Source organism: Bactrocera tryoni, chromosome 1 (genome assembly GCF_016617805.1).
Source record: "Bactrocera tryoni isolate S06 chromosome 1, CSIRO_BtryS06_freeze2, whole genome shotgun sequence".
Classification (NCBI taxonomy): domain Eukaryota; kingdom Metazoa; phylum Arthropoda; class Insecta; order Diptera; family Tephritidae; genus Bactrocera; species Bactrocera tryoni.
The window spans coordinates 65,679,683-65,942,874 of NC_052499.1; the positions used below are offsets into that span (position 1 = coordinate 65,679,683).

Genomic DNA, 263,192 nt, shown 5'->3' on the forward strand with positions numbered 1-263,192 from the left:
CATCACGCCTCGATAATCGAAGAAAACTGTCAACATAACTTCGAATTTTGACCTGCTTTGACGTGTTTTTTCAGCTTCGGCTCAACTTTGCACCGATATTCAGCCGATGGATCGTCTTTTTCCGGTTTGCAAACATGGATCCAAGACTCATCATCATTAATAATGCGATTCTTGAGATCCTGGTAGTCGGAAAACATTGTTACAAAGACGTTAACACGACACTGCTTTTCGAAAAAAATTTATGATTTTGGAACCAATTGTGCCGTCACCTTTCTTAGGCCCAAATAGTTTTCAAAATGGTTTCGACTGATTCTTCTAACATTTCAAAAATGCCAATGAGATCTCTGACGGTTAATGGTCGCTTCGCAGGCACCGATTCCTTTATTTTATTGAATTGTTGATAATCAGTTCAAGTTAATGGCCGTCCTAGACGTAGTTCGTCGTCAACGCGTTCCGGACCCTCTTTGAGTAATTTGTGCCAATCAAAAAACTTGCTCGCAAGAAATAGTTGTCATCGAAGGTCTTTTCCAACATTCTAAACGTTTCGGCATGAGAAATTTGATTCCGCACACAAAATTTATAAGTGTAACATAACCTCACTTAATGTATTCATTAAATCAACAAAATGCAGTTAAATGCGGTTCAAATCGCTATAGAAAAAACAGTATATGGAGAGATCTTTCCGTACAACAGACGAGAAATGTGAGTGGCAATGAACGCAATAAATTCTGCAGGAGTTTAAGCAACGAATTCAACTTTTTGCTAACGGGAATACCGTATTTCCCGAATAGAAAAAGTAAAGCAACCATGCGACCACAAAATGGCGTAAAACTTTGTACTAATTCGATTCGAAATATATTTCGCCGCCGCCGAGCTAAGGGCAAAACTTGCAGACTTTAACGGTAAGTTATGGCGGGTGGGAGAGGAAATACAAGGATTTAATAGTGGATTGGAAGCGAAAAAGCGGATGAAGATGCGGCGGAGAAAAAATAAATTTCAGCTGTGCAAGTAAAGGCCATCAACGCCATCTGCAAGTGTGAAATGTTGCCGCCGTCGCTGTTGCATCCCGGCCGAAGGATTTGCGCTGTGGCGCACAATGCAAAGCTGGCCATGTGGCATGCGGTATGCGGCATGCGGCGTGAAACAAATGCCGTTTCGGCGCTGAGAAATCGACGACGCTGCGCAGATTTGTTATTACTACACACAATTTAACTATTCCATGGCGGGATGTTATAGGCGGCCGGCCATGTGGGGTGGCAAATAGGGTGGCGTGGCAGCTTGGCAAAGCTTTGGTGCGCGCAACGTAAAAGTTAATAAATCTTATTTTTATCATGCAGCTATAAATACTGAATTTTTAGCCATTGCCAATTTATGACCATTATTTATGTGTGTTTGGCGGTACGTAGAAGACCACATAAATGCATATGTAGGCGTGTGTGTATGTGTGTGAGTGAAAGAAATTTGTTGCATGCAACATATGAATGTGCATTTACAGCATTTTTCTCGGTTTCTCCGCAAATACCATAATTCGAGGAAACAGATTGCCTTTGACACCTTAACAATCGATTTACAGCAACCAAATGCCAAGCATGCATTCGCCAACAATGCGGGTAATAATAAGACTTTCTTCAACCAAAATGTTGCATGCGTCGCACTCTCTTTTCGGTTCGGCACCTTAATAAACACCTCAAAAGTCTAAAACGGCTCAAAAGTTCAGCGATCGGCAATATGCCTCTCCTATTGCAGGCCATTCGGGCCACACTATCAATTGGTGTTGCTCTTGTTGTTGTTGTTGTTAATTTTGTGTGTGTGTGTGTGTGTGTGTGCTGTTGTCTATAGCAACTGCCAATTTAATATCTGCAACGATAAATCAGCCAATCTGTGCAGAAACATGCTCCCAACAACAACAACAACAACAGCTGTTGCTGCAACAACAAGCGCAACACAATGGCCTCGAGTGGCCGTAATGAAGATCGCTCATAGCTTAAGTGCCGTGGATCTGGTTAAGCCTCGTTGGTTTAATTTACCAATGTGTCGGTCGTCTGTCTGTCCACGCAAGCGCACATCTGTTGTTTGGCAGCACAAACCGCCGAATGAATGCCAGCGAGTGTTCAGTCAGTGAGTGCTTTGTATGTGAGCTGTTTGTATGTATGTGTGCGCCAACGCTGCGGTTATGGCAAAAAAAAACTGTTAGAAACGCCTACAAATCGTTTGGTAATAACGAATTTTCCATTAAATTAATAAATTAATATGATCGTGCAGCTTGTAAAGAAAACTTGGCAATTTCTTGCAACACGGGTCGACTGAGCTATCCATTGTTGGCACGGTGGGTGCGTTGCTAAATATAACAAGAAGAAGACCGGATTTACATAGAAATGTATGGTTTGACCATGGTCTCCAAGCATCTTAAATTGTAAGTGAAAAAAATTATTTAAAATCAGAGGAGCTGACCTGGAATCATTTGTCGATAAGAAAAAATTTATGCATACATATATAATATTTAAAGACATCAACTTATTTTCCAGCATAATATATTCACTTAGATAATATTCGATCGAATAGACCACGTCCAGCACGCAGTGAAGAAAATATAGCAGCCGCAGCTGAGACTGTACACGAAAACCGTGAAGAGTCGATTCGGCATCGTTCGGAGCAACTCGGACAATAGTAGGGAAGACTTGGAGCATTTTAGGTCGAGATCGTATATTAAAAGCGTACAAAATACAGCTTGTGCAAGAACAGAAGCCAATCGACACTCCCAAGCGACATCGCTTCGCTCTGTGGACTCTTGAAAAGGCATGCAGAGAAGCAAAATTGCTGCCTTTGGGACGAAGAGCAAGCTGAAGAGATTCCAGTTCTACCATTTCATTCAGAAAAAGAACGGTTTGGTGAGCCGGTGGAATCATCGGTCTATATTTCTTCAAAAGTGTTGTTAGTGAGAATGTAACCATCAATGTCGTCACTAATCGCGCCACGATAACCTACTATTTGATGCCTGAAATTTAAGCACGTGAACTCGACGACATTTGATTTCAAAAAAGACGGCGCCACTTCCCACACAAGGTATCAGTCAATGGATTTATTGAGAGAGCACTTCAGTGTGCAGATAATTTCACGTTTTGGGCCAGTCGATTGGCCACCAAAATCGAGTGATATCACACCTTTAGACTTTTTCCTGTGGAGATATGTAAAGCCTAAGTCTATACCGACAATTCTGCTTCGATTCAGGCCTTAAAGCAAAATATCACACGTGTCATTCGCCAGTTATCAGTCGAAATGCACGAACGAGTCATCTAAAATTCGACTCAACGAATGGACCATCTGAGACGTAGCCGCGGCCAACATTTCAAAGACATAATCATAACTTTCAAGAATTAAATGCCAAAGAATGTTCTTTCGAATGATAATAAACTTTCTCCATTAAATTTTAAGTTTCTTCGTTTTTGCTTTAAACAAATAGGGAATCTCGAAATGGAGCACCCGCTTTAAATAGAACTTCATTACTTTCTGATGGACTTTTTAGTATATTTTATATTTTATATTTGCAGTAATATTTCTACAAAATGCAACACTGTCTCCTTATTAAAAATAATGTAAAGTTTTCAAAAAATATTCCCAGGACTGTTGTGGTTTGCAAATAATCGGTGCCCCAAGTGGAAACAACTTATCGGAAGACATGACTGTGCAGGCTTTGAGTTGACCATAATGCGCCATATTTACAAGTGTGAAGTAAATGAATGAGAACATATAAATAAATATAAAAACAAATACAAAAAAGATATGTGTAAAAGCATCTAAAGAACAATAAATGCAAAGATAGCGATGAAGGAGCAACTAAGTGCTTAAAGCGCGTTATTGATAAAGGCCATATTGCACCGACCGCAACACGATCAAGTGCGCAGGCGCACAAGCGCAGTTAGTTTTTGCTAAGGTGCAAAACGAATTCAAGGCAGAAAACGAGCGCAAAAGCAACAACGAAAAAAAGTGGGTGTTGCTCACTTACAAAGTGCAGACGAAATGGCTGCAAATGTTGGTATGAATGAGTGTGTGTGTGTGTGTATGGTAAGCACCATTTTAAGCAAGTCGTCGCGGCAACGCTTAGCCATTGCCGCCCCAGCCGCCGCCACCACCTGCTCTGTGTGCAAATAATTGCACTGCGCATATTTGTTGTTTTTGCCCCTTTTTGCATTTTTGTTTTGCGACTTTGCAGCGCGCTGCGATTGCTGCTTGTTTTAGTTGTTGGCCGCTTGGCATCGTTAAAATTTTACAGCCTGTACACCATACCAAACAAAAGCCACACACACACATATTTTTATATTTTTTCGCGCGCTTTACAACATGTTGCCTGCTGACTCCTTGGCCGCTCGTTCGCTGCCATTAAAATTGGTCGATTAAGTGCTGGTGTGGTTGACTTTAAGTGCTGTTGTTGTTGTTTTTCTTATTTTGTTGTTATAGCTGCTGATATTGCTAAACGGTTGTGAGTGGATTCGTTTAAGCACCAATTTTATTGCACCAATGTTGCGGAGGCAACAACAGCAGCAGCGAACCGTGGCCGCCATCGATAGTTGCTTGTTGTTGGTATGTTGCACAAGTGCAGCAAGCCACACCATTGCCGGAGTGTAAATGTGTAATAAAAAACTGGATGATTGTAATATACAAGTATATAGCAGGTAAAAAGAAGAAAACCCAAATTACTCACGGCAACTCAGCGCAGATCCAATCGGATCGTTGCAACGTAGATTTAGGAATTGCTTGCAATATTACAACAACAGTGAGTTGTTGCCAGCGTATATCACTTGTTGTTGTGCGAGCGAACAGCAGAAGGTGGAGCATGCGTGTACTTTATATGTGCAGTGCGAGTGTGTAGTATATTTCAGCGAGGATAGGATATATTGGCGCTGCGAACCTTTGGATTGGATTTCTTGAGTATGAAGCCTTCTTACTCAAAGGCTAATTCCAGAATGGTTTAAGGACTAGAGTCTTAACGTTGTCATGTAATTAGAGAAAATAAGTTTTCCGAAGATCATGCTGAGTTACTCAGTCTACACCGAACAGTCGTTTGAGTTTGCCGAATAGCCAGAAGATTGGTCAAATGCGAAAGTTTTCCATACATCCCTTAATTCCGATCATTCAGTTTGTATGGCAGCTATATGCTATAGTTAACCGATCTGAACAATTTCTTCCGATATTACATTATTTCTATGAAAAATAACTCATACCGAATTTCGTGAAGATACCACGTCAAATGCGAAAGTTATCCATACAAGAACTTGATTCTGATCGTTCAGTTTGTATGGCAGCTATATGTTATAGTGCCCGATATCGGCAATTCCGACCAATGAGCAGCTTTTTGAAGATAAAATGACGTTTACAAAATTTTAAAATGATATCTTAAAAACTGAGGGACTAGTTCGTATATATACGGACAGACAGACGGACGGACAGACGGACAGTCGTTACAATTCATTAAAAACTTTAAAACTAGGCTCCTTCTACGTCGATGCAGCGCTGCCAGCGCGATTTCCAAGGATTGAAGGCGTCACGGAAGGTATTCTACAGAATAGCCTTGAGAGCCCAGGTTCATGCTGCTTGGATCCCCGCTGTCGTCTCAAAATGCTTGTCTCGAATCGGCCTTTTCAGGCAAGGAAACAATAAACGTCCGGGCTGTAGAGCGACTGCGGAAGCGTTGAGATGTTGGCCTTGGTTAGGTAGCTGTTCACAAGAAATGCGGTGTGAGAAGGGGCGTTGTCGTAGTGCAACTTCCAATCGGCTGCGATGTCTTGTCGGACCCTTGACCCTTCGTTTGAGTCTCTTGAGGATTTCCACGTAAAACTTGGCGTTGACGGTTTTTCCAGGAGGAACAAATTCATGATGGACGTTGCTTTTGATGTCAAAAAAGACAATGAGCATCGTTTACACTTTGGATTTGTTCATTCTTTCCAGCAGAAAAATCAAGAAGCAATTAATTTTTCAGTAATAATTTCCTTAAAATATGCCACCTTTTGACAAAAAAATGTCCAAATCCCACCAAAACTGTCCAAGGCCCTAAGTACCGAATATATGGACCCCAGTATCTGTAGCTGACTTTTGACTGAAAATATCATTGAGATATACAATTGAAATTCAGACAGAACCCTTTCCTAACAATAGTAATTCTATGTATCAAAAATGGCTTGAATCGAGTGGATACTTCCCTGAGCCCCACTATACCTAATATAAAGATTTTGGAACTTCCAGGTGACTTTATGCTGGATATATCGGCCTACTTGTATATGTGAGTTATCTCAACGAAAATGAGAGAGCGTGTTTTACTCATAACAGTATATCTTTTGCCAAAAATAGATCAAATTTGGCAAAAACTTGACCTAGTCCCTATATAACTAATATCAAAATGTTCAAAAATATGCCTGACTTTACTCCATATAAATGGTGCTTGTATTTGATTTACTTTAATGAAACCCAAGGAACTTAGCCTTTTCTTACTTTTTGCGAACATTGTACATGCTCATCGTTCCATTGACTGTGGTATTTGCCGTTGCCGATACGCGAAGGACCTCTGCACCATATTGCAAGACGGGAGTAGTGGTGACTTATAGAGTTTGGTCTTTGTTAGTCGAGAGAGGACTTCACTTCTCAATTGCCAATAGCGTATTGTGCGACGACTGCTTGTTTGATGACAGGTGATATTTCGTCTTGCCTCCGTTCACTACCAGACCAATTTGCTTCTTTATCCGAAACGGTCCAATCAGTTACTATTCTACAAAGAAGCGTGTTAGAATAGCTCGGACGGTAATCCATTGGCCCCTCTCCCACACGTGTTGTGGTCGATTATAACGTTGTGAGGTAAGCAGTCTGTTTTCTCTCCGCTGCGACACGGCACTCCTCATCGTACCAGCTGTTCTTTTGCCTTTTCCGAAAACCAATGGTTTCGTTTGCAGCCGTACGTAAGGAGCTTGAAATGCCAGCTCTCTCATACCGATTTGCTGATGAGTGATCTCAGAGAGCAAGCGTATAAGTCAAGTAGAAAATCGTTCGGCTGTCTGTTGTGATTGCAGTTTATCGACGTCAAACCTTCTTTGTGTTTGTTGACGTGCGTGTATTGCTACATAGTGGTGGGTGCGTACTTTGGTTGGAACAAGATGATGTTAGGACCTCGGAGAATACGTACATCTAAACCACTGGAGAGCTATCTCCGTCTATCACAACATAATCGATATGTTTGCTGGCTTTTCGATTTTCAATAGAAGACATCTTTGGTCACATCGTCCTTCCGTCGGGGCGGGGATTCAAATCAGCGATATGTTGAAGAGCCTCGCTTTGATGCGGATTGTAGCTAGACGTTCATACAACGGGGTGAATCACAGTACTCGGCGACTCTCTTTCGTTCTCACCACGAATCCCACACCGAATTTGCGCTCATTTATATGGCCATTGCCTACTCGCCTCAGTCCTTGTCCCGACCATCGAAGACATCCACCAGATGGACAGCGGCACCTTCCCAATTAAAGGACCGGACATTCCAAGTGCATGCCCTCAAATCGTAATCTTTTATGCGTTTATCGATTTGATCGTCATCAAAAAGAAGGTCTCTTATCTGAGGTTTTTGTTGCATTTTCATTTTGGGCGTGTACCGAACTCAACACACAACCCAGGGGAGGGAAGTTTCACCTTCTCACTTTAGCTCGCCTTCAAACAGATGTTTTGTGCTATCCAGAGGATACTTGGTTTAAGATCGAAAGTCGTGAGCTGCTTGATCCATAAGTAAAAGAATCGTTTCTGGCCACTCCCAAATGAATGGCGCTCAGAGAACTTTCCTCATTTGCGTGAACTTCTACACATGAATCCATCCTTCAACGGCTCGGTTCCTAGTCTGATTAAATTTGAGCGCGTATCTTGACAAGATTACAAGCTTTGGAGTTTCCAGCAATTCTGCTAGGCAGTCAATTCAATTCTTATATGATTCCTATCTTATCTGGCAACTGCTTCCATCTGTATGCAATAGCTCCAAAACTTGGCTCAAATATAGAATATAATAAAGTTTAACTCAAAAGTATTAGAATTTCTTTTTTTAGAGTCTATTGCCGTTTTGTCCAATCTTACTTATTCTTTATAGATATACTTGTATGTATAATAAAATAGGCTTCATCAAATAAATTTATATTTCTTATTCAAATAATTATTTTTTCTTCTCAAACCCATGCCTAGCACGTTCAATTACGGTTGAAGTTGTGCGCATAATCAAGGTCTTCCAAAGTGACAGCTTATCTGCCCCCTCAGAAGAACGCATCAAATGATCTAAATTGTGCAAATCGAAGCGTTGATTTTACACATAACCGCGAGTATGTAACCATATATCTCCCCGGAGGTGTGCGGTGTGTAAGGATCCTTCGAAGCACCGACCGCAGCTCACATTATTACGCTCGTGACACGACCGCTTGCTCAAATTTATTTCCAGAAGTCTGTGGGGTATATACTTGTATGTGTGTGGTGCAACGTGGGACTTACGTGATGACAACAGATGCAGATATGCGCTAATTAGTTTTTGGGCTGTTGAAAATTCACGTGAATTGCGGTCTGTGCGGTCCTCATTAGCGACGCGTTGCAACTTCAACGTTCCGGCGGTAAGCACTTTTGCATATGTATATATCCCTATGTTTTTGCATGTAGGAGTCAAGCCAAATGGTGCACCCTCGTGGTTGTAGCAAGTACTTAGCTGCTGTCGCCAGTTGCCACTTGCAACTTGCCATTTGCCACACATCAATGTGCCACTGCCGTAGCAAGTGCACGCGACAACCGTTGTTTGCTGTTGGTAGATGAAAACTGAAAACTGAAAAATCTGAATATTGTTGTTGTACAAGCGATTTGTGGAAGTTATATTTGCATTTCCGTCCTTCGGCTTTTCGTGGCATCCTCCTAATAATATTTTCCGCCTTTGCTTTCACAACTAACTATTAACCGGTATTATTTCGGTTCCTTGGCGTGAGTGGATTTTCGATTCGTGAAATTAATTCACAACTCGCGCCATCGCATTAAATCGTGAAAATGCAATTTTCCGCTTGCATTTAATTCACTTTGTAATTACGGAGATTTCCATTATAAGAATGAAATTACGAGTGTAATACGCGACCAAAGGCACTACAACGGCGTACGGGTATGTGTGTCTATGTAGTATATGTATGTTCTTAGAAATAATTGAAAAAACGTCATATCAAAAATATATTTATACTTAATTGAGCAGGATTTTTCAAGTCTTCATAAGATAGACAGAACCTAGCATTAGTTGTTAGTGTAATCCTACTTCTTTCTTTTCTTCTTCCAGTCTAAGAAATCTGCGGCTGAAACACATCGGAAAATCCAAAAAGTTTAGTCGCTTCAAAGACGACGATTTCGATATTAAGGACCGTCCGCATGAAGGAAGGCCAAAAACCTTCGAAGACGGTGAATTGAAGACGTTGCTCAATGAGGATAAGTGTCAAACGATTCAAAAACAATGAAGTTTGGTTCATTATGATCTGAACCCAAAATAAGTCGAGCGTCGCCTTTTCAACAATTGCTCGTACGACAAAAAAAGAAAGGGTTTTCTTCATAGAATCGTAACGGGTGATGAAAAGTGGATTTTCACAGCAATCCAAAGAAAATAAAGTAATTGCGACTGCCCGTGCTTCAGAGTCATCGCTTCGGCCGAAGAAATCAAGCTACGAAAGTTATGCTGTATATTTTGTGGGACCAGGCCGGCGTTATTATGAGCTACTGAAACCAAACGAAAACAACAATACCGAGAAAGGCACGAAAAAAGTGAAATGTTGCCGAACCCGTTAAAACCGACTTCACCCGCTATATTCTCTAGATGTTTCACCGTCTGATTATTATTTGTCTGCTCGATGCCACATCGTCTGGCTTACAAAACGACATCGAAAAATGGCTTGATTCTTGACTTTCATCACAACACTTTTTATGCTTAAAAATATGGACGACTTGCCGAATCGCCTCCGCTACCTCAGAGCAGGACGATTTGGTTATAAAGAGCATTTTCGAAGTTAATTTAACGGTATTCTTCACAGCAGCACAGCAAAAAGTGGCCCGAAGAAAGCACTTGAGGGAATTTCAAAACCAACTTCGTGCTACGACAGTAAAACCTTTACTAACTGCAAAACAAATAAAAAATTGTGAAGAGTGGAAAAAAGTGGTATTCACTAAAAGCTGTTAGTAACTCCAGCGATTAGCGAAACATCCCGGGAAACGCTTGAGAATGTTCACAAAACAAGGATTTGTTAAACTAATCAGGTTCACGAAAAATTTGGATGCCAACATCATGCTAACGATATACCGTAAACAGATATGTGGTTTGGGGCGGGAAGCCGAGACTGTATTTTTCAAGAGGACAACATCCTAAAACATCGGAGTCGATTATGTAGTACCTGGAAAGAAGTAAACGGGATAGATTGACCCTTACAGTAGTCAGAAGCGAACCCAATTAAAAACCTTAGGACACTTATGTGTTCAATTAAATCGAAATATTAGGGCAATGTAGCGAAATCGGTAGAATCTCAAATCGAACTACTATAGCACTTAGCAGTCACACAAACTAACCCATCAAAATCAGAATAAAATTATTATATCTTGCAACATGTTGCTACAGTGTATATAAGATTTGTTCACCTAACGGTTGTTTGTATCACATAAATGTAATCGAGATAAATAAGGTGTTATATATATAGATCAGGATTGCGACCCGTCCGTCCGTGCAAGCTGTAACTTGAGTAAAAATTTAAATATCTTGCTGAAGCTTGGTAGACGTGTTCCTTCGCAAAAAAAGGTTGAGTTCGTAGATGGACGTAATCGGATCACTGCCACGCCCACAAAACGCCATTAACCGGAAACTTACAAAGTGCCATAACTAAGCACTAAATTAAGTTATACAACTCTAACTTGGCACAGGGCAGACCTCAAAAGTCAGACATAATATGGAAAAAGTGCAGTTTAAAATACATTTATATACATATTTTTTTGTGACAAAAAAGTACCCAGAAAGTGTAAATAAAACGCAAAATATTTAAGTATTCATCAATATTTATTTTGTCGCCTTCAAAGTAATCCTCACCAGATGTAATACACTTATGCCAACGGTTTTTCCAGTCCACGAAACAATTTTCACCACCACTTTTTGGGATGACCTTTAGCGAATTTGGTTTTATCTCCTCGATCGACTGCAAATGAGTTCTACGGAGCGGCAATTTCAGTTTTGGGAACAAGAAAAATCACACGGAGTCAAATCTGGTGAATATGGTAGTTGATCGATCGTTTTCATTGCACTCTTGCCTTTAAGTTCGGTCACAATCGTACTCTTTTTGAAAAAAAAAAAATCGGCTTATCGGGACGAGTCAAGAAAGTAGAATAATTCGAACGCACTCGCGAGAGATGTTGAGCTCTCTAGCCATCTCTCTAACACTTGCTTTTCAAGCACCATATCTCACACTTTTTTAATTTTTTCATCAGTTGAAGAGGTCGAAGGTCATCAAGAACGAGGCATGTCTTCAACGATCTCGATCTAATGCTTTGTACCATTCGCAAGCTTGTGTTTTTGATAAAACTGAATCACCGAAAGCCTTTTCCATTATTCGCAACGATTCTCCATACGAAATTTGGTTTAGATTAAAAATACAAAATTTTAGATAAATCCTTTGTTCGATATTTTTATCCATTCCAAGAATCGCAACGCCCTACTGAGGTGTACCGATCGTACTCATATTTGGCACAGTAATTGAGGACAGTCCTACGTAATTAGCAAAAATTTTAAATATCATTTACCCGAAGAATTTAATTACAATTTCCGGGTGCTTTTTTGCCCCAATATACATATATAATTTGCAGACGCGTCTTGGCATTTCTGATTCCAAATAATTTTGAGGAACGCTCGCGGATTTACAGTACATGGGCAGATATAAATCTGGTACAGTTCCGATAAGCGTGAGAACGGTACTTGTTTCTGGGTACTACGCTTATATAAAATCAAAATTTCGTTCACAATCGGCCATTTATTGCTGGCACTAATTATATTTTTGGAGAATAACAGTTTTTGGGTGTGACTATGATTTAATTGCATCGTGACCCCAAGTAATACATGCAGCGAGTCTCGTACAACAATATAGCATAAGAAGCAGCAACGAATGTTTATCATCAAATATTTATATACATGTATGTATATATGAAAATATATGTACATATATATTTACTTAAGTCAAACAAAAAATGCATGCAACTCGTCGCGCACACACACACACCACACCATAACGCTGCAAATGGTTTTGAATGTGGCAAAAACGGCCATTATCTACGGTCGTTAGAACACACGACCAACACACACATACACACATTGTATTTGTGTCCACGAGTACTCGGCTAAAGGACCCAACCGAGACGGCGTTTCACAATTAGTGCGCGCAATCACCTGAGGCACAACAAACAAGATTTCAATAAGCCACACCAAATCAACGCGAATGCAACAGCGCCGAGTGCAACAATAAGGGGCACAACAACACAAGCCGCAGGCCGGGCATGTTGCATTCGCCATAATATGTGCCCATAATATTTAGTTTCTTGACCAATGCTTGCCAATTTCACGTTGACATACATACCGATGCACGCATGCATTTATGCTTATGAACACATTTTAACCGCCAACAACTACAACAACAACACTCCACTTCGTCATGAGGCGCTGTGGCGGCAACTGTGAAGCAACGAAGTTTGGGATTTTGCTGCCAAGGCACTTATATTATGGTGAAGTGTTGTTGTTGTCGTTGCTGTTGCTGTTGCCATTGCCGTTGCAGTGCGGCACGCAGTTGATTTTAATCAAATTCACAGCATTGTTTACCTGTCAGGCAGCGGCAAAACGCGCGAGCAACGATTATCGCCGGACTTGTACACGCTTATTGCTGTTGACGTCGTTGTTATATTGTTATATACTGTATTACTACGCTTTATGCACGGCGTTGTTGTTGTTGTTGTTATTTTACGTGTCGTTAATGTTATGAGTGCTGCTATTATTGTTGAGCCATATTTGCTATGGTCAGTTGTTGCAGCGTGCGTTCGACAATATTGTTGTTGTTGTTGTACATATTTTTCATTATTGTTGTTGTTATTGCAATGATTTTTTGGCGTTTATTTGAGGTTTGAAGGGGTTTATTGTTGTTGTTATTTTTATTATTATTTTTGTTGCTATTGTTGCGTTTACTACAAATTCCATTCGCATTTCACAGCAAGCACAGCCAACATGAAGTATTCAGTATTTTAAAATACAAAACAACAACAACAACAAAAACAAAAACATCACGCACTTAGTATACAAGAAGTACCTTCCAACAAGGAGGCTGGCTAACTGGCTGACCGTCCAGCAGGCAGACGCTGCTAAAGGCAAAAGCCAAATGTTTTTGCTGTCCTCCTTGGCACATTCTTAACAGGGAAATCCTCCTCCCTCATTTTTATAGCTTTTTATACATTATCTGCACACTTTTTTTCGTAGCAACAACTGGACGTTGCTCGACGCAGGAGCCCTCGACTTTGCTTCCAATTCTCATATGTTCACTGGCTTACGCGCGCGGATGCGCGTGTGTGTAGCCAAAATCTCATGAATCTCATTAAAAAGGGCAGCCATAAAGTTCTTGTAATAACAGCAAATTGAGTTCATCCCATTTTTGGTAGTGCTACAACAATACAATAATAACAACAACAACAGTGACAACAATATGTATTGTTACTAAATATCCAGGCTATCCAGCGGCGCAAAGATTCATCCTTGCGGCGTCACGTTGTGGTTGTTAGTCTGTTCAGCCAAGCTTTCGTTTATGGTGCGGCGTCTTGTGGCGAGCGATAGACTTACGCAATATTATTGGTAAGTAGCATGTCAAAGCGATTGCGCCAGTCGGCGAGCATTATTGGCAATGGTTGGCTTGAGTTTCTTTTTAATCTGGCGATTTGTACTAGTTGTCGCCTAATTGAAGATGATTAAGTGAACAATTTTTAGACGCTTAAGTACATATATGTACATACATATAGTACATATATGCCTAGGTAAATGGAGTAATATTTTGGTATATCGCGGGAACGGCCCAATGTTTAAGACTAACTTCGTACCTACTTTTAGAAGAACATGACCTTGAATGATAACTTGGGAAGTCTAAAAAAAAAATGTTAACGTTTAATCTTTTAGAATTTTCGATCATTTTGTAAGGTTAAACTCTGAAGATGGTATATTTAGTTTTCCACAATATTTATAACAGCCAAAAAGAAAGGTTGGAGGCTCTAAGGGTCTAAGCCGATTTAGACATGCCTAATTCGTCTAAGATTTTTTACACGTCCTCTTCTCCTCCCAAAGCTCATTTGTCGAAAACGTCGATATCGGTCCACTATGGCATATAGCTGTCATTCAAATTGCACGATTAAACTCAAGTTCCTGTAGGGAAAACTAAGCAATTTAAAATGTAGATCTAGCTTATGATCAAATTTCACCCGGATTACTCAAAAAACTACATTTTAAGATATTTCAATCCTGAGCAAGCAGTTCAACGTTTAATCCAAGTTTCCATATACATGCCTGTTATACAATACGGAAAGTAATAGGACCGATTTTCTTCCGCCGCGACTGGATTCGATAGAGGGCTTTCCTAGCTAACGATCGAGTGGATGATCAGTTGTCTCCGAGCACCTGGAGAGTCAGGACAAACATTTTCGCGCGACGTGTTTCTGTGAGTGGTGATCGTCTACCTTGAATTTTTTCCTCGTGGACAAACCGTCAACGCCAAGTTTTACGTGGAAGTCTTCAAGAGACTCAAACGAAGAGTTAATCGGGTCTGACAAGACATCGCAGCCGATTGGAAGTTGCACCACGGCAACGCCCCGGCTCACACCGCCTTTCTTGTGAATAGCTACCTAACCAAGGCCGGCATCCCAACGTTTCCGCAGCCGCCCTACAGCCCAGATGTGGCCTTCCCGGACTTTTTTTGTTTCCTTGCGTGAAAAGGCCTATGAAAGGCAAGCATTTTGAGAATGCCTTCCGTGACGCCTTCAATGCTTGAAAATCGCGTTTTGAATGTTTTTAAAGCCTCGAGAGGCATGGCCTTCAATGCTATCTGCAAATTTTAGCCTTTTCTTTATCATATTCATTAACTCATGTCACGCCACTAGTAAAAATGCGTTTGATAAATATAGGGTCCTTCAGTACGTTGCCAAGCATCCCTTTGCGATATTTAATCAATGTCGTTTTAGCAAAAGATTCAGGTCTATTGATACAAGTCTAGTATTGGCCCGTTTTATACCCAAACCACTATCTTACTATCATCAGATTTTAGATCATCCATAAAAGATGGTGGGATATATGATATATCTCTGATGCCAACACGAAGAATATACTATTTCTTTGACTTCTTCGATATTACCGTCATAAAACGAGGTTGATGGACGACTCGTATGACGCATGTTTTCGAAGGCTTCGTGAACTTTACTGAATACTTTGTGACACTCAAATACCTGTTGTCGTGATAGCGTAAACTCACCAAAATTTTCAACGCTTCCGTGGGCGTAATTCCCAACTTCTGAATTTGCTCCTAATATATCAGCGAAGAAATTATTCTAAAAAATTATCACTGATTTCGGACTTTTGGTTACAACGGGTGATCCAAATAAAGGTACGCGTGAATCGTGTGAAGTTGTCATGCTATTTTTTTCATCATGAAAGACTAACGCCTGAACAACGTTTAGAAATCGTTCAACTTTATTACGAAAATTCACTTTCTGTAAAGAATGTGTTTTGCACGCTTCGCTCAACTTATTTTCAACTTAATCGGCCTACCGATTGAAACCCAGCGTTCATTATTGAATAACATTCTACCAAATAGACCACATCCAGCACGCAGTGAAGAAAATACATCAGCCGTAGCTGAGAGTGCACACGAAGACCGTGGAGAGTCGATACGGCGCCCTTCGCAGCAACTCGGACTGACGTATGTAAGGACTCGGCGCATTTTATGTAGATCTTAAATTGAAAGCGTACAAAATACAGCTTGTGCAAGAACTAAAGCCGCTCGACCTTCCCAAGTTGCAAGAAAAAACGACGTTCTCGACCCAAATTTTGTTCAGCGATGAGACCCATTTCTGGCTCAATAGATATGTATGTAAACATGCTTAATTGCCGCATTTGCGACGAAGAGCAATCTGAAGAGATTCAGGGGCTGTCATTTCATCCAGAGAAAAAAAACAAGTTTGAGGGCCGGTGGAATCATCGGTTCATGTGTCTTAAAAAAATGATGCCAGTGAGAACGTAACCGTCAATAGCGACCGTTATCACGGCATAATAACCGACTATTTTATGCCTGAAATTGAGTTTTAGTTTTAACAAAACCGTTATATGGGAGAGGGCGGGATTACAATTTGATTTCATTCATTTTCGCACCGTAAGTCTAGATTCTTAAAGGACAGCTGTTCAAACACATGTGTAAACAAGAGAAATTTTACGAATTTTCTTCGATTTTGCTTATTTTCATTGTTTTAAATTGTGAAAATATTTTTTTGTTTTATTAATCTTCAAGTATTGTTATGAAGTGATTTTGAAAAACAATATTTTGATATTTTCCTGCTAGTTTATGCTGGTTATGCGTTTATTTACCTTGTCGTTATTTAGCTCTTTGTGAGAGTAACAGTCACTCTTCTTCTTCCTGATAGTTAGCAGTTAAGATACAAAGCTATTATTTGTCGAAAAATTTCAAAATCTAACAAAACAAAAATGCATCACAAGCGTTAATCAAAGGAAATTTAGGCTAACACCACTACGAAGATGATCATCGCGCTAAAGTATTCGAGTCCATACTACATATATACATATGTAAATACATACATACATACATATGTACATATGTATTTAGTTATTTGGTATTGTTAATAATTTTTGATATTTTGATTATTTTAACGGATTCAATATCATTATTATTATATGAACCATAACATATAAGCTCTAAGCGAGTTAAAAATTGTCATAAAAAAACACCGAGAGTGCATAATAATCAACTTAAATTATTCATTCGCTACTTAAGCGAGGTTAAGATGTATCCATGCTATTATATTTCATAAATTGAAAATATTGCTATAGTATAATAGTTTATTATATGTTTAGAAATATTAAACAACAATTTCTTCAACTTGCTGAATTCAATAACACTCAATTAATTGTTGCAACTAAGTACATAACCTAATTTTGTTACAGAAGTATACGTCAGGCATTTTAAAGTTATGTTCAACAGTGCTCTTATAGAAACTATGGAAATGAAGGAGACTTATGTTATAATCCTCATTTAACTGATAAAAAAACCACAAACTTGCACCCAGAAGAATTAATTTACAAAAATAAAGGCACTTACAGTTTTGAGAAGCACTGCAAAGAATATTGCATCACCCATTCCATACACGAAGAAAATACCGAAATTCGCAGCTGAAACATTAAAACTATGGACACGCACTATTATTTAATATACCGGGAGTTATTTGTTTGCACTTTTTCAATAAATAACAAAAAAATTTACAGAATTGACTAAAAATTACTACACGAATAGCGCACAAAATGAATTAGCAAATTTAATCAAATGTCAAATACGCGAAAGTTTACCGCTACAAACGGTGCACACACACACAAATTCGTATGGCTTGCGAACAACATGGGATAAAAGTAGTGTTTTCAAAATACAAATGGCCCTTGCATGCGTATGGGTGTAAAAGGAAAAGGAAGCGAATGCCAAAACGCTGTTTTCAAACACTGTTCACCGGAAAAGTTTGTGTCTTGGCTAATATTTCAAATATTTTTAATAATTACGCCCTACTGCTGATGAAATTTTTACATTGACATGCTCCGAATATTAGTTAAAATGCGAAATAACACAGAACAATAATAAGACTTCGTCAAAGGAAATATATATGTACATATACATATATATATATATATAACAGAGGTACATAGTAGTTTTATCTACAGATTCACAAGCTGAATTGTGTTGGAGGTTCCAATCACCACTAACAGTAGTGGCAATATTTAGTGTATACAAGTGCAAGAACTTATATTAATTGCACATTTTGCAGAAAAAAATGTTTAACGAGCTTTTTCGAATTTTTAGTTTATTTTTAATAAAGACTTACCAAAATTTTGAGAACATACAAATTTAAAAAGGATGAGTTTAATACACTTAATTTACAGGTGATGTGGCAGCACTGCCGGACAAGAATTTGTCGCAATTGAAATTTTCGCTCTCTGTTGTTTTCTTGCACTTGACATTTCGCGATAAAAGGAGCAAACCATTTTCATAGTGCAAATGGGAGGTTGACATTAAAAAATAGGTGCAGTTGGAAAGAAAATTTGCAGCAGATTATTTTAGAATTGTAGCAAATATCTGTTTTTTTTTTTAATAAATAAAGTTTAAATGAAAGATATCATCGTTAAAATGTGATTTGAATGCGAGGAATAGCATATAAATCAGCAATAACGGCAGAAAAGAAAGCACCAACACCAGCAGCGCTATATCAGCAGACAACGGAAAGAAAGGTGTCAGTAGAAAGAATACCTAGAGAAAAGGGCGGAAAGGTGTTGGTGCACGCGAAAATTTTTTTTGGCGAGAAACGGGTAGCAGAAAATATTTCGGCTTGCCATATATTCTAATATAATCGGGTACTGTAATAGCAACTTTGTGTGCAAAAAACAAAAACCAAGGCATAGAAAGAAAATTCTTGGTAAGAGAAGTGTCAGCACAGATTAACTGAGATTATTTTCTCTTTCACACGGAACACCCACTCCTCTTAAGCTGTTAGCCCACCGCAATCGTAGTAATTTATCGGGATGGCTGCGTTACTACAAGAGTTAGATATTTTCGAACTGTGTCCGCTTATTACCAATTTAAATTGCAAATTATCAACGGTCAGTGAGTATGATGCACGCAAACAATTGTTATGTCTCGTCTCGGAGGAAAATGACATAGTGCTGCGCTACACCAGCGAAGGTGGGCAGGAAGTGTTGAAATTAGTTTCCTGGTTTCGTCGCACTAATCGTGTAATTCATGACGTTTGCTTTGATCCATCCGGTACTTGGTTATTAGTGTTATGTGAGTATATAAGTAAATATTAAAATTAAGAAAAAATAATGAAATAATAAACCAAACCATAAGTGTGTTGTCGTTTGGTTGCCAATGAGCACGGTTAAATCGATTCGTCATGTCCAATTAAATATATATATATATCATATTCAACAAAATACAGCTAAAAGCCAGTAGTACTATATATGACCAATGGGCGCAAAATATGCATGACGTCAACTAGGAATTGTCTGCTCCCTAGCATGTAAATGTAGGTCTATAAGTTGCTGCAAGGTATTATGTACCATGACTTACACTACCTAACTATGTTAAATCAAGAAAGCCCACGGGATGTATGCACCTAGTTTTTTAATACACTTTTATGCTATTGATTTTTGTATTTTAGTTTGTTTTTGTTATATGTTTGTTTATCAATTGATTTTTGCGGCAAGCGAGTGTGCTATCTACGCATAGGTGTTTGGGTACATTGAACTGTGAAAGTAACGGGGTAGCAAGAAAAAGTGGGGTGAGAAATGTGTAAAAAAAAAAACTTTGATAAATGCAAAAGACCTACGGCCTCGTCTTTGCAATCGCATGTGCTGTCAATGTCTTTGTGCGCTAATAACGTCACAGACACTCTAGACAGCATGTCGCTGTAAATTGAGCTTGCACAAGTTACATATCAATGAAATGATGATAGCGCAAGTATTAATAGCTCCTTATGAGGAAGCGTTGTTAGTCCCATAAAATGCATGCAAAGCTCATTGTTATTTGCATTTTAATATAATTTTAAAAATACATATATGGGTGCCATACACCCGTTAAAATACCGAAACCATAAATAAGATGCTCTACTTCATATAATAAATTGAAATGTCAGCTTGCTAGAAAATTCGCAAAGAGCTCGTGCTATGAAGGCTTAATAGTTCGTATACCGTGAACAGTATATATTAAGCTTGCCACGAAGTTGTTAGCACCGAGGAGGCAACGTTGGAGATCTTTTAACATATATATATAACAATTAACGTGACGAACTGAGTTCATTTAGAATATCCGTTTGTCCGCCCGACCGATCTTTTTTAGTTGCAACATATCTCCACAAATTTCGGCATGGACTATTGTCCAAAACAATGGTACAATCTCCAAAAAATTCTTCAGAACGGACCACTATAGCATATAGCTGTCCTACTGCCAATAACCTGTCAAAGTCTAGTTCTTAGATTTTTTTAAAAGGCACTACATCTTTCGTCCAACCGACTTTAACGGATTCACAAATTTTATATTTGTTGTTGTAGTTATTGTAAATATATATATTTTCTAAAATTATTAGTTTAAATATTAATACAAATTTGTACTGCTAAGGTTTCGACAATACGCTGCACATTGTACCCGCCCTCGCTGTGGTCGACAAAACTTTCTTGGAGCCATCGAACTCGACTCACCCGCCGCAACAGCCATACAGCACAACACAAATTACCTCATACATCATACCGTTTGTGGGACCACATGAGTGCCCCAACTCAAAAAGGTGCCCCAATCAGGCCACCTTCAGTGAAACCATCTCAAAGCAACCGCCACCTGTTATACCAACTGCCGCTGCTGCAGAGGACAAAGCAGATAGCGTATGCGATGAGCAGGAAAAGCATGAAGCTGGAGCTGAAAGTGAGCAGCTAGCCGACACTGAAAAGATCTCCACATCACGGGAAAGTATCGCTCAAGCGTCACAACTGCTCGTAGAAGTTGAGGTGAATATAGAGCCAAAACTGCCAGCCAACATAAATCTTGATGCGTATAGCCATGATGTGCCCCCCAGTATGTTGGCGTCTACAGCGCCACCGAATGTTGTCGAAGATAAAACGGGCAATAGTCAGGTTATGGCTACATCGTTTATGGCCTCGGTTACTTGCCCCTACCCGTTAGCTGTTGTTTGGTGGCAAACTATAGATGGTGTCAATCGCGCTGTTATCGGCTATTCCGACGGTTCCATTTGTTTTGTGGGTTTGAGTCCAAATTGCCCGTTCGTTGCGAGCACGGCAATTGATACCGGCTCTGTGGTGAAGTTGCTCATCTGCAAGGACAGCACTTTTGAGAGCGTTATGTTGCTGGTAAGTATAAATAAATACATATAGTTTTAAATAAAAATCTTCATAACATTTTCTTTTCGTAGATCACCTCATCGTTAAAACAGCAGTTCAAATTACTACTTGAACAAAAAGCCATCAAATACATATATCCAGGCGAGATCTCACCCAGCGCGGTACACGGACGAGATAGTGACTGGCAGATTGTTATGCCGCTGAAGACACAAAGCAATTGCTCTGATCCAGCATCGGACAACAGCGCGTTGGATGAGGACGTTTTCTTAAGAAACGATGAAATTCCCAGCACTTCAGCGGCGGCAGCGACGTGTGGTGGTCCAGCGCAGCCTTGCCATTCACTGCGCCGTTCTGTCATAATACCCGGCACGCACACACCTATGTCGAAAACAGCAATGCCACCACCACCTCCACCCTATTCGGTAGCGATCAATCGCCACTCGGACACCGCGCCCACAACGAGCACCAACGCTCTAGGTGGCAACATAGCTCCCGCAACAAATACTAGCGCAAGCAGCAGTGGCAGCGGCAGCGTGCCCACTACCATGAGCATTGGCAATGGCAACTCAGCGACAGGTATACGTTTCACACAACAACAGCTGCCCGAATTGGACGATGTGAATGCACGTGCTGGCATTTTGCCAGCGGCGCGCGCACGTCTCGCCTCATTGAAGAGCCTGGGCACAAAGAAGCTGAATGCCATCAAAATGCGTCTCTCCGATAATCGGCATAAACTTGAAGATTGTAAGTAAACAATTTGTCTGCATCTATAACAAAAAAAGAAACAAAAATAAATTTAGCACTTTGTTTCTACTTATTTAATCCAGTAACTATTGTATTTTCTAAAACGACTATTATTTGCTTTTTAAAACCGTTTCCTTTCTTAATTTCTCAGTTATAAAATGTATTGTAATTTTATTAAATAGATTGCGTGCGAAACGCGGTGAGTTTAGCCAACGTTTATGCTACGACACACGTGTTGTTGTCATGCTTACAATCATTCTCGCCGAACAGTTAGTCAAATCAGACATACAAATATACAACAGTTTCAATACTCGCTTAGCGTGAACGCTCACATCATCTGCGTTTTGGCGTTCTCTGTACAAATATACCCAAACATACATTTATTTCATAATATCCCCCCTCTCAAATATTACGTTTCTTTACAAGCTTAATTGTTGTTGTTGTTGTTAAAGAAAATAATTTTCCCTTATTTACAAGTCAAACTAATGCATCATGTTTTTCCTTGCAGATGTGTCTGAAAATACTCTTGGCAACTTCGCCATCATGGACTCACCATCGCTGACGCCCGAAGTGTTGAACAACTCCAACGGTTCCTTCTATACCATACAGAATTTGCGCAACACCTATTTGCTAAGCGCACTACACAGTCACACAAACAATCTCACCGTGCATAATATTGATATTAATTTGAAACCGTTATTTCTCTATAAAATCCCGAAGAACTGCTATGATATTTTAATCAGCTCAAATTTGCTTTACACCATACAATATGTCGATATAAATGCTGGCGATAATGCGAAAGAATGCGCGGACCTAACGAATGCCGAACGCAATACGGAGAAGGAGAATCGCGACACCGATACCGAGAAGGAAGAAGTCATCGATCTATGCGAAGGCAATGACACGCTGCTCGCGGATATCAATTCGGCTGGTTCGTTTAGTGCGGACACGAGTGCAACCACCAGCGGACCGTCCACCAGCGATAGCTTATCGCACTGTAATGCGATAAATGCGGTGGGCGTGATAAGCAGCGCAATGGCCACTTTGCGTGCAGGCGATGATGATGTTAGTATACACAATCATATTTACTTGACTCTCATTTTATCCTGAAGAAGGTATATTTAAGTTCGGCCACCAGTCGACAACATCGGTTACGCTACAAAATATATGTATATATAAAGCCGCCTAGCTGTTCGTCATTTCGTCTGTTTTTATAAACGCGGAATAGTTTCTCCGCTTTTCAGATATCGGTCTTAAATTTTGCACTTGCTTGTTTGTTCTCCCCAAAAAGCTCCTCATTTGTCCAAACCCCTGTTATGGGACACAAACTGAACGATCAACATCAAGTCCTTATATGGAGCAATAGCTCGAATTATTGTTTAAACCAACGATACAATCTGTCAACAAATTGTTCAGATCGGAGGACTATATCATATAGCTATTCAACAAACTGATCGCTCAAAATCCAATCCTTGTATGAATTTTTTTTTTTATTTAACAAGATATCTTCACGAAGTTTGGCATGGTTTATTATCCAAGACAACGGTACACTCTCCGAAGAAATTGTTCGGATCGGACCGCTTTAGTATATAGATGCCATACAAAATGATCGAATCAAGTTTTTGTATGAAATCTTTTATATTTGAGAAGGGGGTTATAGTTTCGGTGCAACCGAAGTTACCCTGTTTTTCTTCTTTTGACTTTCTATATTTACTAAATAACCGTTTTTTCTTGTTATGACTTTCTGTATTTCTTTTAGTGCTTCAACGGCGCTTCACAGCTGACCATATTTCGCTTTGAGAATGAGACTGTGCTGAATCTGTATCAAATGGCAACCTATCGCTCGAGTGAGCCCAGCGAAATCATCACGAAGGAAGAAAAAGCCAAAGCGTTCGATTTCAAGGATATACGCTCACCCATGGATTATGTGCAGTTCTATGAGCATGCCGACGTGAAGGAGGAGTACTCGCTACGTCAAATGGAAATTATGAAGCATGAGTTTCCAAAAATTAATTACGATCCCTGCTACGTGGTTACCAACAAGAATGTATACTACATACAATTAAAGTGAAGTCAAAATTTAATTTCTTTATTTCAATACAATACACGCCAACCTCCATTCTACTTCATTTTTGCAGGAAGGAGCCGTTCGCCATCTTCCTAGATTCTGCGCTGGCGGGTGAATGGAAACAATGTCGTGAATTCTGCAACACCTTTGATCTCACCTATGAGGCGTGCATAGAGTTTGCCGGCGATTATCTGCTGCGTCGCAAGCGCGTCACACAAGCCCTGGTCACGTACAACTCGGCGCGCATCAAACCCATACGCACCGCGCTCAAATTGGCCATGTTCGGACAGACATGTGCGCTTATGCATCTCTGTGCCATGGCGCTGAAGACGACCTACTTGCTGAAGTCGAGATATTTCAGCAGTCCCATAATTAAAACGTTACTTAAAGATATTACATATCGTCATTCGGAAGATGTGCGCATAATACTTCCGCTGACGGCCGCTAAAAATTCAGATGTGTTGATAAATGAGGGCATATCGGCCAGTGACTATAACTATGGCTTGGATGACTCGCTTAGCAATCTACAAATGTCGCCATCGTCCCAATTTCATTTGGCCAATTTGTTGTTGATATCTTTAGCGGAGCGTGCGGTGAATGATAAGAACTATTTGCCGCTGTGGTGAGTTTGCTTTGTACCGTGGTGAAATGCTTAAAATTGATTGCCTCTTATTTTAGGAATTTCCTTGTGACCAATACGAAATATCACACCAATATGACAAGCATTGTGCTGTGTCAGAGCGGTCTCTTCTCGTCGGCGTTGGTTTTGGCGAAGACGCGTGGTGTTTGTATTGACACATTTTTGGCGCTGACCAGCGTTGTGGGACAGGAATTCGGTAAATATCGTAAAGACTCTTTGCAAGAAAGGAACAATAACTGTTTTACGTTAGGCTGGTACACAGAGATGAATGTGTGTTTGTATAATTTGAGTGAACCAATTTTCGCCGAGACGATCACCTATTTGCCGCAAGTCGCTGTGGACTATTTTGGTTTCATACAGGATAAACTACCTAATATAAGGCACTGCGTACTTGAGGTGAGTAGAAATGATATTGAACTGATGCTTTAGACATTTTTGCCCACATTGACATTGTCCGTTTCGTGGTCCTACCGCTAAGTGACTTCAAGGACTGTTAGTTTTGCGCTTTCCCCAGAACAGACTTTAGATATTCGCTGCAACAACCAAATTTTATGCAAAAGTAGGCATTCTAACGGTCCATAATTTTGTCTAACAACATTTGCTAATTTTTAATACGGATCTTCGTAGACTTCTGAATACATTTAACACTAATAAATTTGGTATCTTCTTTACAGCGCTTGGAACATCAATTGAATCCTTTCTCCGCCGTACTGCGTCCAATGGTGTCGCACACTTCCTCCGGCCACGTGGAGCACAATATAAACGACAATAAAACGTTTTTATTTGATTTTTGTAAAAATCTCATCGAAACATATTTAGCTGTACTCATACACATGGAATCTCAACGCTCCAAGAGCGAACACATAACGAACGCATTGTCGACGTTCCGCATCACTTACGAAGACAATCAGGTGGCGAAGCATATGCCGACATTTTTGATTCGAGTTAATTTAATTATTTGCACTCCTTACAGTTTGCAATCGAAACATCACGCTTTAAACCCATCTCAGCCGGTTGTGCGCACTGTGCTTGCGTTGTGGACGGTGTTGCCTACTTTTGGGGTTCTAATGGAGTGCCTTGCAATTATAGCGTTAACAAGTCTTCCGGTACGTAATGAATTACAACAATTGAAATGAATAATAAACATTATTTACGCGTCCACCACTTAGATCCACCAGAGCCGCCACACGCCGTTAAGAGCTTGGACCTACTATCACAATTGAATCTGGAGGTGCATACCGTGAAGTGCGGCCGCCAGCATACGCTAGTGTTAACGAACAACGGGGTGCGCTAGAAATTATTTGAAGATGCAATAATTAGAAATTAATAACTCACCTATTTACAGTTGTATGCGTTTGGCAACAATAATCTGCTCCAGCTGGGCATTGGGCGCGACATGCAAGTCTCGCTGCAGCCAATGATGTTACGTGCTTTCGATGGCAAGAACATAACGATCATCGAAGCGGGTCAATATCACAACGCTGCAGTTGCGGATGGGCTCTTGTACACCTGGGGGTGAGTGAGTAGCAAATATAAGCAGAATATTTGAATTTCATTTGTTTACCTTTACAGTTGGGGCATTTACGGGCAACTTGGGCATGGCAATTGCGAGAATGTGGCCGAACCGAAAATAGTTGCATTCTTCAAAACGAAAGTAAGCTTGTTAAATGGTTTTCTTTAAACTTAAAATTACATTTTCATCTACGCAGAAAGTACTCCAAGTATCCTTGGGGCATGCGCACAGCGTGGTGCTCTGTCAGACGGCCAACAATCCGAACGCCACCGAATTATATGTGTTTGGTTCCAATCATTTTGGTCAGTTGGGTATTGGCTCTGGTCCTAGCGGTGTGGAAGGACAGAGCAACACTTCGGCTGATGACGAAATGCATTGCGCTAGTCAAGTGAAGAGTTTAGTGCCCATTAAACTGTTCGTGTGCGACGAAAGAATAAGACTGATACATACCAAATTTTTTTCTAACGTAAGTTCGTTGACTTTACCACTTTTTCCCCTCACTTTTCAAGCATTTTCACGCATTAATTGCAGTTAGCTGTCGATGAGAATGGACGCATGTACACGTGGGGTTCCTCACCACAAGCGCTGCGCTTAGCCAATCAGATCAAGCGACGTGCAAATGCGAAACAAAAAATGGAGGAACACCAACGTCGTGAAATGAGCAAGCAGTTCGAGGCTACATTGCCCAGTGAGAATGCAAGCGCACCTTGCGCGGCACCGTCCACGTCCAAAAGTGCATATGCCGAGGCGCCAAAATCTATGGTCGCTGAGGTCGCCAGCAGCATACTTACGGATATAGTGGACGAAAACGTAACGTCAAGCGCCAGCAACACTGATAATACTCGGGAGACTGCTGCGGCGTCAGAATCGACTACAGACAGCGCCTTTAAAGAACCTGAACTCATTGAAGTTTTAGCCACCACAGTGACGGCCGAGCAGGAAGAGGTTGACGAACTGAAAGACGAAAACGTGAAGGAAATAATTGTTGAAGGCATTGCCCACGCCGAAACCGAGATAACCATACAGTTGGTGAACGAAGTGGTGGAAGAGTTTGTCGAGGAAGTTAAGCCAATGGTCGCACAACCGCTCAAATCATTAAACCCTTTGAAACCAGCGACCGAAGAGTTAGCGGCAAAGCATACTGACACACCAGCGCCAACAATAGCTATCACGGCGCCGCTTTCAACGTCAACGTCAACAGCAACAGCAACAAATGTCACGACCGAGGGCGATCCATGTGAGCACATGACTCCGCATTTGGTGGACACCACCGAGGTAGCCGGTCAAATTTTGCAGGTAAATGAGTAATAACCATGTTTTCTACACTGCATTTATATGGTTGCTGCAATATTTTCTTACAGATCTCAAGCGGACTCTTCCATTTTGCCTTGATCTCGTCTACTTGCACCCTGTACACTTGGGGCAAAAATTTGGAGCACCAACTGGGTACTGGCGATAAGGAGCGACGTGCCGTCAGCAAACCCTCACCCGTCGATTGTGTCGACCGTCCCATGTATGTGGATTGTGGCGCAGATTTCACGCTCGTCATGACCACAGAGTTTATGGTCAAAGCGTTTGGTGGCAACTCGAATGGACAGGTATGACACCTTTAAATCTTGCAAACTGCTCTAAAATGAAGTATTCGGTTTCGCCAAAATCTATGCGTTCGTTGTATTTCTTTTTATAACCTATACAACTACTTTTCGCTCCACAGTGCGGTCGCGATCTCGGACCTTCCATCGACAAGATGAAACAACGTGTGGTCTGTTTGCCCACCACCAAGCGACTTATGCGCTTTGAAAGTCAGTGTGTTGATGTGCCGGTGGAAATCAATTTGCCACGCCCACGCATACGTTTGGAATCCGAACCAGTGCGCTATTTGAAGAGCATACCAAAATACCAACCACAATTCATGCTAGAGGCCGGCATAAATTTCGACAATGCGCTCAACTTTGAACGTCCCTCACCGTCGAATCAGTACAAGTCGACAACGCAAGCGGACAGTAGCGAAAATGTGGTCACCGGCCAAGACTCAGACGATATGATCTCAAGTTTAGAGAATTTAAGTAACAATGAAGCGAACGATGGTTGTTCGCTGAACTTCTCATTGCTGCCCTCCTCAGGTGCAGCGGGCGCGCTACCACTTGCCGCGGCTACTGCGGATGATGCGCAACACAGCGCTGCTGTGGATGATTTAACACCCGATGAGCAGAGTTACGCGCGCCTGCCCGTCACCGAAAATTCCGATGCCAGCGGTGTTTGTGTGGCCGGTCAGCAGAGTGCCGAGCAATGTCCGCTGGTTGCAACGGCAAAGCACGATGCGAACGACGACGCACAGACACCAACACAAGCGGCCGGCTCACAGAGTACGCTCACTTCGAATGCACCCGTGGAGGCTGAGGAGACTGTAGAGGATGATGTGAATCTGCAACAGTTGCGACAGTACATACACTATTGCCTCTATGTATTTCACGGTCTCTACAACCCAGACAGGGTGTGCGACTTCTCTAAGGAACGTCTGGAGTATCGTATACGCACGCTTATGTTGAATTTCAAATTCGTCGATGCTTTCGTATTGTGTTTGCAGAATTGCAATAGTTCCGGCAAGGCGATGAAAATCTTCGCTTACTTCTCCAAAGACACCGGCTCCGTGCCGCTGCGTCGCCAGGACGTGAAATACTTAATTTACTATTTGTTGAAACACTTCATGGCGCAGAAGTTCGACATGCTCGAGTGTGAGCGTTTCTTTTTGGGCGATCTCGATTATTATTTGCTTGAGTTGTCGTATGTACTGTTCTTCAACAACAACAACACCATGCTGGAGCGTAACTTAAATGAGAAATTCAAGAGCTACTTTGCGCAGGAGGAGTCGCAACTAAATCAAAATCAAAACGACGATGAGCAGGTGCAACACAAGCTGGACGACACGGATGTGATATTCGATAGCCTAAGTGTTAAGTTCAAAACAATAGTTTGCCAGAGGCTGATGCAGCACTGCAACAATTAGTTGCTGGTGCTTAGCACCATTAGTTTAACTTGTTTTTAATTTATTGATTCGTGATATGAGTTGTTTATTTTATTTTATTATGCTTATTTTCTTTAGTTCTTTTGTCGTTTTTTTATTGTATTCAAATTTACATCTTACTTATGTATATATATATATATTTGTGTTAGCGAGAAAATGTAATATAACTTTATATATATATATATTCGTTTATACCTCATAAATTATATGCATTATTGCTGTGTTTGCGTTGAGTTTATTTTTATCTCATTTGCCCTTTAAACATGTCGTACTGCCCATGAAAGTTCCTTTCAAAGAGAGTGTAATTTTAACTAACTTAATTTGGATGGAAAGCACTTTTTACTTTACATATATTAATTTAATTGTTTTGTAATTAATTTCTGTTGCAATTCAATGCCATTTTTACTTTTGAAGGGACAGTTCGTGGCATATTTAGGTTAGGTCCGTTCCGGTTGAAAAAACTGTCGGAATTTAGTCAAACCTTTAACATAAGACTTCAAGTCAAACTTTTAAAAGTTTGCTGCATTATTTTTCATTTTTTCCACATAAATTTTTTCATTAAAAAATTTTTTTAATTCAATTTTTTTATAGGGTTACAAATAATACTTTAAAAATAATAGAAAAATTAAAAGAAAAAATTAATCCCGAATACCAGATTGGAAAACAAATTTAAATACGGGTTTGAAATATAAAATATTTGAACCGAATAATCAAAAAATAAAAAGAAATTGCTTCAGAATTTACATTTTTCACGTTAGCATACTTCGTATTATAAAATTTTAGAATACGAAGTACGACTTCTTGGATTAAAAAATAAATTTTCAATTCCGAATTTAATTATTAATCTAATTTTTTTGATTCCAAAATCCGCAACCTTTAATTCTCCAGTTTAGAATATTTTTATATTTTGAAATATTTTTTATTAGTAAACCTTTTTTACTAACAAATCTCTCAATTATGGAAAGCTTGATGTCTAGAGATTCTCTGCTTTTAAGTATTAACTTTTAGCTTGTCTCAAAGCTGTATTTCCGTAAAACTTTATTTCTTGGTTTATTTTCCAAATTTTTCATAAGAAGTTTTCCTTTGGGTTTATATTCCAATTTTATTATAAGTATGTAAAAATCTCCTTTTTCACATATTTTTACTTCCGCTATTTTAAATAATACATATACATACAACTACATAGACATGTATAAGGCACCCACTAAATATTATCAACATACACAATTTCAAAAACTCAAATCTGAGGTATTTCAAAGAAAAATGCCAAGTAGATAAATAACCAATTAATTTCTGAAGCACATACATAGTTAAATATATACCGTTAGTGAAAAGTAAATAAAAATCGGTAAATGCAACTTTAAATTGAAAGTTTAGATTAGTTTCTAAGTTCGCTTTGTCTAGCGATTTGTGCTTTACGCTTAACGCGCCTAGCAAATAATAAATTAAAATATAAAACAAAAGAGAAAGAGTAAAAAACTAGTAGTAACTATATAGTCAAACTTGCATTGCTTTAGTGAACGTTTTTCAACGTATAAATTTTACATTTTTTTGCCTAAAATATTTTGCAAAAATAAAACTGCTTTAAATTTTTTACACAAATGATCATTTAGTCAATAATTTGCATATAAAATAATGTATAAAAATTCAAATTGAAACAATAATACAGTCATAAGTACAGTAACTAAAAAAAACAACATAACCAAATCTGTACACATCCATAAACACAACGGTTTTGTACGTTGACAGCTTGTGATCTTGGAAATTTCCAGTTACACAAAATAGAAAAACATGCGATTGAAACTGTAGGAGTTCAGCAAAGAAGTTGCGAATAAACAAGTACAGACAAAAAACATACCATAAACATCATAAAATATAGTAAAAACTATCAAGAAATTTAAATAAAAAATAAACGTTTTTTCCTAAATAATTTCGTAAAAAATGGTTGTGCATACCTTTTCAAATATTTTTTCTCAACTTAACTGCAGTGAACAAAAATATATATTTACGCTTATTAGTATATCGCAGGGAATAATTTTTTTAACAGCATGTGCAATTTTCCGAGATTCAAATCATACACAAATAAATATTACTTCGCACTATAATTTCAACTTAATATTATCCGTGGTCCAACGCTTTGTTTGCAGCGTTTTCAACGCTTTTTCACAATAGAATTGCTCCTCTGAACGCTCCGGCAAACTGTCTTTTAATTGCGTCAATTGATTTGCATCCTTCATGCCAGCTAAAGCATCGACAACCGCACGCACGCACTTAACACGCTTAGCTAGCTCCAATTTTTCCGTCGTATTACTCATCTTCGATAGGAACATGTACAGCACACTTGTGGGCGCTTGCAGCGCATATAGACGAAGCACTGCCAATTCTAATGAGAAACTTATGTGAAATTGCTTCTGTTTCAGCGGTAGCCAAGCAGGCACACGTTCGAATACACTCTCCAAATCAGCGTAGGCCTGCGCATTTGCGCGCTCATTCAAAGCAGTCCATTCGAATTGCGCTGGTGAAATATGGAGATCGGCACTCAGACGAAAAGGTGATATAGCTCGTGTCAAATCCTGTTCCTTCCAGTTGTTGTGCTTACGACAGCATTGATATAGCACCTCAATGGGGGTTGAGCTTATATCCACCAGATTGTCCAATGTATTTCGCTCTTTCTCGATCAGTTCAAGCAGCTTTAATGCTGCTTCAAAGTGTGGTAAATAGACGCTCACCACACCCATGTCACCGCTATATTGATCGAGTAATTGTAACAATTTTTGTTTGCGTTGTTGCAGATTATTACAGGTCATAGCAGATTTGAATTGTATTAAGGATGCTTCTTGATGTTTGCCAAAATGTTGTAGCAATTCGACAGCTTCTTGGCTCTGACGCTGCTGCAGATAACCGCTATAGCTTTGCAAGGCTTGTGGTCTTTGTTCGAGAATTTTGAGAAAATTTCTGTGATTCAAGGTCTTTTTCAAGAAAAGTAGCACACCAATAACGGCATCACCGCCACCACACTTCAGCACTGCATCTAACAATTGCTCTTTTTCGTGCAAAGATTTAAATACTTCCAAAGACGCACATTTGCCAAGCAATAGTTTATACGCGGTGGCTTCTGGTGAGGGATTGTAAAAAGTGGTTTGTATTTGCCTGCGTAGCAAACGCAACTCCTCTTCCGGCGCAACACCTTTCGACATTATACGGTCATCAAGCGTTTGTTCTTGGATTAGCATTTTTAATGCTTCTTCAGAGATTACAGATTTTATCGATAGATTAAGTGTACTGCCTGCAGCGCTATTGTCGAAGCTCGCCTCTGAGATCGTATCGTAGTCATTAAGTATATTGTTGACATTCACGTTACTGCCAGCAGCAGTTACACCTTGAACATCCTCATCATCGTCGAAACTGAACCCTCTGCTCGATGAACGATTCCAGTAGCTTTCACTGTCAAATTGATCCATTATGTACGCTGCAACCAGAGATCTGCAACAGTCACTTTTGTTTTTAATCAAGAATTTCTCATTTGCAGTTGAACAGCTGTTTCTGACAGTTAATTAGTTATTTACGGATGTTTGCAACAAAATGAAACGGAAAAATACATTGACCGCAGGGTTGCAGTCTGCGCAAAAAATTTATTTATAAAAACAATAAACAAAAACTGCAAATAAACATAATTTTACTTAATTTACTTCAATTTTAAGACTATTTGGGAGTTTGCGTTAGTTACGAGTGAAGATTTCTCTCTATATTGTAATATATGTATGTAAACTTTCATGCCTACCTAAACTATGAATCGATTTATTTTGAAAATGCATATGCACATCAGATAAAATAGTTCAAGTTGCAACAACAATAACAGGAAACCGTAAGAAAACCGTTGAATTGAATGTCAAAGTTAAGTTATCTGTTTTTGTCCTCATGTTACAATCGTCCATTTGCCTTTTGACCACCAAAGTCGTTGTACGTTTGTGTTCTCGTCTTTTTTCAAAGTCTTGTGTACTTTTTGTAATAATTTAAGAAAATGTTTCCCGCAGTACCTGCAGTTCGAGAAGACCATGTGCCAGTTAAGCGGTTCGTTTATAGTATGTACCCGAATAAATTTTCTCTCAAATACATTTATATTAATATATTTATGCATATATTTAGATGAGTCAAGCAGAACATATAACCTATATGTTGAGGGGCCTCCTTCTTCGATAGTCGATATAAGTCTTTTGAATAAAGTTACTGATCCTTGCTTAGACCCTGGTATGTTAAAGTTTTTATTATATTTGTATGTATTAACAAACAATTATAATTTCAAATATTTTATTTTTCAAGTCCGAAGTTATCCATTGGGTTCTGTAGTTGCATCTTACGGTGAGTATACTATATATAACAGTGTAATTGTAAAGTACCAATGATCCATTCGGTGCAACCGAAATTAACGAATTTTATTTTTTTTTAACATCTGATTGCATATAATTATTAATCCGCTAACTCTACAGGTCCAGTACATCAATTGCCGGTACGAGTCCCTAAGCTGTTGCAATCCATTGAGGAAGAAGATGATGAAGAGAGTTGTTCGTCTAATTCCGATGATGACATAAGTTCAGAGGCTTCAGGTGCTATTTAATTTAGTTGCATTCCTTTTCATTTATAACCGCATTTTTTTTATTTATAGGCAGTGAAGAAACAGCTGTGGAAAAGCGTAGGTTAAATAAACGAGTACTAAAGAGAGTCAAGATTATAAAGGAGAAAATTAAATATTTCACTAGAACTACAACAAAACAAGCGGAATGTCTCAATCAGTCGAACAATCGTACAAGAGAATGGAATGATCACGTACTCGAAGTGTTGGAAAACGTGGTCATTGACATGGGAACCGAATAATTTCTACCACACATGACCTACGATTATGAAAAAACACAAACAGTTTTTATGTGTAAAAAGTTGTTGGAATTCCTGTAACTGGGTGTGTTATCTGTATCTCACTTCATTGACTCTATTTAACACCTTGAATAAAAAATAACACCCCCCAAATTTTTGAATTTTGTTTTAAAAATTAGTTATTACATATTACAATTTGCCATCAATTACGGTGCCCACTGAGTGTAAATGTGCGTGTTGCGTAAATGGGAAAATACCCACTCTACGGGCAAACTTAGCGTTGATATGATCTGAAACATTTGCATGCGGTAGTTTTCCCCTTAGAAACTTATTTATTTAAGACATCTTCACGAAATTTTACATGGATTATTATCCAAGGCAAATATACAATCTCTGAAGAAATTGTTCAGATCGGACCACTATATCATAAAGCTTTCTGGTATGGATTATTTGCCGACAGTTAACGTGGAAATACAAATTTTGAGCCTTCAAGGCATATTAATTACCTAAAAGATACGTTATTAATGGAGATAACTTCCAGTTCAAAGCAAACATACTCTAAACGAATAGAGGCAATAAGATTAGAATATAACCGCTACATGTCATTCGGCCAACAAATACAATAAACCGTTAGCAATTCGTTGGAAAAAAGCTGTTGCCAAATCAACTGCTCGTCATTTAATTTCTAGTCAACATAAGTCCAATACCTTTGTCGTTTTGTCCATTTTTAATTTTGTTCCGCGCTTAAATCGCAAGCATGTTTCCCTCCACGGTCAAGATAAATGGTGAAGTTAGGAATGTCAGGTGTTTTATAACAGGTTGGTACATATGTACATATGTAAGCATATAAAATAATATGCATCCATGTAAATTTTCAATTTATACTACTATATATGTATACATTTATTTAGATCCGGTAAACCACCAACACTTCATCGACGTAGAAAGTGTTATAATGGATGCCCCTAAGGAACCAGTACGCAGAGAATTACATGACTCAATTTTTACACGAGGTAGTTTACTGACACGTACTCCTTAATTATTTTATTTCAATAATTTTTCCTTTGTATTAAAGTGCGGCAACTTCCAGAGAACGTTGTTGGTGCCACATTAGGCAAGTGCGAGTGCCTAAAAAGATCAAACACTTTCACATTCATTTTTATATTTTCTCTTTCAGACCTTACTACCGGTCAATACAGTTATATATGGAAACCTGACCTTGGGTGTGTATCCGACTCTGAGTCCATAAACACCTCATGTAGTGAAGAATCAAGTATTTAGAAATTAACTTTACATTGCTTAGCACCTTAATGGACATCGATTTTATTTTCAGTATTCGAAGAAGGAAATCCAGCTAGAAAACGTTCGTTTAATAAACGAATATTGTCGATTGTGCAGAAAATCGACGAGAGAGTAAGTGAATTCCGTGCTGAATTGGGCAATCAGCTAAGGGCTCTTCTTGACGACAATGAGAGGGGAAGGGCTTGGCAAGATCGTTTAAATACGGTTTTAACATTGCTTACCGAAGAAATGGACCTACATTGACTTATACATGCAGACAACCAAATTGCTTCACAATTACTATATTTTTAATTGACCGCACACAAGTGAACGGCACATATTCACACTTATTTTATATTTTTTATTAAGCATTCTTTAATTACTACTTTTAACCACTATTGTTTTCTGTATAGCAAGCAATGTAATTTTGAAAATTTTACTCTTTTCACCTGTTTATTATTTTGATTTATTTGCACTTTTTTGTTTGTATTTTTCCATCTATATTATTTTTAATTGTTTATACAGTGTTTGTGTATTTAACTTGAACGACTTAACTAAAAAATAATTTCGCGTATAGTGTTTGTTTGTATGGTTATAGATCTATCAATATAATAAACCCGTTTGGGCAAATCAGCAATTTGTTTTAATTTTAGCAAATTTGATATCGAAAGATCTGCGTGAAGGGGTTATATCCACTTGTAAATTTAAAAAATAGTTTTTTTGCATATATGTATGTACATATGTATATCGAATCAACAAATATTTTAGAATAGTACAATATAGTACAATCAATTCCCAAAACCTTATAGGGTTAAAGATAGTCAGTATTAAAAAAATAGATTTTTTGCATCTAAAGGATGATGCATTTCGAGGTTCCCTAGTTCTTTAAGGAAAATACACATTATAGAGTTTGGTTTTTGTTCGTGGAGAGAGGACTCAATTGCCTACTCAGTCCGAAGTAGCACCTGTGGGCAAAAGGAGAAGTTTCCCAATGTGTATAATAAATGCAACGACGGCTAATATGAACATACAAATATTGCGATACAAAAATATTGCTATGCATGCGTAGAATAAGCATTTGAAGTAGATGCCACTTAGGTGTTGCACCTCATTTTCATCCAACAACTCAGTATTGTCCGCAAATCATATGTTCCACTCAAGGAGACAAATGCGGAATGCAAACTTTGCTTCTTCCCACTGATGTTGCTTACTGCATTTTCTTGTTTACTATACAATTGCTAGACCCTTCCGCAGTGCGCATATGGTATATAATTGATTCATCTACAGGTACTTGAAGTGCGCCTAAAAAGCTGCAACCATAACTATTATACAACATAGCCACCCAAAGCGACTAACCAGCCATGAAGAACTTGGTGATATTTTCTGGTTTCCACAAGAAATATACTGAAGTCTTGTTGTATACTTATTATTGTAATTAACTGTGAAATAAATATTGTGAGTATTTGTTTGAGTTAATATACTATGCGAGAAAACTACAAAACGCCAAACGGCACAGAGGAACCCTTTTGGTGCATATCACAACTAAACTGTCACAATGTTCGGTTGCTTCAAGCGGCGCCAAACATATTGATACCAACATATTATAACCGGGTTCTTATGAATGAATCTTTATGAATTGCTGTTAGGCATTCAACTAAACACTGCAAAGGATAATAAATTTTAAAATTGTACATAATACAAATGTGTGGTATCTTTTGCTACAAACGACTTTGAAAACATATGTACTTCAGTATAAATCATCTCAAGCATAATAGATATCAGCTAAAAATAGCAAAGTTTTGCTACTGATATGTGGCTAAATGCGTACTGACATACTGCCTTAAATTGACAGCTTGGATTTCGCATTATAGCCTTTGTTTATATTATTCAATTAAGTAGATGACTGGGTATTAAATATGTTTCAGCAAATTATGTTCAAACAACAAAACGAGAGCACAAAGATGACTTCAGTGTATCTGAAAAACGTTTCAAAAAGTTCAGCTAGTATAATTTGGCCTTCCGGTTTTTCAACAGTTACTCACTTTATTGTTACACTGCTTTACAATACTGTAATTAATGCTCGAAAATTCTACGAAAAAAATGCGGCGGCTTTACAGAAGGTTTCAAGACCGGAGCATACTCTTGTAGAACCCCAAAGGTGATCTAGTCACTGATGCCCAGAGCATAGTTAAATTATGGAGGAACACCTCTCAGCCTGCTGAATGGCAGTGAACGCACAACACCAGGAGAAGGAGAACCCGATTCCCCAATCGATGACGATGGAGCAGACGTTCCATTACCCGACCATGAAAAAGTTCGAATAGCAATTGCCCGCCTCAAGAACAACAAAGCGGCAGGGGCCGACGGACTACCGGCCGAGCTATTCAAACACGGCGGCGAAAAACTAATAGGGAGCATGCATCAGCTTCTTTGTAAAATATGGTCGGACGAGAGCATGCCCAACGATTGGAATTTAAGTGTGCTATGCCCAATCCATAAAAAGGAGACCCCACAATCTGCGCCAACTACCGTGGGATTAGCCTCCTCAACATCGCATATAAGGTTCTATCGAGCGTATTGTGTGAAAGATTAAAGCCCACCGTCAACAAACTGATTGGACCTTATCAGTGTGGCTTCAGACCTGGAAAATCAACAACCGACCAGATATTCACCATGCGCCAAATCTTGGAAAAGACCCGTGAAAGGAGAATCCTTTATGCCGCGATGTCTGAATTTGGTATCCCCGATGGAACGATGAGCTGTACGAGATATACGACGACATTGACATAGTTCAGCGAATTAAAAGACAGCGGCTACGCTGGCTAGGTCATGTTGTCCGGATGGATGAAAACACTCCAGCTCTGAAAGTATTCGACGCAGTACCCACCAGAGGAAGCAGAGGAAGAGGAAGACCTCCACTCCGTTGGAAGGACCAAGTGGAGAAGGACCTGGCTTCGCTTGGAATATTCAATTGGCGCCACGCAGCGGAAAGAAGAAACGACTGGCGCGCTGTAGATAACTCGGCTATAATCGCGTAAGCGGTGTCAACGCCAATTAAAGAAGAAGAAGAATCCGGCTTGCTTTAGAATTAAATATTTATTTAGAACATAATTTTATTCACTTGGTATTTTCAATCGTATTTAATCAATTGTTTTGTACCGTGTTTTATTTAGTTTACATTATTTAGCATCCACTTTTAATTACGGGGCATCTCGACAGGATAAAATCTATGTCTTGCTAACTGTCAAATCTATTGCTATTGCCATTGCCAAATCTGTATGTGGGCATTTGTTATCATAAGATAATCATTTGCGCAAAGGCGTAGGGTAGGTAGGTTCGAGCTGATGTAGCGCATGCTTTGAGCTCTTGAAAAATTTATTTTATCATTTGCGAAGGTAGCATTTGGGTAGGTAGCTGATGTAGCCCATGTTTTGAGCCCTTGAACTGTTTAAATCCTTTATGTGGAAAATAAAAAAAGGACAAAGATCCTTTTGTTTACAAATGTATTTCTGGGAAAAATGAAATAATAACAAAGGATAAAGATCCTTTTTTACAAATGTATATTTCTGGGAAAAATAAGATAATAAGGAAAAGATCCTTTTTTTACAAACGTATTTCTGGGAAAAATAAGAATTCATATTTTTGGACTACTATGTCATAATTCTGGCATACATTTTATATACCAATTAAAACAATAAATTTAAAATGAGCAATGATATTTTGATTTTCGCTAGTATAAGTTTATTAAATTTAAGATTTCGCTTATTCCCAAACCAATTTGCATAATTTTTCTGTAAATTAACAATATTAAACTAAATAATAATTTTTTGAAAAAATATTATTTTAAAAATGTACTTTATTTTTATAATATAACACAACCGTCTCAATACTCGCTCTTCTAATTTTCATTTTACCGAAATGAAAATGCCGTCGGCATATGTGCAAATGGGATATGTTGCATCTTCGAAATTTTCATAGAAATGAAAACTGCGCTGTCAAACTGCTGAAGTGACAGCTTATAGCTTACGATATATGGCATACGAATTAGTTTGCGATATATTGTAAGATATAAGCAATGTGGAGTCTCCACAGGCAATAGGCACGGCAATACAGTTCGCAAGACATAGATTTTATCCTGTCGAGATGCCCCGTTATGAAAGCATTCAGTGTTGCCGTGAGCTCAGAACAGTGTGGATATGAGCTGTTCTGGACGCTAACTACAATTTTAGTATGAAATTTAAATGTATGAATACACAGTACTAAATAATTTAAAATATATGTATATATATTCCCAAAGTATAAGGAAGTGAGTAAAACCTAAAAAATACAATATCATACACTTTTTTATAGCAATATATACGTTTAGAACTGATTAAGTGACCACTACAAAATGTCCACAAGTAATCGGTTCTGCAACATCCGTCTTCTAAATTTTAGACAACACTAATCTGCACCGTCGGCACTTTATAAGAATTTCGGCAATTAAATTTTTCATACGGTGTAGATTTTTCTTAGATTAGTTTATAACAAAAGTTTAAATTATGAAGATTTTTATGCACGTTGTGCTGGTGATTTTGCTCTTGCAAATGCACTTGGCAATTGGCGATAAAAAGCAGAGCAAGAAATATTCCCGTGAAGCTAATGAACAACAATACAACACACAACAAAAACAACACAAGTCGAAAGAAAAATCGTATGAAGGCGAGTTTAAGCTTACAACTGAGCGATATGACCCCGACTTCCGTAATCTACAACGACCTTTCCGAATGGCCAAACTAAATTTGGTCTGGGCTAAGGCACAAAATGTAAGTGATAACAATACTATACACATACCTAAATAGGTTACAAATAATTAGGACTAATATTAATTTTTTTACAATTAGAGACTGACTGAGCCAAAACTGAAGTCTTTGTATATGGAACTTAAAATACAAGATAAGGAAGAGATCGCATGGAAACAATTGAGCTCACAGCATAAAGATAAGGAAGGCATTAAAGAAGCTGAACTACGCCAAAAATTGGTTGGTATAATGAGCACGTACGATCTGTTGGAACATTTCGAAGATACGCAAGATAAAGACAAGGTTAAACCATATAAGGTAGGTAGTATATGGATTAATAATAGACAATAACATTATTTATTAAAAATCGTAACATTTGCTAGAAATTTTATGACCCAGAAGATAACCATTTGAATAAAAGTGCATTTAAGGACAAAAAATTAAATCGCCTTTGGGCCAAGGCAGAAGTAGCTGGATTCACTAAGGAAGAACTGGATTCACTTAAGGAAGAATTTCAACATCATCAAGATAAAGTCGATGTATACTATAGTTTATTGGAAGATATAGGTTCCACGAGCGACCCAAAGCATGAAAGTATGTAATAATTTATAGCTGATTATACATTATTAATTTTATACATTTGTAGATGCCGTAAATGAAGATGAGCTTGATATATTTAACATGGTCGCAAATGATCCCAATGAAAATGAAATTAACACTCCTGAAATGAATTTGAAAAAATATGAAAGCGACATAAATAAATTGCGCGATCACCATCATGGTATTAAAGATCATTATGAACGTTTGGAACGTTTGGTTTCTTCCGGACCGCACAGTCAGGAATTTGTTGAACCAAAAGTACAAGGCCTATGGCGCGTTGCACAAGCCAGCAATTTTACGGAAAAGGAATTGAGTTCGATTAAATATGAATTGCACCATTTCGAAAGCAGGCTACTCAAACTTCGCAATCTACATGCTGAGCATGCAATGCAAAAAGAGAAATACAAAGTAGATATTCGAAATTAACGCTTACAGATCGTTTTTTAACAAAATATATTTTTTCAGAATGAGAAGCAAAAGGACAAAAGCGGTCGCTTCGAAGATATGGAAGATCATATTAAGAAACAAACACGTAAAGTGGAAAAAATACAAGATAGTATTGAAAAAACTATTTTCAGACATTCGGAGCTGTAATGTCTTCTTAAATTGCCAACTGGCGAACTTTTCAACTTTTTGCAATAAATTCGAATAAACTAATTTAATATTTAAGTAAATAGATGCCAAATTTGAATAAATATAATGTATATAGGGCTCATTAATCTTATTTTATATAAGATAGTATATACACGAAACCGTATGTATATATGTACATTAACTTCTTCATATGCTATTTTGATACTGTTGAATTCATCTCTGCCAAAAGATCTTTAATAATAAAAATATTATTTTTCATGTTAAAAAGTATTAAGTAAATAGTTAAACGCTCACTTACCTTAAGACATTTTGCTAATTTTATTTTTACAAACAGTTAGGAATCATTAACCGATTGTTCTGACATAGAAACTTATAATCCACTTAGAGGACACGTGAGTTAAGATCATATCCAAGCGACAATTTTTTCGGCAGAATGCTGTAAAATTCTATTATTTTATTTACATCCAATGAAATTTCATTGTTCTAGTGTATAACATGTCTTCTCGCTCAACTCCTTTTAGAACTTCATTTCAGTCCCGGTCTAGGGAATTTTCCTTAAATTCTTTGACACATTTTTATTTCAGTAATATTTCTTTTTTTTTATCCATTATAAGAATTGTGAAAGATAATTTAAATGGTGTTTTGGCGGGATACAGTTTTAAGACCACTGTAAAGTCTTAAATATCAAAACCATATATTTTCATAAAACGTGCCATTTACTTTTAATGTAAACATATATTTAGTGAAACAGTAGTTTTATAAAAAATATAAAATAAAATAATTACACCGAATTAAATAATTTCAATAAAAAAAAAATATTCTAGGAAAATAAAAAATGCAACACTTAATATTATTTGACATTTTCTTTTGTTCCTGTTATCCGTTATATAGTTCGTCATCGTCGTATTTTTTGCAGTCGAAAAATGTGAGCTCATATTTATTGCAAATATTTTCATTATATTGGCACAATAAATATATCTTAAATTGTCAGAAAGTGGACAAAATATTTAGGTAAATTTATAAGAAATGAATGTGGACAGTAAATGTGTTTTTATTACCGTAAACTAATCAAGAGGAAATCACACGTCAGGGCGCTCCCAATTATGTTGTAGATTGCGTTGAAGTCGCTGCCGGCGTCGGCGCTGACGTCTATTGACATATCTGCAGTAATACGTTTTCGGCGACAACACCCGCAAAGATATTTTGCAGTTGCCCACCGACAAACAAACCAATATAAATAATGTAAAATATTAAAATAATTCTTTATTTTAGCGGAATCAACTTATTTTTGTACTGTTGCCGTATGGTCGGTCATGGCCAGTGAAAACATAATGGACGAATTAGCATCATTAATACGTACGGAAATTCCGGATGGCAGACAAAGCTTGCGTGATAGTTACACAAATTTGGAACGTGTTGCAGATTACTGTGAGGACACGTATTATCGGTCTGTATTAGAGTCTTAGAAATAACTTTACAATACATATTAATGTAATACTAATTTGATTTAGTGAGGAGAATAAAAAAGCAGCACTAGAGGCTACCAAAAACTATACAACGCAGTCATTGGCCAGTGTGGCATATCAGATAAATACCCTCGCTTATAGTTATATGCAACTTTTAGAGTTGCAAGCACAACAATTATGCGAAATGGAATCACAAATGAATCATATTGCTCAAACTGTGCAAATACACAAAGAAAAAGTGGCACGACGGTAAGATTATCATATAATTTTGTGTGCACATAATATATAAGTATATTCATTGCAGTGAAATTGGTGTTCTTACCGCTAACAAAGTAAGCTCACGTCAATTCAAAATAGTCGCGCCCATTAATCCAGAAAAACCAATCAAATATGTACGCAAGCCAATTGACTACTCGATATTAGATGAAATAGGTCACGGTGTTAATTCTACGCAAACACGCCAACAAAAACATCGTGGATCCAGTCACGGGTCTATACAATCATTGGCAACATCTTCGCTGGCACCTTCCGTAGGTCCGCCACCAACTACAAAACCACCAACACCACCGCAAATGACACGCGGAAATACTGGTACACTGGGTAAATCGTCAATGAGTAATACCGGTACTCTTGGCAAAAGTTCGCGTGAATATCGGACGCCACCGGTTGTTAATCCACCCCAAGTGCCTTCGCACTATGCACCCAACTATCCGATTGGTCATCCAAAACGTATGTCATCAGCTTCCTCAAGCACCACGGTCACTGGTATCAGCAGCATGGGTATTGGTGGTCCGGGCAGTACAAGCGGTGCGCCAAGTGTAGTTAGTGAACGTGAACGTGGTGGTGGTTATAGTGCACTGCCTATGCCGCCTAGTCAGCAAATAGCAACACATGTCAATTTACCATCAGCGGGTATGATGCAATCTTTGCCACCACCACCGCCAACAACATACGACGATCGAAGCAGCATGCCGCGTAAGTGTAAATTTACTATATTAAGTAAATAAATGCACAATCAGACTATATTAATTAATTATTAATTGCATTTTAGCGCCACCATCGCCACTCACTGTTTCACAACATGAAATTAGCGAGCAAAGTCACATTGGCATGCACACACTGGGCAGAAATCACAACAGGTATGTTATGCTGTGTTGCTTGCTCTTTATTCAAAACTCGATAACTGTCAAGAAATGCAAATACGTTACAAAGTTCAATATGCAAAGTTGTTTGACACTGGCTGTCAGATATTTTAGCGAATTAACTTAGTAATAAACAAGAAAAAAGTTATCTGTCTATCTTGGTCTATAATATACCCTATTTAGGGTATAAAAGAGTTAAGTTATCGAGTTTCGGTATTAAATTGTATGTTGTAAAATATTAAAAGAATTGTTATTCATTTATAATATTTCATAATTGCACACATTAAGGAATGGTAACAGGTAAAATAAAAGAAAAAAGATTTCTATGTAAATTAAAAATACACTATTTTCTTGGTTATCGGCCATAATACATTCACAAAACAATAATTGCGATTACAGTCAGTTGTTTTCTCTTTAATTTCGAATAACTACTTCTTATCTTATAAAGCATTGTTTGTCCACCTTTTTAAAGAAATAATTTCAGTGTGAACTTTGCAAGACCTGGCTCACAGTCGCCACCACTACCACCTCCACCACCACCGGAGGAGGAACATCAGGACTTTGGACGGCCAAGGACATCAGCAGGGCAAGGTCAATTGGCGCCTATCGTGCCCGAGGATCAGAATTTACCCGGTTGGGTGCCAAAGAACTACATCGAAAAGGGTATGTACAAATAAAATTCCACAACAAATATAAGTGTGTACAAATGTCTTGCGGTAATTACAGTTGTCGCAATTTACGATTATTATGCCGATAAAGATGACGAATTGAGTTTTCAAGAAAGCTCCGTATTGTATGTGCTAAAGAAAAACGATGATGGCTGGTGGGAAGGCGTTATGGACGGTGTGACCGGCCTCTTTCCGGGCAATTACGTGGAACCATGTGTGTAAACGTGTGTGAGCATGTAGCGTGTCAATGACACTTAGTGTTTTTTAAGTGGATCTAAAGTCAAATACATAGCTGAAATCACACTCGTGCACATATGTCTGTACGTATGTACACTGCCTAATTCGTCATTCGACTACGCCGCCAATTGGTATTGCAAGTATTTACATAGCATTATCACAATTACCAGCAAGTTATATTAAAAGGTATATTATCAGGCAAAGCTGAGTGTAAAACAATTCCAATATCTAACATGAATAGCATTAAAAAGTCTGCATTTAAGTGCGCAGTTATTCCACGTAGTTTAAAATTAAAAGCAAAAAATTAAAAAAAAAAGATAATAATAATAACAATTAAGCATAATATTGGTGAATGTAATGTGAATAATGTATGTCCTTTCGACACGAAATTCTGCGCAAAAACTAAAAAACAATATTACCGTTATGCCACGCATTCTTTGTGTGACGGAAGTCTGCAGCAAAGGTCATACATTCAACATAAAACATTTTTATAGCATTTTTTTTTACAAAACAAAAAAAAAAAAAAAGAAGAAAACAATAATAATAATAACAATGAAGTGAACACGTTGTTAACCTTATTCAGGCGTATGAAGCACAGATAACGAAAGTAAAGTTACGTAGAGAACAATAATATACTAGCTGCAATTAACTGAATTAATTCAATTATGTATTCTAACTAACTTATAAGTATTTGTGTATGAGGCGCAACAATGCTCGCAACGATTCCTTTTTATACGCCACCTTCTCCCCATTTGTATGTATGTAAATCTTTTATTAATAATATTATATAAATGTCTTCGATTTATACAATACCCACTACCATATGCTATACTATATACCTTGCATCAACGATATTCAACGTGTGTTTGTGTGCTGCCACAAAAGCAGCAAGCAGCAAGCGGCAAAAAGTCAAAAATCGTATGTGGTTAGCACAGTGTTGTGTTGGTATGCCAAGCATTGTGCACACAAGCGCAGACATGTACAAGCATTTACCACAAACAACTGGTTTCTTTGAAAAATTGGCACATAGTGTCAAACTATTTTGCATGTGTTGCATTTTTTATAAATTTATATGAAGTTGGCATTTTTGTACACAAATTTTTGCATAAATGAAATACTTTATTACCTCCTGGTATAGTTTATGCTCAATTATCTATTATTATTATTTTTATTTTAATTATTATTATGTAAAGCTTGAATTAATTATTGTAATATTAATAATGAAACCATTATTTTTATTAGAATTATATGTTCACAAATCTAGCTGCACAGGTGGTAAGTGTAAACACCAATACTCCTGTATAAGCCTTTGCTATGCTATAATTTCATTTATATTAGTTAAACGTGAATTTATTAAAAATACAAATATATATATATACATATACTTACCTATATGAAAGTAAAATAAATGAAATGATAATTACGCATACATACGTATATTATTACTATTGTATTAACTTAGATAATATAAATAATCACAATGGAAATAAATGCTAAAGATGGAATTAAAAAATGTGCAGTTTTTCATAAAGAGACATACTTCACTACAACTTTTTGAGATATAACGTGTGATCCAAGTAGAGGTTCTTTTTCCAATAGCCTTTTTTTGACAGACCACGCGTGCGTGATCAAGCTGTCAGTTTATTTTTCTTCAGTATTGTTTGGCATTGCATCATGTAAAGACTTACGCTTGAACAACGTTTATAAATCGTTCAACTTTATTACGAAAGTTTATGTTCCGTAAAGAATGTGTTACGCGCGCTTCGCTCAACTTATGGTCAACATAATCGGCCTGCTGAGCGTACTATTCGCAGCATCAATTTGAGATCCAGTAATCATTATTGCAGAATATTCGACCGAATGGACCACGACCATCCGGCAGTGAAGAAAATACAGCAGTCGTAGCTGGGGGTGTACACGAAGGCCGTGGAGAGACGATGCGGCGTCGTTCGCAGCAACTCGGACAGATGTATGGAACGACTTGGCGCATTTTACGTCGAGATCTCAAATTGAAAACGTACAAAACACAGCTTCTGCAAGAACTGAAGCCGCTCGAACTTTTCAAGTGACATCGCTTCGCTCTCTGAGCTCTAGGAAAGTTCCAAGAATATCTGACGTTCTCGAGCCAAATTTTGTTCAACGATGGGGCCCATTTCGGGCTCAATGGTTATGTAAACGAGCAAAATTGCCGCATTTGGGACGAAGAACAAACTGAACAGATTCAAGAACTGGCATTTTATCCAAAAAAACAACAATTTGGTGTGGTATTTGGGCAAGCGAAATCATCGGTCCATATTTCCTCAAAAAGTTTTGATGCTTGAAATTAAAGCTCGTAATCGATATCGCATCAATCAATGCATTTATTGAGATAACACTTCGATGAGCAAATAATTTCACAATTTGGGCCCGTCGACTGGCCACCATGATCGTATGATATCACACAGCTAGACTTTTTCTTGTTGGGATATGTAAAGTCTAAAGTCTATGCGGATAATCCCGCTTCGATTTAGGCAAACATCACGCGTGCCATGCTAAAGTTCCCAGCCGAAATACTCGAACGAGTCATCGAAAATTGGACCAATCGATGGACCATCTGAGACGTAGCCGTGGCCAACATTTAAAAGAGATAATTTTAAAAAATAAATGCCAACGACTGTTCTTTCGAAGGATAATGAACATTCCCCATCAAATTTGAAGTTTCTGTGTTTTTTCTTTAAAAAAGTAGGAAACCTCGAAATGGATCATCCTTTAGATTTGAAATTTTGCATACGTTCTTTTCTCCCCAAGAACCTGCTCATTTGCCGGAATCGCCACTATCATGAGTCTGCAAAGAAATGAAGAGCTGTTTTGATTATTTTGCGTAGTTCCTATGGGTTTGAAATCCGAATCGGAAAATTATTTTAATTTTGTTGTTGCTTTTGTAGCGGCAAAGAATAAACATAACTGAAGTTTTTTAGTGGAATGGTGCCGAATCGACAGTCTTCGGCCGAATAATAATCCGAGTCCATACCGGTTACTCACTCCAACTATCATGGGAACAGCTTTTTGTCATAGAGCGTCATTAGTAAGTACTAAATACATTTCTTTTTCCCAGTGAAACTATTTGTGGTACAAGCATCAGGAAGGTCTCTATGAAGCGTCCAAAAATATCTTTTTTGTATCTCCTTAATATCTTGATGAAATCGTTCACCTTGTTCTCCACTCGCATCAACATTTTTTGGAAAGTAGTCGAGGTGAGAATGAAAAAAATGTAATCTTAGACTCATAGACATAAAGCTTGAAGATCTTTTAACATTCCTTTGATGATTTTTCTGTAGTTAGCGTCTTTGTTATCGCCTAAATATTGTTCTATGACCTACTTAAAGGATTGCCTTGCTCTTTGAAGATCCGTCGCGGTTGTAATGAACCTTGGATCAGCCATAAGTCGTCGAATATCTGGTCCAAAGTAAACACCTTCTATCATTTTCATCTCTGAGAGACCTGGAAATTTGGAAACTCTAGGAACTAACTTTACAAATGGCTTCATGGACATCAGCTTTATGAGAAGTGGTAGTCGAAGAGGAGGCACCAAAATTTCATGTACAACGTTTTTTCGGAACTTTAAGCTTCCTTTGAAGCCAACATATTTCAAATTGACATAAATGGAAGCATAGAAACCGCCATTGTAAAGCAAAGCTACTTTAAGAGAAGCTCCTGTTTTTGAGCCTTAATCCTAGCGCCCAACTGCGTTTTTGGTTCTCACCAAATCATTTTACTCGCCATAGGAAAGAATATTCGGATTGCTGTTATCTTCACATTCAAAACATGGCTTGTCATGGGGTTTTTTCTTGCCTATAACCAATGTCGAAGGTCTTTGAGACATCGTTTGCGGACTTTACGAGGTGCCCAAATTTTATACTGATCTCCGAACAATGGATGGTGGTTTCACTTCAAGTACGCCATATACTGGAAGGTAGTCGATCAAGATGTTAATGGTGTATTATATTACTCTATGTCGCCGATGTAATCAAGTAAAGTCCTCTTGATACTCCTAGGAGGAGGCTCCGCTCCAAGCAGAATGGAATGAAAGGGTGTATTGTGTTCCTTAACCGGAAGCATGCTGGTGTTCATTAGGGGATAGCATGAGGGATGCTGGTATCGTACGGAATGCTGTGTTCTAAGCTTCTTCATCTGCGTTACACTACATCCAGGTGACCATATCGGTGCAGCATAGTTAACGATTGGTATGAAGATGCCTATAAGATTTCTTCGTCTTTTTCCCAGGTACAGTCAGGTGGCGGTAGTATGCGGTGTGAAAGGGTACCAGTACAGTACCAGTTGTTAACAGTCGATATTTAATGGCATCGACTGCGATACTAAGAGCCAATCTGTACTCCTTCGTCCAGTTCGTGAATATTGTCGTTATGGATTTAGTGAGGGAGAGTGTTAAGCTCCTTGCTGAGATGGAGCGAGAAAAATCGGTGACGCAGCTGTTTACTTTTGAGCTAAGTTATTGCTAGAAAGCCTAATTCTTACTGTACTAGTAGTACTCAAAGAAAATTAAAACCCATGAAACAGGCACTGCTTTTCTCTACCTAAATTATTTTAAGAGAAGCTACGATCCTAGTTAGTTCACCTTAACCAGCGTTTCGATGTATATACCTGTAGATAGGAACTAAGCAGAGTGAGATTTCGCTTTGCTCTGGCTCAAAGATTGACTATATATTGCATATTGCTGAAGACAGCTTCGCGGTTAGACCACATTCCTTTCTGAACTCGTCTATTTAGTTTAGGTGGTGTTTCTGTGCCTGTTTTTATTGTCGTCTGAACCACTTTCTCTTCTTTATGAAGGAGTTACCTATTCTGTTCGTTTAGCTTATTCAGCGCCATTTTGGGTCTTAGTCTAAAGTTAGTTAGATTTTGAACTCAATACATTCAGTCTTATGCCCGAAAAATACTCATTTTAGGTTTCCACTGAACACAAATATTATTATTTTTTTTTTTGTTGATATGCTTTTGTGCGCTTTATTTCAAATTCTATATTCATTATTTTATATTTAATTGCGAATTTCATCTTAAAAGTAATACCTAACCCAAAGTTTCCGACTCTACTTTTTGAACTTGCCTCGTTTTTGAGAAAGAAAAATAAATAAATGAAATTTATCATATTTCCCTGAGCAAAAACTTTTCCATTCGCCTTGGCCGAATTGTCTACAAATAAATGAAATGCTTGTGCTTTTGAAGATTGCGTTTTTCGGTTGCTCATTGTCGGGTCTTAAGTGTTGTTGGGCGTATGCCTAGCCAGTCGTATTGAGGTGCCACGTCGCGTTGACGGTGTAGTTGTCGCGGATAATTTCGGTAAACGTGGATTAACAAGTGGTCCCATGTGTCGATCTGGTCCATCTTGAAAAGCGCTAAGTATTTGACTGTCGATCGGTGGCAACGGTGAACCAGGCGACCATTCAGAGCTGGAGCTAGAGCCGGGTGATTCGGAACTATATAAAGATACACAAATATTGTATATAAGTGACAGAAGGAGAAGATTTCTAAGGTAAAAATTTCAAATTATTCAAAAACTTACCCAGCTGTATAGATTGGCGGCAATTTGCGCTCATAAGATGTAGATGGCGTAACAACGCCAGCATGTATTTCTTGCTGGTATAAACCGTAAAGTTCGCGTAGTTCGTCGGGCAATTCGACATTGCCTTCCTCAATCAAACGACGTTGTGAACTTATGATATCCTCACATAAACGCCGTTGACGTTCGGCGCGCAAGAGTTGCAGGTCTCGTCGTCTCAGCTCAGCCTGTCTTGCTAGGCGCTCAGCTTGTAGCGACACCTTGTCGGCTTCCAATTCATGCACGCGACAAAGTAGTGCCAACAATTCGCGCTCTTCATCGCTGGTAATGCGTTCCGGAAGTTCCTACCAGCATAAGATATTACGGTTGGTGTTCTAAAACTTGAATAAATACTTTTCAAATTCATTTTCTGTTACTTACATCTTCTAACTGCACACCCTTTTGCCGACACATTTCAAGTTCTTGTTCAGTACGCTCGCGTATCTCTTTGTAACGACGTGTCTCTTTCTCGATTGCCGAGAGTTCACCCCAAGCATTTTTCAAGGCAATCGCGCCTTCGGATTCAATATCTGTAGAAATGTAGAAAAATTATAAAAAAAACATTTATTCTACAGATATTTTAGCTCCCTTACCGTCGTCAGCTGGTGAATCGTAAAGTTTACCCATGCGTCCCTGCCAATGCGATATGATCATGTGCTGACGCTCTGCATCGAGCTCCAAACCGAGCAAATGGCTCTCCGCTTCGAGCAGTTTGCGACGCAGCTTCATTTGTTGCTTGAAGGTGAGCACGATCTGCTCGCGCAAGTAGCGTAATTCCGTTTTACGTTTCTCATCCTCTTCGGTGGAGCGCGCCGGTTGAGCCGCAGCAGCCGCCGCTGCACCACTACGCGGCCGTTCGGTAAGCATTTTGCTACGCAGACGTGTTACCTCCTCGCGCAGTTCGGTTACCAGATTTTGGTAGTGTTTTGTGGGAAAGTTTTTGACCTCATCAATGTAAACGGAATTCTGCAAGCGTGTAGAAATGCTATTTGCGCGATCCGCATATACAAGCGTATTTTTAGTTTCGTCGCGATGCTTAGCTTCGGGTGCGACATGCGCAATCATAACGGTCTTGCACTTGCCACTTAATGCCTCTTTTAGTAAACGCGTAAGCTTCGAATCACGATAGTTGACGTAACGCGCACCACCCGACAGCGCATTGATGCAATTGCCAAGCGCCAGTAGACTGCGATTGATGTGTGCACCTTCTTGTAAGCGCTTACCACGATTCTTGGTCTTCTTAGCACGTTCCGAGCCAGCAAGATCGGTGAGAAAGAGACGACCTTGTTTTGTGCCCAACGTTGTTTTCGTCTGTACGGTAATACTGAGCAACGCATGGCTACGCGACGATGTTTGGTTGGCTGCTGTCGGCTCCATGGTACGTGCTTTGTTGCCCCTGAGCAACAACGAAACGACCTCTTGCCGACTAGTCGTGGTGATCTCCGAGAGGCCGGCGACAGTTATGCGTTGACCGCGATTATCTTCACGCAGTTCTAGCGGCCCGCCTGGATTCAGCAGATCACGTATAAGCTCATTGTATATTTCCAAGTAGGAAATGGATACCTGCAATAATTGAGTAATACTATGAAGAGTGTATGCAAACAATTTGTCACCCAACTAACCTTGCTGCCATTATTCGACGTATTGTCGATATTTTGAAATATTTCCTCGATGGCTCGCACCATCAATCCACTTTCATTGTTATTGGCATCGACATCGTAAGCCGCCGTAGCGGCTCGTTCGGTCGCTGTTGAAGTGCCTTTCTTACGACAGGGACCCAACATGGTGTGTGTTTTGCCTGAACCGGTGGCACCATAAGCGAAAACCGCTGCATTGAGACCATTGAGCACATCCTTAACCAAAGGAGCAGTCGTTTTCTTATAGACCCTCTCCTATTTTATTTTATTTTTATTTTTTTTTAACAATTAATTATAAGAAAGAAGAGCTTCAGTTTCCACTGCTTTTTCAAGTTTTGTAATATAAAATTATTTTTAATATAAAATTTTTGGTCATTTAGTTGAGCAATCTGTTGGACCTCTTGAGCACAAGTAAATAAACTCCACACAACTTCTTACCTGCGTGTCTGATTCTTTGAAAACATGATCGTACGAGTATTGTCTCGGTCGACTTTTACCACCGTCATCAAATAATAGTGATTTGTCCGAAATCACATCAATGCAATGATCGGAGCTTTCATCGCTGGGTCGCACGCGAACCACAACCTAGAAAGCGGTTAGACAAAACCATAAAAGTTATGTCTAATAATAAAGTATAATAAATCGTTTGAACCAACCACTAAACGCTCCTCTTGCGGACCGTTTGCTGTCGCTAGTCCGCGACTCTGCGCGGCCGACGAGGATGAGCTGCCACCACTGCTGCTTGACCAACTACCGTTTTGTGCCATTTTACGCGCCGCAAACCGCGGTGGCTCACTGCGGGAGCGAAGCGTGATTAAAGCTCGTCAATTAGTTGCTGTAATTTGGAAAAAATCACTGTTAACCTTAAGGGAATATAGCACATACACACTACTATATAATGTATAATATATGCTTACTTCGGTTCAGAACAACACTGTAGGAAAATTTACAAATATTCTTGAAAAGGTTCGTACCTATAACTTATTTTGATAAATCGAAGTGAAGTTTTGATTAAAATGTTTATATATGATAAGTTCAAGTTGTCGAACAGATTTGCCTTGATTGTAAAATACAAGATCTGGTATCCTTAAGTTTCAAATTTTCACTAAGAGTTATGGTTCACCAATATAAGTATAAAACGGGGAAACAATAATCTAAGAAATACATTTACTTCAACGAAGTTATCGCCTTGCCCCCAATTATACTTTACTTTGAGCGTTCGATTGAACCTTTATCGATTCCGCGCATATTGTCACAAGTATTGGTTTGCCGGCTTTTTTGGATTTCTTCTCATTGTTTAGCTGCCAGATATCTATACCAGATATGACCTGGTTTTGTCGCGTGATGCACTGCAGGAGCTTTTCGACGTAGCTCCTCTAGGGGGGCACAAGGTCTCCTTGGGAAATCCTTGGCGTATTACCTTCAATTTAAGGCTTTCGAATGCGGCGCTAATTTTAGCGACACTATTCGTCAGAAAATTCAAGGAGGCCTGGTTCGCGCACTTGATGACCCGCTGGATTGTTGAGTACAAAGCTTAAAAGTAAACTCGACAATCCGACGTCCATCTCCACCCATTCCTCCTGTATGGTGCTAGGTGAGGGGGAATTTCCCTCTATGACACCCATCTGTTGTCTGTCACTGCCTTCATTGTTGAAGTGCCTGGCTGCGGCTTCATTATTCTGCTCTGTTCATTGTCTGAGGTTTTTGGACAGAGTTCCTGTAGCTTCATGTTGTGAGCAATTCCTTTTCAGGGAACTGCTTTGGCTGCTGGTGTCGATAGGAGGTTTCGATTGTTTTCTTTTCAGGAAACAGTAATTATCCTCCACTATCTGCTTTTGTCGCTTTATTACTTCTTTGTCAACTGAGTTGCCGCCAGTCTGTCCTTTGGCACTCTTTCCCGTTAGGACTGCACTCTGCTGCAGTTTTTCCTCACTTTTTTAGGACTTTATGCCTTTTCTTGTACCCATTTTCCCCATTAGCAGCCAGTGCTCATTGGTTAGTACTCATGGATACTTTGAAGGTGAAAACTGTCCGTATCCTGTCGTATAGCATAAAGCCCTCACTAAATTTTGCTAACCTAGACATCTCAAAATTAATATGTGAAGTAGGATGAATATTGAGCAAAATGTTGCAAGGTTGTCAGGCTTCCTATCGAAATTAAACTGGGGATGAAAGTTTGCTGTAGCGATTTGTAGAAGCATTAACTCTTGATAGATTAATAGCTGTTACGTTGGGTACAACTTTTTTGGGTCGCAATTGGCAGACGTTGATCTTGACAACATCTGGTTCCAAGATGGGGCTAAGTGCCGTCCAGCATGTGCAGTAACCGAATTATTGCGAGAAAAGTTTGTAGATTCGATTATTTCAAGAAATAGTGATATTGAATGTCCACCAAGATGTTGTGAGTTAACATCATCAGACTACTTCGTGTGGTGCTATTTAAAGACATTGGTTTTAAGCAATAAACCAGCCTCTCTTCAAGCTGTAGAAGTCAACATTGAACGTGCTATTCATGGCATACGACTTGATTTAGTGGAAAAAATACTCGAAAATTGGGATTCGTTGCTGCAAAAGAAGTCTTGGATGCCACTTGAATAATGTTAAATAATTTTATCGATTTCACTTCTCACTTAATGAAATCATAACCCTCTTATTGTAAAACCCTGTCAATTGTTCAACATGAGTTGCAAATAGTTTCACCCTTTTCTGCATTTTGATTGAAAATTAAATACTCGTTAATGCCATGATTGATTGCTCCAAAGGTGTCAAAGGATGCACCTGCTCATAAACAAGTGAAACGGACACACACCACTCAGTTATACGATCACAAAAACCTAAAAGTCCATTGCAGACATTAAGTGTCATTAAGGATTCCGTGAGTTGGCAGTTGTGGGCGTTGAAAAGCGGAAAACTTTTGTTGATGTGCCACAACAATGTTAATAGTTTATAACAGAAATCACATTACGGTGGAAATGCATCAGCATTGATGAATAATTAAAAATAGTTATATAAGAAATCGTGTTAACGTTTTAGGTGAAAGTGTTGGCAAAGTAGATGCGGTATGTTATTTATTTCAAGGTAAAGTAATAATGATCGAGTGTTAAGACTATGAAGAAAGGCTGGTAGATATTTTGCACTAAGTTGGCTTGGGTCAGTGTCCAAGTGAGAAAAAAAAAATTGATTGAAAATAAGCTTCTAGTTATACCGACATGCTCGTGTAAGAAGTTTTCAGCTCCGCTCAGATAAATATTAGTAAATCCTTCAAAACTTTTGATCTAACAGTCGTGTGACCATTTTGTAGTACATTTATTGGAAACAAGCAATTAAAGTTGACATTTTTGCAGTGTCAAGATACCATTAGTCTCAGTTAAAATAAGATCTCTTTATCACTTGTATTAAGGCTTAGGACTTGTGCAAAGGATTTTCAAGGAATATGCTATTAATAATTGGGGGGCAATGTCCGTCCATCAAAGCTTAGTAGTTAGACCCACTCTCAATTATCTGGACTTTTTTCGCTACCCGGAAGCGTCAATTCGATACCAAACGAGGTTTCAGACATGGCGACTCCCTTTCCAATCTACTCTTGGAGAAAATAATTCGCTGCAAAACTAAAAAGGGAAGCTACTGTCTTCTATAACTGCTGACCGCCGATGACATCGATATCATTGGCATCAACAACCGGGCCGTTAGTTCTGCTTTCTCCAGACTAGATAAGGAAGCGGGGCAAATGGGTATGGTAGTGAAAGAGGGCAAGACAAAATATCTCCTGTCATCAAACAAACAGTCGTCGAACTCGCGACTAGGCTCCCACGTCACTGTTGACAGTCATAACTTTGAAGTCATAGATAATTTCGTCTATCTTGGAACCAGCATTAATACCAACAATAACGTAGGCATGGACGATGCCAACATCTGATGAGTGGACATTACGAGTTTTCGAGAGAAAGGTTCTGTGGAAGATTTATAACCGCGTAAGCGATTTCTACGCTAGTAAAGAAGAACGAAGCGTCAGTTCTCTGTTTGCAGAGGGGAGTTAATTTTGAACATCTGCTATCCTGATTATATTTTTTTTTAACCTGAAGGGTCTTAGATGTAATTTCTTCGAAAAGAGTCAAGTCAAATGCTATAGAGCTTTTGTAATTCTTTCTATGGTGCAGTAATATGGTGGACGTACGGAAATCTATCTAATCTATCTATCTAATCTCCAAAAATCACTCTAACGGCAGACCTTCTACCTGCCAACATAGACATCTTTGCTGAAAACTGCGCGGCTAAATAGGTGGGACATTTACTGGCTGCAGAAGAATTTACATAAAGAACTCGGTGTTTATTGGCAGTTTAGCAAGTACCGACTACATGACCCCGCGTTTAGATTGGAAAAAGAAAGAAGATCCAAAATTAACGTAGAAAAAGGGTCTCCACAGTATGCAACACTGGAAGATGTATCGATAGTGAGACTGCAGAATCTATTGAAATTCAAGTCTAGTGCTGGCATCCTGAAGGATAACTAATTCTCATGAACAACATGACGGCAATCCATCAGACATCAGCTAAGGATCAAAACTAGGATAAAAACTGGTCTACTCATGGCTCACTCTAACATACTAAATATAATGTAGATGATTCACATACTCCGTTACAATAAAGTCGTTAACTTTGTCTTTGTTTTCGCACGTAAATTTAACACCATGCTGCACCATATGTGTATATACAATTTTAACACGAGTATCAACAATATTTAACCTTCGTGAGGCCGAAATACTCGCAGCGCCTTGGTGCAACGACTTAAAGTATGCATAAATAAACAGCAAGAATTTGAAATAACTGTTTCACGTGTCGTGTCGTTGAGGTAGGATCAGTTGTTGTTATTGCTTAAATATTGTGCACGCATTTGTGATTACCGTTATGTGGCGTTCGCTAGTCAAGGCAAGACCTCAACCTTAAAGAGCGATTAACTTAATCACTGCATTTACAACACTAATAGTTAGACACACGAAAATCATAATAATAAATAAAATAATAATAAAAAATAAATACATATAAGAACAACATTTTGAAAGTGTGTGTGTGCTTAATTATTTGGGGAATTGATTTTCGTGAATTTGTGCCCAAGTGTTGACGGCTATAGTTTCGTTAATGTTTATGTTAATTGGCTGATTTGGCTACGGGTTTCCCTACCCGGCGTCGCATTTGACTTAACCTTCTACAGATCGATCAGTTGAGACAGCACAAATGAGATTTCTTTATTTACACATTTATATATAAATATATGTATTTAAGCGATTTCCATTAATGTTTCGTTAAATATTTACACCATAATCATTTCCTTTTGTTGTCTCAGCTTTTTACCTTATATTGTAATTTTTTGTGTGTAGTTTCTTAGGGACGAATGAAGGACACACTTGTGAGAGTGAGTGAGACTGAGATTTTCTTATTTATTTTCATTAGCTTCACAGGCGTGTAGAAGTTTGGTCATTTCGTGCGGCACCATATTGATTGAAAATTTGCCGAAAACCTCTCGAAGAATCAATGCAGTATGCGGCGGTGCATTATCGTGGTGTAAAAACCGAGAGTTTTCGGCCCATAATTCCGGCCTTTTTTATACTCTCGCAACAAAGTTGCTAAGGAGAGTATTATAGTTTTGTTCACATAACGGTTGTTTGTAAGTCCTAAAACTAAAAGAGTTAGATATAGGGTTATATATACCAAAGTGATCCGGGTGACTAGTAGAGTTGAAATCCGGATGTCTGTCTGTCCGTCCGTCAGTCTGTCCGTCCGTCCGTGCAAGCTGTAACTTGAGTAAAAATTGAGATATCATGATGAAACTTGGTACACGTATTTCTTGGCTCCATAAGAAGGTTAAGTTCGAAGATGTTCGGCCCACTGCCACGCCCACAAAATGGCGAAAACCGAAAACCTATAAAGTGTCATAACTAAGCCACAAATAAAGATATTAAAGTAAAATTTGGCAAAAAGGATCGCATTAGGGAGGGGCATATTTGGACGTAAGTTTTTGGAAAAGTGGGCGTGGCCCCGCCCCCTACTAAGTTTTTTGTACATATCTCGGAAACCACTATAGCTAGGTCAGCCAAACTCTATATAGTAGTTTCCTTCAGGCAATTCCATATACAGTTCAAAAATGGAAGAAATCGGATAATAACCACGCCATACAAAGGTTATGTTGAATATCACTAAAAGTGCGTTAACCGACTAACAAAAAACGTCAGAAACACTAAATTTTACGGAAAAAATGGCAGAAGGAAGCTGCACCCAGGCTTTTTCTAAAAATTAAAAATGGGCGTGGCGTCGCCCACTTATGGACCAAAAACCATATCTCAGGAACTACTCTACCGATTTCAATGAAATTCAGTATATAATATTTTCTTAACACCCTGATGACATGTGCGAAATATGGGTGAAATCGGTTCACAACCAAGCCTTCTTCCAATACAACGCTATTTTGAATTCCATCTGAGGCCTTCTCTGTATAATATATACATTAGGAACCAAAGATGATAGCGGAATAAAACTTTACACAAATACGGTATTTGAAAAATATGTAAAAGGCGGATAATGAAATCTCGATTATCACTTTATCATGCGAGAGTATAAAATGTTCGGTGACACCCGAACTTAGACCTTCCTTACTTGTTTACGAATAGCTTCGCACAAACGACGCATAATACTCAAATAGTATTTCTTGTTGACAGTTTGGCCAATCGGTCGGATTTTGGAGTACACCACACGTCTATAATCGAATGAAACTATCAACATTTTGATTTTTGACCTGCCTTGACGTGTTTTTTTCGGCTACGGCTCACATTTGTCACGATATTCGGCCGATTGAACAACTGATCCAAGATTTATCGCCAGTTAAAATACGTTTCATGATATTCAGTTAGTTGGAAAGAACTGTTTCACAGACGTTAACGCGATGTTGTTTTTCGACAAAATTTATGTATTTTGGAACTAATCGTGCTTCCACTTTTCTTAGGCCCAAATGATCTTTCAAATAGTTTTCACTAGTTCTTGTGATATTCCAACGATGCCAGTAAGATCTCTGACTGTTAATCGTCGATTCTAAAGCACTAATTTCTTTATTTTATTGACATGTTGAACATCAGTTCATGTTGATAGCTGTCCGGGACGTGATTCGTCGTCAACGCCTTCTCAAACCTTTTTGAATAAATTGTAACAATCAAAAAAAAATTGCAACAAACAATTATCACCGTAGGCCTTTTCCAACGTTTCTGCATCAAAATGTTTATTCCGCAGACAAAATTTAATGGAACTTCTTTGTTGAATAATTTCGCTCATCGTCAAAATCGCCGAATGCACTTTATGTACTTCAAAAAGATAAGCGTAAACTAGACACTAAGATTATTTTGTTGTGATATTTGGCGCTGAAATCACTGACAGTCTTACCGACCCAGATAAAAAAAGTTCGGCAATGGATTTTCACGTGAAATTTAAATTAAAAAGTCTTACAATTTTTTGCCCATCATAGACACAAGTCATTGCTTCAAGTCTCGTCCTCTGTTTAGAACAAACATTGCAGTTAATGGATGCTGGCTTTGGGTCCAAGTTATGACACAAAATACTAAGATTTAAGAAATTCTAGCTGTTGCCTTCTTATCTTATATTTCTTAACGTTAAGAAAATTAGAAAAGAAGAAAATTGTACTTGGAATTGCTAAAAAATATTTTATGGTTTCGTATGTGGATCATTTTAGAAACTTCTGCGTGTCAAGCTAACAAAAGCAACTCCGAATGGTAGAAAAAAATTAATGAAAAATATGAAAGGAATATTATTATCTAGATACTAATAACAGTTTGCGTAAAACATTTATAGAAATTTTAACAAGAAAACTTAATCGTTTTTAGTAATAATGCCAAAGGAAACTGACTGTGTACGACTCTAAGAAACAAAAAAGAAACAAAATCAGGTCACTAGTAGAATCACAATAGAATAAAATGTTGTTAAGTTTCGCTCTCACTCAGTATATTTTTAAAATTTGCGCTCTGCGTGTTTATTTTCTACTTGAAATCTGAAAAATCTGGAAATAGCAGAATTTTTATCATTTCTAAAAAAAAATTTTTAAAAGAAGGAATTCAGTAAAATAGAAATACAGTAAAATAACGAAAAGTAAAATATTTTTCAGTCCAGAAATATGCTTTCAATAAAAAGTCGCAGATTTATTCAACTAAGCATTGGCATGGAAAGAGTGAGAAAGGAAAAGATACATACTATAGAGAGCAAGCAAGCACATCCATTAGACCATCAAACATCCTTTACTTGTTTCAACAACTTTTAATATTACATTTTAATTGAAATGCATTAGAAAAGATTAATAGTTTTAGAAGCAATTATGCGTTGAATTAACTCACACGTGCAGTCTGTACGCTTTAGACTCCGATACAAAGGTATCTACCGAATTAAATGGCGCCATAGCTTTTAAATTCAGCATTTCAATGGCTTAATGACGCATTTAGTAGTGAATTTTATTGATTACCCACTGATGCTTGTCTAATGAAGAGCCGTGGGAGTAGTAAATATGTGTGTATGATTGAAATTTTCTTACTTTGTAACCACAATGCACTAAATGCGTCCATATTTTCACTGTCCATATTTCAGTTAATCAACTTAATTAAATTAGTGGGAAAAATACTTTCGAATTTATTTTTAGAACATAAACTATATCTAGATTTTTATCAAAAATAAATTTTTTTACCCTGAACAGGGAAGCGTTAGGGTCTCCGAAGCACATAAGTATATACATACGAGGGCTGTTATATATATTTCTGGCCTAGGCAACACTAAGTGTTGCCATGTGCAATCTGACATTTCCATTGGAAAGTTTGACATTTTTTAGCATAACATCACTCGGAACGTTTTGTCATTTAATCGTGAATTGTTTTATTTACAGGGAATTAAAAAATTCATCTCGGCCAAAAAATGGAATTAACTCGTGAACATTTTCGTGCGATCATTTTTCACAACTTTCGACGTGGATTATCACGACAAGAGTGCATCGATGAACTAAAGTCTTTGTATGGCTATGAAGCACCATCCTATAGTACTGTGAAAAACTGGTGCAACAAATTCAATCGTGGCCGACGCTCGCTCAAAGACGAATTCCCTGAAGGTCGTCCAAAAACAGCCGTTGTGCCAGAAAACATCGATGCCGTACGTGAACTGATAATGCAAGACTGTCATGTAACATACCTTCAGGTAGAGGCATGCCTATGCATTTCTCCCACCAGCATACATTCGATATTGCATGAACACCTGGCCGTAAAAAAGGTTTGTTCTCGTTGGATCCCGCACAATTTGACAATCGCTCAAGAAAAGGCTCGTGTGGATTGGTGTAAAGAAATGCTGAAAAAGATATTTATAAGATCGTCACAGGTGACGAATCATGGATCTATGCGTATGAGCCCGAAACAAAACAGCAATCGCAAAAAAAAAAAATAAAAGAAAAACCATTTTCGTTGATAAATATGCCTATTTACATTATTAGGCCAGAAATATATATAGCAACCTACGTATATATGTATATAAATATAAATGATTAGCGTGACCAGCTGTGTCGATTTAGCTGTGAATGCCTGCACATCTGTATACTATATAAGCGATCTAGTCTATGGGTTAACCTCAAAGTTAAGATGCCGATCAAAACAGGTATCTCATTTGGTCAGCTTTGAACACCGGTCCGTTGTGTTACCTTGCGTTGTGTTACCTGAAACCCCTATATAATTGATAATAAGACTCTTATAAAACGAGCTCAGCTCGTTTAGACGTCCAATGCCAGTTTTGGCTAAGACTCGTGGTTCGGCGAAGGTAAGACTGCTGAAATGTTTCATCTTCAATCTGGCAAATACTGGACAATGGCGGAGAAAGTGCCTGGATGTCTCACACTTCTCCATACAATTAGCCCCTACTATTGCGGCCAGATGAACTTTACTACGGATTTAGTTCCTCAATTTTCGAGAAATTTATCTGAAATTTTGCACACGCTTTTTCTCCACAAGAAGATACTCATTTATCGGAATCGCCGCTATTGGTGCATTAGAGCGGGTGGAAATGTACATATCATTCTGAACAACTGTGGATCTAATACCGGTTTCGAGCCAGCGTAAGGCGAAGTGTTTTAGGTTTCATAAAAATGTGTTCGTTATACATATGTATATATATTGTATTTAACATACATATATGTGCGTTGTATAAGTTTTCTGCGAAATTCATTTCGACATTAAAGTCTACATATTAATTTCTTTGTGGTACATATGTACATACATAAATATCTAGTTGGATGAATGATTTTCTTGCCAAGCTTTACAACTAAAATTTTTGTATATGGGTTTGTCTATATGTAGGTATATATTAATTCACGTGCATATAAAGATAGTAATTAAAAGGTAGTAGTTTAATGTTGACTGCTTTTTAGGTTTCAATTTGTCACCAAAGCGATTAGGAAAGTTTCGTGTTAACCTATGTACATATGTAAATATGTATGGAAATATGCATTGTCATTAATTGCGATTGCTTGTGCCTTTAAATACACGCCCTTTGTGTATGAACACGCTTTTATTTTTGACTTGTAGACATTAAATTCCCAATATTTCAATATACTATGAGGTGTGTTCGAAAAAGGTAGCTTTTCCTTTTTCCTTGTCTATTCCTTGATAGACTAGGGTCGCTAATGTTTGTAAGAAAAAAATCATCGGTAATGAAAATGGCATTTCATTATTTTAACAATATCGATCTGAAATTTTGCACACGTCCGCCTCTCCACAAGAAGCTGCTCATTTTGAATTGCCGATATCGGACCCTTTTAGCATATAGCTGTCACACAAACTGAACGATCGATATCAAGTGCTTGCATGAAAAAGTTTTTCATTGGACGATATCTTCATGAAATTTGGCATGGATTATTGCCGAAAGCAATTATGCAATCTCTGAAGAAATTTTTTAAATCGGATTGATAAAACCCTTTTTACTTGTTTTTCATTTCTGTTATTTTATCTTCCTTTTTCAATGGGTTTTATTCTGCTATGATTTTTTTCACTTCTTCCTATTTCCAAAGGCAATAGTGTTGGCCTAAAAGGATTTACGTGTCAATAAGAAAATTCATTTGAAGTTAATGTACGATTAAATGAGTGATACAAGTGTTGAAAAATTGAAAGAAATAACGTTGGATAAACCTCGAATCATTATTAATGACTTTGCTATTATTTTTCAACATTTGTTCTCCTATGTGTGCCGTTAGACAGTGGAGTTTGCTTGAGGACGATTTCGTTTCGATAAGAATAATCAATGCTCCTGGTACAGGAACTGTTCAGAAGTTTTCTGCATTGTTTGAAACTACTTTTTTTTTGTCAATTTCTTATAGTTTGAACACACCTCGTATTTATTTACAAACATAAATTCATTGACATGTGTACAGAACAACTTTTAACGGTTATACATATATTATGCGCAGTTGAAGGCATACATGTCACAGACTATTGGATTGTTGACTACTTGTATGTTTGATATTGCCTCCTACCATAAATAATTATACATGCTTAAGTATGTATGTATATTTGTTATGTTTTTTTTAGATTTCAGATACATTGAACTGCCTATTTCACGCCATTATTGTTAGCATACCCATACTATATACATTTTTGCCCACTTTGGTAAACATAGAATTAACTAATTATGATGATAAAATTATTACTATCATTTGTAGATCGTATGCTCGTAAGCTGAACCTTAAATTAATATATTTTTCTGAAAAGTATTACTGTTTTCATGTATCGGAATTATGAAGACTTTTTATATGATATTTTTATTCATGTTTTGAACGTATTCACCAACTTTCAGTTTGTTGTAAATTTTTGTAACTGCACTATTTTTTACTGTCTAATTCGTATATGTTGTGTCAAAAACACAAACCTAAGAATGGTACAAACCCTCAAAAACGGTTGAGAGATCGTTTAAGTTATGCTTCGTTCTGGACGACCTTCGATCTCTTCAACTGATGAGAATATTAAGGATATGGTGCTTGAATATCGTCAGGCAAGTGTTAGAGAGATGGCAAGAGAGCTCGACTTCTTTCGCGAGTCCATTCGAATGATTTAGGTGGATATTTTGGGTTGAAACGCGTTCTTGCTCGATTCGTACCAATAATGCTGAATTTTTCCGATCCCACATTCATGGAAAGCATTATAACTGCCGATGAGACAGGGGTTTATGATTTTGACATGCGAAAAAGTCAACAAACATCGAATCGGGCGGAAAAAATGAGCCGAAACCGAAAAAACTTCGCCAAAGCCGCTCAAAAATCAAGGTGATGCTCATTGATTTTTCGATATTCGTGGTTTGGTGCATGTATGTATTTGTTCTGGAGGGTTAGACGGTCAATAAAGTGTTCTATTAGGCCGTACTGGGGCGTTTGCGTGAGAACATCCGTCGAAAACGGTCAGAATTGTAGAAGAACTGTGGAAGAACAATTCATAGATTTTACACGATGATAATGCACCATCGCATAGAGCCGCGATTGTGACCGAATTTAAAAAAAACTTAGCGAATAGCATCGATCAACCGTCATATTCACCATTATATAAGGTATATGAGGATTAAAGGAAACATTGACCAACCCATTTTTGACATAAGGTTATACTACTATCAAAGTAACATTCTCTCCGAATTTCAATAACATATCTGGCAGATTGACCGTTATTTCCACAAAAGGCCAGCCATATGCATTGGGGTCCACGTATTCGGTATGCGGGGGCTTGAAAAGTTATGTTTCGATTTTGACGAACGAATTTTAGACTCCATATGTCATACCTCAAGCGCACCTCATTGGTACTTGAGTTGTGTACTGGAAAGTGATAGAATAATATTGAATTTAAAGTTGTACTGTATGGAAAGTAGTCGTGGTTGTAGTTAAATTACTGCTATTTCTACAAGGTAACATAGGATCGTCGGAATAATGTCATATACCGAATTTGATGGAAACCGGTCGAGTAGGCCCCGAGATATAGATTTTCACCTAAATGCGGGCGATACCACTGCAATCGACCGATTTTGACCCCGACTCCTATATAGCCTTTTAGTATGATCCTGTTTGCAAAATTTATTGCCTCTGGCGCTTTTCTTAATGACTTATCGCTCTTTTAGTAGTTTTTAAGAAAAGCGTTATGAGGAGAGTGGGTGGAGTTATAATCCAATTTTATTGATTTTTCAATGCCGATTAAGGTTCTTATAGTTATAACATTAATATTTTAGGTTATTTTTTTCGAAATGTTCAGCCCACAGGTTCGCCTTTCTACTGCAATTCCCTATACCAAATTATAGGTTTATATAGTACATTAATTTAGTGATTAGTTATGGTACTTTATACGTTTTCGGTAACAAAATGAGGCAGTGGTCCCTTTACGCTCATTTACGAAATCGTATTTTTTTTCACAAGAAACGCGTAACCCAGTTTCATCAGTCACGCGGAATTCAACTCATTTCGCCATCCTGGTAATTTATATATATAATTCGATATCTATCTCGATTAGGTTTTTGCGATACAAGTAACCGTTAGGTGAACAAAACTGTTGAAAGAGTCCAAATATCGAATTTAAATGATTTTTTTAGCGAACATCGAAATTTGTCTCAATAATATCGTACACTTTTTAAACAGAACACAGAAACTTCAAAAAATAATTATGAAAAATATTTGTCGAACAGTCATGGCGAAAGGGAACTTTTGGAAATCTCAACTTTACTGTTACTTACATTTGCACTATGCTAATGTTTTGCTAGCATGCAGTTGATAGTGTTCAAAAAGCGCCACGGCGTATACGCAACCCATTCATGCAGTTTGGCGTCGTTGAAAACGAATGACAGTTTCTGTCTGTATGTGCATACATACAAACAGAGTACCATTTGAACTAAAAAAATTACTCCATAACACGAATGCCTTTTCCCCACTCTCTCTCTCTCTCTTCTCGGCCACATTTACAGCGTGCATTTGTATGTATGTATGGTTGTGTGAGCCGTTGGAGCAATAGACTTTAGCACCATTATATACTATATAGTATATGTATGTATAAGTGCCGTTGTGTGAAATGTTAGCTTGCGAATTCCCACCTGCCGTCCACTTCTTCTCCTCCCTGCGCATTTTCCATGTCCGCTAATATCTTGATAAGCGTTGTTTTTGCATTAAACTCGTACATATTTCAAGTTTTTGCTTTGTTTAACTGTTTTCGTTGTTGCCATTTGATTATTGTCATTGCAAGTGTTTATTACAAGGCACTATCTCCCGTTGTTGTTGTTGTTGTTATACTAATGTCCGCATTTGTTTATTTTCTGTGGCGGCTACTCCCGTTCAGTTCGTTTCTCGTATTGACGGTTCGGTCGTTTGACCGCTCAGTCGTTCGTGTGACTCGAAATTGCGGCGCTTGTCATGTCATATTGTGTATTATGCTGTGCACAAACAACTACATATTGCTCTATGCCTGTCAGTCTGTAATTGTAATGGCTTATTGTTTTTGTTATCTCATTGGTCAGATATGTACATAAGTACCGTTATGTTGATTTTATAGCGGTCAGTAGTTGCCGATTGGCGGTGCAGGTGATGCATAGTGATTTGCAGTGGCGTGTGTTGTTGTAACTAAAATTTTTTTACTTTTTGTTGGCTTTCCTTTATGTGGCTGTTATTGATTTAATAATGCGCTGAATTAAGCCTGACTATCATTTATGTGAAAAATGTTGACCATAATTTGCGAGTTTATTAATTTTGATATTCAACATGTTGCATAGAGTATAATAATTTGGCTCACTCAACGGTTGTTTGTAACATTTAAAACTATTCGAGAGAAATATAGGCTTATATAAATAAAAATATATAAAATATCTTATAAAAATATAAATTATCTTGAGGAAATTAGATGCATGTCTCTCCGACTTCCTGAGGAAGCGAATACATCAGTTGGGCGGAATTGGATGACTAACATAGACTTCATATACAGAATATGAAGGTCTCTGTTTCCACAATTAACTAGTAATAGTTCATGATATAGTCTATAAGTGCCAAAAATGGATGCAATCGGTGAAGAACTTTCCCTAATCCATATATAATTTCCATAAGAATTTCGCCTTTCGAAATGACCTTAGAGCGTATGGTAAATGTCGGCCATTCTCATAGAATAATATGGTGCTTGGCATGTCTCCATTTTTTGTCGCATTTTTCTCAATGTTTTGTTCAAACTATATTATCAAGTATTTGTACTTCGGTTGATATGTTAGATGTCTTACTGAAATTACTGAATACAATCGCTCAACTTCATCACCCATCATGAGACTCAGTATTCATTATTTAATAATATTCGACCGAATAGACCACGTCTAGCACGCAGTGAAGAAAATGTAGCATTCGTAGCTGAGGGTGTACACGAAGATCGTGGAGAGTCGATTCAGCGCCGTTCACAGCAACTCGGATTGACGTATGGAACGACTTGGCGCATTTTTCGTAGAAATCTTAAATTGAAAGCGTACAAATACAGCTTGTGCAAGAACTGAAGCCGCTCGACTTTCCGAAGCGACATTGCTTCGCTCTATAGGCTCTTGAAAAGTTCTAAGAAGATCCAACGTTTCCGAGCCAAATTTTGTTCACCGATGATGACCATTTCTGAGTCAATGGGCATGGGCGCAAACAAAGTTACGGTATTTGGGAAGCAATCTGCAGAGATTCAAGAACTGCTATTTCTTCCAGAAAAAAAAGATGAGGTATGGTTTGTTGATCGGTGAAATCATCGTTTCAAAAATGAAGCCGGTGAAAACGTAACTGTAATGTTATGCCTGAAATTGAAGCTCGTGATCTCGGCTCTTGTTTCAACAAGACGGCGCCACTACCCACACATAACATGAGTTAATAGATTTAATTTTACGTTTTGCGCAGGTCGATTGGCCACCAAGATCATGTTTTTTTCTGTGAAGAAATGTAAAGTCTAAAGTCTATGCAGACAATTCCGCTTTAATTCAGGCCTTCTAGCAAAACATCTCGCGTGCTATTCGTAAGTTACCAATCAAAATGCTAGAACGAGTCCACGAAAATTGAACTCAATGGATGGACCATGTCAGGCCAACATTTGAAAGAGACAACCTTCGGAAAATAAATGCCAAAAAATGTTCTTTCGGATAAGATTAAACATTTCAAATAAAATTTGATGTTTCTGGGTATGAAACGCGATCTTGCTCGACTAGTCCCGATAAAGCTTTTTTTTCCAAAAGGTACCAGTAAACAGGTCTCTTTGGACATGCTTGATCATATGAATTCCGATACCACATTCACGCAGAGCTTTATAGCTGCCGATCAGACATGGGCTTATGAGTTTGACATGCAACCACCAGAAATGAGCCTTCCATCAAATAGTGACTTTATCCAGAGCATGAGTGTGTGTGGTGAGAAATACTTGTACACAGGTTTATGGGGCCTCTAAAGCACCACAGCGTGACGTGGTAATTAGTTAAAAGTCTCAGAACAAGGAAGTTAGAGTAACAGCATATCAGCTAAAGAACGCCAATTGACCAATATTTTCGCACAAAGTTTGTCACTATGAATTGATCAGATGGCTGTTGAACACAACTTGAGTGTAATCTGTCCAAGCCACAGGAAAGGAATATCGTCATATTAGTCACATATCATATTAATGTGTGTACGTTAGTAGAACAACTGAAAATGTCACTGAGTAAAATAATGGGAGCAGTGATTTCAATTTACTGTTGGAACCGCTGTACTATCAATAGATATGGGACAGTCTATAATCAGAGCTTGGCTTTGATTTTGAGCTACAAGAACTATATAATGTATAAGAATTATATAATGTATAAGAATAAATCTAGAACTTGTCGATTTAGCTCGACATCTTTCAAAATGATGAAACGATGACAGGGTACAATGGCACTCCTTCCAACTCCTTTAGGTTTTAAAGCCAAGTACTGAAGTCGTATAAAGCACTCAGAGTAGATGAGTTTAAATCAAAGCTATGCCCACTCTTTTACATCAATACTTGTATATCCTGCATTTATAGTATAAAACCACATATGTGAGCATTTAATCTCCGAGTTAGCCATCTAAGCAGCGGAAATAGTTCTTGTTAGTATACATTTTATTTTCTTAAACGGCACTTAGTCTTTCGGTTGCCTTTGTATTATTAAATAATTAATTTAATAACCATTTGCAGTCGGAATATAATGCCCTCGCTTAGGCAATACTTTATAGACTGGCAAGCGACGCGTCTACAATTGTAACGGTTGCATTTGAGTGCTAAGTAGCGCACGTGTGTGTATGTGTGCGTTGCGAGACCGCCTCCATAAATTTAAAATTAAGCAACAAAAGTTGCAAAGTAAATATTTGCGTTCAATTAAAACGAAAAAAGGTTCGGAAAAAAGTTCAAGTTCAATCGATGTTTAGTGGAGCAATGCCTCGATTTAGTGGCGTACGCTTTTATGACACTGCGTCCACCATTTCCATACGTGTGTGTGGGCATTGGCAGCTATAAATGGATGCATTTGAACACTGACGTAATGGCGGAAAATTAGGTGAAATGAAATTGACGTGAAATAAACTTTGACCACCAAAGAGACCAGGGGTGAATTGAAAAATGCCAAAGCATTAAAAATTCACGCCATAAAAGTGGCATACAATTACATACATACATATGTGCCTATATATATATATATATATATATATGTATGTTTTTTGCCTGTTAGTCGCTGCCAGGTTTATTGCCGGTCGTATATCAAGGCCCTTGTAGAGCAATTAATATGACCCTTAGAATTACAAATGACCAGCGGCGAGTGGGCGGGCATTAATTTGGATTAAGGAATGGCACTTCTAATGAGTTGATGGCCAGTCACAGATGGCATAATTATTTTTTATTGGACGCGCAAAAACGCAAAGCCGCAAAAAAGTGAAAATGTAAGCGAGAAAATTTGAATATTCGTTTGGAACGAGAATGGAACACCGACTGGGAGCTGGTGGGGTGTGCGCTGAAATAAAATTCAAACGCAATGCGAACAACAATTAAGGCGAAAAATCATACTAAAAATGCCATGACATGCGAATAAATTATTTCATAACGCAAGTTTTGTTGAACTTCTTATCGCTTTCGACTCGACCGACTTCATGTGCGGGGCTGCCAACGGTGAGCGGTAAGCTAGCTAGGATTGAAGTGTAGTTTTACGAAAGCCGCTTAGGGAGTGAGCCACAAAAAACAAAGAAAAAAACAGAAAAAGAAAGTTGTGAAAGGCCTTGCTTTGTTATTGCCAAGTAGGTCAATTAAATGCGAGAAGCGCCAAAAAATAATGTTGGAGTGTAAGGGCCGCAAGTTATTGGTCCTTGAGACCAGCGGCATGCTAGCGACGTTGTTCTGTGCGGCGGGTGAGTACTTGTGAGTGCAGGGGTGATGTAAGTAACAACTTGAAAAGCAACTTCTATGCAAATTAGTTTGTAAAATGTGTGCTAACACATACTTGAAATGTTGCACGTTGGCCTAAGCTGGCAGGAGCTGTTAGAATATAACAACAACAACAAAGTATACGTCACTACTACATCATTTGATAATTTGCATAAACGGCATTACATGTTTGCCGGAGAAAAAAGAGCGTTTAAATGAAAACTGACTCACTTTAGGCTAAATAGAGAGAAAAAAAATAACATTGAAAAAGAAGTACGATTTAGAATCAGTAAAATTCCCATGAGCAATTTTTTATAATAGATATTTTTTATTTAAAACTATCTTCGGATTAGTACTGTCTGGGATTTTCAAAAATTCAATATTTTTAAAATATATTGTAGGCTCCTAAAATGTTATCGAACTGGCAGAAAAGTGAATAAAAAATCTGCCTACCGAGATCTACCTAAAATTTTAACTTCGCATTTAAATTATCCATTAAATTCCGTTTTATTATACCTTGAACAGGTAAACTCCGTTTGCCACAATGTACATGTGTGTAACAATCAAAAGGAAGCATCAGAGACCCTAATGAATAAAAATCAAATCAACACTCATTGCAGACGGAGAGTTCGAGTTGCCGCGAGAAACGCGAGTTACCTTTGCGCAGCCTCGTTCTGGATATTGTAGCAGGTTAAACACCTACTTGTCCAGAATACCCTACATATCCAACATATGTATGTATGTTCTGCGTGCAATGAGTTTCCGCATGACACCGCCCACCTCTTTGTATGCCCCACCAACCCCACTCATCTGACACTCTTTTCCATTTGGTCCGACCCCGTCGAAACAACACGTTTCTTGAGCCTCCCGTTAGATGACGTCGACGACAACTTAGATAATCCTTACCATCCCAACGGGGATTAGATAACCTTTAAAACAACAACAACATCAGAGACCCTACCTGTATATATCTACTTGTAAATGACCAACGTGACAAGCTGTATCAATTTAACTCTGTCCCTCTGTCCGTCCGTCCGTCTATCTGTATATATGCCAACGAGTTTTTGAGATATCGATCTGTTGCATACGTCCTTTTCTCACCAAGTCGCTGCTTTGCTTTTATCGGAACGGCCGATATCGGACCACTATAGCATATTGTTGTCATATAAACTGAACGATAGTTTAGCTTGTATGGAAAACCTTTTAATGGGTGACTCACTTCGAAGCTCCTTACTTTTTAAAGAAAAAACATAGAAACAAAAAAAATTTTTGAGTAATGTTCATTATCATAAGAAAGATCCTTCTTTCGCATGTATTTTTTAAAGATTATCTCTTTCAAATGTTGATCGTGGCTATGTCTCAGATGGTTCATCTGTTCAGTCCAATTTTCGATGCCGCGTTCGAGCATTTCGACTGGTAACTGGAGAATGACACGCGTGATGTTTTGCTTCAGGGCCTGAATCGAAACGGGATTGTCCGCTAAAATTTTAGATTTTACAAAAAGATCTTGGTGGCCAAACGACCGGCCCTAAACGTGAAATTATCTGCTCAACGCTCCTAACGGCAGTGTTTTTGAAAAAATATGGACTGACGACTACACCAGCCCACAAACTACACCTAACCCTTGTGTTTTCTGGATGAAACGACTGCTTTTGAATCTCTTCAGGTTGCTCTTCTTCCAAAAGCGGCTCTACATACCCATTGAGCCAGAAATTGGCCTCATAGTAAAAAATTTAGCTCGAAAACGTCGGATCTTGATGAAACTTTTCAAGAGCCCATACAGCGAAGGGCTGTCGCTTGGGAAAGTCAGTTCTCGACGTAAAATGTGTCAATTCGTTCCATACGTCGGGCCGAGTTGCTGCGAATGGCGCCGAACCGACTCTCCACGGTCTTCGTTAACACTCTCAGCTACGGCTGCTATATTTTATAGCTTCCGTGTAGCCGAAGTTATCGTCTAAACTGCTCACTTTTCGTTTAAAAAAATTTTTAAGTTTTTCTACTACCACAAAAATTCCAGGAAAAACTAAAGCATAGGTAAGAGTACATTCCTAGTTTAAGATATGGAGATTAATAGCTTGTTTCAGACAGCAGGAAAATCTGAATTTACACTCTCCCGTCGAGGCTTTTTTGAAAAAGAAAAAAACGGATTCCAAAAATTTACTAGGTAGCCGCCATTTTCATCACAATATCAATATACATATATAAAATGTTATGTAATCAAATATATATCTAATAAAGCCTGCAAGAAAGCTTTTCGATTTCATTTACTTCACTTCGAGAAAATGTTGTCAAAATTATGCCCTTTAAGGGCTCTAAACTATCCTAACCCCTAAAGCTGTTGTAATATGTACTAATGCCCCTTTCTTTACTTACCAGAGAAGATAAAAAATCCTTATTTATTTGCAATTTTTAGTTTCAAACAGTAAAACTTTTCAGCACTTAATTCAACGGCAACACTATGCACTTAAAATATCTTTTTAAAATCTTCCGCTTTCAAAGAGAAAATTTCTAATTTTTATACAAGCATAATTGAAATGATAACAACAACAAAATTATCCACACCTTGAACAATAACCGTTATATATCATGAAATATATTTTACCGAATTTTAACACCGCAACGTCCGTTCGCTTTAAGTTGTAAGGCTCGACTAACTCTTAGTAAGGTCGACTAGCAGCGACTAACTCTGGTCAAAACAGTGTTTTCCCATGAGGCCGCACACTCCAGTATACTGGTGCTATGTAACTGGGTGAATGGGCTTATAAGTGTGTATGTATGTGTTTACAGTTGTGCTTGTATGTGTTTATAGATGTGCATGTAAGTGCTTATGGGTGTGCATGTCTGTGTGCGCTCGCTTGTCCATGCTTAAGTGTGGCTCTTATACAATAGTTGGCCGCCGTTGGAGCGCTGACTAACTGACATAGCACGGGAAATTGCTGAAAACAGTAAAATGTGGGCTGCAGGATATGTGCGCCTGAAAGTAGGCTTACAGCAAATTTATCAGCTAACAGTTAGCGCAGTTAGTAAGCTTAAATGCACATTTACACATACACATACATATGTTCGTATAATGATACACATGTACATATGTATATATATTTATTACATATATGTATATATATATTATGTTCCTGTGCATTTACAGTTAGCGTAATATATGCATATGTATGCACATAAAAATAAGTAAATGTATGGTTATTCAATTTGAGTATTTATTTTTGTTTTTGTATATTTTTTTCTACCAGTTCCCGCCGTATCGCTTGCCATTTTGCATTTCATTCTGAGTGAAATTCTTTAGTAGGCGCTCCAACACATAAGCTTATGTGACTAAATAATGGCTAGTCAAATAGCGCTTACCCCACTGCTGTTGTCAATTGTTGGCTGCATTTTTGTCCAGTGTTATATTTGTGTCGTTAGAATAAATTAAGTGCCCGCTGTATACCAGCTGTTGTGTTTGTTGGTATGTTTGCGTTAAAGTGTTCAAATATACCATTTTCTTGCCAAAAACAGGTTATTTGAAAATAATTTAAGTATATATTTGTTAGAGCGTTTAACTGGCAACGCCTTTAACTTATCACTTTCCAATTCGAGTGTTTGCGCCATAAGTGAACGAAAGTCTCTTATCTTAATGAGCTCCTTAAATCGTTTTTTGATGAACCAATAAATAATTAGAGTTTAAAGTGTTAAAGTTTTTGTTTATCACACCATAATTCGTTACACGTTTGATACTGGTAGAATCGCAAAACGCCATGGAGGTGGTCATCAAAAGACTGCTACGTCACGTGAGATGGTTCGTGTTTTCTGACAAAAAAATTTTTCCAATTGAGCAATTCGTAAACTCTCAAAACGATAGGCTTTACTTGACTGACCATTCATACGAGAATCTAAGTCATCGGTTGGCCACCAGAAAGCAGCACCCGCCACAAATAATGGTTTGGGCCGCTGTCACCGCAGATGGGCGCTCTCTAATTGTTTTCATCGATCCTGGCGTCAAAGTAAATGCGACATATAATCGGGAAAGTGTTCTGGAGGCTGCTTTGAAGCCGTTGGCAAGCAAACATTTCGTTCGCACACCATGGACGTTTCAACAAGGCTCAGCACCGTCTCACAAAGCGCGAGTGAACCAAGAATGGCTGGAAAACAACGTTCCGAACTTCATTACGACCACACAATGGCTCTCGAATTCACAAAGTGCGAATTGAATGGATTATTCTCTCTGGGCCATTTTGAAGAGCAAGGTCCGAAGTAAAAAATACACCAGTCTCGAGATGCTGAAAAAAGCCATTGTCCGTGAGTGGGCCAAAACACCGGCAAGTCACATTCGGGCAGCTGGCGATTCGTTTTTTGACCGTCTCAAGGCCATAGTTAAGGCAAAAGGAGGTCATATCGAGCAAAAGTGAATTTTGTACTTTAAAATAAATAAAAATAATTTTCCAAACCGAATTTATGGCTTTTTTAATTGGTTAAAAGTTCGAGTGCCGGACCTTATATTAATACAAATGTTGTAGATCTTTTCAGTACCTACAATTTTCTCATACAACTTTTTTCTATAGTATTCATTTTTTTTACCGGAAAACGTTTAAAAATAAAACCATGTCCCTCTTCTTCCTATTCCCGAATAAAGATCGTCGTAAATTATTTTTCCCTTCCTTTCATTCTTATTATTTTATCTTTAGTTTTCAAAGGGTTTCAATCTATGGAACTATGTTTACAAAAGTTACCTACCCTGCTCTATATCCATATATCGAAAGTAACGGGTTCCCCAAGTATAGGTACTTTTTTCATTAGCCGTTTGTTAACAGATCACGCGTGAGTCGTGTCAAGCTGTCATGCTATTTTTGTTGAGTATTGTTTGGCATGGAGGATGAAGTCTTGCCTAGAAGTTGGCGCAAGTGATGAAATTTTTCTGATTCCCATTCACTTGGGAGTGTCCATTTCCTCGTGGAAAGACTAACGCCTGAACAACGTTTACAAATCATTCAACTTTTGTCAATATAATCGGCCTACTGAGGGTACAATTCGCAACACCATCAGCCATCTTGAGACTCAGCATTCAATATTGGATAATATTCGAACGAATAGACCACGAAATAAAAAAAAGAAAATATAGCAGCCGTAGCAAACAAAGACTGTGGAAAGTCGATTCGGTAGCCGTTCGCAGCAACTCGGACTGACATATAGAACGACGTGGCGCATTTTAAGACGAGATCTTAAATTGAAAGCCTATAAATACAGCTTGTGCAAGAAATGAAGCCGCTCGACCTTCCCAAGCGGCATCGTTTCGTTCTATGGGCTCTTGAAATGTTTCAAGTAGATCTTACTTTGTTGAGCCAAATTTTGTTCAGCGCTGAGGCCTATTTCTGGCTTAATGGGTATGTAAACAAGCAAAATTGTCACAAGTGAGCAACCTGAAGAGCTGCCATTTCATCCAGAAAAAACAAAAGTTTGGTGTGGTGTGATGCCGACACACACACCGTTAGGCTTTTTCCTGTGGGTATATGTAAATTCTAAAATCTATTCGACAATCAGATTGGATCACGCGTGTAATTCGTCAGTTGCTTGAACGAGCCATCGAAAATTGGACTGAACGGCTGAATCATTTGAGAAGTAGCCGCGGCCAACATTTGACCGAGATAATCTACAAGAAATAAATGCCAAAATATGTTCTTTCGAATGATAATAGAAATTCCCTCATTAAATATGAATTTTTTGTGTTTTTTCTGGATCACCGTCTGTACGTTCGTCCACTTTTTACACTTATTTGAGAATATTCTCCGAAATTGAAGGAATGCGGGAAATAGTTTCGTAGATGTGCGCATATTTGTAAGAATTTTTTAACTTACTGTATTCGGTTTCTAGAACTTTCAACGTCAGTGAAGAAAATTTCTTCAAAACGGTTGGACTTGAACTTTGGATACCACCTTCTTAGATATTCTAATAATTGAAATAATAAGATTTTTGATAATAGTTTCAAATTATTAATCAGAACCGTCAAATTGAATATATATACATATATACATATATAATGGGTTGTCAAAAAAGTCTTGCGGTATTTTTATTTATTTATTTTTTTATTGAAATTGAAATGAATTTTTGATGACTCATGCCCAGCTTTTGACCGATGCTACGGCTGCTACTATGCCGGTCTCTTTCGACCAATTCAGCGATTTTATCGCAATTTTCGACGACAGGGTTGAAACCATCGTTGTGCGGTGGAAATGGAAACTGTATCGGGTCCATAAACTGCACAAATTTTATTGGCGGCTTGACGGGCATTTTTGCCTTTATCGTAGTAGTACTGTAAAATATGCCGTATTTTCTCTTTATTTTGCTCCATGTTTGCGACGATAACTCACGAACGACTTAAAAGAAACGACAATCAATCAAACACGTGCTGGTGCGTGAAATGAGCTTTCCCAAAAGGTATAGCATGACCCGATGCGAGGAATAAAACTAGAACTACGCGCTTTCAGCGCCAACTAGCGAAAATACCCCAAGATTTTTAAGAAATTTACCATATTTTGTTGTAGTTTTCTTCCAGTTTCATGTTCATTCTAATTCACAGGTCAAAGTAATTTTCTATTGACATTGAACTGCCGTTCAACGACTTCAAAACAATTACTTAATCACTTTCCATTTCGAGGTAATCAATTAATCGTCTTCAATCCTTCACTCAATCAATTTTCAAATCACATTTGCATTGATTGCGGTTTTAAAAGACATGTCAGCAATGTTCGGACGGTTGTGGCTGTAAATACATATGTAGGTATACAAAATAGGAGGGCTAAAGTTTACAACACATTCCGTTCTTACTGCTGATATCAACAATATGCAATATAAAAATTAAATCTTAAGAAAGCATTTGTTTACTTTTAAGGAGACTTGCTATGTGATCAATCAAGAAGTTATAAGAAGAAAATATATTGAGTGATTTGCGTAGCTCGAAGTCTAGCTTAAGCTCCTCCTAGTCGAAATGAAAATGTAACTAGGACTACCTGCGAATTAGCTGCAATATGACCAGTTTCCACACATCATAGTCTATATAATCGCATATTAATATTTAAGTTTTATATACCTACCATGCATAAGGTCATATACATATATATATATAATATATGGTGCCTACATGTTAGTGTGACTGTCGTATCTAAGTAATTTTTCGCAGAATAATTTAAGAAATCACGCCTTCCCTCCGGCTTATGAATTTTTTATGAGCATTCAAAGGTTTCCCTGCACACTTCCGCTTCCAGTCTGCAGCGCTGAAATTTGTGGCAAATTTGTAAGGTTGCCTGGCGAAATAATGGATACTTAACGACAGCGATGATGACTTCAACTTAAGGAATTGCCAATGCAAAAAAAAATATATGTGCGTACATATATAAGCGAAAATAAATAATTATAGGCATAAGTATGTAAATATTCAGTTCAAGTTCAAGGCACCCGTAATTGCGTAATAAGGCACATAGTACTAGCGAAATTAACCTAAAATTGGGAGCTTTGTTTCGTAATTATATGAAATGTATTTTTAGAAATTTAGCTTGTTTTAGAAGTTTCCGATTAGTTACAAAAATAAATGTTAACTTGAAAACTAATTGTATATTTATATTTTGCTTTATAGTGTTTGGTCTTTTTTAATTTGTACAAATTTGCTAACTTTGCAAATATTTTTACAGCGTTTAAAATTATTATGAATTAAGTTAATCACTCATATTCATATACTGAAAATATTTTATAAATTTTGGGAAAACATGCTTTAAATACAGTGAAAATCCTCTTTGCGCGCAGTTCTCATAACCGGACATCTCCCTTAACTGGACAAATTTCATGAACACAACGTTTTCATTATTTATTTCATACAAAAGTAAATCTTATAAACGGCCATGAGTACGTTCCAATGACCGGACACGAACACTATTTTGGTAATATTTTGTTAAAATTATCTCTGATAAACGGACAAGATTTCATAAAATTCACCAGACTTGGCTCCGGGTGATTCTTTCTTCTTTTCCCACACTAATACGCCTTAAAATTTTTTTTGCGGGAGTTCTTCTTATCATTTTAATATGGTTAAAACCTCTGCCGAAAGTCTTTGTATTTTGATGGAAATTTATGGTGAACTGAGGGCATTACTCGATGAAGATTGTTGCCAAACATGAGAAGAGCTCGCAAAATTTTCGGAGGTCACTTAATCAGACAATTCAAAACATTTAAAAGTAGCCGGATAGACTGTAAAGGAAGGAAATCGGGTGACATATGAAGTGAAGCTAAGGAACGTTGAAATATTATTTTGCTTGTCAGAAATACTGCTTGAATGCTGCAAAGAGAAGTGAAAATGGATCCATAACGGCAAAATCAAAGTTGAATAACAGTGACGCGATGAGAATGCTCTTTATTTGGTGGGATCAGTAGGAAGTGCTGTATTATATGCTTTTAAAACTATTCTGAAACCATTAATGGATCACGCTACCAAAAACAATTCAACATCCGGAAGTTGCGACTATGCACGAGGCAATAATTTTCATCAGCATAACGCTCGGTCTCATATTGTAAGATCAGTTAAAACTAAAAAAAATTGGAAATCAGCTGCTTGGAAGTTTTGCCTCATCCGCCCGTCGGCCAAAACCTTTCTCCTTCTGGCTACCAACTGTATCGGTCAATGCAAATGGCCGCACTGGAAAACAGTTCTCTTCAGAATAGCGTATTAAAAAATTTGCTTGATTAATTCTTTATAGCCACGCCGGTGCAGTTTTTTTGTGATCTAATTTACAAATTTCCAGAAAAGATGGGAAATGTTTGTTCTTCCTAGATAAATGTTTAAATTAAAAAAAAAAAAAAACGCACAAATATTGTTATACGTCCAGTGTGAGTATAATATAACGGCCAATGAATAATGTAATTTTTATATTTATACGCGTTGCCAACCATTGTCATAAAATATTAACTGAACTGGATTGTCTGAAAGCTTTATGCTGAACGTGAAGAGTGTGTCGGTTTAAGAGAAAAATATTTCTAAAGCTTGCATATTTGCCAAAGTAACTCTTTTGCCTTATTCTTGGGATACCGTGTGACAGAAAGTATATTTTTGCATTGAAAAATAGCCTAAATAAAGCTTTTATAGTTGGTGTTTTTTTATTGACATTCAGTAAATTATAATAAAATAAAGTGAATATTATATATTCTCAAAACACAAAAAAGAAAAATAAAATAAATAAATAATTAGAGGAGAAATATTATTATTTTATTAAAAAATTTATATATTAAATAAAGTGAATTTAATGTTGAAAATATGCCTTCAGAAAAGCTTGTCATAATCGATTGTTTTTTCCAATAGAGACGAATTTTTCTAAGAGATTTCATTACGGAATTACCTTCAATAATAAGTTATCGAACAAAACCATGCATATTTGATCTAAATCGGATCATTACAACAAGTTTCCATCGTCAGTTAGTAAAAAAAACTACAATATTTAAATTTTTAATATTATAATAATTATAATAAAAATTTGGCAAATAAATGGTAACACTAAACGGTTTTATTAAATGTACAAAATTTAGTTAATTGATTCTCAAATTCTTAAAACTCTTAAGCTCTTTTATAGTAATACATATGTCCATACATATTGATTTGGATGGAAAAAGTAATGTCTACTGGAACTTAAGTACAATACTCCTCCAAAATTTGTAATAGAGATAATATGTGACAACATATTTTCCAGCGACAGCTCAGTTATGTATATTTTATGACAAATTTATCAGTCATAATAAACGTGCTACGCAGTATGATGGTCTTTATTTCTGAAGAAATCTTTAACTAGAGAATGCTTAAATTTTGAATAGCAACAAATAGTGGGGTTGTTAAAATAGTGGATGCTTCTAATAAGGGGCTTAGAAGGCTGAAAAAAGTGAATTTTCCAACATTTTTTTCGGAGAATTTTAAATTAATCGGTTCAAAAATGTGTGCACTTACCTATTATGATATCATTTAACTGCATTTTAAGGCTTAACACAAGTAAAAATATTTATTTTGAAAGGCACTACAGCTGATCACCGGGAGATTTCGTTATAGTAATGATAAATCTAGTTAAGTAAGGGTAAGTAAGGCCAAAAACTCTTTTTATTAACGGTTCAATAAGAATATTTTTCTCTCTTTCAATATACAAAAATATATGTACATATATGTAATTACAATATTCTGTGACGAAATTAGAATATTACTTATACATAAATATATTCGTAATTTATTATACCAAAACTAATATTATATTTGTTTCCTAAGAAGAATAAAACAGTCCACTGTTGCAATGTTGAGAAAAACTAGTTATGCTGTGTGCCAAACACAAACGCTCGTGCGTTACAACGAAAAGAGCGCAACCTAGTGCCCACACAATTTTGAAGAGAACAAGTGGATGCTTTTGAGCGTGCGAGTATGCGAATTGGTGGTGTTTTTGTTTTCATGCGTATTACTTCGGTTGCAGACGCCGTCGGTGTGTGAACCAATTTCAACGTAGTGCGATGAAAATTGAAAACAATCAATGAAAGTGCAAAACAATAACAAAGATATTAAGTGCTCTTGGAAATTGAAATAAAATTTGAAAAGTTTCCATTGATGAAATACAAATTTATGTGAATAGAAGGGTATACATTCATTCGAAGAAATCAAATATAATTCGAATTAATAAACCGACGCGATATTTCGAAATATTTGTTTAATTTTTTTTGTTGTTATTGAAGGTTATTGCGTTTACCTTGGCAACGCGACGCGTAGTGATAAGCAGCGAATTTGTTTGCCCAAGGTAAATATTTACTTCTGTAAATGATTGTGAACATGTGTAATTCGGAGTTGATTATTTCTTGGTTTTATTGGTGACTTGCTGCTTACACATTTATTTATCTGCACGAATGTGCTCAGTCGGCAATATAATTATGTCAGATGTTTGTAAATAGAATTGCGTACAACGCAAACTTTCACATTGACACACATACTTAGATATTTTCGATATGATTGACATACAAAGACAGAAAATATCTCATATTTTTGGGCGCTCATTGAAAGCCCTATGAGCGGGACCCCCCAATGCAAACATATACATGTGTACGCACACAAGCGGATTTGTTTGTGTGAAAAGCACTTACAAACAGCCACCTGGTAGAGCCAGTTCAAGCGGCGCACTAAGAGCTTTGCGCTCTCTTCTTTTATCTTGCTCAGCCGCGCATGTTCTATGGAAGAGAAAAATTGTTGATTAAGCGTAGTAAATGAAAAACATATGATTGCAATTGAAAGTAAATAAATGAAAAGTAGTGCGAGCTTAAACAAGTTGGGCCATAGTGTTTGAAATTACACGAAATACAGTTATTCACTTTCGTAAAAAATAATAAATACTCGTTTGTTTAGTGTAAGAGTTACGATTTTTAAATATTTTTTTTTGCACAACTTAACAACATAAAGAACAAGAAAAACCATTGACTTCAATTGTATAGAAGCTATGATAAATAGCCTTCATAAATAAAAGGCATGCAAAGTTTGAACGGTCAGCTTGTATGGCAAGCTATGCTAGAGTGGTCCGACATCGGCGGTTCCGGTAAATGAGCAGATTCTTGGGAAAAAAATTGGCACTTGGCTATCGACTGGAATGTTTATAAACTTGCTGCGTAGAGCAGAGGCCCACTTGACACCCTCTGTTATGCCCACAACTTTGGCCTGAAAGACCGAGTTCTAGTGATTTGGAGTTCATTAACAAGATCGAGTATGATGCCACGCACATATCAACGCCTAGCTTGGCTCCAGTCACGCCGGCTGGGCGTAAGCAATGCATCAAACCTCACTTCAATGCATATTGACCGGATATCAAGGATAACCTCAGAGCCTTTGTTGAAGTAGTTTTTATTGCGCCCGTAATCCCTTGTGGTACTTGTTCCAGTGGTTTATTATGGCACTTTTTCGATAGTGGCATCAACCACACCGCTGCACTATATGTGAGTGTGGGGCGGATTACCACCGCGTAGTTGACAACCTTGAAGATCTTCCTGTCAAGGAAAAGTAAAAATTCGTTGATCAAGGTGACCCGCAGCAATAAGGATAGGATGCCTCTCTGTGTGGTGCAACAAGTGATCTGGTGCGTGATTTTTATACCTTTCCCATCGTATATGGCTTGTCCATTGCTTAGCATATGACTTAACCAGGCCAACAGGTTCTGATAAATGTCCAAAGAAGCAATAGCCGATAACAGTAAAACCGTGCTAGCGTTGTTGAGCGCACCTTCCACGTCAATGAATGCTGCTAGGGTGAATTTTCGATTGACCCTACTATCTCATATAGGGCGGAATCAGCCGATTTCGTGGGATTTGTCATTTGATAAGATCGTCGCAAATCCTCTCCATACTTTTTAGTGAGAAGGATGTTAGATTGACCGGTCTTTAAGATTTTTGGTAAGGAGGTATGAAGATAACTTTGGCCTGCTGCCATCTACTTGGCATGCACCCTAAATGGATGCAAGCATTGTAAATACTAGCAACGCGGTGGGACAGTAGATCTGCACCATTCTGTAATAAAGCGGGGAATATACCATCGGTACCGGCTGCATTAAAAGATTTGAAACTATTAAACGCTTTGATATTCATTTCTTGGGGGAACATGAGACCGTCATCCTGCCTTGGTTTTGACAGCTTTAAAATGGAAAATGAGTATATAATAATATTTTTTACAGAATCTTCCATGTCAAGTGCCCTGCACCTTTGGTTTTCAACCATTAGTTGAACCGTACTTTTTACGTTGTCTACTGGACCACAGAATAAACACCATGAATTGCGTTATGCTATTCTGACACAGATTGGTCTCATATTTGTTCCAGTTTGTTTAGAATCTATTCTTGTACATCGGTTGCATTAGGCCTCCGCTATTTACTTCGAAATCGATGAACTAACGGTAGGAGAAAGACTGTTCTAGAGAGACTTGCGAATCCGATACCAGGCCTACCGCGCTATAGTTAAGGTTAGTAAGTCGTTAGGGCTACCTCAGGCTGTATGATGGGAATTGGCATATGTTTCAATAATGAGTTGCGTTCCTGTTCTTTCGGCGTACTCCGTGATCTTTCTCAGCTCTTACATTGGAGGAGAAGATGAGGAGTCAAAGGGCAAGTACAGTGCCACCAAAAGCAGTGGAATATTGAACTTTTTCACCTTTGTAATCTCATGTATTTAACATATCTGCTAATAGAAAAAAGTTGTATTGTTTTTTGCATAGTATGCATGTCATTGGGCTGGCCCTGCTGCTGGTACTGCTGGTGTATAATTATTGTAGGTTGATTGCGCCTAGTCCGGCAACCCGGCTGATTTCCTGGATCAGGACAATATCAAATTTACCATTTGTTAGTCTGTCGACCTGGTTTGTAGACCAGTTAATCTGCGTTATTAGCAGTTATTGGACGCTGAGCAAGCCAGGAGTATGTCCTCCAGAGAAAGAGTCGGCCCTGACCCAGCAAACATTTCTGCGTCAGTTTCAATTACCTGTCCCGACGCGCGACTTGTTGAGGGGAAATCCTCATCCCCCTTTCTAAGAATTTGATGACATGGCTTCTGGGTGTATTCCGGGGGACGTCCTAGCCATCACGCCCTTCCAGCAACAACATGAGGGAAACTCTCTGTTGGAGGTGCTGTCGTAACCTATTCCCTAATAAAGATGTAAGTTTTTAGGAGTCTAGGGACCTCTTCGACATGCACAAGGCTCACCGGTTCTACCAGTGTCGATAACGGCGTAGTTGAGTGGACGGGTTACCTATGCGTAGGACCTTTTTTTCCTTTCTGCCTCGTTATTGGTAACTTTCTTTTTACTGTCCCGCTCAGTCGGTATCTTGCAAGAGGCTTGATACTTCGCTCTTTATGATCATTTTGTAAACTCAGGAGTTCCAAGTTGTTTTCCTGCTCCGGAGGTTTTCTGTTTTCTGGGAGTATCCGCACTTTGCACTTCTAGCGGGCCCGGAGGGTTTTATAGTCTTACGGACAGGGTTTCCATCTTCTATCAAAATGGATATTTGACGAACTCTTTTCCCCATCCATGCTCCTGCCACAGTCGAAACTGTGAATGGATTACCACTTGCGTGGGTACCACATGGAGTATTAGTCCAATTGTTGTTTCCTTCAATCATATTTATTGGTGCATTTGTACGTTATGCTAAAAGGTGGAAGGTCTTTCAGAGGGTATAGTTCGCTTCTTCCTCCTAATTTCCAAGACACTTACTAGAAGACACTTACTAGACCTCAACCAAGCCTCCTCCTTTCACAATACGGGCTAATTGTCGGAGACTGATAATAAGAAAAAAATAAAATAATAAAAATAGAAAACTGTAAGGCGGAGGATCTTTCCGTTACAATTAAGAGCTCATACTCAGAGACACTTTCGTAGAGGAATCTAAGGACTTATTTTTCAGAGTATCAACGAAAAAAATATTATTTTTTCGACTCTCTCTAATATATACATACATACATACAGGTATATAAGTGGTTCTTCGGAAAAACAACACATTCAATAATATTGGTTAAACTAATTTCTTCGATATATTATTCAATTTCAGAAAGTACCGCAAGCCAAACATGATAGATAATAACATGGTTGAACGAGACACAACAACCGATAGCTTAGAAGAGACGGAGGACAGCAATAATGGTAGAAAATTTTTAATTTCAAAAGAAATGTTCAAAGCGAAATATTTTTGTATTTTAATTTTTTGTAGAAACACCACAGTGCAGTGAGAGACCTCTACCTCCACTACACAATGAAATACTGATAAACATCTTCTCATATTTGCCATATACCGACCTGACACAAGCGCGCTTAGTTTGCCGGCTTTGGATGGAGGCTGTCGCCTACACGAGATTTGCAAAGAAATTCAGTTTAAAAATCAAAGAAGATAATGTACAGGATATTTGGCGTCAATTGCAAGATAAAAATAACGTTTTCGCAAGCGGCATGATATATAACCACATGGTCTACATGGGCATTGATGCCGAACAGCGTGAGGAATTATCATTTATATTGCGGAAAATTGGTAGACACGTGCGTAGCTTAAAACTCAAAACCCTATATGGCCTTGACGACTTGTATGAGTGCTTTCCGGAATTGGAACGATTAACGTTAGAGGATTTGTATGTATTTCCCACGCCTTTGCCATTCGAATTGAATGCGTTCAACAGCTTAAAAAGCATACACTTTGTGGACGATTCGGTGCGTCAAAGCTCATCGGAAGCTCTACTCGCCACTTGTTTGCGAGCGAAAACTACGGTGAAGCTCGAGGAGTTGAGCATACGTGTCTATGCTGAGCACGCGGAACTCTTTCTGGCTGTGCTACAGGATCATGCGGACACTTTGAAGAGTCTGCATGTGGTTTATTTCGAATCAATAAACGAACCAAATTTGCTGGTACAAAAATGGATGACAACCTTCTGTCGACTTAAGAAGTTGGAGAAAATTAAAATTTACGCCTGCAATACGCAGATTTTTGAGGGTACACTGAAGTGTTTGGAAGGATTGCCTTTGCGTTATCTGGAGGTGGATTGCTTGAGGCCAGTAAATCCAAATATTTGCAAACTACTGGAATCGTGTTCCAAAAGACTCGAGCACCTCGCATTCTTCAACTTCTATCTGCCGAAAAGCATAGCGGGCATGCGTATAATAAGCAATTGCTGTCGGCACTTGAAAAAGCTCATACTGAGTTATACCCGCCTAGTCGAGGAGGATGAGCTCTGCAATATAGCAAGTAATCTAGTCAATTTGGAGGTGTTAGTACTGCAATATTGTAAGAATGCGGTGACGAATCGTTCGTTGGCAGCCATTTTCAAACATCTAACGGGTTTGCGCGAACTAGATTTGAGTGGCAACAATGATTTCGATGTTAATGCATTAAGAGGCAGCGCCCTTAATCCGTTTCCGATTCAACGCCTGCAAAGGTTGGAGAAACTCAATTTGAAATCATGCCAACAACTATCGAATGACGAATTTTTAGCAACACTAAAGTTCCCATTTCTGCGCAGTTTAAGTTTTGGGCATGGCATGTATACCGACAGTGGCATACAGACTTTGGTGACACAGTGTCCACTGTTGGAGGAACTAATCATTACCTATTGTCCGACTTTGGGTCGTAGCACATTGTTTTGTATAGCGAAAGCATTGCCACGCCTACGCGTGCTGCATCTGCTGCATTGCGCCCAAGTGGACAAGTCTGTGCGCCTGATACTCTATAGTGCGTGCCCGCTTTTGGCGGATTTAGAAATCTCCGAAAAGCGCACACTAACGAAGACATATTTTCATCAGTAATGTGACTTTTTCAAAAATAGACGAAACCAGTGATGTTTATTTTTTGTTTTGTTTCTTGAAGTACTCATTTCTAGCTTAGACAAGTATTTCTATTTTAGTTTCTTGAGAACGGCAATATTTATGTGCAAAATAGCGTTAATGAAAGAAAATGTTATTAAGTACTTATCAGTAAACACATGTTAGATTTTGTATGCTAATTTTCGTATAGTAATCTATGTAATTATAATGTGTACACGTACATACATATGTATATTTATATAATATATGTTCAGATCCATAAAAGACGATTGTTTACGTGATTAAAGCCTGAGCAAATAATTTTACATATAATTAGTAGTAATGCATTTATTCTCAACACTGTAAAAATAGAATAAAGTTTTAATAAATAAAAAATGACACTAATAAAATTTTAAATGAATTAATTATTTAATAAAATAAACTACTTAATTCGAATATAATTAAGAAATGTATTTCACAATTCCAAAAAACATCAAGTAAGAAACTGGTAAATTTGGGTTTGCCGAACATTTTATACACTTGCAACTTGCAAGAATCAAAGCCAGGGAAATACTTTAAGGTATAAAACCAATCATGTAAAGTAAAGTCAGCCGGATGATCGAAAATCCTGATACCTGTATTAGTTATATAGAGGCTAGACCAAGTTTTGCTCAAATTTAGCTATTTTAGGCACAAAGATACACTGTTATTAATAAAACACGCTCTCTTACTTTTATTGGAATAACTCACATGTTGGCCGATATATGCGGTACAAAGTCACCCGGAAGCTCGCCAGTATGTCGGTGCAAGCCTTTTGAATGGCCTCTACGTCTGTATAATGCTTTCCTTTCATGGACAAATGCATTTTTCCGAAAAGGAAGAAGTCGCACGGTGCCATATCAGGTAAATACGGGGTGTGGTTAATGGTTAAAATGTGATTTTTGGTCAAATTATCGGTCACAAGCGTCGATCGATGAGACGGCGCATTATCGTGCAACAAACGCCAACTTTCATCTTCGCGATATTTGGGCCGAGCTTCAAAAATTCAAGGTAGCATACCGCATTAACGTTTTGGCCAGGTGGCACAAATTCTTTGTGGACAATATCCTTGGAATCATAAAAACAAATCAGCATTGTCTTCACTTTTGACTCCTCAGATTTTTTGGGTTTCGGCTCGTCCGGTGACTTCCATTCAGCACTCTGGCGTTTCGTTTCGGGACCATATTGGAAACACCACGTTTCGTCACTAATCACAATATTGTAAAGGAAGTTTATGTCCCTTATGACTTCTTTAATGATGTCCGTCGAATGTTGGATTATGAGCAATTTTCGGTCGTCAGTCTATTTGTGCGGAACAAATCATGCACACACCTTTCGTAAGCCCAAATGTTCGGTCAAAATGCGATAAATCGATGTTTTGGAGATGATCAATTCCATTTCCATGAATTTCAATGATGATTTCGGCTGATTTTTCAATTCACGCACAGTTTCGATGGAATTTCCGGTGACCACGGATTTTGATTGGCCCACATCTTGATCGTCATTTATGTCCTCACAACCACTTTGAAAACGTTGAAACCACTGGTGGGTGCACTCTGCTAAAAAGTCCTGTTTACTTTGGAACGCATATTGACCGATATTTTCGATCAAAAGTCAACTATAGGTAGCAGGGTCTAAATATTCGGTTCCTATGGACTTGAACAGTTTTTATTGGATTTAAACAATTAGTGGCACGTACTAAACACATTATTCGTGCCAATTTTTATTTTTATTCGTGCCCGTAATATTAATTGCTTCCGAATGAAATGGAATTTAAAGTTGTGATATATGGGAAGTAGGCGTGGTTGTTGTCCGATTTCGTCCATTTTCACAACGTGACATAGAAATATGAAAAAAATACAACGTACCAAATTTTGTCGAAATCTCGAGATATGGGATTTAACCAAAAAGTGAGCGTTGCCACACTTGTCGTCCAATTTTCACACCGGCTCCCGTACAGTTCGCTCATACCATCTCGGTGGCAAAATTTAATGTCTCTGGCGTATTTAGATAATGATTAATCGCGCTTTTAGTAGTTTTTAACAGTACCGTTATATGGGGAGTGAGCGGGGTTAACCTCCGATTTCATCCATTTTCACACTGTCAGTAGAAGTTCTTATAAGATTTGTACTCAATAATTCGGTTGTTGTTGCTTTAGTGGTTTAGGAGATATAGTATCCATTAAACTTGTAAGAGGCGGGGCAATTGCTGTTTAAAATCTGCCCAAATCTCCAAAAGATTTTCATTTAACCGATGAACTGATGCATTTAGTAGACTGATAGCTCATCGGAAACGCTTTCTACGCTTCAATTGGATTTACAATTTTTATGCACTAATTTGTGGTGGTCACTCCAAGTGCTGAAATCTTCTAAAGACTCGTCTGATTTATTTGAGTCGGATTCGATATGACTTTCGCCAAGACTAATATTTATCAGATCCTTAATTTTTTGGATGGCATTTGCACAAGCTAGCAGTTCGTGGAAATGGATTATTTTGAAGCGTGGGCGCAATAGCGTGGAAATAGCTAAAACTGAAACATTTTCAATAAAACCCATTCGTTTGTTAATTCTTTTTGAGTGAGTTTTTGTACCTCCAATAAAATCGGTTAATCAAACGCAAGAGCTTTAAATAGATTCCGAAATATGGGTTTACAAATATGTAAATGTAGGCGATGCCATGCCCATCGTTCAAATTTGATGCCGGCTCCTAAAACGCAGTCTCGTAGCAGATTAAAAAATTATTTTATTGTGTAAAACATTTTGTGAATCTATATTTTCTCCATTTTAGGATAATGACTGCAGGCTCATAACATTCCTTATCCTTGCAAGCAAAAAATTGGTTTCAAATGGTTTTTACGTCCCGATTTGAGGAGAAGGTTCTCCCAGACAGTCTACTTTAGAATTAACCGTGGTATTGTCATGCAAAAGTTCAAAATAAATGATCCCTTTGAAACTCTTCCAAACAGACAACATACCCTGTTTTTGACTATCAGCCTTTGCAAGTGGCCGTGAGCTGGTTCATCCCTTTTAGAACATGATCTCTTGCGCTTAACATTCTTGTAAACAAACCACTTTTCGTCGCCAGTAATAATGGGCTTCAAAAATGGATAACTCTTTGACATTTTTTAAGCAAATCGCAGTCGGTTATGCGACGAAGCAAATTTCGTTCTGTAAAATCATGAGAACACATACATATGTCAAGCTTTGAAACTGTTCTTAGACGTTTTATATACTTACCTGAGTACGGTCGCGTTAGACAAAGGTAATCCTTCAGTAATCTCTTGAGTTGTTTTTCAATGATTGGCATCGACCAACGACTTTATTTTTTCCTGATCGCTTTCAAAAGTCCTTCTAGGACATGATGCATTCTCAAGATTGAATCTGATGGAACGAAATTATGTAAACCAATTTTGGCATTCTCGTTCGGCTACACCATCTTCTCCTTAACCTTATCATCACATAATTTTCGCCTTGTTTCAACTACATTTTTACCCTTTTGATAGTAAAAAAACGAAATATGCTGAAAATGCTTTTTTCGATCTTCCGTCTTCAATAGGGCATCAAACAAACATTATTTTTAAAAATTTAAGAATGTTTTTTTATATGCAAGTCCTACTATATCAGCAGGTCAAAAATATAACGGTAAAGCGGTTAAGTTTGAAGTTGGATGCGAACAAATTCAATAAGATCAGTTCGTGTCAAATTTAATATAACCTGTTCAAGCTAAAAGATATGGATAGCTTCGAACTTCCGAAATATGCATGTTTATTATTATAAACCACCGTTACAATAGAGGCACGGCGCACTACCGTACAATTCATAAGTACATTAGGTAATCACTACTAAATCAAATCACAACTTTAGAAGTTCTTTTAATTTAAAATTAGCATATAACTGCTACAACTTATACCGTATAGGTATACATTGTGGCAAAAAAGTACCTGAAAATTGTAAATAAAACGCAAAATATTCAATTATGCATCAATATTTATTTTGTCGCCTTCAAAGTAATTTTCACCAAATGTAAAACACTTATGCCAACGGTTTTTCCAGTCCACGAAACACTTTTCTTAAGGGGGTATTCTGGTCTAGAAGTATGAATTTCAGGTAATTTTTAAAGTGTCGTGAAAAAAGGCAATTAATATTTTTGTTAATTTTAGAAGAGTACAGAAAAAAATTAGAAACTAAAAAAGTAAAAAATTTCAAAAATTATGAGCTGATGAAGTGTGGGGTCTCTAAAAATTGCCACGTGACCATACCTATGATTTCAACCCTCCTAGTTATCTGAAACCAAAAAAAAATATTATTAATCTAGAATAATGTCGCAATGGCCGGAACTACGGAAAAGTGGAAATTTTTTTTTTCACAAAATGGCGACTGCCTGAAAAAAAAGTTTTTTTGGATCACTTTTTCTGACTATTTCGATTTTTTTTTAAATAATAAAAATAAAAATTTGGGGATGGGGCTAGTTCCAACCATAGACAAGCCTATAAAGAAGACTCTATAAAAATTTCAAGTAAATCGGTTCAGTAGAACCTGAGAAATCGTGGGTATCGTTCCGAAAAAGTCGGTTTTGAGAAAAACGCGTTTAAAGTTTCGCGTAAACTCTTTTGCCTGATTAGTTCCAGCCGAACCAGTTTGGTTGCCGGGTCAGAAAAATGCCTATATCTCCGAAAATAATTAGAATTTTGAAAAATCCTCTTGTACACATATTCTTGAATAGTTAAACTTTGAAACTATAAAAAAAATCGATTTTTTTAAATTTCTAGACCAGAAAACCCCCTTAAGTACTTTTTGGAATGGCCTTCAGCTCCTTCATTTTGTTTTATCTCTTCGATCGACTGAAAACGGATTCCACGGAACGGCAATTTTCGTTTGGTGAATACGATGATTGATCAATGGTATTCATTGCGTTTTTGGCTTTATGGTAAATTCTGTCACAATAGTGGCTCGATGCGATGGTGCATTATCATCGTATAAAATCCATGTTCCATTGTTGTTCTTCCAAAATTTCGACCGTTCTTGACCGATGTTCTCAGGCAAACGCTTTAATACAGCCAAATAGAACTTCTTGATGCACCGAGCAACGAATATCGAAAAAAACAATGAGCATCTCCTTGATTTTGGAGCGGCTTAGGCGTGCTTTTTCTAGTTACGGCTCGTTTTTTGTCCTCCATTTCGATGATTGTTGACTTGTTTGCATGTCAAACTCGTAAGCCCATGGCGGCAGATATAACGCTTTCCATGAATGTGGGATCGGAATTGGCACAATCAAGCATGTCCAAAGAGACTTGTTTACGGTACTCCTTTTTGAAAAAAAATTCAGTTTTATCCGTACTAGTTGAGCAAGAACGCGTTTCATACCAAAAATATCCACCAAAATCATTCGAACGGACTCGTGAGAGATGTCGAGCTCTCTAATCACTTCTCTAACACTTACCTGACGATTTTCAAGCACCATATCCTTCACTTTTTAATATTTCCATCAGCTTAAGAGGTCGAAGGTCGTCCAGAACAAAGCATGTTTTCAACGATCTTTCGACCATTTTTGAATGCTTTGTATCACTCGTAGGCTTGTGTTTTTGATAAACTGACTTTTGAACTGTAAGCCTCTTCCAACATACGCAACGATTTCGCACGCGAAATTTGATAGGAAATACATTTGAGACAAATTCTTTGTTCGATATTTTTATCCATTGTAAAAATCGTATTTTTTTTTTTTGAGGCCCTATGTTGCACCTAGGAACTACGGGAAAATATACATTATGTATAAAAATCGCAACGCACTTCGTAATTAATGATTGTCCTACCAACTTAGTAAAATAATTTTTTTTATTGAAATATCATTGCCCGGGTACTTGTTTGTCACAATGTATATGAAATGAACACAAATGTTTGTGCGATTATTCTCACTACATTTCATTTCATTATTAAAAGCTCAGCCATATGCAAATTGATGTCCCTAAAAGCTCTCGCCGAGGGGCGCTTGATGCGAAAACTAACCTTAATTCAAATGCAATCGAAATGTAACCTGAAAGGAAAATGAAAACGAAAACAAATCACTCGTACACGTATGTATGTTTGTATATGAATACAATTAAATCAACGCCGGCAGCGGCAATTGGTTCAGCAGGTTAGCAGTGAAATATGTATGTATGTGCATACGTACCATAGAGTGCATTGTTCGCATGTAAACTTCCACACACACGCAGACACATATACTTATATACATACAATACTTATGTGCAATTATATACCATACACGAGTTTGAAACGCCATATTACGAGCCATGGGATCGCCTATCGGCGCTGGCGCTAGCGCTCGCCACTGTCACCGCACTAATCGGCGTCGTCCTCGTCGCTGTTGTTATTATTGCTGTTGGCGTGTACTTTGCAATAAATACGCGCGCGTGCAACGTCGCAAACTCTTTGCATTCATGACAGCCGAAAGCGCGACAACAACGGTACCACACATGCGGCGACGGCAGCGCATCTAAACTGAATTTAGCTGGGGGCAGGTCCAACCAAACGAAAAGTGTGAATGCCGCTGGCCAGACATTCAAACGCTGCTGAAACGCGAACTTGAACGGGCGCGCACCTACAAGTTCTTCCGCCAAACGAATCTTCGAATCTTAACTGTATACCTTTACGTACGCCATGCGTTCGCGGGTACAAAGTTTTCAGTTTTGCATAATGTGTTGAGAGATCTGTGCTTATTCGTGAGAAAATATACGGTGCGTTGTCACCGACTTGCGTGCCGAGTGTGAGGCGGCTTGATTGCCGTTGAGACGCGCGCCTGCTTGCCCGCCTGTCAGCATTCGAACTCAGGTGCCGATACTCGCAATTACTTTGATTGCGCACGGTCGCACGGCTCGTCGGACAACCAAGCGCATTTATTCATTGAATATTATTGTGATTTGCATGTTGTCGTAAGAGAAGAATAATAAAAGCGCGAAGAAAATCGCATAGAAAATGCAGTGTGCACACACTTGTGGCCAAACTAAAAATAAAGCAATTAATAAACAAATAAACAGTGGAAATTTTATTAGTGCTTAAGACTAAAAAAAAAGTGTAGAATAAACAATTGAAATAAACGCACAAGTAAGAAAAATACGGATTTCCGCAAAGCGCGCGCTTCAAAGGCTAAAGAAATCATGGCGCCTGCAAATGCTTCAAGCGAAGCAAGCAGTTGGACAACCATGCCGCCGGACTACGCGAATACGCGTGCACTCAATGTTGAGAGCCAGTTCAGTGCGCTCCTCAATAGTTCTACTTATGTGCTTAATAACACCTTTTCCACCGCCAACGCCATCTCCTCTAATTATAGTTATGAACAAGTGCAAAACGCTTCGCTTCAACACTTTTTCGATCTCGGTCCGACGCGCGACTCACTAGAAATCGTCATACCCGTGACGATCATTTACAGTTTGATATTCGTCAGCGGTGTCATTGGTAACATCAGCACTTGTATAGTGATCAAGAAGAACCGTTCCATGCACACCGCCACCAATTACTACCTCTTCAGTTTGGCCGTATCGGATTTCCTGCTCTTGCTCTCCGGCGTTCCGCAGGAAATGTACTTCATCTGGTCCAAGTATCCGTATGTATTTGGTGAATATTTTTGCATTGGTCGCGGCGTATTGGCGGAGACTTCTGCAAATGCGACAGTGCTAACCATTACCGCTTTCACCGTGGAACGTTACATGGCCATATGTCACCCGTTTCTCGGGCAGGCTATGTCGAAATTGAGTCGCGCCATACGGATTATTGTGCTCATTTGGTTGGTGTCCGTTTTGACGGCCATACCGCAGGCGGCGCAATTCGGTATCATAGCGCTGAACGGCATCGAGAAATGCACCGTTGTACGGAACATCATTCAACACTCGTTTCAATTGTCCACCTTTATTTTCTTTATTGCTCCAATGTCTATAATATTGGTATTGTATCTATTGATTGGTTTACGTTTGCATCGCTCGAATTTGATGGGCGACATCGGTGAGGCTGGTGGTGGCGGCGGTGGACGCGGCGTTGTTAGTAATGGCACTGGGAAGGGGAGTGGTCGTCTGGCGTACGGTGGCGGTAGCGTAGTGCGTGTGAGCGGCACACGCAAAGGGAGCGATCGCATGAGCATGCAGGGTACACAGAGCGACACGATGCTATATCGTTATATGGGTGGTAGCCAGTTGAGCGCCGTGCGCGGCCGCATGAATCACTATGGAACGCGACGTGTGATAAAGATGCTGGGTAAGTGTTTAGCGGTAATAGGTGTGTCAGAGGGGGCAAATCAAAATGTTAAGTACATAGCAGGGAAGTGTCTTACTTGTCAAAACGGTGTGTAGTTGATTGACAGCTTTTCACCTCCTTAAATCTCTTAATATTAATACCGATGGGAGACGAATCATTGTTATTCATGATCATTGAAATTACTACCTGTACGAATGACATTCAGAAAATACAGGATCAGATCAAATGCCCATAATGTACATGAGTATCATTTGAGCTCTACTTTCTGGGTATTTGTTTCTAAAATATAAAGAAAATGCGACCCTAAAACAAACGGTGGATCTAACTTCATTTATCTACCGTTTTTAGGTTGTATGGAACATGTAGTACATACTTTTTGAGACCTTAACGGGACTTGGCTTTGCCATCTTATCTTCTCTTATAGCCTTAAAATTCGATTTTTTATGTTTCGTCGTAATCGAGTGAGTTTCGTCCCAAAAACAAAAACATTAAAAGCCATACGTAGGTTGCCTTTTTATTTCTGGTTTTGGCGATACTATTGTTGCAATCTGTAAACTCACAATCTCCTCGTAATGCTTAACATTTTTGATGTTGTGCATGCTCAGAATGTTTTTTGTGCTATGTGTTGTTTACAGTAACTTAAAACATACTTCTCGACCAAAAAATTGAATTACAACTTTTGACGTGGATTAACTCATTAAGAGCGTATAGATTAATTTGATTCAATTTTTGATCATAAAGCTGTATTAAGGACCAGTGTTTATTAATGGTATGGCGAATTCAGTCGAGTTTGTAGAACACTCCAAGGCAAATTTCAGGACGGTCGTCCAAAATCAGTTGTGAGACAAATCACTCTTCACCACGACAATGCGAGCTCTCACACATCGACTGGAACCACTGCATTTTTAAGCACTCAAAACATTGGTTCGATTAGTGATCCACCATATACATATGTAGTTCTGTCTCGGTACTTAATGACTTGTGTTTCTCCTCGTTCGTAAAAAATAAATTAAGTGGTCAAAGTATTTTGACACCTGAAGGGTGTCCAAAAAAGCTTCATTCAAACGCATGCAAAAGTGTATAGGTCTTAAGGGATCGTCTCAGTGTGAAATTTTCGAAAAATCGATTTTTTTGCTGTATTATCGTATACACTGTACTAAACATTCTCTCAAATTTTGGAATCGAAATTCAAATTATTACTGTCGCTACAGCGTTTCTTGAAGAAAGGGAGTAGGAAACGAAGCAAGACAATCCTTAAACGCGTTTTTCTCAGAATGGTGTTTTTCAAAACGGTTTCCACTATCAAAGAAAAAATTGTTAGTATATCTAGTTCCAATCGGCCGCAATCGTGGAGATCGTACGTAACCCTTTTTTACGTGTCATTTCAACAATTTAATTAACTATTATATATCCAATAAATAATTATAAAAAAATATTTTGTATTCGTCATGAATGTATTTATTTATAAAAAACTGGACCGATTAGTTATTTTCAACATTAAAAAAAATTGCGGATTTTGCGGATGGCCACACTGAGACGATCCCTTAATTGAGAATATTTTGAAAAACAATAAAGCGATTTTCATTGACTAAAATTTCTTTTTTGTTCTCGAAACCCGAAATATAAAAGGCAACCTACGTAACACAAAACGAAAACGAAGCTTGAGGCGACGCTCTTCTCATTATGAGTGTGAAACTGCTGTTATTATTAGTATAAATAATTAAAAAAGTTCATCCGTAGATAAATTCGCCGAGGCCATATGAAATAATCCTATTCTTTTCGTTCGAGTGTTCCAAAAAATTATAAGAACCATTTCTCTTAATTTAAAGTGAGTGCGAAAAATATTTATATAATATAAATGATTAATATTCATATAGTATGCATATTCATCCACCGTATTCATGTATATGTGAGTGTAGGTACAATTTGTCTGTTCTATAATATTTGCAGTCTCCTTTGTAATAACCCTCATTAGCCGAGTTCGTAGTTCAATCACAAATTCAATTAATTCATACCATACAAAAGTGTGTGGAAAAAATACCAATTCGGAAATGATGAACTTCTGATACATATAGTACCGTGAGTAGTCCGCCCAACAGTTCGGCATAAGTAGTAGTTACTGCAGTGTAGATCGGAATTATCAACTAAAATATACCACTATGAGTAAAAAATAGTAAGACTTTGTTCATAATTTTAAAATTCTTAATTTACTTTTCAAAAACTCTGACGTCCCCCCCCAAAGTGGCCCCACTCCACTTGTGCCTACGTTTTTTCCAATCCTCGAAACAGTTGTGCAAGTAAATTTCCAGAATAGCCTTCGATTCACGTTTAATGCCTTTAATTGACTCAAAACGATTTCGCTAGAGCCGTGGCCAGAACACACGAAGCTAAATCAGGCGAATACGTTGGTTACGGCACGATATTGGTTGAAAATTTGGCAAAAAACTCAGAAAGAATCATTATCGCGTGTAAACACCAAGTGTATCGGCCTCTTTTTACGAGTAGCTTCGCACAAACGACGCATGACACTCAAATAGTATTCCTTGTTGACAATTTGGCCAGTCGGAAGGAATTCGGAGTGCGCCACACCGCGATAATCGAAAAAAAAATTGTCAACATAATCTTGATTTTTGACCTCCTTTGACATGGTTTTTTCGGCTTCGGCTAACCTTTTACGATATTCGGTCGATTGACCGTCTATTGCCGGGTCATAAGCATAGATCCAAGACTAATCGCGATTACTGGCGATGACGATGACGATGACGATGATACGTTTCATGACATCTGAAAATTTCAAAGTAATTACACCGAAATACTTCGGGATTGCCTATGATAACACTCACATCATCAAGGTAGTAAAATATGGCTGTCAGGGATTCGATTCCTAACATTTTTCCCAACAGATTTTGATAAGCATTTATTTTCATCAGTTCATTAGCCATAGAAGTTATTGTGATTCTAATAAAAAAAAAACATGGAAAAACGTTAACCTCGGTTGTACCGAAGCTATAATATCCTCCATAAATAAATACGTTTCCATATAAAGCCATGAATTTTGTCATTCAGTTTATATGGCAGCTATTTGATACAGCCATTCGAACTGAACATTAAGTTCGGAGTTTGTACAGTTGCCTTGGATAATAATTCATTGCAAATTTGCATGAAAGAGTTCGATTTTGAACGTTCAGTTTGTATGACAGCTGTATAATATCATGATCAACAGCTTCTTGAGGAGAAAAGGCCGTGTGCAAAATTTCAGATCGATATCTCAATAACTGAAAGTCTACATAGAGTCTCCGACGTTTGCTTCCGTGTGTGACAAACTTCATGGCAAATTTAATATACCCTGTTCAGGTTATAATGAGAGTGTATCCGCCAGCTTGACTCCGGACATATGATTCCTATAGAAAATGCGCTTATAATGCTTCTATAAATATTAACTAAAATGTAAAGTTTAACCATCTAACACAATAACTATGCAATTCAGCTGACTAGTTCACATTCAACACTAATTACACCCATTCCGAACCAGCAATATGCGCCAATAACAACAAAATGGCACCCTGAATTACAACATTGTTGTACAATTTCACTTTCTAACATATGCTTTTATTGTAGTGAATGAGTTACGAGTAATATTTTATTATTCGTCTTATCTCACTTTTTGGTTTATGAGCGACTATTTTCATTTGCATCATATGTTATTCGCCAAATGTTGTCGTTGTCGCATATTCTCATTTCCCTTCGCTCATTTGTGTACGGGAAACTGTCGCATTAATACCAACAAACATGGCAACAACTGTTTGCCAGGATCTATTAATACTGCGCGGCAATCAAATATTCGGCTATCATGACGACTGCACACTGTGTCACAATTAGAATTCAATTTGTTCCGAAAAATTCGATATTTGATAAGTGGCGTGACGATGATGTGCTCCAATACAAATGTATATGCATACATATGTATATCTATGCATGTATGCCTGTATGTGTTGATTACTGGTACAACATATTAACATTGTCATTAATATGCGCAATTACACATCTAAGTATCTAAGTATGTTCGGTGTCTAATTTACATAGAATGCACTGTGGGAAAAGTACAAAATCCTTGAGTGAGTTCTATTCAGTTTTACTCACATAAAGATATATAATTAATTTCTTTTCAGATGATTTTTTTATATATGACATTTGTTTTTAAAAAGGCACGTTAAGATATTTAGACCAATTAATAAACTCTTCATTTTTTTAGTAATAGTCTTTCAACAATTATACATATGTACATGCAGTCGCTACAATGTATAACAGCATAACTCGATTTTGGTAAAATTCATTGGTCTAAATTCACTTTCTAAAAGTTAAATTACAATTTGATAATTTCATAGAACAGTCGGTAAAATACCTCATCAGTGTGATAAGATTCGAGTTACTTTTAATTTTTTCACTTTGGCAACATGTTGCTACAGAGCATACTAGTTTTATTCACTTAACGGTTGTTCGTATCACCTAAACATAATCGAGTTAGATATATGGAATCAATATATATGGTATAAATGATCGGGATGACGAGCAGAGTTGATTTCGAGTGGCTGTCTGTGTATACGTGCAACTGTTCTTCCGGGCAACTGCTATATCTCTGAAACCAATAAGCCAAATTCGGTAGTTGACATTATTCCGACTTGCTTATTTTACAGTGTTAAAATGTGCGAAATCGGACTACGCTATCACGCCAACTTCCCATATAATACAATAACATCCAGGGTGACGAACACGGGCGGGTAAACAAGCTATCAGAGCACAGTTTATAGGAGTCAAAAGAGAAGAGAGAGTCAAAAGCTTAACAATATGGCAGCAGCGGTGGCAAAGTTCATTCAAAGGACGGTAGACCCATAGACTGATACCGGACATACATTCGTGGATAGACAGTCGGCAGGGGCACCTGGATTTCCACCTAACCCAAATACTAAGTAGACATGGTTGCTTTAGAAGCTACCTGTAAGGATTTCAGATTCCAGCACGACATTAGTCCGAATTGTTCGACGTATTCAGGGTGCTGTGAATATCTTGAGCATGTATTCTTTTATTGCTCTCGCTTCTTAAGTACAAATGAAAAGCTTAAAACTACACTCGGTGGTCGTTTTACGTTGGAAAATTTGACGACACTCATGTGTCAGTCCACTGTGAACTGGAAAGCTGTTAGCAAAACGGCAATCTCAATCATAACAAAACTGAGACATATAGAGCAGATTAGGCGTCCGTCAGTCCGTGCCATAGAGGAAATTGAAATGTCTTATCATTTCCACGAAGTAATAATTAATCAAGTGGTTTCGTGGGAGAGTCTGGAATTGGCAGTAGGTTAGGTAGGTTGAAGTTCCGCACTCTAGCTTTTGTGCGAATCGAACCATAATGAAAGCATAAAATTGGGTGAAAGCTTATATTCAGGATTTTAAAACATCAGGTTGGCTTTAATCTTCTATAATTTGGTGATGGTATGTTATGTAACTTAATGAAACTCAGAGTGCATATATTCTTAGAACATATGTCTAGGATATAGTAATGACAATTTTTAGCATAACTTTGAGGTCAATTGATAAGTTGGTAATGGGTCTGTATAAAAAATTCTTGGATCGTTTTCATGGATGTTGCTGATTTAGTTGTAGGAAAACATAAATGTAGGTTACTTCCGGCTACGTATAACCGACTATCATGTAAACAATTTTCCAGATTGCCATGATAGACATTTAAGGCAGACCAAAGAACAAAACAAAAAAAAAATTAAACAATTTTTAAGTTTGATGAAAACTATACCGACAGTCCATCTTGTATGTCGCAGAAATTTTCTAAGCGATTCAACCAACGAAGCCGAATCATATCTATTTTTATTGTTTTTTGATTACTTCGATTTAGATAAGATAAACGATAATATCTTGCTGCTGATTTCATTCGAAATTGAAGCAGTAACCCAAACCGGCTTATTAAGAATGTTTGGAAAGCTGTTTCGGGTTTCTAAGTCCAAAAAACCAATTGTATGTAAGGAAAATTATAGAGAAAACGCGAATATGAAGAGATGTGATCAAAATATTACTATATTTTAAATGCAAATGAATGATCAAAACAACCTTTGTGTACTCATTTAAAATATACTTAAGTTAGGCTTTAGAAATGGGTATCGTTGCTAACGTAAATAATTGCAGTTATACCATATTTACATACTTAATACATACTCGTATTTGTTGAATATATTTGATTAAGTAGTACGTGTTAAGGATCATCAGCGTCAGCTATAACAACAACCTATTTGTTTTACTCTTATAAGGGGTTTTTAAGGAGGTAGTACAATATCGCTATATTAGTCGATATTATTCGAAACATATTTAAATATCTTTATTAGACAATAAGCGTGGAACTGTCCAACTTTACAACCATAACTTTTCAACCATAACATTGTCCTGACCTAAGTTACGGTGTGAAAATGGACGAGCCAAATTGTCTTCACATAAATCACACTTTTCTACCCATCTATCTCACTCTTTCACGTTATAGTATACAACTTAAACAGCAATGACGATATCGGAAATAAAACTTCGCAGATATTATGTTTCCAAGGTATTCTATCTTTTACGCGAAAAGCAGTAAATGTTTGCCTTTTGCTGACTTCATACCTAAAACATATGTCAATCTGATAGACATATCTTTAATATTCATTATAATAATATAGTGCAGTTATGTCAAAATGGATAAAATACTACCACTAGCCCTCATATAACTATTTACGTAATAAAGAATTTTAAAATTTCCAGTTTGACTTCATACTATTATATTTATTGGTCAAACTATGAAGCATGTTGCAGAAACTCTCTTCAAAAGATTCTTCTAATAGCTATTTTTCTAACAGCTTTTCCAAGAGCTACTACTTCTTTGGCTGATTATTTCAAGGCGACATACGCTAGTTTATTTAAAATTTTTTGAGGAGCTTTCGATTTCAGTTCTACCGCCTTGCCAGGAACTTGAGCAATTGATAAAAATAAGTATTTGCAATTTTTTCTATCCATTTTTGTACTCTTGCAACATATTGCTACAGAGTATAATAGTTTTGTACAACTAACGGTTGCATGTATCACCGAAAACTAAACGAGATAGATATAGGGTTATGCATAAGTATATAAATGATCATGATAACTAGAGAAGTTTAAATCTGGGTGAATGTCTGTTTGTATGTTTTGCAATATTTAACTTGAGTCAAAATTAAGATATCTTCATGAAACTTAGTTCACATGTTTCTTTGCGAAAAGGTAAGGCAGAGATCGTAGACTACGTCCGTCAGAACACTACCACGCTCACAAAACGCCATTAAAGGAATCGAAATGGTATGAGCGGGCTTTATATGAGCCGGTGTAAAAATTGAATGATGGGCGTAGTACCGTCGATTTTTAGGTAAAATTACATATATCAGGATCTTCTCGACCGATTTTAAAAACTCGATATGTGACATTCTTCTAGCATACTTATGTCATACTGCGAAAAAGTGCGAAATCGGACTGCAACCACGCCCACTTCCCATGAACACAGTTTTAAATTCCATCATTCAACCTGACTCTTCTTTCCAGTGTACAAATCAAGAAGCAATAAATGATGGTATTTCTGTGTACCAGAAATGGGTTGAGTCGGGTCAATACTGGCCTGAGCTCCCATATACCTAATATATATAGATTTTCGCACTTCCGCGTGACTTTACACTGCATATTGTATAACAACCAACAAGTTAGTTATCTCAATGAAACTGAAAGGGCGTGTTTTAATCATGACATAATTCGAAAAATGGATAAAATTGTGCGAATACTTGACCCAACGCTTCTATAACAAACATATAACACCTGGGTGATTTTCTAGTCTAGAAATTTAAAAAAATCGAAATTTTTTTTTATATTTTCAAAATTTAACTATTAAAGAATATGTGTACAAGAGGATTTTTCAAAATTCATTTTTTGACTCGGCATTTTTATGACTCGGCATCAAAACTGGTTCGGCCGGAACTAATCGAACAAAAGACTTTACGCGAAACTTTAAACGCGTTTTTCTCAAAACTGACTTTTTCGGAACGATACCCACGATTTCTCAGGTTTTACTGGATCGATTTACTTGAAATTTTTATAGAGTCTTCTTTATAGGCTTGTATATGGTGGGAACTAGCCCTATCCACAAATTTTTATTTTTATTATTTTTAAAAATTTCGAAATAGTCAGAAAAAGTGATCCAAAAAAACTTTTCTTTTAGGCAGTCGCCATTTTGTGAAAAAAATTCCCACTTTTCCGTAGTTCCGGCCCTTGCGACATTATTCTATATTAATAATCTTTTTTTTTTGTTGGTTTCAGATAACTAGGAGGGTTGAAATCATGGGTATGGTCACGTGGAAATTTTTAGAGACCCCCCACTTCGTCAGCTCATAATTTTTGAAATTTTTTACTTTTTTTTAGTTTTTAATTTTTTTCTGTACTCTTCTAAAATTAACAAATAACTAATAAAAAAATGGACAGTAAAAATATTAATTGCCTTTTTTTACGACACTTTAAAAATTACCTGAAATTCATGCTTCTAGACCAGAATACCCCCTTATTATGATTGATACTGGTATGTGAGGTAATTTGAATCCCAAGAAACATTTATTATATGTAAAATAATAATAGTCGATTTTTCGAATGTCAAGAATCGATTCTTAATCGACTTCGACTACTGAAAATCGATTCCGAAAAATCGATTATTTGATTATGGCGATCTGATATTCTTTCGAACGTCCTTTTTTCTCTAAGAAACTGTTCATTTGTCGGAATCGCCGCACTATAGTATACAAATATCGTACAAACTAACCGTCCAAAATCAAAATAACGATTTTTTACAACCTTTAATTTTATTGTAAATGAACCCGTGAAGGGTATTAAAGCCGATGGTAAGAATTTATTTGGAACCTCATAATATCTAATGTTTGTAAACTGACTAAGCCGCGCTCTTGTCTAATCCCAACTACATATATGAGTATTAATTAAGACGCACTTGTTGTTGACGATTATGCCCACTTAATTATTATGTACATACTTATAATGATTCCGCTCGTAACGTGTGGAAAAAAATACAAAAAAACTCACATTTATTTACTTTAATTACAGCAACTAAGGGCTCGTGTATGAGAATATATAAATATTATAAATATGTACATAAGAGTCAACCATACGTATAGAACGCATGATTATCAATTTCAATGGCAGCAATTTTCTCTTTCATTTACAGTCGCGGTTGTCATATGTTTCTTATTGTGTTGGGCCCCCTTCCACGCGCAGCGGCTAATCGCTGTTTATGGCCCGAATGTTTGGGGTGGCGGCAGTGAGAGTGCTGATGGTGTTGCTGGCGGTGGGGAGCACGATGACGCTGCTGCAGCTGATAAGAATCATCATGTGGTGATATACACCGTGATGACCTATGTGTCGGGAGTGCTTTATTACCTGTCGACATGCATCAATCCGTTGCTATATAATCTGATGAGCAACAAGTTTCGGCAGGCATTCAAGGTGTGCAATGTATTTACTATCCTTTATTTTACATACAGGCATACGATAACTAAAATTGCGTAAATTTGCCGCTAATTGTTATTAATTGTAATTTTCAGTCGATTTTGCTACGCAAGAAAACGAATGGCTCTCTCAATTATCGACACACTCAACAGTCGCGGAATTTACGTCGTAATCCGACACTCACTTCGAGTACTCAGCGTGAATCGAGTGATGCGGACCCGCTTTCGAAGCATTCGATGTTGCAGGTTGGTGTGCCGTTGTGTATAATTATAGATATAAGAGTAACCGTCTTCGATTCGTTAAAAATTAGAGAGTGACAAATCGAAATTACAACTAGCATAACTCAAATTGTAGCATAATTAAAATATGATAGAGAGTGGAATGTTACATCATACCGTAGTATATTTAAATGAGTATAACACACTACTCTCTTGAAGTTTTTTGAGAAGAACGCCAAGCTTAATCATAGGCACTGAATCGAAGATGGTTTGTATTTAAAAAAATATTTACATTAATTTCTTTCGATTTTGTAGGCCGCGCTAAATGAGCGCAACGTGAACAGTAAACTAATGCCATAAACCGGAGAGTTATATACATATGTACATAACATATATGTATGTTTAAAACCACATATATAATTACATGTATATGTAATATATATATACTATATATGCAACGGTTATCATGATATATTCAAATTGTTAGAAGATAACGTATAGTACAATGGTTCGAACCCCAGCAAAGACGGAGGCTATGTGGAAGTTATTCAAGGTGATTATAAGGTTTGGAACAATCAAATTCGTATGAAAACGTATAAATTATTTTAACACGATCTAACCGATAAAATTTTATAACTACTACACAAATTCATCATGTTTTTCGTGTGAGCTACATCTATCCAGTACTAGTGATAAACACTATCCACTATAGGCGATATATTTTAGTATGTTCTAAACAATTCTAAATTCTATAAAGTAATCTACTGTCTTTCTCGTCAAGTAATTGTTATTGTCCATACTTGTTTTGAAGTTGGAACAATTTAAAAAGTATTCTGACGTCGTCTTGTTGAGACTAAATATTAAAGATCTCAAGTAGTACCGAATTTTCTACGACATACAGATAATATGTGGTTTATCTATATCTCACTAAAAAGTCTCAAATACTAGGGTGGCTGCGCTGACAGTAGTTAAAAGCATATTACATCGATCGGTTCTGGAAACAAAAAGATCTTGTATTGAATATTATAACAAACCCGACATAATACGAAATAAAAATGTTTGAAGTGAAGTATGTTTAAAAGTTGAATTTAACCAGATTACCAACTTTTAGATTTTCACCTATTTGAAACATGAGATTTACAATTTCACAGGTGGTTCTGTGTTTATAGCATCTTAAGCAATAGTAATCTTTAGAAGTAAATTCTCTAACCTTATTAAAGAAAGCTAGAAGAAAGTTTACAATCGCTTTTTATTCTCCAGTATTAACCATAAACTTCTAATCTTTATAAAATCAGCAATTGTGCTTCAAATAAGTGTTTGCTTTTCGCCGCCTTATGTACTCTTCCGTATACAAGGATCTTGTATATAGTATCTCGTTTGTAGTAATGAAAAATCACAAGATTTCCTAAAAAGTTAAAACTTTTTGCTTTAATAATACCAATTTGTTTAATAACTTGTGCTTTCAAGCTCAAGTTCGTGTATTATTCATGAAAGAGCTAACAATTATAGAAATGAGAATCATAAAAAGAATACATATGCTGCTTTGTTCCTTAATTCGGTACTCTACATTCTACCTGAAATTTATTTCAGTTTGTCAGATAGTTGAGATAAATAGATCCAAAATGTTTGAATGCTTTATAATAATAATAATTGTGGTATAAAATCTTGAATGATCATTCATTTACAGTTTTTTCGTTATTTCGAGATCGCCAATTTTCGATAAAAAATTATCAACTGTGACTTATCGATAACACATTCCATTTTTCTAACATATTTGCAATCATTTTAACCGATACATTTTTCTGAAATACTGAACGTAAATATTTGAATGCTTCATCAAAATATTAGCGTACAGAAAATTATTTTAAGTAATTAAAAATTAATCGAATATTTTTATATTTAATAAATCAATATTTTATGATAGAATTGCAAACTTTGATAATAAGGTATCGGAATTGAATATGACATGCATATATTTTGCTCTAGAATCATGCTTGAAGCTAGCTTTCGCCTTAAGATTTTAATTTAAAAACACTCGATTTATGTATCGATTAAAATAACGATTAAATCACATATAATAGTGAAAGTATCGATGTTTGTAAGAGAAAAATTCGCATACTGAAAATAAAACTAGGTAGCTAAAAATGAAGTTTACTATGCTTTTTTATCAACAGCATAAATATCGATTAACTATGAAAAAAAAATTATCGGAAAATATCGAAATTTATTAAACCATAATTAATTAATTTAATATATTAAATATCAATAATAACAATTCTAATTCTTTTTTTGATAAAAAAACACGTCAGAACTATCGATTAATGTATCGAAAAAATAGTATATGTGAATGTATCGATGTTTGTTAGAGAAAAATTCGCATACAGAAAAACAAATTAGATAATTCAAAATAAAGTCGATTAACTATGGCAAAAAATTAATCGAAAAATATCGAAATTTATTAAACTATAATTAATTAATTTAATTTATTAAAAATCAATAATAACAACTTCATTTTTTGATAAAAAAAAACATTAAGATATGTGGCCAATTGCTTTAATTAAATTTGACAGAGATTTATTGTATTACATTCCGAATAATTTATACGCACTCGTATTCAGACCAGACTGCATTTAACTATCGGCATTGCCGACAGTATGTAAATCACCGATTTATTCACACAGTGGTTATTAAAATAATTTCAATTACTTATAATTACAGGCTATTGACTTTGAACGCTCATGGGCAAACACGTGTGGATACATCGCAAAAAATACAATTTAGAATAGTTTCATACAAATGAGGTACTTAAAACTGGATATTTATTTAATTGCTGAATTCAGCAAGCGAACAGCATCTTAATAATTTAATTCATTTATAATATACAGTACAGCTATTTATGTGTATTTGTTAATATATACCTTTGTTTGTACATAATATATTTGTATGTAATAAGAGAGCTACTGACAAATTATACCCCTTACCGTTAAGCATTTAAAAGCACGCTGTACAATTACAACCATTACTTGGTAATGCTAAAATTATGTTATTTATTCTTTTGCAAAACCTGTTAGATAAAAAATAAATCAAAAATTCATAACTGTTTGTTTTTTTTTCTATATATAATATACCATAGACGCGCTGTAATAAAAGGTGCTAAAATACATAATTTGATTAAGTCAACATAAATTGCCTATCCAACAGAAAAGAAATGTGGTAATATAACGTTCATATTTGCATGAATTATTAAGAAATTATTAATAATTATTAATATATATTAATAACAGGAAAAGTAAATCGTTTTTATTCTTAGAAAGTTGTTGAACGAGTGAAAGTGCTCTGAAATATAATTAACATCAATTCAAATTAACCTCAAAACTCATTCGTGCCCAACGAACATCAGAGTATCTTTTGTCGTCACATTAGCTTAAGTTTAATGTAAAAAATTTGAGTTATGTGAGTTTTTTTCAAATATTTTGTATTCAGGATTCCTTTGTAAATGAGTATGATTACTATAAAGATTGATCCATTTAGTGGTTCCCTACTTTATTTAAAAAAAAAAAAACACAGAAACTAAAAATTAAATTTATTATGATTGGAAAGAACATTAATTTTTTGAAGATTATCTCTTCCAAATGTTGGCAGCGGCTACGTCTCAGATGGTACATCCTTTGAGTCCAATTTTCGATGACTCTTCCAAGCATTTCGACTAGTAACTGTTATGCGCCAGCCATTTCGACTAGTAACTGGCGCATAAAACGCGTGATGTTTTGCTCTAAGGCCTAAATCGAAGTGGGATTGTGCGCATAAACTTTACATATAACCACAGGAAAAAGTCTAACGATGTGATATCACAAGATCTTATTAGTCGATTATCATAGATAACGGTCGCCATTGACGATTCCGTTCTCACCGGCATCGTTTTTGAAGAAATAAGAACCGCTAATTTCACCGGCCCACCGACCACACCAAACCGTTGGTTTTTCTGTATGAAAAGGCAGCTCTTGAACCTCTCCGCGTTGTTCTGCGTTTTAAATACGGAAATTTTGCTTGTTTACATAACCATTGAGCAAGAAATGAGCCTCATGCTGAACAAAATTTGGCTCGAAAATGTCGGATCTTCTTGGAACTTTTCAAGAGCTCACAGAATGATGTGATGTCGCTTGGGAGGGTCGAGCGGCTTCAGTTTGGTATTTAAGATTTCGCGTAAAATGCGCCACACGACAGTCCGAGTTGCTGCGAGCGGCGTGTACACTCTCATCTACTGCGAAGTTACACCATCAATTTTATATTTTTGACCAGTACAAGATAGAACTTTAATTTGATTATAATGATTCGGTTCGGACAACGCATCACACATTGCGTCCAATATTCGATCGACATAATCGAACAACCAAGGATCGGTTTCGAACCAAATTTATTTTAGTCGTAATGCGCTTGCTCAGAGACACCGTACAGGGCACATCGAAGACGCTATTGCTGCTGTAGCTCAGAGTATCGAAGAAGACCTAAATGAACTCATCCGCCATCGTGCGCAACAATTGGAGCTGTGTTCAACGACTTTAAGGCATATTTTGCGGAAGATTCTTTGCTTGCGAGCTTAAAAAATCGAACTCGTCGAATGAGTCCAAACGATGCGAGCACCGATCCCCGCAAGATCGTTCGATTAAATAACGCTGTTGAGTATATATTCTGTTTGGTTATGTGAAGTTGCTTGTGTACGCAGATAAGCTCGAGACGACTGACATACGGATCTCGAGTTACGGAACGTTGTTTGGAATACAGTTGAACTTTGAGTAGTTATATATATTATATGCGTATTTATAGGGAACGTAAGCCTCCTAAGTCAAAAGTTCACTAATATTTTGCATGCAAATATTAGGTTAAATAATTATGTAATAGATATTATGTGCATTAGAGGGGTTGGTTTCTAGGGAGTCAAGAAAATGGAAAACTTGTGAATGCGGCAAATGTGCAACGGATCATTTTGAACCATTTTGTCATTTAATTAGACTAAAACCGGTTTCGAGCGATCTGAAGGATTCCGACAAATGATCAATATAATATCAAAATACGTAGGTGATTAAATTCCATGCGGGTATCTCAAAAACTGACAAAAAACCTCCAGAAATTAAACTTCATCTAAAAAATGGAAAGCTCAAAACCGGTTTCGTAGGCAAAGTTGTTCAGAATGATGCGTAGAATATTTCCCGCTTACGCGATCTTAAAGAAAAAAAATCGACCCGGTCTAATTTTCATATTATTAGGTAAGGTAAACAGAGATTGAAAATAAATAATATTATTGTTTAACATATTTATTCATATTTATTGAGTTATAGTGTTTGTCTTTTTTTTATTCACATATCTACATGCATAAATATATATACTACGCTATACATAAAAGAAACATAAGAGTAATCATTAGCGTATAGTTCTGTGAGATAATCACTATTATTATCATGTAATTCTAAGGTTTCAGTAATTTTCGCCACAATTTATTACCGAATTTGCATATGCCATAGTAAAATGTAAATATATACATACTAGATTGACATACACACGTACACATTTCAGCCAGTCTATTGATTTACTCACGATGCGCCGGGTTAATGCAGTTTTGCGATTGTCCTTTGTCAGGATATTTGTGAATCATTTTTATGTATACATATACATATGTATTAAAGCCATGGATGGTTAGAAAAATCAGAAAAAAGACTATAAACAGAAAAATGCAATCAGCGAAATTGAAATTTGTTTTGTATTTCATTTGACTTAAATGAGTTTGAGGTTATGTACGAGTAAGTAAATTTTAAATATACTTGTATGTATAAGGGTGGAAGGCTAAAGGACTGCTATATTTTGGTGTGATGATTTGTTTTGCTCTTTTGCAGAAAAATCGCTTTAAAAATATGTTCCAATGAGAAAATGAAAATGACATTGATTCGGGAGTACATAGATATGTAGGTAGGTAGGTTTTAGAAGAATGCTAAAAAGTCAGCAATATCGGACAGTGAATAGGTTCTAGTTTTTGGGGGAGAAATCTCGCAGTTATATCGAAGAACGTTTGGATGATTTACGAGTGTCTGGTCATTCTTTTTCTTCGATGGCAACGGCCGGAAAGTGGTTTTACCAAAGTTCACAGTTTTAAAGGTTAACGCGACGAAATCCTTTTTGCATTGGCAGACTACAGATTGGGCGTGTGCGAGATAATTGAGGTATTGGGCATATAAAAGGACTGCGTGTGACCATAAGTGCAACCGCTAGACCACTAGCTTTGCTATTGTATAGTGACCGTCGAAGAAACATGGGTCCACCAGAGACCAAAGTACAGTCGAAACAGTGGACTTTATTCTGGAAGTTCCTTTAGAAGAAGACCAATACTGTTCTATTGGTCGACAAGGTGATGACAAGAGCTTAATGGGATTCACAAGGTGTGATCTTCATCGATTAAATGGAGAATTAAATTCGATGCCGACTTGCAGAAGATAGATCCAATTGGGAAGAAAAAAGCAATTTAACACGATGAAAATATAGCGGTTCACTTTTCCGCCATCAAAATGGCTAAATTGATCGAATTAGGCTCTGAACATATCCATCATATTGTCGAGATTTGGCCAAGTACGACTCTTTTTGGTAACCAAACTTGTCAAATCACTCGCTTGACAGAAATTTGAGAAATTTGAAATTTGACAGAGATTTTAGAGCAATGAGGAAGTTATTGCCGCTTTGAAGGCTAGAGTGTGGTGCACTAAGAGAAGACTATGTTGAAGAATAAACCAGCATTTTTGTTTTTCTCTGCTAGGCTATAATGTTATCGAGCTTTCGGCCCCATTTGGGAATACAGTGTTTTGCGCGAAGAGCTACAGTAACCACCTGAGAGTGTGAATTTGCGTAAATGTCTTGGATCATGTCTAAATGTTGAAGAAAAGTGAAACGCGACATGTTGAAATGGTAAACCTTACCGAACACACTGATAAAAGTTGACAGAAATCAGTAAACAAACTTGGCCGCCACGAGCTGTCAAAATTACGTCTTCTTGTAATTAAGTGCCTTCATATATTATTTACAAAGCCACTTGATTCAGGCTTAGCTGCAAAGAGCAGCCTTTGGATATTGACTAGCTCTTCTTAATTTTTCTCTGGCGCTCGCTTCTGTATTTTAAAGGCTCAGACACTTTCTGTAGCCGATTTGTTGTTGTGCGAACTTCATGAATAAAATTCATGAATGAGAATATGATGCAAATGACTTAAAAGCTGCGTTCACCTAACTAATAATTCCAACAGGGCACATGAGTGTATTTATAAATATATGCATGTAAATACAAAAGTGTATATTAGCATATGAATACGTAATTGGGATATTGGCTCAATCGCATAATGCCCATAGGACGACCTTAGGGTAATTGCTTCAAACTAATTTGCTCATTCTCTTGGCTTATTTGTCAACTGTTGTATCTTATATTTAAAAATAGATTAGCGTGTAAGTTTAAAGAGAAAACGTAATACGATTCGTAGGAATATATTTTATTGAGTATACGATTGCGAAGGTGATTACTTTGCAAGGTAATTAGCAGCATACGATTTTATTTGTACAGTTTGATTATTATTACTCAAATTTCAATGATAAGAAGAGAAACCACCATCAGATAGTGAAATCTATACCATAGTATCGAAAAAACTTAGTCTTGGAGTTTTGATTTGATATAGTCCTATCCAAAATATTTTTTTCTGAAAGCTCTACTCAGACCTACATACGAATAAAGCGTATAGTATACTATAATATAATAATAATTTTATATAACAGTAAACTATATGCAAATACAACTTTGAAAATGTTACAGTAATGACCAAACAATTAGGAAGTTATTCCCTAAAACGATAAAACAAACCCATATTGCCAACAGTACGGCATCTAATGAACGTCAGCATTTCGACTTGGCAACGTAGGCCAGTACGTGCATGACGTATACATGACGTATAAAATCGCACTTGATTTACGAGCGCAACAACAATGCTGGTATTCATTTACAACATTTTCGTAATTTTTAAACTCTTGCAACATGTTACTACAGAGCATAATAATTTTGTTTACCTAACGGTTGTATGTGACACCTAAAACTAATCGAGTTAGATATAGGATTATATAGTTATATAGAAATAATCAGAATTATGAGACAAGTTGAAATTCTAGTGACTGTTTGTCTGTCCCTCGTGTGTCCTGCAGCTGTAACTTGAGCAAAAATTGAGATTTCGTAATGAAACTCGCTATACTCGTACTTGTATACATTCCTCGGCAAAAAAGTAACGACGATTTATTTGAGGGGTGTAAGCGGACCATTACCATGCCCACAAATCACCATTGGGCTAAAATTTTTGAAAAAGTGGGCTGACCCTAATAGGTTTAATGTACATGTCTCTCAAACTATTCAAGCCTCCAGGTGCCGAGGATGTGGACCCTAGTACCTATAGTTGATTTTGAAATAGAAAATAATGGTCAATGTGTGAATTGAGAGCGTGTTTTTCTAATAACGGTGCACATTTGTGCCCTCTAACTAAGAAGCGTTACGTACCCCCAGCTTTAATCCTTGCAAGAGTATGAAATGTTCGATTATACCCGAACTTAGCCTTTCCTTACGTGTTTCAATATATTTTTGCTACACGTTTTGCTTCGAGTGTAAGCATGTGTGTAATGTTTATTTGGCGCGCCGCGCATAAAAGTATGCAAAATGTGGGGAAGTCCGAAACGCTGTCGTCATTATTTGTTGTCGTACTTTTATTTATGAACTTCCGGTATTTTACTCGTATTATGTGTAAGTCACTAGGGAATATTAAAAATTCAAATAAAGTTACATGTATTTATAAATATATTAAGAAAAGAGTTTTCTCTGTGTTATATTAATGAACTAATTTTTGGAAGTTAAAAAAGAAACATATACTCTATCAGAAGCAATGTACAAAAGTTGTTTTCGGAGATAATGATTGTTCGACTCGGTAAGAAGGCAATGCTCTGTGTTTGGTGGGATCAGAAAAGCCATCAGCTTCTAGAACCTAGTGAAACTGTTAATACTAAACGCTACAGACAACAAATGATCAATTTGATCCATGCATGATCCGGATACAATGAAAGTACTTGGCCGTATTTACCAGGGCATCACTTTTTAATTACCATTTGTTTTCATCGATGCGACATGCATTGGCTGAACAGCACTTCAATCCCTACACAGAAGTCGAAAATTGGATGTTTGATGGGCTTACTTCAAAAAACGAGCATTTGCCAGAAGAGTAGGCAGAATGTGTAAAAAGCAATGGTCAATACTTTAAATAATTTTTTTTTTACTTTGCCATTTCAAATTAGTATTTCATTTCCACAAAAAAATTTCATTTCCTACCGGTATACCTGGTAAAAGTAAACTTCAATATTATGTACATATACAAATATGTATATAACATCAATAGTCTTCAATCACTATAAGATGATCTTGCATGATCTCATTATTACTAATGATTTCACAGAAATCATCAATCGTTTTTAGCACATCAATTAATTACTGGAAACCAGAAAGCTAGTTCAGGCATTAACAATCGTACTTTTCTATTACGAGCTTACCACGACTAAATTCTCTTCTTATTACGACTAAATTTTCTAAACTTCATTAAATTTTTGATATGTTTTGCTTTTTATAAAATAAATTCTCTCATACCAAATTTCCTTATATGTACAACGATTATTTCCACACCCATAAGTCGAATTTTCATGGCTTTTAAGCTCTCTGTAACGAATTTTATTATGATTTACGCGTATGTTTCTAATCCAAACAAAGCAGAAGTGTATTTAGGGAAATCTTAAATTAAAAATTTTATGATAAAAATTAATAAACAGAATGCCATCATAGCAACTGTATAATGTATAGCATAACGAAATTGTTAATATTTAAGGATATTCGAAATTTTCCCGCGCAGCTAATACATTTCCTTAAAGAAAAATTTAATTCGTTTCTTGTCTTCATAAGCGTTCAGCTAAGCTTTTAGTGGTCAGCCTACATGTGCGCTGCCTGCAAGAATACACATCACAACAGCATGCACACGCTTAACAAGCAGCAATGAAAACGGCACGAACGAACTTCATCGGTGATAATAACACCAGTGATAAGACCCACGCTGAAAGCAAAAACTTCGTGCTCTAATTCGCAGCTTCATTGGTTGATGGTATGCTCGTATACATTTACATATTTAACTAACATATACACATGCACTAACAAATTTGCGAAATATTCGCTGTTCGTTCGCCAACGCTCGCAACTTTGCTTCGTTACGTATACGCATGGTGCGCCTGCATTCGGCATCGCTGTTAACGTCGGTGTTAACAGCACTGTTGTTTCAGCAGCCTGTTGCGTTGGATTTTCACCTGTTGCTTGTGCTGTTACTCATTCTTGTTATTTAACATCATTCTTAACACTGTTGATGCCGCGCTCGGCTTTGCCGTTTTTTATCGCTGGCGGCTGCGCTGCTTCCACGCTGCTAATAATGTTGTCGTTACCGTCGCAGCGCTGCAGCTGCTGCTGTTCTTGTTACTTTTCATATGCGCCTTTTAGCCTTTGACGGCTGCGAATTGGTTTCTACAACATTGCAGATTTTTGTATAAAAGCCAATGTTGCTTGCTATTTGCGCACAACGTTTGCAAAAGTCTATTTCAAAAGTTTAACGGTCGCTTTAGCAGCGAGTCGAAGGTGTGAAAAAATTGTGTGCGGAAAATTTCTCGTGTTCTTCATATTTGGTTGACAAAGAAAGTGCATTTTTGTTGTGTACAAATCGTAAATAAAATGTTTAACTGAAAGTGAATACCCAAATTCAATAGTTCGAAATTGAAAATTGCATTTTAAATATGTGGCGCTCAACGGTTTTTGTAGCTATTTTAATTTGTTCGATATTTTCGTCGAATGTTCAAGGTAAATAAAGTTTTAGATTCATTTTTTCTATGAATGAAAATTTAGTGAAACGTTAAAACGCGATCTGTCCTTGCAAATATAATATAAACTTTCAGTTAAAAACCAATGTTCTCTAGAAGAGAAATATCTTACTTAATTTATTTAAAAACAAAAGCTTTTCTCATGGTCAATCAAGAATGACCAAGTTGTATTTTCAAAATAGTTTAAGTTTAGTATTTGTTCAGAGTCAATGGGCATCCAAATTCAAAGCATGTTCATTTAAATCTCACTAGGAACCATTCTTAACCTATTGATTTATACTCAAAGAGCAAAAAGTAATAATTTAGTTCAAGGCCGTACAGTGTAATTTCTAAACCGAGAAATACAGTAGATTACAATAGTTTACAGGCATTTTGCGACTGTGATGCTAGAGGCTGTTTCTTGCTAATTTTGGGTTGCTAAAACCGAATATTATAGTAAACATTTCTTAAAAAGTAGAACTTTTCTGCTGTAGTTTAGGAAAATTTACCCTACACTTTCCTAAAATAAAAAAAATGGCAGTACGTGATGGAAAGTTTTTGAAGTGAAAATCGTAATGAAGACACTTTAAATATTACACACACGTCTTAGTACATCAAGAGCAAATTTTTCCTTCAGATTTCTTGAGTTGTATTATTTCAATTCATAAGGAATATCTCTATGTTAATTTCAGCCATAAACTCTTTAATGAAAAAAGTCTTATAGGAGTGTTTAGACTACGCACATCCGAAGCTATAACATTCTGCCTCACATCAAAATCAAAGTCTTGAACATTATTTTATTGTACGAGATCACTAGATGGGCCGAGGTAGTTTAAAACTAGTCGAGCCTGGACAGAACTATAGAGGGTTTTATTAATTTGAGAATTCGCCTTTTCTTAATCATTTGGATTTTGTGCCAAATATGATGTTTGTTTCTCAATAAAGTATCATATATGCTTAATCTTTTAGCGGTACATTCGACAGAACTATGCCCAAAAGAGGCAGCATTAAAATTAATAATTTTAGTGGTGTGCTTTATGATGAGATGATTAAACCAGTCTCAGGATCTGAATTTATCAGAAAATGAAACTTAAATATATTTCTGAATTTTCTATATTGCAATCTACAATGAAGTCGTGTGTCTATTAGAAATCTAAGCAAATGTTTTTTTGAATATTAGATATGGATATATGGAGATAAAGCATTTTTGATGTAAGTTAATCGAGAGTATACTAAAATAATGCGTTTCAGTGTTTTTTTTATGAAATTTATGTCAAATTTAGAACCTTTTGCTTCTGATTAGGAGACTGTTAAGAGCAATATTTTTTCATATTCTAAACTAAAGTTGGAAACTCTGTGGAAAAGTATGTTTATATTCACTTGAAAACAATTAAACCTTCGTACCTCATATTTAATTTAGGGTTACATAGGTTCCCTTTGGTGAAAAACAAACTTTTTTCAACAATTTTTATTCATATAAAAAATTAAATATTTTATTAGAATTTTTTATTGTTAGAAACATTCACTATTAACAAAGAAATTCTGAAACTTTAAAAAAAAAAATGTTATAAACTCGACTGTTGCGGCGCCATTTCCGGTGACCCCTTGGAAAAAAGTTGCGCCAGCGTTGGCAGGATAATTCTTTACAGAATCATCTATATCTACTTAGAACTTGGATGAAGAAAAAAAAAGATAATTGAATTTTTGGCAGACATTTTTACCAAAAAAAAGTAAAGTTTCAGTGAAAATTCCGCGTAATTTTTTTTTTAAATAGTTGTAATCCGAAAAAAATCCTTCGTCCAAGTCTTTAAGAATTGTATCTCAAAAACCTGTGTAAAATTGCATAAAGATCGCCAAGTATATAAGTGTTGCATGTTCCCAAAATGCGTTTTTCTTGAAAAGATATTTTCGACCATTTCTTTTAAACGGTTGAACCAATTGATTTGAAATGTCAAATAACCTTTTTAAACGTATTTGTTAGGATTTTCGGTAATGAATCTTGAAGGTACTTTGAAGTGGAAACTTTTCACAAAATCTGTCTTTTTTTTGGGAGCCGCTATGTTGCAGAAAAATCGTACCCACCGCTAGAAACTTTCTTTCGAAGGTCCCCGTGAGGATCGGCTAGGGGATCAAAGAAATTCAAAATTTTACGAAATCGAAGATTATTATATTACATTAAATATTAAATTGACAATTGCGAATATTTTTCTTATATTTACTTCTTTATAAAGTAGAAGGCTTCTTCAAAAAAAAACGCATTTCGTGGCAAAAATTTTACTACGAAGTTTGTAAAACCCAGAATGAAAAATCGGAGTTCTATAAAGAATATGTATGTATATATAAATGATCAGGATGGTCATCTTAGAGGATTACGCGAACTAGAAATAACAGAAATGTTGCACAAGTCCCTTCCACTACATGAAGCTGCTCATTTCTGAAACCGCCCATATCGGAGCTCTATAAGATATTGATGCCACACACACTGACCGATCAAAATGAAGTTAAAGCTCATTTAACATTCTTGTATACTATAAAAAAATGAATCTGTAAAGGTGCAAGTTATCTTTTTGTTTGTTTTTATAAGTGTATTACATACATAAGTATGTGTATAGGCATGAGTAGGAAATATTCCATTTATTTAGCCATAAACTTGCAGAACATTCTGCGACGGGAGACATAATTCATGCAAATAAATATTATTAAATATGATCATGCATTATTATTTAACTAACGGTAGTTGTATATTCAACACCAATTTACATACATACATATACCGCCATAAAACGAATTGTTTTTCACTTTGCTGGCATTTAATTTACAAGCGGGATAAAGTCCATGTATTTAACAACCTGCTATTGGTATGTAGTGACGGTTATTGGCGTAATTCCCAAAACGCTGATAAGATGTATGAGCGGTTTGTATAACTGTTCAAGGAATATGCACAAACGTTAAACAAAAACAACATGAAAACTATAAAAATTAGAAAGAGTAAGGTTATGGTTGGTGTACATAAGTATAAAAGTATACCACACATAAAAACCCACAAGGTATATGTACATATGTATGTACTAAACATATACATATGCATATAGTCATATACGTATGTATAAATATGTATGCATAACCTCGAATTAAACTGGACTCACGTCCGTTGTGTGACACATTTTTGTTTCATGATTATTTTCACTCTATCGACAGCAATGTTTTGCCTAGAACTTCTACGTACATACGTACACCTATCATCACATAACTGCAATAAAAATAAAAACCGGCACAATAATTGCTATACAACTCATACACAAAGCGTGGGGTTGTATGTGCGTACACAGTTTTAATTGCGGTCGTAAATTAATCCCTTCTGGAAAACAAGCACCACCATAGTATTAAAATTGATAAAAAAGAAGAAGAGAAATAACTGCATTCGGCGTAAAAGAGACATTCTTGCGATATGTATGTGAACTAGTCAAGGTGTCACGCTAAATGGTAACACCAACCACCGTTATGCCACAGCAACGTCAGCAACTGTTGGAATTCGCGGCTGGTTGCTCGCTGACGCCAACGCCGGAACGGTATAACGGTATGGGAAAAATGTGAAACAAATAGCCACAAACATGTTATATCTCCGCCGCCTGATAGGCATGCCGTTATTTTGCTTATTCCCCACGCTTGTTATTATTGTTGTTGTGAGGAGATCCAAGCTAATCGCGCTCGTTTTTGGCCGTCAGGCATGCCGTTATTTTGCTTATTCTCCACGCTTGTTATTATTGTTGTTGTGAGGAGATCCAAGCTAATCGCGCTCGTTTTTGGTCGTCAAAACAACAAAAAGAAGTTAAGTTCGTTTGCACCGAAGCTGTGATACCCTTCACAAATAAAAAAAGTTTTCCACACAAGGGCATCATTTTAATTGCTTAGTTTGTATGGTAGCTATATGCTGTAGTAGTCCGATCTAAACAACTTCTCCGGAAATTATACTGTTAACTTAAAAAATCATTCGTTTCAAATTTCGTGCAAATATCTTGTCGAATAAAAAGGTTTTCCATACAAAGATATGATTTTTATAATTCAGTTTGGATGACAGCTATTTGCTATAGTGTTCCGATAGCGGACGTTCCGACAAATGAGCATATATACATACATATATACAAGTATATACATACATGATTAGCGTGACCAGTTAAGTCCACTTAGCATTCTGTAAATACACAAACAAGTCTCTCAGTTTTTGAGATATCGGCCTGAAATTTTGCACACGTCTTTTTCTTCTCCCAAAAAAAATGTTCATTTGTCGGAACTTTCGATATCGGAACATTATAGATAATAAGTTGGGCACGAAGCTTGTAACACCCTCAAGGAAACGTCGGAGATTCTACAAAAATATATATATATATATATATATTGTATCACCATTTATTCAACCATGACTTATTATACCCTATTATGGGTATAAAAATAGTTTTCACTTACCAAACAACACTGGTTTAGTTGCGATTTCCCGTACTTTTGTTGTTGTTTACATTTTGTGGGATTATCTGTCGTCAATATTAGTTAATCCGTGAAACTATCTATATCCCTAACGCCGATTATCTTTGTGACTTTAATATCGCAGAGTAATAAACATGGACGTGGGTTGAAAACTACGATTGATCGATGATTAATAACCGAAACACACCTGCCTAGACTCGTAATGGATAGATGGGTTTGTCATAGATTCCAGTAAAGCAGATTTAGAAATATATTAAGGTTCCATGACTAGTTTTCCTCTTTGGGACGTAGTTACGTTAGCTATATCGCTTAAAGCCTCTGAAGACTTGAATTTTTTATCGCGAAATAAAAGTCATATTTCGCAAACAAATCTACGATATCTAATGTAATGATGACCCAAATTCTAAAATAATTGAATATTCTCTTCAAACTTGAGTAATGGACTCGCCCGCCATTCTGAGTTTGACGTGTGGCATAATGTTCGGGTAAAATATTAAGATATTCGACCTCTGTCCTCAGAATAGACATATTCAACTTTTGCCAGAGCTTACGTATTAGAATTAATTCTTTGATTTGCAACGGTAAAGTTTCAAAATGGCGACCTCGAAAGAAATGAAATAGTAATGGTAATAATTTAAGGTGGAACAAATATTATCTAAGGTAACTTTGTTTCAATCTTATAAGGTGTTCTGAGACAATTAAAGTTGAAGACGTCAAGTCGTCTACGGACTTTCATACAACTCCAATAGCAATTATTCTCTTCCATTTCTTTTCATGCAGAGAGTCCATAATAAGGAGTTTAAACGTGTAGATTGCTGGTGTTTTGAGAATAGAGGGTAGAGTAGTATATGGGATGTCATAAAGGATCCCAAGGATTATATTAACAACCAAGAAGTTTGGTAAATTGAAGAAGAGTCATCTCTTATATGCAGTTTAAAGATCGATCATATTGATTCTGTTGTTAGGAATAATATACAGAAGAACTTCAAAATACCAGATGTTTTTGGTTTGTTCCGCACAAATTGACTGACGACCAAAAATTGTTCAGAATCTAACATTCGAAGGAGGATTATTTGACCAAAAAAAACATTTTAACCATTAATTACACTCTGTATTCACCTGATGTGGCACCGTGCGACTTCTTCCTTTTCGGAAAAATGCCTTTACCCATGAAAGGAAAGCATTATGCAGACGTAGAGGGCATTCAAAAGGCTTGTACCGGCATACTGGCGGTAATACCCTCCAATGAGCTAAAACACTCGTTCGATATGCTTTTGGACCGTGAAAAAAGCTGTATTGAAGCGGAAGAAGACTATTTTGAATAAATTAAATTGATCTTGCCGGAAATCCATTTTTTCTGTTTTTTTTTTAAGTCCTATTTACTTTGGAGCACACCTTGTATATCAACCCCACAAAAAATGTGTATATGCTTTATCAAGTTTTCGCTTTGGGGTCAAAGTTTCTTTAATCATAATTTTTTCCCAACTACAAAGAACTTATAAAACTAACGTACTTCAAATTCTATATATGATCCTCTCGCCAACGAACCTAATATAAGTTGAGAGCTAGCTTCAAACAGCATTGCTCAAGCATACAAGCGATTAAGCTTTTTTCATAGTGTAAAGCATAAAAATATCATTAAAATTAAAATCATTTTAATATCCCAAGAGATACTTCACATGCAGCTCTTTCACTTCAATTAAACCTCAAAATCCTAATTACCTTTTAGAGTATAGTCCAACAAGAGTCAACTAATGCTATGAAGAGTCAATGTGAGATTAATGAGTCAGGTTAATGGCGCAATTATATACTCACACATGCGGTTATGATCCTTTAACACAAATACATGTGTGTGTGGGTATGTATGGGTGAAGCACATAAAGCATATCGGCAACAAGTTGAGCACATCCTTCAAAGTGCTTGTTATGTTAAGTCGTGGTATTAACTGTTGATATGTATGTATGTACGAGTATAATCGTTAATGACACCGTTAAGTAGGCGTTTAACATACCAGATAACCGTTTTTTCTATGGCTAATTGTGGGTCAGCAACCGGTTGGTTTTTTTGGTATTTATTATATGTAAACGCGGTTCGAAAGGAGGTTAGGGTGGGTTTGTTGCTAAGCATCACAGTTTATTAAGGTGAGTTAGATATATTGTAGTATATTAGCATTTGAGTTGTAACACACCTCAGCGTTGAAAACTCATTTTACACATTTGAAGGGACCTTAAAAATACAATATTTAAAATTTAACAGACAGAAAAATGTTGAGTTGGATTATTCAATCGTAAAAATTATTCCAATGTTTTGGGTATTTGTTTAGATTCAGGCTGCGTAAACACTTACTTTTCTAGAAAATATTTGTGTAATAGAGTTCAAAACCGCAGAGTTCTACAATTCTAAGTCCTCTCTCATTTGCTGATAAAAATTTTTTAGTAGTTCGATCAGAATAAAATAAACTTCTAGGTATTTAAGAATCTGAAGTTTATCTCTCTCTACATTCTCACATAAGTAATATACTGAGAAAGTTTCATGAATACATCTGTTCAGTACTGAGCACTTTTCCTATGGAATAAACGGTGGAACCTCCTTCTTCTTCTTCTTTATTGGCGAAGACACCGCTTACGCGATTATAGCCGAGTTAACAACAGCGCGCCAGTCGTTTCTTCTTTTCGCTACGTGGCTCCAATTGGATATTCCAAACGAAGCCAGGTCTTTCTCCACTTGGTCCTTCCAACGGAGTGGAGGTCCTCCTCTTCCTCTGCTTCCCCCGGCGGGTACTGCGTCGAATACTTTCAAAGCTGGAGTGTTTTCGTCCATCCGGTCAACATGACCTGGCCAGCGTAGCCGCTGTCTTTTAATTCGCTGAACCATGTCAATGTCGTCGTATCTCTCGTAAAGCTCATCGTTCCATCGAATGCGGTATTCACCGTGGCCAACGCGCAAAGGACCATAAATCTTTCGCAGAACTTTTCTCTCGAAAACTCGCAACGTCGATTCATTAGTTGTTGTCATCGTCCAGGCCTCTGCACCATATAGCAGGACGGGAATTATGAGTGTCTTATAGAGTTTGGTTTTTGTTCGTCGAGAGAGGACTTTGCTTCTCAATTGCCTACCTCCAGGTTCGTATATTTCTCTATGAAGCAGTAAACTGCAGCAACTTGCAAGGATTAAAGTCAGGGAAGTGTCTTCAGGTACATGCGACTTGTTAGTTATATGGGGTCTGGAATAAGTTTTTTCCCGAGTTTCTTCATTCTAAGCACAAAGTTGTACCTCTTTCAATTGAACTCACATATTGCCCGATAAATGCGGTATAAAGTCGGAAATCTTTATATAAGGTATATGGGGGCTCAAGGAAGTATTGGCCTGTTTCAATCCATTTTTGATATACACAAAACCAATTGTCAGGTTTCTGTCTGAAGTTCAATTATGTATACATATATCTCACACAAAAACAATGAGCAACACCTCGATGTTTTAGCGTCTTTGGCGTGTTTTTTTCTTGGTTTCGGCTCGTTTTTTCCCTCCATTCCGATGATTGTTGACTTGTTTGGATATCAAACTCATACACTCAAGTCTCATCGGCAGTTATAATGCTTTCCATGAATGAGGGATCGGAATTCGCATGATCAAGCATGTTCAAAGAGATCTGTTTACGGTACTATTATTGAAAAAAAAATTAAGCTTTATTGGAACGAGGCGAGCAAGAACGCGTTTCATACCCAAAATATCCATCAAAATCATTCGAACGGACTCACGAAAGAGTTCGAGCCTCTCTAACACTTGCCTGACGTTTTTCAAGCACCACACTATTCACTTTTTTAATATTTTTGTTTGCTGAAGAGGTCGAAGGTAGTTCAGAACTAGGCGATAGGTTCGATATCTGAACCGTCTTTGAAGGCTTTGTACCTTGTGGGCTTGTGGTTTGATAAAACTGAGTCACCTTAAGCCTTTTCTAACATTCGCATTAATTCCGCTTACGAAATTTGAAACAAATTCTTTGCTCGATGTTTTTATCCATTGCAAAAATCGCTACCCACTAGCGACTAGTGATTGTTTAAATCCTTACTTCCCACATAAAGAGGGATTCAGCAGGGGAAAATTCTCATATCGAAGCTCCTGTTGATGCCACGTGCGGTTGTGCTGCAAATACATGGCAATTTTTCGGTATTAATCTACATTAGCAGCTTTGGCGGCATAAGTTCGCAGCTGCAATATCTTTGGTCATTATTTATGCAACTGCAGCATGAAAAAATCGCCTTGCCGAGGCGTGAGCGAAAGGATATTCTTATGCGCAGTCTAGTGAATGCGCACACGCCGCATACATACATACATACATGCATACATATAAACATGGACACAACTCCACAGGTATTCTAATAAAGTTGTCTATTTCTGTGCATTTCTTATACTTTGCATGAAAAGACGAAGCGGGAAACGCAGTAATTTGTGTGATTAGACAACCAGTTGGCTGCCGTGAACGTGGCACACCCACACACACACGCGCACAATTTAGTTTTGGTGAATGCTTTTGACTCGTTTGTTGACTAAAAATAGACTTTGAATCTTAACATAAGTTTTGAATGAAAAAATTCCAATGCAATGGCAAAAATGCACAGTGAGAAGTGTGTATTTCTATAAATACTTATGTACATGTATGTAGCTATGTGTTCACGTGAAAAGATGCGCGTGCTCCACAACATTTCGCAACACTTGAGAGATTATTAGCGCGGTCTAAACATGTGCAGCTGCTCTGCGCGACACACACACACATGCATACCTTCGCACAAGTGATTGTATGTACGTTTGTGTGCTTGTGTCCTCAGCTGGCTGCGTCCATTATGTGCGCTTTCATAAACCATGACAAATAATTCTCCATGGAAGTACCTGTAGTTTGGCCAGCATTCAACATGTTGTTAACGCACACACTCACACACGAACTCATTCACATTTTCTCTCACATTCATTTCAATGAGATTTACAACCACATGTGCTCATCTCTGCACAAATGTTGATGTGTGTGCAGGTTTATATGCTCGCTTTTGTTGTTGTTACTCTATTCTTAACGCGCCATTTCAGCAGATGAATGCTGTGTCTTATGGTGTTATGTGCATTATTTTGTAGTTGTTGTTGTTTGAAGCTTCTGTTGTTCGTTAGTTTAAGGTTATGCAGCTTTTACGCTAATAGTAGCCGTACATCATCCACGAATGGATTGAGTTAGCTTCGTGGCAGCAGAAGTCAGCGCTGGCGCGCAAGGTAGACGCCGTTAGCAACGCACTAAGATCTTTAACTGAAAAATTAGAGCGCAATTTTATCTCTATAAGAAACTGTGATTTAATGTCTGGGAATGTAAAAGAACAACCTTTTAGTGCAGAAATACAGTTAAGGGGTTACATGGGTTTCCTTGAATCAAGACAGCCTTTTTTCAAAAAATTTTTCTCATATAAAAAATGAAATATTTTATTAGAATTTTTTACTGTTACAAACCTACACTATTAACCAAAAAATTCTGCAATTTTAGGAAAAAAAAATATTTTAAACTTGGTCCATTTCCAGTGACCCCTCGGAAAACAGATGGGCTCACGTTGGCAGGATAACTCCTTACAGGATTATCTAAAGTGAAAAATATGTGTTTTAGTTAAAACCTTAACATAGAACTTGGGCGAAGGAAAAAGCAACTGAAATTTGGATTTTTGGCAGAAATTTTTACAAAAAAATTAAAATTTCAGTGAAAATTTCCTGACACTTTCTTTCAAATAGTTGTAATCGAAAAAAAATCCTTCGTCCAAGTCCTTAAGAATAGGTTGAGTAGTTCCCGAGAAATCTTGCTAACCGACTTCAAAAACGCAGTTTCGAGATGAACGGTAGCGGCTACCTCTGACATTTTAGTTTACAGTCGAAAAAACAATTAATTTCGGGTTCTGATCAACATCCTGTCAATATCCTGTTGAGAAAAACGCAGATGAACTAGGCTTCATATAATATCCGACGGTCAAGTTAGCGGTGAAAGTCGAGTCGAAATCATAACAGTGAATCGCCGATCTCTTAGCAAGTTTATTTTGGGAATTCACACGGGCTGTTTTCATCTTAGACGAACATGAAGCAAATCTGTGGATATGGATTGTGTATACTTTGGGTCCCACACTGTGATGGTAAAAAAACCCATTTTTGGGAATTATTAAAAAAATATGCACTGTAACATATGTATTAAAATTATACATATTTAAAAAACACAGTTTGAGAAAAAAATTATATTAAAGGGGAGCTATTTGGTTCCCTAATTTTTTGATGAAAAAACAAAGACGCTTCAAATTTAATGGAGAAAGTTTATTATCATTTGCAAGAACATTCCTTGGCATTTATTTTTTGAAGATTATCTATTTCAATTGTTGGCCGCGCTTATGTCTCAGATGGTCCATCCGTTGAGTCCACCTATCGATGACTCGTTGAAGCATTTCAAATGACACGCCTGATGTTTTGCTCCATGGCCTGAATCAAGTGGGTTTGTCCCCTAAGACTTTAGATTTTACATATCTCCACAGAAAAAAGTTTAACGGTGTGATATCACACGACCTTACTGACCAATCGACCAGCTCAAAAGGTCAAATTATCTGCTCACTGAAGTGTTCTCTCAATAAATCCACTGATTGATGCGATGTGCGAGAAGTGGCCATCATTTTGAAGAAATATGGACCAATGATTCTAACCACTTCAAATAGTTTGTTTTTTTTTCTGGATGAAATGACAGCTCTTGAATCTCTCCACGTTGCTCTTCGTCCCAAATGCAGCAATTTTACTTGCTTTGAACCAGAAATGAGCCTCATCGCTTAACTAAATTTGGCTCGAAAACGTCGGATCTGCTTGGAACTTTTCAAGAGCCCATAAAGCGAAACGACATTGCTTAAGAAGATCGAGCGTTCTTACACTAAACATAAAATGCTCCACGAGTCCGAGCTGCTGAAAACGGCGCCGATTTGACTCTTCCCGGTCTTCGAGTAGACTTTCAGCTGCGGCTGCTATATTTTCTTCACTGCGAGCTGGACGTAATATTGAACCAAAATAACATGACAACTTGACACGACTTACGCGTGATCTGTCCAGAAAAGGCTATTGAAAAAAAATACCTCTGGTTGGATCACCCGTTATAACTACTAGAGATGAGACCACTTCGACACTACTTTTCATCACAAATATATCATGATGGAGCAATTCTTGATAATTTTCAAAGCTTATTTTATAAAGATAAATTTCACAAATTGACCTACTTATATTTAGCAAAAATTTTGAGTATATTTGAAGTAAATTCCATTCAAAACTTTACAATTTGTTACTTATCAGCTCGTTTAATTTGCGTTATAAATATATTTAGCCGTTAATCTATTAATACAGTTAGACTTAAAAATATTCCGCAACAAGGCTTTATATGCTAATTTCGGATGACAGTTGACAGCTGACAGTTGAAGCACCCATAAAATATTGCTATAAATACACCATGTTTGCTTTAGAAAAAGAAAATGAAACGAATGGCGCTCGGCGAGGGGCTGGGGCCAAAGTGCAACAAGTTTGCGGCAAATTGTTATTTATGAGTTTTGATTTGTTGTATTGCTAAGCTGTTGTACTTTTAAAATAGACGCTAAATGCAAGTAACTGTAAATTGAATTTGACGTTTCAGTAAGTGCTGGTGACGGCAGTGACTTAAAATTAACTTACATATATGGGACATACGCATACATATATATATAGTATGGATGCACATAAATAGACTTTGAACTTTTGAATTTTTTTCAACTTTGTTTCTCTTCTATTCGCAGGTTCTTGTTTGGAGTATGGGCATTCATGTTGGGGTGGTGAGTAACAGCTGGAAAGCAATTTATATTGTGGCACAATAGCATAATTCTATGAAAAAACTTTTTTACAGCGCATGGCAAACGCTCCAGTGGCTCGGCGGTCGCCGGCAGTAAAGGTCGGCTAGTGGAGAGAAATTCACGTGGCGGCAACCAATTAAATTTGCTGGACGATGATAATGCTAGTCGATTTGTGGCTAACAAGGTGAGAATCTAGAACTTTTATTATTTTATTTTAGAATTTTGCCCAATAGTCGTTGCTTTGTTTAAAGAACACCTCCACTTTTTCGAATATACTGCCTAAAGATTTTCGTTATACCTTCCGGATTATTAGTCAAACTTCTTACGATTGGTTTGAATTTTTATAAAATATTTCATAGCACATGATTTTATAATGGGTGTCTCTCTCAAATACCGGGAAAAAGATGAAAAAATATCCTTTGCTTCAATTTTAAACTGCAAAAACTAGTGTCACATATCTAAGCAGGCCTCAAATGACAAAAAACAACAGCGCGCCGGTCGTTCTTTCTTTTTGCTGTTTGGCGTCAATTGAAGATGTAGCCAAGTCCTTCTCCACCTGGTATTTTTAATGGAATGGAGGACTTCCTCTTCCTCTGCTTCTCCCAGCGGATACTGCGTCGAATACGCTCTGAGCTGGAGTGTTTTAATCCATTCGCACGACATGACCTAGCCGGCTGTCTCTAAATTCGCTGAACTATCTCAAAGTCGTCGTATTTCTCGCAAAGTTCATCGTTCCATTCAGTTTGGTATTCGCCATTGCCAATGAGCAAAGGGCCATACATTTTCCGAAGAGCTTTTCTCTTGAAATCTCGTAACGCTGATTCATCAGATGTTATAATCGTCCATGCTTCTGCGCCATATAGCAGGACGGGGATGATGAGTTACTTATAGAATTTGCTCTTTGTTCGTCGAAAGAGGACTTTACTTCTCAATTGCCTACTGAGTCCAACGCCAGAGTGATTCTCTGTTGAATTCCAAGGCTGATGTTTGTTATTGATGATTAATGGTGGTTTCAAGATAGACGAAAATATCTAGGATTTCGAGGTTATGACTGTCAACAGGTACATGGGAACCAAGTCAGTTGTTTGATGACAGCAGATATTTCGTCTTGCCCTCGTTCACTGCCAGACCCACTTGTTTTGCTTCCTTGTCCAGTCTGGAGAAAACATAACTAACGGCGCGGGTGTTGAGGCCGATGATATCAAAAATCGACGAAGAGGTGGTGTGTAGATCTTCTTTTCACGGGTCTTTTTCTGCCTATTAGTCATCGCATCTAGTTTAGGCGTATCTTTTACTGAACAAACCGATCTGTTAAAACTATTTGATAAACTATCGAGTTGTTTGTTCAAATTTTTGTTTTTTTGTTTTTTAAACCTCTCTTTGAAACACTAATAATTTATTTTGGGAGATTTTAGAAACAGGATATTGAGAACATTTTTTGTAACTTACAGTTCGACATCAATGAAGCAATCACATCCGCTGAAATTGCACCACATCTAGGCACAAGTGCAGAAGACACATCAGCAGATTCGACAAAAGAGCGCAACTACATGGAACAACGGCATCTACAATTTCCACTACACAAGAGTAACCGTGAGAATAGCAACACACCGTTAGATAACAGTATCCGAAAGAGTGAGACGGCTGGCTCGCGTGAAGAACGCCAACGCGCTCTACATTTGCAACAAAAACGGAAGTTCCCTCAACATATTGAACGTTGGCATAAGTTACCGGCTTTCGGTTTACGACGCACCTACAGCAATTCACCATTGGCGTTGACCGACGCAGTACCGCTCGAGTTGCCCACACGTAATGCGGGGAATGAGTTACTACAACAAATCGGACAATTGGCGGGCGAAAGATTCGACGAAGTTGGCGTTTACTATGACTTTCCATAGAAGTGAGAGAGGACAGAGGCCGGTGGGAGAGGAGCGCTGGGGGAGAAACGTGAAGTGAACGATTGAAGTCTGCAAAAATGCAAACGCACACACACGCAAAACAGTTACATTATGTTTGAGTTATTTTCTGTTTCATGTTGATTTATAAGAGGACTACAAAATTCCTAAAAAAAATTATAATAAAGGCATTGTAATTATATGAGGATATTCTCTATAAAAAAAAACAATTACGTAACAAATTTAAAAGGCTCTAAATGTAAACATTTTATTATAAGAAAACTCTATTTGTGTATTTTAGGCGTTGCACTAAGAAAAAAACAAAAAATTAAAAAAAAAACATTTTCGAACAACAAATTTCGAAAAAAAATTTCGAACAAAAATTTTTGAAAAACAAATTCGAACAAAGATTTTTAAAATTTCGAACAAAAATTTTTGTGAAAAAAAATTCGAACAAAATTAAAAAAAAAAATTTCGAGCAAAATTTATCGAAAAAAAAATTTGACTATTTTACTAAAATGCACTTTGTTGTAAGTAATTAAATTTTATGCATTTAATTATATGTAAGGATCAGGTTACTCATCATCTTAAAATTAAAATTAACTCGCTCTCCAACTACTTTGTCAAAATATTGCTGCAATGGGCTGGATGCAACAATATTATTGACGACTCTAAAAGTTGTGTTTAAAATAAAGATGAAACTCCTACATACACATAAGTATAAGCAACCATGCATACGTTTTCAATTCGCAAAAATAATAAAAAAATTAAAAAAAAAAACCAAAAAAAATATTAACAAAAAATATGAAAATCACTAAAAAATACAAAAGCGGTTTGTTTTATTATAAAGCTATTAATATCCAAATATTTATATAAGAGTGCCACGACAAGCTCCACAATACCGTTATTTGGTATAAAGAAATTCTTACCCAAATATTTTCATTATTTTAATACAGTTATGTAAGTAAGTAACACTATTTAAATTTAAAACTTCTTTCCTCACCAACATTTACGACTTAATCTTAGCCGGTATTTGGAAGCATACAGCATCACCCTGCTTATCACCCAAACCCCAGTGTATGACCAAATTAACAGTCGGATAGATTGGCAGTATTTTGAAGCTATTCTTGTAGGTGTACGTCTCACCGGCTTTCAATGGGCAGCCCACCTTCTCTTTGCCCTCGGCATCGTAGATGTACGGACAGGCGCTGGTGCCATAATAGCCGGGAAACGGTAGTGGTACGTCCAAAATAATACCCTGTATATCGGAATTGAGTTCGTTAAAGTCACGTTCGGGTTTGATCTTCATCTCAATGCTGGCCTCGGTGTTGCGCTTGAGTGTGCACTTATTTTTGGGACAATTCGAGATGGTTACCTCATCCGCGGTTAAGGCGCGTGCAGCCGCTGCAATAAAAATATATTACTAATTTTTATTGTTTGCTATATTTTGTTTGTTGGTACTTACACTTGGGACATTTTCTCACTTCTGTGGCATTCGTCAGCGCAAAGAGCACAATGAAAATGGTAGCTGTGCTGATGTAGGACTTCATTTTGATGGATTTCCTTTACTGATTTTCAGTTAGATTCTGGAAGTAAAAAAAAGTAAATAAAGATTATATACTTATATTAATTTTTTTTTCAATAAACATTATGTAGGTACGTATAAGATTTTGGAAACGCTATATTTTTTGAGAAATTATTTTTTATTAATTTTTTTAAATTTATATTTCCAAATTTTCACTAGAAAAACCGCTTATCTCAAAACTTCTGTTTCTTTAGTGGCGTAGACACCGCCTACAAGGTTAAAGCCGAGTTTACAACAGAGCAGAGTTCTTCTTCCTTTTAGCTGTTTGGCGTTAATCGGAGTGTAGCCAGGCCCTTCTACACCTGATCTTTGCAACGGAGTTGAGGTCTTCCTCCGGCGAATACTGCGTCGAATACTACTCGCTGGAATGTTTTCACCCATTCGAATGACATGACCTAGCCAGCGTAGTCGCTGTCTCTTAATTCGCTGAACTATGGCGTCGCTTGCTCTCTCGTAAACTCGTAACCCCGACTCATCAGATGTTGTCATCGTCCATGCCTCTGCACCATATAGCAGGACGTGGATGATGAATGATTCATAGAGTTTGGTCTTTGTTCGTCGAAAGAGGACTGTACTTCTCAATTGCCTACTCAGTCCTAAGTATCATCTGTTGAAAAAAGTTATTTTGCGTTGGATTTTGAGGCTCATGTTGTGGTTGGTGTTTCACGATCCATCACCTGTCACATGGTCGTAAACGTGAAGCACCGTAATCGTGCTTTTAGACTTTTCTTTCGTTCCGGAACGAGAACTGATTTTGGACGACCTTCTCGAATTTCATGTTGGAGTGATGTACGACCTCGATTGTATTTGCCAAACCATCAATAAACTCACTGCCTTTATGGTCATAAATTTAATTAAGTTCATCCATGCATTCTTGATGAGTTAATCCACGTCAAAATGGTTAATTCCATTTTTTGGTTGAGTGGAATATTTTAAGTTACTGTAAACAACACAAATAGCGCTCGTATGTCAAAACCTTCTGAGTATGGATACTATCAAAAATGTCAAACTTTACAATAAAGTTGTGAGTTGGCAGATAGCAACACTACAACACTAATCCCGAATTATAAAAGGAAAACTACGTATTTTAAAAATTTGATTTTCGATTTAGGCACTTGTTGTGTTAAATCATGGATTTAATCCTACGCAATAACTGGAATTTTTCCGACAATTTGGAGTAATTTTTTTCATATGTAATACAGATGCTTTATATAAACATGTGAATAAAGGGAGGCCTTCTTCAATCAATATTAATTATTCTCCGATAGAATATGTATATATGTATTTTCTAACCTACTATTATTATCCACTTATTTTTTATTTTCTTACATGCCCTTTACATATAGTTTTAACAAGTAATTATTGCTTTTGTTTTTATTTGCGGTCATAAAACTAAGCGGTTTTTAATTATTCCTAGAATTCTGAGAAGTTTACACTTTTACAATCAATTGAACCACAGCTTTTTCATTACTTTCGAGACCTTTTATAACAGTAGTTTAGCTCAACCGCAATTACTCAGAGAAGTGGAAATAATTGATAATGTGATATTAAATGGAAAATATAATTATAGCGATCGCATTTTTAGAAGGTACATTCACAGTTTTTCTATCAAAATATATTAAATTAAGGGTCAGTACATTGATATGAAACTCAAGTGATATTTAAATTTAAACTATATACACATGTATATCTAGATATTGCATACTATTTTAACTCACTATGGAACATTAATTAATTTTTTTTTCATAATTCGATAGTTTACTTATTCAAAAATCTCTCCCTAAAGGATTTCAGATATCGACATTCGAAATAATCAAAAATCTACTTTTTTTATTTTTCAGTTGACCACAAGGTTAGAAAGTACAAGCTTTTTTACACACTCTACTTCAAGGACGCATTGGATAGGCTGCAGATATGTTAGCTTAGGTAAGTTCGTAGGGTAAATCCGCAATTGACATATCTTCCGATTCCCAAGTTCCAACAAAAGTTAGTTCACTACTAGGATCCAGAGCAAAGGGTTACCCCTATATACTTTCCGAATTGTCCATGAACTTCCGAAATCCGCCAAAACCGTTCTGTCGCAAAAGAGACTGTAGATGATATGCTTAAGATTAGCTTCGAGCACAAACTCATTTAGAGCTCCAATAATCGCCTCTGGCCGCATGTTGTTGACAGCCCCTCGATATTCAGAAAGGTATCCACAGCATTGTATTTGTGTATAATGCATTACCGAGTGCTTGGCAGTGTCGACTGTCCTACCTATGCTAAAGGCATGCTGAACACTTAATAGCCTGTTTCTTGGAATACGACCCCTCTATACAAGTCCATAAGCTTAGAGAGACGTTTTTCAATTGAAACGAGAGAGCCTAAAAGCCTAAAATTCTTAGCAGTGAGATGAGAGCTTTTACCGGCCTTCGGGACGAAAGCCACTGCCTCCAAATCACCGAAATATGACCAATTGGAGTAGCCATGGCGACTTCTCACTACTCTTAGTCTAATTTCCAGACCTATTTCCCAGATAACCCAGGATTTAAGTTCTATATTATGACAGTTCTCTACGCTTTCTCCAAGATGACCTTTCGGCCTTCCTGATCCGTTTTAAAAAACGGCCATAGCTGATCAACAGAAAGGGCTTCGTCTTCCATCACGACAACGCTAGACTAGACACATCTTTGATGAGTCGGCAAAAACTGGAAAAGCTTGGCTGGAAAGTTTTGATGCATCCACTATATAGCTCTGACCTTGCACCATCGGACTACCATTTGTTTCGGTCAATGCAGAACTCCATTAATGGAGTAAAGTTGGCTTCAAGAGAAGCCTCTGAAAATTACTTGTCGCAGTTTTTCGCCGAGACACTAAAAAAGTTTTACACTGATGGAATAATCTCTCTAGCCTAAAAATGGCAAAAAGTGGTCTACAAAACTGGTACATATTTGGTTCTTTAAAGTTCATTATAACTACAAAACAAAAAATAAGTTGAAATTTGATTAGAAATACGAAAAGATCTTTTCGACTACCCAATATGTATCTTAGTCTAAACCTTTAAGTTCACTAAAAGTTTAATGAACGGTCTTATAAAAGACCGAAATCAAGTGAAAGCTTCGCTCGTAGAACATTTAAATTGTCAATGTGTTATTGTTTTTGCCGCCACTGTGCAAGTACTTTTAATTGGTTGTTTATTTACAGCTTTAAATCACGACATATTTACATACAATTAAATCTGATTAATATTGCTAATAAAGAACTTAAACGTTTTTTGACTGGCATATAGTTGAACAGAAATCTGCCATTAGAGATGCAAGCAATTTATTTGTGTTTGCAATGAGTTTATTTGTAATAAATTATGCCAGCTTTCATTGCGGTTTATCTTAGAATAATTACATGCATTTACAAGCCGACATTTCTAAGTAGGAGGTTTTTTATTGCAAACACTTTTTTTCTGCCAACAGCTCTGACGTTAATGAATTATAATATTGGCTTCCTAATGAGTTTTTAAAAAATTAGAAAATTGTTATTTTACAGTTTACATGTTTAGTTAGGTGGCTTTAGTTGTAAAAACTGCACTTAGCAGGAAGCTTATATAACATTCCATTTGTTTGGGTGTGTACAGTGAGTCATCATAGTATGCATACAAAGTGAATAATATTTTATTGCTATTATATTGCTACTAAATTGTTTGTGTGATTGTTGTTTGTAAACATTTTTACCAAAGAGATTATCATCTGATCAAATTTGAAACGGACTGATGCAATTGTACAGCGGGCGCAAGCCGATAGACATTTTTTTCTTTGTTTGATACAATCTCTTTTTTGTTCATACTATAGAAGATGATCTTTATAAATATGTCAATTAATGTATGTTTGTCAAATGTAAGTTTACAATGCAAAGATGCAGAAGTGAGAAGAAGAGGAATCCATTCTTTTATCAACACAAATATTTGAGTGTCGCAAAGCATTCAGCGCAGTTCGTGAAGTCATTGAAAACTTGCCTTATGCGAAAGACATAGAGACAGAAAATTGTGTTTAATGTTTTGGGTATGAAGCGCGTCATTGCTAAACCAAAATACCTGAATCTGTCGAAAAAGATACTAGAAGTGCCAAGCGTAGACTACCACCAAAATGCGTGAATCTTTTGCTAAAACGATGTCGAACAGAGATCACAAAAGAGTTGCTTAGTGCTCTAAAAATGCCTTGAAACCGAAAAAACTAAAAATCGCTGAAGGCATTGATGGCCTTTTCAGTCAATGCTTATAACGAGGGTACGGAAAATTGAATTTAATATTGGCATTATTGTATTGGCTCAAAAATAGCATATTTTGAAGCCGATAACAAAGATTTGTATTAAAATAATGTAGTTTATTAGTTTTTTGTCAGTCCGAGTGAGATTTAATCAGTTGGTACTTATGAAAAATCAATACAATACATCTCTTGTGGTCTGAATTCTGTTGGTTGAACGAAAAAAATAGTTATCGAAAAATCGATGTTTCTAAAATATATATATATTTGGATGGAGGATGGAGCCATGTGTAGAAGCTCGCGTAAGTGAGGAAGTTCTCTGAGCTCCATTCACTCGGGAGTGGCCAGAAACGATTCCTTTACATATGGCTCAAGTAGCTCACAATTTCGGGTCTTAGACCAAGTATATTCTGGGTAGCCAAAAAACATCCGTTTGAAGGCGAGCTAAAGTGAGATGGCGAAACATCCCCTCACCAGAGTTGTGTGCTGGGTTTGGCACCCACCAAGTAGAAACACTACCATTGAAAGGAAAAAACCAGTCTTTTGATGACGAACCCTGCAAACGTGTTTAGGATTATGAGTATTAACACCAACAACAATGTCAGGCTCGAAATCCAACGCAGAATAACTCTTAGGAACAGATAGGCAATTGAGAAGTAAAGTCATTATTCCCTGCCAGCTATATGGTGCAGAGGCATGGACTATGACAACATCTGATGAATCGACGTTATGGGTTTTCAGCGAAAGATTTATGGTCCCTTGCGCATTGGCCACGGCGAATACCGCATTCGATAAAACGATGAATTGTTTGAGATATACGAAGACCTCTGTCAATGGTCAGCGAATTAAAAGACAGCTCTGAAAGTTTTCAACGCAGTACCCACCGGGGGAAGCAGAGAAAGTGGAAGACCTCCACTTCGTTGGAAAGGCCACACGGAGAAGGACCTGGCTTCGCTTGGAATCTCCAATTGGCGCCAAAAAGCGAAAAGGAATGGCGACAAGCGCGCTGTTGTAAACTCGGCTACAACTGCGTAAGCGGTGACTACGCCAATAAAGAAGAAGATATAATTTAAAAATATATATTATCTAATATTTAATATATAAGAGACTTATATAATTTTTATTATAAGCAAATTTACTTTTTTTGATAATTCATTGAGTACAGTTCAAGAAATTATCGAAGAGAACCTTAAAAATGCAAAAGCACAATTTCAAGAAGAAAAGTGAATTATAATGTATAAAATACTCTTCTTTTCGTCCCATTGCTAACAAATATACCGTTTATTGAAAAACTAAAATTATACATATTTTAAGTGCTAAAAGCTCTAAAATTTATTTAAAACCATGAGTAAAATAATATTGGTAGTCGAAAAAGTCTTTTCGTATTTTGTCAATAGATGTCGTTACAGTCGTATATCTCCAGTGCTATCAACCACATTGTGCCATACCATACTATATGGTTGGAAAGGTGAGATTTTAAACTTTATTTAACCAGTGAAATTAAGTTCGGGAAAGTTGAAAAAAAGTTACAGTAGTGTTGTTAAAAAGGGAAAAATGCCACAGAAGACACCAATAAAATTTGTGAAGTTTACGGAAACGATTCTAACTATGTACTATATATCAGTTCGTATAGCACAACAATGTTTCGCTCGCTTCCGTTCTGTAAATTTCAAAATTTCGATTTGCACTGATGAAAGTTTCACTCTGATGGTATAATGTATTTAGCGTAAAAATGGCAAAAAGTGGTCGATTTATTATTATACAAAAAAATAAGTTGAAGTTTGATTAGAAATGCGAAAAGACTTTTTCGACCAAACACAAAAAAAATATTTCTGAAGCAAATAAATCTGTTCAAAATTGCGACATATAACCAAATGCAATGAATTTCTAAGCAAATTTTTGTGTTGCCGTGTTTAATTTCATTCATAATTCATTAAAAAAGTCCCGGAACAGTGCAAGTCTGTGCTAATTTGCTGCTATCTATTGATTAATTCGCTCACGTTATGGAAACATCGTTGTAAAACATACAAATAAATACAAAAATATTTAAATATATATGTATATGTATGTGTAAATAAAATTGTATATATGTATATACCATGTCACCATTATTATATATATTTAAAATATTTGCACTTCACCTTTAAAAGTTTGCTTAGTTTTCAGTTTCTTTTTAAAACGCGCTCAGTGATTTTAATAGCGGACTTCCGTCAGCGGTACGAAGTAGCGTTTCACAAGCCAAAATAAGTAAGCAAACTGAACCGTTATATACTTTTAATTATGATTACTATTTGCTTTAGTTAACTTGTTTATACTTTTTATTTTCACTCAAAAATGCTTTTCTTTTAATGCTCCTTTATATAATATACTTATGCGCTTATATATATGTATATGCCATTTAATTCAAAAATCGTAAACTTCATTAAAAAATTGCGCAATATTGCTTGCTTTTCTTTATTTATCGCTAACAATTCGAACCGGTGTACTGTTGTACGTGTTTGGAGGGGGAAAAACGAAAGACTTAAGACACACACGCGCGTTCTCGCAGCTAACAACACGTTGCGACTGTTGTATGTGTACAACTGAACTGAAGCGGCTGCTTTGGTGACTTGAATATTTATAGACAATAATGTCGGCTGGCTTATAGACATACCAGCACATATGTATATGTACATATACAAAAGTAATGCATTTACATATACAAAAGCATATATGTATAGTATGTACATATATGAACACTTGAGGTGTTTTGATTGCTCATCGGAGGGTCTGGGACGCGTCGGATTTTTACTTAACTACATATATCTATGCTTTCGATATACAGAGAATCTTACATAGCTATATAAACAAAGAGATCATCGCCGGTAAATCTATGAAAATATAGACTGTGAGTATGTTAAAATCTATGCGGCGTGTGAAAAATAAAAGCAGAGAAAAAGGAAGGTGTGTTGTAAGCCGAGCATACGGATTAGAGGTGCTGTAAAAAAGGTATGCAAGGCATGAGTGCAATAATATAATCTAAATTTGCATAAATATTAGAGAAAAATTTTGTTTGTGCATTTAGATTTGACTCGGTGAATAGAAGACTCATCTGCGGACAGGTATTTAAAAACTTTGTCAGGTTTATTTCTATGTAAGTAAATAATAAATATATATATAAATAATAAATATATATATAAATAAATAAAAAAATATAAATAAACAATAGTACTTGTTTAGAATCCCTTAGGCAGTATTTAAAATAATTATTCACAGTTCTTAGAGTAATTAAACTATGTGCAATGTAGTAATATGCTAACCATTTTTCTCCTTTCCTTTCAGGAGAACCATTTGTTAAAAAAAATCAATCGCGTCATCAGCAATCAGTTTTAAATCAAACTCGTTTACATTTCTAATTGTGAGCCATATAAGCAATTTACTTTAATTACCTAAGTAAATGTTTCATTACAACTACTTTTTGTATCAATTACTTCATTGTTCGCCAGGCTTAAAGGGAAAATTATTCGCTGTTATAACTGTTTGTGCTACAACAGGTTTAAAAAAATATATATTTACAGCTAAAGCGAAGCTATAATACCCTTCACAGGTGTATTTCCTATAGCATGAAAGTGTATGAAAATATTTTCATCTTGATTTTGCTTGGCCAGTTTATGTGGGAGCTATATGCTATAGTGGCCCGAACTGAAAAATCTCTTCAGATATTGTATGTTTGCTTTGGACAATATTCCTTGCAAAATTTCGTGAAGATATCACGCCAAATAAAAAAATTTTCCTTACCAGTACTCGATTTTGATTGATCAGTTTGTATGGCAGCTATACGCTATAGTAATCCGATATAAATAATTTCTTTCCATATTATGCCATTGTCTTGGAAAATTATCTACGCGAAATTTCATAAAGATATCTTGTCAAATAGAAAAGTTTTCCATACAATAACGCGATTTTTATCGGTCAGTTTGTATGACAGCTATATGCTATAGCAATCCGATATCAGCGGTTCCGACAAATGAGCAGCGACTTGGGGAGAAAAAGACGTGTACAAATTTCAGAACGATATCTCGATAAGTAAGGGACTAGTTCGTGACGCACATGGCTTAATCGACTCAGCTCGTGACGGCGATATATAATATTTAGTATACCAGCAGACCCATTCACGCGTTGCTGTGGCTAAATTTTTTGTTATATTACATTGTTGTAAACTCTTCACGGGGAACATTTACCCCTTAATACAATGAAATTATTATGTACGAACGAAGACGGAAACGTTAAAGCTGGCATAAGAATCCACTGGATTGCAATTTGGAAGGGAAGGACTTTTAATACGATTGAACAAAATTTTCATACTATTTAATTTGGTTAATACAAAATTTCTAACAAATAGTTTTAAATCTTTAAGAATAATATCAATATTTTAAATTATCAATACTTTTAATCTAAATTTAATTTAGCACTAATTGGTGCACAATATTTTTGGTTAATCCGTATTTAGCTAAAACATATAGATTCGACGGTTTTCCTACACGTGACCATGCAACATATGTATGTATGTATAGTTGCCCATGAGAAAAATATGGTGTTTCCAAATCTAAGCCACAAATGTACATACATTGTTCGGCCTTGAGATTTATTTATCGTCATTGCAAAAGCTAAACGAACTGGAAATTGCAGCTCCTGAAGGGTATCGTAGAATCCGATGGTATCATTGGAATACGTGGTCCCTTAAACTTCACCTTTGAACTTTCCAGATAATATGGTTGCTTCAAGAATATTTCCGGTGATCATTTTGATAGCCAAACTTGCACCATTGCATAATGGATTCTAATTACGCAGGAGAAAAATAGGTGAACCATTCTTTAATCGCAGATTATGTGGTGGTATTCCGGGTATATCTAGTGAATTTCAAAATTCAATAGGAAAATTTACACTTTCATTTTCATTAAGAACAGTATCGATTGATTTAAAAAACATCAGATCGCCTGGTAACAACTTTTGAATTTGGAAGTTGATTTCGTCAACATCAACATTTTCGGCTGCCAAAATAGCCTGCTCACTGACACAGTTATAATTCAAGTAATTACTATGTATATTCGGAAAAATACTCTGAATCAAGCACGCTTGCGTCGTGCCTCTCTGCTTCGAGCGTTGTTGAGGTCTTTGTCTATTATTTGACAGTCACAATTATCCGTTAGCTCCAAAATATTCTAACAGATGACGTTAACTGTTGACTGGATTGAGTAAGTATGTTAAAAACACAAATTTCTGTCAAATAATAGACGAATAATATACAAATAATTTGCAATAATATAATATTGCGAGTATAAATTGAGATGTAAGCTATCCTATCATCTAAGTTGGACCAAATTACATGTGTAGTATATGCCAACTTTCATGAATATCAGTTAACTCGTTTTTGAGTTCATTTGGAGCACACACACGGACACTGGATGTCAAAAAAAAGGAGAACAATTAATGATATATCGAGAAACTGGCGATTATTTTTAACAGCTTTTCCCAGAAAACTAGTTTTTGCACGTTAGCTCCCTTTTCGTAGACCAGGTCACATATTAAGATATTTCATAGAATTTCTGAAATTTCTTGTTGGGTGCTACAAACGACGCGAACTTAAAATACTCTGTTAATGGTATAAAACCACTAAATCTAGTTCATATACCTCATTATAGGCATATAATAAACAAGCTTATAAAATTATAACATATGAGACGAAAATAATAATGTGACTAATTTTTGGTATAAACTCTCCTAATTATTAGAAAAAAAGGAAAAAAGTAACGTACCGCTGTAAATTTGCCTTAAACTGCCTGCAAAAAGTGAAATTGTCTAAATCATGTAGTTAGTGATAATGAGAAGGTATGTCATTGCTATATGATGCCCTACATAGCGCAGGTTTTTGCTGCAAGCTTAATGCGTTCTTCACGCCTCACAATTAGCTAAATGTCTATAATTTGCTTTTCTCTCGCTTTAGTTCAATATTTTGCTAATTTCAAAGTCATAATCGTTAGCGCGTTAAAGTCGAAGTACTTTTGCAAGGGCAGTCTAACTAACGCTATCAAATATGTATGTGTATATATATAAGAGAAATATTCTCTTAATTTTAGATTATGAGAATAATTCAGTTTATAATATAAAATGAATTACTAAGACATATTGAGCGAAGATCAAGATCTTCATCAAATTTTACTGAGATCATTCCTTTATAGAGTGATGTAAGAGTAGACATTATCAAGTTAATGAGATCTACGGAGCACGAAGAAGCTAAGAATGTACGTTTTTCACTTTTGGTAAAAAAACACACAAAATTCTGAATTAATTTTCTTCTTTTCGATATATGTATGTACATAAGTACATATGTATATGTGGTAAAATTGAAAATAGATGTTCTCATATTCAGTCTAAAGTTCAATTTTTGAATTAAAACAAAAGCAGAGGCACAAAATCATATCATCTTTCCTAATTTGAAATAACTCAATACTCCTACATACGAGCGATAGGAAGCACGCTTGCAAACTTCTTTCGATATATTTCGAAATTAATTCAACGTCATAAATCAAACGAACTGTCAAACTTTCATAGTAATTGTAAACAGAGACTTCTCTCTTTTCTCTCAGGAATCACGGTATCTTTTTAATGTCAAACGCATTTCAAAAAAAGTTTACGAAATTATTGCTGTCAAGTAGGGGATATGTGACATGACTTTAAAAACAAGGAATGTCAAACTTCCTAATATCAAATTAGCTCTTTTGGAGCTATCTTGATAATCCTTAAGCTTATAAAGGAAATTTTTGCATACCAAAAACTAGTTTCGGATAATTTAAATACTTATGCTTTTTCCAAACTTTTTGATACTTTTTTTCAGAAGCCTTTTTTTGACAGATCACACGTGACACGTCGTGTCAAGCGGTCATGATATTTTTGTTCGGTATTAATTGGCATTTCATCAAGGAAATCCTTGGCTTGTCTGAACAACTTTTACAAATTGTTCAACTTTGGTCCACTGAGAGTAGTACTATTCGCAACACCATCAACCATCTTGAAACTCGGCATATAATATTCGATCGAATAAACTACGTCCATCACGCAGTGAAGAAAATATAGCAGCCGTAGTTGAGAGTGTACACGAAGACCGGGGAGAGTCGATTCGGTGCCGTTCGTAGCAACTCGGACTGACTAACTGTGGAACAACTTGGCCCTTTTTACGACCAGGCCTTAAATTGATAGCGTACAAAATACAGATTTTGCAAGAACTGAAGTCGCTTGACCTGCCCCTGCGACATCCATATTTCTTCAAAAGTGATGCCTGTGAGAAAGTAACCGTCTAAGGCGACCGTTATTGCGTCATGACAGCCGACTATTTGATACCTGAAATCGTAGCTCGTGATCTCGGCGACATTTGGTTTCAACAAGACGGCGCTACTTTCCACACATCGCATCAATCAATGGATTTAATGAGAGAACACTTCGGTGAGCAGATAATTTCGTGTTTTGGGCCGGTCGATTAGCCACCAAGATCGTATGATATCACATCGTTAGACTTCTTCCTGTGGGAATATATGTATAAAGTCTAAAGACTATGCGGATAATCTCGCTTCGATTCAGTCTTTAGAAGAAAGCAGCATGCGTGTCATTCGCCATTTACCAGTCGAAATGCTCTCGTAGTCAACCAAAATTGGACTCAACGGAGGGATCATCTGAGACGTAGCCGTGGCCAACATTTGAAAGAGACAATCTTCACAAACAAAATACCAAAGAATGTTCTTCCGAATGATAATAAACATTCTCCATTAAATTTCAAGTTTGTGTGCTTCTTCTTTAAAAAAGTGGGGAACCTCGAAATGGATCGCCCTTATAATGCAATGCAATGTAAAAACTATTTCAAGATCGGAGTCCTGTGGCCACTATTTTATAAAATAGCAGGAAAAATATTAATCGGAAACACAAATGCTTGTCTTATAACGATAAAGGGTATACAAAGATTTTTATATGGAGTTGATCTTTCGGTCTGTATGACAGCGATATGGCTATAGTGGTTTAATAACGCCGATGCCAGCACTGCTTCTTGGATCGAAAAGGGCTTATGCAAAATTTCAGCTCAAAATCTCAAAAATGAGGGACTTGTTCACCCGTTAAACTATAAAGTAATTCAACTTTTTAAACATTCAGTGCACATATCTTTCTCAAACTGCGCGCTGACTATCAATTACTTTCCGCTATATGTATGTATAGTGCATACAGTATGATTATGTATGTAAATATAAATATTATGTGCTCCAAACGGTATGTATAAGTTCTATGTAAAATATTATAGTTTTTGCCGGAAGTACAAAGTGGCCGGAACTATTTGAAACTTGTGCCTTTTCCGTCTTCCATTTACAGCCGGTGGAATTGTTTACATTACTTATTAGTTATTAGCATAGTGCTAATTTAATCACTTATGATTTAAATAAATAAACGACGTGTAAACACATTCTTCATGCTTTGAAACGCACTTGTTTGTGTCTAAATGGAAATAATATTATATTGAATATTTTCTTACATTTTTTTGAACATTTTTTTATAGTTAAATATATTTGAATTATTTTAATTTTTGTTGTTAATTTTTATACTTCGTTTTTAAAACTTTTACGCGAATTTCTCAAAACCAGTTTGCGATTTTTTATAAATTTTTTTCCATAAACTCTAGACACTTTAAAGCCATCCCAAATAAACACTGTTAGTAACCTTGAATTTTCCTACCAAAATCTGTGTATGTTTATTTGTTGTTTTTGTCCCAAGCACTGCTGCGGCCTTCTTACTGAACGGCTTGAAAACTCGTATCGAACTGAAGCCACAATTTCAACAAAAGCTGGCAATTGGTTCGAGTTGCGTGGCTCTCAGCGTTTAAGTACGTCTTGAGCTTTTTACACAAATCATAAAAATCCATATAAATATTTGTATGCATGTAGATACTCTAGAGTATTTGTATAGAGTTGTATGTTTGTTTACTTATAAATATTTGTAAATAAATATAAATAAAAGACGCTGGCTTTAGTTCAAAGAAACTGGCGAAAAGCAAGTGTAAAGCCGTACTTTAACACAGGCCTGCGCAACTATATGCAAAAATTACAGTTGCGTGCAAGTAATAAGAAGCACTTCGCAATGATTAGCTGGAATTATTTTGATGGTTGTAAAATCCCCAAACCCTGTTGTTGGATCGGCCAGGCTTATTTTTTTAATGCACGGCCGTGGTCGCCAATACAAGGAGAAGTGATTTCGGGTTTTTGATATCGGGGTTTTGAATCTTTGAATGCGCTTTTTGTTGTTGCGGTAGACAATATTTGATAAAGTATATGTGAGGTCCAGGTCGGCAATAAATTTGGTTACGCCATGTATATTGAGATTGTCATTCTCTCATAAAGTGTCTTTCTAACGGAGTAGAGGTCTCCCCTTTTCCCCCGGCGGGTACTGCCTCGAATACTATCAGAGCTGTGAGGCTTTTCTTCCATTCGGATGAAATGACCTAGTCAGCGTTGTTGTTCTAACGGGTACCTAGCCCCTATTAGGATGGCAAGGGTTAGCTAAGTTGTCGTCGACGTCATCTAACCGGAAGGACCCAAGGAACGTGCTGTTTCGATGGAGTCAGACCAAAGGGACCTAAGGCTGGGGTTGGTTGGGCATGCAAAGAGGAGACCAGTGTCTTGCGGAGATTCAATGCACGCAGGACATATATTGGATATGTCGGGGTCTATTTTAGCTAAGTAGGAGTTTATTCTGCTACAGTATCCAGAACGAAGCTGCGCAAAGATCACTCTCGTTTCTCGCGGCAACTCGAGCACTTCGTTTATGATGGGTTTGCAGCAGAAACTGCCTGGAGAGGAGTTCATTATGCTCCTTAACAGGGAGCATAAGGCCTCACTATGGTGTTCGATAGGAAACTTCTGGAGGCATCCTGTTGTAGTCCGGAGTGCAGTGTTCTGACAAGTCTTAAGCCTTCTCACTGCATCCATGCGACCATATTAGTGCATCGTAGTTGAGGACCGGCCGGCTGATTGCCTTGTAAGTTGCCAACAACGTTTTTTTTCCCTTTCTCCATGTGCTGCCGGCTAGCAACTTGAGGATTTTGTTGCGCCTCTGTATTTTGGCGATAATCGCCATAGTCAGCCAAGCCGCTGTCTCTTAATTCGCTGAACTATGTCAATGTCTTTGTAAATCTCGTACAGCTCATCGTTCGATCGACTGCGGTATTCGCCGTTGCCAACGCGCAAAGGACCATAAATCTTCCGCAGAACCTTTCTCTCGAAAACTCGTAACGTCGACATCGTCCCTGCACCATATAGCAGGACGGCATGATGAGTGACTTTTGGAGTTTGGTCTTTGTTCGTCGAGAGAGGACTTTACTTCTCAATTTCCTACTCAGTACAAAGTAGCACCTGTTGGCAAGAGTTATTCTGCGTTGAATTTCGAAGCTCACGTTGTTGTTGGTGTGCTAGTTCCAAGATAGACTAAATTATCTACGATTTTGAAGTTATGACTGTCAACAGTGACGTGGAAGCCATGTCGCGAGTGCCACGCTATTTGTTTGATTCCTTATTCAGTCAGGAGAAAGCAGAGCTACATAATCGAGTATGGAGCCTTGTGTAGAAGTTCACGCCATTCACTAGAGAGTGGTCAGAAACGATTCTTTTAAATGTCTTAAGCAGCTCCGGTCTCATATCTAATATCCTCTGGGTAGCCAAAAAACATTCGTTTGAAGGCGACCTTCTCTCTTTTGCTCGCCTTGAAACGGATGTTTTTTTGCTACCCAGAGGTTACTTGATCTGTAACCGGAAGTCGCCTCCAAAATCCTTCTCTCTTTAGCTCGCCAAGAGGTGCTACTTCGTCCCTCCCCAGGATTGTGCGCTGGGTTTTGGTCCCGCCACGTAAAAAAACCTCATGAATAGAAGATTTCATTCAAATAGCTTTAATTTTCAGTTCCATATTTAACCTTCTCATCGGACATTTGAAACAATGTTTTTGCTTTCTACGTTCTCTTTTTTCCGAACAAATATTTCCTATAGCCTTCCTTTCAAAAGATTGTTCTCTTCACCAGAGACACAAATACAACGCAGTGGTAGTCACCTTTAACCTCTGAAATGATACCGTTATAGGAATGTACTATGCATACAGAGTATAGAATTCGAGTATATTAGATTCAATCACACTTCAGATCGTTTCTAATTAGCTGTCAAGGGCTATACTTCATGTAATTTATGCATTTTCATACATACATTTTTTTCACATTTGATACTGCAAAATAAAGCAAAGTCTAACTGCATTGTTGTAATTTGCAAAAGTCAACAAGTTAAATGAAGTAAGCGAGCAATTCAAGCGTCTAATTGACGGAGGAGTTATTACATTGTCGCTTGTCAATTTAACGACTCAAACGAACAGCGATAATCAAGTGTGTAAAGGCATAATTGAGTTAGCGAGATAAAACTCGACGCTTTTTTATGGATCTCTTGCGCTGTCATGTTTCAATTAAAATAAAATTTTAAATGTTTATTTTTGTAACAACGAAGTTGTCATTATATGTAACTGTGATTCTAAGAATGGCACTAAAATAAGAATGAAGTAAGTGAGAATTTCATTAGGAGTAGTAGAGATGGTTGAGCCGGTAATTGAATTGAACCAGACGAAGTTAAATTGTGTTTGTTTTGCGATTGGAGTTGAGGTTTCAGCCCACATTGATGTTGAATGATGTGAGTGTTTTGGTAAACTGATAGAAAAGTAGTATCATATATATAATATATAAATATGTATACGAGTATAGACACGAAAGCTACATTTCATAGACTCTATTGACAAAGCGAAGACTTTAATCAAACTCTCAGACGTTCTATAATGTTAACCAAATAAATAAGTACTCAATATTCAGTTAATCCAAGGCATACTAAATATAATGCCACATTAAAAACTTGCCACCGGCCACGACGAGAAGGGACAACGTACTTATAGGCAGCCAAGAAGTAGTAAAAAAAAACATTTTTTTAATTTTTATATTTATTTTTCCAGTAGCGATGACTAGAGGCTACAGTTGAGAAAGCTCTCTAGATCTATTTGATAAATTGTTTCTGAAACGAAAATTAGTCGTTGGAGTATAGATCTTAATAAGTGTATGGCTTTTAGGTTATGCTGTGGTCATAAACCTATAAAACTTGTGATAAGCTAAGAAACAGTGAAAATCAATAGTCTGAACTTAGGTTTGAAATTAACTCACATTATTTTTATTGTAGTTTCCATATCAACAAACATATTATATATATAAATAGTTTAGAAAAGTTTATAAAAACATATACATATGTACGTATTTGTAAGCTATGTTTATGAGTGACAGAGCCATGAGTAATGCAATATGCAGTTGACTGTGCTGAGAAACAAGGCACGTGCTTTTAATATAAATTTCCGTATTTCAAGTGCGATTGCGCATACTTTGATAGATAATTACAAAAGAATATAAAATTTTTAAGTGGCATATAGAGATGTATTTCATGTAGTCTAGAATTTTTCACACATGTAGTACTTTAAATTTATTATGATCGTGATCGGTAAGGGCACAAAGACTGGGCAATGCTTATAACTCCAACGAAAAGTTCTACTTTGAATGGATACTAATTAAATCGTTAGTTACTTGAGAAGATTCCAGTATGCCTGTTCGAGAGATAATTTCTCTAACCTTGTCTCAGAGTACTAAGCTGAATTAAAATACTTGCCAAGTTTCTTTGCATATGAGTGATCAAGACCCTATATACATACTTGTAAGTAGTATATGGTAAAGATTGAGAAAAAATGAAATCCTTTTGTTACTTGCGCTATAATGTATCCGCAAATGGACTATCAAAGAATCAATGGACATCCAAGCTAGCTTTCGGCGCCCTCAAAGGCCATTATACGGCGTACCAAAACAAAAATATTCAACATCTAAATTAAGTCCACACTTGTATGCGGCTATGAAATTTAGAATCTGTTACCTTCTGACATCCAAGAGTTATAAGCTTTCACCAACTGATGTCTTTGTAATATTTCACGTATTTTCTGGTCCGTCTCGCACAAACCAAACCCCCTGTCGACTGAAATTCTCAAAAGGAAATGAGGCTGGCTCGATCATGCTCTCAGATGAGATCCAGACACAATCACACAGAGCGTTAACGACTAAAATCCGTAAGGCAAACGACGGAAAGACGTTTCCGCTTTAGCCTGGAGAAGAAAATTGTACATTTAAACGTCTCAGATTCGAAAAATATGTAGTTAAATCATGAGACTAGCACAAGATTGAAATAAATGGATTGTGGCCTTTTGCTTCCCCCAGGAGCCACAGCATATGCTATATATATGTACATATGTATATTGGCTTCTCGAAGGAGCGCATAATTTTTTTAAGAGGAAAAAATGGCGAATCAATGACGTCTTGTATAAAAAAAACCTCTAACCAAATTTCAGAAAATAAACTTTGCGGGTCCGTTTTCGACTGAACTTCCGTGGGGCCTGCTCGAATAATAAGGACTATGCCAAAACTATGCAACTATGACTGTTTATTTAAATAAAGCGAATAAAATAAACATTTTTAAATAATTATTGTTCAGTGTTTGTAGATTAAATGTTTTAGCCAACATCCATGTTATAACAAAATAATGTTTGTAGTTCGGAAATACACCTTAGCCCACTTTCGAACCGTTAAAATTTAAAACCACATATGGTTTAGAGCGCCATCTATAGCGTATATGTTTCCGCGTTGTAGAGAACGGATATCATAATTTACGTTCTCTTTGCGTAGTGTTAAACATTTTTTCACGCTAGGCATTTTGTATCTGTTTTCTTCCAAATTCGCGACTCGTTACTTCGTTTACTCGTTGGCATTTTGTTTTATTTGCCTTTTGTGCGCTCTCTAGTCTTTATTATTTTCAATTTGACTGGCATTTGTGTTTTCTGGAATATGGCGTTAAGGTCGGATTTCGAGGTGAGTTCGCGTTTTAATTATCCATTTAAGTAATTAATCAAATAGAATCAGTGTAAAATTAAGTGATTTCAATTGTTAACATGTCAGGCAACGAGTGCTTGATGAATTTCAGCAATGCTGATTGGATTACAAAAAGCTAAAAGAAAGTCTGTGTAAACAGCCCAGTTAGCCGTTCGTGGAGAGCGCTAGCTAAGTGTGAATATTATATGGTATATGCAAATCTGCGATGGCAATTATGAGAAAATGAAACGAAAAACGCAGAATATGCACTTAATTATGATTATGTGAATACCCAAGATTTGTTTATTTGCAATTTTCGCTGGAATTGATAAAAATTTACTGCTGTCAGACACGAATTGTTTGTTGTGCTTTATATGTGTTTGTGTTTGTTGTGTCGCTCCAAGTCGCTAAGGTGCTGATCTGGCCATAATCGTTATGTGTTCTGTTGCTGTGAGCTTAGCTTGGAGGCGACGCCCTTTTGTGTGTCGCTTAGAAACCCAACTAAGTTAATTTAATTAACCAACAGCGAGTCTACAATATGGGTGACACACGAGATCAATTTTACGAGACTCTGAAACATCTGATAGTGAGCTGTATTATTTACACATATTTGTATGTATGTTTGTGTGCCGAATGGGTGTGAGTTGCATTAGTCACAAATATTGAAAATCTAACAAATTATCTGTTCCAGTGTAGTGTCTAAAGTAGTTGAAGTTGACTTCTGAAATATCTGCAAAGAATCGATAGCTTCAGAGTTGTACATACGTAGTATGTGTGCGAGTTTGGGTGGGAGGGGCCGCATTCTGGCCAAATTTTATGCACTTATTGCACACGTGAGTGGGCGGCTTTAACTACCATTTGATAAATGCAATATGCAAGCGGAGAGCGGGGTGCAGGTGGTGTCACATTGCATCCATAGTACGAGTAAATATTGTAAGTGGTTGTTGGAAAATTTTCCTATTTCTCAGTGAACTTTTATTGCGCTCATGCTCTCTTTTTTTGGCCTTTTGTACGCTTCTCCTTTTTGTGTTGTTGCTCTTCGATATCAATCGCTGTTTCTACGCTCGTTTATTCGTTTATTCTCGTTCGTTTTTCTCTTCGTATTCTCTGCATTGTTTTTCTTGCTCTGCTTCTTGCATCTTGTTTTTCTAATTTGACTGAAAATGCATTTTAAAAGCAAGTGTGAGCAAGTGTTATGCTGCTTGCTGCTAAGCCTATCAATCTATTGACCAGCAGCCCGTTGGAGTTGGCTACCTGAGGGTACCTGTTATGTGTAATACTAGTTATTTTTTGGTTGCAGGCATGTTTTGTTTGGATCCAATTGTACCAGCAACAAATTCTATTCGTTCTTTGTACCTTTTATTTACTCTCAGACATTTCTCTGTCAGCAATCTCCCTAGTTGGATGATCGATAGCAGCTGGTTTGATTTAGCTATAATAAATATTTAAAGCAATTCAACCTGTTTCTATAAAGTTTTGTTACCTGCTTAAATATAATAATTTTAAAACTCCAATATTTTCTGTTACCTGCTCACCCTAAGGGATACTTTCATAGTTCAATTTCTATTCGTATATACATATGTATGTATGTATGTAATATGTAATTTAATCAGCTGAGTGAATGTGTAATCACAAGTATAAATTTTCATAAGGAAATTCGGTCTGTTTAAACTACTAATTGATGAACCAAGACTGAGTGTTATCGACTTCCATAAACTAAAAATATTTTTAAAACGCAATTCGAAACTGTTATTGTTGCGACGCTCATCTAGTCCCGGTTAAAGTCGTAAGCTTCAGATAAGTTTTCATCGAGGTCATCCTACGGTAGGCCCAGGAAACGTGCTGTTTCGATGGAGAGGGGTGTCAGATGTATAGAGTTTGCTGGGCATGCAAAGAGGTGGTAAGAGTCATGCAGCGACCAGTTGCATGCCTTACATACATACAGTATCGAGTACGAAGCTGAACAAGGGTCATTCTCGATTCTCGCGACAACTCGAGCTCGTCGTCTGCAGGGGGTGGTGGTTTGACTCCAAGTGCTCCATTCACAGAGAGAGAGTCGGTGAAGATGTTTATGATTTCACTGTGAATGGCGGTTTGCGTTCGAAGTCTGGTAGGCGTATTGTCGTATGTCGTCAACGTAGTTGAGGAAAAACCTCTTGTTGCTAATAGGAGGTGGTTTCGGTTTTCGTCGAAATCATACCCTTAACTGGGATAATACAGGCCTCACTGAGTAGATGTTCGATAGTAGACTCAAAAGGCATCTCGTTATAGTCTGGATTGCAGTGTTCTGGCATCTCTAAAGTTTCCTCGTCTGCGTTTCACTGCATACAGGCGATAATTAGGGTGCGGCGTAGTTAAGGACCGTCGCCCGATTGCCTTTTATGTTGCCAATAACGTTTCTTTGTCATTCCCCATGTGATGCCGGCTAGCGACTTTAGGACTTTGTTGTGGGTCTGTACTTTGCCAATAATGGCGGTCGTGAGGAAAGAAAGTTCACAGACAGTCAAGTATCACACCTATAATCTGAAGGTTATTGACAGTCGGAATTTTAACGCCATCGACTGCAATATTAAGGGCAAGTCTGTACTCCTTCGTCCAGTTTGTGAAAGCGAGAAAGGTCGGAAAGATATCAGTTTGCTTTTGAGCATATGCCACCGATTCCATTGCATTGCTGGTGCAATCACCAGCGTAGTCGTATAATATATTCCTACCGGAAGGCTGATTACACAGAGGCATACAAATAAAAATGAATCATTCTCACTTCTTAGTAGAAATCCATTCTTTAACCACCAAACAAATATTTATATAGAATAAAAAAAAATTTCAAATTACTCATCTAAATAAATACAATTACTTAGCAATTCTAAGCAATAATTGCAACCTCAAAACATACCCATTTGGCAATTCAAAGCAAAATAGCCATAACCTCAAAGAATTTCACTAAAAATTTTCCTATTGAAATTGCTTTGATAAAAGCTCGAGAACTCGAGTTCACAAAATTTTTAATCAGTTTGTTGTTTTTATTATATTATATTTGTATAAAGAATACTTCTTTACTCTCATCTAAAACGATAAACTTACGCAAGTAAAATGCACACTCGAACAGCAACCCTGCTGCCATTGAGCTTTCGAGAGCTTTGTTCTCAAATCTCGCTTTTAACCACATTACTCGCTTTTGGCCAAGTGAAAATGTTGGCTTATTTTCCCTTATTGGAAGTGCCGCAAATGTGGAATTATATAACACGATTTGGAAGCCATGCTGTCACTTGTGCCGTATACCCGCACGAGAATACATGCATACGCATTGTCGATTGGAAGCGACTTCCAGTCAATTTCCACCCTTTGCATTTGTACAAATTCGACGGTCTTTCGCGCACCTACCCTCCGTTCTTAACCAGAATCGGTGTCATTAGGACGCTTCGTGCTTGACTAATTATTGGCTGGTATCCATATGACCACATGCACATGCCCGTGTGCTACTTCTGGAGCTCAAAAAATACCATTCTATGATATTTAGTTGTTAGTGTTGTTTTTGTGAATTTGTTTTGCATCACATCAAAGTTGCTAATTTTGTTTAATTGTCATTGCTCTCATAGTTTTTTTTTTGCGTTTTGCCTCATTTGTTCCTCCAGTACACATACAATAGTGAGCGTTCATCTCAGCCGTGTGGCGGCCGGTCGAGTGCATTTGTGGCGAGCTCATTAATGACTTTTCAACCTTGAAAAGATTTTCATGTCTCTGCCATTTAACCGTGAAATTTATTAGAATTACAGCGTTAATGCGGCACAAAAATCAACAATTAGAAATTGGCAGCGGCCAGTCAAATATCCATTAGTGGCCAGGTACTTAAAGTAGGTGGATACTAAATAATCGCCAACCGTCATAGAATAGTTGTTGCATAAGAATTGCACTGACGCCGGTGATGATGCAACATCCGTTGTTAGCGACTTTGGATTTGGTGGGCCAAAACTGCTGCATGCGCATATTCAATGACGAATATTGTTGGAAAAAACGTTTTGTGCCTTTTGTGAAATTTCGGAAAGTAGTCTGCATCATTGATTTCTGGACAACACACATACTCATACATACACACACACATAGAATTGAACTCATTACGTTGTTTTGCAGGAAGTTGCACACTTTTATTAAATGTGTATCAGCAAAATATTTGCATGTATTAAAAGGCGAGATTTGAGGTGAAACGAAGAATCTATGAGCAATGTTCTTTTAAGATAAAAATGACAAAGATAAGTATGTTCATTTTGTATTGATACCCTACCGTTTTCCTTTGGCTATTTTCGATACCGCTTGGGGTGCGGCTGTAGTGCTTTACAATGGACTTGAATGTTTGTAGACAAAATCCGTTTTTTTTTATATACATATACTAAGAAATACCATTGGTTGTTTGTGGTTGGATCGTCCTTTTGTTTCGTAGTTGCTCTCAATCTTGGTGAGCTCTACCCAACCACCGTTTTGGAGGTCTAAGAACAGTACACTGGAGGCCAGATTTGGAGAATTCGGAGGATGCTGGAGCATCTCGACACAATTTTGTCATAATTTTTTCACTGATTTCTTAACATTTTGAGTCGGTTGAGTGTAAATTCCTATGGTACCTATCGTGCGCAAAACTTTCGCCTGTCCAAATTGTCATGAACAATATGTTTTGGAAATTTTTTGTCCACCAACTGCGACAATTAAACATGTAGAGGCTTCCTCCTATAATAGAATGGAGTTTTTCAGCATGCCTACAATTGAAACTACATACACAACCTTCCTTCGGAGAGATTTCAACTAAAATCTGAACCTTATAAAGCTTATGCTCTTGAATGGTTTTCAAGTCTCAAAGGAAACTCAAGGTGCTTACTGGGTGCTGCCTGTATGATTTATAAATTTTTTGAATATTGCAATGGATACCAGATTTGATGACGACCAGCCGAAGTGACATTTGCGCAGCTTCATTCTGGATACTGTAGCAGTTTAAACTCCTACTAGTCCAGAATACACCCCGACATATCTAATATACAGTGTGCGACAAAACTAAAGCACGGTATTTAACCGAATAAAATCATAAAGTAGGCTTTTACGTGATGTTTTATTGATTTGTATTATTAGTTCATGTATCCTTCTTTTAAAATTAGTAAAAATTAAACAAATTAACTTACTAAAATATTATATAAAATAAAATATATGAAGAACTCCAAAAATCTGGTGCGACAAAACAAAAGCACAACTAAGAATTTACATTAATTGCACATTAATTGTTTGTCAAACGGTTTTTAATGATCAAAATGTTGGATATGTGTAGTTATTACCTAATTAGAAAAATATTAATGCATATTCAGTTGCAGTTCGTCATTCAGTACGGTTGGTTGTATGTTAAAGAGAAAGATATTTCAATGGCTCGAAATAAGTATTCTGTTCATTTTAGAAAAAAATTTGTTAAGGATTTTAAGAAAAGAGAATCGGTTATGACTATTGCAAAAAAGTTTGGAATAAATCATCCTAATGTTTCCCGAACATTTAGCTGATTTGGCAAATCAAGCTCTTTGGTTACAGCGCATAGAGGTAGACGGCCGTGGAGAGCAACCGAACGAGAGGATAAGGGAGTCATTCGGGCAATAAAAAATTACCCTTTTATATCGGCAATATCTATTGTAAGACAATTACGGTTAAATATATTACAGAGATCCATACAGCGTCGAGCTGTCGATGGGGAATTTTCATGCTACCTGTAGCAAGTTATTGCAAAAAAGCCGTATTATTTATTTAAAGAACAGACTGGCGTGATTGGAATTTGTGAGGATGCACATAAATTGAGCGATTACCAAATGGCAAACTGTACTTTTTTCTGGCGAATCAAAGTTTAATATCAAAGATTGAGATGGGCTGAAGCTGGTAGGCAGACCGAAGGGACAACGCCTAAATCAACGTTATAAAACAAGCGCGGTGAAACATGGTGGAGACAATGTACTAGTGTGGGGTTGTTTTCCAGGGAATGCAATAGGATAAATTCATCATATAAACAGTATAATGGACAAATATAAGCATAAAAATATTTCTCAGAATATTAATGCTGCCACATGTTGCAGAAGAAATGGCTTTAAAATGGAGTCATCAACATGACAACGACCAGAAACACACTGCTATTTGTGCAAAACAGTGGTTTGTTGATAACAGGAATGAGGTTTTGAAGCGACTCGCACAATCACCTGATCTCAATCCCATAGAGAACCAATGGTAAATTGTAGATCGAAAAATCAGACTTGAGAATTGTAAAAATAAGGCCGTTTTATACATTCAAGTGAAGGTAGCATGGAAAAGCATTTCCTGGAACACATCAAATAAATTAATTGAGTCCATGCCTAGCCGATGTGCAACTGTATTGAAAAATAAGGGATACGCAACCAAATATTGAAAGACATAAATTTTTCAATCATAAAACCATTTCGTGCTTTTGTTTTGTCGCACCAAATTTTTGGAGTTTTTCATATATGGTATTTTATATATTTTTTTAATAAGTTAATTTGTTTAATTTTTACTAATTTTAAAAGAAGAATACATGAACTAATAATACAAATCAATAAAACATCACATAATGCCTAATTTATGATTTTTATCCAGTTAAATACCGACAAGGTAGATTCCGTGCTTTAGTTTTGTCGCACACTGTATGTTCTGAGTGCTAGGAGTCTCCACTAACTCTACTCATCCGACACCCCTTTCCCTTTGGTCAGACGCAGGTCGAAACAGCAGGTTTCTTGGGCCTACCGTTAAATGACGTCGACGACAATTTATCTAATCCTTACCATCTTAACAGCGATTAGGTACACGTTACTACAACAACAACAATGACCAGCCGACCAACGACCTGGCGGCAGAATATTTCTCCGCCATCAAAAACAAAAATGATAAATACATTCCGCTGCAATCAAAGACATTTTAATAAAATATTTTTTAATATTTACTATATATGTATTTATATATAGTATGGTATATTAAGTTTGCCACCATGTTTGTAACACTCAAAAGAAAGCGTCGGAGACCCTATAATTGTATATATACAAATGACCAGCGTCTGATTTGTCTGTATATATCCGAACTAATCCTTAAGTTGCTGAGATATCGATCTGAAATTCTACACCCGTCCTTTTCGCACCAAGAAGTTGCTCATTTGTCGGAACAGCTGATATCGGACCATCATGTAGCTGCCATATAAACTAAAAAATCGGAATAAAGTGCTTTTATGAAAATATTTTTTTATTTGACGAGATATCTTTACGAAATTTGGCATGGATGCAATCACGGAAGAAATTGTTCAAATCGGATCTCTATAGCATATAGCTGCTGTACAGACTGAACGATCGGAATCAAGTGCTTTTATGGAAAACTTCTACATTTCACGCGATATCTTCACCAAATTTGGCATGTGCTAAGCGTCCCCGGCAACGGTGCTATCTCCGAAGAAATTGTTCAGATCGGGTCACTATGGCATATATTTGCCATATAAACCGATCAATCAAGGTGCTTGTAAGGAAACTTGTATTTGCGGAGCATATTACGACTTCGGTGCAACCGAACATTTTTAACATTTTTTCTTGTTTCTGTAATCTTTTATGAATATATTTAATATAATATATTATGCATATAGATTAGTAAAAATATGTATTATACTACATAGCACGTCTGGTGGTTTGGCACTGCTGTCACACATTTGTCGTCACCAAAGGCCATTTCCTTATCAAAGTCTGCGAAAATGCAAACTAATGACGAATCATGTCTGGAACGTCGGGACTTAATTGTTCACACATACACACACATATATAATCAAACTGACGCCATAATACAAGTTCAGTTCCACTGACTGGCTGCCCCTTTATGTTTGCAAGGCGAAAGATAAGTAAACAAAAATACATATACAATAACAAAAGTAATTAGACATGGAAAAGTGAGCGCTACTGAAACCAAAACTGGAAAATACTGGACATTTTTAAAAGCGAGATTTGTTTTACGGTCAAGCGCCGGCAGTAGCAGGCACCCAGCGCGACGCCGATGACTAGCAATTAGACTATTTATTTATTGTTGTTTTTATTCACGCTGTTTTATTCTATTTACTTTCTTTTTGTACTGAAATAATTCCGTTGTTTTGTCTCCTCTTCTGCTTCCCCTTTATTTATTTAGGTATGCCTGTAATGAAATTATAAGTCAATAAAAATCCAATCAAATGACAATGAATTAGCCAATCGCACTAGTTGTTGTTGTTGTACATTTCTATATAGCTGTTTGATGAGTAGATAAAATTGTGCAAAAACGAGATTTATACACAATTGGAATTGACTAGGCGAATGAGCGATTGGCGATTAACGCTAAATGCCAAAGCGTTTTTGTACCCCGCCGCGTAGGAAATGGTGGGCACCGGCCGAGTATGAAGTGGGGCGGGCATGTATTGTAATGTAGCGAAGTGCAGAATATAAATGTGAATAGAAGTTGACACTGTTTCAGTGGAAAAGTGCACTTGATTGTGTTTTCAAATTGTTTATCATTAAGTCTACATATCGACACTCAACATACTTATGTATACGTAATCCATAGTGCTTTCAGCGACTTAGTGTGCTGCTCTGAGTGTTTCGAGTGTCTAGTGTTGATGTTTTTTCTTTAGTCGCAATAAAAGTATTCGGTAATTTGTTAAGCTTTGATTGTTCAGTCGATTATTTATCGATAAATTTATGGCGACAATTAATATTTTACACATTCTTCCAAAGAACGTATTCAATAAGCGGGTCTCATTGGCATAATTGGTGTACAACGATTGCACTTAAAGCCATTCTACGTATAATACCCGTACAAGAGAGGATCCTTCCGATATCCTCTCTCACTTCAACTACATCCCAATACCCAAATTCAATCAGGATGGCAATGAGTAGGGGTTTCTCTGTCTTCGTGCACTCGAACGCTGGTTCTATGGTTGCTATGAGCAAGATTAGATGGATACATCTAGACACTTTCTCCTCCACTGGCCGGCTCTCGCCAGGTTAAGGTTGAAGCATCTGTTGTTGTTGTAGCGGGAGAAAACATTTCTAAAGTGCCAAGTTGACAGTCCTTAGCCGGATAAAAATCCGGGTCCGTTCCGGTTACTTAGACCCGATTGTCGTGGGTGGCATCTCGGTTGTCATGCCTTTTACGGACCTGGCAAATTGGCAAGGCGTTTTGTTCATATACATATGTAACGGTCTGTTTGATTCAAACCTATTAGTTTTGGGCATCACAACGGACAAATGCCTATAGCTGCCTAGGTGCGCGCATTATGCGTGGCTTCACGAGAAATATTCTCCAAAAATTTTAAGTTTCGGAGATCTGATAATTTTTTTTTCTTGAGTAGCCACTTTTTTTTCTCCAAAATCAAAATTTTGACTAGTCCTTCGCTGTTTACCTGTATACATCTATAGTAATAATGAATGTTTATGTTTTTTTTGGATGTGGATTACTGTTGATCAGAAAAATCTTGCTCAACGCCAGACAGCTCGTTTCTGATGTCTGACTGCAGATCGGCTACAGGCTCAAGGAAATACAAAATTTTTCATAATGAATCATTGATTACATAATTTTTATTTATTTATTAACTCCTTCAAAAAATATTCCTTTAGTTCAACTAAATAACTGGTCAGTTGCTCTCATACATGGTGACTAAAAAGTACCCAGAAATTGTAAATATAACGCAAAATATTTAATTATTCATTAATATTTATTTTGTCGCCTTCAAACTAATCTCCACCAGCTGTATTAAACTTATGCCAACGATTTTTCCAGTTCTCGAAACATTTTCCATAGGCCCTTTATAGGATGGCCTTCAGCGAATTTTGTTTTATCTCTTCGATCGACTGAAAACGGGTTCCATTCCAATGATTGTTAACTTGTTTGCATGTTAAACTCATAAACACCTGTCTCATCGGCAGTTATAATGCTCTCCCTGAATGAGACATCGAATTTCGCACGATGTGACCTGTTTACGGTTCTCTTTTTGAAAAAGAATTAGCTTTATCGGTACGAGTCGAGGAAGAAAGCGTTTCATAACCAAAGTATCCACCAAATAATTCGAACCGTCTCGCGAGAGATGTCGAACTCTCTTGCCATCTCTCTAACACTTGCTTAACGATTTTTAAGCACCATATGCTTCACTTTTTTAATATTTTCATCAGTTGAAGAGGTCATAGGTCGTCCAGAACGAGGCATGTTTTCAACGATCTCTCAACCGTCTTTGAAGGCTTTGTACCATTCGTAGGATTGTGTTATTGACAAAACTGAATCCCTGTAAGCCTTTTCCAACATTTACAACAATTCCGCACACGAAATTTTGTTAGAAATACAAAATTTGAGAGAAATACTTTGTTCGACATTTTTATCCATTGTAAAAATCGCAATGTGCTACCGAGGTGTACCGACTTAATCAGCTACTGTAAACAAACCGGTTGACAGATCGGACTCATACTTGACTTAGTAATTAAGGGTAGTCCTACCAACTTAGCAAAATATATTTTTTTGAAATATCATTTACCTGAGGAATTTAATTACAATGTCCGGGTGATTTTTTTGACACAATGTGTAATTTTCCCCAAAAAGCGCAGAGTTTTAATCCAGCGCGCAGAGAAAGTGACAAATCGTCGGCCAGTAATACAATATTGTACATCTGATAATTCCTTTATAGTCCGCACTTTTTTATTTTCATACTTAACGTTAACGAAATGCTCGTGTTTTTACAAGCATTTCCATATCGACACATATTTATTTTATTTATTTGCTCACTTTAATTACTCGCTATTTGATATTCTAATAATTGGCGATATTAACATATGACCACGTTTAGCGGGTATGCTATTTACTCAACGATTTGTTCAAACAAGTCACTTATTTATATTCATACGAATACAAAATTATAGCAAGTACTATATACCTACCTTGTACATACATACTTGTATGTACATTTGTAGTTGAATAATTTGAAAGTGGCTGCTAATAGTGGCGTTAAAATCCAACATTGCTGAAAAAATATTGTGCAATTTTCGGTAATTTGTACTATTCAATTCACGTTATAGCGATTTAATGATTAATGGATATTATAGCACCTTTTTGTTGTAAATTAAATTGAATTTATTATGCATTATTAAGCGTCATTGTACATTATTGCTTTCACAAACAATAACTTCCTCCAATTTTTTGCCGTTATTCTCACTTTTAGTTTATATTTTTAATTTTTTAAACCGTTACTGTATGTTTGAGCTAAAACTCTTGATTTTCTGCATAACTCTAGAAAAGCTTTCAGAATTAATAAACACACACAGTGATTTTATAAGAAAATTGGTATTATTTTTATGCCATACTGTCCTCTATCTGTTTTTTCTAACTTTTTCTCAATTTACTTCATTATGTTCGCATCAGGGAAAAAAATCGATAATTATATAGCGCATTACATACTTATCAGTACCTACATACTTACATATGTCTACGTTCGATCATTCATATTGTCCTTAATGCAATGAAAAACTAGATGAAAATACCGATTGACATGGTGACACGAAATTATGATCCAATATTACTATCGTTTAGGTCTCTTCGTCAATTATTTGAAAGCAAAAAGTTTATCTAAATTAAAGTTAGTATAATAACACTTACTTTAAATAAATTATACTACCAATTAAAATCTACAAAAAAAAATTTGGAAAGCCCTACCCAACAATTTTAACTGTACAACAATTAACAATATAATCAAGTTAAACTGTTATAGAAATTTTGTACTTCAATTAGAGTAAAATCCAGTTGTTTATCTACTATGACACCATAGAGCACTTTTTATAGCTGGCAGGATTTGCCCCGACGTTTATATTTAATACCCAGAAAGAAACGTCAGAGACCATATAAAGTATATATAAATGATCGTCATGACGATTTGCCGGCTGTCCGTTTTTATATACTCTAACTAGTCTCCCAGTTTATGAAAAATAGACCTGAAAATTAACACACACAGCTCCTTTGTCGTAACCTTCGATATTGGATCTCAATAGCATATAGTTGCCATGGATATCCTCACAACATTTGGCATGAATTATTGTCTAAGGCAATGCTACAACTTCCGAATATATTGTTTAGGTTAGACCACTACAACATATAAAGTTTGATTCATTTCGAGAGAACTTACTTTTTTAAAGAAAAAATACATAAACCTTTAATTTAATGGGGATTTTTTTATTATCATTCGAGAGAACTTTCTTTGGTATTTATTTTTTTTAAGATTATTTTGTTCAAATGTTGGCTGTGGCTATGTCTCGAATGGTTCATCCGTTGAGTCCAATTTTATTTGACTCGTTGGAGCATTTCGACTGGTAACTGGTGAATGACACGCGTGTTGTTTTGCTCCAAGGCCTGAATCAAAGCGGGATAGTCCGCATAGACTTTAAACTTTACATATCCATACAGGAAAAAGTCTAACGAAGTGATATCGCACGATCTTTGTAGCCAATCGACCGGCCCAAAACGTGAAATTATCTGCTCATCGAAGTGTTCTCTCAATAAATCCATAGATTGATGCGATGTGTGGGAAGTAGCGCCGTCTTGTTGAAACTAATACGCCGCGATCACGAGCTTCAATTTCGGCCATCAAATAGGAATCTATCATGGCGCGATAAGCGTCGCCATTGACGGTTATGTTCTCACCGACATCCTTTATGAAGAAATATGGTCCGATGATTCCACCGGACCACAAACCACACCAATCCGTACTTTTTTTGGATGAAATTTCAGCTTTTGAATCACATTAGGTTGCTCTTCGTGACAAATGCGACAATTTGGCATATTTACATAACAAAACGTCGCATTTTCTTAGAACTTTTCAAGAGCTCATAGAGTGAAGCAATGCTGCTTGGTAAGATCGAACGGCTTCAGTTCTTGGCCAAGTTGTATTTTAACAGTCCCAATTTAAGATCTCCACGCAAAATACGCCAAGTCGTTGCATACGTCAGTCCGAGTTGTTGCGAACGACGCCGAATCGGCTCCAATAATGAGTGCTACAAACGAGTTGGTTTTCTACAAATCTGCAAAACTTTATATAGACATGCTAACTTCAGTTTCTAGATGCCTTCTTTTGTTGCTATTTCCAGTGTGACTGTAAATATTTGCTGAAGTAGTTAGCCACTTACTAGATATACATATAAAACTTTAGGTCTAAGAATTTCGAATTTCATACTTATGTAGCTACCTCTGTAAGCTTCATTAGTTTGCGGTTGCATTTAACGACTTATCACTAACATAGTTGCTAATATTTGGTAACAACAAAATTTGAAAAACAAAAATACAACGAAATATATTTAACTTGTTGCTACTCTAAACGATTCTTTTGAAGATGATATGTAAATTGTGCTTTTTGTACAAATTGCCTGTAGAAAAGGGAGAAAAAGAAAAAAAAATTAACTCGTAAATGAGATAAATTGTTTAATTTTAGCAATCAATTATTCGCTTTGTTGTGAACTGAAGCTGCCAACTTCGAGTTGTGTAATAAAATGAATGGCATGTACAAGCGTGGGTGGGCTCAGAAGTATCGTATTTAAGCTAATAATATCCGTATTGAATATAAAGAACTATTTTGGTCACAATGATTCCAGGCTTTTGCCAAGCTAGCGGCTTTAATAAGGACCTAGCACTTATCAGAGAACAAGTGTTGGCTACGAAAGCGGTTTGGGATATCAATTAAATTCTTTATTCCTATGAAAGTACATTCGATGATTATGTATGGAACACAATTTCTTCTGAATGGCCACCACGGGCACGCTTGCAGGAGTCCAGACGCTGAACCCAATTATCGACGGTTTTCAAACACAAATCGGCCGATATTGCTGCAATTTCACGTTCGATATTCGAAGTTCATCAATCGTCGCTGGCTTATTGGCATAGATCATAGACTTGAGGTAGTCCCACAAAAAATAGTCCAACGGCGTCAAATCGCACGACCGAGGCGCTCAATTGACTGGGCCATTTCGTGAGATAACATGTTCACCAAACTTGGTTTTCAATAAATAGATTGGGACATTCGGTGTGTGGCTTGTGGCGCCGTCCTGATTATCACGGAAGAAGTACGGCCCAATGACGCCGCCGGCCCATAAACTGCACCAAACCGTAATTATTTCGGGATGCAAAGATGGTTCATGGAGTACGTGTGATTGCAGTCTGATTTTTATGATTTTCTATGAAATTCCGCATCATTTTCAAGTTGCTGCTTAGCTCAATTCATGAACATACGACAATTCTGGTGATCAAGCGGCTTGAGTTCTTGATCTTGATCTTGTGAGTATGTAGGCCAAGATCTTTTCGCAAAGTTCGCCACAACGACATCACAGAGATCGCCAACGCTTGAGAACGACATGTGAAATACTGTTTTGGGTCGTCCTCATTTAATGCGTTAGTGGCAGCAATATTTTCGACACTACGGGCACTTCTTTGTCTCACTGGCACGGAAACATTTTATACTGTGCCTGTGGCTTACAATTTTTCCACTAGACGCTCGATTGTTGATCTGACACGACGATTATAACGACCATGAATTGGACGTAGCGCTCTTTAGATTGAGGCCCCTGATTCCGAATTTCGGTAGTAAATTTTAATAATTTCGACTCGTTGTTGGATCGTATATCTTTCCATGTTGAAATGGTAAATCTTGTGAAGAGAAATGTCAAAAGAGCTGGAAAAAAATATTTCGTCATTTGTTATCCCTAAATTGACAGTTGGTGCCTGCGTTTTTAGAGCCTACTGTTTTAAGAAATGAAAGTAGCTTTTAATTGAAATATAATTTTTTTTAACAAGATAAGAATCCCCACTTTCGTCGGAGTTATGAACTCTAAGGTTTTGTAAAGTTTAGTTCTGTTGTGAGTTCAGGCAAAGAAGTCTTCAAACCTTAGCACCTTAGATTGGAGCCTTGTATTACCGACGTGTTCTCATATTTTATGAAGAGGTAGACCCCTTCGGGATAGCAAACTGGGTCGGCTCCGCTTACGTATTCTCAACTGTCATGGAAAAGAACTTAATTCAACTTCTTTGAACTATCCACCTCTGATACGGGCCTCAAGTCAAAAGGACTACAGTATATGTATGTCAACGAATATATTGTTCTAACATATATCAGATATATATCTAGGTTCAGACATCAATTACCTATAAAGACTTTTTTCTTTTAGAAAAAAAGTTGAGTTAAACTTGTTAAAACTAGAAGACATAAAATCTATGCTTTTTTCGCCTCAAATAAAACCGTTTTCTTCAGTTCGCCATCTGTCGTATATAACGCCAAGTTATTCCACAACAACAAACACCGAAAGTAAATGCATTAGTTATTATACATATATTCCTTAGACCGACCCTTTCATTTAGGTTAACCACACTTTTAATTACCTCACGCTTCGCTCTGAAGCTGCTGATGAGTGTGCGTTGCGGCAGCTTATTCGTCTGGAAGTAACAGTTTCTTACATGTTTTTTGGTTTGGGCTGAAGGTACGCTTTTGATTTCGAATTTGGTTTCAGTTTCGGTTTCATTTCACCGGTTGGATCCAGTTGTAACCAAATGAAACGTGTTTTTAGAGGTATTTTCCGTGCTTTTCCAGATATTCATATTCACAGAGACCCGCACACAAACCCAACCCATACACACACACACATGCTGAGCGGTGGACTAAAGAATAAAAGAAAGAATCATTTAGTGCTGGCTCAGTAGTTAGTCTGTAGTTATTTACTTAGTTCCAGTTGTTGTTGTTGCTGTTGTTAGCGATTGTGCGACTCGTTGACATAACTGCTTATGCACACGAATTATAATTGGTTTAAGTGTCGGCTTTTGTTGTTGCCCTACATGTATGTCTATTTAATTTCTTTAACTTTTCCATAATTGCTATTAACTCGTAAAATTATACAATGAATCTGATCTGTGGGAGGATGATGATCCACTTGCATAATTCCAAGTTATGTGATGTGTGTGCTTCTATGAGACGAAAGTTTTGTGAAGATTATGTAATCGTTGTTTGGGTAATGTCTACAAGATTCTTACATAAACATACATACATAAATACTTGACGACTGCGCGGTAGAGGTTCTGCCTTTCTTTTTACCCCTTACAGCAATTGTATTCTTACACAATCATCCGTTAACGGATATCCGGTATTAGCAATCGGATTTTAATTTACTATAAATTCGTAAGTCGATGTGAAAATATATCTACATCCCATTTTTGTATTTTCGGAAAAAGTGAGGTTAACTTTTACTTTACTTGAAAAATTACTATGAAAAGTACATGATTGTACTGACTAACATGATACTTAAATTATCCCCAAAACGTTCGATATTCGGAATTTTGGGAACTGAAATATGTGGCTAGCAACCTGTTTGTTAAGAATTCATAGCCTCAACGATTTAGAAATTTGTGAAAAGGTTTTATGGAATAAATCTTTGATATCATCGGTGCAATTCTCAGTATAGTGTATATCTCTTAAAAAATTATAATTTTTCTGAAGCACGGAAGCGGTTTCAAACTTGTAGGATCATGTATGCTATTAATACAACTTGTTTGGGATAACACTTAATATTCGACAAAATATATTAATATTTCCTTTAAGGTGAGCTCTAGTTCATCATTCATTATATGATTATATTATAGTCTAGTGAAAAATCCCGTTATTTTTGCCTTAAATGGAAGGTTTTAGTTAGCATTGTGAGAATAATCCATTTAGGTCTTATTATTTATGCACCATTTTATTCGAAAACTTCTTGGTTACTTCAAAATGTCACTCTCATAGAAACAGTAAATTTTCATATGCTACTCTTGAGTTGAATTTTAACCAGCAAAACCGTTCGCCATAGACAGTAATAAGTAGTAATCAGTTTATGGCATGTCCAAACTATAAGTTGAATGCATAAAAACATCCCAATAAAGCTCCCGGCGCTTTTGGCTAGCCCAAATATCTACACTTCAGGACGATTGCTGACTTCATATGGTCTAATTGTTGATAGCATAGATCCGAATTAAGAGTTTGACAGTAGGAGAGAAGCTTAGAGCTGATATGAGTTATCCTCAACAGTAACCATTCTCTACAAAATTGCATAGATTTTTTTAAGATTCAGCAACAATCATATCATATCGAAGTTTAATCCATGAGGTTTTTTGCTTTAACTCGGATGGCACGCGTACATCGAACTTCTGTTTGTATCCAGTCTTATTTGAAGGATTCCAGGTGCAGGTTTAAGCTTCTGGGCTTTCGACACAGTTGTTTCATTGAATTATAGCCGATTGGAGAATCTTCACACAATTTTTAGCAATTTTAACCCTCTTTACGTTCTCACCGGCATTATTTTTGAAGAAATATGAACCGATGATTCCAACGGCACACAAACCACACCAAACTGCTGATTTTTTTCAAAAGAAATGACAGCTCTTGAATTTTTTCAGGTTGCTCCTCTTCCTAAATGCGGCAATTTTGCTAGCTTACATACCCATATAGCAAGAAATGGGCCGCATCGCTGAACAAAATTTCGCTCGAAAACGTCAGATCTTCTTGGAACTTTTCAGGAGCCCATAGAGCGAAGCGATGTCGCTTGGGAAGGTCGAGCAGTTTCAGTTCTTGCACAATCTGTATTTTGTACGCTTTCGACCAGTCGTTTTGTACGTCAGTCCGAAAGCCGTCGAATCGACTCTCCCCGGTCTTCGTGTTTACTCTCAGCTACGGCTGCTATACTTTCTTCACTGCCAGCTGAACGTGGTCTATTCGTTTGAATATAATCCAATAATGAATGCTGGATCTCAAGACGGGTGATGGTGTTGCGAATATTATGCTCTGTTGGCCGTTGAGCTAAGCGGCCGAAATATATTCTTTACATAACGCAAATTTTCGTAATAAAGTTGAACGATTTATAAACGTTGTTCAGGCATAAGTCTTTCCACGATGACAGCTTGACTCGATTCATGAGTGATCCGTCAAAAAAAAAACCAGTTTATTGAAAAAAGTACCTCTACTTGGATCACACGTTAGTTACAAAAAAGTAAAAATAAAATAAGGCGATATTAATATTATATTTAATTAAGTTTTTCATGTGGCCAATGAGTCAATATTTTGAGAGCATTCCCGTTTCATTAATTTGGAATTCAAAAAATCGCTTAAGGGATCTTAGATGGTATATTAAATATGAATTCGTGTCAACATTTTTTCAACAACCGCCGAACAACGGCAAAAAATTGTAAATTTATATTTCACTTAGCAAATTTTTGAACGTGACAAACCTGAAATATGCCAGCAATTGTGTAAATTCATATTAGAAAAATGTTCAAGTAGCTTGAAAATCAGCTTTAAATAATAAAATTATTTTTGTTTTGCGGTTTTTGTGCAAAAATGAGCGCTCCTACGGCCTCAACGGGCAAAACTTCCAACGAACTCATTTATGTACCCATGAATGTATGTATCCGTGTGCATGTGTGTGTGTGTGTGTGTTAGTACAATATAATTTGACTGTTTGTCGTCATACGCGCTGAACAAGTGAATACATATTAAATTAAATAAACATTTATTACTGTCGTTATTGTTGTGTCGTTAATATTGTGATTTAAGATGCTACAACAACGACAAAAGAGCAGAAAAAAATATAAAAATAAAAAGCATCAAATAAGTAGAAATAAAAAATCGCACTTTATGTGGCAATGATCACCATGTATGCGGTATGTACCACACAAACACATATGTATATGCATATGCTTGAATGTGTGTGTTCAGCATTACACACACATTTATTAGCATACATAATTTTGCTGTTGTATGTGTGCAACGATGGATCGACGTCAGCAATTTGTATCCCGCTGTTCCACATTGTCAACGTACCCTAGTATGTACATACATATGTACATATGTGTGTGTGTGTATAGATGGGACTAAAGCAGTGACAGCGTTGCACTATCAAACTCTTATCATACATTCATGTACATATGTACATATATATGTATATATTGTGGTTATATCTGCACATATGATTTATGGCGCTGGCAGTGCAACTCGTCATTGCCACGATCAGCAGCAGCTGCGGCAACAATTTTCCAATTGTATGCGTTATTATTTGCAATAGCGGTAAAAGTACCCACAATATGCACACATAAATATCTTCTGATGTGATGTTATAGACGGCTGTATTTGGAAACATATTGAGAACTTGAATATTTGGGTATTTGAGTAATACCAACGAATACATCACCTGGAAATTGACATTGTCATGTTTGAACTGCTATGTTAGCCGTCAACTATAAAGTTTTCTAGTTGATGGTACTGCAAAACAGGTTTAATCTCATCTGAACAAAAGACGTATTCCTAATTTAGCAACCGTTCCGTTCTACAAGATCTCTGACAGCACTATTTTGGTAGGAACAGGTAGTAATCACTTGGTGCTTGGTCTAGACTATAAAATGTATGCGTAAGAACTTCTCGAAAAAACTTCCGGAGCTCACCAAAGATCTGTGTGACTTAGCATAAACACTTTTCCCCTGCTTTTGATCTAAACTGACACCTTTTCGGATCAATTGCTACCTATATACAGTCAAATTGTACAGATTCGAATTAAGAATTTGGCCGGTAATCCCATCAATTATGCAGCAAAACCTTTCTGACCGCCAATCTTGCCTTGGCCACCGTTTGCGTCGGCTCACCTTGATTCGACGACTACTGTTTTCACTTGACGAAACTTGGTTTTTCATCACCAGTAACTGATTCAAAATCAGCTTTTCAGCCTTAAAGTAGATTATTTACCATTTTGCTGCAGATTGAATCTTTATGTTCCAAAAGCTACAAAGCTTCAAAAATCTCACTTATGGAATCAATAGTATTGGCTATGATCAGAATTTGCGAGCAAACGAGCTCAAAGTATATTTTTTTATGAGAGAACTCTGCCTTATTTATGTACATTGAGCCAAAAAGGTACCTGGAGTATTGCAAATATAACGCAAAATATTTAATTATTCATCAATATTTATTTTGTCGCCTTCACTTTGAATCCTCAACAGATGTAATACACTTATGCCAACGATTTTTCCAGTACTCGTCCTTTTTATAAGCACTTTTTGTGATGGTCTTCAGCTACTTCGGCGAATTTTGTTTTATCTCTTCGATCGACTGAAAACGGATTTCGCGGAGCAACAATTTCTGTTTGGAGAATCAAAAAAAATCACACGGAGTCAAATGTGGTCAATACGGTGGTTGATCGATAATATTCATAGCGTTTTTGGCTTCAAATGCGGTCACAATCGGGGCTCGAGGCGATGTTGCATTATCATCGTGTAAAATTCATGAATTATTCTTCCACAATTCTCGCCGTTTTGAACGGATGTTCTCACGCAAACGCCTCAATACGACCTAATAGAACTCCTTATTGACCGTCTGTCCCTCCGGAAGAAATTTATGATGCACCAAACCACGAATATCGAAAAAAAACATTGAGTATCACCTCGATTTTTGAGCTGCTTTGGCGTAGTTTTTTTTAGTTTGGGCTTGTTTTTTCCGTCCATTCTGATAATTGTTGACTTTTTTGCATGTCAAACTCATAAACCCATGTCTCATCGGCAGTTATAATGCTCTCCATGAATCGGAATTTGCACGGTCAAGCATATCCAAAGGCTTGTTTGCGGTACCCTTTTTGAAAAGAAACTTCATCGAGAGGAGTCGAACAAGAACGCGTTTCATACCCAAAATATCCACCAAAATAATTCGAACCGACTCGCGAGATATGTCGAGCTCTATTGCCATCTTTCCATTTTTTTAGTATTTTCGTCAGTTGAAGAGGTCGAAGGTGGTCCAGAACGAGGCATGTCTTCAACGAAAAAAATTAAATAGTTCAGTTTATCCTAAATGAAAAATTTCATATTTCGAATCATCTGTTTAAAGAAAATATATGTTTCGTTTACAAAGGTGTTGACAAATTTTCGCAAATCACAATATTTTTACATAAACATATTTACTTATATATGAACATAAATATATAACTATGATTATGCTTTCATTAAACATAATAGCAACAAGTACAGTTATGCTCACATATGTGTGGGTGTAGTTCCAAATTGTTGAATTTTCACAGCGGTTTAGAGCTGACCGGTAGTCAAACAATTCACAAACTCAGCGCTTGTGGGCATTTTGACCTCAGCTGCACTTAATTTTTCCACAAACAAACGCGATTTTAGCATAGAAAAGGCGGTGCAGTCACAATATTTGAATACACGACAGCTTTTATGATATGTGCCAAGTACTTGTGTACTATATGTATATACCTGTATGTATGCCGTTATGCTGAGTGCACTCTTCCCTCCCACCTGTCGGCTAAATGCACTTTTATCGCCGCTGAAAACAAAGCTTGTGATCCAAACACAAAATGAAACTGACCAAACGTACTTATATACATATATATAACTTATACATATGTATATATACATATATGAATACATTATGTACAGTCGACCTTGCTGCCATAAAACGAGCGGCAAAGCGCAGAGTATAATGTAATGAGGATGTAAAGCCAAAAGAAAGGGGGTTACAAGCAATAATGAATGTGAAGATTCATTGCCACCGTGTGCCGTTAGAATGATTATAATTTCTCCTCTACTCTTTATACATACATATGTAACATTTATTATATATGTAGGTATATCTTTGATTGCGTTGTAATGAGCATTAAGCACAGCAGGAGCCGAAACGTGCGTTGGTAGGGTCGGACAAGGCGAATGGTGAATGGCAAAGGTGAATAAATCATTGGCTGGACAAGGCGTGGGATCCATGCGAATTGAATTAACTGTTCTCATTGCGATTATTTCATATTTCAAAAATAACAAATTTTCATAGTATTTACTCATTTAATTCGTGTAAAAAATAAATTACAACTGTAAATACAGGGTGCAGTCGTCAAATAGCGCTAGTGAGACGTACTGTCATGCATGGTGGCATTCCGAGATTCTCCGTGTTTGGATCCTATAAAAAATTATATATTAGAAGATATTGTCCTTGCAATGATGCACGCTCGAAAAAATCAAAAATGCTCAAATGGCAGATTTAAGAAAACTGAATTTTACCCAACATTTTAGTAGTTTGTGGACAGGAAAAATTCGATTTTTGATCAGTTTAAAAAACTGGTAGGTCATTATATGGAGAACTATATGTAGAAGATGCAGGAAGAACCATAGTAAACGGGGCATTTGTCCTCAAGTAATCACTGAAGCAAATTCGAAAATTCTGTCTCGAGAAAAACGCGTTTAAAGACAAACTGATGAATCTGATTGAATTGAGCGGTTACATTTTGAAAGCCCAAACAAAGCGGTTATTTTGACTTTTCAAAACTGGAGCGATCAGTCCGGAAACACGATATCCTGTTTCAACCTTAGTAACCATGAATTAGATTCTCGAATTTTTCGAGTGTTTACGAATATAACAAAATTTTTTATTATTTCTGGGATAGTAAAAAAAGTCAAATCATCGAGTGAAATAACATTTTAGTAGCAGAAGAAGAATTAGAAAAGGGACTCTGAAAGTGTTCTTTAAATTTCAAGGCAATTTTCTAGAGAAAAGATGTTTTGTGTAACTGTGAATTATTATTAAGCTTAATGTGGCTTAACAAAGAAACAAATTGACATTTTTTTTCTTAAGAAGTTAATTTCATCAGCAGAAAATGTACCATACCACAAAAAATTATATATTTCACATTTTTTGGCTAGGACTGTACAAAAAAATTAAATCTCACATATGTATTTTAATACAAATCTTTATTAACACCTTTACAACCATGACAACCTTAAAACAGATTTCTTAAGCTTTCAGTGAATTTTGATTTTTTTTGGTTTCGGCAAAACTTTGGCGCGCCGTTGGCTAGATTGTGTACAGTTTCGACGTTCAATTTATAAGCCCACATATGATCAATAATAAAGTTGTGTTTGATGAATGTCGCATCTTCAGCCACGTTGTCAAGAATCTCTTTTGCGACCGCTACTCGACGTCGTTTTTGCAACATATTCAGGTCTTTTGATAGAAGTCTAGCATTGACCCGTTTCATACCCCAAACATTAACCCAAACATTAACTCATACATTAACCAAAACATTAACCAATACATTAACTCATACATTAACCAATACATTAACCCAAACATGAACCCAAACATTAACCAAAACATTAACTCATACATTAACCAATACATTAAGCCAAACATTGATCAAAATGTTTTTAGTTGATCCACAAGATGTTGTCGTCATTAAAAGAGTTAGACTCGAATGGACAACTCGCTTGAAGAAAATTTTCGTTGACTTCACAGCCTTCACTGAATGAACGCCTCAAATACTTGTGTAATGTACACTCTCCATAACACTTTTGCAACATTTTCAACGATTCCGTAAGCGTGATATTGAAACACACAAAATTGTATTAAGTAAAGTCGCTGTTCAATATTTTTCTTTGGCAAAAGTCGACATATCGAGATAAAACTTCACAAGAATATAAAAAGGGTTGTACGAATTAGTAAAAAAAAATGACGATTTGGTTTGCGCCTGAAGTTACATAAAAAAACCAGGACGACACAAAATTGTTGAGATAATATGTAAGCATATCTCATCATTTTGCGAACCATCAGATTCCATCCAATTCGTGGATTTAAGTCTACTGCAGTGAATTCTTAACTGTCGTTTATTACTTATGTAAATAGTACCTCAATAAGGAAAAATAAGGTTATAAATAACTTAACTGTTTTAAATATTTAGACAATAATATACAATATATCTACGTTATCTATTTTTTAAATAAAGTTGCACTTGAGTATTTCTATGCATGTATTTATACGTGATTAATATCTAGTAACTCAAATCACGTCACAATTTGCGTCGAAACTGAAGACCACTTGAAAGTTGATTTTCCACTTAACTGTAGTTTCTAACTGACAACTCTACTCACACAAACAGGCATATATAGATATGCCTCTGCAGACATAATTTTAGGTATTAGAAGGCTTTGGGCCGAACAACAACAGCGCTGGAAGGCAATACTTGAAACAATAAAGTGTAAACGTGATTTATATTCTTCCAATGTTTTTCTCACCTTCAATGCGGCCATTTGCGTCACATTTATTTTGCGTTTGGCATTATTTCTGCTAAACTGTTCTTCACTGTCGTTTGAATTGCTCCTATGCAGCTAAAATATTAACACCATGGATTTCATAACTCTCACCACCTTATCATAAATAATAAATTTATTAAAAATAAACAGTCGAGTGTGTTTTGGCCCTCTCTGCCGTTGTGGTATCTGATCATGCCGACAAGATTATGACACTGAAAAAGTCAATTGTTTGGTTTTTGTTTTTTTTTTTGATTGAATTTGTCAAAGTGATAAGACATTCATTGGTTTTAGTGAAGTGTCGTCCAAGTGCCGTTAGCTGTCACGAGCAATTATAATCAGTAACTGTATTACTGTATTTGATTTGCAGTCTGTTGTATCCGGTATGCACCAGGGATCAAATTTGTTTAAACCAGTTTACAGATTTGTTTACAAATCGAGATCTATCTAAAGTTTATTGCCAATTGAAGCGAGTGAAATTAATTAGTGTTGCCGATTTGCGTTATCATTTGTTTGGTTTCTTATTAATATAGTAATTGGAAAGCGTGCAAATTGTTGTTTGAAAGGTTAAGTGCAATTTGTAAATGTAAAAGATGTTTTTGTTTGTGTTGTTAGTTAAACAGAAACACACGTGTCAAATTCATAATTTATTTTTGAGGTTAGTATGTTACATATATAAATATAGACGTTAGTATTTTGGTATAATAATTTTTATAATTCTCTTATTATATGTACATTTTATAAATAATTACTATCTGAAGTAATCAGTTTCTCTTAGAAATACGTTTTTTATGCTTTTAAATTGATTTTTTCCAAGTAGGCGTATACCTCTAAATACTCGCTTGCGCCAAAATGCAGGTAATGTTTTTTAAAATGTCTTTGGTGCACAGAATTAACTGACTTTTTGTGAAATAGACCCTAAGATGTTCTCACGCAAACGCCGCAATACGGTCAAATTGAACTCCATACTGACTATCTTTCCCTCCGGAACAAATTCATGATGCACCAAACCACGAATATCGAACAAATAATGAGCATCACCTTGATTTTTAAGCGGCTTTGGCGTGGTTTTTTTGGTTTCAGCTCGTTTTTTCCCTTCATTCCGATGATTGTTGACTTATTGCGTGTCAAACTCATAAACCAGTGTCTCATGGGCGGTTATACTGCTCTCCATAAAAGCGAAATCGGAATTCGCACGTTCAAATATGTCCAAAGAGACCTATTACGGTACAGTATCAGCTTTATCGCGACGAGTTGAGCAAGAAGGCGTTTTATACCCAAAACATCCACCAAAATCATTCAAACGAACTTGCCTGAGTTGTCAAGCGCTCTTGCCATCTCTCTAACACTTGCCTGATGATTTTCAAGCACCATATCCTTCACTTTTTTAATATTTTCATCAGTTGAAGAGGTCGAAGGTCGTCCAGAATGAGGCATGTCTTCAACGTTCATTTCCCCAGGTAATTTAATTACAATATCCGGGTGCTTTTTTGTCACAATATATAATTGGTTGAGTATCAACTTTGAATGAGGAAAAATATGCCAATTTGAACAGGAATTTAATATGATATTAACGAGAACAAATTTTCATCGAAAATACGTGTTATTAGCTCACTGATCCAGGATATCTATGGTGTGTATTAAAAAATCTATGAAAAATCCATACAGCCTTACTTAAAAAGCTGAATATCTCGAGAAGTATTAATGATAGCGATTTTGGCCTCGGACCTTTTTTGTAGCAAATAAAATTTCCTGCAAGTTTGTGATGAACATTTTTTCTATAGCTCTTGTCATTTACGAGATATGTACAAAAAAATGCGAAATTATTGGAAAAATCAGGTTTAGAGCCCCGCACTACCTCGCCGGTGTGAGTTACGTCTTTGTTGCACTGGGCATTTTTGTAGAGTGAACAATTCTAAGAAATATGCGTCTACAGTCAAAGCGATGCCATAAAATACCTCTGATCTGTAGGAATTTAAAGAAAAAAAAATCACGATTTTAGTGTATTTTCTATGGCTAAAATTTTCAGGAAATTTTTTTTAGGGTATTTCCAAGGAAATTTCGTGACGGGACTGAAAAAAAATAATAGTTCAAAAAAAAAAACCCTTATACATATATATTAAGAAGTGGTTACTACTCTGGTTGTAATCTCTATAGAATGACTAACCATAATATTCCAAAATTATTAATTTCTGAGCTCCTTATGCGGTTATAGCCGAGTTTATGGGATCCCTCACTTACTATATGTTTATGGTATTCCGATTTATTTCAAGATTTTTGCAACATATTTCACTTATGCATATTTCGAATTCTGATCCGCATTAAAGAAAGACAGAAAAGGAACATATTTTAATAAAAAATAGTTCTCCAGTTCTCCGATTTGTTATTAATTTAATTAAAGTAGCAAAGATTTTTAATGAATCGCATAATTAAAGACAATTATGACTGGCTTTATTGCTCGAAGAGTTAGAAAATGTCTATCCAAGCGTTACATAATAAATTTAACGCGATTACTACAACGATTATGTAACAAGGGAAATAATTTGCAAAAGATATATGTATATATGTACATATACACCTACCTAAGTACATACATACATACCTGTAAATCTAGTAAGGTGGAAGTAAAAGCGTTCGCGGTTACGATTCGCACGTTCTCGTAATTCCACTCGTCGTTGAGCGCAATACAAAGTGTGAGAGTGTATGTATATACATATATACATATACTTATGTTCATGTGTAGTCTGTCTGCCTTAGCGGTCATGCGGTATGCCATCGGGATGTGACGGCACTTTTGCGCAATTTACTAATAAAACACGATTTCATTCCTTGGCCGTAGTGTGGGTTGAACTTAATTAAAATTGTATTAAGAAACGCTAAGCTAGCGATGAACTAAACAGCAAAAACGAATACTAAGAATGCTAAGAGTAAAACAAAATGGTGGAACAATGATGAATAGCTGATGTGCTGATTTAACTTCCTTAGAAGTTGTTCGAGTGAGGAAAGTGGCAACTTTAACCGGCCAAAAGGGTGTGTATCTTCGATGACGATGTATGCTTATGTAATCAATGTTTTAAATTTATGCTGGCTATTGGTGGGGTGTTTACAGTTAAAAGTCAGTCATGGAAATTTCGTACTGAAACCTATCTTCGAGAAGATTGTTTCATTATATTAATGGAATTTTGCTAAACGGTTGGACATAAGAGTGTGGCCGGAACACCAAACGGATCAAAAATACCATTGAAGTGATCATGTTGATGCTGTCACTGGTTACCGTGAAGTAAACTGAAACTTTTCAAGAAGACCTTTTGGGCCTTACATAGAGCCCACTTGAAAAAGGCTTTCTTGAAAGCTCTTCTACTTGAAGATCGGGTTTTCGTAATCTCCAGTATCTAACAAAGAAATTTTCCTTAATTTTTTGAGTTTTAAAAGGATAAGAGATTTCAAGAGCAAACCCACACACAAAAGCTCGTTACACTTCTCATTCACACTAGCGGAGAACATTGAGTCTTCAACTGGAGCGACCGGGAGTGCTGATCGGAGCTTCCAACAGCATAGGCTCCAATTCATAAAGTTTCTATAGGCTTTTATAGCTGAATCCATTCTGTCGGATATACGTAAGATCAGAGATTCCGTCATTCCTCCATTCCTTGTTCGAGGGTGCTATTTCGCATGATGCCAAGGTGACGTCAAGGACTTCTTCCTTGCCATATTGTACTAAATCTTTATTCATTTCAATATACTACTATTGAATGTGAAATGTTAAAAAGTTAAATCTAAACTCGACCATCATGAAAACCAAAAAACAACAAATCCCTCATTTCACATTTTTTTGCACGTCTACAAGCTGAAGTGATTGAGATTTATTGCGCCAACTCGTGTGGCGATGAATAATCCACACCGCAAGATCACACACTTATTCGAGCGGATGCTCAAGCGTGGACAGTCCGTTGGACGTCGTCGTCAGTTGCAAAGGCGATGTCGTAAGCACATTTCAATAAGTCCAGTTCCGCCCGTACACTTACATACATACCTAGATGTACGTTGTATGTGTATCCCTATGTAACTGTATACTCGGAGATTATCGCCACCGCGCGCTAAGTGAGGAATTTTCTAAGCTTCACAACGACTACCGCGCCAAGACAATATCCAAATATCCATTCCCTCCACCTGTGGTTGGCTTGCGCGAGGTCACGACCTACACGTTGCTCGCTCGTTTCGTAAATTAAACGCACTACAATTGGTTTTTTCCGGGCGTTATTCATTAAACCTTAAGATTTCATAAAATAGTTTCGCCTCCCTTGCTTCGCCTCGAATAAAATAGACAGCGCTATGATTGAGATTTTGCCTTCATGTCTGTCAGGCATCCGTGTACATAGCACTTATAGTAGGTATGTACTTAAGTATAATATAATATAAGCATTAGTAGGGTGTGTACATTTTTAGAGAACGAAAAATCTTGAAGAACTGCCAAGTGCACGAGTTCAAAGTAAATAAATGTTAGATTTTTCTACGGCTTTCTTTCTAAACACTATGAATAATTGCCATGCCTGGTTGATCCTTTTTGGTAGATATAATATCATAGTGATTTATGTTTTATTATCCAATCTAATGTATCCAAATACTGAATGAATCTGAAGTCTGAAAATCAAGTAAGTCTTTAGTCGTTTCTTTATGCTGTTTGACCCGCTGATAATCTCAGTACCGAGTCGGGCTAAAAATGCTTCGATTTTTGTAAGGACACTATCTTACTGTTAACATGTTAACAAAATGTGTAAGAAGTTTTCGAATTTATCGGAGATAAAGGGTGATCCATTTCGAAGTTCTCTACTTTTTCTTTAGAAAAAACACACAAATTTAATGGTGAGTGTTCATTATCATTCGAAATTACAGTCTTTGGCATTTATTTTTTGAAGATTAACTTTTTCAAATGTTGGCCGCGGCTATGTCACAGATGGTCCATCCGTTGAGTCCAATGTTCGATGACTACTTCGAGCATTTCGTCTCGTAACTGGCGAATGACACAAGTGATGTTTTGCTCCGAGGCCTCAATCAAAGCGGGATTGTTCGCATAGATTTTAGACTTTACATATCCACACAGGATAAAGTCTAACGAAGTGATATCGCACAATCTTTGTAGCCAATCGAACGGCCCAAAACGTGAATCTATCTGTTCACCGAAGTGTTATCTCAATAAATCCATAGATTGATGCGATGTGTGTTAAGTTGCGTCGTTTTGTTGAAACCAAATGTCACCGAGGTCACGAGTTTGAATTTCAGGCATCAAATAGTCGGTTATCATGGTGCGATAACGGTCGCAATTGACAGTTACGTTCTCACTGGCATCATTTTTGAAGAAATATGTACCGATAATTCCACCGGCCTACAAACTAAACCAAACAAAGAGTTAAAATGGCAGCTCTTGAATCTCTTCAGGTTGCTCTTCGGCAATTTTGCTTGTTTACATACCCCATTAGTAATCGCTAGACAAAATTTGACTCGAAAACTCGGATCTTCTTAGAACTTTTCAAGAGCTCATAGAGTGTAGCGATGCCGCTTGGGAAGGTCGAACGTCTTCAGTTCTTGCACAAGCTGTATTTTGTACGTTTTCAATTTAAAATCTCGACGTAAAATGTGCCAAGTCGTTCCATACGTCAGTCCGAGTTGCTGCGAATGGCGCCGAATCGACTCTACACGGTCAAATGTAGTGTTTATGTATATCTGGTCAGTATCATTTTTTCTACATGTTTTGTATATTGCTACGTTTGATTTTTTCGACCGTAGGCCATTGTGTAAATACTATTTTTTTGTAGAGCATTAGTTTTTAGGTTTAATTCGGGAAGAAGCCCGGAAACTCGGAAACTCTGCAGCAGTAGATACCCTTTCTTTTTGAGACGTCGAAGAGCGCGTGTAACTCGAAAAATAATAAGTTTTTTCACCAAAAATTTTACTTTGTATTCTTGAATTATGTATGAATATGTATGCCCTCAAAAGTTTAAAACAATTGATACCGAAGTTTTTTCTTTAAGAACCCAAATAATCGCCATTTTTCTCAGCTGACTAGGTGCGCCCTTTAAGGTCATAAAAATTACTTATCAATATGATTTTGAGAGCCTTTAAGGCAAATTATGAAATATTTATATTTTGTACATTCCCCGCCCTTATAGTTAGTTGTATATTATGTATGTATAACTGATATCAGAGTGAAACAACGGATTCATTGATGTACTCGTGTGTATGTTTGTACTGCTACAGCCTGCGCAAGATTTCACTGCATAATTTTACAACGCTCGCTTAGCAGCAGCAGCAAAGACAGACAGCTCACTTAGTCGCATTTTAACAATTTTCCACAACTTGCTTTATTTCTTTCATTTTGTATATGTTTTTTTACTATATTTAAGTGGTTGCTGGGATTTGGTTGATTCTGGAAATTGCTCGTTTCTCGTTGGCACACACACACACACACATATTTAAGGTTGTTGATTTAAATTTATTGTGATTTTTTATGATATGATAATACACAACATGAATGCCGCGCTGCATAACTGCTTACATTTGCATATGTATGTATGTATGTATGTAAGTGTGTGAGTGCCTAATATGCGTAAATGATATCGTCTGTCTTGGAGGCTGTGGCTTTCCTTTATATTGCTATTTGTTATATCTTCTTGCATTTATGTATGTATGTGTATGTGTATGTGTGTTTTTAGCACATGCACCGCATCCGCCATTGATAATTAAGCCTGTGCTATTGTCTGTGGTTAATCACTTATGTGTATGTATGTGTGCTTAGCATAGACAATGTCAGTGTAATTTTCATTGTGACAACTTTTTAAAGTCTACAACTTTGTCCATGGTCATGAATCACAAAGTGAGTTTGGTTTGTAGCAATATTATTTGCATGTATGTATGTGGGAGGTACATACATACTTATGTATATAAAATATATATTGCTTAAAATAAAGTACGAACAAATATACATATATATACATAAATGTATGTATATACATATATTCATAAATAAACCGTGTCCCCTGCAAATCTCGCAGCTGCTGATTTTTTCAATCAAACTTTCTTCAGCACACCTCTTCTTTATTATTGACCCCTTCAAAACAGGACTGAGCTGCATTTCAACTTTCTTCATTATTCTCGCTTTGCTTTAAACAAAATTTATAATTTCATACTTTTTTAAGCGTTTATATTTATATATACAACTTATATACACATACATATACATTATATGTAAATATATTGTAATATAAACAAATATCAGCCACATTTACCTTAATTATAACCGATGCCTACAACCTTTAATGAAATCTGATCCACTCGCATTTGTAATAAAAACGCGTTCGTTGGCTGCTTTCATTTGATATTGGGCAGCGGAGCGTGTATCTCGTGGTTTGTGTCAATTAACGCTTTGGCATTGCCTGTCTGCGTTCCGATTGCAGGCTTTTTTGCCTTGCACTTTTTCTTTAATTTTCACCTATTCATCTTTTTGTAGCCTTTTTTGCTTTTTTGCTTTTTCGGTTTTATTTTTTCTATTCGATTTTATTTCTGTTTGTTCGGTATTAATTGGTGTGAATTTCACACAATCACGAGTCCATCAATAAAAGCAGAAATGAAAATATTTTTTTAGCCATACGGGTTATTTATATATATGTACATATATGTACCTTAGCAGGTGTTAACCTATTTACTAAAATATATCGAATAAATTTGTGGAGCTTTCCGTTTTGACAGGTTTGAGCCGGATTTTCGCGCTGTATTTTTTTTTTGTTGCGTCATATTCGTTTAAACATCGAAGTCTGTTGTGATTGCAGCTTCTGGACGTCGTGCCTTCCCTCTGGAATCTTGTACTACTGATAACCATATTTCGCTATATTGAAGAGCTTCGTTTTGCTGCGGCTCGTGGCTCGACGTTCATGTACCGCAGTGAATTCTAGGGCTGGGCAACAGAGTCTCTTTTCCTCCAGCAATTTGTGCTCCTTTATATCGCCGCAGTACTATATGTCATATGAATCCACTTTTCTCAGCCCTTGTCCCGTCTGTTGCATTTTTTGGACAGCAGTGATGTCAGCATTTACTCTTACGAAGTCGTCAACCAACTGGGCGGCGGCATTTTCCCATTTTAGGAACCGTACATACCCTGTGCATGCCCTTAAATCGTAATCATTAATACGTTTGCGGTGGTCGTCATCAAAGGGGAGTCTCTCATCCGAAGCTGATTTCTTCTTTTCATTGGGGGTGTTGTTTACGTGGCGAGTCCCAAACCCACGCGATACTCTGGGAGGGATGTTTCGTCTTCTCACTTTAGTTCGCCTCCAAACGGATGTGTTTTGGTTACTCAGAGGATACTTGGTCTAAAATTGGAAATCGTGAGCTGCTTGAACCATATGTAAATCAATCGTTTCTGTCCACTCCCAAGTGAATGGCGCTCAGAGAACTTTCGTTAATCCTCCATTCTCCTTGATTCTAACCAAGCCCTGAAACTAAGGGCGAATCTCTGTCGCTAACCTAGTGTTTCTCCCATTGGTCAAAGCTGGCCATCTTAGTTCCTTCAGACGGTTAAATTGTACAGGACGGAACTATGTGTTTGTCGATATGGATGCGCTTTGGATCATCCCGCGTGATCCTGCTACTCGAAGGTTTGTTCCTAAATCTAAGGTGGCAGATATGAAAAGACCGTTGGAAAATACCGATTTTACTGGAAAGCCGTCAATTTCATCACACAGTAAAGAAATTTATATAAATAGTTCAGTCGATTGTACGGTTTTCACGTCCACGTATGGACCTCCTGGAAGAGCAACGATTGTTAGTTGGCTAATTTTAGCTCCTTAGCTCCATATTTAAAATGTTTCTGCTTCTCTGGTTTTGCATATCGTATATTCCACATAACATTGCTGTCTTCTCTATTTGAAGTTCGCCAAAAGTAACACATTTTTAACCCTGTCTTCACCCATCATTTACACTCGAGACAAAGATAGCATTTCTTTATTATGATTGATTGGGTAATATGAGCTGCGAATTAGTCGGGCTTAGTTCGGCACGGTACACGTGCACTTGAGTATGCTATTTTTAAATGAATACACACGTACGTGTGTATGTGTGTGGATTTCACTTATTGAAATGATTGTTTTCAAGCACAAACTACACGTTTCTGCTACACTTTTCTGCCAGACTTCCAGCAGCAGCCGTTCAAGCAGTCAGCCAAGCGGAGAATCGCTAAATTTTACACAGTTGCATATTGCTGAATGCGTATACACACATATGCATACACAATCGTATTAGCATGTGTGTGTGTGTGGCGTAGCAAAAGTAATTTGCATCTAGTTACGAAGAGATAAGTAGGCGCAAAAACTGAACAAACAATTGGGATTTTTCACATAACTGCAAAATGATCTAGTAACTAAGGGTTACTAACTGCACAGTTTCTGCCAACAAAGAAACAAAATTTTGTTTTGTACACAATATTTCGATAAACAACACTGTGTTAGAATATTTGAGATTAGAAATTGCTGGGCGATAATAAAGGCGCGTCAATATTTGCCTTCAACGGAATGTATGAAAACTCTGACTCTTTGTTGGTTTTTTAGTCTACTTTCGAGATCGACAAATGTTCGACACTGGTCTCTAAATTCACTGCGATACGAATAATTTGTAATATTTTTTTATTGTTATGATTTCTTCTGTACATTTACATAGCGTCATGGTAACCTTAGAAAATTAAAAGCAATGTAAAACTAATAAACAACTTTTGAAGTTTACAAATATGATTAGTACTTTATTAATTTAAATTCGATTATATGCAGAGTCTTAATTGAGGCAATTAGCAAAGTATCTATAAATATTTTGTACTCATTTTTTATTGACTTAATTTGGTTAGTAAAACATGTTCCAATGTTGTTTTGGAGTTTCTTCCATCTGTCGATTAAGATGTAATGGCCAATGGGTCATCAAAAATGGATCAACTGTTTTCTCCGTAGGCGTATAACGTATGTGCGTTACATGTCTTGTAAGTCTAATTTGACGAACTCTAGTATTCCTCACTATGATTCCATCTTCAAACTTAATTGTTTTGTGCCGAGATTAACGGTATTTATGAATTTAGGGTTGTTAAAGGGTCTAGTAACAATCGTCCATTTACAATTTGAACAAAATTTTCGCCAAATGGCCACCACGGCTCCCACTGTTTACACCGATGACTCGGTGCAGAATTTCAGCTGGAATTTCGGCTATCAGCACGTCGAGCGTTGCTGGTCATAAACCTTGGATTTAACAGACCACCAGAGTATATAATCCAGAGACGTTAAATCGCGTGACCGGGCATTTTTTGGAAATTAACGAGTCGCCATACTTTGCACGCAATGTGTCCATATTTAGAAGTGAGACATGAGGCGGCGCTCCGTCTTGTTGGAAATAGAGATCGTTCGCGTCGATTTCATCGAAAAAAAAGTCGATGATCATCGCTTTATAACGCTTCCTGTTGATGGTAGAGGCATTTCTTGCTTCATTTCGAAAAAATAAAACCCAGTGATGACGAGAAACCACAATCCGCACCAAACGGCCAACTTTTGAGAATGAAATTGCTTTTCCCGAATTACAAGGGGATTTGACTTCCCCAAAAAACGACAATTTTGTTTGTTGACGAAGCCATTAAGCCAGGAATGAGATATTTTCAAAAAACGCAAATTTGTAAATTTTTCGGCTGAACATATTGACTAAATTTGATACAAATCCGTAAGCAAACATGCGCCACGTGTTGTTAAAATTATATACGTCATCTATATTGGTAGACGTTATATAAATAAATGTTGTTATTAAATCGGTAATTTCTTGTTCTCTTTATACCCTCAACAGGTATTATAATACAAATTTTAACACACAGAAGGAAACGTCGGAGAACCATTTTGAAGTTCTCTACTTGTTTTTAAAAAAAAAACACAGAGACTTCATATTTAATGGAGAATGTTTATTATCATTCGATAGAACATTTTTTGGCATTTAGCTTTTGAAGATTATCTTTTTCAAATGTTGGTCACGGCTAAGTCTCAGATGGTCCATCCGTTGATTCCAATTTTCGATAACTCGTTCGAGCATTTCGACCGGTAAATGGCGAATGACATGCGTGATGTTTTCTTCTAAAGACTGAATCGAAGCGAGTAAAGTATACATATTTCCCCAGGAAAAATTCTAACAGTGTTATATCACACGATCTTGGTGGCCAATCGACCGGTCCAAAACGTGAAATTATCTGCTCACCAAAATGTTCTCTCAGTAAACCCATTGATTGATGCGACGAGTGGCGCCGTCAAGATCACGAGCTTCAATTTAAGGCATCAAATAGTGGATTATCATGGCGTGATAATAGTCGCCATTGACGGGTATGTTCTCACCGGTATCATTTTTGAAGAAATACCTCACCAAACCATTGTTTTTCAGGATGAAATGGGAGCTCTTGAATCTTTTCTCTTCGTCACAAATGTGGCAATTTTGCTTGTTTACATGACACAGAAATAGGCCATATCGCTGAAAAAAAATTTGGCTCGAAAATGTCGTAGCGAAACTATGTCGCTTGGGAAGTCGAGCGTTTTCAGTTCTTGCACACGCTGTATTTTGACGCTTTCAATTTTAGATCTCGCCGTAAAATGTGCCTTGTTGTTTTAACGGATTCTCAGTCCCTGTTTGGGTGGTAAGGGGTATCTGTGTTGTCGTTGACGTCATCTAACGGGAGGCCATGGAAACGTACTGTTTCGTCGTGATCGGACCAAAGGGAAAAGGGTGGTAGATCAGTAGGGTTGGCAGGGCATGCAAAGAGATGGTCAGTGTAATGCGGAGACTCGTTGCATGCAGGACATACTTTGGATATGTCGGGGTCTATTCTGGATAAGTAGGAGTTTAACCCGCTGCAATATCCAGAACGAAGCTGCGCTAGGGTCACTCAAGTCTAGTCGTTTAAAGCGTCAGGCCGAGATCCTGCGAACGGCGCCGTATCGACTCTCCACGGTGTTTGTCGTCGTTGTAAACGTTGTTCAGTCGTAAGTATTTCCACGTTGAAATGGCACACAATACTGAACAAAAATAACATGACAGCTTGACATAACTGACGCGTGAGTTGTCAAAAAGAAGCTATTGAAAAAAGCACCTCTACTTAGATCACTCGTTATGAAACCCTTAGTTTTTGAGTTATAGATCATAAATTTTGCACTTGTCCGAAGTTAACGTTGTTTTTTTTTTTTTGTTTTGCTATTTTGAATTCAGCCGAATTGTACGCTAGATAATGAAAATTTTAGAAAAGTTAAAATCTCTTACATGAACTATTACATAGAATAATACTAATTTGATTCATCACCCAATTAGATACTATAATCAAATATGTGGAGCAGCAGTCAAAAAATCATCGGACAATAAGCCAACTAACAGTGTTTTAAGTTAGTGGTACATTTTGGACCGTTATTATATTGCATAATAAATGTATACTAATAATACTAAATAGTAGCAGAGCAATGTGCCAATTAGTTTGAAACCATAAACCGAAATTACAGCACAAAATACAAAACAAAATCCAGTCGAATATTTAATCCTTTATTCTCTTCTTTCCCCAAAGAAAATTAATATTAGCACTCTAATTGAAAACCCTCGCATTTATTGTCCTTGAAATGAGCTCATACTTACTTGCTAAGTACTGAATTACCCACGTGTATCTAATTAGATGCGTCAAAGATTCCTAAATTAGCTCTTAATTATATACCACAATGCCACTTCTGCACCAAAGCAGTGAAAAATCGATAACAATTGCTCTCTAATAAGCAAGTGCTTTATAATATGCATTCATTGTATGTGCGAGTATGTATAGCAAAAGTATATAACTTATTTATTTTTGGCTATCGTTAATTCGTTGTCATATTTGAATTGCGTTTAATGGCCAAATATTGATTTCTTGTTGTATTTAGTTACACATACTATGTATGTATATACATACATATGTATGTGAGTGTAAGTAGTTAGTTGAAACGCTCTCCTGTATGAATACCAATTTGATTAATGACCCAAATACGAAACACATGCGAAATAAATATATGTACAAGTCGGTGAAACCAAAACTTTGGTTTTGACATTTCAACAATAATATATTTTTCTGTCCCTGCCGCTGCCGGCGCCTCTGTCTGTAAATGTATTAAATTTTTGATACTTTTTTATCGACCTTGAAAGTTAGACTATAGGTCTATTGGTAGACTTCAACGGTCGGTGTGTATGTATGTATGTATATTATGATTTATCTTCATTGTCATTTTTTCCTTTTTTGCTTTATAACCAGTTTATTACAGAAAATAATTTGAAATATTGTGCTAGAAACTTTGATGGAGAATGTAAGAGCTTTCAGAATAATTATTTTTGTTTTGTTTTACGGTATACATATGTATGTATGTATATGAATGTACAAATATTTGAGAATAAATTTGAAGTTGGGCTGGCAAATAGTTTCGGAGATATGAGCGTATTCGTAAGAATTTCTTTAACACAATGTACATAATTCGCTCCCAAAAGTTGAAACGCGTTTTTTCTCGAAGCACTGTTTTCAGGTTCGGTGACAAAAATTTCTCCGAAATTCTCCGATCAGCCTCTTAGCTATATTTGTGATTAATTTAGATTTCTTTAAGTTAAAAATCATCCTCAGAAAAATCTTCCTCCACCCCTTTTTTCATAAGTTCTGTTTTTGTTGGTGTAGCGACAAAAAACAATCCTAAAGTAATTTCAAGGAGTGGTGCCGAGTTGACAGTCCTTGGCCGGTTAAAAATAGGGCCCGTTCCGGTTACTTAGACACGTCTGTTGTAGGAACGGTGGAGATCGGTTACGGTATCAAGGGAGTTCTTTTTTTTTTAATTGAATTATTGATTGTTACGGGGTTATATACAGTTAGAAGCCGAAAAAAGCGAATTTGCAAGTTTTTTTTCTGAGAAAACTTTTAAATTTATTATTATATTCAAAAATAGCATTAGTAAAAATATTTATTTGGAAAGGAGCTAGAGCTGATCTCCGAAAGCTCCTTTCAAAAAAAACAAAAGGTTTTGCGTGGTTATGCCCCTTCGTGTTGAATTTTTAGACTTCGAAGCCATTGAAAAGACTTCACGAAATACTTCAGCGTATTTTTTTTTAAGCTAAAACCTTTAAACCACATCTCTCATGGATCAATGAATATTTTTTAAAAGTGTTGCCATCTGTCTAAAAATAAAATTGCTTAAATATGAATAGAAAATATTGTATGATATGAAAATCAAGAAATAAATAGTATTTATATGTACATAATATATGTATATCTATATACAGAGTTGCCACCTTAAAAAATAAAGTTTTAATTAAAATAACTATTTCGCAAAAGCTACAATACACCAAAGCAACTTAAGAAATATTTTTGCTAAAAAGTTCAGAACAGAGTTGCCACATTTTTTCAAATAATGAAATGCAGTAAATGAGGGTTGTCAACTGCCAATATTTGCGTTTAAATAAATTTCGACTTTATCGTTTTTTGTGTTGTTGCTATTTGAAGATATAAAAGAAAAAATAGTTCTGCTTTCATACTCCATTCATTAAACCCAATTTAGTTGGATACCCAAAAGTTTAGAATTTTCATACATACACCACGCTTTCCCACTTAACAACGATTTTAAATATGTACATTTAAGTCACTCTTTTAATCTCCCCAGCTGATTGTAAATATTACATAACAAAGGGCATTACGATGTCGTGCCAAACATGTCAGGCAAAAGGAAGTGCAGTGGTATCCTATTTCAATGTCCTTTGCATGCCAAGCTTCGATTTTGTACGCTTACATAATCTCTATAAGTATATATAATATACCGTTATGCGTGTAGCGTTTGTGTGCTTTGCGCATTAACCCACAAACAGCGCTATTGTGTTGAGTTGTTTAACCCCCACCCACAACCCCCAGCTCTTGGCATGAAAATAGTCACTACAATTTTTATAGCTGTGAATAGGCATTTTGGCTTGATTTTTGTTGTGCTGATAATTTTGGGTACTTTTTAACGTTGTTGTTGATACACTTGATTGCTTTTTGTTGTTGGCTTTTTCTTTTTGATTGCTTTTTCCATTGCCGCTCAAACACATGTACATGTCGTCACTTAGAATGCGAAACAACGTATCAACAAAAAAATCGAAATTGAGTTTTTTTTTCATTCCTTTTACATATGTACATATGTATATGCATGTAGCATAAAATTTTCAGCTTCCAATGTCAGATATAACCAACTTATAACCAATATATAACCATTTTATAACCGAAACTCTAATTTTGTTTCAATATGAATGGTTTCTACTATACCGTTTTTCCTTTACCTATAAGCTTATGAAAAGTGTTGTTACGTTATTTTGCATTTTAGGTGACAATATGTAAATATCTGGTTACTGTATGGCATATCTAAAGGCGGCGCTGTGTAGTTACACTTGTACCGTTTATTGATTTTGTTCGCTACTCTTTCGTAATTATCGCTGCGGCTCGTCAACGCCATCGCCAATAGCCCATTTCCCTTGTACGTCATTGTCTTTTATTTTTAACATGCGCACACACACACATACACAAACATGCAAACACACATTAACCGCCATTAGCGCCTGTCAAATCGGTGTTTGCATTCATGCATATGTTTTTTTTCATGCATATGTGTGTGTGTGCGTGTGCGTGTCTATGTGCATATCTATAAAGTGTATATTAGTTTGTTATCGCTTTGATGATTTTTATTCTTTTGGCCTCACTCACTTCGATTTCAAACTGATTGATCAATTCGATGCAGCGTTTTTCTTCTTATATGACACAATATGACGGCGCTGTTGTTGTTTGTAGACATATACTCGTACTATGTGTATATAACAAATGATATAGATATGAAAATCGTGACAATTTGTATTTAAATGTCAATTAATCGATCAGCAGTTTTTGTGTTTGGCGTTAAATGATGAATTTATAGCAAATTGTTTGTTCACATGTACATATGCTATTGTATGTCTGGGCCGGTAGTCGAATCCCGTAGTAATTTTCGATAGAACAGAAAGGTATTAGACTTGAAAATCAAATATATTGGCTAGTCGAAAAAGTCTTTTCGTATTTTGTCAATAGATGTTGTCGCAGTCGTATATCTCCAGTGCTACCAATCACATTGTGTCATACCATATAGTGCTGGAAAGTTAATATTTTAAGCTTCATTTAACCAATAAAATTTAATTCGGAGAATTTGAAAAAAATTACAGCTGTTCAAAAATGAATGAAAATAATGACGAAATTCGCTATATTTTGTAAATTTTTTATAAAGAGGGAAGAATGCCACGCATGCCACCAATGAAATTTGTGAAGTTTACGGAGACGATGTTGTATCAGTTCGTTTAGCACAACAATGGATCGCTCGCTTCCGTTTTGTCTCGGAGGAGATTAATCATCATCCTAGAAGCCGCGGCAGAAGTTTGCTGAGCGTCCTGCAGTACCTCCGATGTCCTCAGTGTACCACTGAATTATGCTCCCCTCAGTAGTAGCTTAAGTATGGAATCCCTGCAGTCAGCCTTACTGCGGAGAGTAACTTTAAGGTGGTAGTCTGGTAACTTGGGTTCAAAAAATCGAAATTTTTTTTGCTTAATTTGAAAGTACAATGTCTTGAGAATATATTGTGAAAATTTCAGATAGAAATTCGAAATATTTCGGGAGTTATAACGAGTTTCCTAGAGCGCCTCGGAATCCTCTTTCTCGGAGTTGTTGAACTTTAAATGCGTTTTTCTCAAAACATTGTTTTTCTGGTCGGTCCTAACTTTTTTTCTACTGAACCGATTGCTTTCAAATTTTAAAAGGCTGTTCTACACACTTATAGTTCTCGTCGGTACTAACGAAAATTTTTTTCACCCTTAACTTTTTATTTTACAACCCTTTATTTGCAAAAATAAAATGACTTTCGTCATTTTGTTATTTAGCCTTGAAATTTAACGTCATTAGTTCCGACCAGAATGACATGTCTATAGATTAAGAATAATCAAGAATATTTGATTTCAGATAACATCAAGAGCCAAAATCACCCGGGCCACCCACGTGCATTTTTTTTTTGAGGTTCCAACTTCGAGTGACAATAATAATAGCAATAAAGTATTAAATTTTTTCAAATACATTTTTTTTTATATTTTCAATATGTAAATAAAAACACTCTAAATATTCAAGACAATTCATTTTTATTTTCCTATAAAAAACCACCCTCCAAAGAAGTCATGAAAATAGGCATAAGTTGCCAGACTACTACCTTAAACTGCTTTTTGAAGAAGGGCCAGTGAGTTAGGGGGTATAGTGAATTTACACGATTTTTTCAACAATTAGAATCGGAGACTCCTTAAAATACTTTTATAAATGATCAGCATGACAAGTTATGTCGATTTAGCTTTGTCGGTCGTCGGTAGGTCCGTTTTTCTGTAACATACATATATAAGCGAACTTGAGTCCCTAAGTTTTTGAGATATTGATTTGAAATTTTGCACATTTTCTTTCCATTTCTCTTTTTCTCTCCATTTGTCGGATTCACCGAAATCGGACCACTCAAAAATCAAGTCGTATGTTTCTTTAACTTTTTACACAAAGGCACAAAGTAAACGAGTAGATATTTAAAAAAAATATCTAGAATTGAAAAAAATCATTAATTATTTTAGAAAAATTATATGAAAATTTTCAAAAAAGAATCCATTAATTATTTTAGAGAAATATATGTCCAAAATTATGCGAAATACGCGCTATACTTTTAGGCGCATACACGCCTTTTATACATTACTACAATTCTCAACCTGGTAATGCAATATTTTGTTAATATATTGCTTATTTATAGTTATAAAAATATTTTAATAATTTTATTTGTAATATATTTTCTTCTTCGATCTCAAGTAAGCCCCAGAAAATTCTCTAGGAGATTTTTCATGACAATCACTGTTGGGTTTTGGATCAAACTCATCCACCCTCCTTTCTATGAATTAAGTTTTTGTGCGCTTAGGCTGTTGTTATTGACAATAGCTGGAAAAAATATATGGAATTTTCCTGAGCCCGATTTCAGTTTCTACAATTTTCAGCTTCCTATCATTTATTCGCTGTTAAACTTCACAAGCGTCATATATTTAAGCTTAAAAGAGTATCATTATCGACTCTAAAATGCATACTTAGGAGTATATCTAAGCTTAAAAAACTCTAATTATCGACTCTAAAATGCATGCATGGGAATAGAAATGCAATCTTCTCATTACCTTAATTACTGTCTTCCTAACCATTTTAACCCCACCCCACTTGCCTTTTATTATTTTTCCAGGCAAGAGAAAATTATTTATTTATTTCTTCAGACTTTTATTGTGACCTAATGAGATGTGTTGAGTTGAGTAACTCCACTCCCCCCCAAACCTCATATGAACTCCTTAAATATTTGTTATTCCTATACTCTCGACTTATTTTGTATAATGTGCTCATAATCATATGGCGTTTGGAACAATGCGCTCACGTCCAATGCACGCACATATGCCGTGCCGTGCCTCCTGTCGCATGGCCCGCATACCACATGTTGTCCCATGCCAAGTATGCGTCATGCAGTTATGCCCCATTTCGTCGATGCTTCTTCTTGCTGGAATGCACACTAGTACATAAATATATTTATATATACATATACATATGTATATATATAATTTATAAATATAAAGTTGATTAAATTTTCTGTTACCAATCGGTAAATTTAGCTTTTAATAATAGCTAACGGTATACTTTGAACATAAGCTTTGTGTCATGTGTATCATTCTTTCCTGTATCTATAGCCTTTTGCAATTGATTGATTGTGTGGCGTCTGACAAGCGATTTTTGGATATTTGACGTCACAGCCGTTCTTTAAGTATATTTCTATAATTTTTTAAATTTTTTTTCTCCTAAACTCGTCTTATTGTCTTGTACGTCGATTTTTGTCGTAAATTACTCGCTGCTTTTGGCCTCAGCTAGCTGAGTAGCGCACACATTCCTATACGCACATAAATATCAATATGGTTGCATAATATGAAGTTATGCGCACTTCAGCCATAAAGTTGCTTGACATCTTTATTCTTTCTTTATTCTTCGGTTCAGCTAAGGGTTGCTTTGGAGAGCGCGCTGTGCAAATTCCTTCACTTAATCTGACTTTATTTTAATAATGCCATTACAGCTCGAGTTTCGGCATACAAATCGTAAGCATAAAATTTTAGTGCTGCCAGATTGTTTTTTATTTTTATTATTACTTATCTTTTTTGTAGTTGTTGTTTTACGCTCTTTGCCATGGTGTGCTACATTTTCTAAGCGCTTTCATCCCTTAATCTGACTTTGCTGAGCTGGTATGCGGCACACACTCATACACACACATATACAAGTACACACATTTGTGCTTTGTAGCTTTGCGGGTGTGTTCAAAACTGGTTTTGTTAAGGTCTTTTAGGCGCATGCGCAATGCATGCCGCTGTACAACGATTATGCATGCAGTTCATCAAATTATACAAAATATTTATTTGAAATAAATTCACCTAGCGACTATACCTACACTTTGAAGTTTTTTTCACATTAAATTTACCGTAAGCTGGACGAAGTACAATTGAAGCTTACTTCTAACAAAGGCCGTTCAAACCATATTGCCTTATGAAAATACCGTTAATGCACACATAATATACTTTAATTGTATTTTGCAGTCCTTGTAAGCGCAGCCTGTGGAACACGTCATCGCCTCCAGCGCCAGCAAGTACCGTTACGTAGCCAACAATATACATATAGACTGCTGCATAGCGTACAAACACATACACACATACATACAAATATACGCCAATATGAGTTATTATGCCGCCCCACCAGTTGGCCTGCCTGCCTGCCTGCCCCACTGTAGGAAGAAGTGGCAGGTGCTTGTACAACTTGCCACAGTGCCACACATTTTATCTCGACAAGCACACGCACAGACAGCCGCACTCAATTGTATCTGTGTGTTTAACAAGCTTTTGTTGGTGCCACTGTTGGCATGTACATAAGTACATATATGTATATGTATGTGTTCGTGTGCCTCAATCAATTTTTGTATGAAATGTGTGATTTCTATGTTTTTGCTGTTGTTGTTGCTGCTGCGCTTCGTTCGCGTTTCTTGCAAACCAATTTGTGCAATTTCTCGAATCGTGACTTCTTGCTTTGCTCTACTTTATGCACACGCTCGGCTGGTCGGTCGCTCTGTCGCCGCGTCGGCCGCTCTCGTTTGGCGTTTAGTGTCGCACTCCGCTGCCGCCCCGTCCGCTCGCTGACTCGCCTGCAGTAACAACAATGTCACTTCATTTGTGTTGATTATTTGTTGGCGCTGGAAATTGGTTTTATCAGAGTTCTTCGCGTGCGGTGACGGTGTTGGGGACGGAGATGGTGAGTGCTGGTGCGGTGTGCGGTTTGTATCGCCAACAAAGCGATTAAACTAACAAATCGCGGCAAAATCTCGCACATCGGCAATTCCGGCTGATGACGACAGCGCACAAATGAGATGTGTGCGGCCAGCAACAAAATGTACAGAGAGCGGCAGCGGCAAAGAGATTCGGCGTGTGGTCGTATGAAATGTTCTTGATTATTTGTATGAGCACGAAAAAATGTTCTGGCAAAGTTACAGTGTATGGAGAATTCAGTTGCCGGAGTCTGTTTTTCCGCAAAAAAAATCTATAATTGTGTTCATTAACGGTCGTTATACTTTGACATGAATTTATGTGAATTTGTATCAACACGCTTTCTTTCTCAGTTTCTATGACAGCTATATGCTATAGTGATCCGATTTGAATAATGCGTTCGGGGATTGTAGCGTTGCCTTAGATAATAATCTATGCCAAATTTCGTGAAGATATCTTATCAAATAAAAAAGTTTTCCGTATGAGGACTTCATTGTGATCGTTCAGTTTGTATGTCAGCTATATGCTGTAGTGGTCCGATCTGAGCAATATATTTGGAGATTATAACATTGCCTCGGAAAAATATCCATACTAAATTTAGTGAAGCTATCTTGTCATATAATGGGTTTGTCACAGAAAAACTTGATTTTGATAGGTCAGTTTGTATGGCAGCTATGTACATATATGATATGTTGGTCCAAAATCTGTCATTCTGACAAAAGAGCAACTTCTTGAAAAGAAACGGAGGTGTGTGCCATTTCAGATTGATATCTCAAAAATTTACCGACTCATACGCATATATACAGATGAACAGACGGACAAACGCTTACAGCTAAATCGGCTCAGCCCTTCATGCTGATCATTTACTAATGTATTTTACCTATAGGACCACCCACGTTTCTTTCTTGGTGTTGCACTTGATGACAAATTTAATATACCCCGCTCGGGGTATAAAAATAAAATACATATGTGACCTGGTCTACGAAAAGGGGGCTAACGTGCGAAAACTAGTTTTCTGGGAAAAGCTGTTAAAAATAATTGTCAGTTTCTCGTTATCTCATTAATTGTTCTCCTTTTTTCTCCTAATCCCCCTTTTCGTAGACCAGGTCACATATGTATATAAAATATGGTAAATCAGTTGAAAAATTCCAAAATTAATTTCAACTAAATTGCATAACTAATAAAAAAAAACACGAAATCAACGTGTAAGCACCAAAACACACCACTGTACATTTGCAACGGTTCATGCCAAGGGAGGCTCATATCAGCGTGCAATTGTTGCTACTCGCCGTTTTCCACCCTGTCACAACGAGTACCATGTGCTCTGAGATATTTGAAGCGAAGAGCAATCTGAGGGATTCGGGCAGAAACCAGCAAAATTATCGAAAACTTTCCGTGCATTTTGCGCTCGTCCCATACAATACCCTTCCATAGTATCTCATTGATTTCCTCCTACCCGCCATCAGCTCAGCATTTTTATTACATTTGCTTGCTTTTATTATGGCATATAATTGTTCTTATTGTTGTCGAATTTGTTGAGTGAGCGCGCGCGCTCGGACTCTCTTGCTGCTGCGCGGCTGTCACAGGCGGAACTCAACAACAAAGCGGTCGATTAGCTTTCGGCGACGTACGGCAGGGCCATGGCAACAGCAACAACATGTGTTGAGTGTGTTGGAATGTGAACGAAAAGGCAGAGCGCAGGCTGGCTGCCCGTCGGTCGAGCACGATGCGAGCGGCGAGCGGCGTTCGGCGGTGAATTGTGTGTTTGTTTGGCTCGTGGGCTCGTTGGCTCGTTGGCTGACAGTGAAAGCTTAATCGCTCTGTACGCGTTGAAAATTTTCAGTCGAGCGCTGATACCGAACAAGGAAGGTCGGTCTAGGCAGAGATTCTCTACTCGTCTCGCGGGCTTCTTACACAACACTTAAGCGCAGAGCAAAAGAATAGAAAATTTTTGAGAATAGAAATATTATATATATACTGTGTGGTGGTGGAAAATAGTTGGAAAAAGTCATATATATGTACATATAATAAGGATATTGAAAAGTTTTTGAAGTAAAATCCGAAAAGTACAAACCGCTACGCTTAGGCGGAAACAATTCAACGACAGTATTTGGCATACAAAAAGAAAATCAATTAACAAGAGTATAAAGTGCAAATCAAACGTTTAATTACATATACGTCCAAGCAAGGGAGAATTTCAAAACGCGCTAGGGGCTACTTAGTAACCCCCGGAAAAAAACCAACAACAACTATAACATCGAATAGAAACAGGAAAAATTATTGTGTAATACCACCCCGAGTAGCTGCCGCAGCAGTCAGGTACCCAATCATAAAATCATCATATAGCATATATATAAAATTGTGCCACACCGTGCCACTGCATATGCCAACAAAAAGGCCATTCCGCCGCTGTGGTCCCAAAGGTTTTGCAAACATTTTTTCACTAAGTGGAATTCTGTGTAGCACCATTTGGGGGCTCAACGTAAGACTTGGCTTGTGACGCAGGCGTTGGCAAAGGCACAAGTAGTGGCAAAGGCGCAGCAGCGGTGGCGCCGAAGTGCTGTAGAAAATGTCCTTGTTCGAAATCGATTTTTCTCAACTCAACTTGCCCATAAACTCGACACACATCACGCATGAAAACTCGCATGTGCGCGTGTGTGCTGCTTCGTGAAGTGTGTTTTTGTATATATGTGCTTAAGAACATGGCGAAAAGTGAGAAAAAATAAATTATTCAAAAAAAAAAAAAAATAATATTTTTTACTACGAAAAATGCTGACTCGTTAAAAATTGTATAAATAAAGTATTGATTGAGCGAAAAGTGTGCAGTTAACGGTTTAAGAAAAATTCAATCGATCGAAAAAGTGCGCAAGCAGAACGTACATATACATACAGACATTTATACATATATATAGTGGTGTAAGAAAAGAGTGCTAGGAACGTACGGACAAACCATAATCATACATACATACATAAGTAGAAATGCGAAGTGTTGAGGCGCTGGCGCATTCTTGGCGCTATATTCCATACTTTACACCAATTTCTGTGTGTGTGTGTGTGTGTGTGTTTGTTGTAGGTGGAAACTTGTTAAAAGAAGGGCAAAGCACAATTGTACCATTTATGTGTATACGAAGGAGGGCATAGCCGCCGCGCACTCCAAAGCGCCGCCAAAGGAAACGACGCCAGCGCCGATTATGATGTTACTCATACGTCGTGTGGGCCGCCTTGCGCCGAGTTGGGCGTACAAGAGGGCGCGCTCGCTCAACACCACATGCGTTGCACAACAGTTTCGATTTTTCACAGCCAAAAACTGTTAGCCTAGTGCTCTATACTAAGGAACTAATGGCACGTCAAAGGAATTTTCAAATTATTTTCTCGAAATTTTCGAATTAAATATTTGCTTTGACTAAACCTGAAAAAGACAATTAATATTGCTTTTCATTTTTCTCTTAATTAAACGTTTGTAATTTTACAAAGCAATGTCTGTTATCGTTGGCTTTTGCCGACTTTACTTCCGCACTTGTGCTGCTTATCATTGTCTGCAATATAATCAATCATTACAAGCGCTTATCTGAAGGCAAAATTGTGATTCATATTAATTTATGCCTGTCGAAACATCCAAAAAAAAAGAAAAAGGCGAAAAAATAGTAGAGGCTTATCGTGAGATTTTAGATAAAAGTGGAGGTCATAGTTTATGTAATGGTGTATATGATAAATTTCGATGATTGTTGAAATGAAAGCCTTGTTATCTAATACGATATAATTGAAAAATTATTAAATAATATTTCTCATATTATATACATATATATCCAACAACTGAGGAAAATTATAAATTTTTTGTCAATTTCCTTGCTCTTTGTATGAATCAAAATTTCCAGCCTTATTTTTATCACAAAAAATAACTTCATTGCAGTTGCTAAGTACCAAGTACAACGGCGTTACATACATACATATATGCTCGGTTTCTGCTTTATTAAGACATAAGACCTATTTGGAATATTGAAAATCCATAAATATTCATTTATACCATATTTTTGAAATATTTTACCATATGAAATTTCAAAAAACTAAATTTTTTGAATTTTCAAAAATATTAAAAATATTTTCCTTTCTCCAAAAAAAAAAATCAAAAATTTTCGATATCCCGAGCTCTTTCAATTAATTTTCCTGAAAAATGTTTGCTTTTCTTGGCTGCAAAAGCTTTTTAACCGCTTTCAAAATATAAAAAGTAGTTTTTCTTCATTTTAAGATTGAATATTTTTCATCATGCCGAGCTCTCTCAATCGAAAAGTAGAAAAATTGTCCATCTATCGAACTCATCCAATTGAAATTTCGCAAAAATATCTGTTTTTACTGGCTTCAAAAGCTTCCATCTGCTTTTCACAGACAGAGCGTGCTTTTTAAGCTACTCTTCGCCAGAGCCAACACTCTGCAGAGAGCGCATATCCCTGCAGTAGCGTGAAAGTGACCGCTCTCTTTTTGAATGCTGACGCTTTTCCATTTCCAATAATCATTTTCAACCTCTAGTTTTCCAATTTTGGAATAACTGAAACAAACCACAACTCACTTCCAGTCAAATACGTATGTATGTACATACAAGTTGAAGTGGATGCGAGCACATGCGAAATTTCAATTCTGTACCAACGAGTACGGGTCCTTGCGAAACTGAAAATTGTGTTAACCGAAGCCTGTTTGACACGTTGCGCAGTTACACGCTTCATTTTGCAAACACGCATACACACACGCGCACATAGATGTATGGGAATTTGCATGCCTGCGATTGCATAATCCGCTTGACCCGCTTTTCACCGCAACACACACCAATATATGTATATATATCTACATATATGTATGTATATAAAAGTCGTTCTACTTGCGCTTATCGCCCTTTAACGGATACATCAACTTCAGACATAACCATTAATTTATTATAATTATTTTTTATATTTTTTAACCATCGACAACTTCACCGTTTTGCCAATTTCGCTATAGAATTTTCGCCTTAAATATTTTTTTTTACCACTAAACGACAAACCGCAACATGAGTGACGATCAGGTGGGTAAACGTGAAAAGAAGCTTCTGCTTTTGATTACTTTATTTTATATTTACAACTGCATAAGCATTATTCGCCAAGTGCATACTTCTATTCTACTCACACACATACTTATTTACATACATACATACTCGTTCATATGAATATGCACACTTTTGTATTTATAATATTCGTCTTTCGCTGTATTGTGTTGCAAAAGTATAATATTTTCATTATTTATTATCAGTTGGTCATGTAAATATTTACGCTTATGAAATATAGTACACACTTGTTTATTGAAGCCCATAAGCCGTTGCTTCGTGTTGTTAAGCGCGTAAAAACAATGAAACAGAAATGAAAGTATGAAAATGAAACTAGAGATGACGCTGACACGTTCGTATTAGAAAAGGCCAAATGAAATAAAATGTTTAGTACCCTTAAGCGGTGGGAATTCTTTAAATTAAATTGTGAGTCAGTATGCGGTTTATCAATCAGTATGTTTTCCAAATTTCTTAAGAAACAATTTTTTTTATACTTATTTATATTTTACAAAATATATGTATGACCTAAGATTTCTTCGTGTAACAGATTTGCTGAGATCGCGTTTAAGCTTAAATGTGGTGATACTTATATGGAATATTTCTTTGTCATAACTAAATACTAGTTCTACCAGATTAGAGCTCTTACGATTTACAAATCTAAATATTATCTCTTTGTGAGATTACAAGAACATAATACTGAAAACTATAGCTTTTAAAAATATATTTATATATTTACATATCTTCTTATAAAATAAAAAAAATAAAAGTGGCTCCAAATGTTCGGGAAAACTAATCGTTCATCAATGTTATTGGAAAAATTAAATAAAATTAGTAAAAAACTAGAGAAGGAAAATGTATTTTTTGTAATTATATTAAAAATGTAATTGAAAAAGAAACATAAAATATAATAAAAAAATTCTTTATGGGACAAAAATAACAAAAATTTATATAATAAAATTATATAAAGCATAAAATAAACAAAATAAAAGTATAAAATATTGAAAATAAAATTTAAAAAAAAGTAAAATAAAATAAATTTTTTTTATGGAACAAAAATAAAAAAAAATTATATATGTACATATAAACTGAACAGAATAAAGGAAAATAAAAATATTGAAAATAAAATTGAACAAAAAAGAAATTAAAATAAAAAAAATAGAAATATAAATAAAAAATTAATTATTTTAAATTAAAATAAAACTTCCCTAAATAAAAGTATATAATCTAAAAAATATGTAATTGAAATATTATGGAATAAATAAAGGGGGAAAAATGTTGGCTAAATTAGCTTAAACATATTAAAGTAAATTTTTCAAATTAACATAATATATTAAATATATTTTTATTAAACTTGGAAAAAAATTTTGGAAAAAAGAAAATAAAATTGAAAAAAATAAAACAAAAACTAAATTTTAATAAAAAAAAATAAGAATAAAAAAAATAATTATTTCAAATTAAAATAAAACTATTTCTAATTAAAAGTATATAGTATCTGTAAAAATTTATAATTGAGATATTATGAAATGAATTAAGGAAAAAAACAAATATTGACTAAATTACCTGAAACAGATTAAGTAAAATGTTTCAAAATTACATAATATATTATAAACTATTAAAAAATAGTACAAAAACAAGAAATTTCGTTAACTTCGGCTGCAGCTGAGCTATAATACCCTTCACAAGTACATTTTTAAAAGCATAAAAGAATATAAAAAGAATTTTATCCTGATATTGATTGCTCAATTTGAATGACAGCTATATGCTATAATATTCCAATCTGAGCAATTTTTTCGGAGATTATAGCCTTTAATTGGATAAAAATCCAAGCCAAATATTGTGAAAATATCTCGTCAAATAAAAAAGTTTGCCATACAGGTACTTAATTGTGATGGTTCAGTTTGTATGACAGCTATATGCTATAGTCGTCCGATCTGAACGATTTGTTCGGACATTGTGTTGTTGTCTTGAACAATAATCCTTCCCAAATATTATAAAGATCATTCAGTTTGTATGGCAGCTATAAGCTGTCGATATGAACAATTTGCTTGGAGATTATGTCGTTGTCTTGGACTATAATTCTTATAACTTATATAGCATCTCCAATCGTTCTTTCTGACTGTTACAAACTTTGTGGCCTTAATAGGGTATAAAAACGGTTCTTCTTCTTCTTCCTAGCATGTAAATAATTATTTCCTACATATATATATATCTAAAAATCATTTAATGTCTCAAAATGATAATCAAATTCAATAATTCAATTTCGACTTCGTGAAAATACCTGCTAGTACTTCATCGTGCATTTTTGGCCTGAAATGCTTTGGCATTAAGCAAATTGTCATTGCAACTCTTCGTACACGCTATTTATTGAGTTTTATTATTTTTTATTGTTCTGTGATTGCTTTATAATATTTTCACAACATTCAGCCATACCTATTTCTCTTGTTATCACTTTAAATTTCTTTATTGTGTCTTGTAGACAAAAGTCAATTATTACTTTATGGGCGACCATATAAAAGGGCTTAGGCGTTTAGCGACAAGCGGGAAAACGTAAATTGTGCTTTATACTCACAAAAAAAAAATTAACAATTTACAAATCGACACTTACATATGTATACTTAACGGTAATTTTTAAGAGATTACGATTTGTCAGTTTCACGCTTGATAATTGTCTAATTTATTTTAAATTCCTTCACCTAAACCGTTTTTACACTTTTAGTCATATAATCGCTCCCTGAGTGAAATCTAACTTTGACATTGGTGTTTTGAAAGCCTTATTCCTAATTTATCACTCTTCTTTATTTCTTGCTTTGTTTGGGTTTTATTTGTTAATTTATTTACCTGCCGACTCATAAATATTTTGAAAAAATGCCTTTTATTTCTTGCACAACAAAGTCTCGTAAATACACCTTTTAGTGGCTTTTATAGTGCAATTATGACAATTTTTAATAAAATAAAAAAACTATAGAAGATATTTTATTGAACAAAAATAACAAAAAGTATTATAGTACTAGAGCGACTTCTTCTACTCTTCAACAACTGAGCGCTTTTTCACTAGTGAAATTTATCTCTCTTTTATCGCTAGTTGTTCGTTTATTGTTTTACCACGTCGCGTAATTTGTTATCGATTTTGTTTAGCTAACTCATTTTCTAAGAATATCGTGTTCTAAGATTATCATTTTCTAAGAATATTTAGTATTTCAAAAATTTCTAGTTTATAAATTTAAGGCAATGAAAGCTAACTGCTCAAAGACGTCATTAGTTCTATTTTTCGTTTTAAATTTCATATAATTTTTGTACCCAATATTTAAATTTATTATCTATCACAACACCACCATATCGATCTTACATTTATGGTATATATAATTATATAAACACATTTCTTCATTTTATAGGTCGTCTGTTGCTTACCGTGTCTGTAAGAAAACCTGTTAAACCACTTATAGGACTTGTTAATCTAGCTCTACATATAACTGAATTAATTTAGTTTTTTACTGCGTTTTCGTCTAACTTGTTTCTCATTAAGGTTCTTCCCTTTAGACACCAACGATCACCTGTAGATCACAAGATCACTGCAATACTAACAGTACAGACAGCACTAATTGCTATGCAAATTAATGCGCTGCCAGCAAAAAAAAAAAAAAAACCTTTAATAAATTAGTATATATTTGCAGTTACAATATTTATTTAGATAATTTTAAATGTCTTGCATACAAACACGAGTACATATGCATACTCGTATAAACACTGGGTTGTTTCAAAGAAATAGCGCGTCAGCAGCGCTGAATCTGAACAGCCGGCGACGGCGCGTGCTTTTTCTCACAGTGAACCGAAAAAATCCGGTTTTCCAAAGCGGTTACTATTTACGAGCCTAGTGTACGTAGTATTTCACATTTAGATAACTAACTTGCACTCCATGCGTTTCTTTCCACGAAACGTCTGACAACGAAATATGTGGGCAAGTGTGTTCGGTAACTATAATAGATAGCAACAGCGGTGTTTAGAGTTCTGCGGAACGCCTAAAGCTCTGTGCTTACATTACTGGTTATTGGTTTTCATTTTGTTTTGATCGCCGCATTTCGTACATTTTTTCAAAGTTATCTTTGGCTGTGGCGCAGCACGCAGGCACGTTCGCTATACGTTTGGCGCACGCATGCTTTGCTTTCGTACCGGTTCGAACCGGTTGCAGTTTTCGAAATACAAACACGTTCTTTTTATCGGTTATTGCTTGGCAAGTTTATTTGCCGATTTAATTTCTGTGTTTCTTGATGCGTTTACTTTTTCATCCAGGCTGTCGTGGGGTATTCTCGTTTTCGATGACGCATACAGGCTGTTTTGTTGTTGATTTTTTTTTTGGTGTTATTATTCGACTTTGCGTACCGTAGCTATTTTTATAATCGCACATGGCTTCGTTTTGGTACAATTGTACGCGGTACGTTTGCCTTTCGGCGCTTGTTTACAAACAAACTGTATATTTTAGTCAACGAAGGTGACGAAGAGCGCAGGAAAAAAGAAATAAATGTGTTTAGGTCACACGAATATGACGTTGCCGGCTGGGCAACGCTCAAAAAACGGTTTCTGGTACGAGTACGGGTACTTTGGCAAATTTTTGCGTACACAGTTTTGTTGTACTTTATTTTTCGTCGCTTCATTGAGCTTTTGTGCGAATTTTTGTCGTGCTTATTATTATATTTTGCAGTTTCTGCTATTTTTTTTGGTTTCTCATATTTTTTGTTTCTTTGTTTATTATTATTTTTTCGTTTTCTAATTGTTTTTTTGATTTTGTATTTATTTTTTGCACATTTTGGGTATGCGTAGGCCTTGAGGTACCAAAACAACATGAAATCACGTTTTATTTTGCGACGTCACTGAAACTAGTACGCTTGTTTGTTTCGAATCTAAGCAACCAGATTTTCGGAATTCCTTCTGCTTCAGTTACACAAATCTCTTATATAAAACATGTGTTTTTATTTTTATTTATTAATCCATTTATGTACGTCACCACCTAAATTTTGTTGTTTTGTTATATTTTTGTGATATATTTTTATATTTCTGACTTTGGCGTCACATTCGTTACGTTTGTCAGCATTGATCTTCAGTCGCAAGCGTTTTCGCACCACATTCGCGTTGTTTTGCTATGGCTACTTGTATATACATACATATATACATTATAGTATATATTGTATATAATATATGAATTTGTATATGCGTCACCAACGCTTGGCTGCAAATTTATTTCAATTTCATTTCACAATGTGTAGCCATGCAGTTTTATTAGTATAAAGCGTTGAGCAATTACAAATTTATGCACAATTTAATGGACAGGTACTAAATTTGCATTGACGTTTCGCATCGAATGCACATACAGTTGAACTTACCTAACTCGAATCAGCATAATCCACAAAAAAAAACTTCGAGTTAAAGAGACCTCGCCTTGTGGAAGGAAATCTGTATGAAATTTGACTTTATTGCCAATTTGAAGAGTTCGAGTTATAGAGAACTTCGTGTTGTAGTAGTTTGAGTTATGGAAGTTCAACTGTATTTACATGCATATATTGTGCATATTCCGTGTATGTTTGTAAATAAAAACTATTTATATGAACTTGTGCAAAGCAATGAATTAAGAAAAAGGAAAATATATAAAAATATAAATAAGTTATTATTAATTAAAATAAACAATTTTTAATTACAACACGCTTAAATCATATTGAAGTTGATTGTTAGTATTTCTTTTGTCTGACTGAACTAATTGCAATACAATAAAAAATAAATAAAAATAATAAAAAGAATGAAAGTATTTGTATGTATGTATATGTACATCTTAAATATTTATAATAAAATAAAATATAAAAAGTTTTAAAAAATTAAATTACAAAAAAAATTAAAAAAAAAAATAAAATAAAAAAATATAAATTTAAACAAAATTAAATTTCTTTTTATAAAAATAGAGTTTAAAATGTAAAAAAAAATATTAAAAAAGCGATTTTTCTTTTCTTTTATAAAACTGCTTATAAATTACAAAAAATGTATTAAAAATATAAAATAAAATAAATAAATAAATATAAACAAATTTCAACAAAATTAAATTTCTTTCTATAAAAATGTTTAGAGTTTAAAGAGTAAAAAAATAAATTTACTGAAATTGAGTGAGCATTTTTCTTTTCTTTTATAAAAACTACTTATAAATTACAAAAAAAATATAAAAAATAAATAAAATGTAAAAAGTGTAAAAAAATTAACTTACAAAAAAAATGTATAAAAAGAATATAAAATAAAATAAATATAAAAAAAATATAAAAAATGTAAAAAAAATTAAATTTCTTTCTATTAAAATGTGTAGAGTTTAAAATGTAAAAACAAAATTTATTGAAATTGAATGAGCATTTTTCTTTTCTTTTCTAAAAACTACTTATAAATTACAAAAAAAAATATAAAATATGAAATACAATATAAAAAAGTTTAAACAAAACGTAATTAACAAATAACAAAATAAAAAAAAATTAATGATCATGTTTCTTCACTCATAGAGTTCTTCAATTTATCGAATTCCGTAAAATTGCACAAAAAATATATAAAATCAAAAAGCAAATTTACGGTCTAGCGCTTTCTCGAACAACCTTCGCTGGCTAAATGTTATAAGCGCTATTTCACAACTAAATAACAGATTTTAACATTAATTATTTCGCTGATATTGCTGATCAATTGGTTTTTGATAACACAAAATATCGAAACTATATTTTCTATTTGCTTGCCAGATTTCCAACATAACCTTCGTTTGATACTAATATTATCAATTTGATTTTTATTTGAATTTATGGTGGCAACACTGTTTCAAAAAATTGCCTATAAATATGTGTAATCACAATATTTCAATATTTATTTTGTTATATGAATTTTTAGACACGTTTTCTTCTCATAATATTTTCTACTATTAAGGGGCACAGCCAAAGTGACAGCCTAGAAATGGCGATTCTTAAAAAAAAATGCTTTCAAGCTTTTTAACATTTCTAGGGATTTTTAGATCTCGTTTGATGCCCATATTGTAGCTTTTTCTTATTTAAATTGCTACATCCTATTTTTGAACAAATGGCAACTCTGTAAGAATTATAACTAGTTTTGAATCCCACAAGTATTACGCCTAAGCATTGTTTAAAACAACTCTGCTGTATATGTAGTATGTAAATATATCATGACGCCTTGTTAAACTGCGATCGTGACGGAATTTCGTTGCGCAACACAATTTCGTTGCAGTTGTGCCCAAAGAGTTCAACTGCTAAAATAAATCAATTGATAAAGAAACCAAAAATAAAATAAAAATATTAAAATAAAAAATAAAATTAAAAATAAGAAAAAAAACCTCAAAATTGGCAATAATTTTTATGATCGCTTAGCCTTACGCTCAAGTCTCAACTTTTGAGCGTTCAGCAAAGGCTTGCATGACTCACTAGAAATATAAAAATATTGAAAAAATCGCAGCAGCGCTAGCTTAGCGATTATATAGTTTACCAAACTATCATTTTTAGCTGCTACCCTCGTAAGAGGAAGCGTACAAGTCCGTTCAAGGCTGCCTATAGCGTACTCGAACCCCTATTTTCCCACAAATCATTGAATTAACAAATTAAACACGGTGTGAGCATGTACATACATATGTATCTAAGCGCATACATGCAAATAAGTGTATTTATGCATACATAAGTATATACATATATTTGTATGTGTACGTGTGTGTATTTTGCACATGCCGAAAACGTGATTGCTGCCTACAAAAGTTGGATGCCACTGGAAAGCAAATCATTCAGCTGCTTATTCTTGTCATTATTGTTGTTGTAACCTTACTTATTGTTCTTTAGTGCCATTGTAATATGACAAAAAAAACAACGGAAAAGGGGTGCGACAGCACAATACGAAAAAGCTTTCAAAGGCAACCAATTAGTGCAACGTGATTTGAGCGCGAAATTAGCGAAATTTCTGAAACTTTATTGGCATTTGAAAATATTTGAAATATTTGTATTTTTTCCAGCAATTTGAAGCAGTTGACAGTTTACAGTGCAGTTAAATGCAAGAGCTAAGCTTTTCAAGTGAACTCTTGAATCATATAACCGCAAAAATATGACTCAAAACTATGCTTATTCATATGTTTATTTGCTGGTATAAAGGCGCCTGATGTCAGTGTGTGTGTGTTTGTGTGTTTGCTGACGTAAATTGATATTTAACTTCAATATTTTCCATAGTTTATTATTTCATACACAACACACAACGCACTAGCCAACTCCATATACATACATATGTACATACATACTTATATCCGAGTACAAGGCATCGCTTTATACAATGATTTCTATTGTCATCAAAGAAAAAATACAAATTTCTGAAATACTGATTCCTACTGTGAAGTATACATTTTTTCGCAAAATTCGTCATTTTTTGGAATAATAATTATTTTTTTTTGTTTTTGGTTTTATGACAATTTAAGCAGAAAAATCTGCCTCACCGCAGCCACCTATTTTCGGAGCTATTCTGATGGTTTTTCGCAGTATATTTAATTCTGTAAAAGCACTTTATTCAATATTCATATATTCAATAAAAACATGCATTATTTATGTCTTGCAATCGGCTATAACCGTTTAAGGGAGCACTCAGTGCGCTGAACGTGTTCTTCAGCATTTTTTTTTTCGAAAAAACGTGCTTATCGCTTCAGAAATTCGCAGTAAAATATATACTATATATAAATATTAGTATTAGTAACATATTAGCATGTTAAATACATGTGTAAACAATGTTTCGCTCACAAGTGTACATACCTGCTACTTGATGATTCTGAATTAGAAATTTTCTAAAAGCACAGATATATGCAGTTCCAACTTTGCTTAAGCATATCACCAATAAACGTGTGTGTGGCTCTATTATTGCCGCTTAGCCATTCATCAGCTCATTGTTGTTGTCCATTCTATTACGAGTATCACTAGAGCACATTTAGTGACAGTTAGCATTTTTTTCTTTATTGTTTGGTCACAAGTTAATTTAGTAGGTGCACACAAGTAATCGGCTAATTCAGCGTTGGCATTGAAGGCTAGCCTCGCGGCGTCGTTTTGATTAGTACACTTTTTTTTTAAATATTATAACAGTGAATTTTTTTTTGGTGCAGCGAAATTTGAATACATTATTCTTATATAAACTTGTATATTTCAGTGTTTTTCGAATATTTTTTGGTGTTTTTAAGTACATTTTTTTGATACTTTAAAGTGGGTGATAATTTTCGACATTTTGGGATGTGAAATTTAGAGTAAATGTACTTTTTCGCTGAAATGTTATTTTTGTGCATTTAAACCATACAAAACCTGAAATTTGGTAAAAAAAAAATATAAAACATGAAGAGAAGTGCAAAAATGGAAATCTGCAATAGACATGTTAACAATTGAAATATAAAATTTATAGAATATTTTAGAAGAGTAAAAAAATATATTGTATAATAGTTTTATTGTAATATATGTATTTATTTATAATGAAAAATCATATACATATATTATTAATAAATTTCATATATTTTATGAAAAAAGTTCATACATTTTATTAAAAAGTTTATTTAGTTTTATAATAGTATATATTTTGTTTGCTATATACTTATAATGTTTGCTGATAAATAATACAAATTCCCAGTTTAACAGCGACATTCAGAATCCCTTTATGTACCTTCTCTCTGCTTAGTCCGCTTGAGCTCTGCTCTCCTGGCAAGTTGAATTCCTCTAAGAGAGTTTGAAATTAATCCATTTTATACCACCAGCATATCAGTTGTTTCTTCGATTTGCTCTCATAATAATCATAATTATAAAAATGTAGCACACAATACTCGTACTCATAGAATTCAGAAATAGATGTCTTCCGCATAGAAGAAAGTATGTAAATATCTAATTAATCTGGTATAACTGGTGTTATCTTTATTTAATTAGGCCAATTTATTACATTTATACCAGTTGTTTGTTCGATTCGCCCTCACTTCGAGAAAAATAAAAGTGTAGCACAGAATACTCAAAAAATTCAGGAATAGATGTCTTCCGAATGGAAAAAGCATGTAAATAGCTAATTAATCTGGTATAGCTGGTGTTATCCTTACTTAGTTATGCCAGTTTATTACTTTTATACCAGTTGTTTATTCAATGCAATTTAGTAAATTGAAGAGATCTTTTGAAAACTAAAACTTCTGGAATATACTGACTTTTCAGATCAATTCAACTGCCACTATCGTTAGGACTTTCGACCAGTTTATTAAATTTAGTTATGTTTAAGATGAGTGGTTTTGAAATCTGAAGATTTCTGCTCGGTAAAGGCACAACTAGGCTGCTTAAAGGGAATAAAAAATACCAAAAAATGCCGAATAGTTAGACTACCTACATATAATAAAAACAAAGCAAAGACAATGAGAAGCCCACTTTCCCACTTCTAAACATTTGGACTGACCGCCTTTTGCTAGTTCTACCTGAATATAATATATCTATAAATTAATTAAAATCATGATGAATTAGAGAATCGCGGTATTTAAAGGTAGATCATTTCACAGTTAATAGAAAGCAACTACAGGCACGTTTTATGAGAAAAATGTATATGTAAATATTTATTGAAAATATTTAATTTATAAAACCCTTCTGTATGTAGTGCTAAGTTAGCCTAATTTAATTAAGTAAATATTAATTTTATTTATCTTTAATTTATGCATATTTCTCTCTCTCTCTCTTTCCTTAACTCTACTGCACTCATTTATATGTGGAAACGAATAAATCTTGCACTCAAAATCCGTTAATTGTTTCACTCGAATTGCAACACTGCAAGCGTAGGTGCTCTAAAATAGGCCATAAACAAAATCCAAATATTTCGTGAGGCTTGCGAGCGTTTTTTTTTATTAGCAGCAACGCTTCGACGTGCAATTACGCGTGTATTTTACACCGGCTAAGCGTTAAGCCAAAATAAAAACAACAACGAATATAGTATATTTTAGACGCAAAACATAAATAATAAAACGAAAACGCACAACAAAGCAGTCAAGACCAAACGAAATCAAGAAACCGAAACGAATTACCAACGCATTGCCAATTTTCGGTGAGGTGTTTGAACTCTTTGGTGTGACCGGTGTTTATAGCGGCAAATCAAATAAGAAATAGACGACGACGAAATACACGAAGACTAAAAATCAGCCGGCAAGCAAATAAAAAGTGCGTAAGAAGAAATGACAATTACAATGTATCTAAAAAAAATAAATAAATACTATTGAAAAAGTAAACAAAAATTGGACCAGAAAAAAGTAAAAAATAAATGTTGATAGAATGCAAAAATAATTAAAATAAATACAATAAAAAAGTAAAATTAAAAATAATAGAAATTAAAAAAATAAGTAAGCAAAAATTCTTACATATAAATCAAAATAATAATATAAAAAAAAAATAAAATAAAATAATAATAATACAAAACTATTTAAAATAAATATAAAAAAATAAAAAAAATAATAGAAATTTAAAAAAATATATGCTATGTATAGAGTATATAAGTAAAATTCTTACAAATATGTAAATCAAAAAAATTATAAAATTTAAAAAAAAAATAAAAATATTATAATATAATAATAAACAAATATTAAAAATACAAGAAAAATAAAAATAATAAAATATAAGAAAATAAAATCAAATAAAACAAAAAATAAAAAGTATAAAAAAATTATAAAAATAAAAATAAAAATGAGAAACGAAATAAAAACAGAAATAATTCTCGCCAATATTTCACAGCATTTTCATATGGGTTGTGATTGACAAATATATTGCACTTCCATTTAGCGGCGCATATTATGTATTTCATGCCATAAATTATGGCTAAATTATAGGAAAACAAAAATTTTGAATGACAACGCAACAGTTGCAATAAAATACGAAAATTTTTCGAAGATGCCAAATGTGAATGCCAAACTAACGGTGTTTTTGCTTTTAAGCAAAAGTCGCATGCGCTGATCTGCCAGGTTGAGCACTTTATAGATGTAGTGTAGTAAAACGAATATTAATAAAATACCCGCTAAATCATCTACACATAAAATAATTCTTAGAAAATATAATTTTTTACGAAATCCTTTCGAACCAGTATCTTTTCTGCCGAAAAACAACAACAAATTTGAATATTCTCTCAATTCTCTCGTTGATCAATATTTTTGAAAATAAAAAAGTATTCTAATTGAGAGGATGTATTTGTATATTTGTATTTTCGCTCTATTTTTAAATTTCAAAATTGTTTTTTTGTATTTTGTGTGATTTTGTTTTGAAAATTACAAAATGCAAAACAACAATAAAGCAAAGCAAAATAGTGAAAATACAAGAGTTTGCCAAGTTTTGGTTTACACCTGCTCATTTCATATGTTTATACGTATATTTGTATGTATACACATAAATATGTATGTCGTTAATTTATTTAACGAAGCATCGTCAGAGTGCTATAATTTCCGAATTTTTAAGATCTTCTAATAAACATATTGAAATAATTAATCGTTGAAAATCTAATCGAAATTCGAAGTTTCGAAAATACAGGGATTCCTCGATCTCTATATTTGATGGTGGATCATTTCACAATTAATAGAAAACAGCTATAGGCTATTTTATGAGAAAAATATATAATTATTAATTGAAAATATTTAATTTATATAATTATTCTGCATTTTCGAATAATTTTCGTACGTTTCTAACTCATATAAATTACTAATTAATTGATCACGTGAGCAATTTTATTAGAATTCGGTTAAAGGAAGCTTCAAAAGTTCGATATCGCAGCGATTTTGTGGCTGCTTATGATAATAATAAGTTTTGGGAAAAAAAATTTAAAATTATTAACGTTATTGTTGTTGTTGTTATATATTTTTTTTCTTGCCTGCATTTCTGAATCACTGCTTTAGCATTTTTAGTTGTTGTTTTTCTATCTTATATCATTTGTTACAGTAGCTTAAACCTGTTTCCATTAATTGTTATTGTTTTGTTGTAAATTATTTACATTTATCTTTCTTGTAATTGGCTTTTAATTATTTAATCATAACTTTAAATAAATATATTCTTTTTTTGCTGACTTTCGCAATTTATTAAAAATTATTCAGCATAGTTATCGAATGTAAAAAAAAGTTAACTCAACTTTGTGAAAAATGTTAATGCATTTGTCCAATACTCCCTAAGCAATTCCGTCAATATATCAAGTTATTAAATGCAAATAAGATTAATTTAATTTAAATAATTTATTAGCCTAATAAACGATGCATTTGGAGCTCAGCTTTCAGTTTTGCTGAAAACAATCGTTTTATGAGTCGCTGCTTATCAATTTCCTATAATGTGAAATTATAAATAATAAATTGTAGTCTACATTTGAGCGCATAGATATTGCAGCATTACTATTTATATGTAGGAACTGCATCAATTGGCATAAATTCTTTTCTAAATTAAACTATTGCTTTTTATCTTGAATTTCATTTATTTATTCGCCGCGCAGAAATGTAGGCAACGCTTATTGTGTATGCGCAAAAATCGACAAAAGTAATTTACAAAATGAAAATCACTCTAATAAAATTCCATTCATTATCGTCTATGTGGTATATACAAAGCTTATATCGCTTCAGTGATTCATCTGTTTATATTATAGAGAAATTTATGTGCCATATTGATTCTTGAAAGAAAACCAAGTCAGATTCGAATAGAATATTAATCTCATTTCGCGATCAACATTTGCGAGTAAACGATAATCGATGAAAATAAGAAAAAATGTACATACATATGTATATCTTCAGAACTATTCTGGCAGCCAGCGCCGTCGTCAAGTGCGTGTAACTTTGCAATTTCAAATCCGTTTTTTTTTTAATAATGTGGCTATAAATAAGCCTACAATAACAACAACACGCTAGCATACTATATAGGCATTAGTCAGACAAATGTTGGCCTAAATTGCTTAGTAACAGACACGCGATTGTAAAGAAAGCTCAGTATCTTTGGCCAAAAACCGTTCCAGTGGCACAATTCCAGTGTAAATAGACGATATATTCATGATAAATACATACACACACTTGATAGACATTTTCCAGTGTTATTGATTGTGGACTTTAGAAGTACTGAAAAGTTCTACTGAATTAGAGCTGGTAATGGTATTTAGTATGTATACGTAATGCTAGTGCGGTGTGCTTTTAGGCGCATACTTAGTAACAAGCTAAACGAGCAAGGGCTAAAACTGGGTTGACCTAGTTAATTGGTAAATATGTATATTTAAGCAATAGTATAGGCGTATGCCATGAGTAGCGTGTTGCGTAAGAAAAAAGTAATATTGTTTTTATTGATTTTTGTGGCATACATTTAGGCGCATACATTATTTTATAATTTTTAAGGCATTTACATACGTTAATACATTTTCGTACTTATTTATATACACACATACATATATTTCAAATTAGATTTTTATAACTTATATAACTACTATTTAGCATAAAATTGCATGCTATCTTATTTACTTAGACCGACTTTATAGATATTCATATACATACATATTATATATATTTATTTTATTACACATCATAAGCGTTATAAACAGTTTTCATCGCATTTTTTACAATTTTATAATTTTTCTCTTATTTTCCCCTGCCATCATCTCGTATCATGCCTGCCTTACGTACCATTGTGTTGCATTGCGTTCCGTTACGTTGCGTTCTATTGCGTATTTGTACGTTGTTCCGTTATTGTGCTCGTTCAAAATCCAACGCTAAATGTGTTCCCGTTATTGTCTATAATAATTGTATTTGTTATACGCTCAATTGTTGATCCGATTCTATAGCATGGGAGAGCGGACTCTTATCGTATCGCCACGGTTATACCAACCGATGACGACAATCGTACAGCCGATGGCCACTTAAAGGTAAATATATACACCACAAAACTGTACACTTGTCATATTTATTATTACAAAAACGTCATACACACATACACACACACAAACTCATATATGTTTCCGCTAATAAATATACCACATGCAGTCTTATATACCATATTATCTACTTACCTACTATATACACATGTAGGTACATACATACATACATATCTACAATTTATCATAAATTTTCAAGTTCATGCGCTCTTCGTTATCTTTGCTTGTTGGTTTGTTGGCTATTGTCGCATTTTAAAAATCAATTTCTTTACTCAAACTAACATAATTAGACATAAAAATATATGGCTCACTTGGTAGTATATAGGAAGCGTATTTATAAATAGCTGTCAAGCGGTACAGTCAATAAATAGAAAGTTATTGAAATTATATAGAAATATGCCTCAAAAAATAGAAAATGTTGAAACTGTTCAAATATATAATAAAATTGTGTCAAAAATATTAAAAAAAATTAAACATAAATAAATTTGTATAATTAATAGTAAATATTTTATATGAAATTTTAAAAGGTCTTGAATTAAATTCTTTATAAAAAGTATAAAAAATAATTGCAACAAAAGCTTAATTAAATCTACAATATTTTCTTTATAAAAATAGACACTTCTGCCACATTTTAGGTTTTTATTTTATTATCTATGTGGTTGCCAGCTCGGCTCATTTCGAATACATTATATGTACTTACATGCTCTCGTATCCACTTAAAATTGTTTATTATATTTTTGAGCGTTTTATTTTTAAATATTATTAATTCTTTCAGACAGCTTTTGCTTGCGATTTCATTGACACGTTTTCGTTTTCTTTCTTGGCTTTTATTCTGTCTCGTAATTACATAGTATATGGTTCAAAATTGTCTATTAATAATTTATTATTCGACGCTTTCCGTTTACTTGTTCAGTATTTGCCCATTTTTTTCCAAGTTTTGTATGAAAGACCACATATTAGAAATAAATACTAAAAAAATTACTGTTTAAAAAACGACAACTCTAAAACTAACTAAAAAATCTGTGTTTTAAGTAAGTTAGAGTGGTCAAAGCTCCACTCCAAACATATTATGGGCGCTAAAATGTAGGCAACGTTTCTTTGACATATTATGGTCCCTGAAATGTAGGCAACGTTTCTTTGACTGCTCTTCAGTTACAAAAACTGTGTTGGAAAAGTAACAACTAACTATTTCAGCCTTTAATGAGTTTTTTGCTTTACAACTGCGCTGACTTACCAACAAAATATAGCGCCTAAAATATATCAAAATTTCCTCTGTATGCACAGTTATATAAAAAAATAATAATTGTCGCTGAAAATCTCATTGCTTTTACTGCAGTATTTTCATATTTTAATTTCTTTATTTTTACTGCACTAAGTTTAAAAATACTTATTGTATTGCGTCTCGTCTCGTCTGTGGGATTATATTAGACTTTCATATGCAAAGTTTCATGTCAGTCTGCGACACAGTCAAAGGCAGCGAGCGTACGTGTGGGCGTTGAGCATCATTATTGCTATATTGAGCGACCGGCTGGCTGGCTGGCTGGCTGCTACCGATTGACTGACGTGTGCACTTCCGAGGTCATAAGTAATGAAAACAGCAGCCAAAAATTGTTTGTACTGCGGGGTGGAAAGGAAGCTAAGCATAAAAAGATAAAGAAGAAGCAGAATTTTGGGAAGATAATTATAAAAATTAGAAAAAGAAATTGGGGAAATAATTAGTATTGGAATAAATATTAGTGTTTTGTATTATTTTTAGCTCCGCGTCTAGAACCCAATTTTTGAGAAATAATTATTGCTCATGTTTAATATTGCAGAAATTTGGTTTTCTTTAAAATGCTTGTAATTTCAAGCCACATTCGAGAGACCGATTAATTAAAAAAAAAAGCCTCGCAAGTCATTGTTAGTAATATATTTAGTAAATCTTATTTATAATTGCGCCGAAAAGTTGCTATGAAATTATAAATTTTAATTAATTAATCATAAAGATTAAAAGTATGAGCTACATTTTATATAAAATTGAAGACTAAAATTTATATATAATATTTTCAAAATTTAATTGGGTTAAAAATGTAGATATTTGGGTATGGAAATTAATAACATTTTCCTAACATTTTTTTTGTTTAGTTTTAATTTTATTTTAATAAATATGCCATTTTTCCCAGTTAATAATTTTTAATCAAAATTGCTTTTTCTTATATATACATATATTCTTAATTTTTTTAATATACATATATTCTTAATTTTATTGCTAATATTTCTTTTATTTTATTATTAATATTTATTTATAATACTTTCTTTGCAATATATAATTCAAATAATTATAAATAATTCTATATATTTTACGTATAAATGAAAAAAAAAATCGTAGTATGTTTATTGCTATTTTTGTGTTTGATCTTTATTTATTTTTAATTTTTTTTATATATTTTTGATTATTTTTTTTTGTATTTTTTCTTTTAATAAAGTTAAATTTCATTAAATTTAATGTTTACTATTTTCTTTATTTTAGTTAATTTAATTTAATTTTAATTATATTATTTATTTAGAAAATTTTTTTGCAATATATAAAACAAATAATTATATAATATTAAATAATTCTATATACATATGAATAAAAAAAAATTTTGTAATTTTATTGCTATTTTTGTGTTTTATTTTTTTAATTATTTTATAGTTTTTTTTATAAAATTTAATTTTAATGTATTTTTTCTTGAAAAAAGTTTGCGATTTTTACTATTTACTTTCCACTATTCATACATAAATATTTCTAAATGTATATTCTATTTTTAATAATAATTTTGTATTTTATTTTTTTATTATTTTTTTATTAATTATTATTTTGTTATTATAAAATACAATTGTTAATAAAATATATTCTTTAATTAAATAATAATTTAATTTAATTTTGTTTTGAATTTTTTTATATATTATGTTTTTATTTTGATATACATACATACATATGTACATATGTATGTATATACATATGTATATATTTTTTTAATAAAATATAATGGTAATGTCTCTTTTCTTGAAAAATTTTGCGATTTTCACTATTACTTTCCACTATTCATACATAAATATTTCTAAATTTTTAATTATAATTTTTATATATTATTTTTATTTTAATTTTTTAAATAATTTATTTATTTATCATTTATTAATTTTTTTTATAAATAAAAATAATTTTAATAATATGTTCTGTTCTTGAAAAATTTTGATAGTTTTACTATTAGTTGAAATCGATGTGCTATCCCACCATTCATGCATAAATGTTTCATATTAATACACCTAACCTCACTTTACCAATGTTCCAAAACCGTTTGAGTATTTGTACTTTGTTATTTAAATGTTGCTTGTACTGATGCATGTGCGTGTGCGGTAAGTAAGGTAGCGTGATTTTGTGGAATATTTAAATATTTGTTTTCCACGCTTATACTAGATCTATAATTAAATAATAGTGTAGTAATCTGCCTTATCTCGACATCTACTCAACAGTAGCTAATATTGCCCCCAGGTAATGATTTACTAATGACAATAACGAAAATTCATTAATCAGTCAGTAAAAACACTAAGTATTATTAACAAAAATAGCGGTTATCAGCGGCGACATTAAAAGTCTGTTTGAGAAACCCTAATTACTAATCCAATTTGGTATGATATACTCGGTGTGCGGTGCCTATAAAGTGCTCGACGAAGGACAAATATACAAATACACACACAAATTTGGTGCTAAGAAGTAATTAACAATGAAAGTGGCATTAAGTGAGAAAGAAAGACTTATATTTTCTCTTGGGCATTTTCTACATTGCAATCTAACGGTGTTGGCGTATAAAAAGCGTTTTTTTTAGACGCTATATGTATTTAAAAAAAACGCTTTCTTAAGTCAAACGTTTTCATACATTTATTAATATATAAATTATTTTATTTCTCTTACCCATATGCAGTCTAAACGCAGGATGCCACCAAAACCGGCTAAAAAGGAGAATCTTGAGGATCTCAAACAGGAGTTAGATATCGATTTTCATAAAGTCACTCCTGAAGAACTGTATCAGCGCTTTCAGACGCATCCAGAGAATGTAAGTAACGATTTATACACACGCTAGCTGCAGTTATACATAAATCGATATTAATTGTACCAATGACAGGGTCTGAGTCACGCCAAAGCCAAGGAGAATCTTGAACGAGATGGCCCTAATGCGCTTACACCACCCAAACAAACACCCGAATGGGTGAAATTCTGTAAGAATTTATTCGGCGGTTTCGCCATGTTGCTGTGGATCGGTGCTATACTTTGCTTCGTGGCCTACTCCATTCTGGCCAGTACCAGCGAAGAGCCCTCAGACGATAACTTGTATCTGGGTATCGTACTTTCGGCTGTAGTCATAGTTACCGGTATTTTCTCATACTATCAGGTGCGTAAACACTGGCTAATTCATAAACATAATTTGTTCAAATATGTGACTAAATATTTTTACGTTCCGTACAGGAATCGAAAAGTTCAAAGATCATGGAATCGTTCAAAAACATGGTGCCCCAATTCGCTACTGTCATTCGTGAAGGTGAGAAGCTCACCTTACGCGCTGAAGACTTGGTGTTGGGTGATGTGGTTGAAGTGAAGTTCGGTGATCGTATCCCAGCTGATATACGTATCATTGAGGCGCGCAACTTCAAAGTGGACAACTCATCGTTGACTGGCGAATCTGAGCCACAGTCACGTGGACCTGAATTCACACATGAAAATCCATTGGAAACTAAGAATTTGGCTTTCTTCTCTACCAACGCCGTCGAGGGCACCGCCAAGGGTGTTGTCATCAGCTGTGGTGATCACACTGTAATGGGTCGTATTGCTGGTTTGGCTTCGGGTTTGGATACTGGCGAGACACCAATCGCCAAGGAAATTCATCATTTCATTCACTTGATTACCGGTGTCGCCGTATTCTTGGGCGTGACATTCTTCGTTATCGCTTTCATCTTAGGTTACCATTGGTTGGATGCTGTTATCTTCTTGATCGGTATTATTGTAGCGAACGTGCCCGAAGGTCTGTTGGCCACCGTGACTGTATGTCTGACATTGACTGCCAAGCGTATGGCATCGAAGAATTGTTTGGTAAAGAATTTGGAAGCTGTGGAAACATTGGGATCCACCTCGACCATTTGCTCCGATAAGACCGGCACCCTCACCCAAAATCGTATGACCGTTGCTCACATGTGGTTTGATAATCAAATCATCGAGGCCGATACAACTGAAGATCAGTCGGGTGTGCAATACGATAGAACCAGCCCTGGCTTCAAGGCGCTCTCTCGCATTGCTACCCTCTGTAATCGTGCCGAATTCAAAGGCGGTCAAGAAGGTGTACCAATTTTGAAGAAGGAAGTTAGCGGTGATGCCTCCGAAGCGGCGCTGCTTAAATGCATGGAATTGGCGCTGGGCGATGTTATGAATATACGCAAACGTAACCGCAAAATCGCTGAAATTCCATTCAATTCGACCAACAAATACCAAGTGTCCATTCATGAAACTGAAGATCCCAGTGATCCACGCTATTTGCTTGTCATGAAGGGTGCACCCGAACGTATCTTGGAGCGTTGCTCAACCATTTTCATTAACGGCAAAGAAAAGGTATTGGACGAAGAGATGAAGGAGGCCTTCAATAATGCTTATATGGAGCTTGGTGGTTTGGGTGAGCGTGTGCTCGGTTTCTGCGACTTCATGCTGCCCTCCGATAAATACCCAACTGGCTTCAAATTCAACACAGACGATGTTAACTTCCCCATTGATAATTTGCGTTTCGTCGGCTTAATGTCCATGATTGATCCACCACGTGCAGCTGTACCCGATGCCGTCGCCAAGTGCCGTTCAGCCGGTATTAAGGTTATTATGGTTACTGGTGATCATCCAATCACAGCTAAGGCTATTGCCAAATCGGTGGGTATCATTTCGGAGGGTAATGAAACTGTTGAGGATATCGCACAGCGCTTGAACATCCCTGTCTCGGAAGTTAACCCACGTGAGGCCAAGGCAGCTGTTGTGCATGGTGCTGAATTACGTGATGTTACACCCGAACAGTTGGATGATATTCTGCGCTATCACACTGAGATCGTGTTCGCACGTACCTCGCCTCAACAGAAACTGATCATTGTGGAGGGTTGCCAACGTATGGGCGCTATTGTGGCTGTGACCGGTGATGGTGTTAATGATTCACCAGCGTTAAAGAAAGCCGATATCGGTGTTGCTATGGGTATTGCCGGCTCTGATGTATCCAAGCAGGTGAGTGATGTGCACAAGGCTAGGCGCAATGGTGTAGTGTTAATGGAAAATCAAAATCAATTTATTTTTATTAATGGCAAACTCGAGTGTGATTTAATATATTTGTGTAATTCGTTTTTGTGCAGGCTGCTGACATGATTTTGCTCGATGACAACTTCGCTTCGATTGTGACAGGTGTTGAAGAGGGTCGCTTGATTTTCGATAACTTGAAGAAATCCATTGCCTACACACTCACCTCCAACATTCCCGAAATCTCACCATTCTTGGCATTCATCCTCTGCGACATACCACTGCCACTGGGTACCGTCACCATTTTGTGCATCGATTTGGGAACCGACATGGTAAGTGTGACACTGTTCGATTAACAAACTTATATAGTACTTTTTGTGGTTGTGCGAAAAAAACTGTATTGTTTTCCAATTGAGTTAATTTAGTTACGATTTTTTTTAAATAATTTAAACAATTTCTTTTGGGACAATGATTTTAAATTTATTTTGTATAAAATTAATGGACATAAATATTAAATGAAGGGGTATAAATCGTAAAAAATACACATACAAATAAGTAAAAGTTTAGCAAGTTAGCGCTAGGTAGGTTAAATTTAGCATAATTACAACAAAACATGTGATAATATTATAAATATAAACCTCATGAATATATATATGTACACACGAAAACGCAAATGGCGCACATAAACGAATGCATAGGTGCCTGCGATATCACTCGCTTACGAAGAAGCCGAATCGGACATAATGAAACGACGCCCACGCAGTCCGCTCTTCGATAAACTGGTCAACGAAAGGTAAACGAAGGCTTCATTTGTCAAATAATAATAGAAAAACGCTTCATACGCGTGTGTATGTAACTGCATAAACGTGCTACAACAACTCAGGCTTGAATCATGGTGAAAACTGGTCTATTTCCGTTATTGCTAAAAAAAATATACAAACATATACATATATGTATTGCTACGATCTCGAAATGTGTTGCTACATGACAGCTATTACTTCCAACTTCTACATACATATCTACATGTGTACGCTAAATGCCGCTTAAATGCAGGCAACAAAACTATTGCTAGAAAAACGATGCTCTCTTTTCTTAGTGTTACATTACTGCTTTAAATATAAGCTGAAGCGGTGCTATAATACCATAAAATCAGCTTGACTCCATACTTTACGTTAGCTTTAATATGTACGCTTCAAATTTATATATATTTTGTAAAATATATTTAGAATAAATATGAATCTGTTAAATGTGAATCAAACTTTATGGAATTTTCGACGAAAAAATTTCACACGCAACTTAAATGTTAACTAAACGAACAGCAATGTCGGTAATGGATGCAAAGTGGGGAAACGCTGCTGCTGAACGTGTAAAATAATGTATGAGACACTACATAATTTCCTTAGCTTAGCCACTAAATATCGGAACGGTGCTATCTATGAACTCGCTAAACTCTTTAAATGTGCTCTTATACAAAAATATTACTTATTCATAAATGTAAAAAAAATCGTATAGGTTACGTGGCTTTAAGCGTAATAGTATACCGTTAGCTCTTAAGTGTTACTAATCCGAATATTGACAAAAAAAACTCATCTGTTACTAATTAAAAAAAATGTGTAAAAAATAGTTTTAAGCGTATTTCAATGTATTTAGGTTAAGAAACGTTTAGGCGCAACAGTTTAGTTATAAGTTGATTTATATCTATACACTTAGCTCTCTCTCTATTCGCGCTACGAATTTCGTTTATCAGTAATACTCGCTACATATACTCGTATAATTTTTAAGTTCTAACCATTTATAAATGTTGTGCTAATGTTCAATGAAATTATGTTTCGGTTGGTTGAATTTTTAGCAAAATTTGTAATAATTCATATTAAATTGTAGTTTGGAAGTAAAAAATGTGCACTTTCTTAAAACACATTTACGAAGCAATATTGTTACCTAAAAGTTTCTTCTTTGGCATTTCAAATATGCAGAAAGGGATTCTTATTAGAGATTTTCTGCAATTAATTGTAGTTATGTCTATTTCTTTAACAGAAAGAATAGAAGAAATAGTTTGTTTAATTTTTCGGAAACGTTTTCGAAACGTACTAATTACTTTAAAGTATTGTTAAAGTGTTTCCGAAATGTCTAAAGTCAAACAATTACTTTTTTATAATTTCGGAGTTTACTCCGAAACTGTAATTGACTAGTTTTTTCGCTAAAACACTTAAACCACTATCACATACTCCAAAAATGCCTTTCAAGCCATGTTGTTACGTTTCGGAGTTTACTCCGAAACTGTATTTGACCAGTTTTTTCGCTAACATTAAAGTGAATACTATGGAAATCATACCTCGAACCCGAAAATTTTATATTGTGTATAGTTAAAACTATTTTTTAAATAAAAAATAAAAATTTTTATGAAAAATCTTCCACTCCGTTTTCACCGCTTTTATTTCATTGAACGTTAGTGTCTTGCGTCGGCTGCCGCCGATGGTTCAACCAAATACATAAGTTTTTAACATTACTTTCGTTTATATCAATATCATACAAGTACTCATACAAATGTGTAAAATCTTTTATTTACATTCCTTATTGTCAGCGTTACATACTCGTACTATTACCTTCAAACATACATGTATTTAAAAAACTTTTTTGTTCATATATTATTGAAATATAATAACTAGGTGCCTGCCATTTCCTTGGCTTATGAAGCTGCTGAGGCCGATATTATGAAGCGTCCACCACGTGATCCATTCAACGATAAATTAGTCAATTCAAGGTGCCAAACTTATGCAAAAACCACAAGTGTTTTGCAATTTCTATACAATATTAATAATGTATAAGACAGCGGTTTTCAATCTAAAAAAATTGGTTTAAATATGATTTTTTTGTAATGCAAATAATTACTAGAATTTTAGTTCCTCGTCGTGTATACATTACTATAATGCAACGACTTTTCGCATAAATCTCTTAAAAAATAACTTAAATGCTGAAATTCTTCTGTTATGCTCCCAAATTTACAGATTGAAAACCGCTATTTCCTTTGCTGTGCAAGCAAATCCTAAAATTAATAATGAAAGTGGTTCCCCCAACAATTACTAACGTGCTCGATTAATAGTGCCTGTTGTTCTAATTAATTTTTTTGTTTATTAATTTTTTGGGTTAAACTATAACTCCACCATAAAAAATATGGCTGGTTTGAAAATGAAAATGAAAAAAATAACATTTAACTTTTCATTTTGAATATTTTAATTTAGCAGTTGTTTAGTTTCTCCTTTAATATAATCCATATTTATAAATGTTTTCTTCATATTGTTCAAACTCACCCTCACCATATGGTGTAAAGCGTAAATGAAACTAACATTCAACAATTGTTGTTGTAACTAATTGTAAGCAATTTTTTGTTGTAATTATATGAGTCCAATCGAACAAAATCATCATTATGCGGCAGCATATCATCAACATCATCATCATCGTTCAACGCAGTTAATCAACATCATCACTGACAACAATAACATTTACTAAATGTCTACATGTTGTTTTTTGTATTATTGTAATTTGTCGCAATTCTTAATTTTAACCTCAGTAAACACATACTCAAATGTACAAGTTCACAATGGTGTATTTACTTAATCCATTAATATATGTTTCTCATTGTTCGAACATTAAAATATTATATACATATTTATATATACTATGATTTGTATTTGTTTATGGTATAATTATTTTATTTTAATTTTTTTCGATTTAATGATTTGTGTTACATTTTATTGACTCATATTAATTTCTTTTTATATTTCATTTTTTAAATTAATTTAACTGTTTGAACGCGCTTCATATATTCAATGTAACAATATATGCATATGTATACATACACAGTGTACTGTTATGTAATTATTAATGTTTTAAACAACGGTATTATGTGTAAATATGAGTTTCTTGTCAAAAAGCCAATTTCGAAAATCTAAAAAAATGCATTCATTCTGCGAATAACCGTTATCACTATCGCATATTAATTCGGCAAATTGTAACGGCGGCAATAAAAGCGGTAGTAAAGTTGTATTTTCAGTTTTAACTGAGAGGATTACCCAAATTCATAAAAAAATCGGTAGTTCTCTTACAATACACACCTCAAAAAATATTTTCTGTCTCTACAACAACATACAAAACTTAACAAGAAAAACAGAATTTTTGGAAAATTGACACAAATATCATAAAAATCAATAGTTCAAACATGCTTGGAGATTTTAGAAGACGCGCAATTGTTTTCAGAAACGTTCAAAACACGTTCAATCGTTGTAATATTAAACAGAAAATCGATAACTCGATTATTGTGCATTCCAAAAATCTTTTATACGAAAAATTTTCAACATCATATATTTTTAAAATTATTCAAAATTATTTAGCTGACAAACCCTTATACAATTTTATATTGTAAATAATTTTAACAATAATTGAGCGCATAAAGTCGAAAATATTATAAATAATAATGTCAAAATGTCATAAAAACGAACAGTTCAAAAATGTTTGTAGATTTTAGAAGACCTGCAACTGTTTTGATAACTCGATTATTCTACATTTCATAATCATTAGGTTGATGTAAGATTCGGTTTATTTAAGCGCTCTTAAGATTTTATTTTGAAAACTAAAAAAAAAATTAAAATTAAATTTTAAGGATTTTCAAATCTTTCGCAAATTCTCAATTTTATTAAAAACAAGTGTGAACACAGCATTCTAGTTTTTGAAGACTGCAAACATGCTTTCTGGTTTTTGTACATATTTTTTCATAATACCGTTGTCTAAAACAATAAAAAAACTCCAATTTACTCACCAATATCTCTATAAATCTCAATGTGTCGCAGCAGAAATATGTCAGTCTGGCATCTATGACAAACCTGCTAAGCATTCAATACATGTCATGTGTTTTTTAATTAATCACAAACACACACTATTGTTTTTGTGTCATATACAAGCATAAATGTTTGAGCAAATCTAAGTAACACTCTGTAAACTCATTGTATAAACATTTGTTAACATCAAGCGCCAATTTACTGCAAAATTTAACCGCAAATTATAATTTGAAAATATACTAAAAAAATATAATAAAATTTTTAAACAATAAGCATTGAACTTTTCAATGTGTTTAAGCGCAAATTTTTAATTTTTTATTTATTTTATTTTTTTCAATTTTAAGTTTTTTTAATTTATTGTTTTTTATATATTTTTTTCTTTTTTTTTTTCTAATTAAAATTTTTCTTCCTCCACATTTCATCTTATATAAAACATTCTCGCTCTCCTCTCTCTCTCTCTCTGTCTACCTATTGGCTACACATTTTATAGATATATTTTATTCTGTTCGTTGTTTGGTACCAGAAGTAAATTGTGTGTTGATGTGCGCATTCCAAATATACATATTTTTAAGTACAAATTCCACAAAATTCTGAAATTGTTTGTGTTTTCTTTTTCAAAAATTGCAACTGTTTCATATATAATTTAGTTACTATTTTTACTGTAAACTGTGAAATTGGCAGCTGCAAAGACAATTAAAATATTTATGTTTTTGTTTTTGTAGTGCACAATTGTTTGTGGGAAAATGTGTAAATACTCTTTCAAAACAGCAAATTATATATGATTTGAAATTTTTTTTAATATAAAAGTGAATTAAAGAAAAGTTTTATGAAAGTATTTGCTAGGGAAAATCAATAAAATATTTGGTACATACATACATATATGATAAGAAACGCGTATGTATATATATTTCTGAAATAGGCACGTTATGACATGATTTTAGAAAATTTTTTTGCCAAAGTTTTGTTTTTTTTTATATGTAACTCAAAATATATTTTTTCCTTCATTTTTTTTTTAATTTTTCTGTTAATTTAAAATTTTTTAAATTATTATTTTTTTTATTTAAATGTAATTTTTTGTTAATTTTAATTTTTTTATTTAAATTTTTTAATTAAAATTTTTTTAAATTAAATTTGTTTTTTCATTTTTTTGTTTAAAATGTATTTTTTTGTTAAATTTAATTTTTTTATTTTAAAATTATTTTTATTTTATTACAATTTTTTTTTTATTTTTTTTAACATTAAATTTAAAAATTTTTTTTTTTTTTAATTTTGTTACTTTTCCGCTAAGCTGAGTTGGCATTACATTGCATTAACAACATTCTACGCAACTTTCAGCATACAAGTGTCTCTCTTATACATACATACATATATACCCAGTCATATACAACATACAACTTTATAAAACTATACTATACTACTTAATATTAATTTCTTCAAAAATTTGTTTATTTTTAAATATGACATTAATATTTTTTGTTGTCTATATATACATTTTTGTATGCATCTATTAAACACCATAAAATCTGTCTGTATGTATGTGTAATCACAAATATAGGTACCAGCTATTTCCTTAGCCTATGAAGAAGCTGAATCTGATATTATGAAACGTCAGCCCAGGAATCCATTTTGTGATAAACTGGTTAACGAAAGGTAAAGCTATTTTAACGCGCTCTTGGTGCTACTTTCGACCATAAACAAAAAAGAAAATGAAGTAAAATAAAAAGAAAAAAAAAACTAAAGTTCTATAAGTTATGAAACCAAAAGTATATACAGCAAAGAATTTATTATATTTTAAAGGTATTACATTTAAACTATGCTACCTGAATGCCTGAATGTCCAAACTGACCCATGGCCTGTCCGCTACCCGCAACAAAACCCAATAATATCCCAAACTTCAAGCGTTCCCAGTTACTCGACGAGTATTATTTCCACCTCCACCTCAAATTGAAATCTCACTCATCACTACTTTACTACTTACTTATTTTAGTATTTAATGCCCAATTCTATGCCACGTCCACTTTGCCAAAACACTACCTTTCTTCTACTACTTTTTTTTATATACAGTATAAAGTTGCCTACTAAATTGCCTTTAATATTCAAGTGTATTATGCATACTTATTATAAAAAAAAAGTATTTTGAAAAATGCAAATATGAACTGCCACCTTTTAAAGTATCAATTACTCTCTTGTATTTAACTGAAATGCAATTTTTAATAACTTATTTGAAAATAAAAAAAAAACATCGAAATAATTAGTTTACAATTTTCACTTAAACACTGAGTACGTGAGAAAATATCAAATAAAATCCGCAATGCAATTAAATTATGTTTATTTGAGCGCATACTTTTACGAAATTGCAAAAGAAAAACTATACCAGGGGTGCTCAAACATTTGCAATGTGCCCCCACTTTCGGCAAAATCAAAACCAAAGCGCGTTGTATTGCAGAAAATGTATTAATTTGCATAAAAGATTTTTATCGAAACAAACAAAAAGAAAGCAAAGTACGTCAATCACGTTACGCAACACTACAGTACCGTTAACTCTAATTACTTTTAGTTCTTTAGTACAACAAATTATGTACTTATAAAAGTCTTAGTTAGTTGCATACAAATATATACATACGTACATATATATGTTCATTATATAGCGCCGTTACCTTCGTATATTTTGTTGTGTTTGCCTATCATTTCGTTCTGTTTTATAACAAAAACGCAGCGGAATTTTGAAAAAAAATTAAAAAATTAGTTTGTTTTGTTAGAGGTTTTGTGTTGCCAGTTCGGCCTAAAAATTGAAATACCAACATCCGGCTTTAGCGCTTAGTTATTGGGCGAGAAATCTGTAATATTTTTTTAAGCAGGCATTTCGTTTAAATTATAAAATATTAAATTATAAAAAAATCTCTTGGTTTTTACGCTTAGAATTCTTTGAAATTATTATATTTCCATTATTTTTTCTTCACCGTAATTTATCTTATTATATTGAAATTAATATTTGCGTTAGTATTGCGCATGTTCGTCTACTATATTCAAGTATATAATAACTTTATCGTAAATATCTTGAAAATCTCTATATCGAATATCTAATTGAGACTCTTTTGAATGCCTTCAAGCAGTATTTTCACTCCTGACTCTATTATTGTAGTTCTTTTTCCTTGCTAAATACTTTAAAACTAAATATTACGCTCAAATGAAACCTCTTTTTCTACGTGCTATAACTCGGTAAAGTTCTACAACAATAAATAGTAAATATATTTTCAAATATAAATATATTTTCGAATATAATATATTTTCAAATGTGTGCATTTTATAATATACCTACATACATACATTAATTTCAAAAATATTTTATATGAAAAATATTAAGCAGATCTGTAAGAAAATGCACTTCTAAAATCGCTTACGATTATTTTCGATAATTTTTATATTACTATTCCAATACGTAACACTGAACTATTAATTAAAAAAAAATCGTATGCCATTGAAAATATTCTCAAAACAGTTCTTTATTTTATTTGAAATATATTTTCGAATTAGTGCCAAAAATAGTATTTTCGAAATGTTTTCGTATTCTAATTCAAAACAATATGCCATAACTGCAAAAAAATAGTCTATTCAAGGCGCTATACAAAAAATATTACCAACCTTTAAGCTCAAATATTTACTTACTTTATTGAATATGTTTTACAAACCTGATTTTAAATAAAAATCAAAATGTTATATTTTATTTTTTTTTCTCTTGCCTTTTATACTTTTTTTTACAAACTTATTTCTCTCTGTATATTTTTTTCTGACTTTTCGTCTGCCTAATTTTTCTTGAAATAAAAATTCAACTCACTGCCTTCAGCTTAGCTTATTTTCTTCAGAACTTTTAGTCTAAAGTTAAATAAGCCTTTGCTATCTTCATCAAGAAACTTTTCAAACATCGCTAATTAATTTATTATAGCCTACTATTAGGCGCATATTACAATTCAATATCAACGCTTTCTGTCTACTGTCAAATTTTTATTTTTACTCTATTTAAAGACGTTCAAAATCTACTTATCTGCATTTAATTACTACTTCTAACATATTATGCCGTATTCCACTTAATTTTGAAAACCTCAGCGCTCAATTTTTAACGTTTTGTAAACTATTTTTTACAAGTAAAAAAGTTACGCAAGCTTAGTCCCATATAGAACTCAAAATCTTCTCTAAAAGTTCTAAAAGTGAAACTCAATTCATATATTAGAATATAAATTTCTAAAAAAAAAAAACATTTTTAAGAGACAATGAAGCATACATTTAGGCGCTTTTTAAAATTGTAAACGTTATAAATGTGAAACTCAATGCATATATTATAACATAAAATTCTTAAAAAATCTTCTTCAAAAATAATGAAGCATACATTTAAGCGCTTTTTAAAATTTACTTCTTGCCGCCGTGCATTATATTTTAGGTTATTTTCGTTGGCTAATCAAGTGCGTCTGCATAATACTTAGTTCTCTATTCAAAATCTAAACTGTGCATTCAAGATTTCTGCAATTTCAATTCAATATTTTTACTATTTCAACTATTTTGTTATTTTTGTATTTATATAAACTCTATATATCTATGTCTGATAACTATAAAATATTTATACATTAAAGTTCGCATATTTTATTGAAATTTAAAAATATTTCACAACTTTTTTTCAACTCAAAATATATTATATAACGAACTAAGTTCTGAAATGGCTCAAATGTCTTCGCCTATTATCTTGTAGCTCTGTCTTTAGCATAAATACATACTTGGCATCTTCATAATTTTACAAGCATATTTTGTAGGTTTATTTTGCGGTTAAATCGAACCGAACCGTATCCATCTTATTAGCGTTCGTTTATAACTATTTCATCGCATATTAAAGTTCAAAAGTTTCTACTTGCATCAGCCGTCTCATATTCATTCATACTTTCTTCATTCATTGCCACCACGTAATTAAGCATATATATACAATGTAGCTTAGCTAAACTTTAACACGAAAATTGAGGTTAGAATAATTAAGTGTTTACTATGGAAATTTGAAAATATCCTTAAACAGTTTACAAGTCGTTAGCTGAGTTCATTGTGTTTACTTATTGCAAATATATTAACTCTATCTCTCTCTCTCTCTATTTTTTAGACACTCTATCTCCCATAGAGAACATGTTAGTAAACAAAAAATAAGAAAAGTAGCGAACAATATTCCAAAAAATACTTGTAAATCAAACGAAAACACAAAATATTCGAGTTGTTAGTGAAAATTTGAATAAAAAATTAGTGTTAGTAATAAGCTTTGGTACATAAAAAGCCTACAAGAAAAACAATGCAAACAAAAACTATTAAAAAACAACAAAAATGTGATTTAGCAACTACATAACGTGCCACTTAATTGCTGTCTATTCTATTAGCGTTTTACTTAATTACTTTACATAACTGAAATGAGTATTTAACTAGTCTACATACATACATATATAGTTTGAACTATCTTAGCTAGTCTAAAACTGAGTTTTGAAACCTCTTAAAAGTCATTGCAAAGTTGCCAACCTAAAACTTATATTTACTTATACATACATTTTATCGTGTTAATTTTGAAAAGATACCGTTCCGTTTATGTATCGACACTATTTTTGAACTTATCGTTTATCTTTAACTTTGCTAACTACAGTTTTCTTATAATAAATAGCGTTAAGCGTCTTACTTTTCACACCTTTTTAGTAATGATTAACTTAATTTTGACTTTTTTGAAAGTATTTTCTTTGAAAATATCTACTTCTAATCGCAACTTTTTTTATTTCTTCCTCTTTAATTTTTCGTATTGAAACTCTATGTGCGTGTGTGCGTGCTAATGCGTGTGTGCGTATGTGTGTTGCGTGCGTAAACTTTTTCTATGCCCAATTAACATACAAATTTTTAATAATCATCGCACAACTCGTTGAACAACAACAACAAATTTCAAAAATATCACTAAAAAATGAAAACAAACTCTGAAACCAACAAAAAATTGAAATGAAATGCACACTTCTGACGATCAGGTGCCAGCGATCTCACTCGCTTACGAGCAAGCCGAGAGCGACATTATGAAACGTCAACCCAGGGATCCCTATCGTGACAACTTGGTCAATCGCAGGTCAGGAAAAATATGCAAAAATTATTAAAAAGGGAAAACCAAATATTGTAAAACATAAAATTTCAACAAAAAATCAAAAAAAAAAAAAACAACAAAACAAAAAAATTTAACGTTTTACTTTTCGTTGATTGTATGTTGTTTCTTTTCCAACAATAATTAGTATGAAAAACTATTAAAGCAACAAAACAAAAATTTAGTTGTTAATGATGTGCTAATTAGTGCTTTAATAGAACGACATATATATATTTTTTTAATATTTGTTGTAGTTATCAATTCAATGTATGTACACAAAACCTACCCCCCAAACTACCATGGACCCAGTCAAAATACCAAAAATACACTACTCGTGTCATAAATATAGCCATTTCAATAAACATACATACATACTATACAACTACAATGCATTGGCATACAAGGTTTCATTTTTCATTGAGTCTGAAGTAGCGATTGGCGAACTGGAATTAGACTTTTAGGTTCATTAACCAATTTAGTTGTTTTTTAGTACCAAAAAAAACAAAATGGATGTCAACGATTTTTCCAGTCTTCGAAACACTTTTCTTAAGTACTTTTTTGTATGGCCTTCAGCTCCTTCAGCGAATTTTATTTTATCTCTTCGATCGACTGAAAATGGGTTCCACGGAGCGACAATTTCAGCTTGGGACAAGAAAAAATCACATGGAGCTAAAGCTCGTGAACACGGTGGTTGATCGATTGATCGATGGTATTCATTGCGATTTTGTCTTTAAATTCGGTCACAATCGTGGCTATTCCACAATTCAGGCCGTTTTCGCCGGATGTTCTCACGCAAATGCCTCAATGCGGCCAAATAGAAAACAAATTATTGATGCACCAAACCACGAATATCGAAAAAACAATGAGCATTACCTTGATTTTTGAGCGGCTTTGGCGTGGTTTCTTTTGATTTCGGCTCGTTTTTCATCGTCAATTATAATGCTCTCCATAAATGTGGAATCGGAATTCGTAAAAAATCAATTGTTAATCGTATATATCAGCGTATTTGCATGTGGAAATCATAGTTCCAACTCTCGACGATTTTTGAATTTTTTCGAATTTTTTCAAATTCAAATACTTTGTATGTTACTAATGTATACAGAGGGATATTAGCCATTTAAATGAGGTTAGGTTATACTGGCCGCCTGTCACGCCATACATACATATGTACATCTAATGGTTCTTAGTCATGCTTTTTAAAAAAAGTAGCTTTTTCCACAAACTTAAGAAAAAAAGAAATTCCAAAAATGTTAACAACAACAAAACGCATATTCACCACGCCTAATGGTCTCTTAGTTATTTAAAAAACTAGCTTCTTCCACAAACTTTTTTCCAAAAAAACCTTTATTTCAAAAAAATTGTACTTCAAAAAAACTTTCCAAAACTACTAACAACAATAAAACGCATATTCACCACACAAATGACGCATAACACATGCATTTCATTTATATTTACACTTTTGTTCCAAATTTAATAAATTCTAAAAAGAAATTTTCAAATTTTTGTAACTGTTTTCTTAAAATTCTTAGTGTATTTTTTCTAATCGTGCGTTAAATACATTTTTCAAAGTTTTGAATGCGAAATCAAAATAAAAAAAAAAAATTATATGTTCTACGTTTTTCTTCACCATATTCTTAATTGTGTAAATTGGTTGGAATTGATTGAGTCTCTTTTGGGATCGAATTCATAAACTTATACAACATACTTTTACACAGACCTTTTCACATCCTCATACAATAAATTTCGCAAAATTTGTATAAATATATTTTCACATATCCGTCGTTACATACTTTCATATAAATATGTACGTACAATAAAGGTATTGACTCAAAATCTGTGGCTGCAGGGATGCCAGTGTGGGGGAAAAAATATATGTATCATTTTAAAAACTCAAATATCAAATAAGTAATTTAAAAATTTTGAAAAGTTCAAAAAATGTTAAAAATTAATTTATCAAATAAAAAAGGTTAAAAAAAATAAAAAAAATTTAAAATTCAAAAAAATTGAAAATTTAAAAAAATGTATTATTTTTTAGTTTGACCTCAAAAATTATTATACATATCAACAATTAGTCTCCACAAATTAAATAAAAAAATATAATTATTTATTCATAGCATTTTTTCAAAAATATCTGGTAAACTTCAGCTAAATTTTTCTGTCTAAAATATGCTTGATGTCAAGCAAATTGCTGGTATTCTTTAAAATCTTCCTAACCACACTTGCGTTCTAGCAGACTACTGCAGCAAACGTTTGTGATCACAACAAAGTTAACGCCGTTTCCGTTTTTGATTTAATTAGTGAATTCCACGCGCATTAGTGCTTACTTAGTTGGCAAAATATAACAGTAATTGAATACATAAACAGACATGCTACATAGAGCCCAAAGATTTTACGAAAATATTCTGCGAACATAACGTATAAACCTGTGTAGTCAAGCACATGTATTACCGTTAGAAATACATATGTAATTAGTGTTTGGTTCGCCTTAGAAATTTTGCTACAAAGCTGCATTTAAACCTAGAAAGTCTGGCTTAAATTAGTTAAAAGCATAGCATAAGCAAGAGGCTGTCATCTTGTCTACGTCAACGCCTACTTGTGTACAAGGTGTGTTGTGTTTTGTACTTCTGTTTGCTGTTTAACAATGCGTATATATTTTGAAGTTATTTATTGATTGATTTTATTATGCAAAAAATAAAGCGGGAAAATTAAATAATAACTTGGAAAAAGACTAAAATGTGTGATCGTATAATTCTTGAACAACTCCTGTTTACAGTACTGTCCGAAAGCTCACCCGATTTGCTGTTACGCTTGTAAATGATGCGCCCAATATTCTTATCAGATTTTGAAAAATTAAAAAAAAAAAGCTTTAGAAAACTCAAAATGCCGTTTAAATATTCAAGCTGTATTTTAAAAAATATTTGCTTATTGGGAATTCGCCAATATTTGTTAAAGCTTTGGAAACTCTAAAAATATTTTAAGTATTAAAGCTTACTTTCGAAACAGAAAATAAAAAAATAATATTTTCTTTTGCGGAATTCGGTAATTACTTGCCAATATGCCTTATAGCTTTTGAAAGCTCTAAAAAAACTTTCAAATATGCAAGCTGTGCTTAAATTAAATTCAAAACAAAAATAAGAATTATTTTTTCTTATTGTGAATTCGTCAATTATCTATCAATATACTTCAGAGCTTTTGAAAGCTCAAAAATAGCTTTTAAATATTTAAGCTGTGCTTACATTAAATTCAAAACAGCAAATAAATCAAATATTTTCTTACTGCGAATTCATTAATTACTTGTCAATATGCTTTAGAGCTTTTGAAAGCTCAAAAAAAGCCTTTCAATATTCCAATTGTAACATTTATTATATACAAAACATGAAAAAAATTATGTTGTAAATTCAATAAATTTTGACTTTGAACATTTTTTTTTTCAATAAATTCTGTCTTCAACTCAAAAATGTGTATCTTCTTGTGTGAAAACGTTGATTCTCATTGAATTTATTGCTCTCGTATTGTCGATAAATACTCTCTTCATGGGTTTCACTCGTATTTGAACGAATTTAGTCCTATCGACGATCATTTAACTGTACTCTGTATACTATCTACTACATTTTCCTGTCGCTGAAGCTTTTATCTTTTCATTTTACGTTCAAACATCTGTCAAATGTTTCAATTTCACAATTTACTACAATGCTGTATACCTCTTACTCGCTTATAATCACAAACATGTATGTATGTGCGCTATTGCATGCCTTTTAATTATCATTTCTGTAAATATTCATTTTTTTTTATTGCCTGTGCACTTGTAAATATATAAGTATATAAATAAATGTAAAAATTATAAAAATCAAATAACTATATGTCTGTAATATATCAATGTTCATATAATACTACAAATACTTGTATTTCAATTTTAACTGTCTGTTTCATTTCACTTGTTGTTGGTTTTCTGCTATGCTTAGTTTAGTTGAATTAGTTTAGTTTGATTGACTTTGGTTACACAAAACAACAAAAAAGTGCTTTGCTTTTCTCACAACAGAAACGAACAAAAAAAATATTTCACTTTAAATTGCCATTCGCACGCACTTTTATATACTGACTCACACTCACACACATGCACTTTGCTTGTGCGAGCCCAGTTCGCTTTTACCCATCACGCCTAAAATCTACTAAAGCGAATTTTCAATATCCTGCCGCCGTCACTTATTGCTTATTGTAGTGTTGAAATGCTGTAAAATATATTTTGAACAAAAAATCCGAATGTTTTACTACTAATTCGCTAAATTATTGATTTTCATTTTTTGTTTTCAAAATTTTCTTTATTTTTCTCAACAAAAAAAAAAAAACAAACTATGCAGTATAAATGAATAAAGAAAATTGCATTATTAACACAACGTTACTAACCTTGCACACCTTAACGTATTGTTTATGCAAAGTTAACCCGCTCGGCCATGCCTGTAATTAACTAAGTAAAGTAAACACACGCAAATCCAGCTCAATTGTTTTTTGTTTTTTTTAAACTAATTGAAACTTAATTTATGTACAAACATATATATGTATATATTTATATATGTACATATATAGCTTTAGTATTTTGTACATAAATTTTGTAGTAAAGTATTGCTAACATTTATATGGAAAAGTAAGCCAACTGCTGTTTGAGGTTAGGTTGAAAGCAAAAAAAATTTCAAATTAAAAACAAAATTTTAAACTTGCTATAATTTTTAATATAGAGTTTAGAAAATTTTCAAAAAAAAAATTTACAAAATTATTTTGTTTTGAATTAAATTCAGTTATTATAGTTCAAATATAATAAGTTTTTTAATAAAAAAATAATTTTTTTAATAAACTTATTAATATTTTTAAAATATTTTTAAATTTAAAGCAATAATTATAAAAATTTGAAAATTAAAAAAATTAATTAAAAACAATAATTCAAATAGTTTTAAAATTAAAACATAATATAATTGTTTTAAATACTTATGAGAAATTTAGAAAATTATTTAATTTAGAATACTAAAAAAATTTAATAAAAATATTTCATTCACTGTTAGTCTGTGTCAAGAAAACCTAATTTTAATTTTTTTTATTACAGCCATTAACAAATATCTTTTAAGCTTATTTTTATTGTTTCGCTCGCATCTTAGTATCTTCAATAATTATATATATTTTATTATTGAAACCAGGTTTCAAAACAAATTTATTTCAATATATTCAATTAATTAAATTTTCCTATTAAAAAATAAAACAAAATTATTTTACATGAAAAGTTTTTTTATCAAGAATATATAAATTTTTACCTAAAGTACTTTTATTTCAATAGTACTCAATTTAAAAAATAAATACTGTAAAAACTTTTTTTTATAAATCAATTGTTTTTTATTAAATACAAAATTTCAATACAATTTTATTCCAATATGACTTTTTACCGAAATTATTGGTTGAATAAAAGCTTATTACCAAAAAATATTTTTACCTAAATTCCTTAATCTAAAATAAAAATAGTTATTTTTAATACCGAAAATACAAATTTTTACCCAAAATACTTTTAATTCATTAGTGAAACTTAAAAAAAAAAAACTTTTTTTTAGTAAAAACTGAATTTCTGAATTAAACTTTTTTTTTTTTAGTAAAAACTGAATTTCTGAATTAAACTATTTTTTTTTGCTAAAAATTAAATTTCTGAATACAATTTTTTAGTAAAACTATAAAAAACATTTTTTAAGTAAAAACTGAATTTCCGAATAAAACTTTTAGGTAACTTTAAAAAACATTTTTATTTTAGTAAAAACTGAATTTCGGAATAAAACGTTTGAGTAAAACTACAAAAAACATTTTTTTTTAGTAAAAAGTGAGTTTCTAAACAAATATTTTAAGTAAAATTAATAAAAACATTTTTTTTAAGTAAAAACTAAATTTTTGAATAAAACTTTTGAGTAAAACTACAAAAACACATTTTTTTTTAGCAAAAAACTGAATTTCCGAACTTCTTTAAAGTAGTTTTTATAATTAAGAAATTGTTTTTTTAACTTTTATTATTAAAATAAAGCAATATTCATAACTAAATTAAAAATAAACTAAAGAAAAATATTTTTAGTTTTTACTTTTGAGAAGTTGAATGATATAAAAATTAATAAAATTGCATTTGAAATTAAAATAATATTCAATAACCATTGAATTATTTATTATTTTTTAAGTTTTTAGTTAAAACAATATATTTTACTACATATTGAAATATTTTTATTTGCTTTAAATTTGCTTTCAAATAACAAAAAACCTGAAACCCCAGCAGCTGGCTTTCTTTTTCAGAAACAAAAATTAATCCGTAGCTAGTTCTAACCAACAAAAAAATCCCACTTTCCCCCAAAACAAAAATAAATTAAATATTTAAAATTAAAAAAAATATATTTTATATACTTTATTGAAACTAATCTATTATTTTTTCGCAATCGCATTTAAAATCTCAAATAAATTAGATTGATTTCAATGGCCTATGGTCAAATTGGTATGATCCAAGCTGCTGCCGGTTTCTTCGTGTACTTCGTTATAATGGCTGAAAACGGTTTCTTGCCGATGAAACTGTTCGGCATACGTAAGATGTGGGACTCAAAGGCTGTCAACGATTTAACCGATTCGTATGGACAAGAATGGGTGAGTGGCAATTCTAAGCTATTGAGTTTTTAATAAAAAATATTGATTTTCTTTTATAAAAAGTCTTATTTGGTTATGATAAATCTGTCATTACTAATAAATTTTTTTTTTTGTTTAATAATAAATATTTCCTTTTTTAATAATACACATTTTTGCTGAATTTTATTAACGAAAATCTCTGCATTTGCGCCACTTTAGACCTACCGCGATCGCAAGACACTCGAGTACACTTGCCACACCGCTTTCTTCGTATCAATTGTTGTTGTACAATGGGCGGATTTGATCATCTGTAAGACACGACGAAACTCCGTCTTCCAGCAGGGCATGCGAAATTGGGCATTGAACTTCGGTTTGGTGTTCGAGACAGTGTTGGCGGCCTTCCTGTCGTACTGCCCCGGCATGGACAAGGGTCTGCGCATGTATCCACTGAAGTGAGTACACAACAACAACAGCAATAAAGTATATTATATGTGAAATATTTCTTAACAATTTGTCTTCCACACTTGCAGATTCGTTTGGTGGTTACCAGCCATTCCATTTATGTTGGCCATTTTCATCTATGATGAAATTCGTCGATTCTACTTGCGCCGCAATCCCGGCGGTTGGTTGGAACAGGAGACGTACTATTAAGCAGCAAATTATGTTCAAATACGCAACAACAACAACAGCAACATAATAGCAAACGCATTTGTAAACATAGCATGTACTACGACAACAACAGCAACAATAGCAACAATAATAAGAGCAAATGCGAAATCATCATATTTGAATTTTACGAAACGAGTGCGAAGAGTAACGAGCGCGCAGTGGTCGCGATGGCAGCATAAAAAGCAGCAACATCTATAACAACAACAACAACGACGACGATGACAGCAGCAACAAGCAGAGTAACAGTTGTGTGCTTTTCACAAAAATTGCTGCCGCAATTGTGCAAAAATAGCAACAATTGCAACAACAACAAATACAATATAGAAATGCATGCCAGCAGCGAATATTTAAAGCGACCATCATCACCACCACCACAACAACAACAACAAGCAGAATTATTTTTTTAATTTTAATTATTTAATAATGAAAAAGATAATTATTTAAACGATTAAGTAAAGTTAAATTATAAATTAAATAATGCTAATAATATGAAACAAAAAAAAAATAAAAAAAAAATATTTAAATAAAAAAACAAACAAAAAAAGTAAAACGAAAACCCAGCCACACATTACACAATAAATAGTAGTTGTTTTTTGTAAGAAACTCTTGACGAGCAGCCGCTTAGCGAGGAAACCAAAGCAAAAGCAACAAAAAAGTGTGCAAATGCGCTACAACAAATCGTTGCGTAGTCATGTGACTAGCAGTGAGTGCTAGACGAGAGTGACCGTACATCTTGTTGTGTCTGTTGTTAGCTAGCCGACGATTAGTAGGCGCAAAGCATTTGGAGATTTGTTGCGCGCACTTTCAGTTTCGGTCATATATTTCTAGAGGCGCTTAACGAGCGCAAAACCGTTAGCTAAGCGAACTCTACAACACTTTGATAAGCAAGAAAAACTTAGTTGAATTTTTTCAGAATTTAAAAATGTAGGAAGTATAGGAAAAGGGATAAATAGATAATTATATAACTACAGAAACATATGACAAAAACACTAAACGATAGCTAAAAGAAAATAAATAAGCATTGATACAAAATTATAAAAAAACAAAACAAAGATTAATAAAGATGTGGCATGCAAGTAAGTGTTTATATATATCTACATATATATACATACATACATAGTATATCCTTGATAATAATGCAAGCAAAAGCAGTACGACATCTTTATTAACGCAATTCACTACCACTAGCAAAATAAATTGAAATCAAATACACCACCTTAGAAGCTACAAAGCAAACAAAAACAAAAATTATGCCCCCAAAAAACCCAACGCTGGTGTAAGAACTTAGTAAACAAAAAATGCATTGAGAAGACCCATATTTTTTTTCTTTTGACAGGCAGTTTATTAATGTATTAATGTGTGGAAGCAGCTAAACAATATTTATAATATTTATGTAAAGAAATACATATTTTACATGTATATGTATGTTGCATATGGAGGAGCACATACACAGCACACAAGCATACATACACACAATTGGTTGAAAAGTTGACCTGAAACCGCATTGACGTGGGATTGAAACTAACCGGAACTGTTATTAAGCCGGAGCTGCGGTGAAAACTAGTTTGTGTTTCGACACAAAGTATATAAAATGGAAGTCCTACTCTTAAAAAACATGTAAACTGCCACTGCTCTCGTGTGCATACAAACACACATACATACACCATTTAAAAGCCAGCATTTTTGGTCAAATTGTTGTGCATACGATCTAACAAACACACACACACACGAACAGACAAAAGCATACATAGACAAACTAAAAAAACGCTGGCATTTCTTACCAACGCTCTTTTCCACATTTGTTAAACTATTTGCGTAACGCGCCGAAACACACCCGCACATCCCCTCCGCCACCTGTATTGGCCGTTTCACTTGCTCTGGCGGCAAGTTGTGGACAGCAACGCGTTTATTGTTGATTGTTGTTTTTGTAAAGTCCCCCACATTCTCCCCCCCTACACCCCCTCCGTTGTTCGTCCCGCTGTAGTTGTCCTAATTTTTAAGAAACTAATAAATAAATAATTAAGAAAATGAAAAATGAAATGAAATGAAAAAATGAAAATTGCAAAAACTAAAACGTGAAGTTGCAAGGTAAAGGTGCAAACTTTAAAGAGACGTAAAATAATTAATTTGTTAATCTATTTGCCTTTTTATTGAGAAATTAGAATTTATAATTAAAGTATAAAAAAAATGTGTGTGAAAAAAACAAAAGCAACAAATACAAAATGTGAACGATTAAGCAGTTAGTATGCGTTAGCGAAAATGTAAGGACGAAAGAGAGGAAGCAGAAAAAACTGAAAGTACAGTAAATTGCAGCGTAAAGATAACAACAACAACTTTGTAGTGAATAATACTATATATAAAATAAATTAAATGAAATTGTAGTGCATGTCTTTTAACGCTTTAAAACGCTTCACAACAGCTGCACGTACATACATACACCCCCCACACACACACACGCAAGCACACGCTGACTAGCGCGTGTCTTGAACGCGGCTGAGCTGACTGGCTTGCGGGCCACGTGTGGTGACGAGCCAGCTGTAAATGGATGTACGACATGCGTGCATATGATTTCTTACTAATGCAAATGTGTATGAAATGAAGCAGAGAAAATGAAAATTGAAAGAATTGAGATTGAGAAAATATAATATTTATGCATAAAAAAATATCAAATGCATGAAAATATATATATAATTGAGGCATAATTCACACGACATAACGGCAAGCAGTAAGAGAATATTTCGTAAAAGTGTTCATATAAAAGAAACAAAAAATATAAGAGAAAAACAAAACATTTAAGTATTAAAAAAATAAAAATAAATTACAAAACAAATAAATTACAAAAAAAAAATATACAATATAAAAAAGTAAATATAAAAATTTATATTTTTTTGTTTTTGCTAAATTATAATTGCATTGAACACACTGTTAGCCGTACTTTGAGTAATGATTAGCAAATCTTCTTTGATAACCTTCGTTATGCATTGATACATAAATTCGTAATAGCAATTTAATTGTAGCTGAGTTTAACATAAAACTAAAAGTAAATTTATGGATAATGTTTAAATTTAATTCACAACAACATTACTAAATTTTGAACTTGTAGCATGGCTGTGCGCGCATTTTTAGCCACAACATCGCGCGCTGTAGCATACTTTTAGGCTGAGCTAGGGCTACACATAGGAACAGCGCATACATTTCGCTCTGTGTGTGTGTGTTTGCTTTTGTATGTGTGTATGCGCATGCGTAGCTGTTGTCATGCTTGGCATCGTTTGTCGCGCACTTCTCCGTGTGATGGTGTAGTATTTTTAAATCGTATCGAATTGAATTGAATTGCAAATATGGCAAATGGCAAATGGCAATTTGTAATTTATCACTACATACAAGCGAATTCTGTTTTTTAAAGCAAATAATTATGGTTAAATAGTTTGGTATAAGCTTTCGTTTTTAGTTTTTCATTTCGTTCAATTGTATTATCGCCCTCCGCTGTAAATGTATTTGTAGATTTAATTAAAATTTAAAATTAATACAACAAGAAAAACAATAAATAAACATAAATAAATAATAAAACACACAACAAAAAACAAATTTGTGTTTTATTTGGCATACAGATGTGTTTCGGAGGGTGTCGTTAGAGTGGTCTGTAAGGTTGTTGCTTATCAAAACTTAAAATGTATATACAAGGTCTGTCGCAAAAGAAACAGGACTGTTAAAAAAAAAACAACAAAAAATTAATATTTTTCAAAAGTTATATTTTTTTATTCAAAGTAGTTTCCTTGTGCTTCTATACAGCGTTTAGCCCGGTCAATTAGCATTTCAAATGAGTGTTTAAGGTCATTTTTCGGAATGCCCCTGAGAATATCGGTCGTCGCCTTTTGGATAGCTGAAATGTCCGGAAACCAGTGTCCTTTCATTGGCAAATGAAGTTTTCCAAATCGGTAAAAATCACAGGGTGCCAGATCAGGTGAGTAGGGTGAGTGATTAATGGTTAATATGGAGTTTTTTGTCAAAAAATCAGTGACAAGCGTCGACCGATGACACGGCGCATTATCGCGCAACAGGCGCCAGGACCCTGCCTCACGGTATTGTGGTCGAGCATGACGAATGCGTGACAAAAGACGCCTCATAACACCAAGGTAAAACACAGCATTAATCGTTTAGCCAGGTGGGACGAACTCTCGGTGTACAATATCCTCGGAATCGGAAAAAGAAATTAGCATTGTCTTTATTTTTGACTTCTGAAGACGACCGATTTCTGATCGTCACAGAGGTTCTCACGACCTTCTTGGAATCGCTTAAACCACTCAGGCACATTACTACGGGATAGGCACTGATCACCATTAACTTTTTTCATCATTTGAAATGTTTCAGTGAACGTTTTCCCAAGTTTAAAACAAAATTTAATATTTGCTCTTTGCATTTTACGACCGTTGACCAAAAGCTGCTGTCACTTTTTGATCGATAACATCGATTGTAGTTATCCAATTGTCTTCAAATTTTTATGAAATGTCAACAAGAGATCAAACTTTTTATTTCATATACCCATCAATAGGTGGCGCCACCTATTACAGGTGAAACAGTTATATTTCTGTTCTGTTTCTTTTGCGACAGACCTTGTATATATATACTATATATGTATATATTATGAAGGGTGATACATTTCGAAGTTCCCTACTTTTTGAAGGAAAAAACACAGAAGCTTTAAATTAATTGGGGAATGTTTATTATCATTCTTTGGCATTTATTTTTTTATGGTTATCTCTTTCAAATATTGGTCAGGGCTATGTCTCAGATGGTCCATCCGTTGAGTTCAATTTTTTTGTAGACGTTACATATCCACTCAGGAAAATATCTAACGGTGTGAAAACCCGCGATTTTAGTGACCAATCGAAAGGCCCAAAACGTGAAATTATCTGGTCACCGAAGTGCTCTCTCAATAAATCCATTGATTGATGCGATGTGTGGGAAGTGGCGACCTCTTGTTGAAACCAAATGTCGCCGAGATCACAAACTTCAATTTCAGGAATCAAATAGTCGCTTCTTATTTCTTGATAACGGTCGCTATTGACGGTTACGTTCTCAACGGTATCATTATTGAAGAAACCACACCAAACCGTTGGTTTTCCTAGATGAAATGATAGCTCTTGAATGTCTTCAGGTCCCAAATGCGGCAATTTTGCTTTTTTATATACCCATTGAGCCAGAAATGGGCTCATCACTGAAGAAAATTTGTTTTGAAAACGTCGGATCTTCTTGGAACTTTTCAAGAGCCCATTGAACGAAGCGATGTAGCTAGGGAAGGTCGAGCGGCTTCAGTTCTTCCACAAGCTGTATTTTTTACGCTTTCAATATAAGATCTCGACGTAAAATGCGGCAAGTCGTTCTATACATCAGTCCGAGTTGCTGCGAATGGCGCCGAATCGACAATGCGCTGCTATATTTTTTTCATTGCGCGCTGGACGTGGTCTATTCGGTCGAATATTATTCAATAGCGAATAATGAGTCTCAAGATGAGCGATGGTGTGGCGAATAGTACACTCAGTAGGCCGATTATGTTGACCATAAGTTGAGCTAAGCGCATTCTATATAGAACGTAAGTTTTCATAATAAAGTTGAACGATTTGTAGACGTTATGATGATATGCCTAGCTAGACTGAATAACATGACAGCTTGACACTACTCAAGCGTGTTATAAAAGGACTATTGAAAGAAGTAACTCTACTTGGATCACCCGCTAGTTACCAATGATTTCAACTTGATAACCGATGCGGACGATTAGATTAGATTAGGTATAGAAACTGGTTTCTCGTGAGGCCTCGAAAAATTCTACATGGACAGCTAGAATGGCCTGTTCACTGTGTTGCCCCGAACTCCGATGTACTGAACAGAAAGACCACCATATATACAGCCAATTCAACCTTAGTCTGGTTAAAGTTGGACAGTGAAAGGGAAAGTGTCTAGACGTTTCTGCCGCATTGTGAGTGACAATGGGACCATGTCCAGTTGGGACACTTGTCATTGCGGTCATGTGAACGTTGCTAAGAGATAGTAGTTCCATGTACCTTTTACTTTCCATTCTGAATTAGAAGGCTTACACACGCGCGAAGCCCACAAATCAGCGCCGGTGTGCACGAAGACAAAGAAAGACTTGCTCATTCCTTTCCCGATAGGATTTGGGTAAAGATACTCTTTCTTGCGAACTCATCGGCTTTACAGTTACCGACGATTCCGCTGTGACCAGGCACCCAAGCTAAAAAGCATACTGACTAAAAAGCAAACCCAAAAAGCTCACTGCGCCTCTTCCTCTGAAGTACATGTGGTTCGCGGCATAGTAGTCCAAGCTATCAGGAATATAATCGAAGTTAGAGAGGAGTTCGGAATATCCCTCTGGGACCTTTGATGTGTTCGATATGTACGCAACTGTCGCAGGAATGCATTTGCCGGCTGAAGAATGGTATTAAGTACCATCGCACGTAGTGCACCAAAGATGGCAATGGGATGCAAATGAGAACACGCTCTAGCTATTTAGAAAGTGTGGCTATACAAAACAAGTGCATGCAACATAGAACAGTTGAGCTATATATCAATAGACCATATATAATGATAAACGTAATAAGATGTCTATAATATCCTTTCATTGCTTCTAAACTACGCATTGGTAAAGCCAAAGCAAAACATTTGGTGAGAGTCCCTACCGCTCCATTAGCTCCATTACAACAATATAAGGTAAGGATGAGGCCCAAGTACTTCAACTTTTTAAATGAAATCCATTAAATTTTAAAGCAACCAACCCATTATTATTTTTAATTCCTAAAAAAACACATTTTAGGTTGTCACACAAAGATTGTTCCTTAACTTTCTTTGACGTCGATAAGTCATTTGACTAAAGAGTAAGGGAAATTAGTTTTGAGACCAACGGCAAACATTTTTGCCAAAGAATACTTGCTTCGCTCAACGAGCAATGGAAGAAGCCCTTATAAAAAGTACATTACTAATACAATTGGACATGTAGAACTCCAGCACTCTTTGAGTTAAGCGAAAGTTATGTAACCTGGAATAAAGGATTTGACGTAATAATCTAACAAAATGTTGAACAAGTACAACTTAAGACCTGAAATAAATTATATCCACCGATGTCGGGTGCTAACTACTTCAACGGTAGAAGGAGATTTTGAGTATCATCACCAAACTTTTAACTACAAATAAACAGTTATATGATAGTTTTAATATTTTATTTTACTAGTGCAACCTCTAAATGCCACTTTTAATTAGTTTATGTTTATGACTTGTGTAACAACAAATAATTACCGCGAGGCGGGCTTCTAAAGTGTCTACCCACACATACATACACATACATATATGTATACATAGATATAGGCATGCATGTGCATGTCATAACGAAATTTAAAGCGTAAATAGCACAATGTCACTTAAGAAATAATTATTACCTGCTAAATATTTTGTTTGATATTAATCTGCAAGTGTGCACTTCAAAAATGAAATCAAAAGCGGACGGAAAGAAACTGTAGTAAAGAAATACCCCAGTAAACAACTGTCTTATCAGCCTTTACAACTACTGAAGTGCTATTTTACAACAACTATATCATAAAGCTGGCATTGAAGTGTGAAAACTATTGACGTTGTGATTTTTATCTGCTTTCATAAATAAATATCAGATATATCAGATTCTAGTGAATGCAGTAACTCATATACTATATACTAATACATACATATATAATACAAACATACTAATAGAACCTCTGTCTGTATCAAACACTTATTTATTTTAGTTAAAACTATTTTTAATTAATAAATAACGACAAGATAAGATGTTTTGATTAATAATAGCGTAACAATAGACATATTTGAAAAGAATTTATTACCTCATATTATATTTTACAAAATATATCTGTATGTATGTTTATATATTTACATGACCTCATTCTTAGTTATTAATTGAAAATATCATTCATTGATAATAACCATAAAAAAGTAAAGTTTTCAGCAGATACCCGTGAAGTTTCTTTAAAACGTCTACCAGCCTGAAATAGTTAGCATTGTATGTATGTATTGGTATTATAAGTAAAAACTAAATGAACGCGGAATTTGTAAGAAAAATCTGTTAAAGAGACGTCTTTCAGCGAAACGAAGATACAGATACATTTCTAAAATCAATGATATGTTTAGGTTAATATAAAAACTTTATCAATGAACTTTTTGCATTTCTTCTAGATAGAAATAGTAAGTATAGTAATTATTAATTTTAATTTTAATTTAATTTATTTAATATTTTATTCTCTAAAATGTATGTCGTCACTCTCAAACTAATCCCTCTCAGCCCCAATATACATGTGTCAAGGCTTTTGCCAATCCTAGAAACAGTTGTTAAAGTCAATTTCTGGAATAGTCTACAATGCGCGTAGCGATACACCTTTAATGTCTTCAATTGACTCAAAACGATTACCCCTAAGCAGTCGTTTGAATTTGCTGAATAGCCAAAAGTCACATGGTGCCAAATCGGCCGAGTACGGTGGTTGCGGCAAGATACTGGTTATAAATTTGGTGGAAAACTCACGAAGAATCAATGCAGTATGCGATGGGGCATTATCATGGTGCAAAAACTAAGAGTTGTCGACCCATAATGCCGACTTCTTTTTACGCATAGCTTCACGCAAACGACACATAATACTCAAATAGTATTCCTTGTTGACAGTTTGGTCTTTCGGAAGGAAACCGGAGTACACCACATTTCAATAATCTAAGAAAACTGTCAACACAACCCTGACTTTTGAGCTGCTCTGATGCGTTATTTCGGCTTCGGCTCACCTTTGCTACGATGTACGGCCAATTGATCGTCCGTTTCCGGGGCATAAGCATAAATCCAAGACTAAATATGCTTCATGACATCATGGTAATTGGAAAGCATTGTTTAACAGACGTTAAAGCGACGCTGTTTTGCGGCCTCATTATCGATACCTCCTCCAGTGTACCGTACCGTAGGGACCCCAGTTGCTTACAGCGTAATCTTGCCTATTATATCCCTGGTGCCCTGCTTGAGACATTTCTTATAGTCTTCTCGTTTTATCAGCCCCAACCTGCGAGCGTGTGTCGCCACCATGCAGTGACCAGTTAGTATTCCGATTATGCTCCTACAGTCTTTCTATCGAGTGGAGAAATTTTGTATACTTCCGATCTACTGTTTTGCACATGACTTTTAACAGATCACGCGTGAGTCATGTCAAGCTGTCATGTTATTTTTGTTCAGAATTGTTTGGCATTGCATCAAGAGAAGAGACTTATGCCTGAACAATGTTTACAAATCGTTCAACTTCATTACGAAAATCCATGTTTTGTAAAAACTGTGACTCACGTGCTTCGCTCAACTTATGGTCAACATAATCGGCCATACACGAAGGCCGTGAAGAGTCCATTCGGCGCCGTTCGCAGTAAGAGATCTTAAATTGAAAGCGTACAAAATACAGCTTGTGCAAGAATGGAAGCCGTTAGACCGTCCCAAGCGACACCGCTTCGCTCAATGGGCACTTGGAAAGTTCCAAGAAGATCCGACGTTTTCGACCCAAATGTTGTACAGCGATGAGGTTCATTTCTGGCTCAATGGGTATGTAAACAAGCGAAATTGCTACATTTGGGACGAAGGTAAAGATTGAAAATCTACCATTTCATCCCGAAAAAAAACCACAGTTTGGTTTGATTTGTGAGTCGGTGGAATCATCGAACTATTTTATGACTGAAATTGAAGCTAGTGATCTCATTTAGTTTCAACAAGATGGCGCCACTTCTCACACATCGTATCAATCAATGGATTTATGGAGAGAACATTTCGGTAAGCGGTTATTTTTTACGTTTCGGGCCGTTCGGTTGGCGACCAAGGTCGATATCACACCGTTAGACTTTTTCCTGTGGGAATATGTAAAGTCTAAAGTCTACGCGGAAAATCCCGCTTCGATTTAGGCTTGGAAGCAAAACAACACCAGTGCCATTCGCTGGTTACCAGTCGAAATGCTGGAACGAGTAATCAAAAATTGGAATCAACGGATGGACCATCTGAAACGTAGTCGCGGCCAAGATTTGAAAGAGATTATCTTCCAAAAATAAATGCCAATGAATGTTCTTTCGAATGATAATAAGCATTTCCTATTACATTTGAACTTCTGTGTTTCTACCTAGACAATCTAAAAATGGATCACTCTATAGTTTTGGCAAATTCAAAATTAAATATTCAAGCTTATTACGCTGCGAACAGTAATAGTAAATTTGAGAAAATATGCCGTAGTGACTATTCTTAACTGTTCAAAACTGTGGGCATTCAGTATGTATTTCTTGCAGTTTAGCTATGTTAATGCCTCTAAAAGTTGTTTAATGATATTTTTAAAAGGATTGGAGTGCAAAAATCTATGAAACAGATATGCGAAAACAAAACTTATGGAAAGGTAAGAAAGCTCGGAAAACTTTCAAATTAAAGTCTCAATGAGTTCGTCATAAATTTGGTTAACAAACATTCACTGATTTTATAATTTTCTTTTTTTGTTTCAATACTTTAATTAATTTTTTAGCAATATATCTTTTAATAACCAAATATTTTTTAAATATCATTTGGTAACCCTGCTCAACTTGCATATCCTGCAGTAGAGAAGCACTGACCTAATTGAGAGCGTAACGTATAACAACCAACGGAGCGAAAGTGTGCCGAAAGAGCGAAAATTGAGCGAGAGATAATGTGGAGTAAATTGTATGAGAGTTGACACACTTCAAATGACAATTAGTAAACGGTATTTTGAAAAGCATTTTTATAGTGCTAGAGCAAGTTGCCATTCTAATATAGTTTAAGTGCGATTTTTTATAAAATTCTTTAGCTTCATTTGAGATTTATATATTCATAACATACGCACTTTCTTTCGTTCACAGAAACAACAAAAACTTTTCCGCAATATTGTTTATACGAATCGGCGAACTACAGCCGGTATTTTTTGTTGTTATGAGTTGGCATGCGAGCGACACAAACTTCAGCGCCTTTCGGGAGAGTTCGTGCAACACAAACGTACAACTCGCCGTATCCTGCTTTCAGCTATTGGTCTCGCCTGCTAGCACTCCCCATTGTGTCAGTGGCGGCAGTCGTGCAAAGCAATTCGTACGCACAAGTTCGGTTGGGATTTTGGAAAGCGGCGTGAACTCATTTCCAAATCTGTGCTGTGCTCTGTGCCAGTGGACACAAGCAGTTACTATTACAAATATTATTAGTGCTTGCCACATTGTTGGCTAGTGGTGGAACGGCAGCTGTTACAAGCGTGAACTATTTCGAAAACGGTTGACATAAATGCGGAAATTACTATTTGATATGCAGAGTGACGACTAATTTACTACTACAACTAAAGTTATTGATATTTTGAATTTGCGTTACAAGAGGTGTTAAAATATTCAAAATTTTTTTCATATTTTTCTTAAAAAAAATTAAAAAAAAAAAAAAAAAAGTTTTTTGAATTTTTCAAAAAAAAAAAAGATTTTAATTCAAAAAATATTTTTTTTTTACAACAATCATTTGTATTAAGTGTAGCAATAATGAAAATAAATTGGAAAAGTGCAATTTTTTTTTATTTAAATTATATTGAAGCATATAGCCGTTAATGTTATTGCGTAAAAATAAATATTTTAATACAGTGCATTGCAAAAATGTGTGTACTAAATTTAATAATATATTCAAATTACATATTTATATCTCAAAATTGTTAACAAAAAAATAAAATTTGTGCATAATTCTCGAAATTCGTAAATAAATATATATTATTATATATACATACATATATGTACATAATAATACAGTTAACAAAAATTAATTTCCACAAAATTAATGATGTGCCACTGTCATTCCCAAGCAGCAAATATAATAACAACAAATATATGCATAAAAAATTTTAGCTGTAACGCAATCACTCCGATTTCTTACTGAAGCGCTCTACGCTTTATTTGTTGTTTCTAATCCCAACCGCTATTCGCCTGAAACGGGAAACCGAAAATGGAGCGAAGCAGTCAATGTGCTGCTGAAAAATGAAAGTACATAAATTAAACTCAAAGTAGCCGCCCAAAAACGCAACGAACGCCCCGAAGAGGCGAACAATAAACTAACAAAAACACCAAATACAACAAAAACAACAAAAAACCCAAAATCCCAACAACAAAAATAGCGCAACAACAAAGACAAGTGCTGGCAAAAACATAGCGCAGCTTAGTGCACACTCAAATATAGCAGTGAAGTGCAGATCTTATTTCAGCGTTGCATACATTTGGGCGGTAACGCGTGCCATCTTACTCGCTTAACGGAAAAAGTGCTGAAAAAAGTCGAAAAAATACGCAAAATTAAAAAAAAATCTACGAAGTGCAATCGCTGCAAATTTCGTACAAACGCGGAGTGTGCAGCAAAAACAAAAACAAAAAAGAAAACGAAAAGTGGCAGTAGAAAGAAGTGCAACGCTGCCAAAGAAGACGTGGCGTATTAGTAATGTTTGTAAGCGGGGCATGCGGCGTACTTAGCGGTGATACGCAGTGTTTGTTGTTGGCTGTTGGTGTTCGTGTATATAAGTATGTGTGTGTGCGTGTGTTTGCGAATATGCGCTCCAGTTTTGCGCTGCAGAGCCGAGCGACCAATCGACCGACCGACGCACTGGCAGCCAGACAGACAGACCGACTGACAGCCTCGCATGCGGCGGTCGACGACATTTGAACTGTATATTTCGGCTGCCGTTGCACTTCTAACACACACACAAACACACACACATATGCACACGCACACATACACACATACACTTTAGCCACGCTTTGTTGTTTGTCTTCTGTTGCTGTTCGCTATTCTTTTTTGACAACTTTTCCGAATTTTATGATGGGCATTTCGTACGCTTAGATATTCCACAACAACTGCTGCTTTTGTTGTTGCAGCGGATGCTGGTTGCATTGTTGTTTTTGTTGTTGCTGTGGCTGTCGATGTTGCCTGCTCTTCTGTTTGGCTTACTTAACTTTGCGGCAAAAAAGCAGCCGCAAACGTTGCACGCTGCACGCAGCACGTTGTACTGTTAATATGTATGTGTGTGTGTGCTGTTGGCAGTGTTTGCCATGGCTGTCCGTTGGCACAGTTCCATTGCATCCCCAGAGACCGCAGGTCAGAGACACGTACACCGGTGCACACATAAATGCAAAGTGACATATCCAACAACGTTTAAAATAGTTGCATGGAAAATGATGTTGCACAGTGTGTCATTGCGCATATTAAGTAGGTTTACCTTTGCAACCCCGTAATGTATGGTAAAAATGCTGGTTAATTCCCGACTAATATTCGAGTTCTCAATATTTAAGATAATCTCTAATTCGGTTGCTAGCTTTTTGGGAAGTACAATGGAACATTTTTTTTTTGAGAAAAGTGTACACATTTTAGGGATTTCGACTCAAGACCCTACTATTAACCCAAAAAATAATATTTTTATGAATATTAACAAGAATCTTCATTACCCTTTCAAAATGAGCTCTTAAGGCAATACAAGCATGCCAACACTTATGGACTTATGCCTCGGCCGGTATGTACTTCTATGAGCACAGCAAAAGTTGTATTTTTCTGTTTCTGGCCACTTTTGGAGTGTCATTCACTAGATTGTTGCACAGCCTCGTCATCATATTTATAAATCCAAGTTTCGTTACCAATAATGATGCGTTTTTTGAATTTAGTGACTTCAGCTGCGTTGCTAAACGTCTATTTTTCGACCATCGAGTGGAGGTGGATCGTGTTTGCAAAAGATTTAGGTCTTTGGGTAGAATTCTAGCACGCTTCATACCCGAAACAAAGAGTTGAGTCGATCGATAAGAGACTCTGAGATACTCTTTTATCTCCCTGTTGCCAACTCAATGATTTCGAACAACTGTTTCTTCAATTTTTCTGATCTCATCGCCATTAACAGAGGTTGAGATAAACGAATTGCATGAGGCAAGTTTTCGATTACTTCGAGTTCTTCACTAATTGCGCTCGTGATAGATAACACTACCCAAATTTCTTTCCAACGTTCTAACGATTTAGTAGCCGTGGTTCCTCCAAATATGGAGTGAATATACTAAATATCAGATCGACATTATTTTTCACTTATATCTAAGTTTCACGGATATCATTTAAATTCACTTTTTACAGAGAAATTAATAGAATGACCTTTAAATGACTTTGCCAAATAATGGACCTGAATAGAAGTGGGATTGTTCGCATAGAGTTTAGACTTTGCATATCCCCACAGGAAAAAGTCTAACGGTGCGATTTCACACGTTCTTGGTGGCTAATCAAGCGGTCCATTATCCGTTCACCAAAGTGTTCTCAAAATAAATCCATCAGTTGATGCGATGTGTAGAAAGTGGCGCCGTCTTGTTGAAACCAAATGTCGTCGAGATCACGAGCTTCAATTTCAGGCATCAAATAGTCGTTTGTCATATCCCATAACAGTCGCCATTGACGGTTATGTGATCACCGGCATCATTTTTGAAGAAATAAGCAGCGATGATTCCACCAGCCCACAAACCACACAAAATCGTTGTATTTTCTAGATGAAATGAAAGCTCTTCAATCTCTTCAAATTGCTCTTCGTCCCAAATACGGCAATTTCGCTTGTTTACATAACCATTGAGCCAGATTCGGGCCACATCGCTGAACAAAATTTAGCTCGTAATCGTATATATGATTTTCTTGGAACTTTTCAAAAGCCCACAGCGCGAAGCGATGTCGCGTTCTTGCAGAAGCTGTATTTTGTACGCTTTCAATTTAAGATCTGGACATAAAATGCGACAAGCCGTTCCATACGTCAGTCTGAGTTTCTGCGAACGGCGCCGAGTCGTCTCTTCACTATCTTCGTATACACTTTCAGTCACGGCTGGTATAATTTCTTCACTGCTTGCTGGACGTGATGTATTAGGTCGAATATTATCCAGCAGTAGGCCGATTATGTTGACCATAATTTCAGCGAAGTGCGCGAAACACATTCCTTGCAGAATGTGAATTTTTATAATAAAGTTGAACGGTTTGTAAATGTCAAGCAATACTGAACTAAAATAACATGGCAGCTTAAAACGACTCACACGTGATCTGTCAAAAAAAGGCTATTGAATCACTCGTTATCTCTTCACAACGTTTTAATCTTGTAGAGGACACCACAGGACACTAACCTGTTTTATTCCACTTTCAGATACATTATAAAGTGGAATCGACAAAATGCAAAATATGTGCGCAAACCACATTACGTTTGCAAATGGTTAGCCTTCAACCGGTGGAGACAGAATATATTCCACGGTTTCCAATGCTTCAACTTAAGAAACATTGGACAACTTAAGAGACGGGGATGGGAAAAAACTAACCATTTTATCAAATGCACTGCGTTGCTGGATAAGACTTAACGGGTTACCACTCGGTAGCACAAAGGGACTAACGATTGGCTCTTTTGGTCACTTGCGATCTGACCTTCCTGCGCCCTCCCATTCGTAATCACCATAAAATATGGTTTCCATACCAGTTTCGACCAACGTCAAACATTTTTTCTGAGGACAATCTCCTGTCGACAGAAACTAATGAACATCCGAGGGCAAATATGTACTGCGAAAACCTTTTAAAAGCAACCATCAATCTCACAAAGTAGGCTCAATGGTAGAGGAAGCACGACCATGTATCGAAAGAGTATAAGAATTCTCGAGGCTATTTAGGATTATTAAACTATCGTAGAATTTCGAATACTATTTATACCAAGTGCCTAATAAAGAGGCATATTGTATACTAAAATATTAGGCAATGTATCTACAAAGGGCGATTATATTTCTACACCCTGCTGGTGAAATCTGTTTTTAGACTCTAAGAAAGAGTAAGCCCCTGTTTATTTATTATTTGGTCTTGTATTGAAGTAATATGTTCTTCATCTGCGACTGTAAACATTATCGAAACATCGACCTTTAACCGAGTTGGTCCTATATATTTTTGGTCATTCCAAATCTACATATAAAGCGGTCGAAAAAAAACCTGTCAGCTTGTCCAGAGTGCAACGCCGAAGCGCTAACGGCTCCTGTGACATTTTTATTGACGTACCACCGTGCGATGCACTCAATTGACCGAGCGCCTGACCGAGTGGGCAACCAACCTGACTTACGTTGTTTGGCGAGCGTTCAACCGAAATAGACACATAGACAGACGGACAGACAAGATGTGCTAGCGGCAAAGTAGACAGGGATGTATACCTTTTTTCGTTGCTCACAGCTATCTGGGCAGATAGGATGGAAAGACTGCAACACAATGACAACAAAAATAAAACTTTCAACTGCAACAAAAACTCACAATCCAATATAAAATAGTTAAAGCTGAAAATAAAGCCGAAAGCGAGCATTAAACACTGGCAAAAGGGTGGTTGCTGCTTGCACAACAACAAAGAAAAATATACGTAAATCCAGTAGTAATCACAACAACAAGTACTCGTATTTAAGCAATACAGCAACAAGCAACAACCCAACGATTGCATAAAGCTGATAAAAATGAAGTGAGAACGGATGCAAGCGTGCAGTTCAACAGCTACAAAAATAACAACAACAACAACAACAAAAATCCCGGTAAATGCCCTACGGCAAAAGCTGGCACGTTTGTAAGCTGCCGCAGCAGCAACCAAACCAAAACATAAACACCAACAACAACAACAACACTGCGCCACCGGAAGCCTTATCGCAGATAGCGGAGTTTGTGCAGCATTTTATGCTTCACAACCATACACACACACACATACACATGCAGAAACGCACATCTTTCGGTTTGGCTGTTTTTGCTTTTCACTTTGCCCACTTCCTTCCTGTCAGTGCTGCGGTAATTTAATAGCTAAGGTGTCAAAGGTGCCCCTTGCAGCCGTGCTGCATTGGCAACGCGCTGGCAGTGCTTTGGCGTCATTGGCACGCCCGGCGCTCCACAGCCACCATTAACCTGCTTTTAAGCGCAGCTGCCACAACAATTTGCTTTTTTGCTGCTTTTTTTCTGATTTTTTTTTTTTTTGCTTCTGCTGCAACCACAAACTGTCTTACGTTGAAGTCGTTGATATATTTTATGTGAGCTTTTGCGCAATTCGCCGTTTTACACTAATTTCTATATTTTCTATTTTTAATTTTATCTTTTTTTGTTTTTATGAATTTTTTATTATTTTCTGCTTGCAAATATTTCCTTTTCTATTTTTGCCTTGTTTGTCCATTCTCTCCACCATTTTTTGTGTGCATGTAAACGACATTTACCCAAAAGTGTGTCAGCTGCAGCAACAACAACAACAACAGTTACAACAACAAAACCTAGCGAGTACTGTCCATTCAGTGTTCCGAATCGGCTGTGTGTGCCAGAAGTAGAGCAAAGTGCACAAAAGCTTTGTCAGTGGGGAGTCTGCCAACAGACTTCATAATCAGCATCATCATAACCGGTAACAAGAACAGCAGCAACAGCAACAACAAGTACAACTAGTGCAACAAAAGCAACGGCAGTTGTGTTGAACGTGCTAGCCGGCTGGCCATTTAAGCATAGCCTCGCCACAACTTTAAATAACCGTTATTCGTCTTCAATTTTTTGCAGCTGCTTTAAACTCTCTCCGTCTCACACCGCTCCTCGCACTTCCTGCACTGGTCAACATCAACACGAGCCTGCAATACCCTCTAGCTCCAGCAAGCGGTTCGCCTTCGTTGCTGTCTGCCAGTCGGTTTGAGGGTGAGTCTCTCTATTTGCTCTATATCTTAAATGTTTTTATTGCTTGAAAGCGCACAAAATTATATTCCTCGCTAATTTAGCGTGAGGAAATGAGTTGAAATTTTATTTGGCATTACAATTAGTGTTAATGTGAGCAAATGGAAAACCCAATGTATTTATTTTTTATTACAGCAAAATTTCAGAATTTTAAAGACAAGTTCAATAAGTTCTTAAGCCTGAAATAGTATATAGGACATTATGAAAAAAATACCCGAAAATTGTAAATAAAACGCAAAATATTTAATTACTCATCAATATTTATTCTCTCGCCATCAAAGTATTCCCCACACTTATGCCAATGATTTTTCTCATAAGCATTTTTTGGGTTTGTCCTCCAGCACCTTCAGCCACTTTTGTTTTATCTCCTCGATCGACTGAAAATGGGTTTCACCGAGCGGCAATTTCAGTTTTGGAACAAGAAAAAATCCCTTGGAGCCAAGTCTGGTGAATACGGTGGTTGATCGATGGTATTCATTGCGTTTTTGGCTTTAAATTCGGTCACAATTGTGGCTCGGTGCGATGGTGCATTATCATCATGTAAAATCCATGAATTCTTCTTCCACAATTCCGGCCGTTTTCTACGGATGCTCTCACGCAAACGCATCAATGCGGCCAACTAGAACTCCTTATTGACCGTCTTTCCTTCTGGAACAAATTCATAATTCACCAAACCACGAATATCGAAAAAACAATGAACATAACTTTGATTATTAAGCGGCTTTTAGAGTATTTTCTTGGTTTCAGCTCGTTTCTTGTTGCCATTTCGATGATTGTTGACTTGTTTGTATGTAAAACGTATAAGCTCATGTTTCATCGGCAGTTATAGTGCTCTCCATAAATGTGGGATCAGAATTCAGATAAAGCATGTCCGAAGAGACCTGTTTACGGTACTCTTTCTGAAAATCAGCTTTATCGAAACGAGACGAGAAAAACGCGTTTCATACCCAAAATTACCACCAAAATCATTCGAACGTATTCGCAAGAGATGACGAGCTTTCGTGCCATCTCTCTAACACTTGCATGACGATTTTCAAGTACCATATTCTTCACTTGAAAAGGTCGAAGGTCGAGGTCGTTCAGAACGGGTCATGTCGTCAACGATCCCTCGACCGCCTTTGAAGGCTTTGTACCACTCGTAGGCTTGTGTTTTTTATGAAACGAACACCCCAAGTCTTTTCTAAATTCCCAACGAGTCCGGACATAAAATTTGGTTAGAAATATAAATTCTTTGTTCGATATTTTTATTCATTGTAAAAATTGTAGCGCACTGCTGAGGTTTACCGACTTTAGCAGCTGCTGTACACAAACTGGTTGACAAATCGTACTTGTATATTCCCAAATCTCATATTTGACATACATAGTTATGAGGAACAGTCTTACCAACTTAGCAAAATACACTTTCTGAAATATTATTTACCCGGAGAATTATTTAATTTACAATTTCCAAATACTTTTTTTTTACAATGTACAGTGCGATAAAAAATAGGCGCATCACATGTCATATAAAGGTATTTCCTTCAAAATTATGAAAATTTTTTATTGCTTTCGAGAGGTCATTTAATGTGGTTTGAATCCACAAAGTTTTAATAATCGGTCCATATTTTCCGTAATGCTCATGGCTTTATATTAATATGCCGATTTCCGTCCATCTTTTACCTTTAAGAGAAAAAATGGCTTCAGATTGTGTATATAGGATCAAAAGATTGGAATTTAACTTTAATTTATATACATTAGGCTCATGTCCATTGTAAATAAACTGGTTAGAACTTCTCAGTGGGCTTGACAAATCCAATATATACCAAATTTTCATAATACATAAAGTCCTGGAGAAGACACCTAACAAACAGACCCACAACCATCACCCTTTTGTTGATTTCAAAGCCGCTTTCGGCAGCAACGTTTCTAAGCTGCCTGTCCCACGCCAGGGTTTAGACAAGGCAATTTCTTCTAGTGAAAAAGTTATACTTGTTAATCTGGTCCATAGTGGCCCTGTGTACTTTAAAAGTGCAAGACTGCTATGATACGCAGATGATATTGATACCGTAAACCTTACCAATCAAGCCTTCAGAGCTGCCTCTTTCAAGCTAGAAAAAGAAGAGAAGGGGAAGACAATGTATTTGGCGGCCACAGACTAAAATTTTTCGCATCTTGGGTAGCTGAGAAGATTCCTCTTTCTTACTATTCAGCACAGAAACACGAACGATGATGGCCGCTGTTGAGAAAGCACTTGGATCATTCGAAAGAACTGTTCTTCCAAAAATTATTGGAGCCATCCGGGTGAGCGATGAATATCGAAGAAGCTGCAATCATGAACTGTATCAGCTCTATGGTGATATGTTTATAGTTAACCGCATAAAAATCCAACGAATGCGCTGGTTAGGTTATGTCGTTCGCTTAGAAGATGATGCTTCAGCAAAAAGCTCCTTCGACTCGATATCCACGGTAGGCGAACGAAATCAAAGGGCACACACATCCGCTGCCAATGCCTTCGGCATTGAAGGCATCATGGAATGCATTCTCCGGAATAGCCTTTAGAGCCGAGGTGCATGCTGCTTGGATCCCCTTTTACCGGCCTTTTCAGGCAGAGAAACAAAAAAGTCCGGAGGACCACATCTGGGCTGTAGGGCGTCTGCGGAAGCGTTGGGATGCCAGCCATGATTCAGAGTTCACAAGAAGGGCGGTGTGAGCCGGGGCGTTGTCGTGGTGCAACTTCCAATCGGCTGCGATATCTTGTCGGACCCGATTGACCTTTCGTTTGAGTCTCGTGAGGACTTCCACGTTAAACTTGACGTTGACGGTTTGTCCAAGAGGAACAAATTCTTAGTGGACGATACCTTTGACGTCAAAATAGGCAATGAGCATCGTTTTCACTTTGGATTTGCTCATTCTTCCAGTCTTCATCAGCGACCTCTTCCCGGCCCTCCAAAAAAGCATGGTGTCACCGAAACACAATACTTCTAGCTAAAGCAACATCTGGGTAAGCCTGCTTGATCTGCCTCCGTCGCAGATTTACCGAGTTTCACACAGAATTCAATCGCTTACCTCATCTTATTATTGATATAATTTAATAACCCGTAAAGTTCAAAGATATAAAAGAACTTACAACATTACCATCAAATGCATCATTTAGTTATATCTTAAAATCTGTGCGAATATAGTACTACACAACGTCTATATACTAATTGGAAAACTTTCATGTGCAGAGATTCACTTAAATAGCCATAAAATAGCATACATCTATATATTTACATATATATACTTAAATTAATAGCCATTGGTATGTTTTGTTACGCGGAACTTAATGACCACATTTGCTGCGTCCCGTTACAATTTCCGCCAACTAATTTTCATGATTGATTTCCAAGTCTCAAAGACTGTTGTGAATTCCGAAGTTAAGCATATTGCATTATGACAAGCTTATCTTTATGGCATATCTCACGCGCTTTTATGATAAAGACCGCCAAAGCTAATGAGCTGCATATGTGTAAGTATGTGTGCTAATAGCAGTTTATTTACTTATACGTATGAATATGTAGCGATACCCAAGAAACATTACATCGCCCCAGCATCGCCGCTTATGGATTTTATATATATTTAGTTTTGAGTCGCCAAGAAAACGGATAGAAGATATATTTAGCGTGAAGATTAGTGCCTAAGGACTATAGCAACATTCCGATTTCAATTTATATATCTTTATATCTTTATATAATATATACAAAGTACGTGTCACGTAGTTTGTCCGCGATGGACTCCTAACCTGCTGAACCGATTTTAATAAAATTTAGCGCACTGTGTCCAGTTCTAACCAACTTAGAAGATAGGATAGTAAAAACAATTCATAAATAAAAAATACAGTGAAAGCTCTATTAAATGGACGCTCTATTAAGCGGATATCTCCATTAACCAAGCACATTGTTGATGTTTATTAAGTACAATCTATTAAGCGGACACTCCATTAACTGGACAGAAAAGCTGGTAACCAGACATTGAGAAAGCAGCCTTTAAATTCGTTATTTTTTCCTTTGAAATTTATTTGTACGAAGAAAATTAAATCTCAAGTACAATCCCTTGGATTCTTATACCGACAAAAACGTTATCGCTTTTATTCGTAAATAAAAATTTCACTGTATTCAATAGTTCATTATACTTTTACGAATAATAGTATAAAATATATACCACAGCAACGCGTAGACGGATCCCCTAGTATAATATATAAATTACCTGATACATTTTGTCCGTGATAAATTTCAAAACTACTCAACCGATTTTAGTAAAATTTAGCACAACAGGTTCAGTTTGATCAAACTTAAAATATAGGATGGTTTATATCACAATTATGTGTTAAAAAATAATAATAAACAAATAAATAAAATAATTATTTTCAACGAAATTTCAACTGGGAAATTCATAATTTTTTCAACTGACAAATATTTGTATCAATCACTTTCAGAATCAAATCTGAAGTACTATCCCTTGGATCCTGATACCGACAATAACGTTTTCACCTTCATTCACAAATAATTTTTTCACTGATCAAGTCTTAATCTAAATGAAAAGGTCGAAATTGGAAAATATTCTTAGAAGAAAATTGTTTATGTATAACTAAGTAATGTATTGGTATGATGAGATTGTGAGGCCTGAGCTAAATAAATTTGGAACTAAAACAAGTCAACTTAGTCATGTCCAACTGTCTGTCTATATACATATACACGAATTAGTCCCCAGTTTTTTAGATATTGAACTGAAATTTTGCACACGTTCTTTTCTTCGCTGAAAGGTGTTAATCTCGATAGCATCGAAAAATTTGAACAGCGTTTGAAAATCATCGTGTTGGCATTGCAGATGTAGAAAAGTGTCTCCACGTCTCTTACGAATCGACTCAGAAAGTTTTGGTGAATACTTTGGGACTTTGCTAGAACGGCCAATATCAGACTTATTTATCTGATAAAGTATCTACACGAAATTTGGCGCAGATTAGTACACAACGAATTGTTAAAATCTCCGAACATAAACAAACTTCTCAAAATCGAGATAGGGATCTTTACACCCTGAACTGTGTACATTAATTGTGACACAAATTTTGTAACAGTCAAAGGGAAATGCGGAATACCATATGAAGTATACCTATACATACAGGAAAATGATTAGCGAGACGAGCTGAATCAATTTAGCCTTGTACTGGAACTAGTTTCACCAATTTCGAGATATCGATCTGAAATTTTGTTCCAAATAAGCTGCTAAATTGGCGGACTGCCGCTATCGGACTATACGTACAATACTCGTATCATTTGGCTGCCATATAACCTCAACAATAAAATTCAAGTTCTTTTATGTTCTTTTATTGTAATATATTGTAATAATATATTTGTGAGGGGTATTATAGCATTGGTGAAACTGTTTTTTTATACTCTCGCAACAATGTTGCTAAGGAGAGTATTATAGTTTTGTTCACATAACGGTTGTTTGTAAGTCCTAAAACTAAAAGAGTCAGATATAGGGTTATATATACCAAAGTAATCAGGGTGACGAGTAGAGTCGAAATCTGGGTGTATGTCTGTCCGTCTGTCCGTCCGTCCGTCCGTGCATGCTGTAACTTGAGTAAAAATTGAGATATCATGATGAAACTTGGTACACGTATTCCTTGGCTCCATAAGAAGGTTAAGTTCGAAGATGGGCAAAATCGGCCCACTGTCATGCCCACAAAATGGCGAAACCGAAAACCTATAAAGTGTCATAATCTAAGCCATAAATAAAGATATTAAAGTGAAATTTGGCACAAAGGATCGCATTAGGGAATGGCATATTTGGACGTAATTTTTTTGGAAAAGTGGCCCCGCCCCCTACTAAGTTTTTTGTACATATCACGGAAACTACTATAGCTATGTCAACCAAACTCTCTAGAGTCGTTTTCTTCAGGCATTTCCATATACAGTTAAAAAATGGAAGAAATCGGATAATAACCACGCCCACCTCCCATACAAAGGTTATGTTGAAAATCACTAAAAGTGCGTTAACCGACTAACCAAAAACGTCAGAAACACTAAATTTTACAGACAAAATTGCAGGAAGAAGCTGCACCCAGGCTTTTTTTTTTTAAATTGAAAATGGGCGTGGCCTCGCCCACTTATGGACCAAAAACCATATCTCAGGAACTACTCTACCGATTTCAATGAAATTCGGTATATAATATTTTCTTAACACCCTGATGACATGTACGAAATATAGGTGAAATCGGTTCACAACCACGCCTTCTTCCAATATAAAAGCTATTTTGAATTCCATCTGATGCCTTTCTGTATAATACGAGTATAACATTAGGAACCAATGATGATAGCGGAATAAAACTTTACAAAAATACGGTATTTGAAAAATATATAAATGACGTATAATGAAATCTCGATTATCACTTTATGCATGCGAGTAGTATAAATGTTCGGTGACACCCGAACTTAGCCCTTCCTCGC

At 35.7% G+C, this 263,192-nt stretch overlaps 13 protein-coding genes across 34 annotated transcripts in view; 10 read left to right on the forward strand and 3 right to left on the reverse strand.

The window, feature by feature from the left end:
• The first annotated feature begins 18,336 nt into the window (after positions 1-18,336).
• On the forward strand, positions 18,337-29,268 carry LOC120767784. Of its 3 annotated transcripts, none has more exons than XM_040094058.1 (17): positions 18,337-19,133; positions 20,466-21,208; positions 21,271-21,943; positions 22,452-23,008; positions 23,703-24,010; positions 24,082-24,633; positions 24,690-24,847; positions 24,914-25,047; positions 25,326-25,562; positions 25,625-25,757; positions 25,821-25,936; positions 25,997-26,166; positions 26,224-26,305; positions 26,361-26,630; positions 26,696-27,460; positions 27,526-27,762; positions 27,879-29,268. In XM_040094058.1, the coding sequence occupies exons 1-17, from the start codon at positions 18,872-18,874 to the stop codon at positions 29,169-29,171; spliced, it is 6,690 nt and encodes a 2,229-aa protein (XP_039949992.1). In that variant the 5' UTR covers positions 18,337-18,871; the 3' UTR covers positions 29,172-29,268. The 3 variants fall into 3 exon arrangements, with proteins under 3 accessions (XP_039949992.1, XP_039949973.1, XP_039949983.1); XM_040094049.1 differs by having other exon boundaries at positions 18,338-19,133; positions 24,902-25,047; XM_040094039.1 differs by having other exon boundaries at positions 24,690-25,047.
• A 1,904-nt stretch (positions 29,269-31,172) lies between these two features.
• On the reverse strand, positions 31,173-32,801 carry LOC120770949 (vacuolar protein sorting-associated protein 16B). The gene has a single exon (XM_040098665.1). The coding sequence runs from the start codon at positions 32,648-32,650 to the stop codon at positions 31,289-31,291; it is 1,362 nt and encodes a 453-aa protein (XP_039954599.1). The 5' UTR covers positions 32,651-32,801; the 3' UTR covers positions 31,173-31,288.
• A 343-nt stretch (positions 32,802-33,144) lies between these two features.
• LOC120770955 lies at positions 33,145-34,211 on the forward strand. The gene is made up of 5 exons (XM_040098680.1): positions 33,145-33,271; positions 33,336-33,437; positions 33,510-33,548; positions 33,677-33,793; positions 33,853-34,211. The coding sequence occupies exons 1-5, from the start codon at positions 33,211-33,213 to the stop codon at positions 34,059-34,061; spliced, it is 528 nt and encodes a 175-aa protein (XP_039954614.1). The 5' UTR covers positions 33,145-33,210; the 3' UTR covers positions 34,062-34,211.
• Positions 34,212-34,474: 263 nt separating this feature from the next.
• LOC120770959 lies at positions 34,475-35,681 on the forward strand. 2 transcript variants are annotated; one of them, XM_040098693.1, is made up of 5 exons: positions 34,488-34,876; positions 34,970-35,071; positions 35,134-35,172; positions 35,236-35,331; positions 35,392-35,681. In XM_040098693.1, the coding sequence occupies exons 1-5, from the start codon at positions 34,816-34,818 to the stop codon at positions 35,601-35,603; spliced, it is 510 nt and encodes a 169-aa protein (XP_039954627.1). In that variant the 5' UTR covers positions 34,488-34,815; the 3' UTR covers positions 35,604-35,681. The 2 variants fall into 2 exon arrangements, with proteins under 2 accessions (XP_039954635.1, XP_039954627.1); XM_040098701.1 differs by lacking the exon at positions 35,134-35,172 and having other exon boundaries at positions 34,475-34,876.
• A 4,097-nt stretch (positions 35,682-39,778) lies between these two features.
• On the forward strand, positions 39,779-41,389 carry LOC120766282 (alpha-2-macroglobulin receptor-associated protein). Its single transcript, XM_040091683.1, has 5 exons — positions 39,779-40,144; positions 40,223-40,438; positions 40,504-40,714; positions 40,767-41,128; positions 41,186-41,389. The coding sequence occupies exons 1-5, from the start codon at positions 39,881-39,883 to the stop codon at positions 41,312-41,314; spliced, it is 1,182 nt and encodes a 393-aa protein (XP_039947617.1). The 5' UTR covers positions 39,779-39,880; the 3' UTR covers positions 41,315-41,389.
• Positions 41,390-42,207: 818 nt separating this feature from the next.
• LOC120779917 (abl interactor 2) lies at positions 42,208-45,354 on the forward strand. 5 transcript variants are annotated; one of them, XM_040112263.1, is made up of 8 exons: positions 42,208-42,239; positions 42,587-42,761; positions 42,826-43,029; positions 43,085-43,755; positions 43,832-43,919; positions 44,211-44,222; positions 44,395-44,585; positions 44,649-44,812. In XM_040112263.1, the coding sequence occupies exons 2-8, from the start codon at positions 42,628-42,630 to the stop codon at positions 44,810-44,812; spliced, it is 1,464 nt and encodes a 487-aa protein (XP_039968197.1). In that variant the 5' UTR covers positions 42,208-42,239; positions 42,587-42,627. The 5 variants fall into 5 exon arrangements, with proteins under 5 accessions (XP_039968197.1, XP_039968196.1, XP_039968200.1 ...); XM_040112262.1 differs by having other exon boundaries at positions 42,233-42,325; XM_040112266.1 differs by lacking the exon at positions 44,211-44,222 and having other exon boundaries at positions 42,233-42,325; positions 44,407-44,585; positions 44,649-45,354.
• A 4,455-nt stretch (positions 45,355-49,809) lies between these two features.
• Positions 49,810-73,169, reverse strand: LOC120766458 (kinesin-like protein KIF19). Of its 5 annotated transcripts, none has more exons than XM_040091983.1 (9): positions 73,103-73,169; positions 72,874-72,990; positions 52,717-52,895; positions 52,499-52,645; positions 52,046-52,315; positions 51,017-51,986; positions 50,805-50,953; positions 50,388-50,728; positions 49,810-50,301 (listed from the first exon to the last, which is right to left on the reverse strand). In XM_040091983.1, exons 3-9 carry the CDS (start codon positions 52,825-52,827, stop codon positions 50,082-50,084), a joined length of 2,208 nt encoding a protein of 735 aa, XP_039947917.1. In that variant the 5' UTR covers positions 52,828-52,895; positions 72,874-72,990; positions 73,103-73,169; the 3' UTR covers positions 49,810-50,081. The 5 variants fall into 5 exon arrangements, with proteins under 5 accessions (XP_039947917.1, XP_039947918.1, XP_039947916.1 ...); XM_040091984.1 differs by having other exon boundaries at positions 73,063-73,116; XM_040091982.1 differs by lacking the exon at positions 73,103-73,169 and adding an exon at positions 73,063-73,081 and having other exon boundaries at positions 72,874-73,008.
• A 7,681-nt stretch (positions 73,170-80,850) lies between these two features.
• Positions 80,851-87,197, forward strand: LOC120766217 (F-box/LRR-repeat protein 4). Of its 3 annotated transcripts, none has more exons than XM_040091588.1 (3): positions 80,851-81,293; positions 85,068-85,159; positions 85,227-87,197. In XM_040091588.1, the coding sequence occupies exons 2-3, from the start codon at positions 85,087-85,089 to the stop codon at positions 86,804-86,806; spliced, it is 1,653 nt and encodes a 550-aa protein (XP_039947522.1). In that variant the 5' UTR covers positions 80,851-81,293; positions 85,068-85,086; the 3' UTR covers positions 86,807-87,197. The 3 variants fall into 3 exon arrangements, with proteins under 3 accessions (XP_039947522.1, XP_039947524.1, XP_039947523.1); XM_040091590.1 differs by lacking the exon at positions 80,851-81,293 and adding an exon at positions 81,804-81,893; XM_040091589.1 differs by lacking the exon at positions 80,851-81,293 and adding an exon at positions 84,833-84,985.
• A 6,068-nt stretch (positions 87,198-93,265) lies between these two features.
• Positions 93,266-107,744, forward strand: LOC120782830 (pyrokinin-1 receptor). 2 transcript variants are annotated; one of them, XM_040115349.1, is made up of 6 exons: positions 93,266-93,669; positions 93,781-95,085; positions 104,368-104,645; positions 104,744-104,893; positions 105,182-105,419; positions 107,585-107,744. In XM_040115349.1, the coding sequence occupies exons 2-5, from the start codon at positions 93,996-93,998 to the stop codon at positions 105,224-105,226; spliced, it is 1,563 nt and encodes a 520-aa protein (XP_039971283.1). In that variant the 5' UTR covers positions 93,266-93,669; positions 93,781-93,995; the 3' UTR covers positions 105,227-105,419; positions 107,585-107,744. The 2 variants fall into 2 exon arrangements, with proteins under 2 accessions (XP_039971283.1, XP_039971284.1); XM_040115350.1 differs by having other exon boundaries at positions 93,266-95,085; positions 105,182-105,430.
• A 7,802-nt stretch (positions 107,745-115,546) lies between these two features.
• Positions 115,547-130,414, forward strand: LOC120766538. Its single transcript, XM_040092116.1, has 4 exons — positions 115,547-115,808; positions 128,101-128,136; positions 128,208-128,338; positions 129,606-130,414. Exons 1-4 carry the CDS (start codon positions 115,745-115,747, stop codon positions 130,050-130,052), a joined length of 678 nt encoding a protein of 225 aa, XP_039948050.1. The 5' UTR covers positions 115,547-115,744; the 3' UTR covers positions 130,053-130,414.
• Positions 130,415-130,859: 445 nt separating this feature from the next.
• LOC120780180 (ecdysteroid-regulated 16 kDa protein) lies at positions 130,860-144,724 on the reverse strand. Of its 2 annotated transcripts, none has more exons than XM_040112458.1 (3): positions 144,621-144,724; positions 131,515-131,635; positions 130,860-131,453 (listed from the first exon to the last, which is right to left on the reverse strand). In XM_040112458.1, the coding sequence occupies exons 2-3, from the start codon at positions 131,597-131,599 to the stop codon at positions 131,059-131,061; spliced, it is 480 nt and encodes a 159-aa protein (XP_039968392.1). In that variant the 5' UTR covers positions 131,600-131,635; positions 144,621-144,724; the 3' UTR covers positions 130,860-131,058. The 2 variants fall into 2 exon arrangements, with proteins under 2 accessions (XP_039968392.1, XP_039968391.1); XM_040112457.1 differs by lacking the exon at positions 144,621-144,724 and adding an exon at positions 138,011-138,461.
• A 5,114-nt stretch (positions 144,725-149,838) lies between these two features.
• On the forward strand, positions 149,839-241,754 carry LOC120767026 (sodium/potassium-transporting ATPase subunit alpha). 7 transcript variants are annotated; one of them, XM_040092866.1, is made up of 11 exons: positions 196,259-196,737; positions 199,408-199,471; positions 214,313-214,393; positions 218,347-218,478; positions 218,548-218,814; positions 218,889-220,670; positions 220,796-221,011; positions 223,346-223,440; positions 238,124-238,298; positions 238,497-238,729; positions 238,808-238,928. In XM_040092866.1, exons 2-11 carry the CDS (start codon positions 199,457-199,459, stop codon positions 238,926-238,928), a joined length of 3,117 nt encoding a protein of 1,038 aa, XP_039948800.1. In that variant the 5' UTR covers positions 196,259-196,737; positions 199,408-199,456. The 7 variants fall into 7 exon arrangements, with proteins under 7 accessions (XP_039948803.1, XP_039948800.1, XP_039948801.1 ...); XM_040092867.1 differs by lacking the exons at positions 199,408-199,471; positions 214,313-214,393; XM_040092868.1 differs by lacking the exons at positions 196,259-196,737; positions 199,408-199,471; positions 214,313-214,393 and adding an exon at positions 210,316-210,690.
• Positions 241,755-250,133: 8,379 nt separating this feature from the next.
• LOC120782744 (sodium/calcium exchanger 3-like) overlaps positions 250,134-263,192 on the forward strand; it is a 194,453-nt gene continuing 181,394 nt past the window's right edge. The window contains exons 1-3 of the mRNA XM_040115180.1: positions 250,134-250,367; positions 250,878-251,463; positions 256,245-256,689. The gene's annotated coding sequence lies outside the window, so the exon portion shown is untranslated. The remainder of the gene's footprint in view (positions 250,368-250,877; positions 251,464-256,244; positions 256,690-263,192) is intronic.

Excerpts from the sequence above, each read along its gene's own strand:
- LOC120767784 (XM_040094039.1), top strand. The coding sequence starts at position 18,872 with ATGGCTGCGTTACTACAAGAGTTAGATATTTTCGAACTGTGTCCGCTT. Across the intron at positions 21,944-22,451 it reads TCGGCATAAACTTGAAGATT|ATGTGTCTGAAAATACTCTT; the intron begins GTAAGTAAACAA and ends TTTTCCTTGCAG. Across the intron at positions 25,758-25,820 it reads TAGCGTTAACAAGTCTTCCG|ATCCACCAGAGCCGCCACAC; the intron begins GTACGTAATGAA and ends TCCACCACTTAG.
- LOC120770949 (XM_040098665.1), bottom strand. The coding sequence starts at position 32,650 with ATGGATCAATTTGACAGTGAAAGCTACTGGAATCGTTCATCGAGCAGA.
- LOC120770955 (XM_040098680.1), top strand. The coding sequence starts at position 33,211 with ATGTTTCCCGCAGTACCTGCAGTTCGAGAAGACCATGTGCCAGTTAAG. Across the intron at positions 33,272-33,335 it reads AGTTAAGCGGTTCGTTTATA|ATGAGTCAAGCAGAACATAT; the intron begins GTATGTACCCGA and ends GCATATATTTAG. Across the intron at positions 33,438-33,509 it reads TGATCCTTGCTTAGACCCTG|TCCGAAGTTATCCATTGGGT; the intron begins GTATGTTAAAGT and ends TTATTTTTCAAG.
- LOC120770959 (XM_040098693.1), top strand. The coding sequence starts at position 34,816 with ATGTTTCCCTCCACGGTCAAGATAAATGGTGAAGTTAGGAATGTCAGG. Across the intron at positions 34,877-34,969 it reads TGTCAGGTGTTTTATAACAG|ATCCGGTAAACCACCAACAC; the intron begins GTTGGTACATAT and ends ACATTTATTTAG. Across the intron at positions 35,072-35,133 it reads TGACTCAATTTTTACACGAG|TGCGGCAACTTCCAGAGAAC; the intron begins GTAGTTTACTGA and ends TTTGTATTAAAG.
- LOC120766282 (XM_040091683.1), top strand. The coding sequence starts at position 39,881 with ATGAAGATTTTTATGCACGTTGTGCTGGTGATTTTGCTCTTGCAAATG. Across the intron at positions 40,439-40,503 it reads ACAAGGTTAAACCATATAAG|AAATTTTATGACCCAGAAGA; the intron begins GTAGGTAGTATA and ends AACATTTGCTAG. Across the intron at positions 41,129-41,185 it reads TGCAAAAAGAGAAATACAAA|AATGAGAAGCAAAAGGACAA; the intron begins GTAGATATTCGA and ends ATATTTTTTCAG.
- LOC120779917 (XM_040112263.1), top strand. The coding sequence starts at position 42,628 with ATGGCCAGTGAAAACATAATGGACGAATTAGCATCATTAATACGTACG. Across the intron at positions 42,762-42,825 it reads TGTGAGGACACGTATTATCG|TGAGGAGAATAAAAAAGCAG; the intron begins GTCTGTATTAGA and ends AATTTGATTTAG. Across the intron at positions 43,756-43,831 it reads CGATCGAAGCAGCATGCCGC|CGCCACCATCGCCACTCACT; the intron begins GTAAGTGTAAAT and ends ATTGCATTTTAG.
- LOC120766458 (XM_040091983.1), bottom strand. The coding sequence starts at position 52,827 with ATGGCACAAAACGGTAGTTGGTCAAGCAGCAGTGGTGGCAGCTCATCC. Across the intron at positions 52,316-52,498 it reads TCAAAGAATCAGACACGCAG|GAGAGGGTCTATAAGAAAAC; the intron begins GTAAGAAGTTGT and ends AAAATAAAATAG. Across the intron at positions 50,729-50,804 it reads AGGGTGTGCAGTTAGAAGAT|GAACTTCCGGAACGCATTAC; the intron begins GTAAGTAACAGA and ends TTATGCTGGTAG.
- LOC120766217 (XM_040091588.1), top strand. The coding sequence starts at position 85,087 with ATGATAGATAATAACATGGTTGAACGAGACACAACAACCGATAGCTTA. Across the intron at positions 85,160-85,226 it reads GACGGAGGACAGCAATAATG|AAACACCACAGTGCAGTGAG; the intron begins GTAGAAAATTTT and ends AATTTTTTGTAG.
- LOC120782830 (XM_040115350.1), top strand. The coding sequence starts at position 93,996 with ATGGCGCCTGCAAATGCTTCAAGCGAAGCAAGCAGTTGGACAACCATG. Across the intron at positions 95,086-104,367 it reads ACGTGTGATAAAGATGCTGG|TCGCGGTTGTCATATGTTTC; the intron begins GTAAGTGTTTAG and ends TTTCATTTACAG. Across the intron at positions 104,646-104,743 it reads AGTTTCGGCAGGCATTCAAG|TCGATTTTGCTACGCAAGAA; the intron begins GTGTGCAATGTA and ends TGTAATTTTCAG.
- LOC120766538 (XM_040092116.1), top strand. The coding sequence starts at position 115,745 with ATGTGGCGCTCAACGGTTTTTGTAGCTATTTTAATTTGTTCGATATTT. Across the intron at positions 115,809-128,100 it reads ATTTTCGTCGAATGTTCAAG|GTTCTTGTTTGGAGTATGGG; the intron begins GTAAATAAAGTT and ends TTCTATTCGCAG. Across the intron at positions 128,137-128,207 it reads TGGGCATTCATGTTGGGGTG|CGCATGGCAAACGCTCCAGT; the intron begins GTGAGTAACAGC and ends ACTTTTTTACAG.
- LOC120780180 (XM_040112458.1), bottom strand. The coding sequence starts at position 131,599 with ATGAAGTCCTACATCAGCACAGCTACCATTTTCATTGTGCTCTTTGCG. Across the intron at positions 131,454-131,514 it reads AGTGAGAAAATGTCCCAAGT|CGGCTGCACGCGCCTTAACC; the intron begins GTAAGTACCAAC and ends TTTTTATTGCAG.
- LOC120767026 (XM_040092866.1), top strand. Across the intron at positions 218,815-218,888 it reads GTATTTTCTCATACTATCAG|GAATCGAAAAGTTCAAAGAT; the intron begins GTGCGTAAACAC and ends CGTTCCGTACAG. Across the intron at positions 220,671-220,795 it reads GCTCTGATGTATCCAAGCAG|GCTGCTGACATGATTTTGCT; the intron begins GTGAGTGATGTG and ends GTTTTTGTGCAG.